The sequence below is a fragment of the Actinia tenebrosa genome, unplaced genomic scaffold, assembly GCF_029948245.1.
Source record: "Actinia tenebrosa isolate PJP-AT-01 unplaced genomic scaffold, QUT_ActTen_1.0 PGA_scaffold16__25_contigs__length_10494907, whole genome shotgun sequence".
Taxonomy (NCBI): domain Eukaryota; kingdom Metazoa; phylum Cnidaria; class Anthozoa; order Actiniaria; family Actiniidae; genus Actinia; species Actinia tenebrosa.
This window is the reverse complement of record NW_028292576.1, coordinates 5866112-6153202: the sequence shown is the minus strand read 5'-3', so window position 1 is coordinate 6153202 and position 287091 is coordinate 5866112. Positions and strand designations below refer to the sequence as shown.

The window sequence follows — 287091 nt, the reverse complement described above, 5'->3', positions numbered from 1 at the left end:
AATACTAAGTGTTAAAATGATCATGATTGCTAGACATCTCAAAAAAGATATGATTAATAAGTGGTAATTGAACTTCTTGTCGTACAATTTTGGTCTGGAATCAATCCATGGTAATTAATAAATTGCACTCCCTACGCGGTCGTGCAATTTTGTAATCACTCGTTTGGCTGGCAGACCAAATTGCGCTTCACTTAGTTTAATTACCATTACTCACTCTCACTGATATCAAACCTAAATGTGTAATAATCTTTATACATCTTTTAAAGCTCAAATCATAATTTTGAATTTTCATTCTCAGTAATTAGCGATCAGTTTGAAATTCAGTTGAAAAGATCCCTTATCAAGTACTAAAAATGCGAACTAGAAATGTTAAAACAATAACATTTATACACAAACCTGAACAGGATCATTTTCCAATGGAGGCTCATCCTACGGAACACAGGAAAAAATACTTTAATACTGTGATTGATTAATTAATTGATTGATAGATTGATTTTTCCATTTTTGTTTGTACTTAAGACCTATTAAAAATGAAATTAATAATAATAATAATACAATTAATAATACTACTACTAATATTAATAATATTTATTACTAACTCAGAAAATAGAATGTAATCAATAAAAATATAATATGCTATAATCAATAGAAATAACCATAATATAATCGATAAAATATAATCATTAAAAATATGAAATATTCAGTAAAAATATAATATTATCAGTAATAGTATAAGTAATAATAGACCAGTTTCGAATTCCAAATTACCGCTGTGTTCCTTGATTACAGACTCATCTGCACAGGGTTAGCCTCGTATCAGTGTCTAAATATTCACAAATACCAACGATAAAGTAAAGAATGCACAACTTCAACAATACAAACACTTTGAAACTCGACGGACCTTGGCTGGAACACGTGAATATTCTGCACAAACTCGAGGCTAACCCTGTGCAAATGAGTCTGTAATCAAGAAACACAGCGGTAATTTGGAACTCGAAACTGGTCTATTGAAAAATATACAATGTAAGAATATAATATAAAAAAAGTAAAAACCGTAATATAATCAGCTAAAAAACAATAAATCAATAAAGATATAATAAAATATATAATATCAAAAAAATATGCTATATTCATAAAAATATAATATAATCATTAAGGTGTATAATATATTCAATGACAAATAGATAATATATAAATTGTAAATAAAAAATATGATATGATCGCTTACAAATTCAATATTTAACAATTATTTACATTACAATAATTAACAACTATTAGCATTACACAGGTGATTCTTTCGAAAAAAGGGGAGGGGGGGAGATAAAAGACTTTTTTTCCGGTAACAGCAACAAAGCGGCTGGCCGCCATTTTGGATTATAGCTGGAGGTGATTTAATATCGTGTGATAGTGTGAGTTTCTCGACCAATCAGCGCGCGAGATTTTCAATAATCATCTGTGTATTTTTACTAAATATATATATAACCAGTAGCAAAATGACTTACGGCTGTTTCGACTGGATTACCAGTCTCTTGCTTGTCATTGCTCAGTTGAGCAATTTGGTACACCTTATTGGAATGAAAATGAAAATGCTAACTTTTTTTTTTTTTTTGGATTTTACAGTAATTAATTAGAAAAAGATTGAAGCATGCAACCTAAATAGTAAAATAGTAAATAGTACTAAATTATTCAAAGTGCCATTTTTTAAAACAATTATAGGATAGCGCACGATCTTAGCTTTTCATATACAATTCGGATTTTATAGGTACGAGTGATGTTTTGAAAGTTTTCAAAATTGGACGAACCTTTTGGCCAGTGCAAATTGAGAACTTTCAAAACATCACTCATACCTATCAATTCCCAATCGTAGGAGATCGTGCGATTTTTTGTTTATAATACACTCAACAAAATAGAGCAACTTAATTGAGACTCTACAGAGTACAATTAATGATTTCATTGATGTACTCCTTTTGTCCAATCAGAATCGAGTAATTTTTTGGAGTGTATTATATTATACTTGGTGTTAAATACTGCAGCGATTTACTCAGGTCGTAAAAATGTTTCTAGTATTAAGTGTGTAATAGTTTAATAGACACAAAAGAAAGCTTTTGAAAGAAGATTTCACGGTCTGACGAAAATCACTCAAGTGCAAAGCACTGCACGTGCTTTTATGGTGATTTACTTGGCCCGTTGTAAAAGAATACAAAATATATTTAATACAGTAGTAGTTAGACACTAGCTCCATTGCCTTCTTTTGTTTTACTTTACTCTGTTAGTTACTTAGTATTATACAACTTTGCTTCAAGGAACAAATAAAATCACTTTAGTGTTTCAGGTACTCTAACAGGAATGATAAGGTGATCGATTATAGGATGGATCATGGATTAAGTATACCCATGTTTACTTTTATTTTGTTCTTTTAGAAATATTGACCCGGATAAACTTACCATAAAGAGGACCACCAGCAAGAATATGATTAAAATGATCCATGACAGAAAGTCGACTAACTGCAACTGAGAAATTAAAAAAAGGTTTGTGAAGATCGCACGTAAACTACGAAGATATGGTTTTTGTTTTTTTTTAAACATGTAATTTGATTTTATTAAGAAATGTGTGTTGGCAGCAAAATTTGCCTGCCAACATACAATTCTTTGTACAAGTTGTAAGTTCGTACTATGTACTTATTGACTGAGTTAGGTCGGACTGTACGGGAAAATATTTGGCTCTCGGTCATTTGTAAGGACCTCGCGCAAGCATTTTATCATATGACCCTCACGAAAAGAAAAATGATTTTAAAAAAAGAAGCGCGCGGATTCGAGCAGGGCCGTACGAATTCGTACGGCCCTGCTCACGCCATTTTCCCGAGAGGTTTTTATAAGAGCGCGCGCCCGGGCAGATACGGGTCATATGATAAAGATAGTTCTGGATTATCGACAATATACAGTATATCTATATAAACAATTTTTTTCTTTTTTTTTTTCTTTCTGATAAAACGAAAGTATTACGGGGTGATTTGCTGATAGAGACTTTTATTGGAAGGCCAAAAGCAACTTCTAAAACTGAATTCCACTACTAACTAACTGAATTATCTCAATGCATCCTTTTTATATGGAATGGTGCAATAATCAAGATTATCCGATATTAACTAATACATTTCTGGAAGCGTTGCCTCTTAATTAATATAGGAAAACTAAAAATATCTGAGTTGCGACCGAATTACTCAAAACTCGGGTTTTGGACGATTAGAATACAATTTACAACTAAGCGTTTGATCACGAAAAGGTCAGCTGTTACAACGGCTTGAACGGTTTTAGGGCACAGTACTGAGTCCAGTCATTTTATGAATTGACCTTCAGCTAATTGCAACAGAAGCTTTCTCTTCAAAATACAGTCACTGATACCACCTCAATAAACATACTAAAAATCTTTTGCAATTGAAGTACGGAATATCTCGAAAAACGACTTGATTTAAGGAAACGCTCTCGTGCAAACGAGGCTCCATACCGGAAGCGACTCTTTTTAACCTTCTAATTGGTACCGTTATGATTGGATTTGGGCCAGAATACGTAAAAAGTTTAATATAAAGGTAAAACACTTGCCTATAAGTCTTTTCGAACATATCCTTTTGACCGACTCGATGTTCTAGTCACCATTGTTCGGTTTTGGCCAAGAGTAAGTAGTGATAGATTGTACATAGATATTACAATCTATAATATATTGTAGATATTACAATCTGTAATAATTATTCTCTTTAATCATGTTCTATACATTTCATATTGCTTTAACTGGTTTGATGTAGCTTTCTACAGCTTTTCTAACATTACTACTAATACTATTCAACTACAATACACTACAATATTATATTATTTCATGCTTCGTGGATTTCCTTAATATAATACTAAAGAAGTTACTAGATTATTCAGCTGTAATTTAATACCATGCCATGTTCACAAAGTCGTTTGTTAGACTTAGCCTGCGTAGTCAAGCTCTTTTAAAGGGGAAGCGGGGAATGGGGAGAGCTAGGGTGGAGGCGAGGAGAGGGTGAGGTATTTACAAGTATATATTCAATCAGACTCGTATTGAATGTCGAGAAGGTGCTGGTTAGAGTTACTGCAACCAGATCCCTTGCACTGACCACATGCTGCGGAGCACTCCAAGTTGTGTTTGCGGCAGGTGCATCTCTTGCTGCTACAGTCGGTTGTGCAGTTACATCTGATGACGCGTAATAATGAATCGATCAAGTGCTGGAAGTTAATCAGTCATGATAGGTGCTACTTGGCCAGCATTAATCTTCCATCCCCATTCCGATAGTGCCATATTCCCGTCTTCACCTTTCCACTGTTGGACCTGGAGGTATACTTTTAGGCTGTGGCATTTTGTAGCTTCAGAAGTAGGAGGGAGGCTGTGAGGACGAATCTGTGAAGTACTATTTGCCAACTTTGCACAGTTTATTGTATATCTGGGTAATCAAGCTTCTCGCCATATTTTTCTTCGTAAAGGAATACCAATGCGTCATGACCAGCTGTTGTAATCTCCTCTTTTGTTGAAGTTGATGAGTGAAAGATCTTTGCTTCCTCGCGAAAGTGTGGCGACTTCAGAAACATCTTGAGAGAAGCCCCCTTCCCGAAACCATAAATGCGAGAGGTAGCATCGCAGCCGAGTATAGCGTGGATGAACAAGATATTCTGACAGACGTCCATGCCTATCTTAGTCTCCCCCACAGCCGCTTTCAGTGTCGTCACGCAACGTTTTCTCCCCTGAGTAGCGGCTGCTTACCCGAGCACAACATTCCTTTCCTATGAATTAACCAATCACGGCTTAGTTCTCGAAAACCAGGAACCATTCGCGCCATATGGAAAACAAGATGCGTCGTTAGAGAAAGGCTTCGAGATAGCAGCTAAGAAATTTCGCATCAAACAGTTTAATGATCATCAGAAAGACGCTATACGAAAGATATTACAAGAAAAACAAGATTTCTTTGAAAATCTGCCTACTGGATATGGGAAATCGCTCAAAGGAATAAAATATTGGCGCTCTAGAGTATAGCCCAGTAATTTCTTTCGAGACAAGCTCGAGGACTTTTTGAATAACAAGAGTTCGAAGTTCTTGGCATTTCATATAAACTGCTAACGCGACGTTAGAAGGTTGGCCATAAGATAACGCTTTAGCTAACGATTCGTGTTCACTTTTCACGACTTTTCTAACAGTGTGAACAAAACAAAACAAAACAACTTTTCTAACAGTATCAAATTGAGCTAATCCTCGCAGTATACGCGAAGTAGATACCAGAACTGTGAGCGTTCAGAAGTTTACAATGAATACCCGTGGAAGTCAACGGTGTGACAGTGTCAGACTTAAAAGTTATCTTGCCTTTTTGCGATTTTCTTTAGCTTTACACTGCATTCGTTGTTTAAAATAAGTGATCTGCGCGGCTCATCTTCTTCGTTTATTAAAAATACTGTCAGACTTTATATTCGAATTCAATCTCTTAAATCTTGAGTCGTCTCGTTTAACTTCCATGAGTCTAGATTACGCTTTTAAAAAAAGTTTTCCAGTTTCTTTTTGCTTCTAATATTTTGGTACGAGCTCGATAGCAAGTACAAACTCGAATTCACTATCGGCCGATTAAACAATGTCGATAGCTAAACTTTTAAAAATATAAATCTTTTCTTTCTTTATGAACAAAGAAAACACTTTGTTCCGTCTCCAATATATATATATATATTTTTTTGGCATTAAACATTTAACAAGAACGAATTCAATTTTAATTTCCCAAAGATTTTTGTCCAACTTCCACTCAATGCGTCTTAGAATTATTTCTCTAGTCTCGCGATTGTTTACAAGTTGTCAAATTCGAAACGTTTTGATTGGTTCTTGAAACACAATGACATTTATCTAATTGGTTGAACACAAACAATAGGAAAGGAATGTTGTGCTCGGGTAAGCAGCCGCTACTCAGGGGAGAAAGCGTTGCGTGACGACACTGAAAGCGGCTGTGGGGGAGACTATGCCTATCTGGGCCTGTGCCTTCTTCTAAATTCTTCGGAAAACCCAGGTTCTTAAAGCCGGGGGCGGAACTGATATCAACAGGGGAGAACGGGGCTGAATTATAAACCCGGGATAGGTTTTTACACGGATATATTGTAAGCACTCTATTTCCAAAAGAACAAGGCAACAGTAATCTACCTCTCTGAATTCAATATAATTTAGTATTTCGTGTTTTGGATCGAAACAATGGAATTTAGGGCTTAGTTGATATTTCAAAAACCTCGCCTTAGCGTTTGAACCTTTATTTATAGCTACTTAAAGGGTACGTGAAGTACAGTAGCAACACCTAGCAAGTCAGTGTCATCGCCGACGAGTATGGTAGTTTTCTCTTGGCAGATTCCACATCCGTCTTAGCTATCAGGACATCAGCGTCGTCTTTGGAATTGCGGTGAATTGAGCAAACATTTTATGCTCTAATTCATTCATTTTGCTTAACCATTCTTTCTTTTATTCTTGAGTAGTATAGGGAATGGGGGTTCCAGCGCAATCTCAACACGGGCAAGATCCGTATCAAAAATCCACCTACGGACGACCCCCACTCCAAGTGTGGTTGAGGGCAACAGCGCACTTAAATATGTTAGTCTATATATGGAGTGCGAAGAATGTAAGAAGTTCGCCAATGACTTTTGCATAATTTGTCTAAGACCTAAAGTTATCGTACCTAAGCCAGAACCCTTTTGGTGTTGTGGTAAGAAAATGCAAATAGAAGACGACACGTCAGCACAGTGTTACGAGTGTGGTAAGAATATTCGTAATGCCGTACTAAATGCTACCAGAGAGCAGTATTACGCCAATGGAGGTCGTAAGAAAACGCCATATAAGAGATTAAAATACTTCAGGGACTGGATGAGTCATATCCAAGGTTTACATCCGATATATTTAAGCGACGAAGTAAAGAAGAAAATCATAGACCATTTAGAAGAGCCAACCCCGCAAAGTCTACGGAAAACGCTGAAAAAATTAAAACTAGGGAAATATTACAAAGCTATTCCCTATCTTTTGTCTGAAATTACCGGTAAGTCTATTCCCGAGGTTTCTGATATGCAAAGGGCCGAGTGGTTATTCTGTCGGCTGGATAAGGATATTCCTTATTACCCCGACGTAATTTACGAAATATTTTACAAAATAGACCCCAACCACCCCCTATTAGAATGGATTCCGAGAAGATGAAATGTGCAGTCGAAATCCACCTACGTTCTTTTCAAAGCAGATGTCTACTGAGCGAGTTTTCTTTGGAGCTCCTCTTTTGCCTTCTGATAGATCTGTTTGCGAGATTCCTCGGAAAGATCTTTCACGATGGTTTTTTTATTGCCCGACTTTAATTCGCCGTATTTCTTTTCCTCCGCGAGGATCAAAGAAAACTCCGTGTCGTCTATGCGGCGGTCCCGCAGAGCTTGGGAGACTAAGTCGGCGATGGTGTTAGCCTTTGCTCTTGCTAGGGCTATGTGTGTGTCGTGCTTGGATATCTTACCGGACAATTGCTTCATAATGCCTGTCGTAACAGCGGAAACGATGCCGCAGACGGCTCCAACGCTGGCCAAAGGAACGCCAACGACTATTCCAGGTCCGGTAAGCGAAGTAGCAACGCCAGTGCCTGTTAACGCCACGGACATGGAGCCGGAAGTTATCGCGATTTTATGTAGTATGCTTCGGGCTCTGGCGTACTTTTTCCTGACCTCTTCGTAGTGTTTCGCTTGCCCTTCCAAGTAAGCCAGGATTAAGTTTGCTTTGTTGAGCCTAAAGTTTTCAGCGTTTAATTCGTTAGGACCTGTATCCTTAGTGGTAGCGTGATAATTGGGAACATCTGGGTACAACTGAGGTGCTGAAGGTATAACATCCATTATATATACTAATGTACGACGCTTTTGGGGATGATATTGAGGAGCAGCCACATCACGACAACCGGGATTATGCCAACTGGAGAGCCTTTAGGAAGATGTTTCCGCATGCAGACCCTAGTAAGTTCGAAAGAAGACCCGATGGGATTTACTATAACGGCGAAAGAATGTACAGCAATACGGACTTGGAGCCGCATGAGGAGAGGAAAAAGGCACAGCATTTGCCAATAACGAAGGAGGCACCCGTGCATAAAGCGCCCAATTTTCCTAGAAACTTATTGTTAACCACGGAAGATTACCCATTTTACGATGCTGAAGGTGGTGTAAACGACTTTGAAACGATGGTAACGTTCCTGAAGATTTCAGTGGGTAGGCAATCATTTGATGTAGTAGTAAGGAATATCTATGGGGGTACGATGTTAAAGCATACGTCGGGTAAAGAGGCCAGGGAATGGTTAGCAGGACCCAATATGCGATATTGGCCGCAGCAGTTAAACTTTGCTGTCTGGGCCGCCACTAAAGGTTGTGGCGTTGCCGCGGATATGTTTCACGTTCCGATCATGCGGTTTCACGTTGCCTTTACGGTAAGGAGGTTGTTGAAGGAGCTTAACGTACCTTTACCGGGAGATAAGGCATTTAATCCAATGAATAATCGATATAACGCTGCAGCCCTAGAAAGGTTAATTAATGAGTTCAAACCACAGCAAAAAGATTTTCGTTATAAGGAGGGTAAGACGCATGGGCTGGGTATAGTTTACGTTTGGGGTGCCAATGGTGAGAAGCCGGCTGACTACGGACATCAGGAATACCCAAGTAATGAGTTAGAGTTCGGTGATATGGGTGGTGATAAGAGCAATAATTCATTAATTACCAGAATTCAATCGAACTACCTCGGCACTTGGGATCCATTCGTGTTGATGAAAGGAAAAGGTCTAAGAAACCTAGCCAGGATTAACCGTAGCATTGAAGCATTCGTATACTGTATCTTAGGAGCGCAGGTAAATACCCGCAGCCCCATCATTGGATCCCAAGGCGCTTCGCGGGAAACGCAAGAAGAATTCCTAACTTTATTTGAGTCTGCAATAATAGAAAATGACATATCTAAATCGGTGCAGAGATATCAATTAGCGGTGCAGCAGTCTAAAGTACGACTGGATTATGCTTTGTCGCCTGGTTGTTGGTTAATGCCGAGTAATTTGGTCATCAACGCCAATTCCGTTGTGGGTTATAACAATAAGCTGCAGCGAGCTACCAAGGACATGAAGTTTGGGATGAATGACGTGAACTCTGACATGACCAAGAGCATTCCTCACTTCGTAGAGAAACCAAAAAAAGAGGTAGAGAAACCATCAAAGAAGGTGCCGCCAAAGAAACCAGTAAAGAAGGTTATGCCTGAGGAATATGACCATAACTTACTAAAAGCCGGCTTAGCAGCTGCAAGTATTGGTCTGAGTTATTATATATGGCGATGAACAACCCCTACGTAGCTGGAGTAGATTGTGTTTATACGACTTACACAGGCGAGAAAAAATACACCCAAGCATCTTGGGTTGATGTCACGGGTATGTCAGTGAATTTGAACTACTCGGGAAAGAAGTTAATCCTTTGTAGTATTTGCATTGGTGTGAGTAGTCATGCCAACGTAGGATTTCGCTTCTGCGACGACAATGGAATACTGCAGCCTATGCGTGCGAAGACAAACAACAGGGAGCCTACGCATTTCTCCGTAGAGCCCAACCCCAGCAGTGTCGAAAATCTATCAGTTTGGACTTTCCACATGGTTACCGATTGCCATGGGAAGGTAAAGCTGCAGATAAGAGTAGACGATACTGGGAGCGTTTGTGTAAATAGCATAGAAGATCAAAGAGATATGGTTTATAATCACAAAACCATTAGCACTCTTACGGTGCTTAGCCTTTAAATATATGAATAACCCACATGTAAAGGAAGATTGGTTCCTTCATTACTTGGAGGAGAAGGACTACGTAAATGATGAATGGTTTGACACCGAATTGTGGGTAAAGGTTGGAGGTCTGGGATTAATCATGTGTACTATTAGTATTTCAGCGGGGTGGTCATGTAATGTTGGGTTTAGGATCGTTGATGAAAGTAATCGACCATTACAGCCTTACAGAAAAAAAGATAACAATAGGAACCCAGTTCATTTCTCATTTGAACCCCAGCCAACAAGCGTAGAAGACTTAACGCCGGTAACTTTTCATATGATAGCCAATTGCCAATATGCGAAGTTACAGATTCGTCCCAGTGATAAGGTAACGTCGGGCGTCGATGCCGGTAAGCTGGGTCGCGTTCGGATAAATGCCGCCCCGTCAAGTGGTCCTTCGACGGATGCTACTTGGAACCATAAGCCGATTAGCACCATGACCGCCATACCGCTAGTTCCGCATTATCAAGGCGGCGCGAATACTATCTTTACTTATCCCCCGTCGAGGACGCCTAGGATTCCTGACGATGATAAGCCCACAGTAATACACAAGGATAAGATTAACCCTTCATTTTCTTTAAGAGTACCACTCCAATAGCGACGACCAAGATCCAAATGTTATTCCCCACGAACTTCAATAGTTCTCCGCCGGTCTTAAGTGCCAAGGAAACAACTGAACCCAGCAGCCCAGGCAAACCGGCTGCCATCTTTTTTCCTAAGGCCGTTAGTCCATTACCTAATTTTTTTACGCCTGCGCCTGTAGCCTTAAGCGCAGAAAAGATCACACCTACTACGCTCGAAATAGCGACCGCGAATGCCAGTGGAATACCATACTTCAAAAGGGCTCTTTTTACCTTTTCCTTGGTGGTAAGCCCCAATTCTCTTTCCAGGTTTTCCTTTTGCGTATGTAATTCTGCAAGGCGCTCCTGAAGGGTTTCTACTTCCTTTTGAGCAGCTTCCCTTTCCTCTTCGGGGCGAGTTTGATCCGCAACTATTTCCTGCTGTCGCTCTATTTGCCCCTCCAGGTCTTCAATAGCCTGATCTCTTTGCCGGATTTGCTCTTCCTTAGCGTTAATTTCGGCAACCAACTGCCGCCGTTCCTCTAAAGAGTTAGCTATGGTGGTACGTAAGTTCTTAGCTTCTTCCTTGTTTATGTCTAGGTCTTGCAAGGCAAGTTCGAAGGCCTTTTGGGCTTGGTCCCTATCACGTAGGGCTTTGTTTCTTTGTTCTCTCATTTCTATTATTCTTTGGTTCTTGTCGTCAACTTCTCTCTTTTGAGCATCAAGGAGTAGTCGGTTTTGTCGCATATAATCTGCTTCCCTTTCCTCCATCGTTTCCTTTAGTCCTTCGACGCGTTTTTCTAGCGCAACCTTTTCATTCAGGGTTTGCAACCTTTCTAACATGCTTCTAGTGGCATGCTGGAAGCCTTTTAATCTCGCCACGTCACCCCTAACTTCACCATCTTTATCAAAAAGGGGTTGCGGGTTCGTCCAGCGGTCTTTGTCAGGAAATCTTAGGTCTTGAACGCTTATGAGGACTTTGTTTTCGCGTTCTGTGAGCCTTACGTCGTCAGCATCGAAACGGGAATAACGCTCATTTAGCTCTTGCATTGCCCACTCTACAGTTTCCCGCGCGGTTGCTCCGCCCATGTTTTGAAGCTCCAAGTATTCAGGGATGGGTTTGCCGTGGTGTCTTGATTGCCACATGCGATTTAAGGCGGCCTTGGCGCTTTTCCATCTACTACCATATTTATCGTGTAAGGCTGCGTCGTAGATTAAGGGGTCGGTTTCCAGGCCTTTAGTCCATGTGTCGTATTCTTCGTCGTTAATATCGACTTGACCTTCTTCAGTGGTGGGATCAAAATCTGTTCCTTCTACTTCCATTATATATGATAAGCTCAAAGTTAAACCCCAACGTATTACCTAAGCAGGTTGGCGGACTGAAAGCAGAACGCACCTTTCACCGAGTCACATTCACCCCAAGCAGCGCTAAACCTGGAGAAACGCTGTACGTAGGTGTGCCCCGCCTAACAGATAACCTAGTGTTAGTTCCTGGCACCCTGGCGTTAAGGTTTGATTTGACGGTGCAACCTACCGTCGCAGATGAAAGGATTATCGTTAACAACCTTGGTCGCAACATCGTCTCAAAGATGCGAGTAAAGTTTGCCGGGGAATCCCTCTTAGACTTAAACAACTATGACCTTTACACCACCTACAAAGATCTGTGGTTGACTGCATTCGAAAGGGCACAAAAGATAGAGCAGGGTATTGGTAGCACAATCTTACGTAAGGTTAGGACTCCTACCAAGACACAACCTACTGACGGCAGCGGAGAAACCGCAGTGGCAGATGCAAAGGCCATTAAGACAGCCTATGGTACTAAATACGTAATACCATTGGACTTTGAGGCTATTACCAGCCACGGAGTTTATTATCCTAGACAGTTGAGTGAGTTGCAGTTTGAAGTGACCTTAGCCAACATGACTAACATCATTGGCGGGTTAAGCACTGCGTTGTCGGGAAGTATTCATCCATACGCCATTACCAACCTGGAATTGCAGTATCAAACCATACACTCCGAAGATCTAGCACGTAGCGCTGGCATGGAATACAGTGCTGGAAAGGCTTTCTTGTACGACCACGCGGTAATGTACAAAACCTTTAGTTTCCTGGATAAGACAGACGCGGTAATTACTCAGAGCATTAATTTACCACGTCGTAGTCTTACAGGGTTGATGTTGGTATTTATCAAACCTTATGAAGCCGGTAAGCGCGACTCTGAAGCCTTTCATAACCCCAACATCATCAACGTCGGGATTAGCATCAATGGAGTTCCAAATAAGGTGTATTCGCAGGGAATGAAGCCCTCAGACATCTACAGGGAAATAAAAAGAAAGTTTGGGGATCAAGTTGCACCCGGTGAGTTCTTTACCGATAAGTATGCACTGTGGATTGACATGCGAACCACCAACGACGAGGATTTACATGGACAGGGATTGCGTCTGGTAAATACCCAGGACGGCATTACCCTGGAAATCAAGCGAGATCCAAACACTAGTGCAGGCGACTCAGACAAGATTAACGCATACGTCTTTGTGGTGTCTGACGCGCAACTGACCGTAGAAATGAATCAGCTAAAGAGTGTTGCATATTGATTCGTTCCCTTAGCCAATAAAAAATATTCTGTATATAATGCTTCGCGTATTCGAAAACAACAACACCAAACTGCAATGCATAGTGCAAGGCGATAAACTTTATTTCAAAGCGAAGGAGGTGGCTTTGGCGTTGGGCTATGTTAACTCTAGGGACGCAGCTAGAGCACACGTCTCAGAGGAAAACAAGGTAACTTTAGGGTCTATAAAGGGTGTCAATCTGACTGACACCCTTAATGCGCAACCACATACCGTTTACATCACTGAAATGGGTCTTTATGAGTTAATATTCGGATCTGAAAAGTCCGTAGCTAAGGAGTTCAGAAAATGGGTGTTAGGTGATGTTCTCCCTACCCTCAGGAAAACAGGTAAGTATGAAATAGAGCGGCGCTTTGACAGTCCTAATAAGTTAATATTCAAAATAGAAAATGAATTTGACCTGCATAAGAAGGTCGTAAACTACATACGTCGATTCCACCCTATCCTACTGCTCGCACCAGGTCTTGGAGAACTACAGGACTCAGCTAGCAAAAGGATAGTATGTTGGCAGAAAGGTTACCAGGCAGGTCAGCCTGACATCTTAGTTCTCAATGCACATAAAAAATATAATGGGTTATGCTTGGAGTTGAAGACGCCTAAGGGTAACGGCGTATTATCCTCAAAACAAGAGGCATTACTCGCACAATACGAGGCAAATGGTTATCTAACTATGGTGTGCAACGATTATGACCTTATATGCAGGGAAATTGACCATTACGCGGATGGCATTCGTGTACCTTGTCCTTGGTGTATTAAGGCTTTTAAGACGCAGGAGGCGTTAAGGACTCACCAAAGAATATTTCATAGATATAATGATAGTTGAACAGACACACTGGCGTGAATTAGTCCAAGGTATTTCATACAGAATAAAAAATTATGTTGTATTCGAAGACATTAGCCGTTTAAGGTTGGTCTTGGAACACGACGGTAAAGAGTGCACACTGTGGGCACCCGACTGCGTGCGGTATGTCCTTCAAGGTGAGGAATTCACACACATACGCAGCTATGGTAAGGTCAACGGTCGATGGAAGTTCGACGTTGAAAGGAAGGTAGATGCTAATCCTCTGTGTGATTAGAAGTCATCCTCATGGGCGGTTAAGTATTGGTCTGCTACGGCGGACCTCATTTTTTCTGTTATGTGGTAAGCGGATACGGTAATTAAGACGCCTCCTACGAATGCTGCGATTTGAGGTATCATATATCTTTATCATTTTTCCAAGCCTTTCGTACCGCCAGGTAATGGTCTAAAGGACGTGGTCCGTCGTATAGACAGCACCAAATATGTTGTCCACTCCGTTGACAGCCGCAGCGATCGCAAATAGCCTCCCAGTGTTCCCTGTCCTCCCATTTAACGCCCTCAACATCGTCAAAGCCTACAAAGGTTTGGTCAATTTCCTTCTTACGTTTTGTCAGCGCCCGGGAGGTTTCAAGGGGACAACAGCGTTCGGCTATGTCACCGTGGGTTTCACAGGCAATACCTTCTAGGTGGTAACGGCGGCAGCGGTACTTATGCCAGTTCTCTTCAAAGAAGGGCTCATCACAGCGGCGGCAGCAGTTCTTAAGACAGACCCTGTTGTCGCGGTGATATTGTAAGGCTTGGAGGGTGGACAGCTTTTGACCGCAGTCACCGCAAAGGGCGCTTATGGTCTTTTGACGGTATCGCATGCGCTCCATATACCTTATTTTGAAAATCCTTCTTGCAGATCCTCTTTGTAAGCTAAAGTTTTTTGTGCTTTAGGATCTGTGGGACACCAATGCCCAACGAAGGATTCTTCGGGGAATACCTTATTACAATGAGGACAGGTGTATTTTTTCTCCTCACGAATTATGCAGTCGGCAGGTAGTTCACATGTAATGCAGTCCATATATTGAAAGGGCAATTAGAATTCCTCCCAGGCAGCTGCGCCCCTGACTTCGATGTAGTATATTGGCGATGTAAGGAGATCTTAATGATATATTATTCTTTCTTAGAATACGTTACGTAAAGACTTATTTTAGGGCCCTTCATATTATCCTCTTTTTATTTATTATATTAAGTAATGTTAATAAGATATCATTAAAAGAATAATAAAATATCATTAAAACTAAAGACCCTAAGAATATTAGCCTAATAACATTCAAAACATTAAGAGAATAATAACCAATCATTAAAACTAAAGGCATTGAGAATATAATCCTAATAACATTCAAAACATTAAGAAATAATGACATTAAAACTAAAGGCCCTAAGAGACCCTACCCTATCAGCAACAACGAAGTAGGATCATTAATAAGGCATAAAGAACACCCTACTATAATGACATGCAACGATTGCAACAAACGATTCAGTTCCTTACAGCGACTTAACTATCACACCGAAAACAAGGTCTGCTTTAAGCAACGCGCAGCAACGACATGCGAACATTGCAATAAGACCTTTACGACCAGCCAAGCTCGTTCCTACCACGTCAAAAACAAGGTCTGCTTTAAGCAACGCGCGACAGCAACGACATGCGAACATTGCAATAAGACCTTTGCTACCGCGCAAGCTTGTTCCTACCACGTCGAAAAGAAGGTCTGTCGCCGAAACGACGCGCACAACCTTACTTGCGAAGAATGCTACAAGGTACTAAGCTCTCCTCAAGCACTAGCATACCACATGGAACACAGAGTCTGCCTCAAATCTCTTTGCAAAAGCTGCAACGCATCCTTTGAAGATGCCTGGCACAAATACAGATGTAAACGATACGACCTTTCAGAAGTCGTCTGCGAAGAGCATGGCGACGTAGCAGAACGTTGTTGTCCAGTCGACACGGTAAGGCAATTGAACAACCAGAAAAAAGAAATAGACGACCTCTTTGTGAACTTCGACGTCACATTTGAAAAGGTCGCCTGGGAGAACGTAAACTACTGGAACGACACTTGCGATAAGTGTGGCTGCGTCAGGAAGGAACAACACTTGTGGCAGTGCTTATACGATCCATCACAAGCATGTACTTTCAGTCGCTACGCCGAAATGCGTATGAGAGATGCGCTGCTACAGAAGGCGGAAATGCTACGCCAGCAACGACGATGAAGTTGGTCATACTTAAAGCAAACCTAATTCATTTCGAGGTTCCTTAATTGTTAACGTTCTATAGAGGATATTGAATGAAGTCCTTGATGGACTCCGTAGCCCACCCCGCTATCGTCAAAAGCGCACCAAACCGTTCTGCACGCTTCAGACTGCACATTTCATCGTACAATTCCTGCACGCGCTCTTTTAACCGGTCTATCTCTTCCCTTTGTATTTCTATGGTGTTTTTTTTATCCTTTGCGTCGGCGGTCATTCTTCTTACTGCTTCCACTGGTTCCATCTATATATGAATCCAGATCACATGCCTTGTAATGCTCTGATAGTAGGACCCACCGGCTGCGGAAAGACCCAGTTCATCGTGGAGCAGCTATTAGGGCCCTTTAGATACCGCTTCGACTACATAGTGTTATTATGCCCCACCTACGTGAATAACCGCACCTGGGAAGGCATAGGAGTGAAAGATGACGACTTCTTCGTAGATATTTTAGACCCTAACGAGTTATCCAGCCATTTGAAGTTCTGGCACAAGCAATTCCCTAAAGATACGCAAACCTTGCTCATACTGGATGACATTGCCTGTGGGGACGACGTAAAAAAGCGCACCTCCGAATTAGTGAAGCTCGCTTTCAGCGGCAGACATGACAATATTAGCGTTTGGTTGCTCTCGCAGCAGCTTACCAGTGTCTCTAAACCCTTCAGGGAAAACATAGGCTCCCTGGTCGTATTTTATACACCCAGTAAGTCTGACCTGGAAACCATCTTAAGCGACTACGGCGGTGAGATATCCAAGGAACAGTTGCATGAATACATGCGGCATTTAAAGACGCATCAACATTCCAAGATGATCTTCTCTTTGAGGTTTCCGTATTCAATAAAGATCTCAGATCTTTAACTCCTAATGTATATGGAGATTGAGCAGCTCTTAGATGAAGTCCCCACACAGTTAGACGAAAGTAACCTCAAGGAACAACTCAACATCCTTGTGTCTTCGGGGAAGTGTAAAGAAATGATAGGCAAGGAACTTACCCATGAGCAAGTTAACAAGTTGTCAGAAGAGGAAGTCAAAAAGTTCCATAAGAGGTACGAGGCTGCCCTTGCAAGTAAGACCACGGACGCCGTCGCAGACTCCGCTATCCGACTTGCGACTAAATTGCTTGGACTTGCACTGCCCATAGACGATGTGGAGCAACTGCGGAAGGACATTAGCGAGGACTATGTCATATCCCAAGAACTTAAAATAACCTGCGGGTGGTTGTCTTTGAAGTGCGGTAAGTTAATGGCAGTAGCCTCTGCGGCTTTGCACGTAGCTCAGCGCGTCGACTTGAAGGAGGTACTAGGTTCCTTCGGAACATCTTGGAAGGACTTCAAGAAGGATAGAGAAGTCGAAAAGGTCTTCCAGGCAGCACTTGCTGATGATCAAGTCGCCTCAAGTACTTAGTCAAGTCATCCTTAAGTACTTAGTCAAGTCATTGTCAAGTACTTAGTCAAGTCATCCTTAAGTACTTAGTCAAGTCATTGTCAAGTCGTCTTAAGTACTTAGTCAAGTCATTGTCAAGTACTTAGTCAAGTCGTCTTAAGTCATTCTCAAGTACTTAGTCAAGTCATTACCAAGTCGTCCTTAAGTACTTAATCAAGTCATCCTTAAGTCATTGTCAAGTCGCCGTCAAGTTATTATCAAGTCCTTCAAGTCCTTAGATATAAGATGAGTGGCACCGAAGAACAACCTCAGGAGGAGCAGAAGATTACCAAGCCTAAATCTGCAGGCAGAGTTGCCGCGGGAAAGAAGCTCGCGGAGATGAACAGGAAGAACAAAACCAAAAAAGAAGAAAAGGTGGAGGACGAAAGCGAATCCTTTATTAATCCCGGCTACGTCATTGGCGCGATAGGAATTGCTATAGCAGCAGGCAGCCTTTACTTACAATGGCGGGCTACGAAGCCAGAAGTAAAGCGGGAGGCCCCAACGTATCACGCACCTGTGGAGGTTAGAAAAAGCAAAATCCCTGAAATGGAATGACCTTCTCGCTTTGTAATATAATGTCGACTGCATTGTTGAAAACTGTTGAAGAGGCAGCTATCATTACTTCTATTGTTGCTGGTATTGGTTGGGTTGGTAAGAAAGTACTCAAAGAAGACTTTACTGAAGACCCAAGCAAGAGCTTCGCTAATTTCGCTAAAATGACCGCTGCCGTTGGCGGGGCTATCATGCTAAAGGATTACCTACGAAAGGAAAAGTACCTGCCAACGGCGTGAAAATCCCTGTGATTTTCTAATATATAATGGTTAGCTTAGTCGCAGGTGGAGTTATTGCAGCTTTAGCATTTACAGGAGCTAATTATGGTGGTAGATATCTGGATAAATTAGTTAGCGGTGATAAAAACGCAGAATCTAACGCCGAAAGAAAAAGGCACGACTTAGCGCTGGAGAAATATCAGCGGGACGTGGCGGCTTGGAATAAAAAAAGACAAGCCTACAGGGATTGGTTGGATAAGAATTACCAAGACAAAATGCAGGCGGATAAGAACTTCGAAAACACAGACTACGCCTTCAAACTTTATTCGCAGGCGCACCCAACAGTGGTGTTAAAGAAGCCTGACTTTAAGAATTACTACCAACCTTCTAAGAAACAAAAAAATAGTGAGTTGGTCTTCGTAGGAGTCGCAGGGCTGGCAGGAGGCGTGGCCTTGGCGTATCTAATATAATGATCGTCTTTTTGGAAAGCGACAAGAATAACTTTACCACTTATCTGAATCCTCCCATCCGCGCGGAAAGGGTTCGGTTGGTTAGTTGCTCTTTGTACAATTCTTGGTATAATTTGATTGGCGGCTTTGTCGTTGTGAATGCCAACAAACCAAAGTTGCCAGATTCCCATTACACCCCCATAACACTGGCTAAGGAGCTAGCAAAGCATGGATATACTCTTACCACAGGATTACCCCATGAAATGACATTTAAGAAAAATAATGGGAGCGTCAATTTAAAGGACAGTTCATTGGTAGAACTCCTGGGCCTTACTAGTACCACGATCAATGGTCAACTTGACGTGAAATGGAAAGTCGCATCCTCTTACGAAGTCTATTGCGACTTGGTCCATAGTTACAACAATAGAGAAAAGTCTTCTCTTATGTCCAAGTTTCTACCCCAAGGTAATCCATTTGACCTGGTAGAATACACTCCCATTTCTTTAAGCTATGACTTGTCTAATTTGGTAGAAAGCATAAACATCACCATTAAGGTGGACGGAAAGACGGTGGATTTTAACGGACGTAAGATCAATCTCGTTTTGGAATTCATATAATGGGCCGCGTAGAGGACAAACTTAAAAGGATTTACTATGGACCTGAAGGCTATTGGAAAGGAGCGTCGGCTATTAAAAAACTCGCGACCGCGGCCAGGGTATCAGAAGAAACGGCTAAGAACTGGCTAAGAAAACAAACCCTCTGGCAGGTCTATCTTCCCGTGCCCAAGTACATTCCCAGACCCAGCTTCACCGTAAATGCCCCCAATGAAGTTCATCAGGCGGATTTGCTTTTCTTACCGCACGACAAGGTGAGAAAAAAGACCTATAGGTACGCTTTGACCGTAGTTGATATCGCAAGCAGATACAAGGACGCCGAACCCATAATCAGTAAGGATTCTGGGGAAGTCGCAGAAGCCCTAGGTAGGATTTATAAGCGCGTCTTGAAATGGCCTAAGCTGCTGCAAGTGGATGCGGGGACAGAGTTCATGGGCGTGGTGACTAAGACCCTGAAAGACCACAGCACTAAGATTAGAAGAGCTGAAGCTGAGTACCACAGGGGTCAAAGCATTGTCGAAAGATTCAATAAGACCCTGGCCGAGCGTCTCTTTGGATACCAGTATTGGAAAGAGCTGGAAGATCCCTCCAAACGCAACAGGGAATGGACTCAGAGGCTCCCCCAGGTCGTCGCGGCTTTGAACAACGAGGCGGCCAGGGCTACAGGAATGAAACCCAAGGATGCCATAAAAAAGAAACACGTGGAACACAAGTCCTTCGTCAGAAGTTCGAGGGCGGTCTTCCCCCATGAAAAAAGATTAGGTAATGTCACGGTTCGATATCTCTATGAGCCGGGTGAATTAGAAGGAGGATCCAAAAGAGCTACGGATCCTAATTGGTCTTTGGAAACTTACCAGATCCGAAGTGCGATAGCTAAGAAGGGTCAACCCATCTTATATTATCTTCATGATGGTCCCACTCGTGGGTTCGTCAAAGAAGAACTGCTTATCGTGTGATGTCCGAATGCTATCGTATGGATACCATCATCGCACATCCACCTCTTACCGTCAAATGCAGACAGTGACACCTTCTCCTGTGTAACGTTGTGTATTTGATGTCCGTAGCTGCGCAGGCTGTTCATTTTATGTCGCTGTTCCTTACGCGTACGCAGGACCTTTAAGTAGGACTCGTGGGTTATGTCCTTCTTAACCACGTATTTTTTTACGCCTTTAGCTTTCTTTTCTACACCGTCCAGCTTTAGCACGCTGTACATCTTGGGTTTCAGGCCCACGTATTCCACGATGGGTTTTCCTTTCATCTCATCCTTCATCTTCCCGATTACTTTCTTGTTTTTAGGGGAGTAAAGGAAGTGGTCGCGTGGGTAATCGCTGGTGTCGTATTCATCGATGTCGGGAACACAGTCTTCGTAAATGTCTTCCGTCTGCACCTCTAGTATCAAGGAATCGGTGTCGGTGTATAAGAGGCGGCACTTATCACCGTATTTCGGTTTTAGCTTGTCGTAGTAAAACTCATACATGAGCAGCTTTGATAGGTCTAACACTGTAAACCCCGTGTATACGGGTTTATTCAGGAATAAATTCGCTTTCTTCATGTGAATCACGTAGAAGTTTAACATTTCTACGTATCTAACGAATCCAGGCTGTGATACGTATGCTTCTGCTTCCTCTCTGGTGCTGGCTATCTTTATGCTTACGCGCTTGCGGATGTTCTCCATTGTCTTTCCGAACACGCTGTTGTTCATCAGTTTGAAGAGGTTTTTCTCGAAGTCATTTTTCGCTGCGGTACGCTTTTGCGTGTTAAAGTCAATGTAGGGGCGCATCCAGGGTTCCTGCGTGAACTTCAAAACGCGATGGATCTTCTTCACGCGTAAGCCGTGGCGCACATAGAACTGCAGGTTGCGGTAATGCACCACGTACTTCTTCTTGTCCATCAGGTTCATCGTTAGCTTCCTGTATGGCTTGTATCCGGGACACATTTGCTTTTGCAGCGGAGACAGCTGCTTAAATGGTATCTCTATCGCTTCTGGTGCTAACGGGAACTCATCGTGTGCGTCGTGCAGATGCTCTGGGTATTCCAAATCAACCTCCAGCACGTAACCTTTGTCGTCTTCTTTGCCTACGTTTAGGTAAAACTCTATGGGCTTTATGTCGTCCCATTCGAAGTCGCGTACAGGTAAGTACTGCGACATTGCCCAACCGTAGAGGTTGTTTGCGTCTAAGTAGAAGATGTATGTGGTTGGCTTCTCCGGGTCGTACTCCACCGTGGGATTGTTCGCTTTTGCGTATCGCCTGCTGGGTCCGCAAACACCGCCGCGGATACCGTCTTCCATAAAGTGGTACATGTCGTATTCCGTTAGGAGATCCAGTTGCGCGTTTGTCTTCTTTAGCAGCGCACTCCAACTAAGCCCAGGAGCCGTGTAGAAGTTCGCTGGATCCAACCCGTAGTATTCCATTGCCATCTTTCGAAAGCTTTGGAAAACATCTGCGAGCAGCACTACGTCTGAACGTAGGTAGATGTCGTGGTATTCTCCCATATTCTCACAGGAGTACTTTTCCCACACATCTAACGCATGCTGGTACTCCTCGTCCTTTATACCGGACTCGTTTAGGGTGCTGTAGAATCTCTCTTTGGGTGGTAGGGGTTCTTCAAATCGCTCCCAGGAGTCCATGTATTCGTATGGGTAGACTCCTTTCCTTTCCGCGCCGTATTGACTGGAAATGGGGAACTCCGTGTTGTATTTAACCAAGTTTGCTAAGGAGTCCGCCATGAACTGCTGCGAGTCTAAGAACTTCAGCTTGCCTACGGTTACGGACATGTACCTTTCTTTGTTGTTGGGTATGCACTTTACTTCGGAGCCGTCCGTTCCTTGTAAAAGTAAGTGACTGTCGTAACCTCTTAAATTGTGAAAGAATACGGGTATTTCCATTTCTGGGTCTACTTTGAAGTTTATATTGCATTTCCAATGAGCCGCTCCTCTGTATTTACCCGTGATGTGGCAGTGATCTCTAACCTTATCCACATAGAAATCCTCAACAAATGCTTTGTGGCAGTGAATGCAATGCGTGGAGGGCTTTCCCGGCTTCTCACCCTTCTTAGCATACTTCCCGCATTTGAAATGAGCTTCTCCTAGATACTTTCCATCTTCGTCCCACGCTTTCTTGGCCCGTCTTCCAAACTGAAGAAGCGTATGTTGGCAAATGTGGCATTTCTTTGCCTTGGTAAAAGCCTCCTGGTTCTCTTTGGTAAATTCCATCTTCTTTGGACGTCTTAATTGTTCTCTTATCTCCCCCTCCTCTTCTCGCAATGCTTCTAGGAACTTATTAGCTGCGTTCTTGCCTCGGTAAATTACAGGAGGGTTAGCCTTACCGTCTGATCTGACTACTATGTAACCAAAGGAGCAAATCTCATGTAATCCCACCTTATTCGTGGCACCACTTTTCTGCTCTTCCTTAGTTATCAACGCTTCAAAGTCTGCATATATCACGTAAGGCACCTGCATCTGCTTTTGATGGTCTGAGTACGCTAGGTTCTTATCTGTGGGCATCTGGATCCGTTGCGCCACTTCTTCGACTCCGCGACATATTTCGTCGTGATCCTTTAGAGCTTTAACGCTGGTAAAGGATAATAAGCAGCAATCGCAGAAGTATTTCTTGCCTTTGTGTTTGGTGTGTCTGTAAAATAGTCTGCTAACATGTTTGACCCACGAATAATGCCCGCCGTGGTAGAAGAGATGTATTCGTTCTCTTTTACTCTTTGACAACACTAGTGGCACTATCGTTTGGTCTCTGACTCCGTAAACGTTAATGGCTAGGTCATTTTCCTGCTCAAATATCGGTATGTCTATCAGCTGCATTGGGAACTCCACGCCGTCCCACTCCAAATCGTCTGTTGGGTACTTACTTGGTCTACACGGATCCTTATCTACTGGATACAGTGCGGATCGTATTGCCCACATAAAGCATCTGTTGTCATCATTTTTTACGTTGACTATGGCTTTCTTCCTTTCTACCCACGTTGGTAGGGGCACGTAACTTCCTCCTCGTATTGGTACGTACCTTGCCATGCTAACCTCCATACCTTCTACCTCCTCCACTGTCCAACCTGATCCTTCTTTCGTGTAGTTAGACAGCGACTCCATTATTGCTTCTAAGGCTTCGCTGAGTGACCTATCCAGATTCGTGGACTCTAATATGACCAGTGACTTTGATCGCAGCATTGCTGTCGTCGTTACCTCATCTTTTGATAAACTTACTTCTACCATTATACTCGCTTTCAGGGCTCCTAATTCTTCTATGCCTTTTCGAAGCGTTCTCTTGACCTTCCTTTCTGACTGACGCCAAAACTGTCTAACGTCAATCTCACCGTTACCGGGTATTGATACCGTTTCGAAATTGCTTTGGGATTCCATCTATATAATAGGAAATATCTTATACCTAATTCCAGACCCTTTTCAGATCGTCGTAGTCATACTCACAATCCTGACAATGCCAAAACAATTTAACCTTAGTCTCAAACTTCTTACCACATCCACAATTATAGCTGCTCATACATTTCGTCTTCATCTTCAAATGCTTCTTCAAGTCCACTTCTTTCTTAAAAGTTCTCTTACATTCTTCACACTCCATATATAGACTAACATATTTTACATAAACACGGGATGCGGGTAATCGCGGTACGAATCGAGGGGGGTACTTTAGACGGGTAATCCTCCGGTGGTCGTTGCGCTGGAACCCCCATCCCCTATACTACTCGTGTTCGTAATACGTTGAGGTAGGACTCGTGCGTAATGTCCTTCTTAACCACGTACTTTTTTACGCCTTTAGCTTTCTTTTCTACGCCGTCTAACTTTAGCACGCTGTACATCTTTGGTTTCAGACCCACGTACTCTACTATGGGTTTTCCTAACATTTCGTCTTTCATCTTCCCAATTACCTTCTTATTCTTCGCAGAGTAAAGGAAGTGCTCCTTCGGGTAACCGCTGGTGTCGTACTCGTCTATGTCGGGGAGGCAGTCTTTGTAAACGTCTTCCGTTTGCACTTCTAGAATTAGGGAGTCGGTGTCTGTGTACAGGAGGCGACAGCGGTCTCCGTACTTTGGCTTAAGCTTATCGTAGTAGAACTCGTACATAAGCAGCTTAGCAGCAGTTAGGCGGACTCGCGGAGCGCCGACAAAGCCAAAAATCGAAAGTCGAAAAACATCAGGGGGGGGTGGGTTTTTAGAGGTCGGTAACCCGCCCTACAGGGGGTCTTGCGCGATCGGCCGACACGCGAAATGTGCCTAACTGCTGCTCTGTTGGGGTCGCAAACAGAGGGAAAGATATCCTTTAGATATACGATGCATGAGTGTAAGAAGTTCGTTAACGACTTCTGTGTGATTTGTTTAACGCCTAAAGTTGTCATACCGAAGCCAGAATCTTTTTGGTGTTGTGGTAAAAAAATACAGATAGAGGAGGACACGTCAGCACAGTGTTATGAGTGTGGTAAGAATATTCGTAATGCGGTGCCAAATGTTACCAAAGAACAGTATTACGCCAATGGAGGTCGCACGAAAACGCCATATAAGAGGTTGAAATACTTCAGGGACTGGATGAATTATATCCAGGGGTTGCATCCGGTGTATTTAGACACGCGGGAGATCGTGGACAATTTGGAAGAGCCCTCGCCGCAAAGTCTACGAAAGACATTGAAAAAATTAAAGCTAGGGAAATATTACAAAGCTATTCCCTATCTTTTGTCTGAAATTACCGGTAGGCGTATTCCTGATGTCCCAGACATGCAAAGAGCTGAGTGGATGTTTTGTCAGCTGGATAAGGATATTCCTTATTACCCCGACGTAATTTACGAAATATTCCAGCAAATTGACCCCAACCACCCGCTGTTAGAATGGATTCCGAGAAGATGAAATGTGCAGCCGAAATCCCCCTACGTTCTTTTCAAAGCAGATGTCTACTGAGCGAGTTTTCTTTGGAGCTCCTCTTTTGCCTCCTGGTAGATCTGTTTGCGAGATTCCTCGGAAAGATCTTTCACGATGGTTTTTTTATTGCCCGACTTTAATTCGCCGTATTTCTTTTCCTCCGCGAGGATCAAAGAGAACTCCGTGTCGTCTATGCGGCGGTCCCGCAGAGCTTGGGAGACTAAGTCGGTGATGGTGTTAGCCTTTGCTCTTGCTAGGGCTATGTGTGTGTCGTGCTTGGATATCTTACCGGACAATTGCTTCATAATGCCTGTCGTAACAGCGGAAACGATGCCGCAGACGGCTCCAACGCTGGCCAAAGGAACGCCAACGACTATTCCAGGTCCGGTAAGCGAAGTAGCAACGCCAGTGCCTGTTAACGCCACGGACATGGAGCCGGAAGTTATCGCGATTTTATGTAGTATGCTTCGGGCTCTGGCGTACTTTTTCCTGACCTCTTCGTAGTGTTTCGCTTGCCCTTCCAAGTAAGCCAGGATTAAGTTTGCTTTGTTGAGCCTAAAGTTTTCAGCGTTTAATTCGTTAGGACCTGTATCCTTAGTGGTAGCGTGATAATTGGGAACATCTGGGTACAACTGAGGTGCTGAAGGTATAACATCCATTATATACTAATGTACGACGCTTTTGGGGATGATATTGAGGAGCAGCCACATCACGACAACCGGGATTATGCCAACTGGAGAGCCTTTAGGAAGATGTTTCCGCATGCAGACCCTAGTAAGTTCGAAAGAAGACCCGATGGGATTTACTATGAAGGCTCCAGGATGTACAGCAATGCGGACTTGGAGCCAAAGAACCCAAAACCCGAGCATAAAGAAAGGCAGCCTAATTTTCCAGAGAATTTATTACCGGCAACGGAGGATTACCCATTTTACGATAACAAAGGCGGCGCAAATGACTTTGCTAAGATGGTTACCTCCTTAGAAATCCCCGTGGGTTCTACGACTTTCAAAATAAAAGTCAGAGACATCTTTAGAGAAACTGCCATGAAACATACCTCAGGGAAAGAATCCAGAGAATGGTTATCAGGTCCCAACATGCGGTATTGGCCGCAGCAGTTAAACTTTGCTGTCTGGGCTGCTACTAAAGGATGCGGTATAGCCGCGGACATGTTCCATATTCCTTTCCTGCGATTTCATGTTGCTTTTACTATTCGTAGGATATTGTTTGAGTTAGGAGCGCCGCTTCCTAGTGACACTATCTTTAAGCCGAAGGATAACAAATATGACAAAGTCGCATGGGAGCGATTAAGGAATGAGTTTAAGCTTACCAACCCTGATTTTCGCAACAAAGAGGGTGCCGCCCATGGTTTAGGAGAGACTTACACCTATGCTTCGTATGTTGGCGCCAGCATAGAAACTCCGGGTATGGGGTATCCTAGCAGATGGGAATTCTCCGACTTAGGGGGTAAAGCGTCAAAAGGTGACTTGATTTACTTCATAGAAAGCAAAGAAAAGTATCCTTGGGCGCCTTTCTTTGCCGCAAAGGGCATTGGACTGAAAAACCTAGCAAGGATTAATCGAAGCATTGAAGCCTTTGTTTACTGCATTCTAGGGGCCCAGGTTAGCACTCGCAGCCCCATCGTAGATGCCAGTGGTGCGTCACAGGAAACGCAACAAGTATTCCTTGTCCTCTTCGAAAGCGCTGTTATCGAGAATGAGATTTCTAAGTCAGTTCAAAAATATCAACTTGCGGTGCAGCAATCAAAGGTTAGACTGGATTATGCCTTGAGTCCTGGTTGTTGGTTAATGCCAAGTAATTTGGTCATCAACGCCGATTCCGTCGTGGGTTACAACAACAAACTTCAACGAGCTACTAAGGATATGAAGTTTGGGGTGAATGACGTGAACTCTGACACTCTTAGGAAGATTCCCCATTTCGTGGAGAAGCCAAAGAAGGAGCACGTAGAAAAACCATCAAAGAAGGCGCATGTAGAAAAGCCACCAAAGAAACCAGTAAAGAAGGTTACCGAGGAATATGACCATAACTTACTAAAAGCCGGGCTAGCAGCTGCAGGCGTTGGTCTGAGTTATTATATATGGACAACCCCTACGTAGCTGGAGTAGATTGTGTCTATACGACTTACACAGGCGAGAAAAAATACAACCAGGCATCTTGGGTTGATGTCACGGGCATGTCCGTGAATTTGAACTACTCAGGAAAGAAGTTAATCCTTTGTAGTATTTGCATTGGCACGAGTAGTCACGCCAACGTCGGCTTTAGGTTCCTGGATGACAATGGCATACTGCAGCCTATGAGAAATAAGACAAACAACAGGGAGCCTGCGCATTTCTCCGTAGAGCCCAACCCCAGCAGTGCCGAAAATCTATCGGTTTGGACTTTCCACGTGGTCGCCGATTGCCATGGGAAGGTAAAGCTGCAAATAAGAGTAGACGATTCTGGTAGTGTTTGCATAAATAGCATAGAAAATCAGAGAGATACTATCTACAATCACGCAACCATCAGCACTCTTACGGTGCTTAGTCTCTAGAAGCAAACTATGTTTGCTGAAATATATGAACCCACACGCGAAGGAAGATTGGTTTCTACATTTTTTGGAGGAGAAGGACTACTTAGAACAGCATTGGCATGACACCGGGCTGTGGGTGAAGGTTGGGGGCCTGGGATTGATCATGTGTACCATTAGCATTTCGACGGGGTATTCGTGTAATGTCGGGTTTAGGATTGTCGATGAGGATAACCACCCATTACTACCCTACAGAAAAAAAGATAATAATAGGAACCCAGCTCATTTCTCGTCGGAACCCCCTCCAAGAAGCGGAGAAGACTTAACGCCGGTAACTTTTCACATGATAGCCAATTGCCAATATGCGAAGTTACAAGTTCTCCCCAACGACGTTGCCTACCTTCGGATAAATGCCGCCCCGTCAAGAAATTCCCCGACGGATGCCACTTGGAATCATAAGCCCATTAGCACCATGAGCGTGCTGCCGCTAGTTCCGCATTATCAAGGCGGCGCGAATACTATCTTTACTTATCCCCAGTCGAGGACGCCTCGGGCGCCCGACGACGATAAGCCACCAGTAATACACAAGGATAAGATTAAGCCTTCATCTTCTTTAGAAGTACCACCCCAATAGCTACGACTAATATCCAAATGTTATTCCCCACGAACTTCAACAGTTCACCGCCGGCCCTAAGTGCCAAGGAAACAACCGAACCCAGCAGCCCAGGAAGACCGGCTGCCATCTTTTTTCCCAAGTCCGTCAGCCCACTGCCTAATTTCTTTACGCCAGCGCCCGTAGCCTTAAGCGTGCTAAGGATAACTCCTACTACGCTCGAAATAGCAACCGCAAATGCCAGCGGAATACCATACTTCACCAGAGCTCTTTTTACCTTTTCCTTGGTGGTAAGCCCCAGCTCTTTTTCCAACTTCTCCTTTTGCGCCCGTAATTCCGCAAGGCGTATTTCAAGCGTATCTACTTCCTTCCTAGCAGCCTCCCTTTCCTCTTCGGAGCGAGTTTGGTCCACAGCTACTTCCTGCTGCCGCTCTATTCGACCCTGCAGGTCTTCGATGGTCTCCTGAAGTTGTCTTATTTCCAGATCCTTTTCAGCCATTTGTGCTATAATACGCCTTTCCCTGTCGTGACTCTCCACTAATCCATTTCCTATGCGTACTAGCTGCTCATCCTTACCAGCCAAGCGGCTAAAGGCATTCTGAAAGTCCTTCACGGCAGTGGTCTTTTCATCTAACAACTTAGATATCCGCTGCCGAAAGTCGGCAACTTCGGCGGCATGACTTTCAACAGTAGCTTGGTTTCCCCTCATGAATTCGTCTTCCATTTCCTTAAATCTTTCTTCGAGGACGTCGTTTTCCAGCTTTAGATTCTGGAAAGACACCTTAAGAGCCGCCAAATCCTCACTTGCCCTTAAGAGGTCCTCGCGCTCCCTGGTGATTCGTTCTAAGTCGTTATTAACTGCCTCCGTTCGGCTAGTAATCTCGGCCAATTCTCGTTGCGCTTCCGCTAAATCATATGCAGAAGAGGCTTGCTCGTAAGGTCCGTATTTTATTTATCTTGGCCTCCAATTCCCGTTTTTGAGAGTTCAGCGTAGCAACTTCCTCTGTCTTGGTTTGGAGTGACTCACTTAGCGTTCCTACTTGCGCCCTTAATTCTTCGTATGTTCCATGGCCGCCTGCAAAGGCCGGTAATCTAGCTGCCGCCTTAAAGATCTTATTGAAATCCAGTCGCATTTCCTCCCTAGTCGAGCCTCGCTGCATGGTCAAGTTGGGCGTTCCCAGCGCATTTGTGACTCCTTTTGGAAGTTGGTTGTTAAGCAGGTTGGAATTCTTCCTTTGATACAGGTTGTGCCATTTTTCCCTACCCGATTCTCTAACTTGAACCTGCCCTTTGTCTCCTATTTGGAAGTCCAAAAGAGCCAGGTTTAGGCTTGGGTATCGCTCCCTTAGGTCCTTGATGAGGTCCGCTATTAAGTCCGACCGCACGCCAAGGGATTCCATTTGTAAGTATTCTGGAATAGGTCGCCCTGGGTTCCTTGATTGCCACTTATCCTCTAAGGAACGCCAGGCCTCGCGGGCCCTGCTGCCATATTTGCGTCTTAGCTTGTCAAAAAGGCCCCGCCCGTCAACGTTGTCATCAGGAAGTAAAGACTCATATTCTTCATCGTTAATGTCTACTTGGCCTTCTTCGGTAAGGGGGTCAAAATCCGTTCCTTCTACTTCCATTATATATGATAAGCTCAAAGTTAAATCCCAACGTATTACCTAAGCAGGTTGGCGGACTGAAAGCAGAACGCACCTTTCATCGGGTCACATTCACGCCATCCAGCGCAAAGCCAGGGGAAACCCTGTACGTAGGCGTGCCCCGCCTAACGGATAACCTAGTATTGGTTCCTGGCACCCTGGCGTTAAGGTTTGACCTAGCAATACAACCAAGCACCAAGGACAAGCGCTATACCGTCAATAACGTGGGTAGGAACCTCGTCTCTAAGATGAGAATCAAGTTCGCCGGGGAATCCCTCTTAGACTTAAATAGGTACGACCTGTACACCACGTATAAGGATCTGTGGCTAACAGCCTTTGACCGTGCACAAAAGATAGAGCAGGGAATTGGAAGCGTTATTCTTCGTAAGCTTCGCAGCGATACTAACCCCGCGCCTACGGACTCCAGTGGAGCAACCGCAGTAGCAGACGCAACAAGGGTAAAGACCGCTTATGGTAGCAAGTACGTCATACCTTTGGACTTTGAAGTAATTACGAGTCATGGTGTGTACTACCCCAGGCAGTTATCCGAGTTACAGTTTGAAGTAACCTTGGCGGACACTACGAACGTCATAGGAGGAATGGACAGCGCAATTAGCGGGGCTGTTGATCCTTATTCTATCACCAACTTAGAACTGCAGTACGAGACCGTGTACAGCGAAGATCTGGCACGTAGCGCTGGCATGGAATATAGCGCCGGAAAGGCATTCCTTTACGACCACGTAGTGATGTATAAGACGTTCAGTTTCTTGGATAAGACGGATGAGGTTATCAACCAAAGCATTAACCTCCCCCGAAGAAGTCTCACGGGGTTAATGCTGGTGTTTGCCAAACCCTATGAGGCCGGTAAGCGTGACTCCGAGGCCTTTCACAACCCCAACATTACTAACGTCGGCGTGAATATCAACGGCGTTCCAAACAAGGTCTACTCCCAGGGAATAAAGCCCGCAGACGTGTACAGGGAGGCAATGCGCAAGTTTGGCGACCAAATTAACCCTGAGGAATTCTTTAAGGATAAGTATGCGCTGTGGATTGATATGCGCACCATTAACGACGAAGACCTACATGGCCAGGGTTTACGTCTAGTAAATACGCAGGATGGCATAACATTGGAGATCAAGCGCACCAAGAACTCCTCCGCGGGCGACGCTGATAAAATAAACTGCTACATCTTCGTCGTGTCTGACGCGCAGTTAAGCGTAGAAATGAACCAACTTAAAAGTGTTGCATATTAGGGTTAAATATTCCTTAGATATACAATGCTGCAAATATTTGAAAACAACGGTACGAAACTGCAATGCATAGTGCAAGGCGACAAACTGTACTTTAAAGCGAAGTCCGTGGCGTTGGCGTTGGGTTACGTAAATTCCAGAAAAGCGGCGTCTGATCACGTATCAGAGGAAAATAAGGTACTTCTCAGGTCTTTAAAGGGTGTAACTCAGCGTGACACCCTTAACGCACAGCCCAATGCCGTGTATTTGACGGAGGAAGGTCTTTACGAATTGATATTCGGATCTGAAAAGGCCGAGGCTAAAAAGTTCAGGAAATGGGTGTTAGGTGACGTCCTTCCCACGCTAAGGAAAACCGGTAAGTATGAGATAGAAAGGCGCTTTGACGGCCCCAACAAGTTGGTATTCAAAATAGAAAATGAGTTCGACTTACATAAGAAAGTCGTTGATTACATCCGCAAGTTTTACCCCCAAATGCTCATAGCCCCTGGTCTGGGTGAACTGCAGGATTCGGTTGGCAAACGTATAAAGTGCTGGCAGAAGGGCTATCAACGCGGTCAACCCGACTTAATGATCTTGAATGCGCATACACATTACTGTGGATTCTGCATAGAGCTGAAGACCCCAAAAGGCAATGGCAGGTTATCTGAGGATCAGCAACTGCTCTTACAGAGGTATGAAGAAAACGGCTATAAGGTGCTCATAAGCAGCGACTACGATGTCATTTGCAGGGAGATCACTGCGTATGCTGAACACCTACGAATTCCCTGCAGGTGGTGTTGTAAGGGCTTTAAAACCTCGGAGACTTTGGCAACACACTTAAAGATATTTCATAGAATATATGGACAAGGATAAATTTAACGAGTTAAAGTTCATACAAACGCACTGGAGGGATTTGGTGGTGGGGGAGATTTACGAGATAAAGAATTATGTGGTCTTTGAAGACTTGGACCGCCTGCGTTTGGTCTTAAAGAATAAAAAAAGAACATACACCCTTTGGGCGCCCGATAGGATAAGGTACGCCATCGAAGGGCAGGATGTTACCCATGTTATGAGTCATGGTAAAAAGGATGGCAGGTGGGTATTTGACGTAGTCAAGTATGAGCCCGAGAGTCCTCTGCATTCGTAATGTCTGCTAAAGTCCGCTGCGCTTTAGGATCCGCGGAGCACCAATGCCCCACAAAGGATCCTTCAAGAAATACCTTGCCGCAATGAAGGCAGGTGTATTTTTTACGCGGCGGCTTACGAGGGGTAATGCAGTCGGCAGGTAGTTCGCAAGTAATACAGTCCATATATTGAAAGGGTAATTAGAATGCCTCCCAGAAAGGCAGCTGCGTAGGCTAGCATATACCTTTAAAAGGGGTCCTTATTTTTATTTATTATTATTAGATTATGCAAGCGCCCTTAAAAGGGGTCTTTATTTTTATTTTATTATTATTAAATATCCTTAATTCATTATTATCGAATATCCTTAATAATAATAAATAAAAATAAGAATGGGATTTGAGACTCTTTGCGCAAACCCTATCTTACTATCTTAGGTCCTTTCTAACTTCTACGGGCTTTCCTTGCCGCCTCATTGCCGGCATGCCAGGCCTCAAAGCGATCTAAGTACTCCTTAAAGCCGCCTTGGCCGTCGTAGAGGCACTGCCAAACATGTTGGTCACTTCTTTGACAGCCGCAGCGCTCACAAGTTGCCTCCCAATATTCTCTATCCTCCCACCTTACGCCTTCGACGCAGTCAAACTCCGCAAAGCGCTGGTCAATTTCCTTCTTCCGGCGCGTTAACTTCCTTTGGGTTTCCTTTGGGCAACATCGTGCAGCAACGTCGCCGTGCTCCTCACAGGCTACGCTCAGTAGGTCGTAATTGCCGCGGCACCGATGTCGATGCCATTCGTCGTTCTTGTCCTCCTCGCAGCGCTCACATACGTTCTTTAGGCAAACGCGGTTATCCACGTGGTAATCCAACATTTGCGCGCTGCTAAAGAGTCGATTACACTCCTTACAACGCCTTTCGCGTGCCTTCTTAGCGCACACCTTCTTTTCCAGGTGGTATTTTAACATTTGCTTGCTGCTGAACTCCTTGTTACACCGCTCACACTCCATATATAATAAGGATTTAATAACCCTTATATGGGATACCGCATAAAGTCCTTAATGGACTCTTTTGCCCCGGATACTATTTCAAAGAGTGTCTCAGAATGTTGACATTGTTAAGGATGCCTGGAAACTATTTCAAAGAGTGTCTCAGAATGTTAACAATAAGGTTAAATCTTTGTTAAGTATATGTGGAAAGCCCGTAAGGATTAGTAGGCGGCTTAAAATAGTAAAGTTGGGTTCGTGCAAAGAGTCTCAAATCCCATTCTTATTTTTATTTATTATTATTAAGAATAATTAGGGATATTTAATAATAATAAATAAAAATAACAACCCCTTTGAAGGGCACGTCTTAACAAAGATTTAACCTAAACGTCAACATTCTGAGACACTCTTTGAAATAGTTTCCACATATACTTAACAAAGATTTAACCTAAACGTCAACATTCTGAGGCATTCTTTGGAATAGTTTCCACATATACTTAACAAAGATTTAACCTTATTGTTAACATTCTACAGGGGATATCGCATAAAGTCCTTAATGCTTTCTTTTGCCCAACCGGCCATCGTCAAAAGCGCACCAAACCTTTCCGCGCGCTTCAGGCTGCACATTTCATCATACAATTCCTGCACGCGCTCCTTTAACCGATCGATCTCCTCCCTTTGCATTTCTATGGTGTCTCTTTTATCTTTTGCGTCGGCGGCAATCCTTCTTACTGCTTCCACTGGGTCCATCGTATATATAATGGATCCGAACCATATTCCCTGCAATGCTCTGATAGTAGGACCCACCGGATGCGGAAAGACCCAATTCGTCGTGGAGCAGCTATTAGGACCCTTTAGATACCGCTTCGACTACATAGTGCTACTTTGTCCCACCTATGTGAATAACCGCACCTGGACGGGCATAGGAGTGAACGATGACGACTTCTTTGTGGATATCTTAGACCCTAACGAGTTATCCAGCCATTTGAAGTTCTGGCACAAGCAATTCCCTAAAGATACGCAGACACTCCTCATATTGGATGACATTGCCTGCGGGGACGACGTAAAAAGACGCACTTCCGAATTAGTGAAGCTCGCCTTCAGCGGTAGGCATGACAATATCAGCGTTTGGTTGCTTTCCCAGCAGCTTACCAGCGTCTCTAAGCCCTTCAGGGAAAACATAGGTTCACTTGTCGTATTTTATACTCCGAGCCGGAGTGACCTGGAAACCATCTTAAGCGACTATGGGGGTGAGATATCCAAGGAACAGTTGCATGAATACATGCGGCATTTAAAAACGCACCAACATTCCAAGATGATCTTCTCTTTGAGGTTTCCGTATTCCATTAACATATATGGACATTGAGCAGTTGATAGATGAAGTCCCCACGCAGCTAGATGAAAGTAACCTCAAGGAACAACTTAACATCCTTGTGTCTTCTGGGAAGTGCAAAGAAATGATAGGCAAGGAACTTACCCATGAGCAGGTTAATAAGTTGTCAGAAGATGAAGTCAAGAAGTTCCATAAGAGGTACGAGGCTGCCCTTGCAAGTAAGACCACGGACGCCGTAGCAGACTCCGCTATCCGACTTGCCACCAAGCTTCTCGGACTTGCGCTGCCCATAGACGACGTGGAGCAACTACAGAAGGACATAAGAGATGACTATGTTATCGCCCAAGAACTTAAGATAACCTGCGGGTGGTTGTCTTTGAAGTGCGGTAAGTTAATGGCAGTCGCCTCTGCGGCTTTGCACGTAGCTCAGCATGTCGACTTGAAGGAACTTGCGGGCACCTTTGGTGCCTCTTGGAAGGACTTCAAGAAGGACAGAGAAGTCGAAAAGGTCTTCCAGGCAGCACTTACTGAGGTACCTGATCAAGTCGCCTCAAGTACTTAGTCAAGTCGTTGTCAAGTACTTAGTCAAGTCGTCCTTAAGTCATTGTCAAGTACTTAGTCAAGTCGTCCTTAAGTCATTCTCAAGTACTTAGTCAAGTCGTCCTTAAGTCATTCTCAAGTACTTAGTCAAGTCGTCCTTAAGTCATTCTCAAGTACTTAGTCAAGTCGTCCTTAAGTCATTCTCAAGTCGTCGTCAAGTTACTTATCAAGTCCTTCAAGTCCTTAGATATAAATGAGTGAACCAGAGTCGAAGGTAGAGCAGCCCGAGCAAAAGATTACCAAGGCTAAATCTCCAGGCAGAGTTGCCGCGGGGAAGAAGCTCGCGGAGATGAACAGGAAGAACAAAGCAAAGAAAGAGGAAAAGGTGGAGGAAAAAGAAGAGGGATCCTTTTGGAATCCCGGCTACGTCATTGGCGCGTTAGGAGTCGCTATAGCAGCAGGCAGCCTTTACTTACAATGGCGGGCAGCAAAAAAGGTAGAACCACCAACATATCACGCGCCCGTGCACGCACCTGTGGAGGTTAGAAAAAGCAAAATCCCTGAAATGGAATAACCTTCTCGCTTTGTAATATAATGTCGACCGCGTTGTTGAAAACTGTTGAAGAAGCAGCTATCATTACTTCCATCGTTGCGGGTATTGGTTGGGTGGGTAAGAAAGTGCTCAAAGAAGACTTTACTGAAGACCCAAGCAAGAGCTTCGCTAATTTTGCTAAGATGACCGCTGCCGTAGGCGGGGCTATCATGGCAAAGAATTACCTACAGAAGGAAAAGTACCTACCTAACATATAAATGGCTAGCGTGGTCGCAGGTGGAGTTATTGCAGCCTTAGCATTCACTGGAGCTAATTATGGTGGTAGATATCTGGATAGATTAGTTAGCGGTGATAGAAACGCAGAATCTAACGCTGAGAGGAAAAGGCACGACTTAGCGCTGGAGAAATATCAGCGAGACGTTGCGGCTTGGAATGAAAAAAGACAAGCTTACAGGGATTGGTTGGATAAGAATTACCAAGACAAGATGCAGGCAGACAAGAACTTCGAAAATACAGACTACGCCTTTAAGCTCTATGCGCAGGCGCACCCCGCGGCATTAACGGGGTTAAGAAAGCCTCAGTTCAAGAATTACTACCAGCCTTCTAAGAAACAAAAAGACAATGAATTGGTCTTTGTAGGAGTCGCAGGGCTGGCGGGGGGCGTGGCCTTGGCGTATCTAATATAATGATCGTCTTTTTGGAAAGCGACAAGAATAACTTTACCACTTATTTGAATCCCCCCATCCGCGCGGAAAGGGTTCGGTTGGTTAGTTGCTCTTTGTACAATTCTTGGTATAACCTGATTAGGGGCATAGTCACTGAGCATACAGGAGGATCTAACTATCAAGCCGTATTGCTGCCCGATGGACATTATACGCCAATCACACTGGCCAAGGAATTAGCAAAACACGGTTATACTCTCACCACAGGATTGCCGCACGAAATGACCCTCAAACATAATATGTCAAATTATTCAATGACTTTTGGAAAGTCTGACCCATTGGGATCTTTATTATGTGCCTCAGGCAAGACAATTACCAACACAGCCATACCTGTGAAATGGAAAGTCGCATCCTCTTACGAAGTCTATTGCGATTTAGTCCATAGTTACAACAATGGAGAAAAGTCTTCTCTTATGTCCAAGTTTCTACCCAAAGGTAATCCATTTGACCTGGTAGAATACACTCCCATTTCTTTGAGCTATGATTTGTCTAATTTGGTAGAAAGCATAAACATCACCATTAAAGTGGACGGAAAGACGGTGGATTTTAACGGACGTAAGATCAATCTTGTTTTGGAATTCATATAATGGGCCGCGTAGAGGATAAACTCAAGAGGATTTACTATGGGCCCGAAGGCTATTGGAAAGGAGCGTCGGCCATCAAGAAACTCGCGACCGCGGCCAGGGTATCAGAAGAAACGGCTAAGAACTGGCTAAGAAAACAAACCCTCTGGCAGGTTTATCTTCCCGTGCCCAAGTACATTCCCAGGCCCAGCTTTACCGTAAATGTCCCCAATGAAGTTCATCAGGCAGATTTGCTTTTCTTGCCGCACGACAAGGTGAGAAGAAAGACCTATAGATACGCTTTGACCGTAGTTGATATCGCAAGCAGATACAAGGACGCCGAACCCATAACCAGCAAGGATTCTGGGGAAGTCGCAGAAGCCCTAGGTAGGATTTATAAGCGCGTCTTGAAATGGCCCAAGCTGCTGCAAGTGGATGCGGGGACAGAGTTCATGGGCGTGGTGACTAAGACCCTGAAAGACCACAGCACTAAGATTAGAAGAGCCGAAGCTGAGTACCACAGGGGTCAGAGCATCGTTGAAAGATTCAATAAGACCCTGGCCGAGCGTCTCTTTGGATACCAGTATTGGAAAGAGCTGGAAGATCCCTCCAAACGCAACAGGGAATGGACACAGAGGCTCCCCCAGGTCGTCGCGGCTTTGAACAACGAGGCGGCCAGGGCTACGGGAATGAAACCCAAGGATGCCATAAAAACGAAACACGTGGAGCACAAGTCCTACGTCAGAAGTTCGAGGGCGGTCGGACTGAAGGAAAAAAAGCTACCCCGCGACATAGTGGTCAGATACCTCTATCAGCCGGGGGAACTCGAAGGTGGCAGTAAGAGAGCCACGGATCCTAACTGGTCTTTGGAAACGTATGAGATTTCGAAGTCCGTCACCAAGGAAGGGCAACCCGTGCTGTATTACCTAAATGGCCCAAGTCGCGGATTCGTCAAGGAAGAGCTGCTCATGGTCCCCAAAGACTCAAAGTAGTGCTGCTCCACGCGCCCGATTACACTCTAGGCATGTCAACCTTACGTTGCCTCTGCAATGGCCGCGCTTGTTGTTGATGCGATCCACGGAGAACTGTTGATCGTCATTTGGGTCAAACCTCCATAGTAGAGGTATGTTACACTTGGCACACCGTGCCCCTTTCTTATAGATGTCGTCCACGCATAGGTCGAACGTCATATTTTTTTCTTCGTCGTGCCGCTTGTAGCGAAGGAGTTTCTTAGCAATGTTCTCTTTGGCTATGTCTTCTGGGGTGCGGTCGTAACGCAGTTGCGGACCCCAGGCTCTTTTTAACTGCTTGGCATATTCTACGCGGCTTACGGCGGTGTAGATAAGGTTGCTCCAACACAGCCGCTGGTCTATAATCCATAAGGTTTCCTTTACGGTTAGACCTTGCGCGCTGTGGACTGTCATACAATATCCCAAACGCCAATCTGGATGGGAGGTTATTTTTTCAACCTTTCCCATAGGCACCCAGACTTTATCATGAGTTACCGCGTTTCGCAGTTGGACGTCGGTGCCCGGCACCCACACGTCTCTCTTCTGCATGCGGGTATCGCGAGGCTTGTAGCAAACGGGCACCAAATGGCTTGGGAATCTTTCGCGGTGTACTTCTAATAAATCTTTCTGTATTCGCGATTGTGCTGCGCGCTTGCTGCTCAATTACACCAAATCCTCTGGATGCCACGCGTGAAGGAAGTCCTCGTAAGATTTTGCCCGCACATGCTTACGCAAAGTCTTATTTTGCTCTGCATCGCTGAGGCCTCTCAATGATGCCTTTAAGTCTCTTACTTCGTCCTTACTGCGGTAGTCAGCATTGATTTCCACTGCATGGTCTACCATTCCTTTTAACCATTTATGGGGCATTTCTCCGCAAATGGGAGGAGGTTGGCATGGATCTCCGGCAAATATAACTTGACACTTTCCGCGGAGGAAGTCTACGAATTCCTGTAAGATCTCTAATGGCACGGTGCAAATCTCATCCCATAATATCACCGGGGGTATGTCGCGTATTGCTTCCGGCACCCACTTTTGACCGTTCCAGCGAAAGAAGCTGTGGTACGTTTGCGCGTCGTAACCCATCTCCGTCAATTCCCTCTCCAGACGGTGCGTCGGCGTTAACACCTTCACGCGGGGGAATAATTCCAAAACCCTGGTGGTTTTACCGCTGCCTCCCGGCCCGTACAGGTACGAAAAGCGTTGGTAAGAAATGGGGTCCACAACGGATGGCAATGGTTCCTCAGTGGGGATTATGGCACCTTTTACGTGTTTCCCGTGGTATTCCACACGTTCTCTCCAGGCTTTTATCTCTTCATCTTTCACACGCCATTGACCACTTTCCGCGAGTTCATCGGCTGTGTAAAACTCTTGCATTTTTTCTAACACTTCGGGCTTCACGTAGAGGGAATCCGTAGCCACGCGCGGGATATCCTCCTTGTCGAACCGCAACAGCATTGACAATAGATTGATATGCGCATATGCGAGCATGCTGGCGCGCAAATGGTAATATTGTGGGCGATGATCTTGATAATAGCACAACGCATTCCATCGTTGCTCACCTTTACCTTCTATGAAATAATTCCACTTCTCTACGGACACCATCGTTCCTTGCTCATGTGCACGTTTTACGAGGAAGCTCAACTCTCCGTCGTCGGTTATCAAACGCCTTTGCATGTGCTTTTCTCCTTCTTTTGCACCCTGGGTGAATTTGCCTATGACAATTCTAGCAGTGGGATTATGCTCTGGCAACCATTGCGTAAACGCGGAGCGGCACAATATGGCTTCATGCGCTGTGTACGTGAGCAGTTCGCGCTCTTCGAGAAACTTCAGCAGGGGTATGGGAATCCATTCTTTCTCCTGCAGATGTTTCCCATACCACGCGTAAATTATCGGATGTAAGCCCTTTGCTAACTTCCACGTGGTCAACCGCACGAACCCCGTAGACTTGGGAGCATCGCACTTACCTGGCAAAGACACACGAAAGAACTGCGAATCCGGATGCCCGTAGCGGTCGTAATACTCCTTGCAATCCCCGAGGCCTTTAAAACTGGCAGGGTAACAATGTTTCATGTCTAAGGATACGTATTCGTTTTCGTCATACTCCATGTTCCACAGACCTCCATGGCCGTGCTCTACGCAGGCTTTGGCTATGTCTCCAAATTCCTTAGGCGTGGACTTCCATCCATTTCTTTTCTTCGCAGCTAGGAAGTCCAAACTACGGATGCTTAAGACCTCGTCTGAAAAGTCTTCCCCTAACGTCGCACAAGCACTTTGAATGCGTTGGTGTTCTACTAGAGGCCTGTAAAGAGTACCATCCTGCGTCATAAACTGACTTCCTTCCGCGTCCATCAACCAAACGGAATTCTCGTGGACCAATTCTGCCAACGGCGACATCTTATAAACCTTAGTTTCCTTCTTTTTGGGAAACCTAAGTTCTCGCCAAGCGTGTCCATTGTGTTGGTAGATGACAATAGGGGCACCTCTACCTCCATATTTTTTCGTCCCTTCGTAAATGCAACCGTCAGTGATGTCCTTCACGTGTATGCGGCGTTCTAAAGCCGTCTCTAACTTCTTGATGTTTTTGATGGTACCTCCGGTTTTATTAGTATCTCTTTCCCATTTCCTGATGACTTCACTTCTTTTTGGCGTAAGCTTACCGCCACGAGAGGAATCTTCAAAGAACTCTCTTACCAACTTCGCAACACAATTACCCGGATGTCGCATTGGTCGCAACTTCTTAACGTCTGGCTCCTTAATCTCGTACGCGCCGTAAATGACCACGGTAACCGGGTAAGCGACCTCATAGAATAGCATGTCAATCCCCTCTAATGCCCCTGGTCTCGTTTGCTTATTCAAGACGAACAAACTCTGCTTACCAGACGCCCTGATGGGATTACGGCCCTTTTCTATCACCCACTCGCCATCCAAATACTTCACGAACGTCAACTCCAAACGGTAGTCGCCGTCCGGCATTCTGTCGATTATCCTTTCAGCCATTTCGTGATTCATAGTCTTGTCTGTCTTGCCCTCCATGAACGTCGCAAAGACAAAATCCGCATCTGAGTTATCCATCACCTGATTTCCCAGCCTGCGCACAGTTTCGTTTTGAATGTCGTTGACGGATGCCATGTATATCTAAAGAATATCTTTCCCTCCATTTGCGACCCCAACAGAGCAGCAGTTAGGCACATTTCGCGTGTCGGCCGATCGCGCAAGACCCCCTGTAGGGCGGGTTACCGACCTCTAAAAACCCACCCCCCCCTGATGTTTTTCGACTTTCGATTTTTGGCTTTGTCGGCGCTCCGCGAGTCCGCCTAACTGCTGCTAGCTTCGATAGATCCAGCACCGTAAAGCCTGTGTAAACGGGCTTGTTTAGTAAGAGGTTTGCCCTTTTCATGTGAATCACGTAGAAGTTCAGCATTTCTACGTATCTAACGAAGCCTGGCTGTGACACGTATGCTTCTGCTTCCTCTTTGGTGCTGACTATTTTTACGCTTACGCGCTTGCGGATGTTCTCCATTGTCTTTCCGAACACGCTGTTGTTCATCAGTTTGAAGAGGTTTTTCTCGAAGTCATTTTTCGCTGCGGTACGCTTTTGCGTGTTAAAGTCAATGTAGGGGCGCATCCAGGGTTCCTGCGTGAATTTTAGGACTCTGTGGATCTTCTCTACGCGCATTCCGTGTCGCACGTAGAACTGCAGGTTGCGGTAATGTACCACATACTTCTTCTTATCCATCAGGTTCATAGTTAGTTTCCTGTACGGTTTGTAACCAGGGCACATTTGCTTTTGCAGCGGACTTAGCTGCTTAAATGGTATCTCTATCGCTTCTGGTGCTAAGGGGAACTCATTGTGTTCGTCGTGCAGGCGCTCTGGGTACTCCAGATCCACTTCTAAGACGTAACCCTTGTCTTCCTCCTTTCCTACCTGCATGTAGAAGTCTATCGGCTTCACTGGATCCCATTCGAAGTCTCTCATAGGTAGGTACTGTGACATTGCCCAACCATAAAGGTTATTCGCATCCAGGTAGTAAATGTATGTGGTTGGTTTCTCTGGGTCGTGCTCTACTAAGGGGTTGTTTGCGCGGGCGTAACGTCGGCTGGGTCCGCATACGCCGCCACGAATACCGTCTTCCATAAACCGATACATGTCGTACTCCGTTAGGAGATCCAACTGCGCATTTGTTTTCTTTAACAAAGCACTCCAGCTGAGCCCAGGAGCCGTGTAGAAATTAGCGGGATCCAATCCGTAATATTCCATAGCCATCTTTCTGAAGCTTTGGAAAACATCTGCAAGCAGCACTACGTCAGACCTTAGGTAGATGTCGTGGTAGTCCCCCATGTTCTCGCAGGAGTACTTTTCCCACACGTCTAACGCATGCTGGTACTCCTCATCCTTTATGCCGGACTCGTTTAGGGTGCTGTAGAAGCGATCTTTGGGTGGTAGGGACTCTTTGAATCGATCCCAGGAATCCATGTATTCGTATGGGTAGACTCCTTTCCTTTCCGCGCCATATTGACTGGAAATGGGAAAGTTGGTGTTATACTTTACGAGGTTTGCTAAGGAGTCCGCCATGAACTGCTGCGAGTCTAAGAACTTCAGCTTACCCACAGTTACGGACATGTAGCGCTCTTTGTTGTTGGGTATGCATTTGACGTCGGAGCCGTCTGTTCCTTGTAGTAGCAAATGGGAGTCGTAACCGCGGAGGTTGTGAAAGAACACCGGAATCTCCATGTCTGGATTTACTTTGAAGTTTATATTGCATTTCCAATGAGCCGCTCCTCTGTATTTACCCGTGATGTGGCAGTGATCCCTAACCTTATCCACATAGAAATCCTCAACAAATGCTTTGTGGCAGTGAATGCAGTGCGTGGAGGGCTTTCCCGGCTTCTCACCCTTCTTAGCATACTTCCCGCATTTAAAATGAGCTTCTCCTAAATACTTTCCATCTTCATCCCACGCTTTCTTGGCTCGTCTTCCAAACTGGAGAAGCGTATGTTGACAAATGTGGCATTTCTTTGCCTTGGTAAAAGCCTCCTGGTTCTCTTTGGTAAATTCCATCTTCTTTGGACGTCTTAATTGTTCTCTAATCTCCCCCTCCTCTTCTCGCAATGCTTCTAGAAACTCATTAGCTGCGTTCTTACCTCGGTAAATCACAGGAGGGTTTGCTTTACCGTCTGATTTGACTACTATGTAACCAAAGGAGCAGATCTCGTGTAATCCTACCTTATTCGTGGCACCACGTTTCTGCTCTTCCTTAGTTATCAACGCTTCGAAGTCTGCATATATCACGTAAGGCACTTGCATCTGCTTTTGATGGTCTGCGTATGAAAGCTCTTTGTTGGTGGGCATCTGGATCCGTTGCGCCACTTCTTCGACTCCGCGACATATTTCGTCGTGTTTCTTTAGGGTATTTAAGGATGTAAATGACAGCAAGCAGCAGTCGCAGAAGTACTTTTTGCCTTTGTGCTTAGTATGTCTGTAGAATAGTCTGCTAATGTGTTTAACCCATGAGTAGTGTCCGCCGTGGTAGAATAAATGTACGCGCTCTCCTTTACTTTTTGACAGAACTAACGGTACTATCGTCTGCTCTCTGACTCCGTAAACGTTAATTGCTAGATCGTTTATTTCCTCAAATATGGGGATGTCTATCAACTGCATGGGAAATTCCACACCATCCCACTCTAAATCATCTGTGGGATACTTACTTGTCCTACAGGGATCCTTCTCTGCTGGATACAGTGCAGACCTGATTGCCCACATAAAGCATCGATTGTCTTCATTCTTCACGTTTACAATAGCCTTCTTCCTTTCTACCCACGTTGGTAGCGGTACGTAACTCCCCCCTCGTATGGGTACGTACCTGGCCATACTTATCTCTATTCCTTCAACCTCCTCTACTGTCCAACCCGATCCTTCTTTCGTGTAGTTAGACAGCGACTCCATTATTGCTTCTAAGGCTTCACTGAGTGACCTATCCAGATTCGTGGATTCTAATATCACTAACGACTTTGATCGCAACATTGCTGTCGTCATTACCTCGTCTTTTGACAAACTTACTTCTACCATTATGCTCGCTTTCAGGGCTCCTAATTCTTCTATACCTTTTCGGAGAGTCCTTTTAACCTTCCTTTCTGACTGACGCCAAAACTGTCTAACGTCAATCTCACCGTTACCGGGTATTGACACCGTGCTGAAGTTGCTTTGGGATTCCATCTATATAATAGGAAATATTTTATACCTAATACCAAGCACTTTTTAGGTCGTCGTAGTCGTACTCACAGTCCTGACAATGCCAAAACAATTTAACCTTAGTCTCAAACTTCTTACCACATCCACAATTATAACTGCTCATACACTTCGTCTTCATTTTCAAATGCTTTTTCAAATCCGCTTCTTTCTTAAAAGTTCTCTTACATTCTTCGCACTCCATATATAGACTAACATATTTAAGTGCGCTGTTGCCCTCAACCACACTTGGAGTGGGGGTCGTCCGTAGGTGGATTTTTGATACGGATCTTGCCCGTGTTGAGATTGCGCTGGAACCCCCATTCCCTATACTACTTTCTTGAAAGTAGGATGGAATTTTTATTTCATAAGAAAAATAATAATAATCGTTCAAACTATATTTATATTTATAGTCATCTAGTATACTATCCAGTAACGTCTTATTACACTTATTACAAAATGATACAAGACAAAAGTACAAAATGATAGAAAATAATTGTTTTGACATTGTTTTGGCCGTGTTGCCATAGCGACTTAATTCGGTACTCCTACAGAGTATAATTAACGCTATAATTGTACTCCTCTCGACCAATCAGAGTCGAGTAATTTTTTTTGAGTGTGCTATAAATATAAGTACACTTCTCGAGCCTCGTTTCCATGATCGTCTTCAGAGTCGCTTCTTAGTCACCCCAAAAATCGATTTTTTGGAGAAGTTCCCGTGTATAGAGATTTTTTGAGATTTTTGATATGTTATAAAGGATAGTTGTCTTAAGTCTAAAACCTTTGAAAAATTTGAAAAACCTACTGTTGCAATTAGCTAGTTGGAGGTTAAGCCTATTTTCGTCATAAAATGACTGAACTACAGTTTAAGCATCCGATTAACTTAATAAACATCCGGGGGTAAAGAGTCATATTCGTCATAGAACAGGTCTAGGCCTGACCGAAAGGTTGCATAAGATCAAGGTTGCGCGAATTTAGCTTGTACGTCAGTGCCACTCGTGAGAGGCATGTGACTATATACGTTATGACTTGCCTTCAAGACCAACGCAGGCTTGTAATTCGTATTTAATAATAATAATAACAGGGACGGCGGAGCCGTTTTTTGATGGGGGGGGGGGGGGGGCTCAATAGTGACATTGTATGGCAAGGTGGGGGGGCTGAGTTTAGTGAAAATGTATTAAAATTTCACAGAAAGTGGGGGGGCTAAAGCGTTTCCAGATTCAGGAAACACTGAATATATTTAGTATATATTTATGAAAGAGTGAAGTTTGCAAAGTTTGACTTAATTGCTCCGATAAAAATATATATATCTACACGGCTTCTTGAAAAACAAAAGATAAAATCAGTCGATAGAGCTGTAAAATTCCGAGACTTTCCGAGAAGAGTATCGGTTTTGCCATATCCCCTGTCGCCATTTTTTTCCTCTAAAATTAACGCTACTTTCTAAGCGTGAAAACATGCCTTGTCATTAGCAACTGCATGCTTGTAAACGTTACTAATTTCGTGAAATATACTTGCTTCATCTAATGGCATACTGACGTCCTGCGTGTCTTGAAGGGGTTCGAGTGAAATATCCGACTATAGCAATACGTGAAGCCGCGGGAAGGCCAGTAATGAGTCCTGGCCTGTTAGTGTCGTCGTGGTTAACAGCAAATAATCGATGACTCATTGATTCGAACAAGTAACCGTAAAATCTAAGCTAAGTAATATAACGTAATAATATAACCTATTTTCTACCGTCTAGCGGGTCGTCAATACGATTGGATTTCGCTTCGAGTACATGCGTATAAGAAGGAAGAAACTGCTTTCAAGAGAGTTTGCATTGATGAGTTTGCACCCTCCCGCTAAAGGAATATTATTTCGTATTTTTTTACAAATTTCACTAGGGAATTTATGACCTGACTTTAACCAAAACTAATTTAAGTTAAAATTAGCTCCAAGTAATTTTCATATAACCAGATTTCATCATGTTTCATAATTTTATCAGTCGAACACTTCACGAAGTTTAAGAAGCGGCAGAAAATAAACATATGTTTTATCTTGATTTGAATGCTTGTTTCAAGCTAAAAAAGTTATTGCATTAAAACTTTGAGACACTTACTTCTTCTAAAGGCATATTGATGCTGACAGATTTAAGAGACAAGTAAATTTGGCCGGCTAGAGCAAACCTGCAAATTAAGTTCACTTGGAAGGTGAAAATCGAGCCCTCACGGTGGCTATATATAGGACCAAGAAAGCATGAATATAATTGGTGCTCTTTTGATAAGACCCTTAAAGTACAGCACAAAAAAGGACCATTAAATTTGTGAGCCTTAGTGTACGATGAATATATATGTATATGTACATAAGCAGAAAGGTACCCTACGTCTAATGGTGCGGAGAGAAGACATTAAATCACGGTCTATTTTTGCCAGCCAAACGGAAATTTAGTATTCGAAAAGATCGTTCTAAATGAACATCGAAACTTCCTAGTCAAAGACATTGTTGTTCTGCAGCCTATATTGTGGCATTTTTTTAATGTTCTCTGCTCAGCTAGATGTAATAGAGGCCATAGTGGCTCTAGTATCTCAGTAATGGAAGTATGGTGCACATGCAAAGATATTATTGATGGTGTAGTTGTTTTTCACAAACCCGGAAGTGAAAGTCTTCAGCTTTCAAATTACTGTCGAACCCGGCTGCAACAACCTCTAGGATGTTCAAGTGAGAACTTGAAATAATTCAGTGTGTTGGACTTCAGGGAAAGGATTCCTTTTATTTGGGGAACAACCAACGTGTGGCGAACTTGAATACTGATCACGATGTCACCAGCCACTCTGGGCTCTTATCAGGTATGATCTCTTAATGAGTAAATTTCTTTCTCGTGTCCTTGGCTCTATTAAAGTGATCAAGGTCAAGGATCAAGGTATCCATAGATATGCATGAACAAGATGAATCTTGACACTATAGTGCAAAATTCAGTCTCCACCGAATGATAATACTCAAGATAGTACTGTATGGAAATAATATAGAGGCATGCAGCCCGGCACAACTTCAGTAACCGGTAGCTATAGGTTTCCTCTTGCTTTTTAATTCGAGCTTCCTTTAAGATTAAACATGCATCAAATACCTAAACAGTAATCACTACAATGACTTAATTTGTAATTACAATATTCCGTACTCGAAACATGAATTAATGATAATTCAAATAACAAGATTGGAACACACGAACTTCTTGGAAAACGGAGTTGTCAATCAAGCGTAGCAGATTTCTCGGAAACGCGTTGAATCGGAACAAACGGGTTTGCATTTTCCGATAAGAAATAAATATATTATATATATACAGAAATCAATCGATGGATGGTGAAAATTCCGATCCAATTAATTAAAAGATGAGATAGAGTAATCAAAACTGACCCAAAATTTCCTCAAAACTCGTTATAGACATCATCAAATATTCAACACATAAAGACATGAAGTATAGGCAAATTTTATTTAAGTTTTTCTATGGAAATTATCTTATTCAAAAACCTCCATACATTGTCTCATATATTCCAAAGAAGCAGAGCTTGGGCTACGACAGGCAACCCAAGCTCACTACAATAACAGGAGAATGTATAGAAACTTGCTGAAACTCCATACAGAAGTTCAAAATAAACAGAATGACACAACAGTTAAATCGACAAACGTTTATTCTCGTTTTTCCAAATAAAATACGTCATATTCTAAATCCACAGACATCCTCTTATAAATGCAGTGAGCTTCGGTTGCCTGTGGGGCTACCTGTGTTACCATTTTGATATTTCTCAAAAAGACACAATTTAAGCATGAAGAAAATGACTTTTCATTAACAATGACATGCCTACGCATTCATAACTAATTTCGTGAGATACACTTACCTCTTTAAGCGACATATTGGCGTCTTTTCTTGAAGAGATTCAAGTTAATATCCGGGGCCCTGAGACTTTACTGCAACTGTAATGGCCGGCAACACAAGCGACCGCTATCTTAGTATATAGAGAATTACGGTCGAGATAAGGCTAGTTGAAAGTTTCTTGCCTCAAAAAAGCGATTTGCAAAGCCGGATAGTTATCAATGATTCCTTTTAGCGACTCACTGTAGTGCGAAAAGACGTTAAAGTAACCTTCAAATCGAATCGAATTTTCTCGCTCCTATCTCTAACAAAATGGCTTCTCAGTATAGTGCAAGTGCATGTATTTGGGGGGGTGTGTTGGTTGGTAATTAATTCATGACGTAAATATCTTGAACACAGCGTCCACTCCGGCGTCGTTGCCAAGTTACTTTAATAGTATTCAAATATATTTTAATTAAGTACACAGTATAAAAAAAGTATTAACTATTATATAGGTTTGTGTATATATATTTCTTTTAACATTCTTAGTAGTTCACGTTTATAGTAAGTACTTGATATGTACTTCTGTTCTATGCTTGCTATATTTTAATAGGCCAAGTAAAATCACTATGATACATAGGAATGAATGATAAAAAAACTTTTAATAGCGGCTGCTTAGGAGACTAAACTTCCCCTAGATTGATGAAAATATCTGTTTTATTGTATACAAACATCGGGTAACTAATGAAAAATGTTAGTCAATACCTTCAAGACAGGGAAATAACTACACTATTTTTCTTAAAATTTATTTGTTTAAATTTTTGTATGACAACGTTCTTGCAGTTCTTGCAATTAGGTGTATACTAGGAGTTATATATCGGAAAAAATGCCTTCAAAGACAAACAAAAAAACGACCCTCCTTTACGTGGGATATATCATCATCATCATCTTATTATCATTATTCCATCCAAGAGATTGCATATTGAGAAAAAATTCGTATAAAGAAGAATATAAAAGATGATTACAATACATTTATGATACAATGAATATGAATTTCATGTAAAATAACTTTCTCAAGGATAGTAGGCAGCTCAAAAGAGAAACCAAAGGCTTATATTTTTGGGCTGCCTGTGTATAGCTAAAGTAAAATTTAATGTAAATTAAGGTAATTACAATGAACAAAGAAGCACAAAGGCAAATATACTTAGGATTTGATATAAATCAACGATAATCATATAAATTAAATTGCAAGAATGTATAGATTGAGTAGCTATTTATAGAGAGCATATAATATTAAAAATGGTAATTATGATAATTATCAAAATGATAACTATGATAGTTATGATTTTGATATAAATATATTAAATTACAATTATTAAGCAAGTTTGTTTGAGTTTTATTGTAACTAGTAGAGCTAATCATATCTTTTGAAAAAAAAAAAAGTTTTATTAAATGTTTTATAAATTGTAGACTCAAGACTGACAGCTAATCAGATGTTGTTTTAGTTTAGTTTTAAACGATGGTAGTGATGGTGCTGATTTTACTTGGTAGGGCAGGGAGTTCCAAATTTTTGGTCCCTGACTAACAACTGTGAATTTCTTGTTATTTGTTCTCTTGATATTTTTGTAGTACAAAAATTTGGTCTAAAATTGTTACAATGTCTAGTGGGATAGAAGTGAAATTGACAACTTTTTGAGAACATGCTAAGAAAAGTGTTAGGAAATATCTTATTTTCAATACAATACATGTATAAACCTGGCTGAAGGGAAATATCATCTAGTCTTAATATATTATTTTGAGAAAACCAAGGAGAAGTATGTGCATCGAAGTTAGAGTTGGTAATGATTCTTACAATGCGTTTCTGTAATATTTTTAATCGATATAGATTGATTTGATAAATAGAGCCCCAGATAATATTGCCATAGTATAGATAAGGGTATACTAAGGAATAGTAAAGCATGAAGAGTGACTTTTTGGATATATGGAAACGAGACTTTTTAAAAAAATTACCTGACACTGTATTAATATGTTCTTCCAAATTAGATGTTCATCAATTATAACCCCAAGAAATTTGTGCTTGACTTACGTTCAATTAAGTTATTATTTAGCTTAAGTGAAAAATTGTTGTTAATCAGTCTTTTCTGTCTGGGTTTGAATATTATATAGTTTTGGTTTTTTTTTCAGATTTATTGAAAGTTGATTTGCAATTAGCCAATCTAAAACTTTTTCCATCTCCTGATGCAGAGTTCTATTTATGTCACTAATATCTTTGTCAGAGTAAAACACATTGGTGTCATCAGCAAACAAAATAAATTTTAGAAGTTTAGAAGAGTTGGATGTATCATTTATAAATAAAATAAATAAAGGTCCTAATATACTTCCTTGTGGAATACCGCATTTTATCGTCTTATGCAATAATGTTACATTATTAAATTCAACAAACTGTTTTCTGTTCTGTCCCCTTTTTGTGTTTTCCTCAATAAATGTTCACCTTTTCATATCATTGTAGTGCATGTTTTAATATTTTAAGTTAGTGAAACCGGTAAATTGATAATTGAGGTGGTTTTTCCAGCATTATCCGATGGAATTTTCCTATCTAGTCCATATAAAAAGTTGAAAAAGCTGTGGAAGGGTCTATTTGTCACATCAATGATAGTTTACCCATATAAAAGTTTACTTTCTAAGCCGTTTATTTCAAAATGCTTCATAATTGGTCATTCTTTTCCATGGGGGTGCTCAAAATTTTTGAGCATTGCTGTGGACAAATGACAAGAAGCATACCTTCCACTAGAGTGCTCAAAATTTTTGAGCATTGTTGTGGCCAGAATGACAAGAAGAATGATCTTCCATCAGAGTGCTCGAACTTTTTGAGCATTGCCGTGGACAAATGATGACAAGAAGCATGCCTTCCACCAGAACTCTCAATTTGTTTTCAATAAAAACTACTCAAATAAAATTTCAAATGACATGATGGAGATAATACCTAAAGTTTTTGTTTCAAAATTAAGTGCAAAAAGATTTGTACTGAAAAATCAACCACAACAAAATCAATTCGATTGCCATGGTCAACTTACACCTGCGAAATAATAACAAATCACTTCTAATTTTCTAAAATGGACTGAAAGCCCAAAATACGATACTTTGGAACCGGTTTTTTGCAACAAGCTTGAAACAATACAGAGCTAAATTAAGGGTGGCAGTTTTACTAGTGTAAACATTAACATAATATTAAAAATTAAGAGTTCTTGAAAAAAAGAGGTGAAAATATCTGTTTTGGAATCATCGTCAAGTAACGAAGAATAACACACACAAGACTATCACTGAAATAAAACTCATAAACTTCTTTTCATTTTGTATCAAGTGCACAATGTACATAGAGTCATGCATAGAGGACAGAAAATGTAAAAAAATCAAATATGCTAGTTAATAATTGTTCATTATATAGTAATGTTAAATGGGAGGTTGCTAGTCCATTTTTAGGATTGAAACAGCTCTGTCGAATTTACAGTGCACTTTGCCATTTACAATTCTGTGAACATCCTTAAAATGCAGTTTGTTTCAAGCTTTATACTCTTGTTGACCTTTGTTTGACCATGAAAAGGTTCTCATGATATATCCTCAGTGGTCTCAGCTGCTTTGTAGGTTTTGGGTGACTAAATGTTGAAGTAAGTAATGTTTGTGACATGCAAATATGAGTCACTAGAGCTCTAGTGATGGCACTTAACCTAAGAAATATATTTTATTCTCATAATACCTCTAGTCTGCACTGACTCCATTCGATCTTAGACATTGGATATTAAATAGGTAATTACATGTATAGATAAGTGATGTTTTTATTATCTCAGATACAATAAAAAGATGTACCTATACCTGTGGGTAACTACTGAGTTTTAAAATTGTGATTGGATAACAATTAACAATATTTTTTATTCATATATATTTCTTTGTATTATCGAAGTAAGTAATAACAGTAAATAATATTTTCATTACTAAAGTAAATAATCACAGTTATAAATGAAAATGAAAAAATAAAGGAAAATAATAGTCAAATGAATAAATCAATAAATTAGTTATGGCAAATGTTTATCAAAGGTTCCAGTGGCGAATCCTCCAGGGGTTTATATGTAGTGGCTAGCAACCTCCCTCTCCTTTGGAGTTTTAACTTAAGAATAGAAAGTAATGTAATATCTATTGAGGAAGATATTGATATCTACTTATTTCAATAAAGTTAGTCACCTGAAGAGCTACAAAGCTCAGACCAACAAGGATTATGGGTAGATATATTTTACATGTTTCAACCGCTTGATAACTGTTGATGGGCTTGCACATCTTCTATCTACAGTCTCACCTCTTCTGAGCATCCTCAAGCTGCAGTTTGTATCAAAAAAGTTTTACTTGTTTGATCATATTAAAAGTTACCCAGGATCCTCAGTGATCTCAGCTTTCTTGTTTTTGTTTTTTTTGGTGAAGGGGCGAGGTCAAAACAATGGTCCAAAATAGGGACCCAATTTTAGGAATTAAGGTGGTGGGTAACGGTACATACCCCCTCCCCCCTCGGAGACCTGTTCAAATGCTCGATACTGGGGGTCTGTAATGGGAATTTCTATACACAGATATGTTTTTTAGCATACATGCGGACAGACAGTCTATTCATTTCTGTGATTTAGCTTTTAGTTTTGGAGATATTTGGAGACAAAATCTAAGATTTCACTTCCAGAGGTGGTGGGTACCGGGTAACACCACCCCTTCCCCTTAAATCGGGTATCGAGAGATGACAATCATTTTGCCCTCATCCCTAACTTTATTGAAATAAGTGTATACAAGCTTTCTAAAATCATCCTGGATCTGTCAATAGGCTAACAGGGATTCTTTTAAATACAACAATAATAAAAATATATATGAATGATAATAGGTTGAGGGTGCTTAGAGACTAAAACCCTTATGTATTATAAGAAGATAAAATAAAGAGGAAAAAGTTTTCAAACAGCTAACTGATTTCGAGGACATAGCAATAAAATCACTTAGCCTCGATTGTGTGTAGAGTACTCTTGTGTTCCAGTCAAGGTCTGTATGAAATTCCAAAGTGCTTGTTTGTTGAAGTTGTGCATTCTTTACTTTACTGTGGCATTTGTAAATATTTAGACACTGATTCTAGACTAACCCTGACTAACTAAAACGAGTCTGCGATTAAGGAACACAGCGGTAAATTGGAACCTTGAACATGGTTTTATAACAATTAATTGTACGACAATATTTTTCATCCATAAGACGGTGCTTAATGTTGTATCTTGTTTGTTTTGATCCTGTTATAACAATAAAAATGTATTAATATTTCAATAATATATGAAACAAAGAATTGAAAACAAAAACCAAAAACCACTCCGAAGAACATTAGATTGTAGGTTGACTTAGAATTTTTAAAAGTTATACAAAAAACTTGAAGGAAAATAGATGTTTATATTTCGATTTTATTCCAAAATCATTTTCAAAACTTTTAAACATTTTAAAAATAATTTTGTTGAATAATTTTTTTTCGATAAAATCGAAATATTAACATATATTCTACTTCAAGTTTTCCTGCATAATTTGATTCTAAGTCAACAATAATGTTCTTTCGAGTGGTTTTCTTGCTTTATTTCAAAGAAAAAAAATCAAGAAACATTGATTCAAATGTACATCCAAAGTCAACATTTATTTTCCTTTTCTTTTCCTTTGCTGTGTTTTGGTTTCTTTCTTTTCTACACTCTCTCTTCCTTCCTTCCTTCCTTCCTTCCTTCCTTCCTTCCTTCCTTCCTTCCTTCCTTCCTTCCTTGTTTCTGTTCTTTGTACTTGATTCCGGCTCCCTCGTTTGCCTTAATTTCTTTCATACTGCATAGGAAATAATAATTATTTTTTAATTACCTTGCCTTCACAGGTGTGATGTACTACTGAAATATAATCGGTGAACGGGAAGATAAAATTCACATTCCTTAATATAGATATCAGTATTGTGAATATTGTAAATTTTAAGATATTTGAAGTTGTATCTGTTCTTTTTGCACATATGTGTCAGGGTTTTTTGATAACAGAGGCATATCGCCAATGACTGGACTACCCTGATGTTTTATTTGAGTTGAAAGAAAGAATGTCAAACCCAATTCTACATTGCATTAAAAAGTTCTATTTTTCATTAGTACTTTCTCCTAACTTGACTTTCGCTCCCTTATGAACCATACACATCCCCCAAGCTTGTTTGAAATTCATGTGATGTAAACGGTTTAAAAACTTGTGGAACTTTTAACCTAAATTCAAAAAAACAAACTAGTGCTTGTCCCAAATTAATATCGTTTTCTATTATTCGTTATAAAATAACTGTTATGAATGTCGCGTTCTGATTGGTTTGGAGCGCGTGCTTTATGAGAGCACATTGCACGCGCACGCACTTTCCGTTGCGTCATTCCTATCTATTATTGTAATTTGTATTTTATAAAAGAAATAAAAAACTTGCTTGCTGTGCTGTGTGCAGTCATAAAGCACTTGGGGGTTGTCAGAACACGAGAGAAGTGTACTAGAGAAGCACTCCGCTACGCGTCGTGCTTCTCCTAACACTTCTCTCGTGTTCTGACAACCCCCGCGTGCTTTATGACAGCACACAGCACGCGCGCGCGTTTTCTATTTCTTCAATATTTTCCACTAATTAAAATAAAAATCAAGTATATATACTGTACATATTATCAGATAAAATTTTGAATTTAAAAACCTCTAAAGAACCTAATCAGGCAATTTCAGCGGGGTTTATATGTGGGTGTTTACTGTATCAGATATGAATTATATGTACCGAATTTTCAGAAGAGCTTGTGATGCCATTTATTCCATTACTGCTGTCATCAGTCGAGGGCAATCCACCTTGTCCAAGCAAATCATTGATAGAGGCTGTATCTTGCGAGTTGTCTAGTGACTGAAACATTATGTATGGTTAAAGACTCCCTTTAGGATTGCTGGATAATAGTTCTTTGCATTGGGGAGACTCGTTTGTTTCTTTGTTGGACCACAGGTAGCCAAGCTAGGTTTCTGTGGTGTCATATAAGAAGATGTATGGCGATTCTTTAAACCCTCAATAAAATTTTCATAATGTGAAAAATAGTAAAGAAATCTTAGCTGGCCTTTGAAAAGTAGTACCTTTGTGGTTAGATTTTGGATTGAGCCAGTTAAACGGTTTTTTTAATTTTCTTTACCCAAAATCTAACCCACATTTAACCTGTGGTTGGACTACCTGTGGAGTATTTATTAATGTTACACAGGGATCCCAAAGAGCTGCAGGAATTAAAAGATGACTAAGAGGGCTACTAAGTGGAAATGCTTGTAAACGTTCATACCACGGGATCTAGAGCGCCGACATCCCCTGAAACAGTGCTAGTTTCACTTGACAATTGGCTCTCTTGAGTTTCTATCGATGACTGTTGAAAATAGGAAAATATATTTTAACAATAATAATATATAATAATATTTTTTATTAGCTCGGAAAATACGTTTGCGGATATATGTACAAGTGTTACATTTATTCTTTATTTTGCATTATTGATATTAATTTGTAGTCAAGTGAAAAAAGTTACCCAAAATTCAAAACCATCCAAAAATATAATTTTCTGAAATTTTAATACAGTCCTTCGACTAAACATTGTCGTTTGATCGGCTTCATCCCTACGTGCCTAGACCTAAAAGGATCATGGGGATAATTCACAGTTACTAGCTGCTGCATATGTTATCTAACACGTCTTGAGCTCGCTTTTTTCGATCCCATTTAATTTGCTAAAACCATGCCTCGAGCATACGGCGAAGATTTAAACTGGCGAACTGTAATGTAAACTCTAGGTGGTGTGAAATATGATTAAATTAACTGAACTGAGCAGTTTGGATGACGCAAGTTCTGAGTAATTTACCCGTTATCCTTTTCGGTCTAGGCGCGTAGGGATGATCCTGAATCAACGACAACGTTTAGTCAAAGGACTGTATATTAGCACAGACTGCCAAACGGATATGTATAATTACCAGAAGGGGGAAAGACCTTCCTTCTTCTCTTTTTTCTTCTTTAGACATATTTCTTGTCCCTGACAGCTTTTCTCTCTGCACATTTAGAGTATCAAAACATATCTCACATATTCATAATATTTTCAAACTCTCTTACATTGATATGTCAATTAATAAGTGCCTGTAACACATAACTCAAATATTTTCAGTATGATTCTACATAAAGTGAATATTTGAGTGGTAATTTTTTTTTTTTTTTTTTGATTTGAGTAATGCATCTTGGAGATATCAAGGTTTATTATATAATTACCAATGAAATATCTATTTTTCTCTATTTCGAAAAATTGATATCTTCACACGAGAAAATAACATGTTATTTTCACGTGTGAAAATAACACCATTGCGATGGCTATTCAAAAATACACGGAAAGAATTGCCTGAAAAAGCCAACACATACTTCATTGATAATTATATAATGAACAGAATATTACATGGCCGCTTGGAGATACGAAATTTATCTTCTCGTGTTGAAAATCTCTCACTCGTTCGCTGCGCTCACTCGTGAGAGATCTTTTCAACACTCGAAGATAAATTTCGTATCTCCGCGCGCCCATGTAATATCCTCTATTTATTATATAATTACCAATGAAATATCTATTTTTCTCTATTTCGAAAAATTGATATCTTCACACGTGAAAATAACATGTTATTTTCACGTGTGAAAATAACACCATTGCGATAGCTATTCAAAAATACACGGAAAGAATTGTCTGAAAAAGCCAAAACATACTTTCATTGATAATTATATAAAGATATAACTAGCTAAAAACTAGTGTGAGCTGCGTCGGTGTTTCTAATGAAACAGTAATGATGAAAAGGTAAATTATACACCGTGAAAAGATGAAAAAACTTACTGACGTTTCGGACGCTAGTCCTTCGTCGGAGTAAAAGAGTAAAAGATAATTATATAATAAACAGAATATTACATGGCGCTTGGAGATACGAATTTATCTTCGAGTGTTGAAAATCTCTCACTCGTTCGCTGCGCTCACTTGTGAGAGATCTTTTCAACACTCGAAGATAAATTTCGTATCTCCGCGCGCCCATGTAATATCCTCTATTTATACTTCCGATATGCTAATAATAGGATTATAGGAATTTGAGTTTATTTTTCATGATTTGTAAATTGAAACACTGATTATTATGAGACTTGATATCTCCAAGTTCCATCACTCAAATCATACAAAAATATTTTATCATTCAACTATTTACTTCATGTAGAATCAATACTGGAAATATTAAGTCAGGTGTTATAGGCACTTGACATTTGATATTTGACACTTTAAAGATAGATACCTACCATCTTCTTGATCTTAAGGTCATAAACTTGGCTTGCATGGATTCCGACTGGTTGGGTTTCCTTACAGGTGGGAAAAATTAGCAATATATAAATAATGTTAAACTGAGTTTGTTACCTGCATGGTTTGACTACGTTGTATCGTTTTTATTAATTTTCAATTACTTTCCTTCTTTTTTTCAGTTTTTTAACCATTCTTTCACTCTTTTTTTTTTTCTTTCTTTCTTTTTTGTTGTCTTTCAATTCATTTTCGCAATTCAATTCTTTTCTCCTTCTTATGATTTCGTCTTATATATCTTTCCTTCGTATGTATTTTCGTACTTTCTCCTTCCCCCCCCCCCTCCCCCCCACTTTTTTCTTTCATTTTATTAGCCTAAAGGACAGTTTGCATACATCAAACAAAATAGATAGCCCTTGACAATACTTGAACCTGGCTTCCTAAGAGGTTTTAAAACTAAGTAAGGGGTTCTATAGCTAAGTATACTTGCATATTTCTTTAGTGGTATTAGAGGTCTTAAGTAAGACCTGTAATACTAGTAAAGAAATAGGTAAGAGCACGAACCTGTATAGGGAAAGGCAGCTCTTCGCCATACAAGTAGTTAGGTTGTTCAGTCACCTACCAAAGAAAAAGCACAAGGGAGTACTTTAAAAGTATTTTAAAGCTGCAAAAAAAGCTAGCAAAGGGAGATAAAAACACCCTATCTCAACTGGATTCCCTGTCTCATGGACATTTGCTACTAGTAGTAGATGAAGCACTTCCTTTAAATAAACAATATATTCTTTAATTTAGTCTTTGTTATTGAAAAGTATGGAGAAGATAAAATTTGAAAATATCAATTTTGCTTTGTCATATATTTAATTGAAAAGTTAAAATAATCGTGACTCAGGTATAATATTATTTGCATGAAAAAAAATTTTTTTTTTGATTCCTTGAAAAAAAGCACAGATATCTGATTTGAGTCTTGAACTACATGACATGACAGTCACTCTATCATATTAGAATACACAGAAGGTTTCAAAGTTCATTCAACTTACTAACTTACCACAGACAGTATGATTAGCAGCAATAGAAACACCACCACAATTGCGATAAGTAGAGTTATGAATAATCTCTGTAGATCACACCAAGATGAAATAAGAATTTTATTAAAGATTGGTCAACTATTGCATATTCAATTTTTGATATATATACCCTTAGAAAACTCATTAATAATTCATGAAGGAAACACAATAGAAATCATGACCATGAAGGTGATTTTATATCTGATACGGATTCGTCTTCATTTGCATAAATGTTAACTTGGATTTTCTCTATTAAACTTGGTTCATTTCGTAAAGTATTCTGTACAATATGAAAACATACATCATCAGTTTTCTAAGCCGTTTAATAAACTCGGAGATCGTGTCTTATCGGGTCTAAAACCACTCGGCTGCGCCTCGTGTTTTATACCCGATAAAACACTCCTGCTCATTTTTTAAACAGTACGTATATACTTTATAAGAAATTTTAATTTAAAATAAAAAAATTGGCACAAAACTATTTAATTAATTGAAATTGATTGGAACAGTATACGTTCTGCATAATTATTAGCACTATGGCTAATTCATGTGTACTTACTATGTCGATGAAACAATAGAAACCAATATACATTGCACTAGATTACAAGCACTAAAAGTGTGCAACCCTAAACAGTGTTAAATTATGTTAGAGTGCTCAAGTTTCAAGTTTATTTTACAAAAGAATATCTATATTTACACGATTTATCAACCTCCCGCAAATAGCACTAGACTAATCTAGGTGGGAGGCGATATATTACATTAAATAAATATTTGAAGATTTACAAATAAATAAGAAGATAGATAAATGAAAAACTAACAGTTTAATTACAATAAAGAAACGAAAAGCGAAAAAAGGAAAAGTGATACTAAACAATGATTTAAGATCAAGAAATAATAATTTATGAATAGCCGCATTATATAAAGACTCAGTCTGAGATGTTCAAAGTATAATCTAGTCTGTCTACAATAGAGGAAGTGTCAACATAGCTATCTTCTCTTTGGAGAAAATCAGATAGTTTTACGCAAATCGCTAGGTATCTTATTCCATAACCTAGCTCAAAATCTTGTAAATGATTTTTTTGCACTTCAAGTTGAGGTTTTTTAATATAGAAATTTCCTGATGATGAGAATCTTGTGTTGTATGAGTGAACACGCGAAGAAAGGGTAAATTGATTTAGAATATTAGGAGGTGCAAGCCTATTTTCAATATCATGCATTAACTGGGCGACCGATTCATAGTAGAAGTAATTAATAGGTAGTGTATTAGCTCTGATAAAAAGAGGAATGGCATGTTGGGATCTATCAGTGAAGTACATTATATATACAAACAATATATACAAACAATATATCCGTGAAAGAGCATAAAAATAAATTGCACAAAACACATTTATTTCTTTAGTTTTCAATTGTTTCATTGGTGCTGTTTTGTACTATCGCACGGATAGAGTGGTTTTTATAAACCCATGAAATACATGTCAGCCTAATACAAATTAGTAGAGCAATACCATTGTGTTCTTTGGTTGTCACTTCACTATTACACACTATAAACTAATGTTAACTGTTTCACGGGTTTATAAAAATCACTCCAATAAGGTTTGCACTCTAAATATTTGTTACTCTATCTTCTTTACTTTCTTTCTTTCTTTCTTTCTTTCTTTTATATATTTTTTATTTATTTATTATTATTATTTTTTTTTTCTTTAATTTTTTCTTTATTTTATTTTATTTGATTTATTTGATTTTAGCATTATAGAATACGAAAACATTTTGAAAAAGTTCAAATTAAATTTTAAATTTTTCTTTAGTGAAAAATAAACTTAGTACTGATTTAGCCACTGAACAGCTGCCAGCACTTAAACTAGAAAATATAGTCTTAATGAATTCTTTTTAGAATACTCTATTAAAACGCTTGGATTGGTAAATGTTTTAAGGAGTTTTTCATTGCAAATGTATTCTCTTCTACTTGAAAGGTATATTATTTCAAGACTGATCATTGGGTAATTATTTCTTACCTCAATTAGCCTTTGGGGCGAGGGGTGAGAATCGGCTGTAGAGTGATTTTACTTAACCCGTGAAATATCCATAGTAAGCATAGCGAGTGGTTTTCATAAACCCATGAAGCAAAGTGTACTTATTACCACTATGTTCTTAACTACGCGCTGGCGTCAATTTGCATTGCAACTCTGGCATTTCGCTGCTAAATCAAACCGTTCTGAATAAGATGTCTCTACACAGTCTTAGCTCAAATGAATACATATTTGATTACTGATTCAATCGATGTGTGAACAAGTATTCTAAAATATAAGTGTCAAAACCGACTATCCGATTAAGTAGTCTTTAAGTAGTAATTGCTTGCTTATCATGCTAAATAATTTTTCCTTAGCTCTTGTAAAATTGTAATAGCAAGTAGTCAAATTAGAACAGATACCAGGAAAAACTACTACATCAGTGCCGAATTAAGCGACGGTGAAGTATTTTATAGCTCAAACAAACGACAATGAGTCATCATAAATCGACAGCAAATTTGATAAGATCTGGGCAGGAGGGATTCGGCCTCCTGGATCTGAGTTCTGGTGAAAGGCGACGTTTTCGTAAGAGGGCATAAAGTCGAGTTTGTTCATAAAACACTGTTGTTTTAAATAATGATGAAGAACAAAACAACGGAAGCCTGTCATGTTGATACTTGCCGTGTAATAGCACAAAAAGGTAAACATTATGAAAGATAACTGACTCGGTCCTTTTCTTGTAATCTATTAAATCTTGCACTTGTGGTCTTCCTGTGTTACAGATGCTAGCTAAAATCTCGATTTGAGAAATTTCGTGTCGGTTTGCGAAGATGATTTTCAGGCGCCTGACTTCTTCACTGCCACTGCCACTGCCACTGCCACTGCCACTGCCACTGCCACTGCCACTGCCACTGCCACTGCCACTGCCACTGCCACTGCCACTGCCACTGCCACTGCCACTGCCACTGCCACATTCCATTTTTAAAATTTTAAAATTTTAATGTAATCAGCATAGAAGTCACTAATAAAAAAAATGAATGAATGAATGAATGAATGAATGAATGAATGAATGAATGGATGAATGGATGAATGGATGAATGGATGAATGGATGAATGGATGAATGGATGAATGGATGAATGGATGAATGGATGAATGGATGAATGGATGAATGGATGAATGGATGAATGAATGGATGATGAATGAATGAATGAATGAATGAATGAATGAATGAATGAATGAATGAATGAATGAATGAATGAATGAATGAATGAATGAATGAATGAATACCTTCAAGTGACAACAATGCCTTTTGTATTAAGATTAAGTGCAGCGACTAATTAAATTGCTCTTAAATTTTGTTTCAATGACAAAAAACTTGTGACTTCTGATCTTACCTCACACCTCGCTGAAAGCGAAACTAATCACTTTCAACAAGTTAGCACAATTATGATTCTGGATTAAGGAGGTTAAATTCTTGGGCGTTTGATTATTTTCAGGTTTCCGGAGTACAGAGGTTCCAGTTTATAAGATGGATGTGAAAAACTTTGGGACCGCAAAGAATGTCCGGTTTTGGAGAGGATTCCGGTTTATTGAGGATCCGAAATAGAGGGGTTCCACTTTATTATCATTATCATCATCATCTTCTTCTTCTTCATCATCGTCTTCATCCTCCTCCTTCGTCATCATGTTCATCATCATCACCATCATCATCATCATTATTATATTATTACTATTATTGTTGTTGTTGTTGTTTTTGTTGTTTCTGCTTTTATTATTATTATTATTCATTATTATTACATTACATTACATTACATTACATTACATTACATTACATTACATTACATTACATTACATTACATTACATTACATTACATTACATTACATTACATTACATTACATTACATTACATTACATTACATTACATTACATTACATTACATTACATTACATTACATTACATTACATTACATTACATTACATTACATTACATTACATTACATTACATGAAAAACGAAAAAATGAAAAACGCTATTTATAGGAAATAGCTATGGACACTGCAAATTCCAGGCTCACTACTAAAAACAATTCAACATACTGATAAATGAAACGCTAGTAAATATAGCGCTAATTCTAAATTAAATATCTAATGTGAAGAGCGACTTGTTATAACAGACTTCTGCATCTGAAGAGCCCTAGCTGACCTTTCTTGAGTATCATTTGCTGTTATCGTGGTCAGATATATTTATCCAAAGCCGACTCAAATGAAATTGTTATTATTATGGCCATAAAGATAGTCAAGTTTGTTCATAAAATGCCGTGTCAAATACTCCAATGATCGGCAAAAAAGCAACAGGGGCCTGTCGGCTTTATGCATTTGATACAAGCACGAAAACACAAAAGCTATGGAAAGATAATATACCTAGTCTCCTTCGAAGCTTTCATTGAAGTCAAATCCTGTGGTAGTTTAACACTCTTTTATTTCGTTAATAGACCCTTTCACACGGTTTCCGACGCCATACTGCTTGGGGGGGGGGGGGGGGGGGGAGGGGGGCAAGATTACTAAGAAGCGACGGGGAAAGAGATAAGTTTTTTGTTATATTTCCATTCTGAGGGAAATTTTCGAGACCAAACTTTGTCTGTAGATGGATCATACTGGTTCAATTTGACCGTAAAAAAATCTTGCCTCGACAAGAATGATCCGATCGGCTCAAAAACGTCAGACAAAGTTTGGTCTCGAAAATTTACCTCGGAATGAAAATATAACGAAAAACGTATTTCTTTCCCCGTCGCTTCTAGTAATGTTGCCCCCCCCCCCCCCCCCCCCCCCCAAGCAATATGGCATCGGAAACCGTGAACGGGTCTATTATCAGATTAGCAGCTGATCTAGAACAGCCGATTTGTACTTTACAAATATTTGTATATTAATGTTTATCTTAGGAGTGCAAACCATATATGCTTCAAACAGTACTCACTAATTAGCACCAAAACTGCACCAATGAAACACTTGAAAACTAAAGAAATTGATGTGTTTAATGTTATTTCGTTTTTGTGCTGTTATTTCACGGATATATGGTTTGAACTCTTCAGTATTTGAAATAACATCCCGACCAGGTCGCTTTCGAGACCTCTCTGTTTTTTCCCCAATGGTTTAGTGAGAGTAAACGATTCTTAAAAAACTCATTCATAATTCATGAAGGAAACACAATAGAAATCATGACCATGAAGGAGGTTTTATATCTGATATAGATTCGTCTTCATTTGCATAAACTTTAACTTGGATTTTCTCTATCAAACGTGGTTCATTTCGTAAAGAATTCGGTACAGTATGAGAACATACATCAGGAGTTTTTTAAGCCGTTTAAAGGGCAACTTACCCCCCAAAATGACCCATTTTTAAGAGAAAGTACATCAATTGAGAAACACAAAAATTTAATTTTTAGAGGGGATAGAGCATCCGTGTTCCTAAAAAAATAATTTCAAAACATCGCATATATCGCTCTGGTGGCCGCCATCTTTGAGCCCGCGATAAATTACCGCATTCAGGTGTGACGTCACAACGTCAACGTGTGTTTGGATATGTAGAGTTTTTCTGTAAGCATGAGAGTTTGAAGTGGCTTTTTCGACAAAATGGTTAATTGTTGCGTGCCTGAATGCACTAACTATTCGACAAAAACAAAAGATGTTAGCTATCACAAGATTCCTAAAGATTTACAAATTCAGAAAGCTTGGATTTCTCGTCTAAGACGAGCAAATCTGCCGCCATTGAAGAATTGCTATGTATGTAGCGAGCACTTCGAGGATGGTTGCTTCGAATCCGACCTTATGGAGCAACTAACAGGCGAAAAAAGAAAAAGGAGGTTAAAGGCTGATGCAATTCCAAGTATTTTTAACTTTTCAACCATCCCTAGTAAAAGAAGAGCTACGACAGAAAACCGTATAAGACGACAACGACAAAAAGAGGTAGGTGATTTGTAGTTTGTGTTCGCACGTGCACTGCTAGATTGTCAGTGTAATATGTAAGTCTTATATATATATTAGAGCTATTTCGTGACTGGTCTGTGACTGTGCTCAGACCAAACCAATGCATTAAATTCTTAATACTAAGTTTACCGCTGCGGGTTTAGTTATGATGAATTGCGGATGAATAAGTTATACGCTCTTTCATATGGAGTCAATGAAAGTCCTATAAACAATTAAAGCTTGAGTGTCGTCTCAACTATCGGAATCAGTGAGAACCCCAGTAACTGCCATTCATTGTTATTTGTATTTGTTCTATAAATGATTATGTTTACTTCTTTTTCCCCATAAGACATTGGATAACCTACTGACTCCAACTACACATGCACTTGATGAAATGGTTGAAGAATCTGATATGGAGGTTTCCTTCGATGAAACACCTTCCAACAAAAGGGACTTTGGAGTCCAGTGCTGTCTGGATGAAAAGCTTTCAATACGAAAAAGCACCTCAACCCAAACAGAAAATGTGGATGTTAGTGTTGAGACTTCTGATGCCTGCATTCAAGTAGAAGGAAATTCAACATTTGAGCAATTGAACAGTATCCTGCATGACCATCCATACAGCTATACTGCTCCCTCTGTACCCATGAGTGTGTCACCACAAAAGTCTTGCAAGAATGATGTATCACCACAGAAATCTGCAAAGTCCTGTGGGTCTTTTCCTTTATCAGATGAAGAAGTGAATCTTTTTTCAAGTGATGAAGAGGATGAATACATTATCTCATCACAAGAAACAAATTCTTCAACAGACAAAGAGTCTGAACCTGAGTATCACTTTGACACCTACATCAAAGAGCCAAAGTATTTGGTATTTGCAGCATGCCTAGGTGAACTGTTCAGGTTTTGTATCAACTGTGGTTCCATCGTAACTGACACCAACATTACCTGCACAGGAAGCATGGTAACGGTTAAAACCATATGTATGAAAGGTCACAACTGCTTGTGGAATTCCCAGCCTCTCATCAATCGTGCACCGGTAGGAAACCTTCTAATCTGCTCATCTATTTTGTTCACTGGTAACACTTTTACAAGAATCCAAAACTTTGCCTCATGTCTTGGGTTACGATTTATCAGTGAAAAAGTTTTTACCAAAATCAGAATAGGTATCTATTTCCTGTAATAAATGATACCTGGGAAAGAGAAAGAAGAGCCGTTTTACAAGAACTGTCAAGTAAGCCTCTTGTATACTTGAATGGGGATGGACGGTGTGACAGCCCTGGCCATAATGCCAAGTATGGTACATACACATTTATGGACAATGACTCAGGGAAGATAGTTTCCTTCTCTGTGGTTCAGGTCACAGAAACAACATCTTCAAATGCTATGGAGAAAGAAGGTTTCATTAGGAGTCTTGGTAGTCTTGAGGATGAGGACGATATTAACATCAAGAGGATAACTACTGACAGACATACCTCAATCACTAGCACCATGGAAAAAGATTACAGCCACATCAAACACCAATATGACGTATGGCATTTGTCAAAATCTGTTGTGAAGAAACTCAACAAGAAGGCCAAGTTGAAAAAAAGTGCTGACCTTTCACATTGGATCCAGTCGGTCTCAAACCATCTGTGGTGGTGTGCAGCAACATGCAATGGTAGTGTGCAGCTGTTGAGAGAGAAGTGGGTCTCTATCTTGCATCATGTGACAAACAAGCATTCTTGGAGAGATGCAGAGATCTTCAAAAAATGTGACCATCCTCGACTAACCCGGAGAGAAGCTCGTAAAAAGTGCTGGCTAAAACCAGGATCTGCAGCTCATGTAGCCCTTGAAGAAGTGGTCCTTCAACCAAAACTGCTGAAGGACTTGGCAAAGCTCACTGACTTCTGTCACACAGGTGGGCTTGAAGTATACCACTCCATGATCCTGAAGTACTGCCCAAAGAGAGAGCACTTCTCCTACAAGGGTATGGTTGCTAGAACACAACTGGCAGCCATTGACAACAACCACAACACAGGAAGGAACCAAGCTGTGATTCAAAAGCCGGGGACGAGGATGGGAGAGGCAAGATACCGCCCATGTTTCCCAAAAATGCACAAGCGTTGGGTAGTTAAGCCTGTGTTGGAAAAGAAAAGTTATTCTTTCCTTCCTGAGCTTCAAAAGAAAGTGCTGGGATTGTGTGATGGCTCAGAAGTTGACCTCCAGGAAATTGAAGAAGTAGACCTACCAGCAAACATTGCAAGTTTGCCTGCACCGGATAAACAGGAATTGATTCAGAAACACCGGTCCAGGTTTTCAAGATAATCTAAATTAGAATTAGCCTTTGTGTACCTGCAGGTCATATGACCCTCCACTGTTTGGTCCTTCTTCCCCTCCCTCAAGTCCCAATCCCCCTCTGCTTTGCAGGCTATCTTTGGACAGTCGTGTAAAATACTGGTAAAAGATATCCCTTAATGAAAAAAGCTCCCAGATATGGAAAGGTACACGACAGACTCAAGTATAAATGCTATATACAAAATATGTAATTTTTAAAAATGACAAGGGGACCTGATGAAACGGGCAGATAAGTATGCAGTACCTTTTAGATGTTCAAATGAAAATTTTATTAAAATATTATTTCCATTTAGGTAAGAATTGACTGTAAAAAAGAGGTCTTTTCTTTACCTATCTACACTACCTTATATATGGGAGTCTCCCCCAGTATGAATATATTAAAGAAAAATATCCAATTGAATGGTGACATTTGCTTCAGCATATTTAACTTTTTTGCTGCCAGGACTCGTATAACTGCAAATTTTGCTTGGTTGGCTAGTGATCGTGTTCACTAGTGCTTTGTACACTAGGTTCACTATTCAGCTGGGTATTTTGTTTAGTGTGTTTTTAATAATAAAATATGTAAAACATTCAAAAAATGTTTGTACCAACAAAAAGCTTTTTATATAAAAAAGAAATTTATATAACACACCTTTCCGTGTACTGCATCCTAAATGAATACATGATTCTTATGCATATTGGTCTCAGCTTTTTCTAGTCTATGTTTTTGTTTTCAATTATCTTGCAATTAAATATGCCAAAAAATTGCAATTCCAGGAATTTTTCCTGATAGAAAAAAATCCACTCTGTATAGTAACTGAAGTAAGGAATAAATAAAATGTATATATTCACTCCATGCAACATTATATCAAGCTAATCATCTGCATAATGAAAACCCTCAAACTGAAAGTCCTCCTCTAGTCCAGGAGGAGGGAAGTGTGCTCTGATGCACATGACAGCACAAGAGGGCAGAACAACTCGAACTTCCTTTCCAAGAACTCCCCAGCACCATCTTGCTAGTTGTCTATATGCAATGTGTCTGTACTGCTTCTGCTCTGGGCCTTCATAAGCATCTCTGTATTGCTGTTTGTACTGAGCCCATGCGGTTCGAAGAACATACTTATTGCCACAAACAGGTAAGAATCCAGGATGTTGAGTAATGCATGGTGGTGGTTCATCAGCATCTCCATCTTCAACAACAGACTGGCATGTTGCAACTACTTTTTGGATTTCTTGGCAACAAATGCATTCAGCTATTGTATCCATAATTTGGCAGCTACCACAGGTACACCTATTAACAAATAAAACAATCCTTAGTATTTTTGAACACTATCAATGATTGTCCCAAGTGAGAGTATATACACAAATTGTGACACAACTATATCCCTGAATCTGTGTCCTACAGTATATAACTTATTGACAACCAAGCGATGTTTAATTGTGACAGTTGGTTTTGCTTTTGGTTGCAAAGGTCGTGAGGCAGATTAAAATGCATAAATATACAGTGCAAGAAAGTGGTAAACACGACTGTAAAAAATGGATACGTAGTTGAGTTTTATCGTGATAAGAAAGAAGTAAAACTTACCAATCTGAATTTGTTAGTCGATTGTTCTCTTGTTCATCGTCTTCAATAATGTCACTGTCAGATCCTTCTCTGAACTCTTCATCTGAGGAGATTTCTATTTCTGGTTCGAACTGATATGGCCGTAAAACAAACTCGTCCGTTTCTAAAAATTCTTGAGCAAAATCGTCTCTCGAGCTGTCCGAGTCTTCGGAAAAAGAATTAGACTCTGACATGCCTTTAATTGAATGACCAGGCCGTATTTCGTTCGTAAAATATTGAGTAAAACGTCTCAGAAACAGGGGAAGAAGTCAACCAAACGCTCGTAAACAACTTGACGCCGTGAACTCTTATGACGTTGTGACGTCATTACCTGTTTTTCTGAGCCCGCGATAAAAGTGCAAGATGGCGGCCACCAGAGCGATATATGCGATGTTTTGAAATTATTTTTTTAGAAACACGGATGCTCTATCCCCTCTAAAAATTGAATTTTTGTGTTTCTCATTTGATGTACTTTCTCTTAAAAATGGGTCATTTTGGGGGGTAAGTTGCCCTTTAATAAACTCGCAGATCGTGTTTTATCGGGTCTAAAACCACTCGGCTACGCCTCGTGTTTAATACCCGATAAAACACTCCTGCTCGATTATTAAACAGTACTTAAAACGCTAAAAAAGCAATTCTTTGGACAGGAAATAGCATGTTAAAGGTTTCAGACAGCCAAAAGCAGTCTTAGTCCTGAACTGAGTCGTAAAGTACTTACAATATATAATGAAGTCATATTGTTGAACATCGAAGAAGTTCATTAAAAGGAATTCTTGTCAGTAATAGGTAAGAAATGGAATAACCCATAAGAGAGAGCACAAGAGGAATGAATGTGTTAATAGGTCTGTCGATACCTGTTATACCTGCTGTCATTCGCACACGCACTTTTTTCTTCTTACCACCCGTTGGTCTGCTGTGCGGTAGGTCGTGAATCAAGATTTCGCCGGACAACACTTAGGGTCTTGAAATTCTGCAAATCATAGGGGATTGATTTGCAAGCGCAGTACATTAAAATGTGTCCATGTATGCTTAGGCGCTAAAAAGAGTAAACGTTCACAAATGTATGGAATAAGTTTGATATTCTCACCGTTTCGGCTATCAATTTTTATCAATTGATAATCAGTTAGTTAATTCCTATCAATTATCATCAATTGAAACCAATTATCGTTTTTATCACTGAATTGAATTCGCATAAAAGGGCTCTATGGCCGACAAAAGCAAAGAAATCTATAATAAAGTAAGACGAGTTACAAATTGTGCTACAGCATTAGCTTGTTCGAATTCAGCTTGTGCTACAAGGCATATTGAGCGTTCTGACGAACTTGCTCATTATTTTGAAGTAGGTTTCCTTGGCTCAGAGGTGGCGGAGGCTAATCTTGGGGGGGGGGGGGGGGCACTGCAAAAATCTTTGGTGGGCACTGAAGATTATATTTAACTCTATATGTGATAATGACAATGTTATGTTCGATTGCAGACGCATGCGCCGTAAAACAATGACTGAGAACCAATATTTCTTTTTATATACAAAACTAACCGTCGTTTTGTCCCTCAGAAACAATATCTCTCGGGACTCAGTGCAAGGGGGGTCCATTGAAGGTCTATTTATTGATATTTTGTGGATTAAGGTGGCTGCCTACTTTTCAACATACGATTTGAGCCCACGATGTGCGAGCGCTCAAAAACCGCTGAATAATCTTCACGATTTTATCGAAGAACCATACACGTTTTGAACTTCAAGAGGGCAAATAAAACCCTCAAATTTTGGTTGCACGGACTCTATATTCTTTTTGTTATTTTCCAGAACAGCAGGTAATATCCCATTATATTTCGAAATTTAAGACAATTCTGTTTATCAGAACAATGTAAAAGATCGTTCTGTTTGTTTCGTGCTCAATTTTTACGATAACTTGTTTACCGTTTTTCTTTGCATTTTTGAAATCAGCATTAAATTTCAGGCCAAAATAGTTTCAATTTTCAATTTTCTGTTTATCATTTACCAAAGTAGTCAGCCACCTTAAGCAAACCTCTGTTTATCGGACACTGATTGATTAAACTGATTTTGAGGATTGTTTTATGTACTATTTACATGCAATTAAAAAATACCGTACAGTTTAAGATTTTCTCGAATAATTATGTCCTTCCGCCATTTCCGCATCGATCTTCCTTCGTACGACTTTTCTCGCTCTAATTGTTCACATATGGCATTTCTTCTCTGCCGTCTAAAATTCACAGGTTCTCCATCTAGAACATTCTCTAACGGTAGCTCCAGTATTTCTTTAAATTTCATCACAAGGTCGTCATTTTTGACTTGACATTCTGGGTAGTGGTTTTCTTTCGCTTCGTGAGATTGCCATGCTATCGGCACGTCTATCATCCTATCATTGCTTGTGGACTTTATTTTGATATTTACCATCGATTTTCGGGCTTTTAACGAGTCGACTGACAGCGAGTGACGAAGACTATCTTTTTGTATATTTGTTGGTAGTACTTGTTGCCCTCGAAACATTCTCATAAGAAATGCTACCAACCGCAGAGACTTGCCAGTTTTAGGGCGTGTTACATTCACTCCATCATCTAAACTCTCACCTTCTTTCGCCTTGGACATTTTGCCAGTAAAGAATTCGCGTCCAGTTTTTTAACCAAACCCCTCTTTGCTCCGACTATATTCCAATACTTTCTCAAAAAAACTGTTATTTGGAGTTATTGATGTTCCATCCGTAACTACTGGAAACAGTAATTAGTACCTTCTAAACACAAGAATATTTATTGGCTATCGGAACATCAAAGACGTTTGGCGGCATTTGAGAACAATTTTGATTGTGATTTGTTCGCCCTTTTCTTTTCAAAATTCTGTCGCTGTAAAATTCTGTCGCTGTAAAATTCTGTCGCTGTAAAATTCTGTCGCTGTAAAATTCTGTCGCTGTAAAATTCTGTCGCTGTAAAATTCTGTCGCCCCTAGAACTTCACCCCTAGGTTCCCGAGGATGAAGGCAACTTTTTACAACTTAAGGCTGCTGCAATACCCTTGCAGTAACTCTGGGAAGCGAACATTGATCATGTGACCTATGATGCCGGCTACCAAACTTTATAATGACCTTATATTTCAGATATTTTAAACAGCTCTCTGTTCCTTCGTCTCCGATGAATTCTAAATCTCTTGCCTCCACTCTTTCCTCTATAAAGTTTAAATCACTTAATCTATTTTGTCCGCGCATGTCCTCGGTTGAGCATCTGCCGCGAAGATCTCATGCGCTCCAACTGCATGTAGCAAATCTATGAACTGTAACTGAAAGGCCTATTAATAAAGTGTTAATAAAATAACTAATTATCAGTATTTAACAATTGTCGCTATATTATATTTCGCACCCTTAACATGTGGTATTTATTCTATATTATACATAGAGGATATTACATGGGCGCTCGGAAATACGAAATTTATCTTCCAGTGTTGAAAAGATCTCTCACGACTGAGCGTAGCGAACGAGTGAGATATTTTCAACACGAGAAGATAAATTTTGTATCTCCAAGCGGCCATGTAATATTCTGTTTATTATATAATTATCAATGAAGTATGTTTTAGCTTTTTCAGGCAATTCTTTCCGTGTATTTTTGAATAGTCATCGCAATGGTGTTATTTTCACACGTAATAAATACATGCATTATCTAGGTGGTCAGATTCGATCTATAATCTGATTTTCTTAGTTCATTTCCTTCCTTTCTTCCTTCCTTCCTTCCTTCGTTAGTTCGTTCCTTAGTTCATTCATTTTAGCGAAAGTTAAAATAACATATTATTTTCACGTGTGAAGATATCAATTTTTCGAAATAGAGAAAAATAGATATTTCATTGGTAATTATATAATAATATTATTTCTTACATAGTATATTTTATCGTAACGCATCGTATCGTATCTATCGTATGATCGTACTGTATAAGTTGTATCGTATCGTATCGTATCCTATAGTATCCTATCGTATCCTATCGTATCGTATCATCGAATACGTCCGCACTCATGAATGGTCACAACAGGGGAAAAAATTTTTTCAACAAACGAAACGTGGGCCTATTCTGTTACGGCAATTTGTATTCAAAAAAAGTCGATTCTGCTTTAAATTTTATCCCACGATACCAGAAAGTCTTTTCCATATTACATCACTGATCCTGAGGTGAATGATTGCTCTAGTATAATTTTGAATATCACAGAAAAGATGAAATTCTGAATGATTTTACTTTCGCTAAAATGAATGAACTAAGGAACGAACTAACGAAGGAAGGAAGGAAGGAAGAATGGAAGGAAGGAAGGAAATGAACTAAGAAAATCAGATTATAGATCGAATCTGACCACCTGGATAATGCATGAATGTATTGACTTTCTTTGCCTACACAGTGCCTATACTAGACACGTCACATCATCAGGTGACCGACCTGTAAATAACACTAGTAGGTGGTTTAGATGGAAGTCGTCCAAGACCGTTGACAGTACATTAAAAATGCATGCATGCTATTGCACTTGAAGCAAAGAACAAATAGAGCAATATATACTGATTAAATGGAAAACACCCAAAGTAACTAAAACGAATGAAAAATATAAATAAAAACAAAAGTGCTATTGAAAGTAACTTATTTTTAGATAATGGTAAGGAATCCTAGTCAACCGCAATACACTGCGCGCCTATGTCATCGTTTACATCGTTCGCCTACTCGAAATTCTTCCATGCCCTTAGGGAGCATGATTTCTGGCAAATTCGCTATGAGAAAGCTAAGTCCTCAAATTCCAAAAGTGTCCTTTCTTTTATTCCAGAGCAATTATGTTGAATTTTTCCTATCGAGCTCGACAAAATACAGCAGACTTGAAAAAAATATCCACCCGTATTCCACCCTAAAATGTCTAATAAGATCTATGTATTTCACTCGGGTAACCTGTTGTGAATCAGTCATTCATTGATGTACGCGCGCTAGGTAAGTGAGTACTTCTGTCTGCAGAGAGTAGAATCTTGAGCTGAAAGGAGGTAAGTTAGAATAATGGTTATATTTTTGGAGCTAGTTTTAGGACAAAACACCTATAAATGGTCAGTCAAACTCTCCTATAGCTTGAGTGAGAATTTTAAAGAAGAAATGTAGCAGTTCCATTTCTCCGTGCTTAATCATTACCAACAAGTATATCAAAGGGACGTAAAAGATTCACGACATTCACAATAGTTATTGTAAATCGCCTTTGAATTATTTGTAGCTAATATGACTGACTAAATAGCAAACACTATTTCTATGAAAATAGTGCTGTGTAATTATGTAATTAGCAATGATTTCATAGCAATGATGAAACAATGGAGTGTGTGCAACCAATCATGTGACTCAAAATCCCTTGAGATAAGAATAACAATGAAACAGCCGCCATCTTGGTTGATCTAACAAGAGAAGCTATAATGAGGAATGCTTTGTTATCGTCAACCAAGACTGTAATTTTTTTCCCCCATTTCAGACCACGTGTCTTCGTATGCATATTCATGTTTCTCATGGACGTCACAGCGGCCATGTTACCAAAACAAAACATTTAATCTTTTATCCTCGGGGAATTCGACTATATTTTTATACAAAAACTGCAGAACTTTTTATCGTTTAGTACACCAATATGCCTACCTTGTCACGTGAGTGAAAACGCTCTATAGGAAATGACAAATGAAATCTGAGCCTATACACAACATGAAAACGGCGTTTTTAAAAATTCCACTCTTGGAAGCGTTTTCGAAAATAAATGAAAAAATAGCTGTTCTAAATCTCGCAATCTGATTGGTTGGGAGCGCGTGTTTTATGAGAGCACACAGCACGCTCGCGTACTTTCAGTTTCGTCATATGTAATTTTTATTTTAAAAAAGAAATAGAAAACGCGCGCGCGTGCTGTGTGCCGTTATAAAGCACTTGGGGATTGACAGAACACTCGAGTCAAGAAGCACTCCCCTACGCCTCATGCTTTTCCTAAAACTTCAATCGTGTTTTGCCAACCCCCGCGTTCTTTATAGCTGCACACAGCACGCGCGCGCGTTTTCTATATCTTCAACATTTTGCTTTGAAAAAATATCACCATTTGTGTAATCGTGGTCAGTCTATCCATGAACTGACGTAATGTGTTTCCAAAAAGGTCAAAGTGTCTAATGAAAGACAAGACTAATTGGGTGTTATTATTGACGTCTTTTTCAAGCAGGTGAACAGAATGTATTATACTATTCTTGCGATTCTTCTAATCACCAAGGGTGCACAAGCCATTCTATGTGAGTATAGCAGCCTAGAATACCTAGAATATTCATAACGAATCGTTGGAGTGAAATATACAGGGAAACGATGAAAACGTGGTCATATCTATTTGTATTTATTTTCCCTAGGGGAGAAAGAGGAAGAAATCAATTCCACTGATCGACACCTTGTGTTGTTAAGCGGCGAGGGAGACGCTTTACCCAAGAGAGGAATTACCAACAATGCCACGCTTTTGTGGCCTAACGCGACCGTTTTTTACACCTTTAACGAAACTATGGGTATGTTTTCCTATAAAACAAATCATGGATGGTCGGACGGTCAATCGGACGGACGGACGAACGGACGGACAAACGGACTAACGGACGGACGAACGTTCGGACGAACGGACGGACAATCGGACGGACTAACGGACGCACGAACGGACGGTCAATTGGACGAACATGTAGATGAATGGTGAATGGATCGATGGGTAGGTGGGTGAATGACAGAGGGTACGTAAGAGGACTGGTAGACGAAAGAATGGATATCACTCATTACTTTCTCATTGTTATTGTAATTACAGCTGCATATAGTTTCATAACAATTTAAACGTTTTTTATTTCTCTTTTTAGATCAAACCATTAGAGATCTTGTGCAAAAAGGCATAGAAATGTGGGAAAATAAAACCTGTTTGAGATTTAAGTTGAGAACGAATGAAACAGATTTCATAATGGTTACCTTTGGAGAAAAGTAAGTCTAAACTATATCAATTATCATATGATAAAAGCGGAGCTCCCGGTCCCCTCAAGCGGAGCACCATACTTAAGAAAAATTGATAACCCATCAACTTGAGTTTTGATAGCTTGACTACTACGTCACCTCCGTCCGTCCGTCCGCAAGTACGTCCGTCCGTCCGTGTACACGACACAGGAGTCCCCTTTGAATGCCAAAGCAAAACTATTCTCGCAAACCCGGGTATCAAATGCACAAAAAAAAACAAAGCTCCTATATATGGACAGTAGTGTATTCTAAATACACGAATAGACAACCCTGTGAAAGTATATAAAGGTTATTCATTCAAGTTACGTAACAGAACAGTTATAAGTCAGTTGAAAAAACGAGGCGAAGCGAGTATTTTTGAAGCACTCTTTCAAGTGCTTGCTATGGCTTCTCAAACTATATATAAATAGTTGTTTCAGAAATTCAAAGCATAAGTTTCCCTAGCCTCCTCCGCAGGCTACTCGCTAAGAATTTTGTTGGTTTTGTTTTCGTTGCTGGTTCGAGAGGGACTGGGTATCCTGGTGAAAACGAGGAAGAGTAAGGCGAGCGACTAAGAGAAAGAAACTCTTAGCCAACACAGGAAGCCCAGTATAGAAAAAGAGAGAGAAGAGAGAAAAAGGCAAAAAGACGCCTGCGGAGGAGGCAAAAGTTTTAAATTGTATGCTAATTAAGATCACTTTTCTAAGCTTCCTTTATGGCGAATTTATATATTAATGAGCTTTAGAATAAGATTGACAAAATAGTCTCCTTGTACTCGTTTTATGGCTTTTGAGTCATAAGAACAAGACATATGTCATGGCAAAATCAAATTAAAGGAATTGCCATTTTACATCATATGTTGCAGATAGCTAAAAATCTTGTTTCTTGTTACTTGTTACTCGTACATTCATTTGATAAAATTTCACACCGCAAGGAGGGGAGGGAGGGAGGGAATTGGGGTGCAGTGGGTTGGCATAGGGTCACTTCCTTTAGGTAACTATAGCTTAATGATAATAAAACAATTAAAAGATTGTAAATCACTTTTTTTTTTGACCCAAGATATTAATGATAAAGTTTCAAGATCTAGATAAACGAGCAAGTGAGGACACCCGACCCTTGCTTTCCTTCAAATTGATTTTTAAAGTAAAAAAGTAGTCAGTCATCTCATATTTAGTCACCTTGGCATCAAATATAGTAGACCTTTTTGTTTTATTTTTCTATTTAGTTGCGAGTCCGAAACAGTTGGTCGCAAGGGAGGAGAACAGTTCGTGAAGGTGGGGACACCAGACACATTCTGGTGTTCTGATTATGAAATAGCACACGAATTTGGACATACAATTGGATTCTATCATGAACATGTACGACCGGACAGAGATGAATATGTGAAAGTCTGCTATGACAATATAATTATGGAAAAAAGTAAGATATTCGATTAATATTTTATTTGCAATCTCTCTACTTAATAAAGTAATTACGTCAGTAATAAGCTACTCGAGATTTTCGCGGCGTGTTAATTTTAGGATTTCATCACATATGTGAACAACAACGACTTTATTTGTACATAAATGCAATATTTACATTATTATATAGTTTAATTTAAATTAAATTACTTTAATTAATGTACTTGGTAATCCGGAACGAAAAATATCAATATAAGTCGGATTACCTGCATGTGAAGAACCAATCGCGATTGTGTGGAACAAATTAAAAACAAAAACATGTGACATATTTGAATTACGACCTGTGGACTGTAAAATCCAGAGTTTGTTTTAGGGCTCAATCTGTGAGTTAGCCATGCCCTGACTTAGATCAGCCCAGAGGTTGTTTCAGGGTTCTATCTGTGAGATAGCCATACCATGACATATAGATCAACCCAGAGGTTGTTTCAGGGTTCAATCTGTGAGTTAGCCATGCCCTATAACATATAGATCAGCCTAGAGGTTGTTTTAGGGTTCAATCTGTGATTTAGCCATGCCCTGACTTAGATCAGCCCAGAGGTTTCTTCAGGGTTCTATCTGTGAGTTAGTCGTGCCCCGTTTTAGATCAGCCCAGAGGTTGTTTCAGGGTTCAATCTGTGAGATAGCCAAGCCCTGACGTATAGATCAGCCCAGAGGTTGTTTCGGGGTTCAATCTGTGAGATTGCCATGCCCTGACGTATAGATCAGCCCAGAGGTTGTTTCGGGGCTCCCCATCTCTGAGTTAGTCTCGCTCTGACTTAGTTCAGTCCAGAGGTTGTTTCAGGGCTCGATCTGTTAGTTAGCCATTTCCTGACATGTAGATCAGCCCAGAGATTGTTTCAGGGTTCGACGCGACAATGGGACAATACGGAAAACGACAAAAGAAGTAAATTCATGCTTAATTTTGCACGCCGAGAAAGAAACCGCCAAAAAACTTAAGGTTACTCACCTGCAATGCCGAGTCCAGAAATCAAATTCGACATTTATGGTTTGAGAGGGAATCGCACCACATCCACGCTATCCTTAATTCCCAATGCACATACACTGCCTTTTTTTCCTATTTCCTTCTCCCTTCCTTTCCCTATAAGTATCATTAAAAATCATACCCCCGTCCCCCTGAAAATAACTATTCCTCTCCGCATATCCAACCTCAGAAGTAAGTGTTGTTTTCTTTTTTTCTTTTCCAAAGAATATATAGAGCCTAATTTTGGGAAAAAACAAGATATTGATTCGAGAAACTCGCCCTACGATTATTACACCTTCATGCATTACGTTCGGTATGGGGCCGGCGGCTCAAAGCGAACCGAAAGCGGAAATCTTCTTCCGATGTTTGTACCTTTAAAGAAAGGACCCGATGGAAAGGAGCCCATAATGGGTGACGCTGAGGATCTGACTGATCTGGATGTTCATCAAGCTAACATTCTTTATGGATGTCAAGGTATTTATCTTCTAGTCTGGCCGTTTTCTTATAGTTTAATGACCACAGTCATCATCATCATCATCATCATCATCATAATTATCATAATTATCATCACCATCATGATCATCATCACCGTCATCATCATCGTCATTATCAGCATCAGCATCATCATTATCATTATCACCATTATCTTCATCTTCATCATCACCATCACCATCACTCATCACCGTCATCATCATCATCATATTCACCATCATCCTAATCATCAGCATTATCATCAATAATTGTAATCATATCAGCACCATAATTTACGATTATCTTTGTCAACTTCGTCACCTTCATCATCATCATCCTGATCACCACCATCCTCGTCACCAGCGTCATCGTCTTTACTATATGCTTATCATGCATGCTCACTTTGCTTAATTATTTGGATCTTAATGGGATATGAAGCGAGCGCTGATTGGCTGGCTGCCGTGTTTATATAAGAGAACAGAGACAGTCGTGCAAAATCATCAAAAACATTTTAGAAAAGCAATATAAAACGGCTACTCTGTACTGTGATATAAACACTCTGAAAACTGTAGAGCACTCAAACATTAAGATCGGATACGCCTCGTGTTCCTATGGCTTGCTTCTCTCGTACCCTTCAGCTTACCAGTGTGTTTAAATCACAGTAAAGAGACACGCGTTTTATGTGTGTAGTTTACAGACTGAGTGGCCGTGTTGTATCGGGTTTACGAACGCAAGGCCGTAGGCCGAGCGTTTGTTGAGCCGATACAGCACGGACACGAATTCTGTTAATGGCTTCTAAAACCTAATCCCGCAGGGACCATTTTCAAACAATTCCTGAAAAGACTTTGTTATTAGGAGCTGTAATAAACTCTTTTGGGTTGAAAAAGCGATACTTACAAACAAAGATAACCAGAAAAATATGCATGAGCTTACCGGCTCAATTCCTCTACCCGGCGTTGCAATATCACTAATGTGCTGTGGAGTGTGCGGATTGGCTCCTAAACCCTAACCCCAGGAGTATTATCTAATGGGATCTCTATTATGTACATTCTATATTGGAAAAGGTGATAGCTCCAAACAAAGCAAACTACAAGGATTAAATTGAGGAAAGTAAGACAAATCACTGTATTGTTGAGTTTCTTTTCGAGTTGGAATAATTGCCTCCCTCGTGTAAACTATATTTCGGTGTATTTTTTATAAAAGAGTTCGTAAAATCTCACTCTTCTTGATTGTGCGTTGGCAAACAGGTCTCGATGACTCGATTTCGGAAGTCAATCAAAATCCTAGCAAATATTCGTAATAATGTAGTAAATGATATCCATATAAGTTGTGAAACTGATATTCATGAATTCTATATCATCTCATGAATATCAGTTAAAGAACACAGGAAAATCAGTTACAGAACACAGGAATATCTGTTACAGAACACAGGAATATCTGTTACAGAACACAGGAATATCAGTTAAAGAACTCATGAATATTAAAAGTTTGAATCAGCCAATCAGTGTACTGCAATCAGCACGTGAATATTACACCAGCCCCGCGCTGCCCTGGGAAATATTCAATGCCGCCCCCAACTTTTATTTAGATTGTTGACGTGCGTTGGGATACACAGATGACATCACATGATCATTTCAGCGTTCTTGATTGGTAGTTTTCCTCATGAATTATTAATGACTTTTAGAATCCTATATATACTGATATCTTGTATTAAATACTGTATTTCTTTAATTCAAGGAATGAATTAACGCTTGAAGATCATAGACAGATCAAGAAAAACCAAAGACCTCTGTTGACAATACATCATGGAAAAGATATAAAAGACTGAAGTAAACATTAAAAGATAAATTGAAGCGTAATGTGTAATAATTGAATAATTATAAAAGGAAAAAGAAACTTAGAAGAGATAATAAATACTGAATAAGTTGCCTAATCAAATGAAGAAAAATATTGATAAACACAAATGATATATTTTCATTGTTTCTAGTAAGAGATACAGTCCTTTGACTAAACGTTGTTATTTGATCGGCTTTATCCCTACGCGCCTAGACCGAAAAGGATCATGGGGATAATTAATTCACAGATACTAGCTGCCGTATATATTACCTAACACGTCTTGAGCTCGCTTTTTTCGATCTCATTTTATTTGCTAAAACCATGCCTCGAGCATACGGCAGTTTGGATGACGCAAATTCTAGCTAATTTACCCGTTATCCTTTTCGGTCTAGGCGCGTAGGGATGATTTGTTCAACGACAACGTTTAGTCAAAGGACTGTATATGAACCTGCCCTAACACCTGAACTACCATCACTCATACAGGGGATATTTGATTGGACAAGCAGGTCACCTGACCTATTTAAAATAAACGAGCAATGATAGTTCAGGTGTTAGGGCAGGTTCATATGCATTTTATGTACAGATGATAACTGCTTACAGTCTATAGATTACATACGATAATCCTTGAACCATGGAGGTTGTTTCCTAGTTCTTATTGATCTCCTAAGCACGTACAGGTTGACCTCCATTGCTGACATCTTCATGAGGTGTGGGTAGCATCTGGATTAAGCTCTCAGTCGTAAGTTCTACTGCAGGTTGAAGTGCATCAGGAATAGGTCCTGTGAACTTTGGTGGTTCCTCTGTGGTCTTTATGAGATGTCGTCTGTGTCTGCGGTACGTTTTTCCGTTGGGTGTGGTTACAACATATGATCTAGGAGTAGATGTTTGGCTGCTACCTTTGCAGGGATCCATTTCTGGTCTTTTTCTAGACGTACTCGATCATTGAGAATCTGAAGTGTTTTATTGTGTTTGTCGTAGAAGAACTTCTGCTTCTCTTGACACTTCGTTACCGTGCTCACGAGCATTTGTTTCAATTCGTAGTTTCAGCAGCTCGGGTGAAGTTGGAATTTGTTCTTGCTACGGACTCATCAACAGCTGTGTGGGTGTATAATTCATTTCAGTTTGTGTTCCTGTACTCCAGAAGACCTAGATATGGGTCTGTTGTCTTCTTTAAGACTCTCTTCATGGTTTGAACTGCTCTTTTGCTTAGACCATTGGATTGTGGGTATGTTGGACTAGAAGTAGTTAGCTTAAATTTCCATTCTTTAGCAAAGTTCCTGAACTCTAGACTATTGTAGGACATATTGTCAGAAACAAGTTCCTCAGGAATCCCATGTCGAACAAATAGGGATTTCATATGAGTAATAATTGTTGCTGCTGTCTTGTCTTTAATGAAACTTGTTTCAATATACTTTGAGTAATAGTCAATAACAAGTAAGTACGAGTTACCTTGATGCTGGAAGATATCAGCCGACCTTCTGCCATGGTTGTTCAGGTATGGGGTGTGGTAGCAGAGGTTCTTTAGTGTTCTTATTCCTATAGGTGTTACATGTGGTGCATTTGGCTATCAGCTTCTCTTGGTGCGTGAATTACAGGTTTTGCATCTTCCTTTAACTCGATGTGATATTCTCCATCGACTAAACCAAAACCAGTGAACACATCTGAATATCTGTCAAGATTGTTTTGATCCTTGTTTGATGCCAGGTATATCTACAACGAAGAAATCTGCTTTGATTTCACTTTCCTCGTGATTAATTTCCACTTGCCTTACGCGGTTAATCTGACTGATGTTGGAGTTATCTGTACCGAGTTGTCGATTTCATTCAGGTTGCTTCGTGGAATAACTTTACATTGATAGCCTGTGTCGACTTTGAACCTGTAAATCCATTTATTTTCATTTATCTCTCTGAGAAGTCCTTCTCTTAGTTCATTGTTATCGATTCCACAAACGATCCCATCTTTGATGAGTGAATCTTTGCCGCTCGCCAAACTCGCACGTTTTAAATTTCGATTTGTTTGATAAGATCAACGAGGAAGGCATCAAAGGGGCGACCATCTTGATCACACGTGTTGAATTTAGATCTCTCATATGTGAGATTTTTTTCCAGACGCAGTGCTCTTCGAACTTTAGAATCAGGGGTTCGGTTTTGTTGGCTTATTCTTACGTGAAGGTAAAAGTATTGTATACATCGATGGCATCTTGGCCGATAGTATGTAGAAAGATTGCACATTGTGTGACTTCGGGTTTCTTGTCGGCGCCACTATAGTTACAGCGACATAGAGGTTCCATCGTTGAATCCAACGTCGCCAGTTTTCGGATACATTACCTTGTAGGTTGAGAGGTTCGATGCTTTTGTGATGTTCCATTCTGACACCATGTCATGTACTATGTACAGGGTAAATGAATAAAGACTAATAAAACACAGTTTCAGTGGGTAGTTCTTGTTCTTTACTACAGAGCTCACACACGCGAGAGGTACAAATCATGTGATGTAAATTAGCATACATTAACATACGTTACATCTTTATTGTTCGATGATTCGAATTTCCTTGAAGTAACATCTTTGTTTTAGAGATACCCGCTATCTTAAATTGGTCGGATATGATGTGTCTTTTCGTGAATGGCTAAGTTCTTGTTTTAATCCTATACCGGCTGATATATTCTTTTTTATTATCCAGCTATTCAAGTTAGAGTACAAATAACGCAGGAAAAAGCCTCGAGTACAAATATCCTCTAGTTCATTTTGTACAGTAATAAAACCCCGGTGTTTTAAAAACTATTTCGAAGCCTTCTTTTTGTGTGGAAAAGTAAGCTGAGTTGCATAATAAATACTACTTATTAGACATTTTAGGGTGAAATGCGAGTGGACTTTTTTTTTCGTCTTTGTGTTTTGTCTCGTCCTATCGAGCTCGACAAAATACAGCAGACTTGGAAAAATATCCACCCGTATTCCACCCTAAAATGTCTAGTAAAATCTATGTATTTCACTCGGGTAACCTGTTGTGAATCAGTCATTCATTGATGTACGCGCGCTAGGTAAGTAAGTACTTCTATCTGCAGAGAATATAATCTTGAGCTGAAAGGAGGTAAGTTAGAATAATGGTTATATTTTAGAGTTATTTTTCAAACAAAACACCTATAAATGTTCAGTCAAACTCTCCTATAGCTTGAGTGAGAATTTTAAAAAAGAAATGTAGGAGTTCCATTTCTCCGTGCTTAATCATTACCAACAAGTATATCAAAGGGACGTAAAAGATTCACGACATTCATAATAGTTATTGTAAATCGCCTTTAATTATTTGTAGCTAATATTACAAAGAGCAAACACTGTATCTGTGAAAGCAGTAATGTGTAATTATGTAATTAGCAATAATTTCATAGCAATGACGAAACAATAGAGAGTGTGTGAAACCATATGACTCAAGATCCCTTGAGATATGATAACAATGTCTATTTCACTATTACACTTTGACAAGTATTTTTATATAGTTTTAGGGGTTTTAAAAATTCCTTCCTGACTCTTTAGAAAACAATCGATAGCAATATTTCGTATGCTATCTAATGAGCTTTCAGTAATGCAAGACAGGTTTAGCGATGTTTCCCGCTTTTTCCAAACAGTAGATGTCTTTACCTTGGTCGTATAATGTGTAACCACTTCAGACCACGTGTCATTCTCTTAGAGTATAGTTTGTTTGTTTAACGGTTGCACTCGAGTAGACACATGAATGTTTATACACGACTCAAACGAAGATCTAAAATCATATTTTCAAGGGAATTAACGACGTGGCCTGAGATTATGAAACCATAAATTACGCCCAAGATAAAGAGATCTATATATAAAACGAATAAACTATGGGGCTTTCAAGATGTGACGTATTTCCGGGTCCAATCGCACAAAAGAAGTGTAAAATCTTGCCACAACTTATTCCCAGGATTTCTCCAAAAATCAGGGAAATGTCTGAAGAAGTAATTGTTGATTTGGACCCGAAAGTAATTTTTTTGTTCGAATTACGTCACACTTAACAGCTCTAAAGTTTGTTGCTATTCCTAGATGATTTGGGATTCTGAAAATCCTGATCGCTAAAAAGCAAACATTGAAGAAAACAGACAATTGTCTAAAAACGCGCAAAAAGGTCAAAAAAGGCAAGACAAAGCAGGTCTCAAAAACGAATTCAAATATGAAGACTTCATTTTTGTCACAAGGTTACACTAGTAAATCGATTTCTTAGCTTATAGTTTGACCGTAATATTTTCCCCCATTTCAGACCACGTGCCATTGTATCCATATTCATGTGTCTTCTCATGCGCGACAGTTTAAAAAAATTATATTCTATAGAACGTTTTCATGGACGTCACAGCGGCCATTTCACCAAAACAATACATTTAATTTCTTGTCCTCGGGGAATTTGACTATATTTTTATACAAAAACTGCAGAACTTTTTATCGTTTAGTACACCACAAGAGAATATGAAGTAAGAGAGCACATCTCCCATACATGGGTCTGTAACCATGAAAGTTTCTTGAAAATCTATTTTTAGCTGCGCGCGCAAGCCTGAGCTATTTTTAACATGAGATCCCTTATTGCTGCTCAGAGTTGTAGTGACTTCCATGCGAGCGAGAAATGTTTAGTTCCCGACGAGAAGAATGCCTTCAAAATTAGTAAAAAGTTGAAATGATTAAATTATCATGTGTTCTTCATGGACGAATTAAACATTAACTTAACAATTGATGTAAAAGAACATCGAAAAAGATCAAATCAGGATGGTTTTCAGTCACATACGAAAAAGCGCTAAAAACAGCGAAGACGCATTGGGGAAGGAAACCGCAATAGAAAATACGATGAAAATAGCGAAAAACCTACAGTGAATACAGCCAAAAAAGCATTTACCGTAGTGTTTTCTATAGTTAATAAAGTTTAAGTTAAAGTAATTAAGAAGACAATGAACAAGACCAGTGTTTTGTTTCACACACGAATCAGAAAAACTATTTGCACCGAAATGTGCCCGACGAAAATTTTCTGTTTTCATAGAGGAAAAAACTACAAGAGGCACTGAAGTGATTTTTCACAATTATTAAATATGTTTAGCTTGCCAAAATACGGTGTGTCATTGAGAAAAGGCGAATCAATGAAAAAGTTTGACTATTAAAACTAGAACTTTCTTTCAAATTTTGCATCTTGAATTTTCGCTCCGCCTGATCAATGTTCAGGTATTTTTTTCATAACTTTTCAACTTCTAAAGTCCCAAACAGACAATAGAAATACAATCACAATATCGGCGAAGTACAAAAAGTGAATCAAACTTAGTATTTGTGGATTAAAACTAATAAAAAAAGAGATTATTTTTACCTAAGGGCATTTTACTTGCGATTTTTTCTGCCAGATGCTCTCAGTTCGGCGTATTTGTGCCTTTATGTTTAATTCTTCTATTTCGAGCAGCTTGACTGTTTTCAGCTATCTTAAAACCTCTTCTTTTTACTGGTAAACAACTGATTCCAACAGTAAATGCTAAATTTTCTTTCAAGTTTAAAGTTTTTTAAATTCTTGACTCAGTGAATTCAACAAGTTTGTTCATCGAAAATCCGGCTCTTTCGTAAACGAGTCCAATCTACCTTCATTTTAGATATCCATTAGATAACTTGTCATTTTGAAAACACTGAAGTTCATGTCAGAAGTACGTGTTCTTGGGATACAGCAATATTTACTGTATTTCAGTTTAGGTGGAGAATTGTGGAATAACTTACAGTCTCATCTATAACTGCAATCAACTCCAAAATTATGGAGTCTCAATCGAGCGACCATTGTTTTGATTTAAAAACAAGCTTGAATGATGTTGTCTCAGCTGAGTATTTTTTACATATGCTGTTATAATGGATTCCTTCAAATACCTTTCAGAATTTCTCAAGGAATTCCTCTAAACACATTTTCTCGTCAAATTGAATAAAGTTTGGTTTGTCAACTGCGTGAAGCTTGCTTTGTCACTGCCGATCTCTTGTGTACCTATGACATCACTACAACTCTGACCAATCAAGATTCGCATGCTAAAATAGCTCAGACTAGCGCGCGGAGCTAAAAATAGATTTTCAAGAAACTTTCATGGGTCACAGGGATATGCTCTCTTACTTAATATTCTCTTGTACACCAATAATATCGCTACCTTACGTGAGTGAAAACGCTCTATAGGAAATGACAAATGAAATCTGAGCCTATACGCAACATGAAAACGGCGTTTTTAAAAAAAATTGCAATCTTGGAAGTGTTTTCCAAAAGAAATTTAAAAAATAGCTGTTTTAAACCTCGCGTTCTGATTGGTTGGGAGCGCGTGCTTTATGAGAGCACACAACACGCTCGCGTACTTTCAGTTTCGTCATTCATGTAATTCGTATTTTATAAAAGAAATAAAAAACTTGCTTGCTGTGCTGTGTGAAGTTATAAAGCACTTGAGGATTGGCAGATCACCCGAGAAGTGTGGAGAAACACTCCGCTACGCATCGTGCTTCTCCTAACACTTCTCTCGTGTTCTGCCAACCCCCGCGTGCTATAGAACTACACACAGCACGCGCGCGCGCTTTCTATTTCTTCGACATTTTGTTTTGAAAAAAAAAATTTCAACATTTTTCTAATTGTAGTCTATCCATGAACTGATGTAATGTGTTCCCAAAAAAGTCAAAGTATCTAGTAAAGGACAAGGATTAATTGGGTGTTATAATTGACGTCTTTTTCAAGCAGGTGAACAGAATGTATTATACTATTCTTGCGATTCTTCTAATCACCAAGGGTGCACAAGCCATTCTATGTGAGTATAGCAGCCTAGAATACCTAGAATATTCATAACGAATCGTTGGAGTGAAATATACAGGGAAACGATGAAATCGAAGTCATGTCTATTCGTATTTATTTTTCTTAGGGGAGAAAGAGGAAGAAATCATTTCTACTGATCGACACCTTGTGCTGATAAGTGGCGGGGGAGACGCTTTATCCGAGAGAGGAATTACAAACAATGCTACGGTTTTGTGGCCTAACGCGACTGTTTTTTACTCCTTTAACGAAACCATGGGTATGTTTTCCTATAAAACAAATCATGGATGTTCGGACGGTCAAGCGGACGGACGGACGGACGGACGGACGGACTAATGTAAGAGGACTGGTAGACGAAAGAATGAATATCACTCAATACATTCTCATGTTATTGTAATTACAACTGCACAGTTTCATAACAATTGAAACGTTTTTTTCTTCTTCTCTTTTTAGATCAAACCACTAGAGATCTTGTGAAAAAAGGCATAGAAATGTGGGAAAATAAAACCTGTTTGAGATTTAAGTTGAGAACGAATGAAACAGATTTCATAATGGTTACCTTTGGAAAAAAGTTAAGTCAAAACGATAATAATTATTATATGTTAATAAGTTGGATGTCAAGGCTCCTTATATCGACAAAAGTGTGTTCTATACACACGAAAAGACAATTCTGTTACCACTCCTTTCATTGCTACGCGCTGATCGAGACAACAGTCGCGACAGGAAAATTGGGCAATACGTTTCCGTCAATCAAATAAATTTGTCGGCATCTTTATATTCTCTGATTAAAAAATCAAGATACTACCAAAATCTACAAATTTCTGATATCAAGGGTATAATTGACACCAAATTTAGGGGAAAATATAACCTGTTAACGAATTCGAATTGTACGTATTTTGACCTTATCTCACGGATTGAAAGTTTCAGAAATCCTTATCACTCACTCTTACTCACATGCTTTTAATTCAGAAATGTCAATGAAAGTCACATTCGATGGCCATGAATTTGTTTTCGGCATTTCTTTGATGTTCTTGTTTTTTTTCGAAGTGTTTCTTTGATCCCTTAGGTTACTCTATAGCGCACGTTTCCCCTCGATGAATACCATAATTTCACAGCGTTTAGTAAAAAAAAAAAAAAAAAAGCGGATTCGGTGACCCCCATTTTTTATTTCATTATTTTTTTATTTTATTTCATTTTTTGAACAAGAATATGCTGGGGTATGTTTATGCCAAGTTTTAAAAAATTCTGATTGCAACTTCATATTCCTGCGAACGTCCTTAAGATCACATTTGTAAACCTTCTTCATGACGAATCTATATGCTAATGCATGAGTCTTAGGATGAAATTGGCAAAACAGTCTCTGGTACTAGTTTAATGGCTTTTGAGTCATAAGAACCAGACATATATCATGGCAAAATCAAATCGAAGAAACTGCCATTTGACATGATATGATGCATTCAATATAGCTTAAAAATACATTAAATTTCACACCACAAAGGCATAACGAGGGAGGGAGGAAATTGGGGTGCAGTGGGGTGGAATGGGGTCACTACCTTCTTAGGTAACTAGCTTAATAATTCAACAATTTAAAGATTGTACATCAAATTTTTTAAACCCAAGATATTAATGATAAAGTTTCAAGATCTAGTCGATAAACGAGCAAGGGGTGACACCCGCCCAAGCTTTCCTTCAAATTGACTTTTCCTAGCTACTTTTTTGCTAAAGTAGTCAGTCAACGTATATTCAGTCACCTTGGCATCAAATAAAGTAAACTTTTTTGTTGTATTTTTCTATTTAGTTGCGAGTCGGAAGCAATTGGTCGCAAGGGAGGAGAACAGTTCGTGAAGGTGGGGACACCAGACACATTCTGGTGTTCTGATTTTGAAATAGCACACGAATTTGGACATGCAATTGGATTCTATCATGAACATGTACGACCGGACAGGGATGAATATGTGAAAATCTGCTATGACAATATAGATCTAGAAAAAAGTAAGTTATTCAATTAATTTGTCACGTGAATCTTTCAACTTTATAGAGTAACTACGTTAGTACTAAGCTACTTGAGATTTTTTGGGACGTGTTAAAGTTAGGATCACATATTTCATGTAAGTTGTTCTAAGTTCCCTTTTAAGACTCATGCATTAATATTTATTGATGTGAAGAAACAATCGCGATTGTGTGGAACAAATTAAAAACGAAAACACGACCTGTGGAATAAAATCCAGAGTTTGTTTCAGGGTTCCCAATCTGTGAGTTTGCTGTGCCCTGACATTTAGATCAGCCCAGAGGTTGTTTCAGGGTTCCCAATCTGTGAGTTTGCTGTGCCCTGACATATAGATCAACCCAGAGGTTGTTTCAGGGTTCCCAATCTGTGAGTTTGCTATGCCCTGACATTTAGATCAGCCCAGAGGTTGTTTCAGGGTTCAATCTGTGAGATAGCCTTGCTCTGCCGTAGATTATCCCAGAGGTTGTTTCAGGGCACGGAATCTGTGAGTTTGCCATGCCCTGTCATATAGATCAACCCAAGGCTTGTTTCAGGGTTCTACAATGGAACAATACTGATCAAAAAAGACAAAGGAAGTAGATTCTTGATGCTCAATTTTGAAAGTCGAGAAAGAAACCGAAAAAAAAAACTTAACGTTACTCACATGTGATGCCGAGTCCAGAAATCAAATTCGACATTTATGGGTTGATAGGCGATCGCACAAGATCCACGCTATCCTTAATTCCCAATGCACATACACTGCCTTTTTTTCCTATTTCCCTTTCCCTTCCTTTCCCTATAAGTACTATTAATTACTACGACAGAGAAGTCAAACTGAAGTGTAAATAATTTTTTTGGGGGTTAAATTCTGTTCAATGGAGATTTCATTCAAAACAATTGTCAGTAAAACTAAACTCATCCAGAGGGAAGACACACTTTGAAGTCACGACAACACAAAGTGAAGTTTTTTACACTTCCGGTTGACGTCACTGTCATAGATTTTGCAAATCTTAAGGTCGTTATTACCTATTCCTCTCCCGGCATAGTCAACCTCAGAAGTAAGTACCGTTTTCTTTTTCCCCCATAGAATATATAGAGCCTAATTTTGGAAAAAAACAAGATATTGATTCTAGAAACTCGCCGTACGATTATTCCACCTTCATGCATTACCCTCGGTATGCCGGGAGCGGCTCAAAGCGAACTTCAAGCGGAAATCTTCTCCCATTGTTAGTACCTTTAAAGAAAGGACCTGATGGGAAGGACCCCATAGTGGGTCAAGTTCGGCATCTGACTGATCTGGATGTTCATCAAGCTAACATTCTTTATGGATGTCAAGGTATTTTATAGTCTATATATTGGACAGGTATAGCTTCAAACAAAGCAAACTATGAGGATTAAATTGAGGGGAGGGTTCAAATTCCGTTCAAGACTCCGAATTTTTTCTGAGTTTTTGAATTTGTAGCTGCATAAGATGCTTCGTATACTGCGAGGATCAGCTCAATTTGATACATCACAACCACAGTACAAATATACATTTCATATATTTTCTCATACACATAAGACAAATCAATGTATTGTGGAGTTTTTTTTGAAGTTGGGATAATTGCCTCCCTCGTGTAAACTGTATTTCAGGGTATTTTTGTATTTTTTATAAAAAGGTTCGTAATTAAAATATCTCACTCTATCTCATTCTTGATTGTGCCTGGCAAACGAGTCTCGATGACTCGATTTCGGAAGGCAACCAAAATCCTAGCAAATATTCGTAATAATCATAGCTAATATTATTTAGTTTAGTAAATGATATCCATATAAATGTGAAACTGATATTCATGAATTTTATATCTTCTCATGAATATCAGTTACAGAACACAGGAATATCTGTTGCAAAACACGAATATATCTGTTACAGAACACAGGAATATCTGTTACAGAACACAGGAATATCTGTCACAGAACTCATGAATATCTGTTACAGAACTCATGAATATCAAAAGTTTGAATCAGTCAATCAGCGTACTGCAGTCAGCACGTGAATATTACATCAGTCCCGCGCTACCCTGGGAAATATTCAATGCCGTCCCCAACTTGTTGATCTGTATTTGGATACACAGATGACATCACATGATCATTTCAACGTTTTTGATTGGTAGTTTTTCTCATGAATTATTAAAGACTTTAAGAATCCTATTTATTATATAATTACCAATGAAATATCTATTTTTCTCTATTTCGAAAAATTGATATTTTCACACGTGAAAATAACATGTTATTTTCACGTGTGAAAATAACACCATTGCGATGGCTATTCTCAAAAATACACGGAAAGAATTGCCTGAAAAAGCCAAAACATACTTCATTGATAATTATATAATAAACAGAATATTACATGGCCGCTTGGAGATACGAATTTTATCTTCGAGTGTTGAAAATCTCTCACTCGTTCGCTACGCTCACTTGTGAGAGATCTTTTCAACACTCGAAGATAAATTTCATATCTCCTCGCGCCCATGTAATATCCTCTTTATATACTGATATCTTGTATCAAATACTGTATTTCTTTAATTCAAGGAATGAATTAACGCTTGAAGATCATAGACAGAAGAAAAACCAAAGACCTCTGTTGACAATACATCATGGGAAAGAAATAAAAGACTGAAGTAAACATTAAAAGATAAATTAAAGCGTATAATGTGTAAAAATAAAATAATTAGAAGGAAAAAGGAACTTAGAAATGAGAATAAATACTGAATAAAGTTGCCAAATCAAATGAAGAAAAATGTTTTAAAATAGACATAAATGATATATTTTCATTGTTCCTAGTAAGAGGTATATATGATACTGCCCTAACACCTGAACTACCATCACTCACGGGGGATATTTGATTGGACAAGCAGGTCACCTGACCTAATTAAAATAAACGAGCAATGATAGTTCAGGTGTTAAGGCAGGTTTATATGCATTTTATGTACAGATGATAACCATCGCCCCATTAATTTGGTTCAAGCCATAAATGGCCTCCAACCCAGGCCTTTTAAACATACTTGAGGAGTTCGTTAGTCGTTCCCCGACTTTATTGATTAGCTCACAGATTGTTTCAGGGCTTTGATCTGTGAGTTGGTCATGCCCTGACTTAGATCAGCCAAGAGGTTGTTTCAGTGTTTAATCTGTGAGTTAGTCATGCCCTGACTCAGAACAACCCAGTCAGTGATTGTCTCAGGGTTTGATCTTTTAGTTATCCATGCCCTGACTTTGATCAGCCCAGAGGTTGTTTCAGGGTTTGATCTGTGAGCCCTGATATACATAACCCCATCGGTCATTTCAAGGTTTGATAAGATTTTAAGGTTTGGATGGAATGTTCCAAAATTCCACACCATCCTTTCGCTTTGTTAAAGATTTTCCTCTTAATTAAGAATGGGTTAATGATTTTTTTTTTGTCTTGCGTGCATGGAAGTCGCGTTTTTTACTAATTTTTGGAATTTAAATGGCCAAAATACTAGAAAATTAACAACGCATTACTTTCTGATTAGCTTATAATTAACATTTTTTAAACATCATTAAGTATTTTGTTTTTAAACTTTTTTCCTAAAAGCGCTAGATTCGGTTAACGTACCACACAATAAGGTTGATCACAGACAGAAAGGTCTCAGTATTGTTACTCTACTTTAAATTGAGCGTTTACAGTAAAATTGAGGTGAGTTAAAGTCAACTATTTAGGCTAGCTAATCCCATGCTCACTTCACTTCACGTACACGGTACGACATGCCTTAACATTCAAAGGCTTCCTATCGTTTTCCAATAATTCATTCATGTTAAGATGCGGGAATGTCGCCAATATGTTCATACTTGGGGTCGCGGGATTCAACTGAACTCCATCTTCATTCTAGTTCTTGAAGCAACGCTTTACCTGACTATAACTAATTTTACTCTGATGAAAAAACTGATAATATGCGATGTACAAAACAAAAGTACTTTTCATGGTTTTGTGTGAGTTTAGCATCAATATGATTTATTTTTGCGGTTTGATATCGGCATCAGGACCAGAGAAACTTAATTAAAAAAACAGAGTCTTTCAAATAATTTATCAATGTTGTTTCTGATTTGTTGTGGCAATTTTCAAATGTCAGTTAGTGAGCGCACTTTTTTGTTGATCTTATTTGATATTCTACCCTGCAGGAGTTCAAAGGAGACTATGTTCGCAGGGTATTGATATTCTAGATGTTTATCATTTAATTTGTATCAGTAATTGATATTGCACTTATTCAGAGATATGTTTTAGAATTTACTGAATTTTCTATCCTAAACTCAATTTTAAAAGAAAAGTATTCGACTTTATCCCAATGCTAATTATTCCATGCACCTATCAGTTTTATCTTTCCTTATTATCGAAAACAATGTAATTCTTCGCAATCGTGGCATGGCGACTTTTTTTACAGCAGGTCAGTGACCTTTTCTTTTCTTGAACAAAGACCAACCACATGTATATACTTAAGACCACTTCAAGTTTTGAAGTGGGTTAGACTTGTCCTCGAGAAAGGTGCACGCGAACTAAAAACGACACTTGGATTGAAAAAGGCAGCAATTTTACTTAAACGTCTTTCTCATTACGACCTAATAAATGTGGCTAAGATATTACTCGGGCTTTCAAAGAAATTCCCGAGGTATAAATTGGGCTTTGTTTTTGACGTTCAGTCACAAATCGCAGTTGCGTTCAAAGTACTGCAGTTGCTATCTATTGTAATGGTAATGGTAATGTGGGTTCAAAATATTTGACTTTCAAGGACAAACACCTTTCCGAAAGTCTAACAGACTTTGCACCATCTAAAAGGATGACAGTGTTCACGAAGAATTCTTTTGATTTTCTGCTATGAAACCCGAGTTCACGCAGATATGTGTCTAGTTCTTTTTTTATAAGCAGCCATGCAAGCATTTCAGTTAGTTGTTATCAGTCTTCTCGATGACACTTACTTTTCTTTTTCAATAGACATTGCGACTTTATATTTGGTTTAGAAGATTATCTTCTGTCCTTCACATAGGTTAGCCATGCATTCAGTTGTCATCGGTGTCTTGATGATATTTGCAATTAATGCAGGTACGTATTAAAGATGAAACTTTGTTCCTACCTTAAATTTTTCGCTTCCTATATTATTTTTTTAAAGAAGTTAATACATTGGGAAGGGAAGGAGAGGAGGCGGAGGCGGAGGAGGGAGGAGGAGAGGAGGTAGGAGGAGGCGGAGGAGGAGGAGGAGGAGGAGGAGGAGGAGGAGGAGGAGGCGGAGGAGGAGGGAGGAGGAGGAGGAGGAGGGGAGGGGGGGGGAGAGGAGCGGGAGGAGGGGTGAGGGGGGGGCGTGAGGAGGGGGGGTACGGGGAGGCTTCAGAGTCGCCGCCTTCTCTTACTTCTTCTACTTCTTCTCTTGTGTCTGATTATACGATTATGTGTCTGGTTCTCTCTCTTCTCCTTCTTCTACTTCTTCTTCTTCTTCTTCTTCATTGAAAATTCTTTCATTAAATCTGAATTCAACCAAGATGGCGGCTACTGTGATGCGGACATGTGCAAAGAAGAATGACTTGAGTCTACGTCTAAACATCGATCGTCTACTTTTATCATATATGCTAGTTTATTACCATATTGAAATTTAATAACTTTTAAAATGTCGCAATAGTTTATAACTAAAGTAAAGCATTTGAGTTCAAAAAACTAGTGAAAGTAAAATGAAAAATTCAACGAGGATTCAGGTGCTAGTCATTATCAATTAAATGTTAAGAAAATGATGGACAAGAAAAATTATGCAAAAAAATAAAAGCATATGATTTTTTATTTAAATTTTATTCAATATGGCATCGCATTAGAGTTGAGTCTCTACTAAATGTTATAGTTCTTGCCTTGCCTTGCTTGCCTTGCCTTGGACTTGATTATCAGAGAAAAGACAAGATTCAGGATTAAAATATTGCTTTATATTCAAATAGTTTTCTGTAGAAAATATGTCTAGAGCTGAGGCAAGAATCGTTGAGCAAAATGTAGAAATATTAAGGGTGGAGTAAAGGCACTACACTCGCCACTTAGGTTTGATTCCGGCCAGACTCGGCATCACAGATAGAAAGGAGCGTCCCTAAGAACAAGACAAAAGAAACCAATGAGAACAAGGTGGGCAAGGAAACGAAAGAAACAATAAAAAGACAAAATTAAAGAAGTGGGTTAGTTAAAAGCAAAGCCTTCATTAATCCCGTTGGGATTACTAAGAGTGCCCAATAGGTGAACAAGCCGCATTTCTAGCTTTGGTCTTGCGACAATCATTGTTGCCGTTAATCAAAGAAAGACCGAAAACAATGAAGTCAGAAAGAGAATGGTTAGCTTGACGAAAATGGCGGGAAGCTGGTTTGGTTAGAACTTTTTTGCGAACATCATAGAGATGATTGCAAATGCGCAGGATAATTACGCTTAAGAAAGAAAGAACGCATCTCAGGACATTTAACAGAAAAATCAAGATCATCACTACACAAACGACGAAGACGAAGAAATTGCGAGAACGGAATAGCGTTAAGAGTGTGCTTAGGATGAGAGGACGAGTAGAGTAAATAAGAATGAGAATCAGTAGGTTTGTAATGAACACTAGTGCTAAGACGGTCGTCATTAACACTGACCAAGATGTCAAGAAAATTGACTGATGTATCACTGATGAATCAATTCATTACAGCCACACCAGACATGAGTCTAACAAAAGAACAGAAAGAGTATTTCTTCGGGAAAAGCAGGGCTAGTGCAGCCAAAAGAGCAATGACCAGCTATAAGGAATGGCTGTGGCCGAATGGAATCATCCCCTGGCAGTTTGACAGCACACTAGGTTGGTATATGCTGAACTGCTTATGAGAGCACACAGCATACACGCACGCGCACTTTCAGTTCATTCTTATCCAAAATAACGGTTATCGTAGTTTGTATTTTTTTAAGAAAAACAAAAAACGTGCTTGCTGTGCTGTGTTGAGTTATAAAGCACGCTTGGGGATTGGCAGAACACTCGCGAAATGTCAAGAAACATGACGCGCAGCACTTCTCTCATGTTCTGGCAACCCCCGAGTGCTTCATAACTTCAAGAAAACATGATAAAGAAGAGAAGAGTAGACAAGAGAAGTAAAAAAAAACCTGTGACAAACCCCAAGAAAATCATTATAAAATATATAATTGATATAAATATCGCGTTGTGATTGGTTGGGAGCGCGTGCTTGATGAAAGCACACAGCACGCGCGCGCATTTTCAGAGTTGCCTCATTCCTATCTAAAATAATGGTTATTGCAATTCGTATTTCATAAAAGAAATAAAAAACTTGCTTGCTGTGCTATGTGGAATTATAAAGCGTTTGGATATTGGCATTGAATTCTTTTTTTTCAAATAGCTTTTTCATTTAATTCTTTTTTTATAATGTATTATTCACAGACAACGTGACGGTAAAAGATATCATAACAAAAGCCGTGGAACACGTCCAAAGCAAAACATGTGTCAGGTTTATAAAAAGAACCAATGAAAAGGTTTATGTAAATTTCAAATATGGCAATTTGTAAGTATGGTACTGTATATACATATATACTTCACTGCCAGGTCATTGTTATATAAAAATAGAAAGTTACAAAATAACAAATCATAATCATTTCACTGTTTTAAAAGCACACTGACATTAGTATATACTAAAACAGTTATTTCTATAGTGGGCTTTAAATGAGAGTGCCAATGGGGTTAACCAATTAATAATTACAAGCGCTGAAGGAATCTTACTGAGGAAGCGCCGTACTGATGATATATATTAGTTCCCATAACATATGAATCATCCATTTGTTTAGCTGTACGGCAACCCTTGGCTACCTACCAAATACTATAAATAACGTCACATACAGTAAAGCTGGCCTGTATTGTACAAATGGGAGCATGGTCCATGAACTGGGACACGTTGTTGGGCTTCTACACGAACACAACAGACCAGACAGGGATGACTATGTCAAGGTTAACTGGACAAATATACAGTATCTCAAAGGTGAATATTTTATATACTTATTTCAATAAAGTTAGTCACCAAAAACCTAGAAAGCTGAGATCACTGAGGATCGTGGGAAGCAATTCATTTCAAACAAGTAAAGCTTTTTTGATACAAACTGCGGCTTGCAGGATGCTCAGGGGAGGTGAGACTAAAACTGGTAAAAGATGTGCAAGTCCATCAACAGTTATCAAGCAGTTGAAACATGTAAAATGAATCTACCCATAATCCTTGTCGGCCTCAGCTTTATATAGCTTTTCAGGTGGCTAAATTTTATTGAAATAAGTGGTCGTAGGAATTTTGTTGCGCCATCATTAAAATGAAGAACTCGAACACTTCAAGTTTCTTTCAGGCTATCAGTTAATTCTGAACTTTCTACTTTTGCAAACCGTCCCCAATATAAAATGAAACATTAAGTTGAGTGATTGATCAAAGTAAATCTCATTTCCAATCCGGCGCCCTGGCTGGCACTCTAAGGATAATTTCAGTATTGAAAAAGGGACAAAAAACTCGAAGCGTTCACGGTTCCAGTGTCCTCATGTCAATGTTAGGATTAATTCCCAAGAGGTTTTTTTGTTTTCATGGTGCCCCTTCCCGTATTTTTATGTGATTCAGCTTTTCAAATGTCCTCAATTTTTATCTAATTGTCGGGAACATATCGTTTATTTATTTTATAAGATAGGTGCCTTCTTTTGTCTCTATTAAAGTAGTTTTCGCGTTTATTTGGTGTTTTGATGGAAAAGAAAGAAAAAAAAGATTCAATGCAAATTTAACGTTGGGTCACTGATTTTCCTAGTCTCCCCCACAGACTCTTTCAGTGTCGTCACGCAACGCTTTCTCCCCTGAGTAGCTACTCAGGGGAGAAAGCGTTGCGTGACGACACTGAAAGCGGCTGTGGGGGAGACTATGATTTTCCATGCGATTTCACGTGAAATACCCTATCACATGATGACGTATGTCGTTTTTTTTTCAACACGCGCTTTTAATGTTACGTCATTTCCGAGACGATCCCGAGCTTGGGGCTATTTAGAAAATTACATATTTAACGAAGACAAAACAACAAGTTTCTTACGATTGATTAATTTGAACATGTGATGATTGAGTGACAGTCACGTCATAGTTCATGCATAAGACCATACATAATCGTATAAAGAGTAGTTCTTTGCACAAGTACAGTACGCGCACAGTTTACTAGCGTATATAAGGCAAAGACAAATCATTACAATTTTTTTTTACTTTGCATTTGGTTTCTCCGCACAGAATTCATTATCAGCTGGCAAAAGTGGTGGAATGAGACTGTCGATTATCGTAACATTCCTTACGACTACACTTCCATTATGCACTACAGTCGCTACTTCATGGCCAAAGACCCTAATTACCCAACGCTGATCCCTACAAGGAATAATAGTGATGGATCCCTTGTAGAGACAGGGTACACGGAATATTTGAGTCCGTTGGATATCAAGCAAATTAATCTTCTGTACGGATGTACATGTACAGGTATAGATATTGTTATACATTTAACTCACTATTTCTTTCATTGGCTGAGAGTAATCATGCAGCCAATCCTCGATAGCGTTTGAAGTTTGACAAGATAATAAATGTGTTATGTGCTATCTATACATGTATATGCGGTGAAGTTCGCTCTCAAGACAGTGCTAGGCTCGTGATATATGACGAATTATTGGGCGCTGGTTGTCCATAAAACAAACAAATAAATAAATTAATTAATTGTATCATTTCAATCATCATATCAATCCGCCAATCCACGTATTAATTAGTACATGGTGGATTTTTCGAATGGCTGTATGTATCTTGATCACTATTAACCTGATCCTCCAAACTTCGGGATTTTGTATAAATCATCGCGTCGATTATTGCAATATTCAGGAATTCGTACCCATTCCCTCACGATACAAAAGCCGGCAAATGCTGACGTGTAAGTCGACATAACTTTTAGCACTCAAATGCATGTTTTTATTACTTACTTCAAATAGCGAGTGGACAACCAATGGACTAAGAGAGTAACAGTGAAAAAGAACCTGAGAATGAATGAACAATCTCGTATATAAAGGTCAATAAAATGTGACGTCAGTAATTACTATGCTAATTAATTAATATATTCATAATAAATTAATATGCTTCCTCAACTCGAACTAAATAACTGATTTTTCTCTTTCTTGGATTTGATACACAGAAAAAACTGATTCAATGAAAGGGTACGTGGCTTTACTTGTGAAGAAAATCACAATGCAAGCTCGTTGAATAATAAATAAATAAATAATAACAATAATAATGATGATGATGATGATAATAATAATAAATGAATGATACTTCAATATAACTTTGTCAGTTTTATTGAGAATTTTGAATAGAGTCATTGAAATTAAAAATTCAACACTTGATGGCATTGCTTGTTTTAATGTTCAAGCACAAGTCAACCAACGTAAGGTAGTCAGCGAGGTGATCAAAAGATGTTTGAGGGGGGTGGGGGGTTGGACAATTTATTTTATGGAGGAATTTCTTTTGCGCCTCATGCCTGTGCAGGAATTGTTTGGGGCATAATTTGGAATTTTTTCTGACACTTTTCTTACGTATATTTTTACGATTATTTTTCCATTCTTTAAAGCTATGCTCGATGTTTTTTGGTTTTTGCTCAACCCCCCCCCCCCCCCCCCCCCCATTCCTCAAAAATCTAATGGTCCGTATGTATTCCAACAGCAGATTAATCCTGCGAACAGATGTTATTTTCTATCGTATCGACATTCGGTGACCTATGAAAAACCTTTGGATTTCTTTTGATTCCCGTGGCTAGACATGAATGTCGACCAAATATGGGAACATACGCCACGTGTTAGCTAACAAAACAACCCCATGATCTTGCATAATTATTCTAATTTAACTTTTACATTTTCAAAACACAAGTCTATATCAAGAAAAAATCAAAATCCATTTCACGTTTTTAAAGAAAGAAGATCGTTATGTACGGCCTGAACTCGTTCTAGCGGCTAACTGTATAATCGCGGGGATGAAGGGGGGAGGGGTGCGTACGAGTTGCACTTCCTCATTTCCTAGAAATCCGTTCCGGATTCTGGGTTCCGAAGGCACGTTTTAGGCAATTTCTTAGAATTTTGACCAAACCGCGTCTGATCTAAGGAGAATAAAAGGTTCGCCATCATGATGTTCCAAACGGTAGATTTATTACTTGTTGGGTTTGTATTAACCGGTATTATGATCAAACCTTCCAAGTGTCAACCTAATAGTACGATTCAGCCGAATGAACCCAAATGTCTGACGTACCTTGATGAAGTCGTACAGATACTCGGTTCGAAGATTCCGCCGATTATCGACTCTAGAATGACAGACAACTACTACAATATATCCAGAGCCTTGTATCCTTCGATTGATCTACCTGCTCTGTACGTTAAAGTAACGATACAGTTTTTAAAGGACTACCAGAATGGCACTAAGATAATCGATGGTGATACCATGAAGTTGACCTGGAGTACATCATGTACGTATGTCTCTGTCAAACACATCAGTCTGTTTGCAATGACAGTATTTTCTCTGGCTACGATATATCCCCAGAGAAGAGAGACTGAGTTGACCATCACTGTACTACCATTATGTAAGGACAGTCCTTACAAACATGACGACGAAGCAAGAACTAAGATGTGGAGGTATATCGTTTCAACGGTAAGTTAAAATACGCTTTAATTCAGTTCACCACGTACCAAACTTTTACCCAGTTCACAACCAAACGTTTACTCATACCGGCGCTATATATTAGCAAAATTGTACCTTGTTTCCTTTGTGATGAGATATGCTATAGGAAATGTAGAAATCTGTGTGCATCCTGAAAAAAAACTCTGAATGAATTTCATGTAGGTGGGAATTGAACCCCCGATCTTCCATAGTCTAAATTTTGGTTGTCCTACTTAAACGGCTTACCATAAACCACGAAACGAAACGAAACGAAACGAAACAATAAAATGCGAAACGAAGATTTCGCATTTTACAGATCTGTAAAATGCGAAACGACAGACTGTAACCTGAGGCTTTGCGATCTCATGTTTAACTGTAAGCTTACTCACGAAATTAGATGAAAACTGTGTAGCTCAATGTCTTAGAAAATTAGAGATTACTTTGAATCTCAGTGGGAAGAACAGTATAAACTTTCCATGTACCAAAAGCCACAAATTTATAAACTATATTGAAATACTTCAACTCATGTTGTTGTGGCGGCATTTTGAATGCACAGGGACCCCAATCGAATCATAATATATGACAGCACAAAGTAAGCCCACAAGAAGAAAAGCGAGAAAAGGATTAAATTTATTTCTAGTTTTTTTTCTCTCAGAAAAGCATGCAGCACAAACTATGCATAACTAACATAAACATGTGATTAAGTCAAAATTGATACTCAAAGTGATATTCATGCTAATGACATTTTTCTAGTACAGCTGTTATTCAGCACCAGACGCACCAGACTGTTATAACTCGACGGCAAAACATAAGGAAAACGCTTCAAAGAATTTTAAACGCCATACTTTTCTTACCTCATTGAAATAAGTTCAAAAGTAAAACCTTTGGCGCTAAATTTTTTCTCTGGTGTCATATATTATGATTCGATTGGGGTCCCTGTGCATTCAAAATGCCGCCACAACAACATGAGTTGAAGTATTTCAATATAGTTTATAAATTTGTGGCTTTTGGTACATGGAAAGTTTACACTGTTCTTCCCACTGAGATTCAAAGTAATCTCTAATTTTCTAAGACATTGAGCTACACAGTTTTCATCTAATTTCGTGAGTAAGCTTACAGTTAAACATGAGATCGCAAAGCCTCAGGTTACAGTCTGTCGTTTCGCATTTTACAAATCTGTAAAATGCGAAATGACGGTTTCGCATTTTATTGTTTCGTTTCGTTTCGTTTCGTTTCGTGGTTTATGGTAAGCCCCTATTTTAAAGAAGCTTGTTACAGTGAAAGGTTATTGTAATGACTGGGGTTCTTTATAATTATCCTTGTCAATAAGGGAAAGTTAATTTAATATGCCTGGGGGGGAGGGGGGAGGGGCGGGGAGGGGCGGGGAGGGGGGAGGGGCGGGGAGGGGGAGAGGGGGGAGGGGGGAGGTGGGGGAGGGGGGGGGGGTCGGGTGGGAATGAAGATTTCTCCTCAAAAACCATATTTTTTTACAGGCCCCCCTTTAGGATTTAACTTAATTTTCGACCCCTCCCCCCCCCCCCCCCCGAAACAACCCATGAAATTTATTAAATTGAAATTTAACCTTGTATACTATTTAACCTTGTATGCTATCCCCCCACTGCATATTATATTCATTACCTCCAACCCCATCTTGGCATATTTTAAATAAACTTTTCCTCATAACACGATATAGTTTATATGTTTGAAATATTTAGTGTTGTTTGTAGTCGACAATACCATGATTAAAAAACATCGCGATTATTCGCGTTTATCAAGAGAAAATGAACTATAGTTCATATACACTTATTTTAATAAAGTTAGTCGCCTGTAAAGCTACAAAGCTGAGACCGACAAGGATTGTGGGTAGATACATTTTACATGTTTCAACCGCTTGATAACTGTTGATGGACTTGAGATCTTCTACCAGTTACAAGTTAACCTCGTCTGAACATTCTCAACTGCTGCAGTTTGTGTTAAAAGCTTTATTACTTGTTGGATATAAAACATTTCCTCATGATTCTCAGCGATCACAGCTTTCTAGGTTTTTGGTGACTAACTTTATTGAAATAAGTATACATAGTTCATTTTGTCTTGTGTTTATAGATGAATGCCCATAATTCCTTTCCGTCTTGGAATGACCTATCGCCTTTCGCTCTGAACCAATATTTGAAATATGTTTATACTTAAAAAAAAAAAACAGGTGAAGAAAGCCTGCCCATATGGCATCGTCCTTAATTCGAAATTTGCAGGCCAATATACTATTTAGCATATACCAACATGCGTACTTCCTAAGAACGCGCGCGCTCATTGGTTAATTGGAGGTGAATATTATACGATATTCACCTCTGAATCTCGAAATATTGAGTCGGCAACAAAATGGCACCTGCCGGCAATCGTTTTGCTACAATTTCCGATAAAGAAATTGAAAAAATGAATGTAAATGCCATTCCTATCAATACTAAAAAGTTTTGCTAAAAGTTTTACTAAACGTTTTGCTAAAGGTTCTGCGTGAATTTGCCACGCAAACTGCAAGTTTCTGTTTGTTTGTTTTTATTGAATTAGTGTATATAAAAATAAGTTACTCTGTACACAAGTTGGTATTTGCTTAAACAATTATTCGCCTCAGGCTCAGTAAATACTAAGAATATTTACCTCGACGCTCGAAGTCTCGCGTCTCGCGTCTCGGTAAATATTCCCCGATATTCACTTCGCCTTCGGCGATTCGGCGAATAATTGCTAAACATATACATTTTGATTAAAAAATAAATTAGGCCGTATTCGCTCCTATACATCACCTTAGATCCTGAAGGCGGGTCGAGGATAGGTCCTGTAAAACACCTTGTAGTTATCAATCGCTGATTATGTTTACCGGCAACTCATCATGAAGGGTGAGATATACTGGAGCAACGCGTACCCAACATGGCACACACGTTAATAAGTTTCTATTGATCAGCCAATCAGAGCAGTTTAAATCATGACAGAACGAATAGTTTCATTCAGTGTCCATTTTTCAGCTCGAGGACATCGCCGTCAATTCCAAAACATCTGATCCACGAATAAACACTGTTGCCTGTGTAGTGGAAGGACATGAGGGCGATAAGGAACAGCCAATAAAGTACCCAAAGGATAGTGGACTTAAAGTAATCATATGGGACTATTGCTGGTACATAGTTTTGGGTACGTCCCTCTTAACCAGTCTTGTTGTTTGGTTTTACTTACGCAACTGGTTGAAAGACGCCATAAAACCTGGCCCTGAAGAAGACGAAGAAGCTAGATTGCAACGAATATTAGCTGGAACAATACTAAAGATGACAATAATAACTTTTGCAATAACTAGTTTAATTTTTTCGCTGCCTTTAATTATAATTGACATTGCTTGCAAAATTAATGTCATCGTATGTGTTATTGCATATTCCGCTCTAAGTTTTCTCTTTCTATTCAGTTTAGTGATTATAAGTTGCTGCTGCTGCTGCTGCTGTAATTTTGACTTTAAAGGAACAATACTAAAGGTGTCAATAATGATTTTTGCAATAACTGGTTCAATTCTTTCACTACTGGCTTTTATGATTCACATTGCTTACAAAATTTATGTTATCATTTATGTTATTGCATATTCCACTCTCATTTTACTCTTTCCATTTTTAGCGATTTTAAGATGCTGCTATAATTTTATCTTTAAACATGTTAAACCAAACGCCGGCAAAACCAATTTCAATGATTGCTGTTATGAATTAGGACGTTGTCTTCTCCTTCCTGTTCTGTTCATAACTACTCATCATTTTTTGTGGGTGCTTTGTGGAATCATCTCAGAACCCTACTGGGCGACCCCCATCTTTTTGATGGAATGCTTGTTAGGGTTTTCTATAATGTATTCCGTATATCTTTATGAGAAAGATGTGGTTCGTTCCCGAACACCCATAACGGAGGGTAAGAATTGTATAAAAGTTCACTTAGCCACGGCTGTTGTAGCGTTTGCCCTTATCCTTCTTGTAGTAGTTTTCGTAGGACATGGCCATATAGTAAATGTAACCAATGCTGGGGTCATACAAGTCATCATAACAATTACTTTAATGTGGCTCATCAAAAATTCGGGACTGCATTTGAAAAGCTTCAAGAATACTGAAAGCGCAAATCAGCGTAATAGAAGGGAAACGCGAGTGTAACCATTAAATCCTCAAAGTGCGCAGCTGCAAATGACTCATTTGAATGAATAATTCAAGAGCCAGTTTTATAATTAAAACTAGTTGGCTAAGACTAGCAGGTCAAGCACTGAAAAGTATATTAACTGCTCCGTAGAAATTCTGAATAAATCGAGAGCCAGTTTTATAATTAAAACTAGTTGGCTAAGACTAGAAGGTCAAGCAACGAAAAGCATATTAACTGCTACGTAGAAATTCTGAATGGTTCGAGAGCCAGGTTTATAAACAAAACTAGTATAGGCTAAGACAAGCAGGTAAAGCAATGAAAAGCATATTAACTGCTCCGTAGAAATTCTGAATAAATCGAGAGCCAGTTTTATAATTAAAACTAGTTGGCTAAGACTAGAAGGTCAAGCAACGAAAAGCATATTAACTGCTCCGTAGAAATTCTGAATGGTTCGAGAGCCAGGTTTATAAATAACACTAGTATAGGCTAAGACAAGCAGGTAAAGCAATGAAAAGCATATTAATGCTCCGTAGAAATTTTCCAGGTGATTTCCTGTAATAGTATATTTGCATGCTTTATGTAATGACGTTCCAATTTTTTGTAGGACCTGGAGAATGGTAGGATTGCGGCGGAGTACTTTCAGATCCAGTACAGATTCTATACAACTGAAGATGCCTCCTCAAAAACCTTATAATTTAATTTTCGAAGCCACCCAAACAACCCATGAAATTTTTCAAATTCAAATTTGAGATCCCACTTGAATGCATGACATTTTTAGAGCCTTCCCTTTCATGCCCTAAAATATTTTGATTCACCCCACCCCCACCCCACATATATCTTCATTCCCTCACCACCCCCCTCCCATCCCCCATCCCCCTCCCATCCCCCATCCCCCCCCCCCCCCCCCCCCGCATATCAGTTGCTTTAGCAATTGATAAATACATCTTCGACTAATTTGGCAAATAAATTAAAGTAGGCAGTTATAGGGTGTTTACTGAACCTGAAAGCACTCCAAAGTATATACCTCAGTGTTTTAAAAAGTGTACTTCTGATTTAAATTTCTTAAAGAATTTAAAAAATAGATAACGCTAAAAGGTATGGAATACACTCTTTTTACGTACGATTGAAATTTTCAATTTTGAAAGCATCATTTTTAGATTTATAAATGGAAATAGTTATGTCTCAATATAATCACAATGTATGGTAGGATATAACCATGGATCCTCTGTTTATAGGACCCATATAATATGTGGCTGTTGCGGGTTAGTTTGCGTAAATGATCATGCATCCAACATTTATCGTTCACTCAGTTATCTTGTTCTCGTTATTTTTCCGTTGGCGTAAGTCTTCTCCTTTCCTTTGCGCCTGTAGTAACCTGGGGCGAGCGGGGGATTTGAGAGCAGCCATATTTGTTTGACAGTGTTGAGTTTGTTCAAGAATAAGGTTCTAGATTATACTGTAGTCGCGGGCTACTTGATTATAACGCCTCTGTCTGCAAGGAAAGCTCTCGTAACTGGAAGAGTACGAGTTGAATCAGATTTGCCCACGGAAAAAAATGAACGAGCTAGACTTTGAATTTAGCCAAAGACTACTAGCCTACTAAAAGTCTACTTTTCAATGTAGTAGTTTGGTAATTAATTAATAAACGTAACTCTAATATTAAAACTCAATACAGAATGTATTCAGTGATGCAGGAAAAGACGTCATTATGGATCGTATGCAGCTATATTTCAAGGCGGGTTTTGTTGAATTGCATACCAAGTCGGTATTGTGGACGGCGTATGAAATAATGTCAGCACAGTAGAAAATATGCCGGAGAAACGTGAATGCAATTTAAATATGTTTGAGAAATTATTGTAGCTTTGAATTCACATCACCCACAGCCCATTTAGGGCTTGGTATACAACATGCAACAAAACCTAGCTTCACCAAACTTCAGTTTAAAATACTCTGTATCACGGCAAGTCAGCGCCTCAGTTTCCGGCCCGTGGGGGGGGGGGGGGGTGGGAGCTCATGAAAAAAAGGACCGAAATGTTCAAAAAGACCTCTAAAAGATATCGGAAGTCTTTATAAAAGGGCGTTGCTTAATGATTTTTAACCCCTAAGAGATAACACAACAAATATTATCAAATTAAAAACTCCTAGGATAAGCCATACCGATGCACGCTTCTCTCCTTTTCCGACACTCTAAGAGATACCAGAAAATGCTGGTTTTCAAAAATTTGCATTTAACACCCTAAAAGATACCAAATCGCGAATTTTTACCCCTAAGAGATACGACGAGCATCCCCGGTACTTTTTTCCCGGAGTCCCTCCCTCCCCCCCCCCGGGGGGTTTCCAGTGTAATTTGCACTATATTTAGTTATGTTACTGTCACCGATGTAATTATGCACCAACATATTTAAACAGTTTATTAGAATCTTATACACCTAAGCGCGCTTTACGCTCTGCTTCTAAGAAGCTATTGATAGTTCCTAAATCATTTACATCTACTTATGGCGATAGAGCATTCTCCATCGCTGCGCCTAAGCTCTGGAATAACCTACCAGAAATAATAAAAAATGCTGAGACTGTTAAACAGTTTAAATCTTTAGTTAAAACATATCTTTTCAAAGAAGCTTTTGACTGATCTATTGCGTCCTTATGAAATACAAATTATGCTATCTTATTATGCTATATTAATTTTAACCCTATATTTGTTTAACCATACTTTTATATTAGCTATATATTAATTAATTTGTTTTAGATTATCATTATTATAACATTTTAGTCTAGTTATCTATATATATATATATAGATAAATAATATAGTTTATTTGTGATACACATTGTAAACGCATTGAGGCGTAGCGACATGCGTCATAAAAGATGTAAATTAAATTAAATTAATTAATTAAATAACAATAAAAAGTTGTAGATATCTCCAGAATCAATTTCTTTGGGGTTGTATATGAAAGTTATTGTCCAACGTAAATATACTTTTAACTCGTATGCCATGTATTCTCATTTCAGATCACGTTCATTCCCTTGAGGATAGGATTCTTTGTTTAAGTGCAGGAATCCATATTCATGTGTCTTCTCATGCAGAACAACTCTTAGACAAAGAAATAATACCGTAGGGATTGACACGTGATCTGAAATGGAAAAACATTACGCCCAAAGTAAATGGGTCTATTGGCAGTTTCGTTCTTAGAGAGCTCTTCCTTTCCTCTTCTCCCCTTCCCCTCCTCTCCCCATTCCCCCTTCCCTCTCTCCCCAACCCCCCAAGAGCCGCTACGCAGGCTACCGATGCAGGAGATCATAAGATCCGTATGAAGTTTCAACGAAATTAAGAGGAAGAGATGCCTTTTGTGCCATATCGTGTTTAGCAGTAGTTTTCGATTTCAATTGCTGAAGTTTTTATTTTTTTCCTGGTAGTGAATGGCAAAAAAAAAGCATCGCGTTCTTAAGACCTTAAAAGCGAGGGGTGTGTGGTCTAGACCGCCTTGACGATAAGGCGTTTTCCCGTGAAATTTTAAAGAGATATATAATCGGATTGAGAGGAGAGGACAGGACAGGAGAGGGGCTGAGGAGCATAGGTTTTGAGAGATAGGGTAATTGCACCAGGGGGAAGCTAAAGTGTTCTTATCACTGGTCACGCTCGTGTTACCTCGAGTTTTAAATTTTATATGGGGGCTGGAAGTGGTGTTAGCTCTAGCTCGATCTCCCATGGTTTATACCGTCCAGTGGGTTCTCCTTTCCCCCCCCCCCCCCCCCCCCCACCCCATTCATTCTGAATACAGTTAAAAAAATCAAGGTAATGATGATGCTGAAGTTTATTATTATTATACAGATGAAGTATGTCATGGGTTGTAATCGTTAATTCAAAATACAACAGTACAGAATAAATAGTCCAAAAAAGAGCACAGGGTGACCATCATAAACTAGTTGCAGCAAATACAAATTGTTGTCATTGATACTAAGTTAGAAAGGAAGTGGTGTAGAGTATGATGACAGTGCACTGCATAATCCACAATCTTCCATACATCAATTCACTTGTAAAACCCTAATCCAATACTCCTGTTTCCAGTTTTCTTTGCTCTCGAGTTGCAGGTTTGGCACTAGTCGAGTTCGTGGTTGCCATGTTGGATGATAGGTTTAACATTTCTCATTTGACATCCAATATGGCTGCCAACAACACCATTAGTAAACATGAAAAATTGGCCTCATTTGGAAAGGGTTTTTGAAATTATATCTATCTCACGAAGTCATTTTAGTTTAAAAAGAATTTGTTTAGTGTTTGTCTGACTTTAGAGTGCATACCATACATCCGTGAAAAGTTAACTAACAAAATAATACAAATTAGTGTAAAGTTTTGTAGGTCTACGGCCTACTAAGATCTTCTGAACTTAACATTTTGAGTGTGGATTTTCTTATGTTTTTCACGGATGTATGGTATGCATTGTAGTGTGCTGTTTACTAACGTGTGTACTAGATCTTTGCAGTTGAGCTGGGAGATTTGCAGAGGGACAAAGCCATAAATAACTGTTTTCCCGTTTGGTTAGTCTAGTTTTTGATAATCTTTTTTCCGAATTCTCCCATTTCACTTTCCATCTTACTCTTTGTGTGTTTCTCAAGTTACTTATGCTCTGTATCATACATTTATCAATTTGGTGTGATGGCTGAGAATGCTTCAAGGTGTCATATAATGTTAGTATTGAATTAAAATTGAATTAGTCTGAATCAAAATATAGGTTTACAAGGTCAATCTACATGTAGAATCAAATAAAATAAAACAAAAGCTCACTTCGAGATATGCCTCGCTTGTCTTGCACAAAGGTTTCAGTGTGAGGATTTGTGCATTAAGCTGAGTGATTCATATCAGAAAAAAAGATTGATTTTATATGGCACATTGCCTAGTAATGAACCTTTGTGTGTGAACAAGCGAATAATATCTTGGGAGTGGGCTATTTGGAAGGAATTAAAATTGAAACTAAGCTTATGATAATTTAAGCTAGCATGCAGGGAAGGGTCCAGGAAGGTTTTTTTAAAAAGCTGCAGAAGAAAATAGGACGTTTCTTTTTTGACATCGGAAAATAAAACCAAAAGTTACTGTCAACCCTGCACCCCTTCCGTGCCCCGACCTTTGTAATATACCCCCCAAGAGCAAGCAATCAAGTATAGTGCATAATATAATGGCGTACTGAACTATTTCTATCTTATCACTTACATCGCGTCACCAAGCAAACTTGATTTTGTCAATCAACGATTTGTATTCATCATCACCGAGTATTGATAACCATAACAAGAGGTTTATCAAAGTATACATGAAAGGAGTATACGTGTAAACCCTATTTCATGTACTGGAAGAAAGGCAAAAGGATAGGACAGGTAAAATCACAATCAAGGCCAGATCTTCTTACCTAAAATATAACTTATTCAAACTGAAATAATTTATTATGAGTTTTGTAAATGACATTACAGCAGCAAGTATTACTGTAGTCATGTAGTTCCTTTGCTCTACATTTGCACATCAAGCTTCTGGCTATGTTTCTAATTTTCTTACCAAAAATAATATAACTTATTCAACCTGCAATTCTGCGTTCGTACATGACATGAAAGCAGCAAGCATTTCTGTAAAGTCATTCAGTTCCTTTGCTCTACCTTTTCACACCTAAACTTCTGGCTTTGTATTTAGTTCTATACCAAGCCTCCCATCCTACTTCCTTCCAGATACATGAAAAGGATGAAGTTGAGCTTTAGAGTACAAGACAGTACTTCCCCCCTACAATACGCTTAATGAATCCCCATGAAGAAGCCATACTACAACTACAAAAACATTAAGAGATTTTCCTAGAACTCACAGCAAATAACACTACAGATTCAACTAGATTGCATATTGTGTACAGGTTAGGAAAAGTGTGTTTCATTAATACACATCTGGTGCTCAAGAAAAATAATGCATTCCATGCTGTGCTCTGTTTACATATTATTGAATCATTAGCACCAGTCGTGCTTCGTGCTAGAAACAACTGCTCCATCAAATCAAAACTCAAATGCCAAATATACTGCAGTTATCGAAATTCTGCAAACTCGATATTTGCAAGATGCACGATGACATTCGTTTTTTTTACAACCACCAATCAAAAACTATCAGTACTTTCTATGTGTTTGACTGGGGTTAGTAAAAAAAAAAAAAAAAAAAATTCACAACAAGCCGTTGAAACATCGGAGTTCATAGAATATTGGAAAGGACAGTAACAACTGGAAATTTTGAAACAAGGAATTAGTCAATAAGACCAAAGGTGTAAGGTGTCGATAGGATTGGCATGGGGAAGGATAAAGAGTGGAGTTTTCTGGTTAAAGGGCGCAACATTTCAAGCCGTCAATAAATGGTTGAACAATTTCAATAAAAGTGAAAATATCTTTTTGCATTTTGAACCATGATAAAAATGTATTTCCGTCTTCTTTTTATCAGCTTCTTCTACACATTTTCAGAAGAAATGATAACAGAAAAAAATGGTTTTGATTTGTGGATCCAGTTTTCATATAAGCATTAAGACTGACTGATGCTAATATATCTAAAATGCAAACAAACACATTAATGGAAAATGCCACTATTGTTTTATCCAGTTCTATTGGATAAAAAAACATTAAAATTACCAATTTGTCGAACCTTAATTTTCATACTTATTTAGAAAAAAAAAATTACAAAATTTGTAAAGACAGAAAAATAATTTCAGTATTGAAAAAGGGACAAAAAACTCGAAGCGTTCACGGTTCTAGTGACCTCATGTCAATGTTAGGATTAATATTAATTCCCAAGAGGTTTTTTTGTTTTCATGGTGCCCCTTCCCGTATTTTTATGTGATTCAGCTTTTCAAATGTCCTCAATTTTTATCTAATTTTCGGGAACATATCGTTTATTTATTTTATAAGATAGGTGCCTTCTCTTGTTTCAATTAAAGTAGTTTTAGCGTTTATTTGGTGTTTTGATGGAAAAGAAAGGAAAAAAAAGATTCAATGCAAATTTAACGTGGGTTCACTGATTTTCCTAGTCTCCCCCACAGCCGCTTTCAGTGTCGTCACGCAACGCTTTCTCCCCTGAGTAGGGGAGAAAGCGTTGCGTGACGACACTGAAAGTGCTGTGGGGGAAACTATGATTTTCCATGCGATTTCACGTGAAATACCCTATCATATGATGACGTATGTTTTCTTTCAACACGCACTTTTAATGTTACGTCATTTTCCGATACGATCCCGAGCTTTGGGGCTATTTAGAAAATTACATATTTAACGAAGACAAAGCAACAAGTTTCTTACGATTGATCAATTTGAACATGTGATGATTGAGTGACAGTCATAGTTCATGCATAAGACCATACATAATCGTATAAAGTAGTTCTATGAATAAGTACAGTACGCGCACAGTTTACTAGCGTATATAAGGCAAAGGCAAATCATTACAGCTTTTTTTACCTTGCATTTGGTTTCTCCGCACAGAATTCATTATCAGCTGGCAAAAGTGGGGGAATGATACTATCGATTCTCGTAATTAACATTCCTTACGACTACGCTTCCATTATGCACTACAGTCGCTACTTCATGGCCAAAGACCCCAATTACCCAACGCTGATCCCTACAAGGAATAATAGTGATGGATACCTAGTAGAGACAGGGTACACGGAATATTTGAGTCCGTTGGATATCAAGCAAATTAATCTTCTGTACGGATGTACATGTACAGGTATAGATATTGTTATACATTTAACTCACTATATCTCGCCTTTCATTGGCTGAGAGTAATCATGCAGCCAATCCTCGATAGCGTTTGAAGTTTGACAAGATAATAAATGTGTTATGTGTTATCTATACATGTATATGCGGTGAAGTTCGCTCTCAAGACAGTGCTAGGCTCGTGATATATGACGAATTATTGGACGCTGGTTGTCCATAAAACAAACAAATAAATAAATAAATTAATTGTATTATTTCAATCATCATATCAATCCGCCAATCCACGTATTAATTAGTACATGGTAGATTTTTCGAATGGCTGTATGTATCTTGATCACTATTAACCTGATCCTCCAAACTTCGGGATTTTGTATAAATCATCGCGTCGATTATTGCAATATTCAGGAATTCGTACCCATTCCCTCACGATATAAAAGCCGGCAAATGCTGACGTGTAAGTCGACATAACTTTTAGCACCCAAATGCATATTTTTATTATTTACTTCAAATAGCGAGTGGACAACCAATGGACGAAGAGAGTAACAGTGAAAAAGAACCTGAGAATGAATGAACAATCTCGTATATAAAGGTCAATAAAGTGTGACGTCAGTAATTACTATGCTATTTAATTAATATATTCATAATAGATTAATATGCTTCCTCAGCTCGAACTGAATAACTGATTTTTCCCTTTCTTGGATTTGATACACAGAAAAAGCTGATTCAATGAAAGGGTACGTGTCTTTACTTGTGAAAAAAAAAAAACACAATGCAAGCTCGTCGAATAATAAATAAATAAATAAATAAATAATAATAATAATAATAATAATAATGATGATAATAATAAAATTAATAAATGAATGATACTTCAATATAACTTTGTCAGTTTTATTGAGAATTTTGAATAGAGTCATTTAAAGTAATAATTCAACACTTGATGGCATTGCTTGTTTTAATGTTCAAGCACAAGTCAACCAACGTAAGGTAGTCAGCGAGGTGATCAAAAGATGTTTGAGGGGGGTGGGGGGTTGGACAATTTATTTTATGGAGGAATTTCTTTTGCGCCTCATGCCTGTGCAGGAATTGTTTGGGGCATAATTTGGAATTTTTTCTGACACTTTTCTTACGTATATTTTTACGATTTTTTTTCATTCTTTAAAGCTATGCTTGATGTTTTTTGGTTTTTGCTCAACCCCCCCCCATTCCTCAAAAATCTAATGGTCCGTATGTATGCCAACAGCAGATTAATCCTGCGAACAGATGTTATTTTCTATCGTATCGACATTCGGTGACCTATGAAAAACCTTTGGATTTCTTTTGATTCCCGTGGCTAGACATGAATGTCGACCAAATATGGGAACATACGCCACGTCTTAGCTAACAAAACAACCCCATGATCTTGCATAATTATTCTAATTTAACTTTTACATTTTCAAAACCAAACAAGTCTATATCAAGAAAGAAATATTTTAAGGAAGCTTACAAAAACAAAAATCTAAATTCATTTCTGGTTGCCAAAGAAAAGCCTTTTACACTTTCAAAACAAACTTTTACAATTTCAAAACTATAACAAGTCTATATCAAGAAAAAATCAAAATTCATTTTACGTTTTTAAAGAAAGAAGATCGTTATGTACGGCCTGAACTCGTTCTAAGCGGCTAACTGTATAATCGCGGGGATGAAGGGGGGAGGGGTGCGTACGAGTTGCACTTCCTCATTTCCTAGAAATTCCAGGTTCCGAAGCCACGTTTTAGGCAATTTCTTAGAATTTTGACCAAACCGCGTCTGATCTAAGGAGAATAAAAGGTTCGCCATCACGATGTTCCAAACGGTAGATTTATTACTTGTTGGGTTTGTATTAATCGGTATTATGATCAAACCTTCCAAGTGTCAACCTAATAGTACGATTCAGCCGAATGAACCCAAATGTCTGACGTACCTTGATGAAGTCGTACAGATACTCGGTTCGAAGATTCCGCCGATGAACGACTCTAGAATGACAGACAACTACTACAATATATCCAGAGCCTTGTATCCTTCGATTGAATTACCTGCTCTGTACGTTAAAGTAACGATACAGTTTTTAAAGGACTACCAAAATGGCACTAAGATAATCGATGGTGATACCATGAAGTTGACCTGGAGTACATCATGTACGTATGTCGCTGTCAACGAAATCAGTCTGTTTGCAATGGCAGTATTTTCTCTGGCTACGATATGTCCCCAGAGAAGAGAGACTGAGTTGACCATCACTGTACTACCATTATGTAAGGACAGTCCTTACAAACATGACGACGATACAAGAACTAAGATGTGGAGGTATATCGTTTCAACGGTAAGTTTGAAAATACGCTTTAATTCAGTTCACCACCAAACTTTTACCCAGACCGGCGCTATATATTAGCCAAATTGTACCTTTTTTCACTTTGTGATGAGATATGCTATCCGTAGGAAATGTAGAAATCCGTGTGTGCATCCTGAAAAAAACTCTGAATGAATTTCATGTAGGTGGGAATTGAACCCACGTATTAAATGACTGGGGTTCTTTATAATTATTCTTGTGAATAAGGGAAAGTTAATTTAATATGCCTAGAGGGGGAGGGGGGGGGGGGGTGGGAATGAAGATTTCTCCTCAAAAACCATATTTTTTTACAGGCCCCCCTTTAGGATTTAACTTTAATTTTCGAACCCCCCCGAAACAACCCATGAAATTTATTAAATTCAAATTTAGAGCCGAACCCCCCCCTCCCCCCCCCCCCCCCCCAACCTTGTATGCTATCTCCCCACAGCATATTATATTCATTGCCCTCACCCCATCTCGGCATATTTTAGATAAACTTTTCCTTATAACACTATAGTTTATATGTTTGAAATATTTAGTGTTGTTTGCAGTCGGCGACAATACCATGATTGAAAAACATCGCGATTATTCGCGTTTATCAAGAGAAAAGGAACCATATAGTTCATATACACTTATTTCAATAAAGTTAGTCGCCTGTAAAGCTACAAAGCTGAGACCGACAAGGATTATGGGTAGATACATTTTACATGTTTCAACCGCTTGATAACTGTTGATGGACTTGAGATCTTCTGCCAGTTGCAAGTTAACCTCGTCTGAGCATTTTCAACTGCTGCATTTTGTGTCAAAAGCTTTACTTGTTGGATATAAAACACTTCCCCATGATTCTCAGCGATCACAGCTTTCTAGGTTTTTGGTGACTAACTTTATTGAAATAAGTATATATAGTTCATTTTGTCTTGTTTATAGATGAATGCCCATAATTCCTTTCCGTCTTGGAATGACCTATCGCCTTTTCCTCTGAACCAATATTTGAAATATTTTTATACTTTGAAAAAAACAGATGAAGAAAGCCTGCCCATGGCATCGTCCTTAATTCGAAATTAGCAGGCCAATATACTATTTAGCATATACCAACATGTGTACTTCCTAAGAACGCGCGCGCTCATTGGTTAATTGGAGGTGAAAATTGGATGATATTCACCTCTGAATCTCGGAATATTGAGTCGGCAACGAAATGGCACCTGCCGGCAATCGTTTTGCTTCAATTTCCGATCAGGAAATTGAAAAAAACGAAAGTAAATGCCATTCCTATCAATACTAAAAAGGCAACGAAGTATGGCCTAGAAGTTTTGCTAAAATGTTTGCTAAAAGTTTTGCTAAAAGTGTTGCTAAAAGTTTTGCGTGAATTTGTCACAATTATTCGCCTCAGGCTCAGTGAATATGGACAATATTTACCTCGACGCTCGAAGTCTCGCGTCTCGCGTCTCTGTAAATATTCCCCGATATTCACTTCGCCTTCGGCGATTCGGCGAATAATTGCTAAATATAAACATTTTGATTAAAAAATCAATTTGGCCGTATTCGCTCCTATACATCACCTTAGATCCTGAAGGCGGGTCGAGGATAGGTCCTGTAAAACACCTTGTAGTTATCAATCGCTGATTATGTTTACCGGCAACTCATCATGAAGGGTGAGATATACTGGAGCAACGCGTACCCAACATGGCACACACGTTAATAAGTTTCTATTGATCAGCCAATCAGAGCAGTTTAAATCATGACAGAACGAATAGTTTCATTCAGTGCCCATTTTTCAGCTCGAGGACATCGCCGTCAATTCCAAAACATCTGATCCACGAATAAACACTGTTGCCTGTGTAGTGGAAGGACATGAGGGCGATAAGGACCAGCCAATAAAGTACCCAAAGGATAGTGTACTTAAAGTAATCAGATGGTACTATTGCTGGTTCGTTTTGTTTGCGTCCTTCTTAACCAGTCTTGTTGTTTGGGTCTACTTACGCAACTGGTTGAAAGACGCCATGAAACCTGACCCTGAAGAAGACGAAGAAGCTAGATTGCAACGAATATTAGCTGGAACAATACTAAAGATGACAATAATAACTTTTACAATAACTAGTTTAATTATTTCGCTGCCTTTTATAATCCACATTGCTTACAAAATTCATATTATTGTATATGTTATTATATATTCCGCTCCCATTTTACTCTTTTCTACTCTATTCAGTTTAGTGTTTTTAGGATGCTGCTACTGCCGCTGTAATTTTGTCTCTAAAGGAAAAATATTAAAGGTACTGCTAATGATAATACTATTTTTTGCAATAACTGGTTCAATTCTCTCACTACTGGCTTTTATAATTCACATTGCTTGCAAAATTTATGTTATTGTATATTCCACTCTCATTTCACTCTTTCCATTTTTAGCGATTTTAAGATGCTGCTATTATTTTAAAAAAAACAACAATTTCAATGATTGGTGTTATGAATTAGGACGTTGGCTTCTCCTTCCTGTTCTGTTCATAACTACTCATCATTTTTTGTGGGTGCTTTGTGGAATCATCTCAGAACCCTACTGGGCGACCCCCATCTTTTTGATGGAATGCTTGTTTGGGTTTTCTATAATGTATTCCGTATATCTTTATGAGAAAGATGTGCTTGTTCCCAATTCAGATATAACGAAGGGTAAGAGTTGTATAATATTACACTTGGTCATGACTGTTGTAGCGTTTGCCTTTATCCTTCTTGTAGTAGTTTTCGTAGGACATGGCCATATAGTAAATGTAACCAATGCTGGGGTGATACAAGTCATCATAACATTTACTTTAATGTGGCTCATCAAAAATTCTGGACTGCATTTGAAAAGCTTCAAGAATACTGAAAGCGGCAGTTCAGCCTGATGGAACAGAAATGCAGCAACTATTGAATACTCAAGGTGAGCAGCCACAAGAGTGACTCACTTGAATGAATGAGCAGTTTTATAAATAAAACTAGTTATGGCTAAGACTAACAGGCCAAGCAATAAAAAGCATATTAATGCTCCGTAGAAATTCCCAAGGTGATTTCCTGTACTAGTATATTTGCATGATTTATGTAATGGCTTTCCAATTTTTGTAGGACCTAGAGAATGGTAGGATTGCGGCGGAGTACTTTCAGATCCAGTACAGATTCTATACAACTGAAGATGCCTCCTCAAAAACCTTATAATTTAATTTTCGAAGCCACCCAAACAACCCATGAAATTTTTCAAATTCAAATTTGAGATCCCCCTTGAATGCATGACATTTTTAGAGCCTTCCCTTTCATACCCTAAAAAAATTTAATTCACCCTACCCCCACCCCACATATATCTTCATTCCCTCCCCCCCTCCACCCCCATCCCCCCCCCCCCCCCAACCCCCGCATATCAGTTGCTTTAGCAATTGATAAATACATCTTCGACTAATTTGGCAAATAAATTAAAGTAGGCAGTTATAGGGTGTTTACTGAACCTAAAAGTACTCCAAAGTATACCCCTGTGTTTTAACAAGTATACTTCTGATTTAAATTTCTTTAAGAATTTAAAAAATAGATAACGCTAAAAGGTATGGAATACTCTCTTTTTACGTACGATTGAAATTTTCAATTTTGAAAGCATCATTTTTAGATTTATAAATGGAAATAGTTATAACTTAATATAATCACAATGCATGGTAGGATATAACCATGGATCCTCTGTTTATAGGACCCATATGATATGTGGCTGTTGCGAGTTAGTTTGCGTAAATGATCATGCATCAAACATTTATCGTTCGTTCAGTCATCTTGTTCTCGTTATTTTTCCGTTGGCGTAAGTCTTCTCCTTTCCTTTGCGCCTGTAGTAACCTGGGGCGAGTGACGTGACCCTGGAGCGGGGGATTTGAGAGCAGCCATATTTGTTTGACAGCTGTTGAGTTTGTTCAAGAATAAGGTTCTAGATTATACTGTAGTCGCGGGCTACTTGATTATAACGCCTCTGTCTGCAAGGAAAGCTCTCGTAACTGGAAGAGTACGAGTTGAATCAGATTTGCCCACGGAAAAAAATGAACGAGCTAGACTTTGAATTTAGCCAAAGACTACTAGCCTACTAAAAGTCTACTTTTCAATGTAGTAGTTTGGTAATTAATTAATAAACGTAACTCTAATATTAAAACTCAATACAGAATGTATTCAGTGATGCAGGAAAAGACGTCATTATGGATCGTATGCAGCTATATTTCAAGGCGGGTTTTGTTGAATTGCATACCAAGTCGGTATTGTGGACGGCGTATGAAATAATGTCAGCACAGTGGAAAACATGCCGGAGAAACGTGAATGCAATTTAAATATGTTTGAGAAATTATTGCAGCTTTGAATTCACATCACCCACAGCCCATTTAGGGCTTGGTATACAACATGCAACAAAACCTAGCTTCACCAAACTTCAGTTTAAAATACTAAAATACTCTGAATCACGGCAAGTCAGCGTCTCAGTTTCCGGCCCGTGGGGGGGTTGGAGCTCATGAAAAAAAGGACCGAAATGTTCAAAAAGCTAGACCTCTAAAAGATATCGGAAGTCTTTATAAAAGGGCGTTGCTTAATGATTTTTAACCCCTAAGAGATAACACAACAAATATTATCAAATTAAAAACTCCTAGGATAAGCCATACCGATGCACGCTTCTCTCCTTTTCCGACACTCTAAGAGATACCAGAAAATGCTGGTTTTCAAAAATTTGCATTTAACACCCTAAAAGATACCAAATCGCGAATTTTTACCCCTAAGAGATACGACGAGCATCCCCGGTACTTTTTTCCCGGAGTCCCTCCCTCCCCCCCCGGGGGGTTTCCAGTGTAATTTGCACTATATTTAGTTATGTTACTGTCACCGATGTAATTATGCACCAACATATTTAAACAGTTTATTAGAATCTTATACACCTAAGCGCGCTTTACGCTCTGCTTCTAAGAAGCTATTGATAGTTCCTAAATCATTTACATCTACTTATGGCGATAGAGCATTCTCATCGCTGCGCCTAAGCTCTGGAATAACCTACCAGAAATAATAAAAAATGCTGAGACTGTTAAACAGTTTAAATCTTTAGTTAAAACATATCTTTTCAAAGAAGCTTTTGACTGATCTATTGCGTCCTTATGAAATACAAATTATGCTATCTTATTATGCTATATTAATTTTAACCCTATATTTGTTTAACCATACTTTTATATTAGCTATATATTAATTAATTTGTTTTAGATTATCATTATTATAACATTTTAGTCTAGTTATCTATATATATATTATAATTCTTACGTCTTAATTATAGTTTATTTGTGATACACATTGTAAACGCATTGAGGCGTAGCGAAATGCGTCATTAAAGATGTAAATTAAATTTACTTAAATTAATTAAATAACAATAAAAAGTTGTAGATATCTCCAGAATCAATTTCTTTGGGGTTGTATATGAAAGCTATTGTCCAACGTAAATATACTTTTAACTCGTATGCCATGTATTCTCATTTCAGATCACGTTCATTCCCTTGAGAATAGGATTCTTTGTTTGAGTGCAGGAATCCATATTCATGTGTCTTCTCATGCAGAACAACTCTTAGACAAAGAAATAATACCGTAGGGAATGACACACGGTCTGAAATGGAAAAAACATTACGCCCAAAGTAAATGGGTCTATTGGCAGTTTCGTTTTTAGAGAGCTCTTCCTTTCCTCTTCTCCCCTTCCCCTCCTCTCCCCATTCCCCCTCCCCTCTCTCCCCAACCCCCCAAGAGCCGCTACGCAGGCTACCGATGCAGGAGATCATAAGATCCGTATGAAGTTTCAACGAAATTAAGAGGAAGAGATGCCTTTTGTGCCATATCGTGTTTAGCAGTAGTTTTCGATTTCAATTGCTGAAGTTTTTATTTTTTTCCTGGTAGTGAATGGCAAAAAAAAGAATCGCGTTCTTAAGACCTTAAAAGCGAGGGGGGTGTGGTCTAGACCGCCTTGACGATAAGGCGTTTTCCCGTGAAATTTTAAAGAGATATATAATCGGATTGAGAGGAGAGGACAGGACAGGAGAGGGGCTGAGGAGCATAGGTTTTGAGAGATAGGGTAATTGCACCAGGGGGAAGCTAAAGTGTTCTTATCACTGGTCACGCTCGTGTTACCTCGAGTTTTAAATTTTATATGGGGGCTGGAAGTGGTGTTAGCTCTAGCTCGATCTCCCATGGTTTATACCGTCCAGTGGGTTCTCCTTCCCCCCCACTCCATTCATTCTGAATACAGTTCAAAAAATCAAGGTAATGATGATGCTGAAGTTTATTATTATTATACAGATGAAGTATGTCATGGGTCGTAATCGTTAATTCAAAATACAACAGTACAGAATAAATAGTTCAAAAAAGAGCACAGGGTGACCATCACAAACTAGTTGCAGCAAATACAAATTGTTGTCATTGATACTAAGTTAGAAAGGAAGTGGTGTAGAGTATGATGACAGTGCACTGCATAATCCACAATCTTCCATACATCAATTCACTTGTAAAACCCTAATTCAACACTCCAGTTTCGAGTTCTCTTGGCTCTTTGCAGGTTTGACATCGTTCGAGTTCGTGGTTGCCATGTTGGATGATAGGTTTTTTCATTTTTCATTTGCCATCCAACATGGCTGCCAACAACACCATTAGTAAACATGAAAAATTGGCCTCATTTGGAAAGGGTTTTTGAAATTATATCTATCTCACGAGGTCATTTTAGTTTAAATAGAATTTGCTGTTGAATTTGTTTAGTGTTTGCCTTAGAGAGCATACCATATATCCGTGAAAAGTTAACTAACAAAATCGTACGAATTAGTGCAAAGTTTTGTAGGTCTACGAGATCTTTTGAACGTAACAATTTGAGTGTGGATTTTCTTACAAAGTTTTTCACGGATGTATGGTATGCACTGTAGTGTGCTGTTTACTAACGTGTTGGTAGATCTTTCCAGTTGAGCTGGGAGATTTGCAGAGGGACACAGCCATAAATAACTGTTGTCCTTTGGTTAGTCTAGTTTTTGATAATATTTTTTTCCGAATTCTCCCATTTCACTATCCATCTTACTCTTTGTATGTTTCTCAAGTTACTTATGCTCTGTATCATACATTTATCAATTTGGTGTGATGGCTGAGAATGCTTCAAGGTGTCTTATAATGTTAGTATTGAATTAAAATTGAATTAGTCTGAATCAAAATATAGGTTTACGAGGCCAATCTACATGTAGAAACAAATAAAATAAAACAAAAGCTCACTTCGAGATATGCCTCGCTTGTCTTGCACAAAGGTTTCAGTGTGAGGCTTTGTACATAATGCTGAGTGATTCATATCAGAAAAAAAAAAAATTTAATATGGCACGTTGCCTCGTAATGAACCTTTGTGTGTGAACAAGCGAATAATATATTGGGAGTGGGCTATTTGGCAGGAATTAAAATTGAAACCAAGCTAATGATAATTTAATCTGGCATGCAGGGATGGGTCCAGGAAGGTTTTTTTAAAAAGCTGCAGAAGAAAATAGGACGTTTCTTTTTTGACATCGGAAAATAAAACCAAAAGTTACTGTCAACCCTGCACCCCTTCCGTGCCCCGACCTTTGTTATATACCCCCCAAGAGCAAGCTATCAAGTATAGTGCATAATATAATGGCGTACTGAACTACTTCTATCTTATCACTTACATCACGTCACCAATCAAACTTGATTTTGTCAATCAACGATTTGTATTCATCATCACCGAGTATTGATAACCATAACAAGAGGTTTATCAAAGTATACATGAAAGGAGTATACGTGTAAACCCTATTTCATGTACTGGAAGAAAGGCAAGAGGATAGGACAGGTAAAATCACAATCAAGGCCAGATCTTCTTACCTAAAATATAACTTATTCAAACTGAAATAATTTATTATGAGTTTTGTAAATGACATTACAGCAGCAAGTATTACTGTATAGTCACGTAGTTCCTTTGCTCTACATTTGCACATCAAGCTTCTGGCTATGCTTCTGATCTTACCAAAAATAACATAACTTAATTCAAACTGAAATTGTTTGTGCATGACATGAAAGCAGCAAAGTTCCTTCGCTCTTCATTTGCACATCAAGCTTCTGGCTTTGTTTCTGATCTTCTCACCAAAAATAATATTACTTATTCAAACTGCAATTCTGCGTTTGTTCATGACATAAAAGCAGCAAGCATTTCTGTAAAGTCATTCAGTTCCTTTGCTCTACCTTTTCACACCTAAACTTCTGGCTTTGTATTTAGTTCTATACCAAGCCTCCCATCCTACTTCCTTCCAGATACATGAAAAGGGTGAAGTTGAGCTTTAAAGTATAAGACAGTACTGACCCCTTACAATACGCTTAATGAATCCCCATGAAGAAGCCATACTACAACTACAAAAACATTAAGAGATTTTCCTAGAACTCACAGCAAATAACACTACAGATTCAACTAGATTGCATATTGTGTACAGGTTAGGAAAAGTGTGTTTCATTAATACACATCTGGTGCTCAAGCAAAATAATGCATTCCATGCTGTGCTCTGTTTACATATTATTGAATCATTAGCACCAGTCGTGCTTCGTGCTAGAAACAACTGCTCCATCAAATCAAAACCCAAATGCCAAATTTACTGCAGTTTTCGAAATTCTGCAAACTCGGTATTTGCAAGATGCACGATGAAATTCGTTTTTTTACAACCATCAATCAAAAATAATCAGTACTTTCTATGTGTTTGACTGGGGTTAGTAAAAAAAAAAAAAAATTCACAACAAGCCGTTGAAACATCGGTGTTCATAGAATATTGGAAACCACAGTAACAACTGGAAATTTTGAAACAAGGAATTAGTCAATAAGACCAAAGGTGTAAGGTGTCGATAGGATTGGCATGGGGAAGGATAAAGAGTGGAGTTTTCTGGTTAAAGGGTGCAACATTTCAAGCCGTCAATAAATGGTTGAACAATTTCAATAAAAGTGAAAATATCTTTTTGCATTTTGAACCATGATAAAAATGTATTTCCATCCTCTCTTGATCAGGCTTCTACTACACATTTTCAGAAAATAACAGAAAAAAAAGATTTTGATTTGTGGATCCAGTTTTCATATAAGCATTAAGACTGACTGATGCTAATATATCTAAAATGCAAACAAACACATTAATGGAAAATGCCACTATTGTTTTATCCAGTTCTATTGGATAAAAAAAAAACATTAAAATTACGAATTTGTCAAACCTTAATTTTCACACTTATTTAGAAAAAAAAATTACAAAATTTGTAAAGACAGAAAAATACTAATAATGGTAGAAACACGACGAAAAGCCATTCTGAAAAGCTTAAAAAAGATGCAAATTTGACTATAAATTTCCCTACATTTTCTACAACCTTTGGCTGGACTTAAATCTTGCATGCAGGGGTCATATCTATTTCTCCACAAACCAACCTCAAACCCCCCAAACTGTCATTGAACCTACAGGGGGGAAGGTAGATAGCAGGAACCCCAACTTCAATCCTATGGAGAATAAGATAAGACTTATGCATGCAGGGAGCCAGACTTATAGGACCAAGGCAAAACCTGACACATGCAAAGGACTAATAATAATGGTAATAACGATCGTAGGTTAGTAAAATGAGATGGACAAACCCCTCTGGCTATTTGCGTGCAAGATCAAAATAGTTGAGGGTCGAATGTTGGAGACTTCTTAAAATTTGGGCTGAAGTTGCCTATTTTACACACTATAATTACAAATTTACAGTTTCTTCTGTGCAGCCACAGACATATATATGGCTACCTTGGGAGGCTGTTACTATTTTGCAAAAACCCAAACCTTGGAACTGTGCTAAATACTTCAAACTCCACTAATAAAGATTGATGGTCGGAGGGAAAGTGCGGGTGTGGCCAACCTAATACCTTATTTGCCTTGATATACTCTGGATCTACTGATAGGAGTAACCCTAAAGGTGAAAGGGTGTCGCTAGTGTAATATACATAATCAATAACCCCTTTAAAATCATATGTTAGATTAGTGTAAGGCATTTGATGTTCACCATCATATGTCTTCTTTAACTTTAGACCATGTGCAAGCTCCGCACACTTCTCACCATTCTTACTGTTGCCATTACTTAACCTTGACAAAAACCCTTCGTACTGCATTTCCAGGAAATCTGAGTGGTCTATGGGCAGTCTTCCATGGTCCAGGAACTCGATTACGCCGCTGTCTGGGAGTGAGTTGAAGTCACCACATAACACGACTGGGATGGGCCTTGATATTGTTGTACCATTCTTGCCTAAAATAGACCATGGACATAACCAATATAATTATCATATACCATTAAAGTGCCTATCACCCTTCTGACAATATTTACAGTATTGATTCTACATGGGGTAAGATGTTGAATAACCTGAAAAAAATTTATAGTTTGATTGCAGCTTCTTGTAGTTATGAAGGTTTTTCCATGCCATATGCTAATGCGGTGACGTATGAGGAGGCATTTATGGTTATTTGTTGTTCCTTGTAATTCGAAACACCGGCTTCTATGTGAAAAATAACTTGCAATAATTTCTATATGAGCAATGGGCAAAACAATGACGTATTTCAAATTTAATTTATCTGTGCCAGTATGGTTTTGTATATTAAATGATTACTCCTCATACGTCACAGCATTAGCTTATAGCATGGAAAAATCTTTATGACTTCAAGAAGCCGCACTCAAACTATGAAATTTTTTCGGGCTTTTCCACATCTTACCCCATGTAGAATCAATACTGTGAATTTTGTCAGAAGGGTGATAAGCACTTTAATGCTTATGTGGCATATGTTTTGTGATTTCTATTCAAATTACTTTCTTATTGAGTCACACAGGCTTGGGGTCAGTCAACTACATCATTTTTTGAATGGGCTGAATGGGCTATTGACTCATACACCATGCACACCAGAGGTCTAACTTTTTAGTATAGACCTCTTGCATTAGCCTGCGTCACATCCGGAATTTTCTTTGTAATATGTATTTACGAAGAAAATTCTAAATGTGACGCAGGCTACCTTGCATGTGAAGTCAAAGCAACTCGATCTGGGGATCAAAACAAAAGAATTCCAAACTCCTGAGAATTGGAAGCTATTGTTTTGTCCCCCAGATTGAGCAGCATTCCAAAGTGCTGCAAAGGGTCTATTCATAAACCTACTAATCAACCATTGTGATCGGTGAATAGCCAGCCATTGGTGGGTTTAGATGGATGAAATAATTTATTTTTTTGCATTGTTTTGGTTTTCAAAACCCAACACTTTTTGCTACTAGTGGTCTATCACTAATAAACCGCTATAGCTCAGCCAATCAGAGTAGGTTTAGACTAAATACAGATAATACCAATGTTTCTTTACCTCCATGTGGGTGATATCCAGGAACAGCTTCCTTCAAGATGTTTGTTAATTCATTCATCAACATAACGGTCTGAATCAACTTCACATCTCGGAATTCAGGATCCCAGTGGATGTGTGCATTGGATACCAGGATCTGCTGACCTCCGTCATAACCTGTATAAGCTGACTCTTTAAGCTCCAGCAATGCCGCAATACCTATATTATCTTTTGTCATCACTCTGTTTAACATATCATCAGATCCTTGGGCATTGGCCATCGCAAGCTGGTTAAACTCCGTCAGATATTCTTTCACCAAGGAAAACCTATAATCACACCATGGAATAGTCACATGAGAATACACGAAAACATGTCACACAACAACACAACTACACCATGGAATGGTCACACAAGAGTATAAGATGTCACACATAACAACACAACAACAAAAGTATATGTTTTGTGTTTGGGTTTTAAAATTTTGAATGTAAAGGCAAATGCAAAACATAAAAAAAAATTTTCGACATGAACAAGCACTACTGCGCTCAGATATCTTCTTGCAAGCACTTTGCATTTCATGTGTGAATATTTGCTCTTTCATTTTCATTATGGCTGCAAAAATATTTGAAATTGAGATCCTTGGAAATGCGATTTCCAGTGTTTTGTGGGGTATAGTTCCCAGCCCCGCTACAGTACTATAGCTCTGCAGTCCCTGTCATGTAAACCATGTTTAAAAAGTACTGTACAGTGTAACATAAAATTATCTTACTTAGACGTTCTAAAGAATATAGCACATCCATCTACATGTTTTCTTTCATCTTCAGACATTGTTCTTGCTCTTGACTTTGCACTAAAAATCCCATGATATCCATTCTGTTGCAGCTCCGGTAAGAAAAAGTGGTAAAACACTTCTGTTCCTACTTCCTGGAAAAAGTGACAAACACAATCTCATCAAAATCTATTTTTTATAATTTAAATTTCATCTGGAAATCAGTTTTCTTCAGAGTTGATCCTTTCTTTATTACTTTTCATGAATAAAGGCCCATAATACAGCTTGGGCTGCTTGTGTTAGATGGCAAAACAATAAAATTCCTTTGCATGTGGCAAAAGACCCTTTTCTCAAGGTTGTCAAATTTAAGGAACTTGACGGGCCACGATGCCAGAACAGGAGTATTATCATGCATTACTATGAATTTTTCCCAATAAGCATTAATGAAATTGATTATTCTTCTCTTTAAATATAAAACTGGCTTCACAATTTCACTGAATTTGCGTTTTTCAGTTTTGTGGCCTGTCAAGTTGGATGCGCATGCAACCTTGAGAAAACAAATAATAATAATATGCTAATAATATACTAATAACCTGTTGTTATCATTACTATTAATAATAAAAGTAATAGTAACAACAGTTTATTAGCATAATCCAAACACACTTTGGCTCTTACAATGCTAACTATTTATAGGCAAAAAAAAAGCAAAAAAAAAACACATAGATAAATAATTATATATACATGTATATACAGTCGATCCCAAAAACGTTGTCCAAGTGAAAAGAGGTTTATAGGACAATAAATGTCACGTGTCTCATTAAATATTCAGTTTTAGGCGCGTGTGGAAATAGGAATCTGAACGTGCTGCATCACATGCGTGGCAGAAAATGTCGACGGCGGGTAATTCAAAACAAGTTCTTTCGACTTTAGAAGTTCGGGTTTTGGACTCCAAGAAGAAGTCTAGCTACGTTGTAAGAAGTTTACCCAATTTTCCAGTGTTAGAGACCGTTTCAGAGCTACGTTCTGAGCTAGTGAAAGCCTTACCAGACTTAGAGGACGTTCTGCAAGACTGAGTAATGAGTAATGAGTAATGAGCAAACCAATCTGCACGTACCATACCTTCTTACCATACGTCCGTTTGACCGTTTCAGGACTTACAAACAGATTAGCGGCTATCTCCTGGTATGTTTTTGCATAAAACAAATGTTGGTATACCATTCTCCACCTTAAATCATCCGAGAAAGCCCGCGGCATCTTTCAGATTCAGTTTTCAATACTGTAATTTACTTTTGCATCAGTATGCTAATTTTAAAAATCCACGCGCGTAAAACTGAATATTTAATGAGACACGTGACATTTATTGTCCTATAAACCTCTTTTCACTTGGACAACGTTTTTGGGATCGACTGTATATTAAATACTAAAAAGCTAAAGGGGAAAGTAAATCTTAATAAACAACAAGAGTCTATAAATTTCTATTTACATGTATCTCTTTGGCAAAAAAATAAAATAAAAAATTGATCACCAACCTGCAAGCTGACAATATCTGCTCCATAACGTAAGATTTCTTTCATGATAGACACTTTTCTGTACTCCCAGTCAAGAGCCCAGGAAGGACAGTATCCATACAACTGTTTGGTACAGTACTTGTCACACAGAACATTGAAGCTCATAACACTAAAACTTCCTAGAATTAACAATGTTAAAAAAAGTTGAAGACAAATAGAGTGAGTGGTTTTCATAAACCCGTGAAACAGATATCATTATTTACTAGTGCGTAATAGTTATAGCTGTTGTAGATAGCTTGTATCTTACAGTATTTCTGGTTCAATATTGTATACTGCTTTCTGAAATTTGCAACTGTTGATACTAAATAAATCATGTATGTACACCTGTATGTATGTAATAGTGAAATGACAACTTATGAAGAAATAGAAAATGGGCATGCGTGCTGTGTGTCATTATAAAGCACTTGGGGGTTGGCAGAACACGAGAGAAGTGTTAGGAGAAGCACAACGTGTAGCAGAGTGCTTCTTGACACTTCTTGAGTGTTCTGCCAATCCCCAAGTGCTTTATAACGGCACACAGCACAGCAAGCAAGTTTTTTATTTCTTTTATAAAATACAAATTACTATAACCGTTATTTTAGATAGGAATGACGCAATGGAAAGTGTGTGTGTTTGCAATGTACTCTCATGTGCTCCCAACCAATCAGAACACGAGATTTATAACAGTTATCGTATAATTTGTATTAGTCTGGTATGTATTTCACAGGTTTATGAAAAACCACTCTTAATCTCATCATGGTTCTGAAGCTTTCTTTTAACTGGTTGTTTAGTAGTCCTGGTTACCTAGGGGATATCCTGATGGTGTTTAAACTTAAATTTCAACGTCACAAAAAACTACATAAAATTACCACCAGGATACAGGCAACCAGGACCACTAATTCTAATATATATGATTATTTAATAGACCCTTTTCGAGTTCCAAACTACCACTGTGTTTCTTGATTACAGACTCATTTACTCAGGCTTAGCCTCGGTTTAGTGTCAAATATTCACGTGTTCCAGTCAAGGCCTGTCAAGTTTCAAAGTGTTTGTATTGTTGAAGTTGTGCATTCTTTACTTTACCGTTGGTATTTGTGAATATTTAGACACTGATTCGAGGATAAGCCTGAGTAAATGAGTCTATAATCGAGAAACACAGTGGTAATTTGGAACTCGAAAAGGGTCTATTTAATATAAGCTTCATCTAAAGGTATGTTAAGTTTATTACAGTTAAATAAGATTTTAGTTCGGTCATGTTGACCATCATCAGGGTAAGTGTATACGAAGATTACACATTTTAATCATTATTCTCAGAGGTTAAGTAACAGCTTGTGCCATCTTTGAACGCAGCCATGTTGAATGGAAGGAACAATTCAATTGATTTACATGATAAAGAATTCAATCCCCGAAAGTTAAGGGGTTTTATTGTTTTGAGATCTCACATGGCTAACAGCAGGTAATGGTGCAAAACCTCTATTACAAAACTTTCCCAAAAGAAACAGCACAAAAATTTTTTTTTTCTTTTAAAAAGCAAGTGTGGCAAGGTTTGATTGTGTAAAAGCCTTCGGAGGCTACGTTTACACGGTACCAGACAAAGTTTTAATTGGTCAAACATTTGTACATACCATTTACACAGAACAATCTCTTAAATTGTATAAAATATATGTTCTTAACACGGAACTGGTCTCAAATTTGCATGGCTAAGCATACAAATTTTTGTTCCGATAGCTCAGTCCCATGTGAACCAAACCCCTAAATGTAAAACTTTTTGACCGGTTCAAAATTTGTTCAGTACCATGTATTGTAAATGCAGACTTGGTTAGAGCATGTAATTCAATCACTGCTGACTTTGCCCTCTCGTTAATGCAATCAGTGTAATATAAGAGCCAGCAATTCACATTTGGTTACTGAACACTGTGCTTGAGAATACGATCTTGCTTACAGTAGCATTAATGTGAGCAAATTTAGAGTGCGAATTGAAAAACCATGGGCACCTAGAAATATTTCAAGAATGTTTAATCAGCCAATCAGAAGCGTCATTGTTTTCTTTCGTTTGTCTTGGGGTTATGACATCAATTCTGATTGGCAAAAGAATAATAGAACATTTCTAGAATATTATCACTAGAATAGTTGTCTGATGACAAGTGTGTATGTCAATTGACAATTAATATTAACCTACCATTTGACTGTCTGTGATTGTCTGAGGTAAGAGTAATCCATTGGCGCTCTGGTGGTCTTTCACACACTATAGCAAAATATAATAAACAATATTCAATGTAATATCAATTCATTGGCTTTTAGTATTGAGTGCACACGATATACAGTATGCACTACAGTAAATACAAGGGCAACCTTAGAATATTCCCAAAGGGGGTTTCCAACATGAAAAAAGTGATGATATTGTGACATCCTCAATAATTCTGATCCAATTTTTAGATAATCACATGCAATAGCACAGTGCACTGATTCTAAAAAGAGCTTAAAGATTCAGACAAACATTGCATTTTGTTTAACCGCTACGAGGATTATACGAACCGATTTTATTATTTCTACTAGAGTTACATGTACAATAATAACCCATGTAAACTAACATCAACTGCGATCGGCTGTGAAAATTATCTGCTGAAAGTAAGCTTGTAAGTTTGTTTGTCCGAATTTCGCCTTTGTCTTTGTTTTTATGACGTCACGGCTGCGCTGCGCTATTTAACTGAAATAACAAAGTGATGATATTGTGACACCATCATTCATTCTGATCTTAATTTAAGATTTAAACACATGCAATTTAATCTTGATTTGAAATTAAGATTCAAGAAACAAAACAAAAACAAAAACCCAGAGGTGGCTTGGGGGCTATACTGTGCAACTAGGAATACCCCCTGGATAATAGACAGATAGACATATCAAAACAATGAAATATCATTTCTTTGTGACGGCATGCCATACTGTATGATGCACATACTGTAAGTCACTACCCACTACAAGAAAGGTTATACTTTTTACAACCACCATTCCACATGTGGGGCTCTTGCGTGAGGTTCCCACACATTCTATATTTACAACACTCAACTCACATGTTGATTTTACGTAGGGAAGAGAAAAAAACCTTTTGCTATTACTTTGAGTTTGTATTAAAATGGAAATCACTAGAGTAGTAATCACCCTCTGCTTCAAAGACTGGTAAAGCCAGTATGATTAGATAAAGACTGAACCTGCCTATTTCGTGGTATAAACTTAAGTTCAAGCCAACGAATGAGTCTTTATAATGAGAAGACTTCACATGCAAGGGTCTTAACTTAAGTGTGGGCTCAAAAAATATCAAGCGGTTTTCTACATTTCCTAATGCCTATCTACTTATTTCCAGTTAAAACTGGTCTCAAAACTTGTCTGGTTCGTCAAGATCCTAGACCGCAGTATATCAAAGAAAATGGCCTAGACCAGCAAAGTCTGCCATTTTCTCTGCCAAGATTTGCCAACAGGGAAGCGTCAAGTTCACATGGAAACATAAAACGTTTCACTTGTATGAGAGGCTAGTTTGTCTGGAAAAATCGATGATTTTTAACTTTTTCCAAGAGAATTAAATAACAAAAGACATGGTGGCCATGTTGGAGGATATAACAAAATATTTCATTAACAATTCTCTAGCTAAGTTCCTCCAACATGGCCACCGTGAAAATCATCAATAGTAAGTTATTCAACTGGTTGTCATATTTTGCCGATTTGATGCATACACTTTGTTAATTTTCTACTTTTCATTGTTTACTTTCGTGTTTTACTTTTCATTGCTATCCATGACTGTAGCTTTACAGAATTAAATCATTTGTAAAATATATTCCTACCTTCTAAAAATTTTGCCAAAAATAACATAAAAAATCCCTTTGAATAATTGTCAGTTAATTTGTAAGACAATCATTAAGAGTAAAATGTTTTTTTTGTCCAGCATGTTGGCCTTTGGAAATCCTAGGTCGACTTTTTTAACACAATATCAAGGATTCTTCAAGGAGTCTACTTGCATTTCCGGTTTAAAAAATATAGTACCACACTTTTCAGAAATACTCAAAAACCCTCAAACCTGGGATAAAGCTATTTTTCTCGTACGTCTTTTGCTAAATGATTATTCCAACAATTTTATCATGAAGTCAACTTAACAAAATTGTTAATTGTTCGTAAAATTATGTGTTCGTCCTTGCATAGAAAATGAGTTTCATTTTCGACGATTTTCTTCGTTTCGATCTAAAAATACCCTATAAAATTAAGCTCAATTTGGACGAAAATTAATAATGGTGTAACTAGTTTAGTTATGATAAAGATAAAACTGCTTAATGCAGAAGAAACCAATAGGATTGGTATAGTATTCAAATTTATTTATGCGAGCGATGCAGTCGTCCTTTGAATAAGGAAACCGCGTGTCTCTCACACAAAGAAATTTGCGTTGTGCTTTGCTCAATAAAAACCTAGAGATCCCATCAAAATGTCTAGTTTTCAGCTCATAATACACCGAATTCTAGTTTATGAACTCTCTCGTGCATTAATCTAGCGATAATGAAGTAAACTAGGTATTTTGTTGGGGTATATAGATGTCCACCATAACAATACCAATTTAGAGTTGACACCACAAGTTTGGTTTACAATCTACTTACCTTCTAAATGATCCAACATATAGGTTAGCAACTTAGAAGTTCCATTAACCTCTGCATATAGATTTAATATTTGTTGAGGCAAGGGATTCCCACTGAGTCCAAGGGTTTGCAACTTGAAAAGTTTGCCAAGCTCGTTGGGCAAATTTCGGAGGCCATTATTGCTTAGAAGGAGCTCACGTAATGTGACCATATCTCCAATTTCTGCGGGCAAACTTCGCAGTTTGTTGGACGAAACATCTAAATGTCTTAGGTTTGTAAGCTTAGCAATATCAGGGGGAATTCTAGTGAGATGATTGTCGCTCAAAAATAATGCAGTAAGAAACTCCAGCTGCCACAAGCTCGGGCTCAAATTACGGATTGGAGCCGTAATTTCGAGTTCAGTCCAATGCGATTTCTTTCCCGCCGCCACATCTTCAGAGCTCATAATAGCATAGTTCCTCCGGTATCCGTTATTTTCATGCTTTTCCTTCGGCATCGCTGAAAATCATAACTTTGTAGGACGAAAAGAGGGGAGAACAAACATGGCGGACATGATATCAGCACGAACACAATACTATGAAATGGCAAGTGACGTCATGCTACCAAAACAATTTGCATAAAATCGATCGATTCCTTCGGTGACGTCATCTGCTCTATCGTCTGAGCCGGGCTAAAAAAAAATTCTTGAGAAAAGCTTTTTCTTATTTTATTTTGATCTGGTAACACACATATCTACGAAAATTTAAAAAAATCTTGCTATGCATCGACGGTATCGTCTGACAAGCGAACACGTTGTTACTAGTAGTGTTAGAGCCAGTAGAAGCTAGCCTCATCTTCTTGTCCCTTTTTCGGCTCTTCCATAAAATTTAACACAGGGATCCCAACAGAGAATATAGATTTCAACAGAAAATATATGGGGGTAGCCTACGGGAGGCTGATGAACAACCTTGTCTTTAAATATTTACTAAAAAGTAAAAAAAAATCTTTGTTGCAAGGCATATGCATCTTTATACAATACCGTCTGACAGATAAAAAATCAACCTAACAACCCATACAATGAATAAATGATATATTATAAACTATTTTATAATAATTTGATTTCAAAATATAGTAATTATAGTATTATAGTAAGTATAGTAATAACGTACAAAAAGAACAACAACTACGCATCGTGCTTCTCCTAACACCTCTCTCATGTTCTGCCAACCCCCGCGTGCTTTATAACTGCACACAGGACGCGCGCGCGTTTTCTATTTCTTCATTGGAATGTATGTCGTCTATGTGTTGTTGCTTCCGTTCTTTGTCTCTGTACGCGATTTGGAGCCAATCCGACGACAAGCTTACTACAAAAAATGCTATAGATGATCTAAGATCAAGAGAAAATTGACTAAGAGAAAGAGTCTCTTGTATTCTGATGTTTGTAATCATTAGGCACCGTTTGAAGCTTTTTTTAGAAACACATTTGCAATCGTTTGGTTTTCTGCACCGCACACTGTGAGCGCTGTACGCTGTTTGTTCACGTTTTTTTTTTTTTTTTTTTCTTTTTCTTTTTTTTTTTTTGAAGAAAAAAGAAAGAAAGGAAACAGGAGCAAAACGGGGATGGGCGCGCGCATTACGGTAGTGGTGAAGAAGAGCAAATGATCAAGTAAATGATTCTAAAAATAGCAACTACGATTCTAAAAATAGCATCAAAGAGTGCTCAGGATAGGGTGCGGGGATTTTTTCTCTTAGTTCATTTTCTCTTGCTTCGATATATAATTCCACATACATTTCTTTTTAATACAGTACAAGAACATTGCTTGGGCTTCCTGTGTTAAAACCCGAAAGAGTCAAATTCATGGAATGAAATAGGGCGTTTGCCTGATGGCGTCATTGACCTCTACTACCAGACTCCCTTGCACACTTTCTCTTGTTCAGTTAATTAGCACCAATTGTCTTACTATTCTCATGATGAAATACAAACTTAAATAAGAACGAAAATTCGCGAAGCATCTTGGTAGTGGGAGTCAAATGACGCCATCATACAAACGTCCTATTGGAAATTAAGATGATATACTAGTGCCAGGCCCTTCCTCGTGTCTATCCATTCTCGTTCCCGGATCCTGCTCAGTTGTTGTTTCTCCTCGTCCGAGGCTCTGGAAAACCCTAAAACCGGAAGCAGGGAATATTGCAACCACGTCCTCACGGCGCATGCTCGAACTTTTTCCATGACCGGAGCCAAGTCAAGCCTTTGGCTTTGTGAAATCTACAAATGGCGAACAAAAACATCTATTTGTCTTTGATTGTCCAATCAAAAAGTAGATCTATCGTTCTTCTTAAAAGCCAATCAAATTGCGAGAATTTGTATAAGGTTTCCCAGAGCCTCTGACGGCGAGGAAAGACAACCGAGGAGCTATACTAGAATCTGGGAACAAGAATGGTCTAATGTCAGTAAGCAAAAGGTCGCACCTTGAAATCGGAATGCTGAGCATAGTTTATCGCCAAAATCTCATCAGTAAAGTGCAATATACTTGCATTCCTTCGGAAAAAATTGATTTTCAAATAGTGGAGAACCGTATTCTAGTGGAATATATGGATCGTATTTGGAAACGATCTATGAAATATGTTTGAATGCTGTGACACCATAGACTTCGTTGCTTGGTATTTTAGTACGTATATTCAGAAAGTTCTACCGCGATTACGTCTGTTTGCCGATATTTTCGTCTAGGTATGTATTGGAAGGAACTTCCTACTAACTCTATATATCAATCGTTTCTTGAATTACATCTATTATTATTATTATTATTATTATTATTATTATTATTATTATTATTATTATTATATTTCGTCTGGCCAGTCCGCGTCTGTTCAGATTAAGCTAGAAATCCTAACGGTTGGCTGAAGTCTGGTTTTATTGGTAGACCCGGTGATAGATGGCTAGAGGAAATATTTCATCACGATATGCAAATTATTCCTTCAACCCACCTGTCATAAATGAAAGAAAAAACTCAGTGTAGTTAAAAAAATAGGACGCTTACCTCATGGCGTCATTTGACTCCCACCAAGATGATTCGGGAAATTTTTTTCTTATTTAAATTAGTATTCCCTCGTGAGAATAGTAATTACTATGGGTTTCAATGATTTTATTGAAATTTTTTAAGGATCCCTATGCATTTCCTTATAACATAACACCACAGAAACCAAGCTTGGGTTATCTGTGCTAGGTCGCTCCCTATAGTTTTCGTTACTGAGTTCCAATCAAAAGGCATATGGCATATCACGCAGTGATACCCAACAGGCCATACCAACCATATTAAGGTTCATGAGTTTAGGATTCAATTTTCACGGAGCTCGTCACATATAAGGTTGCCATGGTAACACTTCGTCAGTTATAATGAAGGCCAATTTTTTCATTAAAAAGATAAAAAACTCAACGGTTTTCCACTGTGATTTTTGAAATACTTCTTAAAATGAAATATACGTTACCTCAGCTTTCATTTGACACAATGCTAAGGTATTCGGTACTACAGAATTTCAAATAATGCGAAATTTTGAAATGTAGGCGAATAAAAAAATTTCCTCATACCGAATTTCTAAGTATTTTGAGAATTGTTTAACCATTATATGATAATAAGAATATAGATTTTTGAAAACATTTTACTGTTTAGTTTTTGAGTTATTTCAGAAAAAAGATTTTAAAAAGATCAAAAAAAGCATATGATTACGCGTGCGAACGATAATACACAACCTCGTGCACAAAAACGATATGGAGCTACCTTAATAGATTCGTATGGAACTTCTTGTGCCTATTTTAGTTGTCGTTTGTATGAAAAAAACCTTGTTGTCAAGGTTTTTCTTGCTGGGGGGGGGGGGGGGGGGGGGGGATATGAGGGGGATATGAGGCAAGAAAAACCTTGAAATAAGGCTTTTTTCGTACAAATATACATACAGACAAAAACCGAGATTGGTCTTCCTGTGCTTTCACATGCATCTACGCATGTATGAGAAACCAAAAGAACCCGTGCCGGCGTTTTCCGTAAACCATTGTCCTTATTATTCTCAGGTTGTTCGGGACAGGTAAGTCAAAACTACCAATTGGCTTTCTTTCGGCCAAAGTTAACGATTTTCCGGGGATGTTTCTAAAATAGAGATTGGGGAATGGTGAATGGGGAAATACTATGACCGGAAATGGTGAATTGGAGAATAGGAAAACGATCAGCGGTATTACCATTCAAAAGTGTCATGGCGCCCGTTATCTGGCTGTTTTGAAATGAGGAGGAAATACTGCTGTCAAAGTCCATGCCATATTGGTTCGTAATCGTCATAAAAAATGTTCTATAAAAGGAAGAGTGATCATCAGTAAGTATCACTTTGAGTATTTAGATTAATGTTGAGCTAATTTTCATGATTTTTCTTGTCACGCCGAATGGCATCCAATTTCCGAAGCCATTTTAGTTTAGGCTAGAGAGGAAAAAAGTTACTTCAAGCTTACATTTAAGTGAAACGTCAGTTACTTGACGTGAGTAGGCGAAGTTTTTTGTATTATTGGTTCAGAAAGAACAGGTTTTTGCAGTGCTTTTCCCTTGGTTCCTGCTAACGTTTGCACGCTTCACTTGTTTCTTGAAGTTGTATATTTGCGTTGTTCGCCTCACAAACACCACGGGTCTGTGCAGTGCTTTTGAGTTCGAGTTTTGCTTGTTTTAAAAATGCGAATTGGACAATCACAGCAAGGCTAGGCTTCAACTTGGTGAAAGCCCAAAGGTCGAATTAAAATTTAGTAGTTGATTTTTGTGGAGGGAGGAAAAATCGGAGAACCCGGATCAAAAACCCTCGAAGCACAGGAGAGAACCAACAAACAACTCTACTCACATACGACACCGAAACCGGCAGGACTCGTAGCCGGGCCGCATTGGTGAGAGGCGACGCATTAGGAGCGCACTTCACCCGTACTTCCCTTTTGAAGTAGCTCAGGGGATAACTTGAGAGTACGAAACTTGCTCTCACCTTTTACAACAGAGCCGGCCTATTTAAATCTGACTTTTTACAATTTAAGTGCAGAAATAGGCTTCAACTACGCCCACTTACTCCGGTTTTATGAATAAGAAGTTTACACCATGAAAGAATAAATTCCCAAAAGTGGCGTCACATGATCTGAATTATGTATAACAGACGACGAAGCTAAAAAGGTCTATTCACTAGTTTCACATGCCCATAACACTGTGCGCCTGGGGGAACCAATCAAAACACTGTCCCAAAATGAAATGTTTTTCAATTGAATGTAAAAATAGAGGTTATCAGTCGATCGGCTAAGCATCTGATACGGCTGTGTATTTTTACGGGTCACGGAGTATTTAATCTCTATCGTACCCAGCGCGAGCAGATGAGAAGTGCTGATACGTTCTCATATCAGGCATGGTCTTTTTCCATATCACGCACGTTCTTTGCAGAATTAAATGATAATATTGATTATCAGCAAGTTCATTTTGAGTTTAACAGCAATTGACATTTATTTCCCAATAACAGCAACAAAGCGGCTGGCCGCCATTTTGGATTTTCGCTCGAGGTGATTATCGTGTGATAGTGTGAGTTTCTCGACCAATCAGCGCGCGAGATTTTCAATAATCACCTGTGTATTTTTACTAAAGCTTAAGAGTGACTGTCTGTAACCATCGAGCAAAACGTGGCAAACTTCGAAAAATCGATTTCGCTCATACTTTCAAGTTAGTTAGGGTAATGTATCCTAAGAATCGCTGTATAGTTGGTTTGATCAAATAACGCTTTATTATGGAGAAAAATGGAATTTTTCAAACACTCCCGAAAACGCCGTTCGCGACAGTAAATTTTGACTCAACTTTCGCGGCTGCTGGACAAAAAATAAGCAACACTGGGAATTAAAACAACCCATATTCTTGAAGAACAATCTATTGAGTACGATATGCGTGACTTTGGGATCAATTGTACAATTTTAAGATAACAAAATAATTTTATTCGCTAGACGTGTGTTTAGAGTATCAAAAAATAGGTCTTACAAAAATATTCATTCTGAATGTGCTTAACCTCTCAGTCGCGTGAAACTTCGCTGATTGATTATTCAGATGTTGGTCTTTCTAGTGATGTAAAGAAATCTTTGGGCAAATGATTGTGTGTCACGCAGTATGTCTTCAAACTTTGGTCAAATTACTCATTTCTGACCTCTGGCCGCTTTCTATAACAGACAAGATACTAGTGTTTATAAGTAAAATATAAACTCAAAAACAAGCCTAAAACACTTTTATAGCCTTAGATAATGTAGCTGTTTAAGAATTCTTACCTGGCAAACTCTGAAACCTGGATTTTTATGAATGTTTTTAGACACAACATCGATCTGGTTTCTTTCATTACCGACTCGAACTTGTCAACGGCCGAGTGCCACAGGGAGCCCAACCTTTCTTGTTGTGGTGCAAAACACAGGAAACCCAGATTGATTAAAAAATCGTTTTAATTTGTTTTAATGATGATGCAAACACACACAATAAAAAATTTCACAACTATTCCAGTAAAACTTACTGAATTACATGATAATCTATAATATGAATGACTAATAAAGTGGGGGGAAACCTGCAGTAGAACCTTACTAATCAGTGGTAACAGTTCTAAATTGATTCTAAAGAAGTTGAACCGTATACACTACATGCAATTTTTCTGCTCGGCATGTCATCATAAATGATCACCGGCCTCTAAGGTTCATAATTAGTACCGAACAAATGTATGTGACAGAGGCACCCACGATTTTATTGGAGTAGATGCAGAACATGAAAATCTTTGGAACGTTTTTACGCATCCTTCTTCGGAACAGGTGAACAGCGTGTCATCATCGGTATCGCTGTTTTCCTTGCGGGAATCTGTAGTGGTCTTTGGTTTATATGTCCTACTTTGTCTAGGTATGACATCGCAGAAATCTGGAACCTGGTCATCAGAATACTCCATCTTCCTAAGGGTGGGTAAGGCTAGAGCTGACGATGTCTTCGTTGTTTCAAATTTCGTGTTGGGTATCTTTTTTCCTTTTCCAATGCCGTATGCTCTCCAAACCACAATGTTACGCTTTTTGAAGATAACATCATTGTCAAGGCTTACGCCTTCCCATTTCTCTGTGGGATATGTCCCGGGAATCTATAAACCACACAGTGCTACACTTAGACCACGTACGCCACCATGTGATTCCATAGCGGTTTTCATCTGTACTGCGCTCGTGATGTCATTTCCAGAGTTTAGATAAGTGTGCATGTGATTCTTCAGTACAGCAGCTTTGCGATCGCAAGGACTTTTGCCTCCTTGAGGACCTGAAAAATCCATGCGACGTTCACTTTGTGCTTCCTGGCGAGGTTTTGAACTCCAAGTATGATTACAGAGCTGTGATAACAGGCAGCGTTATCTTGTCTAAAGCTGACGGATTTCAGGTCTGGCATTGCACGTCTCAACTGGAGAATGACGTCAACTATAACTGCTATCACAAACAAGCTATCCTGGTTGCTTTTGTGAACACGTGCACGAGGGTTAGGTTTTGATATTCCTCTTTTGACGAATCGTTCGTGGGTGCCTCTGTCACATACATTTGTTCGGTACTAATTATGAACCTTAGAGGCCGGTGATCATTTATGATGACATGCCGAGCAGAAAAATTGCATGTAGTGTATACGGTTCAACTTCTTTAAAATCAATTTAGAACTGTTACCACTGATTAGTAAGGTTCTACTGCAGGTTTCCCCCCACTTTATTAGTCATTCATATTATAGATTATCATGTAATTCAGTAAGTTTTACTGGAATAGTTGTGAAATTTTTTATTGTGTGTGTTTGCATCATCATTAAAACAAATTAAAACGATTTTTTAATCAATCTGGGTTTCCTGTGTTTTGCACCACAACAAGAAAGGTTGGGCTCCCTGTGGCACTCGGCCGTTGACAAGTTCGAGTCGGTAATGAAAGAAACCAGATCGATGTTGTGTCTAAAAACATTCATAAAAATCCAGGTTTCAGAGTTTGCCAGGTAAGAATTCTTAAACAGCTACATTATCTAAGGCTATAAAAGTGTTTTAGGCTTGTTTTTGAGTTTATATTTTACTTATAAACACTAGTATCTTGTCTGTTATAGAAAGCGGCCAGAGGTCAGAAATGAGTAATTTGACCAAAGTTTGAAGACATACTGCGTGACACACAATCATTTGCCCAAAGATTTCTTTACATCACTAGAAAGACCAACATCTGAATAATCAATCAGCGAAGTTTCACGCGACTGAGAGGTTAAGCACATTCAGAATGAATATTTTTGTAAGACCTATTTTTTGATACTCTAAACACACGTCTAGCGAATAAAATTATTTTGTTATCTTAAAATTGTACAATTGATCCCAAAGTCACGCATATCGTACTCAATAGATTGTTCTTCAAGAATATGGGTTGTTTTAATTCCCAGTGTTGCTTATTTTTTGTCCAGCAGCCGCGAAAGTTGAGTCAAAATTTACTGTCGCGAACGGCGTTTTCGGGAGTGTTTGAAAAATTCCATTTTTCTCCATAATAAAGCGTTATTTGATCAAACCAACTATACAGCGATTCTTAGGATACATTACCCTAACTAACTTGAAAGTATGAGCGAAATCGATTTTTCGAAGTTTGCCACGGATTTTGAATTTTGCTTGATCGTTACAGACAGTCACTCTTAAGCTTTATATGACATGCCCGAATATTTAATACATGCTTACACTTATAAAAAACGTTTACATTTATAAAGCATTTACACAGTTGTAATACATATTTACCTTAATAAAGACATGTTCGTGTTCACACTTATACACTCAATTGAAGAATCGTTGTCGGGTTCAGAAACATATAACATGAAAGCTGGCACATGGGAAATGACATAATTATATCATAATTTATTCATTAGCGCCATCCTTGCAGTCGGTTTAGAATGCCAAACGCGTATTAAAAACAGTGGATGATGCCACGGTTCGCCGGTCACACCATGCATCTAATCAACGTACTTCCCATGTGCCATTTCGGTCTCAGCTTCTATGTTCTATGTTTCTGAACCCGACAACGATTCTTCAATTAAGTGCATAAGACGAATTTTTTTTATATTACGACTCGTGTGTCATTAGCTTTGTGTCTTCACTAGATTAAAGTTAGTACCTGATTTGCGTATTATGAGTCGCTGATTCAATAATTACTTCAATAATGCGAAAGTGCTGTTTACATTTTTTTTTAAATATTAGATCTTAATTCAGTAACAAAATGCACTCCAGTGGTCGAAAGAGCAAAACTTGGTAACCGCAGTAAAAGAGTAAAAGCCAACGTATCGCAAAACACGGGTTCAATTCAGAGGAGGATACGCTTCAATTGAAGGTACGAAAGATAGATATCTCATCTAAGTTGGACTCCATTAGCCCACAAAAACTCACGATCAAATTGATATCCTGTTGCTTGATAATACCGCTATAACTAAAGTGAGTGAATACTGAACTCTTCAGTATTGAAACTCTAAATGATCATGAAGACCCGATGAAGACAATTTCCAATTCAAGGTGGATCCATGGGGTTTTCGTGGCTCGCTACCTTCCAATTTCAAATCGCAAATACGCGGACGCTAACAATTCATTGGGGGGGGGGGGGGGGGGGGATCGTTGGAGGTTTTAAGGAAAGATGAAAATTTCGAAGGATTCTGTATGTAAGCGCCTTCACGGTCGCATGCTTTTTTCAATAGCTCTACAAGATTTTTGAGTTTTTAGTATAGATTTAGAATTTTTTTCACATTTTTCCAATTTGTAGATATTTTAAGAACTTTTATTAGTCTTAGGACATTTTTTTCGACATTTTATATCTACGAGAACTCATATTTGAAGCCTAATCGTCCTGGAATTGCCGTCATTGTTGAATGCCAGACCTTACAAGCTTCAATTTTGCTCGACCTGGTCTCTGGAATGGTAACTTTCAACCACAGTACAGCGACTCTAATATCATCTTCAACTTTAACCATGGAAATAGAGGTAAAAGAGCTGGCAAAAGGGTCAAGGAGAGAGATTCTATTCGCAAGAACAGAATCGAAACCGTTATGCATCATCGACCATCTTATGAATTTGCATACAACTCTCGGGACAGGAAGGCAAATGAAAATAATTTAATTTCTATTTCTCTAAACGAGTCTGTTGCGGGTAAACCCAACATGACGAACTCAGTGTCTGTTGCGTCTGGTAAACGCTCTACACTGCAAGAATCTTCATTTACTACGATGGAACTTGACTGTTCTACGTGTGGAAATTTTAGTCGAGAAGAACAACATTCTACAACTACAGTGAACGCTAACAAAGATCCAATTAAGACCGAAAACATACGAATTGCTTCGTTAAATTCTCAGTCACTAAAAAAGGATGTAAATCTTGGTTTGGCCATCGAACTGTGCAAACAGTTCAATATTCAGATTTTGGGTGTACAGGAAAGCTGGAGAACTGGCTCCGAGTACATTGAATTTGGCGAGAATAAAGATCAATGGAAATGGATTAACTACGGATATGAAAAAAAGAATAGAGCAGGGGTTGGCTTTATTGTTGGTCCAAATGTGCAAGTCATCAAAACAGTTGAGCATCTACCTGGTAGAATCTTAACAATCTATGTTAAATGCTATGGCTTATGTATACGCATTACCAATGTCTATGCTCCAACCGAAGTTGAAAATCTTGAATCAAAACAACGCTTTTATAAAGAACTCCGTAAAGCCATGGTGGTCGAGAAACTGAAGAAGTATAAGCCCTTGTTGGTTGGTGATTTCAATGCAATAATTTCTGAGGATAGTCGTGAGGGATTTGCAACAATACTGGGACCCAACAATCCTCCTTCAAGCACCAGAAAGACCAATGAAAATGGAAGATTATTGTTAGAATTCTGTCAAGAATACAAATTACGTATTGCAAACTCCAACTTTTTGACAAAGCGAATTCACCGAGACACGCACACTCTTCCTAATGGTATCAATCGAAGACTTGATTACATACTGGCAGGAACCCAACTTCTTAAGCTAATGAAACATTGTAGAGTCTACAATAAACCAACAAACAGCTGGAAGCAAACAATTGGTACTGATCACAAGATTCTGATATCTGATATAAGCATACCATGTAACAGAAACTCCTTAAAACAACAACTCAAAAAGAAGGCAACAAAAAAGGTCCAAAAGAGAAAGTGGGATGTTACTCATCTTAGAGATGATGCTGAATGTAAAAAACAATACTGCAAAAGAATTGACAGTATTTTAAGCGATTGCAATTTTGATTGCACAGCACCTGAAGAAATCAACAAAAACATTGTCTATGCCATTCATGAAGCGTTAGACAGTGAAATCCCGGTAGCGCAAAAGGAGAAAGAGTTAAAAAAACCATGGGAATCAAGTGAACTATTAGATCTAATCAAGAATTCTGACAACTCTAAAGAGCAACGTGATAAGATTAAGAAGTTAAAATTAAAGCTCAAAAATGAATATTATGAGAAAAAGGCAAATGAACTGAATGATGCTAGTAACGCAAGAAAAGTTGAACGTGAGTTTGCTCTCTCAAAGAATTACAGTATGATCCCAAAGTTACAGAATAGGGTTGAAATTAAACCCTCTGACCTTAAAAGTTATTTTGAAGATCACTTCAAGAAGAGAGCTGACATTGAAATGCCTGCAGAGCTTGCAAATTCTGAGAAATATCCAGATTTATTTAATGACCGGAAAATAGAAATTAATTCCAATCCACCTGAAAAAGAAGAAATTATATCTGCTCTTAAGAGTTTTAATAATGGGAAGAGCTTTGGCACCGACAATATACCACCTGAAGGGTTGAAGTATGGAATCCACTCAAATCATCTAATTACAGCTCTCTGGATGTTATTAAATAGTATCTGGTTAACAATGACGATTCCTGCTGATTGGCTAAAGCTTTCCATCACCTGTCTCCATAAGAAAGGAGGTAAACATCAAGCAAGTAATTACCATGCACTGTCAGTGGGCTCTAACATCTCTAAGATTTTGTCAAAGATAATTATCACACGACTGAAAGAATGCTATGAGGAAAATATTTCAAAGGCTCAGTTTGGCTTCAGAAGGGATAGATCAACGACTGATGGAGTTTTTCTACTACGACAGATAATAAAGAACACTGAAGGTGGTATAATTGCACTGTATATTGATCTAACAGCTGCATTTGACAAGGTACCCAGACATATTATGTATGAAGTTCTGAAAGTTAGAACTGGATGTGAGAAGTTAATTGATATTCTATGGTTATTATATGATGGAACAATCGGGAAAATATGTGGAGATAAAACTGATTTTCCTATTGAAGCAGGGACCAGACAAGGTGGTGTGGAAAGTCCTCCAGTATTCAATTGGTTCTTTGACTGGGTACTCAAGGTCGCTGCCCGTGAAATTGACCAACGCTTTCCAAATGGATGGGGAATACCATGTACATATACAATCGCTAATGCATGTCATCAACGGAGTACTGGACGAATGAATGGTGTGGAGATAATTAAATGGCTTTTATATGCTGATGATGTTGTTGTGCTGTCAAAGGATCTTACTGATCTACAGGAGATACTGGAAATTATCCATGGAACATGCTTAAGATATGGGCTTGAGTTAAGTTTTAAGAAAACCAAAACACAGGTATTTCATGATGCGCAGCTTATGGAAAAGAAGAGCTTATTAAATATATCAGGACATTATATTGAAAATGTAAAAGAGTTCAAGTATCTTGGTCATATGTTTTATAGTGATCAGAAGGAAAGTTTTGTCGATAACAGAATATTAAGTGCAACAGGAAAATTCCACGAGCTCAAGAACGTCCTTACAGATCATAAAGTATCTATGAATACACGCAGAAAACTCTTGGAATCCTGTATCAGATCCAGACTTACTTACTGTACTGAGGCTGAACTACCAAATGAAGATGAACTGAAAAAGCTTGAATCCTGTTGGTTTGGTCTACTAAGAAGAATGGTACGGAATGGCTGGGAAAGGAAAATGAATAGTGACGGAGAAGAAACGTTTGCCTTTAAATATAGGAACTTAGACCTGGAGAGAATAGTGGGAACCCTGGCACTTCGTGATTTTATATACATACGCTACTTGAAGTACATTGCACATGTTTGTAGAAGACCAAATTCAAATTTAACGAAACAGTTGCTGTTTGCAATTCCATCTGCTAAATATGTTAGAGATCCATGGATCAAAATTAGTCAACTTCTTAATGTTGATAAACACCAAGCTAAGAAATCTACACAAGACAGAAAAGTTCTAAAAGGACTACTACATCAGAACTTTGGCTCTGTGTAGACTATATAGTCCCTGCTGATCAACTTATAGTTGGAAATAGCGGAATGACACTGATACTGATACTGAAGAAGCATGTTTTTACAGAAATCGGAATTAGTATAAAACTGCTATTAAGTATTGGTGCGTTTGCTCTACCACTCATTTTTTCCATTTTTTAACCTGTTTCTAAATCGCGCTTAAGATCTTGGAGGATGAGTACTTTGCTCAAGGTTCGCAAAGCAAACGAAAAAAAAAACATTAAATGAAAACTTAAATGAAAACTTTCGCTCTAATAGAGTCTGATTGTTTGTTAAATTCATTTTTTTGTTTGTTTTGCGCTTTTATTGTCATTTTTCCGCTTGATTTAATCTATTTCATTGTTATTCATTGAACTTTCACACCTCCTTTAGATATTTCACATATAGTAGAGTTTACAGTTTTCATTAGACCTGATGATGTTGTCGAGATGACAGCGAAACATCGTCTTTTCCAACTAGTTTTCTTCCTAAAAGTAACTTTATCAAATTTGTTAACGTCGTAGAAAAGTAGTTCACTTGAATCTTTCGATTTCCTTATTTCATCTGAAGCTGCTGGTAAATTCCTTTGGAGTAATGGGAAAAAATTAGGAAGAAATCGTAGCATTTGATATTCCAATATTTTGGGTCAACTAAAGTTCGATGTGAGCCGTATTTTTAAAGTCGTATTTTTATAAGATGGCATATTTTAATTAGATTATTCTTTATTTGTTTAAATATTTTTATTTTATTTATTGATTTATATATATATATATATATGTTTGGCTGGGTTGGGGAAGGAGGGTATTTAATAATTTTAACGTTTTTATTCATATAATTTTTTATTTTTTTGGTATTGTTATCTTTTCTTATTAGATTGTAATGCGCATTAGAAAATAGCAATGTTGATTTTTGCGCAATATAAGTTAATAAATTATCATTATCATCATCATCATCATCCTCATCATTATCATTATCGTTATCGTTATCGTTATCGTTATCGTTATCGTTATCGTTATCGTTATCGTTATTGGACTATATTGTTATGATAATTAACATGTTCGTAAATTCAAAACTACTCTATGAATTTTTTTCAAAGTTTTTCAACGTTTATACCCTGCGAGCAGAGTCTCCTTTTAACTCCTCTACGGGAGTTAAAAGGGGACTCTGCTCGCAGGGTACGTACAACGTTTACTGTAATATGTTAACAACATAAAAACGCGCCAAGAAAAACCCATGGAGCCACCTTAAAAGGTAAAATTTCTCATGTTGTTTATTTAATTTCCCGAATATAGCAAACGTCTTATCTGACTGACTACAGACTATTGAATTTAAAGGCTACAGGGACTTTGCATCCTTGTTTGTACACGGTTTGAACGTAAACCAGTCAGTTCATCATGGTTCAACATGGGGTAAGATTTTCGGGCGACAATCTATCGATTGCGAGGAGTTGCGCGGCAAAACATACCGAAAACATGAGCATAAAACAATGCACTTTATCACGTGACCTGTATCTGCCCGGGCGCGCGCTCTTAAAAAAATCCTTAGGGAAAATGCCGTGAGCAGGGCAGTACAGCTTTGTGCGAGCAGAGCCGTACGAATCCGTATGGCCCTGCTCGAAACCTGCGACCGTATTTTCTTTCTTTTCTTTTCTTATTTTTCTTTTCGTGAGGTTCATATGATAAAATGCTCATTGACTGAGTTAGGTCGGGCCGTACGGGAAAATATTTGGCTCTCGGTCATTTGTAAGAGCCTCGCTGCGCTCGGTCCGGCACGGCATCACCTCGAGCCAAATATTTTCCCCTACGGCCCTCCCACTCAGTCAATAAGTACATGGAACCGATCATTGGTTTTCTACAAACTCGGCAGACTAAACTATGCGGCCCACAATCTATATACCAAGAATCTGAAATTTTTTACAGGAATCGACCGATTTTTAAGCGAACAGAGGACAAAAGTGTAACTATTATTAATATTTATAGAGATGCACTGAACTTAATGTTCAGATGCTACTGGTCATTATATGATTTACGCTCGGCCAAAAGTCGACACACCGAAATATGGCGACTAATTTGAACTAGACCCTGGTTCCAGGGTAAGCTGGGATACCTGGAGGACCTGGAGGACCTGGAGGACCTGGAGGACCTGGAGGACCTGGAGGACCTTGAGGAAATGGTTTCAACATGCATGGAGTATTTAGTTGGTTGAGCTTCCAAATCAAGATAACACGTGAGCAGCACCTTTGCCCTGATTGGACAGTTGCTTGTCATGGTGTCGAGGGCGCAATGTTGACGTAATGAATTATTGCGGAACTTGTTTATTTTGTCGGACGGGAACCAGCAGGAATCAGAAAAAACAGACGTGTTTTACAACTTACTGGTAAACCACAGTTATCTCAGTAAAAAAAGACGGCGCTAGGACGAGTGCGGGGTCGTGGGGAGTGGAGGGATGATGGGGTCTTAACCTGGCATTTTTTGCCATAGGTAGAGTGTGTGTAGACTGTTTGTTTTAAACCATAGGATCACTAGAACAACAAATTTATTCACAGGAAGTTACTTTCAGATGAAAATATTTTTTTATCAAAGCTTCTTACGCCGCCAGACTACGAGAGAAAGCCGACCAACTCGATGACAGAACAACTCGAGCATTTGATCCAAACGATAAAAAACGAAGACCTTGTCAAGGAATGCATTCGAAAAAAATGGAATCTTGATCGATTCATAAAGGAAGCAAGTGAACGCGAGGACATTAAGCAGCTAGTAAGTGAGATGAAATCGGAGTTTAAAGTGGCTCGTGTCCATAGCAACCGACCATCCTTCAATCGACGACCTGACAACAGAAGACAAAAGAAACAAAACTTCACTCAGAAGGAAAAACAGCAAACCCAGAACGAAAACAAGCAAGCAGATAAACCCTGTCATTATTGTGGTAACGCAGGAACACACAAACAAGGCCAAAGCTGTCCGGCCTATGGAAAACAATGTCTCAAATGTGGCAAGTACAACCATTTCGCAAGATGCTGTAACAGCAGAGGAAAACTGGAGACGACAGGCAGCAACAGAGCAACACCAAGGCGTGGCCAACACCAAGAACAAAGACGCGTAAAGAAGACAACCGAATCAAGCAGTGAGGACGCGAGTACCAGTTCAGAGCACTGAAACACAAATCAACCATAATAAATGAGCTAAATCCCAGCAAAGAGCGAGTACGAAGTAAACTATAGAAGTAAAAGGGGAATTTATGACAACACTCAGAAACAAGACTAGAGGAGTAAAGACAAAGTTCCTAGTTATAGCCGGAAAGATGGACTCACCACCACTCATCTGCAAAGACGCACTAATAGAGCTCGGAATGCTAAAGATTGAACCAGAGGGTAAACTAAGAGAACCCAACGACTTCAGGATAAAAACAATCAAATCACCAAACCAACTAGAAGAGTTACTAGCAGAGCACAGCAACGTATTCGAGGGTATAGGATGCTTCAAAGAAAAAGGAACCGGAAATAACATGGAAGTAAAGCTAGAAATGGACGCGGAACTGAGCAAAGCCAGTAGCACAGAAACCACGAAATGTATCGTATCATCTTCAGACACCACTCAATAATGGCTAGATGAGGGAGTAGAGAAAGAAATCTCCGAGAAGGTACCAGCCAATGAAGCAATAACGTGGTCAATAGTGATACAACCCAAACCGAAATTTGCAGAAACAGACAAGGATGAACTTGAACCACACATGATAAGAGCAAGCATCGACATGAGAATCCCGAACGAATCAATGAAAAGAAGCAGATGTGTCCAAGCACCAAGGATAGACGACTTCATATACCACCTTCACGATTGTACGGTATTCTCAAAGCTTGACCTAAAGCAAGGATACCATCAACTAACACTTGATACAGAGACACGCAAAGTAGCTACATTCAGGACACCGTGGGGAAACTACCGACCACGACGGCTTATTTTCGGAGCCAAATCATCGCAAGATGTATTTGATGAACCAATGTTTAAAATCTTCGGAGACATACCGCACTGCCTTAATCAGAGGGATGACATCCTACTCGGTGGAAAAGATAAAGAGGAACACCTACAAGTACTAAGAACTGACCTGAAGAGAGCACAAGATCACGGAATCACATTCAACAAAAACAAATGTGAATTCGAGAAAGAGGGAATCGAGTTCTTTGGACGTGTGTTCACGAAGGACGGGTTGAAACCATCACCGGATAAAGTAAAGGCAATCAAAGAACGCGGAAAGCAAGACCAACCAACCAAGAACACAGCTTACAAAGAAAAAAGACAGCAGCTGACCAGGAACAGAGACCACAAAGAACCAGATGGCAAACAAAGAGGTTTGAGGACTATTATGTATACAAGTTAAGTACAACACAGGAGAAACCAACGGACATTGTTAAGTTGAAACTTTGTACCTTAGATAATGACTGTAAATATAATCAAACAAATATACACTTGCGAAAAAAATATAGTTAAGGAGAAATGTAGTATCCAATCAGAATCTATCATGTAATTATGTTCATTAATTAAAAGTAATTGATATCATAATGGCGTAGAGTCGTTACATGTTTTCACTTGAACACGAGTATAGTCCGTCCATAGCAATAGTTATTCGAATTCTTCGCCACTATTTCGTTTCGGTGTATTTGCCATTCTTTTCACTGCTACGCGTTGATCGAGACAACAGTCACAACAGAGAAATAGGGCAAAACACTGCCGCCAATCAGGGAATATGAAGGTACCGACCAATTTATTTAATTGACGAAAGCGTTTGGTTATTGAGTGTCTGTGTTTGAAGAAGGATTGTAACACAAAGCTTACATACATACACACAAACTTATTATTGTTTCAGCGGGATTTCTGCATAATGCGTTTCAACATATGAAATTAATTCAGGGCTTTCTATTTTACGTAGGTTAGTAGTTATTTTCCTATAGTTGAAGTCCGAAAAGTGTTCGGTACAGTTGATATTTGACTAGGAAACCCTGTTGACAACTGAATCAAAAAACCAAGATACAGTTCGATTTTTGGCGGGTTCATTAAGGTTTGTACCAATTGTCAAGATATTCCGACGCTAACTTTTTTCTCATACGTCTACTAAAAGAAAAATTCAGATCTATTTATTAGATATTTTAGGGTGGATAACGAGTGAATATTTTTTCGAGTCAATACAAAGGACGACAAAAACTATAACCAACTCGTATTCCACCTGTCAGTGCACCCTGACATGTCTAATAAGTTATTTATTACTCAACTGAGCTTAATTTTTCCCAAAAAGAAGGCTTCAAACCTTTCTTTAAACTAGTTTTCAAAACCTTTTTTACTGTACAAAATAACCTAGAGTACAATTGTTGGATGTGTTTTTGATGTTACCAGCAATTATAATTTAATTCTGCAAAGGACGTGACTGTGCATGGTATGGAAAAAGACCATGCCTAATATGAGACCGTATAAGCACTTCTCATCTGCTCGCGCTGGGTACGATAAGGTTTAGGGGGAGTTTGAGCATTTCTTTGCAGAATTAAATAATAAACAACTTATCAGTAGCCTAAGCATCTGATAAGTACAGCTTTGCATTTTTACTCGTTACTTGTATTTTGTCCCTCACCTAAAGCTCGCCAAAATACTCCGTGACCCGTAAAAATACACAGCCGTATCAGATGCTTAGCCTACTGACAACCTAGTCTATTTATCAATGTCGAGGTAAGTGTTTTCTGCTTGATTTGAGTAATGAAGGTTTGTACTTTAAATATGTTATTGACTGTGACTTCTATTAAGGCTTCATTAAATCAACAAAATTGAACTGGTTCACACAAACAGTATTCAAAGAGCATCATTATTTTAATCATGGTTTAACTAGAGGGGAATTTAGATTTGTTTTCTCATAATGGCCAGCATTTAGTCATTAGGAATTACAAACGTCGCAGTTATTAACATATTGGAAGTACAGCTGCGAGTACGATGACGTAATTTGTTTTGATCAAGAACATGAAATTCTTGGAAATTCAAGCAAAAAACAAGCAAATGTCAAAAGTGGCAAGATCCTATCGCTTTGGAAGATATCTGAGAATTTGAGGACAGATATCTTGATGGTTTCCAAGTTAACGTTATGAAATTTGAGAGTAAATGTATGTTGGTAGGCAAGATGTTGCCAACCAACATAGATTTACTGCAAAATTTAGCAACTTTAATTTATTATAGCTCCTGGACTAATAATGCAACCGCTCTCAAACTGATAAATATTATCAACAGTTATGACTTCTTTGTATTTCTTAAGTTCAATCGTTTATGGCTCAAAAGTTAATTTTCTGAAATGTAAAAATTACGCCCAGTATACGTTCATAACTCAAAGACTTCATATTTACGTAGCGTTCCTGCTGAATGCACGCCAAAATTCAACCTAGAAGGCATAACTAAGCAACTAGAAACCATTTTATTTTCGACCATTGTTTTTTTTATTTATTTTCAGGCTGACTTCTGCAGAATCATGCTAAGAATCGTAACCAACAAGGTTATCAGAAAACCTAAAACAATTGTGTCCACTATCGTCTTCATGTCTGTACTACTTTATCTTCAATACTCTTTGAGTTTAAAAGCCAAACTAAGAGGAGAGTACACAATATTCCAGGATGCCAGACTTGCATTACTGGACAATGATTCAACATTTCACAATTTTTCAACTTTACCAGCCCACCTTACTGAGCTATCATTGTTCGATGATGAAAACATCACGTCAACGTTAAAAATTGGACACGTGAACGTTCACCTTTGGAAGAAAATTTGTTCAATTACATTAGACAGCCTGAAAGAGTATCCTCTCTTTCCCCATTGGCCAGATGTTCGAGGTTGTCCCAAAATGCCTGATAATCTTGTATCGATAATGCATGGTTCTTGGAATGCACAAAGGGTAATGGGCCTTTTACACCCGCCAATTTCTGGTCTCTACCAGTTTGAAATTGCTTCAAATTTCATGTCAGAATTTTGGCTGAGCCCTAGTAGGGTTCCATCTCATGCTATTCTAATGGCTAGAATCAATAAAAACACTCTGCATGGCCTAGCATACTCTAAAGGAGTGCACATTCCAAGTTCAAAAGCTGTCCATCTGAAAAGTGGAAAGCAGTACTACTTTGAAGTGCTCAACGTTATCAATAATTTCAACTACGAACAAGTCCAGATCAAGTGGAAGATACCGGGGTCCACTGTGTTTTCGAATATTTTGAATGAGTATATATCTACGGTGTTGATCAATGATACTAGTCTAGATGCTAGAACAAGAACGGTCGTTCAAATGTCACCAAGTATTCATTCAGATGAAACACTAAAAAGACCCAATCAACAAACATGGCAGAATGATATAACGACGACGTTTGGTCGTTTCTTTAATACGTCATTTACCATGCAAAAACTCGATGACTTAATGTTTCTAAAGCAGGAAATACTAGCCACAGCATTCAACCAGTGCACCTATTCACCTAGCTATACCAAAAACCTTGACTTTAAGCCGTATAGAGGGGTTTATTTTACCCATTTCTCTGATGTTTTCCCGGCGGATGACACTGGCGGGAAAGTCTGGAAGGGTTATGTGGAAAAAGAAGATCATCGTGGCAACACTTTGATTGAAGAACCAGTGGTGATAGATGTGGTGAAAAAGTTTATGTCTTCGTTGGAAGATACTTACCCAAAGTGAGTTACTATTAGATTTTAAGTCATTTAACCCGTGAAATAAAAATTATTAGTCAACGTGTGTAATATTCAAATAGACACAAAAGAAACAATGGAATTAGGGTCTACTAAAGTGTGTTAGTCAGTAAGGTCTATTTTACGGGTTTAATGACTTCACTCTATAGTTACCATCGCTATTGCCTATATGTACAGCCATGAAATACGCACGACTTTGCACCCTACTACTAGAGAGTGATATTATTTAACCCATGAAAAAAATGACCATTTAGTTAGTAATAGTTTATATATTTCTATTGACTTTATAGTTTATGGTGATGCACCTCGTAAGGGACAATTGTCCTTTTATGTAAGCATCTGCCTTATGGCAAATTATTTAAATTAAAAATATATATATATATATATATACATATATACTGCGGTTTGCATAAACTTTGACCATTTATATATATTTATATATATACAAGTATATCAAAAGTATATCAAAAATTATGAGATATTTTTTCCAGAAAGCCCTAGTGATAGACAACTCGAAAAAAATATCAGGGATCTTATCCCATAATTTTTGATGTGCTATTGATATACTTGTATATATGCACAAATGGTCAAAGTTTATGCAAACGCAGTGTGTGTGTATATATATATATATATATATATATATATATTTGTTTGAGAAGAAAAAGTCAAGACAACAATTTTCCCGACAAGCCTGTTTCGTGAATTGCTTCACTCTTCAGGGGATTTAAATCCCCTGAAGAGTGAAGCAATTCACGAAACAGGCTTGTCGGGAAAAATGTTGTCTTGACTTTTTCTTCTCAAACAAATATTCTGCTCTACTTCTATCGATGTATTGAGCACTATTTTACGGAAAATTGATTCACAGATTTCTTATATATATATATATATACTGCGGTTTGCATAAACTTTGACCATTTATACATATATACAAGTATATCAAAAGTATATCAGAAATTATGGGATGTCATCCCTGATATTTTTTCCAGAAAGCCCTAGTGCTAGACAACTCGAAAAAAATAGGTTTAGATTCTACTACTAACTAGTATGCGTACTTTTTTTCACGGGTTGAATAAAATCACTGTACCACTTCCAATACCATTACTACCACTATCATATACCACAATCACCTACGACTATACTATCAACTACCACTACCACTACCACTACCACTACCACCACTACTACTACTACTACCACTACTTCGACTACCACTACCACTACTACTACTACTAGCACTACCACTACCACTACCACCACCACCACCACTACTACTACTACTACTACTACCACTACCACTACCACTACCACTACCACTACCACTACCACCACTACCACCACTACCACCACTGCTACTACTACTACCACTACTTCGACTACCACTACCACTACTACCACTACCACTACCACCACTACTACTACTACTACCACTACTTCGACTACCACTACCACTACTACCACTACCACTACCACTACTACCACTACCACTACTACCACTACCACTACCACTACCACTACCACTACCGCTACCGCTACCATTGCTACCAATACAACTACTAGCGCTGCTGCTACCACCACAACCACTACTATTTCTACTACTACTACTATCACAGCACCAATACTCATCCACCACTACCACCAATAAATTAACCAGTCCTATCATCCATCACCACTACCACCACTATCAGCATCTAATACACTAACACGAAGCACTATTACCATACTATCACTAGTACAACTCCACCACTATTGGTTAGATATAATAAGATGATATAACAGCAAGAATAGCAACACCATGCCAATTATATATCTTACGTGCTATTTTTCAGGCAATTTTCTCTGGCGAACATAGTGAGGGTAGAACGCAATGTAGATGCAAAACTCGGAAATCGATTCTTCCTGGAAATGGTCCTACAAAATAACAACACCCATCTTTATCACCGTGTATCAGGGTATTTTTTTCTACCCCAAAACAGCTCCGTTCTTTGCATACCTGAAGGAATGATCTGGAAGCCTCGGGTTTTGATTAACGTCATTATAAACACCAAAAACCAAGGTCCTTGGGTCGAACATTATATCAGAAATATCGGTCGAGTGATTAGAGAAACGCACGATGAAATGATCAGGATTATAATAGTGGATTATGGAAACAATGGACTCGAACCTGAAAAGGAATTTAAGAGGTAAGATAAAAATAACGTTACAGTCAAACCACTTCAAGCGTGACCACGAAGAGGTTATTAATGACTTTATTTTTGGATTCTTGATTTCATTCGATTTACATTCATTTGTTAAAAACGAGTCTTCAAAGCCTGGCATATACAAAAGCCAAGCATATATGCAGCTGAAAGACTTTGAAAACGCTTTTATGTTTGCACATGAACACGAGGCTAGTAAGTCGCTAGTCAGTGGTGAGAAGAATTCAAATTGGTCGCCATATTTCGATTCGGTGTATATACACTCAATTGAAGAATCGTTATCAGGTTCAGAAACATATGACATAAAAGCTGAGACCGAAATGGCACGTGGAAAATGACATAATTATATTATAATTTATTCATTTGCGCCATCCATGCAGTCGGTTTAGAATGCCAAACGCGTATTATGATGCCACGGGTCGCAAGCATGAATCTAATCAACGTACTTCTAATGTGCCATTTCGGTCTCAGCTTCTATGTTCTATGTTTCTGAACCCGACAACGATTCTTGAATTGAGTGTATACTGCATATATACTGCATATATACTAACGAAGCTTGTTCACCTAGGAATGGTATCACCAATTTCGAAGTCATCAAACAAAATGGAAAATTCCACAAAACCTTTGCCATCGAACTTGCCGTGGACAGCATCAAGGATCCCAACAGCATTGTTTTCCTCACCGACCTTCATTTGCACATGCCCAATGATATTTTTGATAGCGTGCGAAAAGTAAGTTCTCGTTGAGATAAACCTTTTTCGAACTCGTAAAATACCGCTGTGTTCCTTGACTGCAGATTCATTTACGCAGGGCTAGCCTCGATTTTGTGCAGAATATTTACGTGTTCACCTTACGTTTTGCATTTTTTTGACCTTTGGCATATGTGAATATTTTGACGTTAAATTTACGCTAACACTGCACTCATGAATCTGGAATCAAGGAACACAGCGGTGTTGTACGAATTTGAAAGAGGTCTATTCGTGGCTCTGATCCCGCCCCAGTAGTATAGGGAATGGGGGTTCCAGCGCAATCTCAACACGGGCAAGACCCGTGTCAAAAATCCACCTACGGAAACAACCCACTCCAAGTGTGGTTGGGGGCAACAGCGCAAATATGTTAGTCTATATATGGAGTGCGAAGATTGTAAAGAGTTTGTTTATGATTTCTGTGTAAAGTGCTTGAAACCCAAGTTTGTACCTACTAAACCAAATAAGTATATTTGTTGTGGTAAGAAAATGCAAATAGAAGACGACACGTCAGCACAGTGTTACGAGTGCGGTAAAAATATTCGTAATGCCGTACCAAATGCTACCAAAGAGCAATATTACGCCAATGGAGGTCGTAAGAAAACACCTTATAAGAGAATAAAATACTTTAGGGACTGGATGAGTCATATCCAAGGTTATCGACCGGTATATTTAGACAACAAAGTAAAGAAGAAAATCATAGACCATTTAGAAGAGCCAACCCCGCAAAGTCTACGGAAAACGCTGAAAAAATTAAAACTAGGGAAATATTACAAAGCTATTCCCTATCTTTTGTCTGAAATTACCGGTAAGTCTATTCCCGAGGTTTCTGATATGAGCAGAGCCGAGTGGATGTTTTGTCGGCTGGATAAGGATATTCCTTATTATCCTGACGTAATTTACGAAATATTTTACAAAATAGACCCCAACCACCCCCTGTTAGGATGGATTCCGAGAAAATAAAAATGCAAAACTGGCGTTTATTTTGCCAGAAACCCCACTGGGGAATGCATCGCGCAGAACACCAAGCTATCCCCAGTGGGGTTTTTTGCATTTTGGGCTTACGGGGCTTATTTCATCCCGCGCCAGAGGCCCTCTAGTACGTACACATATATCTTTCTTACGACCCACCAGAGGGTGAACTCCGGACAGCGTCCCGAGACACCCCCTGACTTTTCCAACTTTTCCTCACGAAACCCCCCATCGCGGGGTTGAATCGCACTTTCTACCCCTCCCCCCACGGTTGCTGTGAGTGTGGGGAGGCTTTTTTTTTCACCCACAGCAACCGGTCCAAATGCGTCTACAGCGAGGCTCGAACTCGGGACTTTAGGCCTCCCCAGCTCCAAAGTCCCACGATCACGAGCGAACGCCAGACACATCTGGACGCTTATGTATGTGAAAATTATTATATTTAATCTGCATAATTTCTAGACTGACGTTCGATATGTAAATAGAATCCCGTCACGCTCTTTTCGAAGCAGATGTTTACTGAGCAAGCTTTCTTTGAAGCTCTTCTTTCGCTTCTTGATAGATCTTTTTGCGAGATTCCTCGGAAAGATCTCTTACGACTGTTTTTTTATTCCTTATGTCAGTCTTTAATTTCTCGTACTTTTCCTCTTCGGCTAAGATAAGCGAGAATTCTACGTCGTCTATCTTTCTGTCACGCAAAGCCTTTGAGACAAGGTCAGTGATCGTATTTACTTTAGCCCTTGACAGAGCTATTGTCGTGTCGTGTTTTGATATTTTGCTTGACAACTGTTTCATAATGCCCGTAGCAACAGCCGAAATAATACCACAAGCTGCCCCAACGCCGGCCAAAGGAACTCCAACGATTATTCCCGGCCCAGTAAGCGAAGTAGCAACGCCAGAGCCCGTTAACGCCACGGACATGGAGCCGGAAGTTATCGCGATTTTATGTAATATGCTTCGGGCTCTAGCATACTTTTTCCTGACCTCCTCATAGTGCTTCGTTTGACCCTCTAAGTAAGCGAGGATTAGATTTGCCTTATTCAAGCGGAAGTTCTCGGCATTCAATTCATTGGGTTTTGTAGGTAAATCAGGATAGAGTGGAGGTGCTGATGGTATAACATCCATTATATATACTAATGTACGACGCTTTTGGGAATGATATACAGGAGCAGCCACATCACGACAACAGGGATTACTGGAATTGGAGGGCCTTCAGGAAGATGTTTCCGCACGCGGATGCTAGTAAGTTCGAAAGAAGGCCCGATGGTATTTACTATAACGGCTCCAGAATGTACAGTAATGAGGATTTGAAACCTACGCTGGTTAATCAGATAGACGATCAACTGAAGAATTCTGGTTATGTTGAACATAAGCCTAAGCCAACATATGTTGAACATAAGCCCGTGCAAGGTTGGTCAAAGGAATTATTGCTGGGTACCAGTACTTATCCGATACCCGCAGTTTCATTTGATAAACACCCAAGCTTGGACCTAACGCTGAACATGCGGATTTCTAACAAGCATTCCTTTCCGTTAAAGGTGCGGGATATCTTCAAAGACGTACCCATTATTCATACCACCGCTAAGGAATCTCATGAATGGTTAAGTGGTCCTAACATGCGTTATTGGCCGCAGCAACTAAACTTTGCAGTTTGGTGTGCCACTAGCGGCTGTGGTGTAAGCGCAAGCTTGATGAAGAATTCAATATTTATGTTTCATTTTCACTTCACGGTTAGAAGAATACTGCATGAAATGGGTGTTATTGCGCTGCCGGGAGATGCCACGTTTTATCCAAGAGATAATAAATACAACGTTCCTGCTTACGACCGACTTTGTAAGGAGTTCGGTGTTGTAGGGAAGGATTTTAGATGTACTGCCGGTGCTAACAATGGTTTGGGACATATTTGGGCTTATTGGGGGATTGGTGGACACGAGCTAAGTGATAAGGAAGTTCATGCGTTGAATCTACGATGGAACACTGGGTATCACAAAGAAACTCACGACAGTAGCACCTTCTTTGAACCAAACGCTAAGACCACTAAGGAAGTTAGAGACGGACCTTTGTTCAAAGACGAGGGCGGTAAGTATGCAGGGGCTAATCCACTGATTATCAAAATTACCAACGACGAGCAAACAAAGCAATATCTTAATTTCATACCCCCAGAAGGTAAAGGACTAACCAAAGCCGGCCTTGCCCGTTTGAACCGCAGCATAGAAGCTTACGTGTATTCCATCCTTGGAGCTCAGGTAAACACCCGATCCAGCATAGTGGGAAATACGGGCGCCGCAGAAGAAACGCGAGCCGAAGCTTTGATTCTATTCGAAAGTTCGATTTTGGAGGGCGACATTAGCAAGGGCGTACAGCGTTACCAACTAGCTATACAAAATTCTAAGGCCCGACTGGACTATGCCGTAGCCCCGGGTTGTTGGTTAATGCCCAGTAATTTATCTATAAATACTGGCTCTGTAGTAGGATACAACAACAAACTTCAACGAGCTACTAAGGATATGAAGTTTGGGGTGAATGACGTGAACTCTGACACTCTTAGGAACATTCCTCACTTCGTGGAGAAGCCAAAAAAGGAACACGCAGAAAAACCCGAACCAAAGAAGAAGCCCCAAAAGAAGGCCCATGTTATGCCTACGATACCCGAGGAATACGACCATAACTTACTAAAAGCCGGCTTAGCAGCTGCGAGCGTTGGTCTGAGTTATTATATATGGCGATGAACAACCCCTACGTAGCTGGAGTAGATTGTGTTTATACGACTTACACAGGTGAGAAAAAATATACCCTACCATCTTGGGTTGATGTCACGGGTATGTCCGTGAATTTAAACTACTCAGGAAAAAAATTGATATTATGCAGCATTTCTTTTGGGGCCGTTAGCAGCGCGAATGTAGGATTTCGTTTCTGCGACGACAACGGAGTATTACAGCCCATGCGCGTGAAGACAAACGACAGGGAGCCCACGCATTTCTCAGTAGAGCCGCCAACGAATAGCTCTGAGAATCTTTCCGTTTGGACTTTCCACATGGTTGCTGATTGCCACGGGAAGGTAAAGCTGCAGATAAGAGTAGATGACACCGCGAGTGTTTGTATGAATAGCATACATGACCAAAGGAATTACGTCTATAACCACATGACCATCAGCACTTTGACGGTGGTTAGTCTTTAGGAGGATCTTTGATCCTTGAAATATATGAACCCACACGTGAAGGAAACTTATTACGCCCATCTCGTAGATGAAGAGGAATATGACGACATCGCTTGGCATGACGTTGGACTGTGGGTTGAGGTTGGGGGAACTGCATTGGTCATTTGCACTATTAGCATTAATACAAATAAGCATGCAAACGTGGGGTTTAGGCTTATCGATGAGAATAATAAGCCCCTGCTTCCTTATCGAACTTCAACGAACACCAGGAAAGTTACCCATTTTTCGATGGAGCCCCACACTAGGTCCTCTGAAGACCTAACGCCAGTGACTTTTCATATGCTAGTCAATTGTAAATATGCTAAGCTACAAGTCACTTCTGATGACGGTGAGTTTAGGATAAATCGCATAGGTATCTGGCCTATTAATAGTGCAGCCTGGAATCATAAGCCCATTTCTACCATGAGTGTGTTGCCGTTGGTTCCAAATTACCAGGGCGGTGCTAACACCGTCTTTCATTATCCTCAAAGCAGGGCACCGCCCGATGAGAAGATCAAGCCTTCATCTTCTTCATGAGGACCACCCCAATAGCGACAACCAAGATCCAAATGTTGTTACCCACGAACTTCAACAGTTCTCCGCCGGCCCTAAGTGCCAAGGAAACAACCGAACCCAGCAGCCCAGGCAAACCGGCTGCCATCTTTTTTCCTAAGGCCGTCAGTCCATTGCCTAATTTTTTTACGCCTGCGCCTGTAGCCTTAAGCGCGGATAGGATAACTCCTACTACGCTCGAAATAGCAACCGCGAATGCCAGCGGAATACCATACTTCAAAAGGGCTCTTTTTACCTTTTCCTTGGTGGTAAGCCCCAATTCTCTTTCCAGGTTTTCCTTTTGCGCCTGTAATTCCGCAAGGCGTACCTCGAGGGCCTCCACTTCCTTTTGAGCTGCTTCCCTTTCCTCTTCGGGACGGGTTTGGTCGTTGATTATTTCCTGCTGCCGCCCTATTTGCCCCTCCAGGTCTTCGATGGCCTGATCTCTTTGCCGGATTTGTTCTTCCTTAGTGTTAATTTCGGCAACCAACTGCCGCCGTTCCTCTAAAGAGCCGGCTATGGTGATATGCAAGTTTTTAGCTTCTTCCTTGCTTATGTCTAGGTCTTGCAGGGCGAGATTGAATGCTTGCCTGGCTTGGTCTCTTTCGTCTAAAGCCGTTTCAGCTTCTCGCTTGAATTGCAGTATGACTTAGTTCTTGCCCTTGATTTCTTTCTTTTGAGCATCGGTTAGCTGCCGCATTTGTTTTTCGTACTTTGCTTCCTTTTCTTTCAACGTTTCTTGTAGTTTCTTGGCGCGTTTTTCTAACGCAACCTGTTCATTCAGGGCCTCCAACCTTTCTAACGCACTTCTGGTAGCCAGTTGAAAGCCTCTTAATCTTGCCACGTTAACCATGACCGAGCCATTTTCGTCGAAGAGGATTTGTGGTTTGGTCCAGCGGTTTTTGTCGGGATATCTCATGTCTTGGACGCTTATGAGGACTTTGTTTCCGCGTTCTGTGAGCCTTACGTCGTCGGCCTCGAAGTGGGAATAGCGCTGCGTTAGCTCTTGCGTTGCCCACTCTACGGTTTCCCGCGCGGTTGCTCCCTGCTCACCCATGTTTCGAAGTTCTATGTACTCGGGGGCGGACTTACCCGGGTTCTTTTCGTGCCACATGCGATTCAAGGAGGTCTTGAAGCTTTTCCACCTACTGCCGTACGTGTTTTCTAGAGCCATGTCGTAGATTAGGGGGTCGGTTTCCGCGCCTTTAGTCCATGCGTCGTATTCTTCGTCGTTAATGTCTACTTGACCTTCTTCGGTGGTGGGGTCAAAATCCGTTCCTTCTACTTCCATTATATATGATAAGCTCAAAGTTAAACCCCAACATATTACCTAAGCAGGTTGGCGGACTGAAAGCAGAACGCACCTTTCACCGGGTTACATTCACGCCTTCTAGCGCTAAGCCAGGGGAAACCCTGTACGTAGGCGTACCCCGCCTAACGGATAACCTAGTCTTAGTTCCTGGCACCCTGGCTTTAAGGTTTGACCTAGCAATACAACCAAGCACTGCGGACGCGCGTCACGTTGTCAACGACCTTGGCCGCAACATTGTCTCAAAGATGCGGGTGAAGTTCGCAGGGGAATCCCTTTTGGACTTAAATAGGTACGATCTGTATACCACGTACAAAGACTTATGGTTGACTGCATTTGACCGCGCGCAAAGGATAGAGCAGGGAATCGCCAGTGATGCTATACGCAAGGTAAGAAGCGCAACCTCTGGCGCCTCAGGAGAAGACGAAATAAAGACGGCTTATGGTACTAAATATGTCGTTCCATTAGATTTCGAAGTTATCACGAACCACGGCGCATACTACCCAAGGCAGCTAAGCGAACTACAGTTCGAAGTAACCCTAGCAGACACTACGAACATCCTACAGGGAAAGGACGTAAGTTCCTCAGCCGTCCACCCATACTCCGTTACTAACTTAGAGCTGCAGTATGAAACGGTATACAGCGAAGACTTAGCACGTAGCGCCGGTATGGAATACAGCTCCGGGAAGGCTTTCCTTTACGATCACGTCGTGATGTACAAGACGTTCAGCTTTACAAATAACGTCGAAGAGGTCATCAACCAAAGCATTAACCTTCCCAGGCGCAGCCTTACAGGGATAATGTTGCTGTTCGCAAAGACATACACGGCAGGATTGCGTGACTCTGAGGCGTTCTTTAATCCTAACATCACTAACGTAGGCGTTAGCATTAACGGAGTGCCTAATAAGGTTTACTCACAAGGGATAAAGCCCGAGGACATGTACCGGGAAGTCGCGCGTAAGTTTGGCGACCAAATTGGCCCAAAGGAATTCTTTAAGGATAAGTATGCGCTGTGGATCGACATGCGCACGACGAACGACGAAGACCTACATGGTCAGGGATTGCGGCTGGTAAATACCCAGGACGGCATTACGTTGGAGATCAAGCGCACCAAAGACGCCAGCGACGCTACTAAGATCAACGCATATATCTTCGTAGTCTCAGACGCGCAACTGAGTGTAGAAATGAATCAGCTAAAAAGCGTTGCGTATTGATTCGCGTTCCTTGAGCCAAGCGAAAGGATAAAAAATATTCCTTAGGTATAATATGCTTCGCGTATTCGAAAACAACGAAACCAAACTGCAATGCATAGTGCAAGGCGATAAACTTTACTTCAAAGCGAAGGAGGTGGCGGCGGCGTTGGGTTACGTAAATTCCAGAAAAGCGGCGTCTGATCACGTATCAGAGGAAAACAGGGTAACTTTGAAGTCTTTAAAGGGTGTAACTCAGCGTGAGACCCTTAACGCACAACCCAATGCCGTGTATTTGACGGAGGAAGGTCTTTACGAATTGATATTCGGATCTGAAAAGGCTGAAGCAAAAAAGTTCAGGAAATGGGTGTTGGGTGACGTTCTACCCACGCTAAGGAAGACAGGTAAATACGATATGGAGAAGCGATTCAATGGTTCAAATCCAATGGCATTTAAGATAGAAACGGAGGCAGACATACACGATAGAACCGTACACAGGGTGCGTAGGTTCTACTCGCACGTAATCATAGTTCCAGGTCTTGGAGAACTGCAGGACACCGCAAGTAAGCGCATTAAAAGCTGGCGGAAAGGCAACCAGGCAGGCCAACCCGATCTGCTGATCCTTAACAACCATAATAAATACAATGGATTATGCATAGAATTGAAGACACCCAAAGGCACCGGCGTATTGTCCGAGAAACAAAGGGTAATGTTGGAACGATATGAAGAAAATGGATATTTAACCATCGTAAGCAATGATTATGATCTACTTTGCAGGGAAATAGACGAATATGTTGCCGGTATTCGCATTCCTTGCCCTTGGTGCATTAAGGCATTCAAAGGTCAAGACACTTTAAGCACGCACCTTAAAATATTTCATAGGTATAATGATTCTTAAACAAACATACTGGCGAGATCTGCTGCAAGGCGTTTCATACCGAATAAAAAACTACGTCGCATTCGAAGACATCGACCGTTTGAGGTTGGTCTTAGAACGCGACGGTCAGGAATACAGCCTTTGGGCGCCTGACTGTGTGAGATACATACTGCAGGGTGAAGAATATACACACCTACGCAGTCATGGTAAGGTAAACGGCCGATGGAAGTTTGACATCGAACGTCGAGCGGAGGATAATCCGTTGTGCGACTAATCCTCTTCATGGGCGGATAAGTAGTCATCTGCTGTGTCTGCCCTCATTTTTTCCGCCATTTCATACGCTGATAAGGTAATAGTCACGCCTCCTAGGAACGCTGCGATGTAAGGTAACATTATACCTTAAGTAGATTCCACTCTTTTCTTACCAACAGATAATGATCTAAGGGCTTAGGGCCATCGTAAAGGCAGCACCAAATATGTTGGCCGCTACGTATACAGCCACATCGGTCGCAGATGCCATCCCAGTGTTCCCTATTCTCCCACCTTACACCCTCATAGTCGTCGAAGCATACGAAGTCTTCGTCGATCTCCTTCTTACGTCGCGTGAGCACCCGGCCGGTTTCAAGGGGGCAACATCGCTCTGCTAAATCGCCGTGGGTCTCGCAGACCACATCTGTGAGGTCATAGCGACGGCAGCGGTACTTATGCCAGTTTTCTTCGAAGAGGGGTTCATCGCATCGGCGGCAATGACCTTTAAGGCAGACTCTATGCTCGCGGTGATATCGTAGGGCCTGTACTGTGGACAGTTCCTTACCGCAGTCACCGCAAACAGTGCTGATGGTCTTCTGACAGACTTTCTTGGAAAGATGGTATTGCAGTCGCTGCTTGCTACTAAAAGCTCTATCACATTGCACGCACTTCATTATATATACCTTATTTTTTATTGTTAAATTGTTAAACCCTGTAAGAGGGTTTTAGGATAGGGTCTATTATTTCTTGTTATTTTGTTAAGCCCCGTAAGAGGGTTTTAGGATAGGGTCTATTATTTCTTGTTATTTTGTTAAGCCCCCATTAAAAGATGAGGTATCATTCTTTCTCATCGTTGAAACCAGCAAAAAGATAATCATGTTAACCATTCTTCGATTACGATGATTTAACAAAATAACAATAAAAAATAGGTCCTTACTTGAGACCTCTTTGCAGCATTTAACAAAATAACAATAAAAAAGAAAGACCTATGCTAATTCCCCTTGCCGGGGCTTAGTAAGATCTTCTTTGCGACCTCTTACTCTTCTCGAGCGTCGTCTAAAGTCCTTTGTGCTTTAGTATCCGCGGGACACCAATGTCCAACGAAGTCTTCTTCAGAGAATACCTTATTACAGTGACGGCAGGTGTATTTTTTACACGGTTTGGGTATCGGTGTTTTGGGAGGGATTATGCAGTCAGCAGGTAGTTCGCACGTAATGCAGTCCATATATCTATGGGGGATATCGAATGAAGTCCTTAATGGACTCCTTAGCCCACGTCGCCATTGTCAAAAGCGCGCCAAACCGTTCCGCGCGCTTCAGACCACACATTTCATCGTACAATTCCTGTACGCGCTCTTTTAACCGGTCTATCTCTTCCCTTTGCATTTCTATGGTGTCTCTTTTATCCTTTGCGTCGGCGGTAATCCTTCTTACTGCTTCCACTGGTTCCATCTATATATGAACCCAGATCACATGCCTTGTAACGCTCTGATAGTAGGACCCACCGGCTGCGGAAAGACCCAGTTCATCGTGGAGCAGCTATTAGGACCCTTTAGATACCGCTTTGACTACATAGTGCTGCTTTGTCCCACCTACGTGAATAACCGCACCTGGGAAGGCATAGGAGTGAAAGACGACGACTTCTTCGTAGATATTTTAGACCCTAACGAGTTATCCAGCCATTTGAAGTTCTGGCACAAGCAATTCCCTAAAGATACACAGACTTTACTCATACTGGATGACATTGCCTGTGGGGACGACGTAAAAAAGCGCACCTCTGAATTAGTGAAGCTCGCCTTCAGCGGTAGACACGACAATATCAGCGTTTGGTTGCTTTCCCAGCAGCTTACCAGTGTCTCTAAGCCCTTTAGGGAAAACATAGGCTCTCTCGTAGTATTTTATACTCCAAGTAAGTCTGACCTGGAAACCATCTTAAGCGACTACGGCGGTGAGATATCCAAGGAACAGTTACACGAATACATGCGGCATTTAAAAACGCACCAACATTCCAAGATGATCTTCTCTTTGAGGTTTCCCTACACGGTTGGAATCTATGATTCCTAATGTATATGGACATTGAGCAGCTCTTAGATGAAGTCCCCACACAGTTAGATGAAAGTAACCTTAAGGAACAACTCAACATCCTTGTGTCTTCGGGGAAGTGCAAAGAAATGATAGGCAAGGAACTTACCCATGAGCAGGTTAATAAGTTGTCAGAAGAGGAGGTTAAGAAGTTCCATAAGAGGTACGAGGCTGCCCTCGCAAGTAAGACCACGGACGCCGTAGCAGACTCCGCTATCCGACTTGCCACTAAATTGCTTGGACTTGCACTGCCCATAGACGACGTGGAGCAACTACAGAAGGACATAAGAGATGACTATGTCATATCCCAAGAACTTAAGATAACCTGCGGCTGGTTGTCTTTGAAGTGCGGTAAGTTAATGGCAGTCGCCTCTGCGGCTTTGCACGTAGCTCAGCATGTCGACTTGAAGGAGGTACTAGGTTCCTTCGGAACATCTTGGAAGGACTTCAAGAAGGACAGAGAAGTCGAAAAGGTCTTCCAGGCGGCACTTGCTGAGGTACCTAGTCAAGTACCTGCAAGTGACTTATCAAGTACTTAGTCAAGTCATTCGCGGGAATTACCCAGGTCGCCTCAAGTACCTAGTTAAGTACTTATCAATTCCTTCAAGTCCTTAGATATAAATGAGTGAAGCTGAATCGAAGGCGGAGGAAACCCCTCAAGTAGAGGAGCAACGAATCACCAAGGCTAAATCTCCAGGCAGAGTTGCTGCCGGTAAGAAGCTCGCGGAGATGAACAGGAAGAACAAAGCAAAGAAAGAAGAAAAGGGGGAGGAAGAGGAATCCTTCATTAATCCTGGGTACGTCATTGGCGCGTTAGGAGTCGCTATAGCAGCAGGCAGCCTTTACTTACAATGGCGGGCAACGAAAAAGGTAGAACCACCAACGTATCACGCACCTGTGGAGGTTAGAAAAAGTAAGATCCCTGAAATGGAGTAGATTTATCACCACGTACCGTGGCGACCTAGATTTTCCTTCTTGCTTTGTAATATAATGTCGACCGCGTTGTTGAAAACTGTTGAAGAGGCAGCTATCATTACTTCCATCGTTGCGGGTATTGGTTGGGTAGGTAAGAAAGTGCTCAAAGAAGACTTTACTGAAGACCCAAGCAAGAGCTTCGCTAACTTTGCTAAGATGACCGCTGCCGTAGGCGGGGCTATCATGGTAAAGGATTACCTACGGAAGGAAAAGTACCTACCTAATGTATAATGGTTAGCTTAGTCGCAGGTGGAGTCATTGCAGCTTTAGCATTTACAGGGGCTAATTATGGTGGTCAATATTTGGATAGATTAGTTAGAGGCGACAAAAGCGGTGCCGCCGAAAGAAAGAGACACGACTTAGCGCTGGAGAAATATCAAAGGGACGTTGCAGCTTGGAATGAAAAAAGACAAGCTTACAGGGATTGGTTGGATAAGAACTACCAAGACAAAATGCAGGCAGACAAGAACTTCGAAAACACAGACTACGCCTTCAAACTTTATGCGCAAGCACACCCCGACTTTAGAATGAAAAAGCCTCAGTTCAAGAATTACTACCAGCCTTCTAAGAAACAAAAAGACAATGAATTGGTCTTTGTAGGAGTCGCAGGGCTGGCGGGAGGCGTGGCCTTGGCGTATCTAATATAATGATCGTCTTTTTGGAAAGCGACAAGAATAACTTTACTACTTGTCTGAATCCTCCCATCCGCGCGGAAAGGGTTCGGTTGGTTAGTTGCTCTTTGTACAATTCTTGGTATAATTTAATTAATGGCTTTGTCATCGGAACTTCCGGTACCAAACCAAAAATACCAGATTCCCATTACACCCCCATAACACTGGCTAAGGAGCTAGCAAAGCATGGATATACTCTTACCACAGGATTGCCCCATGAAATGACATTCAAGAAAAATAATGGGAGCGCCAATCTAAAGGACAGTTCATTGGTAGAACTCCTGGGCCTTACTAGTACCACAATAAATAGCGGCAATACATATGATGTGAAATGGAAAGTCGCATCCTCTTACGAAGTCTATTGCGACTTGGTTCATAGTTACAACAATGGAGAAAAGTCTTCTCTTATGTCCAAGTTTCTGCCCCAAGGTAATCCATTTGACCCAGTAGAATACACTCCCATTTCTTTGAGCTATGACTTGTCTAATTTGGTAGAAAGCATAAACATCACCATTAAAGTGGACGGAAAGACGGTGGATTTTAACGGACGTAAGATCAATCTTGTTTTGGAATTCATATAATGGGCCGCGTAGAGGACAAACTTAAAAGGATTTACTATGGGCCGGAAGGCTATTGGAGAGGAGCGTCGGCCATCAAGAAACTCGCGACCGCGGCCAGGGTATCAGACGAAACAGCTAAGAACTGGTTGAAAAAACAAACCCTCTGGCAGGTCTATCTTCCCGTGCCTAAGTACATTCCCAGGCCCAGCTTTACCGTAAATACCCCCAACGAAGTTCATCAGGCGGATTTGCTTTTCTTGCCGCACGACAAGGTGAGAAAGAAGACCTATAGGTACGCTTTGACCGTAGTTGATATCGCAAGCAGATATAAGGACGCCGAACCCATAACCAGCAAGGATTCTGGGGAAGTCGCAGAAGCCCTAGGTAGGATTTATAAGCGCGTCTTGAAATGGCCTAAGCTGCTGCAAGTGGATGCGGGGACAGAGTTTATGGGCGTGGTTACTAAGACCCTGAAAGACCACGACACTAAGATTAGAAGAGCTAAAGCAGAGTACCACAGGGGTCAGAGCATCGTCGAAAGATTCAATAAGACCCTGGCCGAGCGTCTCTTTGGATACCAGTATTGGAAAGAGCTGGAAGATCCCTCCAAACGCAACAGGGAATGGACTCAGAGGCTCCCCCAGGTCGTCGCAGCTTCGAACAACGAGGCGGCCAGGGCTACGGGAATGAAGCCCAGGGATGCCATAAAAAAGAAACACGTGGAACACAAGTCCTTCATCAGAAGTTCAAGGGCGGTCTTCCCCCAGGAAAAGAAATTAGGTAATGTCACGGTTCGATATCTCTATGAGCCGGGTGAATTAGAAGGAGGATCCAAAAGAGCTACGGATCCTAATTGGTCTTTGGAAACTTACCAGATCCGAAGTGCGATAGCTAAGAAGGGTCAGCCCATCTTGTATTATCTTCATGATGGTCCCACGCGTGGGTTCGTCAAAGAAGAACTGCTTATCGTGTGATGTCCGAATGCTATCGTATGCACTCCGTCATCACACATCCATCGCTTACCGTCAAATGCAGACAGTGACACCTTCTCCTGCGTGACGTTATGTATCTGATGACCATAGCTGCGCAGGCTGTTCATCTTATGCCGCTGTTCCTTGCGTGTTCGTAATACGTTGAGGTAGGACTCGTGCGTAATGTCCTTCTTAACCACATACTTTTTTACGCCTTTAGCTTTCTTTTCTACGCCGTCTAACTTTAGCACGCTGTACATCTTTGGTTTCAGACCCACGTATTCCACGATGGGTTTTCCTAACATTTCGTCTTTCATCTTCCCAATTACCTTCTTATTCTTCGCAGAGTAAAGGAAGTGCTCCTTCGGGTAACCGCTGGTGTCGTACTCGTCTATGTCGGGGAGGCAGTCTTTGTAAACGTCTTCCGTTTGCACTTCTAGAATTAGGGAGTCGGTGTCTGTGTACAGGAGGCGACAGCGGTCTCCGTACTTTGGCTTAAGCTTATCGTAGTAGAACTCGTACATAAGCAGCTTCGATAGATCCAGCACCGTAAAGCCTGTGTAAACGGGCTTGTTTAGTAAGAGGTTTGCCCTTTTCATGTGAATCACGTAGAAGTTCAGCATTTCTACGTATCTAACGAAGCCTGGCTGTGACACGTATGCTTCTGCTTCCTCTTTGGTGCTGACTATTTTTACGCTTACGCGCTTGCGGATGTTCTCCATTGTCTTTCCGAACACGCTGTTGTTCATCAGTTTGAAGAGGTTTTTCTCGAAGTCATTTTTCGCTGCGGTACGCTTTTGCGTGTTAAAGTCAATGTAGGGGCGCATCCAGGGTTCCTGCGTGAATTTTAGGACTCTGTGGATCTTCTCTACGCGCATTCCGTGTCGCACGTAGAACTGCAGGTTGCGGTAATGTACCACATACTTCTTCTTATCCATCAGGTTCATAGTTAGTTTCCTGTACGGTTTGTAACCAGGACACATTTGCTTTTGCAGCGGACTTAGCTGCTTAAATGGTATCTCTATCGCTTCTGGTGCTAAGGGGAACTCATTGTGTTCGTCGTGCAGGCGCTCTGGGTACTCCAGATCCACTTCTAAAACGTAACCCTTGTCTTCCTCCTTTCCTACCTGCATGTAGAAGTCTATCGGCTTCACTGGATCCCATTCGAAGTCTCTCACAGGTAGGTACTGTGACATTGCCCAACCATAAAGGTTATTCGCATCCAGGTAGTAAATGTATGTGGTTGGTTTCTCTGGGTCGTGCTCTACTAAGGGGTTGTTTGCGCGGGCGTAACGTCGGCTGGGTCCGCATACGCCGCCACGAATACCGTCTTCCATAAACCGATACATGTCGTACTCCGTTAGGAGATCCAACTGCGCATTTGTCTTCTTTAACAAAGCACTCCAGCTGAGCCCAGGAGCCGTGTAGAAATTAGCGGGATCCAATCCGTAATATTCCATAGCCATCTTTCTGAAGCTTTGGAAAACATCTGCGAGCAGCACTACGTCAGACCTTAGGTAGATGTCGTGGTAGTCACCCATGTTCTCACAGGAGTACTTTTCCCACACGTCTAACGCATGCTGGTACTCCTCATCCTTTATACCGGACTCGTTTAGGGTGCTGTAGAAGCGATCTTTGGGTGGTAGGGGTTCTTTGAATCGATCCCAGGAGTCCATGTATTCGTATGGGTAGACTCCTTTCCTTTCCGCGCCGTATTGACTGGAAATGGGAAAGTTGGTGTTATACTTTACGAGGTTTGCTAAGGAGTCCGCCATAAACTGCTGCGAATCTAAGAACTTTAGCTTACCCACAGTTACGGACATGTAGCGCTCTTTGTTGTTGGGTATGCATTTGACGTCGGAGCCGTCTGTTCCTTGTAGTAGCAAATGGGAGTCGTAACCGCGGAGGTTGTGAAAGAACACCGGAATCTCCATGTCTGGATTTACTTTGAAGTTTATATTGCATTTCCAATGAGCCGCTCCTCTGTATTTACCCGTGATGTGGCAGTGATCCCTAACCTTATCCACATAGAAATCCTCAACAAATGCTTTGTGGCAGTGAATGCAGTGCGTGGAGGGCTTTCCCGGCTTCTCACCTTTCTTAGCATACTTCCCGCATTTAAAATGAGCTTCTCCTAGATACTTTCCATCTTCATCCCACGCTTTCTTGGCTCGTCTTCCAAACTGAAGAAGCGTATGTTGGCAAATGTGGCATTTTTTTGCCTTGTTAAAAGCCTCCTGGTTCTCTTTGGTAAATTCCATCTTCTTTGGACGTCTTAATTGTTCTCTAATCTCCCCCTCCTCTTCTCGCAATGCTTCTAGAAACTCATTAGCTGCGTTCTTACCTCGGTAAATCACAGGAGGGTCGGCCTTACCGTCTGATCTGACTACTATGTAACCAAAGGAGCAGATCTCGTGTAATCCCACCTTATTCGTGGCACCACTTTTCTGCTCTTCCTTAGTTATCAACGCTTCAAAGTCTGCATATATCACGTAAGGCACCTGCATCTGCTTTTGATGGTCTGAGTAGGATAGGTTCTTATCTGTAGGCATCTGGATCCGTTGCGCCACTTCTTCGACTCCGCGACATATTTCGTCGTGTTTCTTTAGGGTATTTAAGGATGTAAATGACAGCAAGCAGCAGTCGCAGAAGTACTTTTTACCTTTGTGCTTAGTATGTCTGTAGAATAGTCTGCTAATGTGTTTAACCCATGAGTAGTGTCCGCCGTGGTAGAATAAATGTATGCGCTCTCCTTTACTTTTTGACAGAACTAACGGTACTATCGTCTGCTCTCTGACTCCGTAAACGTTAATTGCTAGATCGTTTATTTCCTCAAATATGGGGATGTCTATCAACTGCATGGGAAATTCCACACCATCCCACTCTAAATCATCTGTGGGATACTTACTTGTCCTACAGGGATCCTTCTCTGCTGGATACAGTGCAGACCTGATTGTCCACATAAAGCATCGATTGTCTTCATTCTTCACGTTTACAATAGCCTTCTTCCTTTCTACCCACGTTGGTAGCGGTACGTAACTCCCCCCTCGTATGGGTACGTACCTGGCTATACTTATCTCTATTCCTTCAACCTCCTCTACTGTCCAACCCGATCCTTCTTTCGTGTAGTTAGACAGCGACTCCATTATTGCTTCTAAGGCTTCACTGAGTGACCTATCCAGATTCGTGGATTCTAATATCACTAACGACTTTGATCGCAACATTGCTGTCGTCATTACCTCGTCTTTTGACAAACTTACTTCTACCATTATGCTCGCTTTCAGGGCTCCTAATTCTTCTATACCTTTTCGGAGAGTCCTCTTAACCTTCCTTTCTGACTGACGCCAAAACTGTCTAACGTCAATCTCACCGTTACCGGGTATTGACACCGTGCTGAAGTTGCTTTGGGATTCCATCTATATAATGGGAAATATTTTATACCTAATACCAAGCACTTTTTAGGTCGTCGTAGTCGTACTCACAGTCCTGACAATGCCAAAACAATTTAACCTTAGTCTCAAACTTCTTACCACATCCACAATCATAACTGCTCATACACTTCGTCTTCATTTTCAAATGCTTTTTCAAATCCGCTTCTTTCTTAAAAGTTCTCTTACATTCTTCGCACTCCATATATAGACTAACATATTTGCGCTGTTGCCCCCAACCACACTTGGAGTGGGTTGTTTCCGTAGGTGGATTTTTGACACGGGTCTTGCCCGTGTTGAGATTGCGCTGGAACCCCCATTCCCTATACTACTCGCCCCAGTCCCCCAGTAGCCGTTTTTCATGTTACACGCGTTCAAGGTTCAACCTGTATATCGAATATAAAATTTACGATTAGACTTTTTCTTTGTAAAAAAAAGTGGAATACCTCGTAATCCTCGTAGTAACTGCTGAAATTCCTGTTTTTTCCCCCTAATATGGGTGGGCCCCTACTACCACCACTACTACCACCTATCACTACTGCTTCCTATCGCAAATTCCCCGCCATCACCGCCATAAGTTATGTACAAAGACGTATGCACACCAATAAATTACCTAATGACTGTAAGCCTCTATCAATCATAATATTTTACGATTATTGTTATTTTTAAAGCACACGATACAAGGCAAGATGTGTTACACTCCCGTTGTCTTCCGTTTGAAACACTGCTCAAGACCCGAGACAGAACAAACTTCTGTCACGGGTTTTTGGGATAGCTATGCTTTTGGAGTTTTCAGTAAGTAAATGCATTTGATAGACAGAGATAGATAGATAGCTACGTTTATTTAGGAATAGGCCATTTTTGAGTTCCAAACCCCTGTGTTCCTTGATTACAGACTCATTTACACAGGGTTAGACTCGATTTTGTGAAGAATATTCACTTGTTCCAGTCAAGGTCCATGGAATTTCAAAGCGTTTGTATTGTTGAAGTGGTTTATTCTTTACTTTACCGTTGGTATTTGTGAATATTTAAACACTGATACAGGCTAACCCTGTGTGAATGAGTCTGTAATCAAGGAGCTCTGTAATTTGGAGCTTGAAACTGGTTTATTACATCACAGCCAAAATAGTGAATTGCGTAAATTAAATTACGAGTATACACGAAATAATTTTTAAAAAACTATGTAGAAAGGAAAAGGAAAGTACTATACAAAGTCACATAAGCAAAAGAGTGATATTTAAAAATTATTCGCCAAAAGCGAAGTAGTTATCCGTGGAATATTTTACAAGCCGCGAGTCTTCGAGCGGCGAGGTAAACTAACACCATAATCACTGAGCCTTAGGGGAATAACAACCGGCTGATCTGAGAGAAAATGTCAGCCAATCAGAATCGAGAAAATTGTCAAAACTGAGGTGTCAATTTTCTTCTTGAAATTATGGATTTCCAGGCCACAAAATGAAGAAGAAGAAAAGTTGCTCACATGAGGTTGATAACAGCGACAAAATAACTAATGAGTTTTATATCTTTATTGCAATGGTGGACAGGTTTTTATTTTTCGCTGGTCAATTTGGTAAGGCTTCATGACACCTCAGTCTTGTAGTGACGTCATTTCTACGTCACTTTTTCAGATCAGCTGGAAAGTAGTGTGTAGAGAGTTTTTCACTCACGCAATCGCAAAAAGGCAGCCATATTGGCGAAAGAGATAGAAACAATAGAGACAATAGAAGCTTTTTGAATAAGTTTTGCAAAAAAAGAGAGTTTAATTCCCGAAAGATAGAACATGTATTGTTTTGGTACACCAAGATGACCGCTGTGACGTCACGTGAAAACGCTCTAAACGGAGACGTACGAAGGACTTTGCAAAAGTCTAACAAAAATCGCTCTACTCGGGGCAAACCTAACCGTCACGGCACGTGAGCACCGTACATTTTCACAGCCAATCAAAGCGCACAGTGGCGCAAACTGAATTTGTACAACAAAGACATTAAATGGCATTGCCTGTTAATCTTTACAGGTACCTACAAGACTGATTGGAACTATTTTGGTGGTTTAAATGTTACAGCCTTCCAAAACAAGTGGGGTGGAGAAGATTGGGAGATGGTTGACAGAATTTTAAAGAAAGAACTTGAGATTGAGCGCCTAAGGTTGCCACATTTTTATCACTTTTTTCATGATAAGAATAATATGTGGGATAACGCGGTGTAACGTGTAGTCTCGTGGGCATAGAATACCCATTATTCTACACAGTCATCGTATACTACACGGTCATAGTATACTACGCAGTCATCTTATACTACACGGTCATCGTATACTACACGGTCATCGTATACTACACGGTCATCGTATGCTACACAGTCATCGTATACTACACAGTCATCTTATACTACACGGTCATCGTATACTACACGGTCATCGTATACTACACGGTCATCGTATGCTACACAGTCATCGTATACTACACGGTCATCTTATACTACACGGTCATCGTATACTACACGGTCATCGTATACTACACGGTCATCGTATACTACGCAGTCATCGTATATTACACGGTCATCGTATACTACACGGTCATCGTATACTACACGGTCATCGTATACTACGCAGTCATCGTATATTACACGGTCATCGCATATTACACGGTCATCGTATGCTACACTGTCATCGTATACTACACGGTCATCGTATACTACACGGTCATCGTATACTACACGGTCATCGCATGCCACACGGTCATCGTATGCCACACGGTCACCGTATACTACACGGTCATCGTATACTGCACGGTCATCGTATACTGCACGGTCATCGTATACTACACGGTCATCGTATACTACACGATCATCGTATACTACACGGTCATCGTATACTACACGATCATCGCATGCCACACGGTCATCATATGCCACACGGTCACCGTATACTACACGGTCATCGTATACTGCACGGTCATCGTATGCTACACGGTCATCGTATACTCCACGGTCATCGTATGCTACACGGTCATCGTATACTACACGGTCATCGTATACTGCACGGTCATCGTATGCCACACGGTCATCGTATGCCACACGGTCATCGTATACTACACGGTCATCGTACACTACACGGTCATCGCATGCCACACGGTCATCGCATGCCACACGGTCATCGCATGCCACACGGTCATCGTATACTGCACGGTCATCGTAAGGCCACACGGTCATCGTATGCCACACGGTCATCGTATACTACACGGTCATCGTACACTACACGGTCATCGCATGCCACACGGTCGTCGCATGCCACACGGTCATCGCATGCCACACGGTCATCGTATACTACACGGTCATCGCATGCCACACGGTCATCGTATACTACACGGTCACCGTATACTACACGGTCATCGTATACTACAAGGTCATCGTATACTACACGGACAAGACAGATCACATACGTTAGGCTATTGCATTTGATACTTATTTTATACAACAAAGTTTTACTCTAGAATATAACAGATAATATATAGATCTCTAAAATCAAATTCTATAGAAGTCTAGAAGTCTAGAACTTATATTTTCCTGGTTCTTCGCAGCCAGTTCTTGCAATTGCTTCTCTAAAGCTTCTTTAGCTTCATCTTCGTCATTGAACTTTTTCAAGCAGTGTTTGCCAGGCCGATCAAGCTTCAGGAAATCGTCATAGGTTTCTAATAGACCTGCTTCATATTTGTTAGTCCAAAGATAAAACTTCCTGCTGGCCATAGCTATAGATTAGAGCATGATCAAAATTTAGCCGAGAGTAATCTCAGTCGACCTCATGCATCCGTCCGTCCATTATCGGGCCTATTATCGGCATTATCGTCCATTATTGGTTATTTGTCCTTACAGGCTTACCCTCCCCACCCCCCACCCCCCCCCCCTACAGGTTCCATAAATGTTTTTTATTATTTGAATATTGAAATTTATTATATAGATATCGATGATATACCAGGTTTTCTCTAGTGTCGAAACTGACTTGTATCTATATAATAAACAGAACATTACATGGCCGCTTGGAGATACGAATTTTATCTTCTCGTGTTTAATTTAGATATCTCACTCGTTTGCTGCGCTCACTCGTGAGATATCAATTGAACACTCGAAGATAAAATTCGTATCTCCGCGCGCCCATGTAATATCCTCTATTTATTATTCTTTCCGAGAATACGAAGAAACAGGATTCAAATTAATAACCGATTCAAAACTCGAATTCTGATTGGAATCCACATAAGGAACACCATTTTGAACCGTTCATTATTTTGAACGCTAAGTCTTCGTATTCTAAGAAAGAATGATAAATAGAGGATATTACATGGGCGCGCGGAGATACGAATTTTATCTTCGAGTGTTGAAAAGATCTCTCACGAGTGAGCGCAGCGAACGAGTGAGAGATTTTCAACACGAGAAGATAAATTTCGTATCTCCAAGCGGCCATGTAATATTCTGTTTATTATATAATTATCAATGAAGTATGTTTTGGCTTTTTCGGGCAATTCTTTCCGTGTATTTTTGAATAGCCATCGCAATGGTGTTATTTTCACACGTGAAAATAACATGTTATTTTCACGTGTGAAGATATCAATTTTTCGAAATAGAGAAAAATAGATATTTCATTGGTAATTATATAATAAAATTTAATATTTGAATAATGAATCCATTATTGTAATCTATAAGGGTAAGCTTGAACCGTTTTGACTGTAAGACAATAACACAATAAATGAACTCCCAGCATGCAAATCAGTAAATGTACTCCAGCGTATCTAAGATATTTGTTAGTCAATGTTGTTTCTTATTATCTGGAATTAAGCTTTATTTTCTTCTTTTCTTAACAGTGACTAGATTTTAAAAATCTTTGTGGAATTCTTTCCTCGGGCCAACATTTTAAGTCGACCTGAATGCACAGTTTCGTACCCAGAGCCCCTCGGTCTCGTTCCTCTCGAGATCAAAGAGCTCTGGTTACGGGGCTGTATGAATGCGCAGCTTATCTTGAGTCGTAACGAATCAAAACAAAGCCTAATACTTCGTCATACGCAGACATATCAATTAAAAGAAACTAGGCATTTTGCTTTTTGCCGATTTGGTTTGGTTAAATAGGGCAATTTTGGGCCGATTGTTTTATTTAAGACAATATGGGATGTCGAGGGGGCAAATATTGGAAAATTTATAGACTGCAAAGCTGTCCGGATGTCTTTTTATATATAACCTTACGTATTTTAATCAGAAGCTAGTTGGAACAATATGCGAAACATCAAGGCTTCAAATGATTCGATAACCTAACCTTGCCACTTTTCCCTGAAGGCAGAGGCTCCTTTTTTCTCTCTCTCTCTCTCTCTTTTTTCGGGACGTGCGAAACCGATTCAGTCACAGCAAAAGAAAAGGAGACCCTGTTAGCAGGGAACCCCGCCACTCTATTTTCTTTATAAACTTTCTACGTGTTTGCCCTCTCGGCACCACATAGTTCAAGATGACCACCAGTGGCGGATCCAGGATTTTGTTCAGGGAGGGGCGCTGCGCACAAATTTAATTTAATCCAGGGAGGGTGTACACCCCCTCCCCTGGATCCGCCCCTGACCACCGTATCAGTAAAATGTCTATTCGCAAAGATTTCCGTCCTATGTATATAGTAGTGATGCCTTTCTGTTGCTACGTGCTCAAGATCAACAACTTCATGTCAGTCTCGCTTTCAGGCCGATTCAAGATGGCGGATATTTGCGGAATACGCGAGTCATACATTTGAATATAACTCCTAGAGCTATTACATCGTTATTTCAGATTGAAAAATATTTTTTAAGCATTTTAAGCCATATTGGATGATTCTGTTTCAAAGGATCTCGGTTGTCTATGTAACCAGACCATATTTGTATTCAATTCTTCACTGAATTGTTTAGATCTGTTATAATATTTTTACAACATTTTTTATACCATGTAATGAACCTTTATCGCAATAAAGAAGTTATGATATATCGAGGGTTTCTATCCAGTTATTCTGCCTCCAGAAAACTCTATATCTACAAGCTAAGCCAAATATTAATTCAGTCGAGCGATCTGTGAGTTTGACACGTTCCCTGATTTGCAAAGAAGTTGTTCCAAGGTTCGCCGATTAACTTCTTAGATATAGGAATCATCACAGCCGAATTGCAGGAGTTCATTTGACAGGTTTGCAAACCCCAATGTGCCGTCTGTTTAAGATTTTTTCATAGCCGGTCGGACATCGGGACATACATACCGTCCCATCCTTATTCGTTAGTTTTGCGTAACCCTTGGTACACTTCATACAGTGTTGCAGACTGATACACTTCTTACATCCACGTGGACATTCTGTAGAAAACAGATACAATGGCTTTTATTTAGAGCGCAATGTGAGTTACTTAGATCGGCTTACTCAGTAGTCCAGATCATACAGTCATTAGAAAGGCGGACTTTATTAACAGCCCATGCAGGCGCGGATCGCGGCGCAAGGAACGCCTTATCACGTCTACGTTTAGAGTTATTTATTTCGTAGTGATTGATCACAGTGCTTTCAGTTCAAACCCCGCTGAACTATACACTGCTGTATTTGCGGTGGTAAATACGAGGCTAAGCCTGAGTAAATGAGTCTGTAATCAAGGAACACAGTGGTAATTTGGAACTTGAAAAAAGTCTATTGGTCACCAAGATTGATTATAGCGAATCGCTCTGTTGTGTTTATCTTAAGAGGGAATTCTTTTCGTATTCAAGCAGTGAGCGCCAAAAAAACTATTTCCTTGAAGATAGGCTGTTGTACAAGGCTAAAATCTTGTTATTAAGAAAGTTTAACTTGTTTGGAAGTGGAGATGACCGATGAAAGTGGAATCAAAGTGTTAACCCAAAGCAAAACTTTTATTCCAAAATGAGGTTTAGGACTTCATTAATTGCATGCTTATTTTCCATACATTTTCTATAAAAAAGCCTGACAAAGCAACATTCTAACACAAATGCAACAAAACATCTTCGTACAATTGAAAATACCGCTTCAAACAGGCATTTTATCATACTACATCAGTTTCTAACTGTTTAAAAAAGGTTTTTAGTGTTAACCCAAAACGAAAATTGGGATCAAAACTCATGCGAAAGTTTTGGCGCTTTTTGTCATTATTGCTCATTATTGAAAAAAATTTCCTCTTAATAAGTTGTGGCACAAAATAAAATCATTACTTACTTAAGCATAGTTTACGCACTGTACCCACGGTATAGTGTCCTTTTGGACATCGCTTACGGCATAGTCTTCTGGTAACACGATACAAGCCTGGCTTACATATGCTACAAAACTCATCCTCACATCCGCCTTCAAATTAGATAGGAAACACTGTCAACATTGAATAATTTCAATCGGTACGCTTCAAACCCACCGCTGTTCACTGCTATGGTTCAAACCTCAGATACTCCATTATCAGTGTAGAGTTGGTTGTTGGTTCCCTCTTGTACCTCGGGGATAAATTTCTCAAATTCACTCCCCCCGCAAAGATTAACCAAATTCTAATAGTCCCCTTTACAGTTCCCTCTGCACCATCTCTTGAAAGGAAGCTGTGCCTTTGTATCGAAGCGAGACGAACGGTAAGCTTGTAATGACGATATAGACCTTTTTTAACACCTTGAACAATTATTCACGTCTCTACCATTGCAAGCACACCGTTTGTCTTGCTTCGATGCAAAAGGCACAGATACCTTTCAAGATGGCGCAGGGAACTGTCAAAGGGATTATTCGATTATGGAACGAAGGCCAAAGTTATTGAGCCACCAAGGCCAAATATCAGTCGTTTACCCTTTACAATACTTACGTCTTTTCAAAGGGATGCACCTTTTTCTCATCTTTCTAAATCCCCTCGGACAAGCAGAAACGCACTTTGTCTCATCGAAGAGCGACATCTTGATTTTCAAAAAGTTCTTTGAGCAGCTTTTACAACTGGCGTCATTTGGACAGTACTTGCAGTTTGGGATAGTTCGACATACTGAGGACCAGGAAAAAAAGTTATAGCATTTTATAAAACATCTCTTTTTTAACTATTTGTGCCACATCGTAAAATTATTGATCATGAAATACGAAACGCGCTCGTGTGCTGAGTTTAGTCATAAAGCACGCGGGGATTGGCAGAGTACAAGAGATGTGTGAGGAGAAGCTCGACCTAGGCTTAGAGGCCTTATGTATTTATTTAAAATTTCATTTAAAAAATACAACCCAAATGTATCCAAAATGCATGAGTAGCTTTGTTGCAATTGGAGCGACCATACAAGTGCAATAAGTGCATGGTGGACCTTTATACGCGATAAGTCTTCTTCAGCTCGTATTCTTTATATACCAAGGTTTTTTATTGAAGAATAAGAAAACGTGCTCCTATCGCGTGCTGTGTGCAGTTATAAAGCACACGGGGATGGCAGAACACGAGAGAAGTGTTAGGAGCGCTCTGTGCTCTCATAAAGCTGTACGCGCTCCCAACAAAGAGATTTTATAAACTATAATAATTTCGCCGTACTCCGTCAGTTCATTATTTAAGACTAACCTTTCTTTTGTTCCTGTCTTTGACAGTATTGTCCAAAATACTCTGACTTGACCTCAGCATATTTGGATGGACACTTCACCACACAGATCATCGTAAGGTTTGACCTGCATCATTGGAATAGCTTGTTAAATGGTTACAGATAGTTTTATCAATAGGGGAAATAACATCATAATTAGCTTAATAACCATGTAATCTCTGTGATTAATGTTGATGTACGTAGTGGTATAATGGTAAATTGCCAGTTGTGACCCCAAAATGTTGGATTTCTAGAAAATGTCAATAAAGCCCGAAAAAAATCCTCGAACGCTGCATATCCGGTATTAAATGTACATGCCGCAAGATCCTTGGGATTTCAAAGGAAATAAACACTCGGCAAATTCCCAAATCTGAAAAAGATGGAGTGGAAGGAGAGGAAGTGAGGTGAGGAAGGAAAAACGGGAACCAGCGAGGGAGCGGGGACAGGGGGGGGGGGGGGGAAGAGGGAGGGAAGGACGGAAGGAAGGACGGAATTAGGAAGGAAGCGATGAAAAAAGGAAAGACAGGTAAAATGAAGAAGGAAAAACAGAAAAGAAGAAAGACAAAAAAACGGAATAATCGTAGGAAATCATGCTTGAAGAAAGTACGTACTCGTTAAAAAATGTCATGTAACCATTCTTGCACTTTCTACACCACATTTTGTCCAGACAAATGTCACAGTTTGGAACTTTTGTTCGGCACTCTGGAGTAAAAAGAAAACAGTGATCAGAAGGTTCTTGTTTATAAATGCTGCAGTCTCAGTTCTTCAGTTTCCAAAACTATTTCTAAAAGTACAAGAAAATATGGCGGCCATGTTGGAAGACACATTAAAAACACATCATCCAATATGGCGGCTATGGTAACACTGAGCAAACACGAATTTCCGTTACAGTTAACAATATGTGCAATATTTGTCAGGAAAATAACCAAAAGCAAAGCACTTATCAAGTTTTAAAAAATTTTAAATTTAACTTAACGTAACGTGTAGCACACCAAACAAAATTATGAAATCTTCACACATTTAGAGATCTTAATCAAGTTCAAAAAAGCACTTTTTCCCAGAAGATGAAACTGTTGCAGTAATTTCTCCGCATGTGAATATATTTATATATTTATTAGTATTTATTTATTAATATATTTATTCATATCTTGTGTTGCTATGCCTTCGATTCTAAGCTATCAACACTTTTTGCTACAGTTCAACTTTCTCTGCCCCAAAAGCACTCGATTTCCGCAGATATTCTTTTATGTTGATTGAGAAATGTTAGACGTTTTCAGATTTATCCAAAAATCTGAAACTCAACCCCCCAAGACTTCGGATTAGTGTATGGAGTTGATCTAAATATACGTACATACCCCTAGGGTTACCTATTTCCTCTACCAGGGGGGTAGTAATACTATACTATAGTCCCGGCATTTATGTCCTTACCTGTTCCACGTAGCTTACACTCATGTGTTCCATCACTTCGTACAGTACGCCGAGACCACCTAGGGCATCTTCGTACACATTTGGAATTTTCTCTCACCGATGTACGCAGTAAATAAAACCCTGTGGCACATTTATTGCAGCTATTGGTACGTCTGGGGTGGCACGTTGAACAATGTGGGACCATGCAAACTAAAGAGATTACAAAAAAAAAAAACAAAAACAAACAAACACAAAAAAAAGAATAAATAGTTTTCAAGAAATTGAGCGTGTGACCAGATTTTTTATGTATAAATCAGGAACCTAGGATGACCTGTTGTTGACACTGCTGTCTTCGACTGCTTATTGGAAGTCAGAGAAACTATACAGAGCTGAAATACTGCTCTTCTATTAACTCATCATTTCCAAACTTATAAGGAATATAAGATTTGTAATATATGGGGTACCTTTCTTGGTAAAGGCGCACGTAGGGCCGAGTCTTCCTTTAGTCTTAATCTTGTACCCTTTAGGACAGATTTTGGTACATCTCACGCTCTTTGAGGGAGGAAAGTATTCCATGAACATGTAGCCGTCTTGACACTTGACGCACCGGTCGAAATCCAGGCACTTGTCACAATATGGGATGAGACCACAGCCTAGAGCAGTGATGAAACAGGTTAAGCTGTTTATGCACGCAATCTCTTTTCTGCATGGCATTGCAGGGAAAATAATTTTTGATCTTTGAGGTGCGTTATGGGGGCGAAAGAAATTGCAGAAATTGGAGTGTTTTACGAGTTATCCGGGTTTTTAACTCGGCCGCTCCGCAAAAATCAACTTCTAAATTCCAATTGACCGTTTCTCAAGGTTGCGTGCGCATCCAAGTTTAAGAAACTTGACGGGCCACGATACCAGAATATGAGTATTATCATAACATTGCTATAAAATCTTTTTCGATAAGAATTCATAGAATCGATAATTCTCCTCTTTAAATATAAAACTGTCTTCTCAATTTTACTGAATTTGTGTTTTTCAGTTTTGTGGCCCGTCAAGTTGGATGCGCAAACAACTTTGAGAAAATCCACCAAATCGGTTGCAAAATAGTGCTATAAAACTTTTGTGTCTAACTTCTGATATTTCCAGACCGTCAAGGGTGCAGGAAAAGAGCATCTTGTGACATTTGTCAAATTTCGTTGAAATTGCTATTAAAAAATGCGCAAATGGTGTGCAATAAAAGTCCGACAAAATTCTCATTTTTATTTCCGACTTCTGAAATTTCCGGGGCTTCTAAAAATGATGTTAAACAAAGTTCATCTTTCACGTGGAACCCTTATACATCATGTAAAAGTTACGTAAAGAAATGTACTGGGGAAATACAAGTCTAAGATCTAGACGTCAACGCCTTCTTAGAAACTGAAACGTTATCGGATATAAGACAGAAAAATCTATCTATTACGTCAAGGACTGGCTTTTTTTACACATCATGAGATCGTGTCAAGTCGTCGCCATTTGGCTCCTTCGTGGCTGCTGCTGCTGTTGTCGTATTATGAGCATGAATCAGTATCACGGGAAATATATGGTCTATGCTAAGACTTTGTATTCTTTATTCACTTAATATCAGTTGTTAAGTAAATTGATTGAGGCAAACTTCCTTCATGTCAATGTATTTAAAACTTTCGCCGGCCGAACATCACAGGATTCTCAAAATTCTCATCGTCTTTACGTTAATGAGTGAAGTTCAAAGACCAAGTACAGCTAGCTCTCTGTTTGGTAGTGTTTGTGTCTTTTAACAGTGGCCTGTGCTAAAGATTTAAGTAGTACAATATTATCACATACCAGGGCGTTTCAGCATAGTACGTACACACGGTGACCCCTACTACATTTTGATCAAAACCAAATCATTTACCTTCAGACAAATCAGTTTTCATTCGCAAAGGTTAAAGGATAGACCTCGCGCGCTAATTAGGATTAAGAATTAGATTGTTTGTTTGAGTCGTATCCATATTTATGTGTAACCGTTAAACAAAGAAATGACACGTGGGCTGAAATGGGAAAACATTAAGCACGAGCACGCCCGAGGCGAGCGGTTTATTGATAATTATGTTGAATATTCATAGTATAGCAGGTCATGTTCGACCGAGAACTTGAACTGATTTAAGTGAATTGTTTTTTTTTCTTTTTTAAAGTCTCAATGCCAACAAACAACATCGATAGAAGATTAAACATTACGAACATGGCATTGATGGCCGGAAAGTTAACGTGACGTTACTACGGTGATGATGCTACTGATGATAACGATAAGTTAATGATTACATAAAACCAAGTACATTCTTCCTCGCTTACTTATAACCAGTAATTTACGCATGCGCAAGCTCTGGGGTGGTCAACCCAGTCCCATGTACTAGTATAGCCTAACTGGTTCGGTCCCAATGATAAACCTTGGGGGAATCCCACCTTTGGTGATTTTCTATTTTTTATTTCTACTCCACTATAATGTTTTAGGTATTGCTATTTTATCAAAGATGAACAACGAACAAACTCCATTTTTAGGGATTTCTCATTACAATAGATCTACATATCAAACATTGAGTGTCGTATTTTCCTGTGTCTGTTGTCTGCGAGGCAGCCCCACGAGTTAGCATCATCCCTGTATCCTTCCTCGACTTTTCAAAGTTTTTCTTTTTTTACTTGTCTTTTTTTCTTATTGTTTTATTTTCTTCTTCAAAAATGTTCATGTCGAATTCGTTATAAAGCGACGGCGTTTTTGTTTGCCGCTTTTCCGCACAATCCAAATATGACACTAACATATAGAGTAAAGCTTGATATGTTGCTCCACTAGAATAGAAAACGCCGAGAATTACGCTCTAAGACGTAATACTACGATACTCGACAAGCCACGAACCGAATCAGAAGCACCGGATATGGAGTTAGTTATCTCTTACTAAGTAGTGGTTTCAGCGCCAATACGGATACTTTCCTGTGTTTCTTATTTTCTGTACCTAGGGTGACCGCGGTGGAATGCTACAATTTTACAATATCGTTTTGGCATTTCTATATTTTGATGACAACGAAGCAAAGAATCAAAACAAAGGTCTTCATTTCCAAAACATTATCATAATATAATTATATCAGATTTTGATTTTTTTGCAATAAAGTCTTTATTAGCAAGCCGTCCTATTATGGAATAGTATACGTGTTTCTATTGTTTTTTATATTTTTGTGCGTACAAGAGTAGTATAGTAGGGTTGCTTAGACTGTTGGATAAAAGCCGAGACAAACTTCCTTTTTAGCCCTAAATCCACTTTAATGGTTTAATTCTTAATTACCATTAATGGCAGGAAATAATTATTAGGTGTTAAGGCGTGTGGAGATGGTGCCATGATGATATTAAATTCGATAGATGCGATCGGCAAGCTGAACGCATTGACGATATATTAATCTGCAATTGACTGCTAAGTACATCCCCATAAGTTCCAATTCGGATTTGTAGGATTCTTCGTCGCGCTTGTGGGCGTGGGATGGCAAGAAGGAGATTAGATTGTAGAGGTTGAAATGGTCAATTCAATTCACCTCAGAAATTAACGGTCAATTGCGTATAGTTTTCAGAGATGCTATTTTTCACATTTTTGACAAAATCTCGGCCAAAATGACGATCACAAGCACTGAAAGATCCTAACCTAGATCTGCGACTGAAATCACGCCCCCATCGCCGATAAAAACTGAACATCAAGAGTTGAAAACTCGAGTCCCTGCGGCAACCAGTTTGCCACTCAGCCATACGGAAAAAAACACCTCGCAGGGTAAAAAAATAGAACACACTTTTACAGAATTCTTTGACCTTTGTAGGTCGATAATACACGTTTTAGGAAGAAATAGTGTCCAAAATGTCACGAGTTATAACTTAATTTCCCTCGATGGCTCCATCGATCTATCAACGTGCAACGTATCAGCTAATTTGTTCTTCATTCTGCCGTTTTAATCTAAAAATAATCTGGAACATTTATATTTATCGTATTCAGACGACTTTCGTAATTTCAGGTTTGCACAGTGTAGCGCATGATAATCATTACCGGATGCAGCTGAGTACATGATTTAAACGTTATTAGATTTACAGCTGAATTCGCTCGGCACGCGCGAGGTTTAAAACCTATATTATTACATGGCAAGGTAATTTCACGCGCTATGATTGGTCAATTTGCGGTCCATAACTTACGGTACGGACCTCGCACTCGGTTAATAAGAGCTATGTATATACCTAGACAAAAGTGCGTAGTCACCATCGAAGTACCAGTATTCTAATTACCCATATCATGAACTGTTATCTCTAGAAAGATTGTAGCTCGCCTACTAATCTCGCTAATTACCCAGTGAAAAGATATCACATTAACTGTTGCTAAAAAATGACGATGTAACGATGAACTTCACTTGTAAAACACACTAGCTTTTAGCTAGTTGTATCTTTGTAAAACACCGTGCGATCACAAGATAAGGATTCCTAGACAGTTAATTTTTTGCGTCTAAAAACATTTCAAGAACCAATTTTAAAATCCCACAATTGAAAGTGGGAAAACAAATTGAACGAGTTTCTTTTTGTGTGTCTCGACTGAAATGACGTACGGTATGCCGTAGCGTAGGAAGGCTGACGCCGGCATGTCCACAACAAGGGCGGCAGTAACGGTTTTTCCTTGAATTATTTTAGAAATTATGTTTGTTAACTGTAATTAATGGGTGCAAAAATATTTTCCCTGATTTGAAATTCTAGCATGTTCTATACTCGTAAATCGTGAACGTTCAATATGCACTGATTTATCGTGAACGGTAATCGTCGTTCTTTGATTGTCGTGAAGTGTGTGAACCGGACACCCCCTTACCCCCCCCCCCCCCCTACCCTAGTCAAACTATAGTCACTTTCATTGTTTGGTCTATTACTAAAAGTGGTCGCACGAATTACTGCACGCGCCTTTGATCTCATCCGAATTCCAATTTGAACAATCCTCACTCTGTGCCTCACTTTTATTGCCTTTTTAGAATCTTATAGAACAGGCTTATCACTTTTCAGTTGATAAATCCAAAGGTGATGATATCGATATTAACACTAGGCGATTCTTGTTCGATAACATATATAAATGAGCGCAGCTCAATGCGTTAAAACCCGTGAGAATAGATGACCACATACGGTACGATTTTCAAGCAGTGGTATTCCGTTAGCGTTTGAAAACAAGAGCCATGTTTTTATAGCTAAGTAGTTCGTCAAAGAAAATAAAAATAACCGTTGTATTCTTAAGAACTGATGTGTTTTTAGATGCAATAAAAATGTAGTAAAAGATCAGAAGCTACGAGTTCGACTGATTTCTATCTACAAAGATACACCGTCTCTTAACATGCCACCGGAGTAAAAGCTAGAGTGAAACTTTGCTGAACATGTGAGCGAGGACACTTGAAGATCATCAGAAATACACAAAAATTGTAAACTACGTAATCGCGGTTAGGTTTAACGTAGGTTGAAAAAAAACGCAGGAACGCGCTAGCTCAGGTCACGAGAAACTTCTTATGCGAAGTGCCAAATTGCCTCAGTCCTTTCATACTTGATTTCTCGAAGGAACTGAAGAGACATGCGTATGGATGCGCCACAAAAATACGAGTCTTACCGCCCCAGAGCCATCGCTTGTGTCGACTCAGAACCCTCGTATCGCTCTTCTCTGAAGATCTAGCGTAACCAATGACAGATCCGGAGAAGAGAACCATACAAAGAAAGAAGTACTCCATTGGAATAAGAAGCCCACAACTTCCTCGTTTTACGCACACGCTATTCTTGAACTCGCTCGATTGCTTATTTTATCTTGTCGCATGGACTTAAAAAGCTTTGTTTTTATCTCTAAAAGGCATCAAAGTCAAGTTAAAAGATACTGAGACTAGCAAATTGACAAGGTCAAATAACAGATACGCTGTTTGAAGACATGTTGGCGGGCAAGTAATGGGTACTGAGAGAAAATACAGAATTATCCTCAAGGTAAATGATCCGATAACATTTGGACCTTTTACGAAACGCGATACTGTTAATTGATCTACGTTACGTTGTCCTTATAGAAGGGGCAAAAGCTACCCCGAGAGCTTAGACAAGATTACAGACCACAAAACTGACGGACATCCGAAAGGCTAAGCGCTTTCTAGTTGTCACCCACGTGGCTTTCTGACCATTAATGATTTCATTACAAATAAATAAATTATTATAATGGCCTCATCCTAACTATAAGTGTGATTCCAAGAACTACTTTAAAATTCAAAAGTATAGTGTTTTTTGTTATCAAATCGTAATGAAAATTGATTATTAGTCATAAGCAATAAGCAACTTGCCAGTACCCTCAACTTTGACTTGTGCTTTCTTCAGCAAAGCATCATGGGTGTCTTAAGACCAATAAGCAATAGGCATTTCATTCAGGCACATTCGCTGTATGTAAAGCTAGGATGAGGAATTTTGAATATAAGAATGACATTCGTACGTTCAAACGGAATATAAATGTGATTTTTTTGTGATTCAGAGCGGAAGCTAACAGAAATTTGAAAACAAAACAGTCTGTCTAAATTGAATTTGATTGTGGCGTTCCACAAGCTCTGTCATTGGACCTCTTTCGTTTGCGACGACTTTTTTTTAACTTTAAAGGAGTTGAAGCTTCAAACTAAGCTTGTATTACGAATATACAAGGCGATACGAATTATAGTGAAGGCGATCAAAAAATCCCCCTAGTTATCCTTCATTGTCTGGTTTAAGACCGTATTCGTGGCGTTCCTCAGTCTCGGTTATGGGACCTTTTTCACCCTAACGCACGACTTCTATCATGGTTGTCCAAATTTAGAAACAGTTGTGGCATATTTATGAGAAAAAGATGATAACTTCCATACTCGAGACATAATAAGAAAGAAACTTTGACTGTTTGTAGGTCCTTATTACTTATTTGAAAATAACTCCGGTCCGCGTGTTTTAATTAGTTCTAGTTAACCAATCTATTCCACGGCTACTAAATGTAAGCAGAGAAAGTTAAGAAGAGCTACTTTAATTTGATATAAACAAGAAATGGCCCAATTCCAGATATATGAGGAATAAATGGTTTAAACAATTTGCGCTTGGAATAGGAGTTGCGATTGACATTTTTGCACGGGTTACCGAAATACGTCCAACCAGATTTTGTTCCTGCATTGGATTTCGACCAATTCGAAAAGATAAGAGTTATTCAATACTCATATCAATGATTATTTACTTTTAAAAGTGATTTTGACAAGTGGCTTGTCAACAACTCCCACATGACCTTGGCTTGGCCCTGCTCAGCTAGGGTGGCATTATATTTTTTCCTTCGTACTTTATTGAATTACTGTTCGACAGTACAACGATCTCAGTGCATGTGTCTACGAAGGCCCACCTCAGCGAATGAACTTAATTTGAGAATGTTCGAGTGGTTACGTTATATATCAAAACTATGAACTAAATTGCTGTCATGACTTTCGAATTTTTGCGGATACAAACGGAAAACGGTGACAATACTTCATTCCAGTTTTTTAATAGATGTTAATATTTGGGGAAAAAAGTTGTTTTGAAACATATTAACACTCAGTTCTCTGTCAAGATAAACTTCTATACAGCTCTTTAATATTAAGAGCTGTTATAGGAAACCTCATGTGCAAATTAATGGAGGTCCAACTAAAATGAACTTGCTTGGATGCTGTGAAGCAAATGTTCTCTACAATGGACGACGATACGTGTGACCTTATATTGGGCGCAAATTTCAGTATCAATTTGTTTTGAATTGTCATTCGCCGATTCCCTCTTCATTATGTCATCGTATGTTATCAGATGAAAATGACAATGCGATAAATGGTGCCTACATGTCTGAGTTATGTATAACTACCTTTATTGATACCCTTTTCGCGAATGGACCAATTGCAAAATGGCCATTGCTTTGAATTTTCTTGCGAACCTATGCATAGCAAATACAACGTGGTTTTGCCTCAAGGTTCATGTTGTCTTGCCCTCTTGACGTTTTTGTCTCGATGACAAATGTTTTACAGGGACATTAATCTTGGGACAATTTTAGTATCCGTAAATGTATGTATGTTTTGGGGTCTTCTCAATAATACATTCATTTATCTATTTATGATAGAATATTTGCTATACATATGACCAGTTGACTGCCATGCATTTAAGTATAAAAAAAAGTAGTCATGTTTTGTTGACCTTTCCTTTAGTGAACCTCGAAGCTATGCAGCACCCACTGCCTACAGGATTTTGAGCCTATAGAATTTTACCTATGACGAACCAGTATCTAAAGTTGTGATAGTAACATCACAAATGCTAAAAATAAAATTCCAATAAGATTAGCCGACTTAAGGGTTGTTTCAGGGTAGGATAAAATTTGAAGGTTTCAAAAGGTGGATGAAGATTCCCCACAGTCGTTGCAAGGAATGCCGGCAATGCAACCACAAGACTCGTTTCCGAGCTTTTGTCTACGGCGACATGAAAAGGTTCCTTCAAAATGTACAAGGAGAAAGTAAATGTCGGGTAATACAATACCACTTGTGGAACTCAGGCTAGAGAAACTGGAGTCGACACTGGGAGATTTGTACTTCTTCTGGAAAAAGCTTAAACCTATTGCTATTCTAAAACATCCGGTGTGTACAGGCAAGACATCCTCAAAAGGTGATAAAAGTAATAAGAATTCAGGGCAGCGTTTCAGAGACCACCTGCATCAGCAGTTCGACCCCATTTCACGAAAGAAATTTCACAATTAAAATAAGAAATTCTGGAGTATGCTGCACCCGTAGCCTGTTTGCAGGAATTAGGAGACCTCCTTCAAAGAGGGATCGGAGCAGATAAAAAGAGTTTAAGGACTTTGTTAATACAGCTAAAAAATAATAGGAAAAGTGATCATGAAGACACCACTAGAAAGGATGAATGAAAAACTATGCTGCACCCATATCCTGCATGTAGCACTAGGGGACCTCCTTTAATGATAATAAAAGAATTCTTTATCAAAGACTAGAAAATCGGAATCATTGGCAGAAGTCCATGTGTGTTACCACACACGAAAGATCCCATGTCAAGCGTAAAAAGATTGAATCCTTTGGAGGGTAAAAGTACAGAATCCTAGATGCCAATGAATCAGACCTCCTGCATTTAGGCGCCTTCTTCTTCCAGACGAACCAGAAACTTCAATGGATCTATCAATCAAGTACGACGAAAAGCACACATTGAAAGTCTTGGGAATGCTTCAGCCTGTCGGCCCAATCCAAGCCAAGGGGCTTGTAAACCAACCCTAAGTAATGCCTTTTGAATGATGTTATTACAAAGGATGTATTTTATTACAAATGGCTCTAAATTGCAATGCTCCACTACATCAATATCGCGGGACTGTTATTGCCAAAGATACGCTGCCCGTGTACCTACCCGTCATTATGTCAGGGGTGCATACCATTTAAACAATCCATGTGGTTGGCAATTCATTTGCTAATCGCAATAAAAGAGGGGGAACCTTTGACTTAGGCAAATGGTACAAGAGTCTATCGAAAGAACCCCAAAAAGTACATTACCTCAATCGGAAGACCGAGCTTTCCGGAATTTCCCAATCGGAATATAATGACACATACCATTTGTTTTCCAACCGCAATTTCCGGTTTTTCTGGGTAAATGGTAAGCAGACTATCAAGCACTCTATATGACCACTCCTCAAAGGAGTTTCCATATATTCTTGCTGGCATTTTAAGAGATAATTCTTTTCGTATTCAAGCGGTGAGCGCCAAAAACTATTTTCTTGAAGAAAGGCTGTTGTACAAGGCTAAAATCTTGTTATTCAGAAAGTTTAACTTGTTTGGAAGGGGAGATGACAGATGAAAGTGGAATCAAAGTGTTAACCCAAAGCAAAAATTTTATTCCAAAATGAGGTTTAGGCCTTCATTTGCTTATTTCCCATACATTTTCTATAAAAAAAGCCTGACAAAGCTACATTCTAACACAAATGCCACAAAACATCTTTGTACAATTGAAAATACCGCTTCAAAGAGGCATGTTATCATAGTACATCAGTTTCTAAGTGTTAAAAAAAGGTTTTGAGTGTTAACCCAAAACGAAAATTGCGATCAAAACGCATACGAAGGTCTAGTTTTTGGCGCTTGTTGCCATTATTGCTCGTTATTGAAAAAAATTTCCTCTTAAACGATCTGAACAGAAATACTATAAACTAATCAGAAAGGATTTGGTTATGTACGACGCATCTTATTTTCAAGAATTTTCAGTGCACACACTTACTCATCGCTGTATTATTATATAATACATTATATTCCTGTAGGAAGTTGAACTCTTAGCTTTGAAGCCTCAAAATAGAATTACCATTTTTTTTCATCAATGACAATCGTAAGATGTCGAGGAAGATATATTAGATAGGTTTAATTATTATGAATAGTTTGCTTGGCGTATTTTTTTCACTACATACTAAACCTCTTGGGGTTAATGACATAAGCATCATCTCCCTAACGTTCGAGTGTCTTCTCAAGCTGTTCCCAATAAAAAATAAAACTAAATCTCTTCGTTTAAGTGTCTAGTCGTTTTAGTGCTTTCGCACTAATTGGGGACACTTTTCGCTCATACACACTACCACTACATTAAATGTTCTATGCACACAACGCTCAACTCACATGTTGATTTTTACGGAGGGACGAAACCGGAGAACCCAGAGAAAACCTCGTAGCATAAGAGAGAACAGCACATCAAACAAACTCAATTCACATATGGTGTCCGCAGGGCTAGAACCATTGACCCAAACCTTTGGAACTAGAGTGGTGAGAGACGACGGGTTAGTTGCGTACGCCACTAATGCTGCCCAACAAAGACGCGTTAGCAGCGTACGCCGCCCATGCTACCCGATAAAGAAATAAGCAATACTCAAGGAAGTGGCTCTTGAAAGGAATAATACTCAGGGGAATTATACAAAGACGCGTTAGCAGCCACCCATGCTACCCGGTAAAGAAAAAAGCAATACCCAAGGAAGTGGCTCTTGAAAGGAATAATACTCAGGGGAATTATATGTCGTCCAAACTAGGAAAACAATACGCCCAAGCTAAAATAGTTCAAAGCTCAGACTTTAAATGCTCCGTTATCTTTTTCTAGGTTGGAACTTTTCCTATTTATCGTGGGTTTATGACCGGTAATTGTATCGAATACGTCAGTGTGATGTAGGAGGTTCAGGCGCTTTCGCCGATGAGTTGAAGGAGGATTCTCTTGTAATTCCCTTTAGTGTCATCCTGAAGAGAATTAAACAAGCTTTAAAACTGGAGAATATATATAATCAGCATACTCATGGTTCTTTCCTCCAGAGCAGTTCCAGGAGTTTTGCTCTGGGAAATTTTTTAGATGTACTAAAGGACGTTCATGGGCATTGTTCGCGCGCATCCTTTCTACGCATTGATTTAGTGACCGCGGGCTCATCGAGATGACGTCATTCCAATGTTTTGGTAAGCAAAATATCACAATAACTTCCTTAATATCTTATGGCTCCAAAACAAAGTCGGGGAACCCCCTTTTATTATTTTGTGTTTTGAGTACTTTATAATACCCAACATTGGAGGAAAAATAAAAAAATTGAAGATGGGATGTTTTGTCCATAAACGTCCTTAAGCAGGTTCGCTTTTTGCACGTCTGAAAAACTAATCGAAGAGCATGTGATTGTAAAGGGATGTAAATATGGATGTTGTATGACCATGGAAAACTGTGAGCATTGGGAATGGATGAGCAATTATCTTAGGCGTGGCGACTGGTTTTACCAAGGAAGTCAATTTCTTACCGTAACCATACCACGAACCCTGACCGGCTCAAATCGTACATTACAAAAAGGTTTCAAATGAGAAAAGAAAGAGAAAAGGTACGATGTATATTATTGTTTAATGAGATACTTACAGCGATAAATTGTGCAAGAGACTGTCCGTATTGCTTGGCGAATTCATCTTTAATATCCAGTATATCTATCTCAGATCGGGTAACTACTACACGAATAAGAGCCTTGTCGTCTGTTCCAAGCCCCTGCAAGAATAGTGGACGCAATATATCAAGCACGGAAAAGAGGGTTTTATCCGAATTCCAAACACCAAGAAGTAAGTTGAAAAAACGAGGCGGTTTCAATTTCAAGTGCTTGTTATGGCTTCTCAATCTATCAATAATTCTTGGAGAAATTCGAAGCGTGTAAGTTGTCCAAATGTTATGCTAATTTAGAGCACATTTTCAACCTCCTTCACGCTACTGATACGAGTTTGAGAAGATTTTTTTTTGTCAAATTGTCCATTGTAATCAGTGCGTGTGTAAACAAATTGCAGGATCAACTAATGGATCACGCGAACATCGCTCAACATGTTGGACAACTACTGTAAGGACACACTAAGTAAGACTTTAGCCACTAAGGAGAGAGTAAACTCAGTATCATAAATACTTCAGTCAATCACAATTTCTCATTCCCACAGTTGTTGATAACATTTAGGTTTATCTCAGAAATCTACGCTTCGTTGCTTGCTCACACTTGTTCCACTGTTTCCATTGCTACGGGCTGATCGAGTCAAACTCTCGCCACATGGCAAATACCACCGTCAAGCAACAAATCGTTAGAGTATGTCCATGGAAACCGTGAGAAGGTACACGAGGACAATTTGATTGATGGGAGTCTATATAGCTTAGTCCTCTTCGCTCCCTTGGGAACATAGGACTTTCATATATAGCCTGCTATATATTGCCCATTAACAAGTCGCGATCAGCGCATTCTCTACTTTCACATCCCCATAATACTTTGCGTCTTTGGGGGGTAACCAGAGGGTAAAAACCCACTTATTTTGCTGAAGACAATGTTGACAATACCTCGTTTGGTATCCAAAAATAAAATAAAGAAGTAAAAAAACAGAAAAAGATAGAAGCTTGAAGAGGTTTAAGGTAAATTCTAAACATTTTTTCGTAAGTCAATACATTTTCTGTAAGACCGAAACTCTTGATGATCTGTACACGCAAAAATAACTTGGAATAAACTGATAATCAGTATCGTACAGATAAAAGCAGGTATGGTATAAATTCAATTAAGAAACCTTTCAATTTGGGACAGTTTTTTGATTGGTTACCCCCCAAAGACGCAAGGCATTATGGCGATATGAAAGTAGAAAATAAAGTTATTTTACTTCGCCCGTGAAAGAATAGTTAACTTATTCGCAGTAGTAGACACAAATTCCATTGTTTTCTATTGTTTTACTTTGACCGTTAGTCAATACTACAACTTTGTTTCACGGGCAAAGTAAAATCACCCTAGCAATGAATACAGTGGGAACCCAGCAATGTTTACAGTACATCTTTTTCTTTCTTGAATAGCTATTCATTTTCCGTAAGAAAGTCCGTTACTAGTGTGATCTTAGGTTTCCAACATGGCGGACAATGGTCACGTGATCGGTAAATGCGCATGCTCTATCAAATCAACCAAACATTCATTACCTTCATGCTTTTGTAAAGCTTTTGAGCAAAGAACCCTGGGGCATTTCTCACAACTTGAACTTTAAAATAGAAAAAAAAGAGAGAGTTAGATGGAAGAAATATAAACGAAATAGCTTTATTTTACTTCTAGGCAATGGCATAACGCTGACTAACTTTGAGTCCAACGGGCAGGATCAAAGGTTCGATTCCTACGGACGCTATAAATGCGAATAAAGCTTGTTTGATGTGTTTTTCTCTTCCTTGCCTTGGCACAAGGGTTTTTTCTCCGCGTACTCCGGTATTCTTCCCCCTACGAAAACCAGTTGAGATTGGTGTGTGCCTTTAATATTAAATAAAGTGGTAGCGAGCGAGGAGTGTGTCGTATATATAATCATTAGCCTCTGGCCAGGAAGACTCGACAACGACTCACACGACGTAAAATAAAGAGTTATTTATCATTACCCTTAGTCACGTGACCATTTATTCATCGACAGAGCAATATAGTCAACATAAGCAGCTACTCGAATAACAAAATGTTTCTAATTTATAAGTACAGTACCTATGGAAACCATGCCATCCTTCAGATCTCCAGACATTTCTCTCCTGATTGATTCTTCAATATCGTATTTACAAATCTATGACGAGCAAATAAGGTGTTAGTGTGTGCAGTGCACGAGTCTGCACTCACAACTACATTATGATGGGTTCATGCTGATTGGTTAATTACTGTGCGCAATTGTGCACTTAAGACAGAGGCCTCAATAAGATGCTTGCGCATTCATTTGTTTATTATTAAGCACGAGTCTGCCATCATACCCTACCTGCCACATAAAGCACCCATGCTGATTCGCATGAATGTGCAATATTTAACAATTAGTCCTCGAGCCTGAATGGGGTATGAGGCAATAGCCCATGAAACGGAAGGCCGAATGGGATATTGACCTTGAGGGCGTGAGAACTAATATTGTTTTATAGATAAATCCAATTAGTCAGTCAAGTATATAGATGCAAACGATTGAATTTTAAATTAAAGTTAATTTTTTATGTTTTGGTTTTCAAAGCTGGCACTTTTCGCTAATAGTAGGATATAATAACCTATAGCCTAGTAACTAGTAACTCATCCAACCAGAATGCAGCATTGATGATAGAGCACTAGTTGGATTTGACTAAAATTGATTAGTTTATTACGGTTCCTGATTACCTCTACCTTCATAAATTACACCTAATTGGTTCTAGTCTCTACTAAAAGTAATGACGACGTTTTCCTTATTATTATAAAGCATTACCTTGGAATATTCATCAAATACGGCTCTTAATTGTGGAAAGCTTTTGCTTGCGAGAACACTGTTGAACCTGTGTCATGGAAATGGAAAGCAAACAGAAATTACAGAAAATAAAAACATTAAAAAATATAGTTTTAAATAAATAAATTTAAAAATATGTTAGCATTGCAAATTAGACGACCCTCTATAAAGAAAAATAATCTTTTTTTTTCTCTCTTTTCGTTCGTTTTTTGTTGTTGTTGTTGTTTTTTTTTGAAATCGCTATGTATTGTTTTCAAGTAAGAATTATATATGTTGAAATAAAAAATTAATATGACCCGTAAAAAAAATAAAATAAAAAAAATTTAAAAAATCATATCCCAAACGTGAAAACAAATTGAAAGACAATGAAAACGCTTGTATCAGGTATTTCAAAATTATCAACAAAAAAAAAAAATTAATTGCCATAGCCAATTGCCATAGCTTGAAAGAACGGGTTAAAATCAGTAAAAGTGGGAAGTTTGAAGGAAATAAGTTCAAAACTCACAAAGATATGATTTTTAAAGAGTGAATGTATTTTTATGCATATTTCCCTACAAATTTCCTTTTTTGGATATTCATATCTTCCTTACTTCAAACTTCACAATCACTCTTTTCAACATACTCTTTGCAGCAGCCTATCTAGTTCAATCCTGTGAGCCTTCCAATTACATGATCAGTAAAAGCTCATTGAAAAGAAAGAAACAACTTGGAGGAAAGTAAGATAAGAGAAAGAGTAAAATAAATATAAGCATTAAATGAAACCTTACTTGGCCTCGTCTGTTCCCCATCGACCTTCACCAGCTTTGTACAGGGCCTGGAATGTACACAAGTATACTTTTAATAATTTTTTTTAAATTTAATTTTTTCCTAATTATTATTTTTTCCTTTCATCAAGATACTTTTTTTATAATTTTCGCTTTCATGCTTTTTCAGGAAAAGGAGGGGGTACAGTTTTTTAGGAGGGTTGCACCAATGGTGACAACTGTATTGAGGGTCCTGAATGGGGTGGGGGGGGGGGGGGGGGGTATAAATTCCATTCCCAGTGCATAAAACCCCATTTTCCCAGCCAAAAAAGGCCAATCCCAGTTCTCATTTTCGCCCCTTCAGGACCCTTTGTAATGGTGCAACTGTAATGATTGCCTGAGTTGTATTTGTTTTCATTTTTTCCTCTAATGCACCACTAAACATGGCAATGATGGTCATTGCACCAAGTCTACTCTATACCTTGTTACACACACACATTCGGTGAGCACCTGTCAGACAGGCAACTTAACGTTCTTATTCCAGATTCTTTTAACTGAATCCCTTATATTCATCATTTGCCATCCTTTAACAATAACAAACACAATGATGCTAAGACAACACTTACTTCAGCGCTTGCTCTTGCCTTATGTATGTCTACTTGGTCAGTCTCTTCTCTATATGCCTGCAGAAAAGCCAAATAAGAAAGCTATAAAGAAAGTTTACAGGCAAATGCATTTCCCACGTTTTTCAAAGTTCAGTGGACAAATATACGTAGACAATGGGTGTCAACTAACTTACTCAGAAGATGATACTGCATGCATATCAAAGGGGAGACTTTTTCTCATTGCAATTCACTTGAGTCAAATCCATAATAATCAAGCATCAAAGTCATTTCTTTTGTACTGTAGTCATGTTGGATTGGTGAGATATTTTTGACAAAAAGATGACCATAGCCAAAACACAGATTGTGTAGTTCCAGAAATTATCCATACCCACCCCACAGAGGAATTTGGAATTTCCGAAGAGTGGGTTGGTCAGAGAAAAAAACAAGAATTACAGAGATTGTATGGAAGAAAATTGGAATTTATGGGCGTAGGGGTGGGGGGAGGGGTGTCTTAAAAAAATTCCTCCATGAGGGGTATGGATAATTTTTGGAACTAAACATTCTACAAATTCCAGCCATAAGTCCCCCTGATTATAAACCCATTATCAAGTGATTCCATTCTTCTTTTTTTCAAGAACAAGATTACTAGTAGGCCTCTGAAGAAGCATAGGCACAGGACTTTTAACTGGGATATTATAGTATAAGATGCATCATTTGTAACTTTGTGGCAATATTTTTCTGCTCAGACTCTGTTTATGATGAGTTGGTCTAAGAGTAATAAATTACACAGTAACAGCAGCAGCATGCAAAACTTGTTTGTGATGAACTGATTGACTGAATAAAAAAATGACTGAGATAAGCAATTTTTACCTGTGCTAGTGAAATTAGGAATTTTTTGAAGTGGCCAGATGTGTCACCAGCTATGTCTTTTTCCATGTCCCTTTCAAACACTGCAAATAAGAGAAAACCCAAAATATAAGATCACTTAATTCAAATTATTTGTTTTATTTATTTATTTATTTGTTTTGTTTTTGTTTTCTTTTCCTTGAGATCAAATACACCACAACAGCACTGCCAGTGATTACTGTGGGCTCTGTAGTGTTATCACTGCAAATTGGTTGTCATCAGCATCTTCAATGGGTCTTTTACATCCACCTAAGTCTGTCACCTGTCACCTTCTTTCCATTTGCAGATGTATTTCCAAAGGCAGCAAATTTTAAGTTATTTTAGGACCCCAAGTGTCAGCCCGGCTGAGGTTTGACCCTCACACACAACAGACGGGCACTGTTACCAACTGAGCTAACTGGACTGCAGTTATTGACAAGACATGCAGCAATAGCAGATATTGGCATATTGACAGGTTACAGTAGCACAATCTCCTGTTTCATAAACAATGGAGTGCCTACAGTGCCATCACAACCACAAGATTTTCTGAAATTCACAATTACTATAAGAGCTTTCAATTCTCCGTGTGTACTCACATCTTTGGTATGCATTTTTGATTGCTACTAATTCATTATTTGTTCTTGTGGATAGAATCTCTATCAGGATCTCTTCATTAGTACCAAGACCCTGGAATGAAAAAAGAAGAGCTCAGAATCATATTTTTCTAGCAGTAATAATCATGGTGCTAGAGTTATTTTCCTCAGACCTTGAAGCAGTTTCTAGTACTGTAGTCAATGATAGGTATAATAGTCAAATAGTCAAATTAACAAATTGACATCAGTTTTTTATGTGTCTGTCCTCTTATTGACAATAAATTGCAGCATCACGTTGTCAAAGTAGTGTGGATCCACGAGGCTTAGCCGAGTGGATCTGCATACTAGCTACTTTGACAATGTGATGACGAAATTTATTGTCAATAAGAGGACAGACACATAAAAAAACTGATGTCTATTTGTTTTTTACAATAACAAAAACGATAAAAATTTCTCATTTTTAGCGATCAAAACAACCAATGGAAAGAGCACGTGCTCGTTGACGTCAGCTTTATCTGTCTGTCCTCTTATTGATGATAAAAAATAACCAATCAGCGCGTGAGAAATTTGTAAGTTATTGTAAAATTGTTTTTTTACAATAACAAAAACAATAAAAACTTCTCATTTTTAGCTGTCAAAACAACCAACGGAAAGAGCGTGCGCTCGTTGAGGTCAGCTTTATCTGTCTGTCCTCTTATTGATGATAAAAAATAACCAATCAGCACGTGAGAAATTGGCAAGTTATCGTAAAATATTTATTTTTGTAATGTGCATGCCTTTGTTTGACGGGGTGGGGGAATCAGGCACATGCATCACACATAAAGCACTTAAAGACATAGATCTTATCTATCCATACCTTAAGGGCTTTTCTTATCAAAGTGGCATCATATTCTTCAGGGGGAGTCATTAGTGCTATCACAGTATCCTCAAAATGACCTCCTAGCTCACTCTTCAGATCCTTCATCAGATCCTGTGTTTAAAAAAATATTAAAAAATTTAAAAGTCTAGAATTTGACAGCTTTGAGAACTGTGTTTAAATGAATGAAGACTAACAACCAACTCACCCCTGACTCAATATTTTCAGTATCGATTCTACATGAAGTGAATAGTTGAATGGTAAAATACACTGTAGTTTTATATGATTTGAGAGATGCATCTTGGAGATATCAGACTTAGACTTTTATTTATTCACACACTTATTTACAATATTGAAATATATAGGAAAGAAATACAAATGTACAATTGAATTAAAATAAACAAATTAAACAATAACAGTTATGTTTGGCTGTGCGTGAATCAAGGTTTATTCTTCCAATATGTCAATGAGTGTGATGTCATAGGAGGCATTATTAAATATATTTTAATTTTTTCTGGGACAGTAAAATAGAATCGTCCTAGCTGTTATTGCAAATATTAGTAATCAGTGTTTCAATTTACAAATGATGGCAAATAAACTCAAAAGCTACCTATAGCATCTCGCTCATTAACATATTGGAAGTATGGACCTTGATTGGGGTAAGGGACATTTTAATAAACCCTGAAATGCTAATGCACAGATGGAATTGAATTTAGCTTGTCACGTTTTGTGAGTGGAGGTAAAAGAATAGACTATAGGAAAACATATATAATTAATTTCTTTAAAAAATAATTTCTTTAAAAAATTAAATACAGCGAAGTGTATGCATAGTAAATTTTGTTTTCTGGATGTGGCAGCTTTTCATAGTTTTTATTACCATTTATCTTTCATAATGTTCGTAAATAAATAAAAAATATGACTTATGTCTTGTCTTTTTGTCTTGTCTTTTGTCTTATTGTCCCAATACCTTTTGACAACCTTTTACAACAGAAATACATTCATATTGTATAATGATCATTCATTGTATCTTACCCTTCCATAGATGGTTTTGTACTCTATACTTATTCTCTGTCTTTGAGCATTGGTTCTTGAACAAAGAAGATAGGTGATGGCTTTGTTATCACAACCTACGATCCAAGCACAATGATATCATACAGCTTGCTTTATTTCAATGTTATTATAATTCTAAGGATTTATTTTCTGACTCTGGTAATTTTGCTGAAAAAAAATCTCATTTTCATACAAATATTTGCTACTTTTCTTCTCCTCTTTCGCTCCCATTATTTTTTCAGTTTCCATGTCCTTCTACACTAAGAGATGGTGAAAAAAAAAATTCATATTCTCATGCAATGTGGGACATTTTATTCCGAGATCGTATATATTCTTTAATTTTCTCGTTTTAAAACCCAACAAAATCTTTAGGATTCTAAGCATAACGAAATAATTTTGATATTATATATATATGTACTTTTTTGTGTGTGGTAACATTAAAAAATTATTGTTTTTTCTTTAATATTTCTTTCCCACCAAAAGTTAATAACCATATGATTAAATGAGTCAATGAAAGAGAGAAAGAATGAATAATAAATGAATGGATGGCCTAAGTAATGACTGATTGAATATTACATGAATAAAGAAATATAACGATATGAGAATATAACAATATGAGAAATATAAGAATTTTTTGGGAGAAAAATTCGCTTGATGAAACGTAAATAAAATTAACCGTACACGAAGTACATTTTTCTAGTAATTTTCTCACGTTCCATATCAACATTAAAAATCAAAAGAGAAGCTAAAAAAAGGTCCATAGCTTTACCTAAACCTTTCATAGCCTTACGAAGGACCTCAGCATCCTTCTTCCCATCAAAGGGGCTGTAAGCTGTCACAGATGGTCTTCCCCTTGAAGAAGGTTTACTGCTACAAAGAACGGAACTTGCCATGGTTTGTAAAGGTGGTGCTGACGCTACCGTTGACTGCGTCGAGTACGATGTTTCTTCGTGATAATAAGTAGTCTGTTGTCAAGAATAAAGCTATTAGTATCCAAATATTTTAATCGAAAACTCAAGGGAAATCACCGAGGTTTTGAGGTGCATAACTTAGAATAACAAAATGTACAAATACAATCGCATAGATGTGAATGTAACACAAACACGATCGTCAAAAGAGATAACAACTCGAAGTTCAAGACAATACAATACAATAACTTATTTCATCCTTGAATCAAAGATAGCAAGTACATGCTAATATCTCCAAGTAATGAAATGAGGTCTTAGGACCCATCCTGATCCGTAAAGGTAAAAAAAAACACATAGGGAATACCGTACATTTTCATGCAATATTTGGTACATTTAATGTGACCCCGGAAATGCTTCTCAACGACAACTATCTCCGAGGTATTGCTATTGAACAACTGCAGAAAAAATCCTCACATAATCGAAGAATACTTACGAAATAAATTGAGTCTTTTTACAAAGAACTGTAGATTTAACCTCAGATAATTTGCTTATGGAATATTTTACCTTCGATATTTGCGTACGATTTATATTAGGCTAAGGCCGAAGTAGCATGTGATCGCACACAGGAAGACCATGATTTATTTATTTATTTTCTTTTTCTTTTTCTTTTTGGAACGGGAGGGGTTCATTCAATTTATGAAAGCAGTTGGGTGATAAAACGAATAGAAATGAGAAATATGCTTTAGATATGAGAAGACAGTAAAAAAAATACTGTAAGTAATACTGTAATACTGTAAGTATTTTTTTCAGTTACGAGGTTAGGACAAGGTACTGTATTACAAGACACAAAGCAAATAGGACAAGCAAGGAAATTAAAGAAAATATAAAAATATAAGGTATAAATGAATAGTGCAAAACAACTCAAACAAATAAATGTGAACAAATAAAAAAATAAAAAAATGGATGGATGGATATTTTAATTTCATATGAATAATAAAATAATTCTACTGTCTGACACTGGTTGATTGACTGATTAACTGACCGACTGACTGACTGATTGACTGACTGACCGACCGACCGACCAACTGACTGACTGACTGACCGACCGACTGACTGACTGACCGACTGAATCAATGTTCATTGACTGACTCAATGACATATTCACAGTCTGACTGACTGACTGATTGACAGACTTACATTTAACTGATTGACTGACTGACTGACTGACTGACTGACTGACTGACTGACTGACTGACTGACTGACTGACTGACTGACTGACTGACTGACTGACTGACTGACTGACTGACTGCATGCCTGGCTGTCTGGCAAATGAATGTGATAAATGAATCAAATAAATAAAAATGAAAATAAATATTTACATTTGGCACAGGCATAGGAGGACCTGCTTGTCGTGCTCTGTAATGCCCAGGAAATGCTGTTGTTGCCATGGCAGCTGCCTGTGTCAGCATCAGTATAATTGTATTTTGGGAATTAAAAACGATATATTTGGTACATGAATTAAAAGCAGTGTTAGGTAGTCAGTTTACCAACTAGTTCTTTGTCATTAGCCTAAATCATTTTGCTAAAGAAACACTTTAATTGGCCCTTTCGCATCATTCACTTGATGATATGTCACTTTGATTAACAAATCAGTCCAGCTAAAGGTCTCTTGGGGAAGGCTATGCTGGATGGCAAATAAACTTTAAAATGCTTCGTATCTTGAAATAGGCCCTTTGCAGCTAAGCAATCAAGTGCTGATTAATTCACTGAGAGCAAATGCATGAACATTTTGATTCCCATGGGTGAAATTTACTGGACTGCAAACAAACTTTCTACAACCTGTTTCAAGAGATCGTAATAAAACTGCATTTCGTAACACACTGGATACACGTGTTTTCATTCAGTTCTGTACTAGTAGCTAAAAAGAATCACCAATTTAATATAAAAACAAAAATTTTGCAGTCCAGTACAGACACGTGACCGTATAACTGCAAAGTGCCTATTGAAAGCAATTGTTACAATTAGGGAAAAATAACATTTTGAAAAAGGTTTTGGGCATAAAATTAGTAACCCAGCAAAACTTGTTTAAAATAAGGGAAGTCCGAATTTGTTTGCCGGTCAATAACAGCCACATTATTTGAATCTGCCCTTGCATTGACACTTATTAATTACTGCATGGTTTTCAATATTCTGCAAACTCAGACATTTCAACGGTTTGTTGTGAAATTGTTTTTTTACTGCTGCCTGCAGTCAAGAACACTACGGACTGATTAAAAATGTTGATTGATGGCAGTAAAAAAAAAAAAATTCAGCATGCAGTTTGCAATTACCAAGAATATCAAATTAAAAATTGCAGTAATATTGATGTGAATCTAAAAAGGAATTGAAACTTATAATTGAGAGAATGACAAGTGGTTTGACTTGGGAACATTAAACTGTATCTGACCACCCATTCTATTACATTAATGTACTCACCCCAAATGTCAGATTCTGATTGGGGTAGTGCCCCATGGGAGCCGGTGACGCAGGAGGAGCAGGTCCATAACCAGGAGTAGGATATGACATAGCACCAGGAAGAGGCATGCCAGGTCCTTTTAGAAAACAGTACAAGTCAGAAAAATCTTAATTTTACATAGCCTAATATAAATATTTAATTGTGGATTATTTTTACTTGTAATGAGAATTGACCTACAGCTTGGCTAGTGTCAAAATATGAGGAAACCCATCCTTTTACCGGCGTTTGCATTACTACGCAGCCATCGCAGACAAAAATCGCGACGTGCACTTTGCAATAGACTGCTGTCAATCAAACACGTCGATGCCATTTACACGTGTGTGTGATTCAAAAGGCGCCAAAACTTTGGTTGATTGTTTACAAGTATTATGAGCCACACTCACCGAGCCTATCCGGGCCGATCCAAATGCGTGTAAATGACGTCAACCTGTTTGATTGACGGCAGTCTATTGCAAACTGCACATCACGATTTTTGTCTGGGTTGGCAGCGTAGCAATGCAACGCCGGTAAAAAGCGTTAATAAATTTATTTGTCCCTCAAATAGTTTGATTCTGAGATGTCATGGTTGTCCAGCCTTAATAGCCTTGCTTGCCATGGGTCTTGATCGTTATAATATTGATTCTCATGATCATCAATCATCAATATCTGAATATGGGTGATGTATGTATATATGGAAATATTACGAACCAGGTTGGGGATTATTTGTCCCACAAATAGTTTGATTCTGAGATGTCATGGTTGTCAAGCCTTGCTAGCCTTGCTTGCCGTGGGTCTTGATCGTTATAATATTGATTCTCATGAACATCAATCTTCAATATCTGAATATGGGTAATGTATATATATCTATGGATATATTACAAACCAGATTGGGTAGGCATTGCTTGGTAGGGCATAGATGGTTGAGCCATTGGCATCGGCATACCTCCAACCTAAATTCATAAAGAAATAATTACTTTTTTATAATCACTCATTTTCAAATTTCATAACAAAAGTTTTAGATGTTGGCTTCTGTCAATCAAATATCTAATGGTTCTAGATAGTCAGCATTTTTGATTGACAGTTATAAGCCAGATACCCAGGCTGGATTGGTTCAGTAATTACAGGTATGTACAGTAGCTACTGTATCCTTGATGTGTGTTTTAAAAGTTCTTAAATCTATAAGCCCATAAAGGGCTTCACATTCAAACAGTTCTCTGTGCTGTATTCTACTCTGCTCTGCTCTGCTCTGCTCTGCTCTGCTCTGCTCTGCTCTGCTCTGCTCTGCTCTGCCCTGCCCTGCCCTGCCCTGCTCTGCTCTGCTAAAATCACTCTGCTCTACATTTGCTCTGTTCTACTCTTTTCTCTTCTACTCTTTTCTGTTCTACTCTTTTCTGACGTTCTGCTGTTTTGTATTCAAGCTCTTCTTTGCTCTATAAACTTACCCCTGCTGGGCCTGATGGACTACTTAGCACATGGTCAAATCCCAGTGGAGGAGGTGCACCCCCTTGCTGCATAGGAAATGGTGGTGCACCTGGCTGCGGCATGCCATAATTCCATGGTGGTCCGTAACTCATTGTGTTACTGACTAAAAACATTAAATGAATGACAAAATTGTTAAAACATATAAAATGAAGAAAATTGAAAAATAAGACAACTGAACCCATTCAAAAACTTCAACTTCATTTTTGTTAGATTGCATGTGCCAATATGCAAGACATGTCGGATTAGATAGAGTAGGGGCTAGCTAGCCCATCAGATCTTTTCACTATTCAGTATTTCTTAAATAGATGCCATGAGATGTGTTATTGTAGTGAGTATTATAACGCATATCAAATACTTGAGAAACTGATAGGAAGATATTTAGTATCAAAGTGAAATATGATATTGATCATCCTTTGAGATCTATTCTTCTTGAAGCAAAAGAAGTAGTATATCATCTAAGATATAACTCAAGCCATAAGCCTAAATAAGATATGGAGCACTTCAAAAATAGTTTTATTAATATGTTACATTAATTTTTAAAATATAATTTAGTTAATTAAAATAATACATATAATGTAATAGGATTTTCAGAATATATATTGTTATTCATTATTATCACTATTTATTCATATGTATTTGTATGTCTTGTATGTTTTTTAGAGCAGCTTTCAAATAAGTGTGAAAAGCTCGGTCCCATAAGTGTGCCGTGAAATGACTGTGATGTTTTCTAAAATTTTAGTTGGCTGATTTTTTTCTCACACAATTTGTTCGGTCTGGCAGTGCTATGATCTTGGCATGTTTATGCCGTGTTCCAGGTATCATCTGATTTGATGGAGAGTAAATTCACGAGCAATGTGATTGGCCTGGCTTATGCCAATACCATGTCATGACTGTGTTTGTACTGTGAGCTAATTTTACATTACCAATTATTACCAATTATCATTAGAGCATGTGTTTTTTTATGCTTCGTCAGTTTGATCCCTGCCAGACAATTCCAGACATACAGTAGCAAACATACATTTCCCAGCGAGGTCGGAGATTGATTTTTCCAAATTTAATTCCAAGGGCTTTCGCCCGGAATAACCTCGTTCCCAAGCGCTATAACTTATCTGTATTTCTATATCTTCATGTATTTTCATAACAAGCTGTGTAGAATTAAATTTATCATGGTGATTATTATTGTTTACCATGCTTCAACATGACAGCTGGCTGACATTATTTTGTTATGCCTAATCTGCACCAGAGCCGGGGGAGGAGGGGGGGGGGGGTATATATATGGACTATACTGTACAGGGATTTTTTTTTTCTGTCTCTTTTCCTTATATTTCTTATACATGTTTTTTTTTTTTTTGCCTACCTCCTCCTCTTACATTTTTTAAAAGTGGGTGTTTTATTTATTTACAATAATATACATATATTAAAATTTTTACTATTCATGTTGCTTTTTTTTCATTATTATTATTATTCATTTATTTGTTTATTTATTTATTTAAAAAAATACTGTACAGGGATGATCCACTGAACAGGGTATGGTTTTTCAAGCTTCTTGTCATAAACAGGGTATGCAATTTCACTCAAGTTCCAAGTTCTTCCTGAGTTTCCTGTCATATTCAGGGTTCTACTTCGCATTGACCGAAAATGGTTATGGTCGTCAAAAAAAAACAATACACGAGATGACTTGCAATTAATTATATCTTTTGTCATAAACAGGGTCTACAAATGTGATTTTCTTTACAGGGTACCCCTTTTAGAATCCCAGCGGAACACCCCTACCCAAATCCTAGCGGAGAACCCCCCTCCCCCCTGGCACCAGAGTTGGGATCACAACTTGATTGCTTGGGTTATATAAATATTTGTGATTCTTGCAAAGCTTAAAAGCTAGGTCTTGTCACCAAACAGTAGAATCCTGATTTAAATTAGGATAAATATTAACTGGATCAACTAAAAGGTCTGCTGATGATCAGCCTATGCTAATATAATTTAAATTATGTTCGTAGCGAAAATTAAAAGAAACATGCATTCTTTATGAACGTAAATTTTTTTTTAAATTTCATTTTTCTCAGTGAATTCAAAAGCTTAGTTACACAAAAACTTAGGTTATTTGCAGGCTCGATCGAGTTGAAGCAGACCGAAACAGACGGTAGAATGTCATGCTTTTTGTGTGCTTTTAAAATCATAATTATTAACTGAGCTTGTACTTAGTTTTACATCTTAAAATTATTTGTCACTTCACTCCTTAAATTATCTATAATATGATTTGAAGTACTTCAAGATTTATTAACAGTCCAGAGATATCAGTTACGTAGCTGTTCAAAGGCAAGAATATTAGAAGTGCATAGAAAGATCAGGAAAACAGTGTGATTGCTAAATAAATAATATAGTGCTTTGTCGACGTTTGCTGTCGAACTGCTCAGAAAATATCAATCGCCTGATCTCCATAAAAATCTAAAATTATAATGTCCTTACCTGTGATTGAAGTTGACAGTGAAGTTTTATAAAATACACGTTAAATTACCCGCAAACAGGATGAGTGTGGTTATCACAAACGAAACCCCCAGAACGAAGCAAAAGTAGGCTGACACAGGGAGCCCAGAGAATGAAATACGTTTTTGAGGGCAGCGGTTCGCCATACTAAACCTTCTTTCAGGGTATTTATGGACAGCTGATTTTAGCCAATCAGAATGGAGAAAAAGTGCTAAGCTTTTTTTCTTCTTTTTATTTCAGTGGTGGACAGGTTTATATTTTTTACTGGTCAATTTTCACAGGCCTCATGATACCTCATTTTTGCAGTGACTTCATTTCTATATCACTATTTCAGATCAGCTGGAGAGCTATCACAGTATTCTGGAATTGTATACTTGATAGTAAGGCTGCGTTCATAATGTATGGCAAAGGGTGGGGGGGGGGGGGGGGGGAAGGCAGGTGAAATCTTTAAATGACATTAAAAAATTTAAGGCCCCCCCTTGAAGTCCCCCAAAAAACAACTATCCCACCAGGCAATCTCTCGTAGCTTCTTCTAAGAATTTTGCATTCCCCCTCCCCTCAATTCTCTGAAAAAAAATTTTCAACCCCCCCCCCCCCCCCCCATTTGATTGGTAAAAATTTTTCTGATCCCCCTAAACTTCACCTGCCTCCCCCCCCGCCATACATTATGAACGCAGCCTAAGTACTAGGCTTTATAATTTATTACACATCTTGAAATCCTTTGCATTCATTACAAAATACTTAGATGTGCTGTGAGGGGGAGTGACACACCCTTACTCCACTACTTCCAACAAATATTCCAGGACAAAGTATTAGAATGTAACACATTTCATAAAAAAACACAAGAACTTAATTTAAAATCTTTTCATTCTTTTATTCATACAGCAACAAATTACAAATCAAGTACAATATAGGCAATATTGCTAGTCTGTCACAGCAATGCATTCTGGGACTGTTAACTCCATACTCCAGTTTCAAGTTCACTGTTGCTCTGGGTTAGCTGCATCAATTTTGTGCAGAATGATTATGCATTCCAGTGAAGGTCCATGGAATTTCAAAGTGTTTACACCAACTTGCAAGAACATTGACATACGAAAATAGAACATTAGTGATTTATTGAGATAGGAATTATATTAAAAAACAAAAGAAGATCACTGAAGCTGAACTTTTTCTTTTGTCTTTTAATGTATTCCTTTCTCACTAAATTACTAATTTTCTATTTTCGTATCCATGTTCTTGCAAGTAGGTGTATATTGTTGAAATTGTGAATTCTTTATTTTACCTCTGGTTCAATTGTATTTATGAATATTTAAACACTGATATGAGGCTAACCATATGCAAATGAGTCTGTGATCAAGGAACACAGCAGTAATTTGGCACTCTAAAATGATCTATTGAATAACAGCTAAACAAAAGATGTGCATGTGATGGTTTGTTTCTACAGGCTCTAGGATTGGACAAAATTAAACTACTACATTGTTCATGTAGGTATGAGCTAGTGATGTTAAACCCGTCAGGAGGCTTGCAACGTACATCATGTTAATGTATATTTCAGTTTTCAGTTACACAGTTACTAGTGGTATGCATTGTCATAAGAAGATCTTCCATAATGTTAAAACCCTATTAGAAAATGAAAAAAGACCTTGATTAGTAGGCTTAAATAAAATCATTTAATACTGTCATACAGTACTATTCGGGTTCCAGCAATTACTGGGGGGGATTGACATGCACACAGTCAACCCTTGCCTTGTGAACACACCGATATTACGGACACTTTGCTTTTACCAACAGGAGCAAAATTCTTGTTATTGTGGTAGAAGGGTAAAGTATTATTGAATGGTACCTTCAATTCTAGAAAGAAGCTGAAGATTGACTGAAGGAGTGCTATTATAAAGATTATACACAAGCTTTTCCTTACTAAAGCATCATGCAGATGAAATTATGTTTACTAAATTCAGAAAGTGGGAAGAGTAAAGAGAGGAAAAGAACTTTAGGATTTCAGGAATTTTTGCTGTTTATATACCTTGTTTGCTCCATGATGAAAAAAACGCACTGCAAATGCCTCCAGCATTTTACCAAACACTGGTCCCAAGCCAAATGCAGTGATGACGCCTTTCTGTTTCATGACTGTCCTGTTCAATGCAAAATGCATACATTGCATATCAGTTTAAAAATTACAGTATATTTTCAAGGGTGGATACACATGTGTGGGGGGGGGGGGGGAGGGGGTGGGTGGTGGGGAGGGGAGTAAATTGGGTGAGTAGTCAACCCCCTTTGGAGTCAAAAAGCCCCCATCCACAGTCCCTGTTGTCCATAGGATCATTTCGGCAGCATCCCTACACATACAAAGTTTGCTGTACGTGTATAGCATACATCGTAACTATCAATGATCATACCATTTTTCGTTGCTTTCAGATGGGAAATATGTACTGTACTCTTCAACTTTCACATAGTCTGAAGCAGTTATATTGTAACTGTGTAGCTGGAGGACTTTTTCTTTTCTGCTTAGCCAAGCTTTCTCCTCTACTTCTATAGCAGGAAATGGAAGAAACTAGAACCCAAATAAATCATATTGGTATTTTTACACAAGTGAATATAATACATCCGGCACACTCAATTAGGTCTTTTGCTACAATTTATGTCTTATGCTGTCATATTCACCTACAGGTGAATAAGGCTTACTTGCACACACTCGTTTATCAATGTGTGCCTCTAGCAGAGATAAATAAAATTTGGAAGAAAAAAAACTCTCTCTCCAACATTTATCATATTCATTTGTGTTAAAAATACTAATACAATTATTTGCTTCAGGCTCAGTGAATATCGGGGAATATTTACCTCGCTGCTCGAAGACTCATGTCTTGGTAAATATTCCCTGATATTCACTTTGACTTTTGCGAATAATTGTTAAATATAAAATGCTTTGATTTAAGAAATATAAAATGTGTGCACATGTCTCTATAATGTGATATAAACACACTGGGAGCTGTAGAGTATGAGAGAAGCAAGCTTGGTAACATGAGGCATAACAAGCCTACAGCTATAGCCTAGTTTTTCTCTTGCTTTTTAAGTGCTCTACAGGTCCTGGAGTGTTTATATCACATAACTAAGCTAAGATTCACACCTTATTAAATATTGATGGAAGTACATTGACGCACTTTCCTCTTCTAACAATGTATTCATCTCCAGTGTTTTGATCTAAAATAAAAAAGATCATGCAGTCTAATGTTGTATTAGAGAGCATACCATATATACGTGGAAAAACTATAAAACTGTACAAATTAGAACAAAGTTTTGTAGGTCTACAAGCTACTGAGGTCTACTGAGCTTACTAATTCGTGCAAATTTGTGCATAAACATACATGTACCCTGTATACGATATTTTCACCCACCTCCCCCCCCTGGAGTAATAATGCGTTACAATCACTACGTATATGTATAGGCTTTACTCTTTTGTACAAAGAATTATTTTTCTTACCTAATGTATGTTCTAGCACGATAACTGAGGTGACATTCTTGTCTTTTCCACTGGTATACTAAGGCAGGAAGCGACAAAAATAATAATAAGAATAAGAATGGGTCACATGAAAAACACTTCAAGTCCAAAGTTCAGTACTTCGATGAGTCAATTCTTTGAAGTCATAGCTCAAAAAGACTCGTGATCGTATTACCTTTTGAAAATAGGCATGAACGACTGTTTCGAAGGAGTATTTAAAGAGGTAATGGAACTCCAAACACCTCATTACTCCATTGCAAAACCATCGCACGAAAAGAACGAAAAGAACAGGAACCAACAAAACAGTACGACAGCTGACCTTGTCTGAGCCCACGCACACAACAGACACTGCATTCTTGTTGGTCAGCAGTTAGTCCACAGGGAGCCCATCCAGGCTAGGAAAAATCGAGGGGTGTAGGGTGTGTGTCACCCACTTTTCTATTGGATATACAATAGCTATCTTTGGGGAAAACAAAGGGATGCATTATATGTAGAGGTGGGATGGTGGAGGAGTGACTCCAATGGCCCATTGTGTCCACTGTCCAAATATTGTCTACGGCGATGGCCTATCAGTACAACCATGGATAGAGATAGCGGTCATTTGTGGAGGGGCAGACAGAAAATCCTAAGTCCGCATTTTTACCGATAAACATAATGGAAAACAAGGGAAGGGTACTACTCTTCCCAGTAGACCGAGGTAGTTGTGATTTTTTAATCGCCTTCGTAGCGTCTGTTATGTTATCCGCAATTACATTTCAAATCGACCACGTGATGCCAATGTTGTACATGCACGAGGACAAGTTTTTTACACCACCGGATCAAAACATTGGCATCACGTGGTCGATTTGAAATGTACTTCTGGATAACATAACAAACGCTACGAAGGCGATTAAAAAATCACAACTACCTCGGTCTTCTGGGCAGAGTAGTAATTCAGTTTCGTGCAAAAATGGAGAAGGGTAGGGGGGAGGGGGGGAGACTTCTAATGTGATTTCTTAAACCTTGCCCCGGTCCCAGGTCCCAGTATTGCAGGGACTTAGCAAGGGAGGTCTCTGGATTGTTTTTAGCAATTTCATACAGTTGGTAATGTGAGTTGGCAGTGCCATTTCAGCAACTGAGTAAAAATTAAGCTTGACAGCTTTAAGTTAATCATTGATTTCTGATCTTTCCTCTCCCCTCTCGGGATTAATAGAAGCCCTAGTGTTCAGTCCCTCTCAGAGACTAATCCCATCTGAGACGGAACCTACAAGTCGGAAGATCACACTAAAGACTCAGGTAAACCATGTCTGACCAAAGTCAAATCCTTATCTCTCAAGAACAATCCTTCCACGACCAGTTCGATTTGAAAGAAGAGATAGGCAAAGGAGCGTTTAGTACAGTGCGTCGGTGCACTCAGAAGGGCACAGGGACCGACTATGCTGTTAAGATACTCAACACAAAATCAATGAGCGAGAGAGACCTCCACAAAATCGAACGCGAGGTGAGAATTTGCCGTCGACTCAGCCACCCAAATGTTGTACGCCTCCATGCAAGCATAAAGACAGACGGCTCTAGTTATTTGTTATTTGATCTAGTAACTGGAGGAGAGCTGTTCGAAGATATTGTAGCGCGTGAATATTATAGTGAAGTAGATGCTAGTAATTGCATTAAACAAGTTCTTTCAAGCGTGAATCATTGCCATGAAAACCACATCGTTCATCGGGATCTAAAGCCAGAGAATCTTCTACTCTCGAGCAAGGAGAAAGGTGCTATAGTTAAGCTTGCAGATTTTGGTTTGGCAATAGAGCTAGATAATGATCGTCCAGGATGGTTTGGTTTTGCTGGTACCCCAGGCTACCTTTCGCCGGAAGTGCTCAAGAAAGAGCCTTACGACAAAGCAGTAGATGTGTGGGCCACTGGGGTGATCTTATACATACTTCTTGTTGGTTATCCACCGTTCTGGGACGATGAAAAGGAGAAGCTTTACTCTCAAATCAAGAAGGGCTCATACTGTGTAAGTATATAACAATTTGTTTGAAATAATATATAATTTCCAGTGTGGCTGAAACATCACAGGAAATTAAGGAGTTGGCTTATAAGCAAATGTATTGGACTCATGCTGAACTACATTGTCAAAACTAAAAATTATTTTATTTTGAGATGTTTTGACCAGTAAACTAATTATACATAATTGTACAAATATTTGACCGAAACCAATGTCGTGTTGGGAAGCCTGATCACCGAGTAAACTTTCCATGCATAAAAAATTCATGTTAATTAGGCGTGCAATTGGATTAAGAATTTTAAAACAAAAATAAGACCAATATTGAGGAATTTGTGGTATTGGATGTTTTGGTAGGTGGATAGAATTTGTAATTAACAAAATTGTACCAGTAATTGGAAAGACTTGTTTGTGCTTGAAGGTCACAAAACGTAACAAATAAAAGCCACTTGAATGTTATGAACCAACTAATGAATAACAAAAACATCTGTCTTCTCTCCTTGGCATATATATGCCCTTCCTTTCCTCAGGAGGAGGTATTAAAGTTCAAAATTTCTATTTCAAATAAATAAAAATAAATAAATTCATAACATTTTAAGTCAAAAAAAAAAAATTATATATATATTCCATTTTAATTTTTTAGCAGAAAAAAATAAGCGTATTTAATGTTTTTCTTTGTTTTTATTTTTTCTGTATTAGAATTAACATAATTGTAACATAAAAAACAAAATAGCAGTCAAATTTGACTGACTGGAAGTGAAAAAAAGCAGTCAAATTTGACTGACTGGAAGTGAAAAAAAGCAGTCAAATTTGACTGACTGGAAGTGAAAAAAAGTTTGAAGTGTCACTATATTAATTGAAAATTGTGGAGATTACTGCAATCCCCACTCACACGCGACCAACTGAAACCTAAATCACAAACGAAGAATTGAGTTTTGGTGGACGTCAATCAAAAGGGTTTCTTAAACATGTCTAAGGATTCTGACTCTGAATTTCAAACGCAAAGCTAAAGGTATTGACTTATCTGATCTTGAAGAAGCTCAAATCATAGTCAATACCGATAGCTTTGCAGTCAAGCCATTGAGATTCGGAGCCGGAATCCTGTGAAATTTTTGAGAAAATATATCCAGAGCGAAAAATTCACAGCATGAGATAAGAGCAACGGTTTTTGCACGTGCACGTGTTCACGTGAGTATTAACGCCAGCCCTAGTGTAGAAACCAATAGAAACGATCTAAACTTGCATATCATTAGCTATTGACTTGTATAAACCATTCATGCTTTAGGTGTATTCGTTAAATATTATATTCTCGGTTGCCTGTAAATCATTATATTGATCATAATTATTATCTGATTGCATTTTCAGTATCCTTCACCTGAATGGGACACAGTTACTGCAGAAGCAAAAGACTTGATTGACAAGATGCTTGTTGTTGATCCAAGGAAAAGAATCACTGCTTCAGAAGCAATCAAACACCCATGGATTCTGGTAAGCTTCACAGTAAAAAAAACTTTATCTACTTTTATGCTGTAAGTGTATTAGAAAGTGTTGTCTCCAAAGTGTGTTACCAATTTGAAACCTGGTTTGATTTCCAAACTTGCAAGAAGAAAATGCAGGAAGTGGGATGAGTATAAAGCAGCATGCAGGGAGAGTAAAACTACCAGTGCATACGAGGCCTCTTAAAACAATCTACTACTCTTTATTTAACCTGTGTTATTGGCCATTTTGCAGAACCCTGAACAAGCAGCATCAACCATTCACCGTCAATCAACTTTAGATGGCTTGAAGAAATTCAACGCGCGGCGCAAGCTCAAAAGTGCTATAATCAGCACAATGTTTGCTGCCCATAAACGCGGATCTAGCACTAGCAAAAAGAAAATATCTGAGGAGGATTCCGTCACTACCATAATAGATGAAGGACTTGTCAGTCAGGATCAAGAGATCATACGCCTGACTCAAGAGCTCATAACAAGCATCACAACAGCAGATTATGAGACCTACACCAAGCTTGTTGACCCACACCTCACTGCATTTGAACCTGAATCTCGAGGATGTCTCATCGAAGGTCTAGAGTTTCACAAGTTCTATTTTGATAACTTTGCTGGCAAAGCCCAAACTCACACAACCTTACTCACACCTCATGTGATTACTCTTGGCCCTAAAGCTGCCTGTATTTCTTACGTTCGCTTGGACCAAACAATTCAGCCAAATGGTGAACCAGTGACACGACACATAGAGGAGACAAGAATCTGGCAGAGGAAAAATGGGAACTGGGTGAACGTACACTTTCATAGATCGTCATTTGGAAAGTAGTCAACTATATATCAAAGACAACTAACTGTTTAGTTTTTTGGTCATGTTAATGCCGTCAAATGTTCATGTTGGTTTTGAGAACCTGGAAGATGAAAAATGGAAACTAGGTGAAGATGCAATTTCATAGATCCTAATTTGGAAATTTTTCAAATATCAAAAACATAACTGTTTTAGTTTTTGGATCAGGTTATATGCCATAGAATGTTCATGTTGGAAAAAAATCTGCAAAAAAGGGAAATGGGAATTGGAGGAATTAATATCCACTTTCCTAGTTCCTCCTTCAGAAAATAGTCATTTCAAAGACTTATACCCCATTCACACCAAGGCTTATACACCATTCACACCAAGGCTTAAACATGTTTTAAAGTGGTTTAACTAAACAGGTTTGAAAAACTATCTACGAACACTGCACAATCTTTGGTGAAATAATGCATGTAAGCTATCCTTTGTCTTGCTCTGATAATATTTTAGAAAGTTTCATTATATTGTACATGTAGGTTTCTAGTTTCTCAATTTTTTCCCTAATGAAAACACAGTTTAACTAAACAGGTGTGAATGGGGTATTAGTTTTAGTTTTTGGCTAATGCAATGGAATGTTCATGTTGGATTTTACTTGTTATTTAGGTAAGGCAGAAAAAGGAAAATGAATTTAAATTTTTCAATTCTTGGATTTTTGTAATAATTATTCCTGGAGTGAGTTCCAAATAATTTTTCTGCAAAAATCAACTCTAATTTCCATTTTTATCTTCTATCAAATTTACAAACTAGTCACTCAACAAGAGACTAAATTGGAAAGATCTGAATTAATAAAGCTAGGTCTAGAGGAAAAGTCTAGTAGTTCAGAGGAAATGAAATGAAAAAAAGGATGTTTGAATTTTTGTTGTTTGTAATAATCGCTGGAACCAGGATTTTTTTTTTCTCTGCATCTTTCAATCAGTATAATTTCCATTTAGATCTGACTTCAAACACATTTATCACTAATTCAAGAGCCTCTGGTTCAAGACTAGACTGAGCAATCACTCTGCAATATTGAATAAGACACAGTAAAAAACCCTTAGTGTATTTGGATTTGAGAACCAGAGAAATAACCTTGAATCAATGAAGAGACTCAACAAACCTACTCTACCGAGGAATTCGAAGTGAACCTGAGAACCCAGGGATGAGAGGTGACAGTGCACTACTACTGAACTTCCCTATCAATAACACCGAAATCTCCAGTGGTAGCATTTGTGAGAAATAATATATGTAATGAATAATAAATGTAAGTTGTACAATTAGGATAAAACCTTTATGGAAGGTACGTTTTTATTGGTGGTGGTGGGGGTGGGGGGGGGGGGGGGGGGGGGGGGTAGGATTGGCAGTATTAAAAGAAACTTAAGTTGTTGTTAAGTCATTCCCCTTTTAATCAGAAATTCATGAACCTCCTATTAAGTCAATGACATAATATAAAGGTCCGAACCCTTTCACAAAAGTTCAAGTTCTTAATGATGATCAGCCTTGATTCTGACTTGAAATTAGAAGGCTATAAATACTATACAAAATGTCGTGACAAAACAGGAAACCGCCATGCTGGAGGAATAGCACTATATATAAACAATAGAATCAGCAAGGGCGTTTCCTATATACCGACGTCTAACCAAAATGTTATTTGGTGTAGAATAAGTAAAGACTTTTTCCATCTAACAAATGACATATACGTAGGCACAATTTACCTAAGCCCAAATAATTATGCAAAAGAGAATGATGAAGATATATTGCAGGATATAGAACTAGATATAATTAATTTTTCAACTAAAGGTGAAGTCATTCTACAAGGCGACTTTAATGCACGAACTGGGGAAATCCAGGAATACATAAATAATGATGACAGTAAGTACCTTAATTTACCTGACGATTATCTCATTGACAATCAAATGAAAAGGTACTCTAAAGACAAAGAGAACGTCGATAAAAGGGGTAAATGTCTAATAGATATTTGCACGGCTTGCAATTTACGAATCTTTAATGGAAGGGTTGTTGGTGACTTGACGGGCAAAAAGACTTGTTTTCGATACAACGGAAATAGTCTAGTCGACTATGTAATCGGGAGTACAAATCTACTTGAAAAAGCTCGATTTTTGAAGGTTAATCCACTAATGCCAGATCTATCCGATCATTGTCATATTTCTTATGGAATAGAAATCCAACTTTACCCCAAAAACAGTGGAAACAAAGAAAGAGAAGAAAATAGGGAATATTCGACAATTTCTAGCTTAAAGTGGCATACTGGAAATATCGATAAATTACAAAACATTTTAAGCACTGCAGGAATGCAAGCAACGCTACGCGAATCAATAGAAAACGCAGATAATGTAGACTCAATGGTTAAGGCATTTACTGAAATCCTAACAAGCATAGGAACAGAAGCAGGTCTTTGTTCCCTAACTAAACAAACTAAAGCATTTAAAGAAAATACAGATTCACAAAAGTGGTTTGATTCAGAATGTGAAAACGAAAAGAAAAATCTTCGATCTCTTGGAAAACAAATTTGTAGGAATCCAAATAATGAACAACTTCGTAGGAATCTACATACCCATAAAAGGTCCTTTCGAAGCATGTGTAGACGTAAGAAAAACAAATATTTCAATTCAAAATTAATGAACCTTGACCTCAAAGATTCGAAATCCACCTGGAAGTCTTTGAAACAACTTTTTAATGTAGGCAAAGCAAAAAATGCAAACTCCTGTCGAGCAAACGAAAAGGACTTATTTAATCACTTCAAGACGCTTAATAGCTCCCAGACATCTGCAGTAAATACTACGGAGACCTTAGAACAGTCGCAAAGTCAAGGGGAATTAGATTTTTCCATTACAGATCAAGAAGTATATGAAGTTCTAAGTAACCTAAAGAAACATAAAGCTCCCGGCCCTGATAATATTCCAAATGAGCTATTGATAACGGGAAAGGAAGCACTAAAAGGACACCTAACGGTAATTTTCAATAAAATCCTAGACAACGGAAAGTTTCCCTGTTCATGGAATCTAGGATATATTGTTCCATTGCATAAAAAGGACGATCCAACGAAAGCTGAAAATTACCGTGGAATAACACTCCTTTCTGCAATTGGCAAAGTTTTTACGGCAATACTTAACAAACGGCTCTATGATTACCTAACTACGAATAATATAATTAAACAGGAACAGGGTGGGTTTAGAAAAAAGCACGGAACAACAGATAGTATTTTTATTCTGAAATCTGTAATCGATAAATATGTTAAAAGTAAGCCACGGAAGAAAAATAATTTCCTTTTTTCCTGCTTTGTAGATTTTCAAAAAGCGTTTGACTGCATCCCAAGGAAAAAATTAATGGCAAAACTTGAAAATGTTGGTATAAATGGAAATTTTCTAAGAGTGATACAATCGATGTACTCCACTGATCAATCAGCAATCAAAGTAAATGGACACATTTCTCCGACATTTTCCTGTTATATGGGTGTTAAACAAGGCTGTATGCTGAGCCCTACGTTATTTAATTTGTATCTTCACGATCTGCCTGACTCATTAAATTCGTGTAACAACAATGATGTAATGCTGAATGGCAAACCGATTAGTACTCTTTTATATGCAGATGACCTGGTTCTGTTCTCTAAATCTGCTAAAGGGCTTCAGAAATATCTCGACAAGCTAGAGGCATTTTGTGAACAATCAGGCTTAACAGTTAATATAACAAAGACAAAAGTGATGGTTTTCAATAATACAGGGAAGACAATGAATAACTTCCAATTCTATTTGAACAAATCTAAACTAGAAAACGTTAAATCATATAAATATTTAGGATTAAATTTTACAACCTTTGGAAACTTTACGTTTGCAAAACAAGAATTAAAAAAAGCTGCATTAAAGGCACTATTTCAGATGAAAAAACAAATGGGTGAATTTTTCACATCCAATATCAAATTAACTATAAAACTGTTTGACTCGCTTGTTACACCAATACTTCTATACGCAAGTGAGATATGGGGTATCGAAACATTAAGCACCAAAGACCAAGAGCCCATGGAACTTGTTCATTTGAAATTTTGCAAAATGCTCCTCAAGGTGACAAAGAATGCTAGTAACCTTGCATGCAGAGCTGAATTAGGAAGGTTTCCGTTAAAATGCAAAGCATGCAGTAAAAGCTTTAAATTCTGGCATAAAATTATAAAGTCGGAACTACACCCAAAAAAACTTTCAGCCGAAGTCTACCAAGATATTAAAAATGAAACTAAAAAAGCCTTTTGGAGCATAAAAATTAAAACTACTTTAGAACAACTCGGATTGGGGATAATTTGGATGAAACAAAATGAACTTTCTCCAAGATGGTATGAATATGGAAAAATAATAACTCAAAGAATATATGACATTGAGAGGCAAATTTTATGGAGTAATCTCCACAATGATGAAAGGAAAGACGACAGACATAAAAATAAACTCAGAGTCTTTCGTCAGTTCAAAACGGATTATAACTTTGAAGAATATTTAAGTCAAGTCACCAATATTAAGCACAGAGTGGCGCTTACAAAATTAAGAATTAGTAACCATAAGCTTGAAGTAGAAACGGGGAGGTATAAGAGGCCTTATCTCATTTACGATGAAAGGATTTGCCCAGTGTGTAAGTCGGGAGTAGAAAACGAAAAACACTTTCTAGTTTGGTGTCCACTATATGACTCTCATAGAAACGACTTAAGAGAGTTCATAGAAAAAAACACCAGCATTAATTTCAACAATATGAGCGCTGACAGTCGTTTTATGTTCTTAATCAATTCAAAATCAGCGTCTCTACAAAGAGCCATATCAGCATACATTCATCAATGTATGCTGATACGTGAAAATGAATTAAGAAAATTACCTAATACATAGTATATATATATACCTATAATATATTTGGAATCAAACACTCATGTACTATTAGTATAAGGTGCCAAATAAAATTGTATTGTATTGTATTGTATTGATCCTTCTCTCTGAAGCACATCCCTACCCCCCCCCCCCCCCCCCCCCACCTGCCAATAATAAACGTTCTTTTCCCTAGCTCTAGTAAAGTAATATTTGATGCTTTAGGCAGTTCTCCGCCATATTTTTAACTTGAGTTTCCATTTTTGACTTCAGCAACATTTTAAAGTAAATTCTTAGTGTTTTCAGACAAGACATTTCTTCATATTTTGTAGTTGTGATTGCTTTATTATCGATATTTTTATAACATTGCTGTTAAATAAATTGCATAAAGTTCCTTCAAGATGTTTGTTTAGCCATAACATAACCGTGAACATTGTTATTAAATAAATTCCATAAAGTTCCTTCAAGATATTTGTTTAGCCATTTCGTGCATTATTTCTCTCATATTATAATATTCCTAAAAAGATATAACTAGCTAAAAACTAGTGTGAGCTGCATCGGTGTTTCTAATGATTCTAATATTCCTAGATTATTTTGCACAATATATTAAAAATATGCCGTGAAATGTGATGGTACAAAGTGTCTGCGCGAGTACGTGCTTCAATGCAACTGCCTTGCGCTATAACGCAACCGAATACCGAAAACGAGCGCAAGTGCCTCTGCGTCGAATCTATAACTGATAATCAAATCATGAAGCAATGACAGAGGCGGCGCAAATGTCGTTTTCTCGTGGAAACGAACACAGTTATTCGCAATTGAGGCAGTTGAGACTTGTATTAAGAATCATGTTGTAGTGCAATGCTGCGTTGCCACATGCATGTGCAAGTATTCTGTACCGTGAGTGTCCTTTGGCATGATGTTGCTAAGAGTTTTGTGAATAAACCTGACATGTTATTTAATAGGTTACGTGCCATTTTTCAAAACGTGAAGTGGATATATCGGATCATGTTTTTGTCTTTTGACTCTCTAGGGAATGCTTGCAAGCCATCAGTTTGCTGTAACCACGAAACTATGGCTTTAAGTAGAGGTTTAACTTGATGTGATACATTTACTCTACTATCAAGCTTTACCTCGCCTTGTATAGGGCACTGTTAATTCTTGGTCGCTCTAGCGAATTTCAAGATTCTAGTGAGTCGTGTAAGATCTAGAAGCAGTACTTGTGAGGTTGCGTGCACAAACCACCTATCATCACTATACTTGCCTTCCGATAAAAGTGTGCTTGAGAACATTCACGTTATCTGTAAATGATAAACGCACGAGGAATTTTGTCGCCTAACAGTGGGGCCCACCCTCCAACACTGTCCCCTCTCTCGCTTATCAGGATGATCGACTTTTGATGAGAACAAATTCAAGGTACTTCCGTTAAGTCACAATTGCTAATAGCTGTGATATTAAACTGTCTCATAAGTATGCTGAAACGTTTGAATTCCTCCACACAGACACTTCAACGCTTTTCTTTTTTACTGGCAAAAGTTTTCACTTGCAGATCGCGTTTTTAATTAGACTCTTTTCGAGCTCCAAATTACCGCTGTGTTTTTCGATTACAGACTCATTTACTCAGGCTTAGCCTCGATTTTGTGAAGAATATTCATGTGTTCCAGTCAAGGTCCGTCAATTTTCAAAGTGTTTGTATTGTTGGAGTTGTGCATTCTTTACTTTACCGTTGGTATTTGCGAATATTTAGACACTGATTCGAGGCTAAGCCTGAGTAAATGAGTCTGTAATCAAGAAACACAGCGGTAATTTGGAACTCGAAAAGGGTCTATTTTACTAAAGACGATATAGATGGGGGGTAAAATAGAAAAGGGAATCTATTCTAAATAAGTGTTTGCGCGCACTTGAAATCATCATTTTAGTAATTGCGCAAATCGAGTCCTTGCACATTGTAATCGAAAAAAATGGGCCGATTTAAACAACTTATAATGATACCCTAGCCCCGTTTTCCTCAAGCATTACCATAATTTTCCTCAGGCCGTATTTTGCCTCTTCAAGTCTTTTAGCCGGAATATCAACTGAAAATCCATAGCTTTGTACGTTTTCAAAATGGAAGAACGCGTACAGCTCCAGGTCAATGTCCATGCAAATATAACCAAGCACAACTGAGACGCTGTGCAGCCGCGGGTCATAGTGGCCATGGTGTACATGTTGAGATAACGGTTATACTATACTTCGTGACACTTTCCTCGTAATTCAGTGTGTCACCAATATACCTTTACAGACTTTGCATAGTTTCCTTACAGCGTATTGCAATTTGTGTTGCTTTTGAATGGCTGAAGGGAAATGTTGATATTTGTCTCATGATACACACTTGAGAAGCGAGGAAATGAACGTGCATCACTCATTACAAGTTTGCATAGTTTGTGCAGTCGACCTGCAGTTTACCTCGCCATTTATCTGCAAATGGCGGGGTTGAAATTACAGAATAAATACGCTGCCTCATGCGTCATGGGGTATATGTTGGGGGTAAACCAATTGCCTTGTTTGATAGCACGGTTAGGGTGTCTACTTTAGATTCAAGGTCATATATCAGAATCTTTTAGAATCCCGATGGACACATGTGCTTAAACTGCCGATTGCACAAAGAGATATCGTGATACATCCAAGTATCTGGTTATTGTCCTGCAATTGCCATGCTATATATGAAATTATCACGCACGGTGATTGACAGAAACTGTGGAATATAAAATTAGGGCTGTGCTTGACTACGTATGAGTATTACCCGTATTATTTGCATCGAAACTCCGTATCACAGCACGATTCCACTAGAACAGACAGCATTACCTGTGGGAGGCATAACATAAAAGGTGTACCTTACGAGTCTAGCTTCTATTTAGTACACCGGATATGTCAGAAATTGAAAGTGTATATTTTTTGGTCTCCGTGCTTTCCTTTCTTGTGGCCTCTTCTGCGAATATTTGGCAGACGGGCAGCACAGTGTCTAGTGGTAATTGGTATAATCAAGGCAAGTATAAACCTAGAAAACGCTCATTTTCCCCCTAGCATATCAGATACAGCAGTCTTGGTTTTAGCTCAAATGTTTTCGTCTACCTTGGTGGATAGGATATTGTCTTTGCCAACAAATGTTTCTCCATGAGAAAAACGTCAGTAAAAATGTTTTCTAGTTATAACAACCAAAATAAAACACTGAGATACTTAAGAGAGAAAAACGTTCCATGCATGCTGAACTCGTGGTGACGACTAGACTAGACTCTGGTTCATTTACAGTGCATGATGACCTGCTTTTAAGTGTGAAAGCTAAAAAGTCTGCAATGAAATTGTTGACTCAAATCTTAAGGGCTAAAATGGCAGTAACTAACGGCGCGCGCAGGATAGGCGGAACAAGCGAAGGAATGTTTTAAATGTAAGATTTCGAGGGACAGCCGAGCTAAAGACACATATTAGACTTGGGTTTGAAACACACTCAGATTTTGGCAATGTTAATTACCTATTTTACAGTTAGTTAATTAAATATATCAATATGGTACAATCCTATAACGCAACCGTCAGTGACCCTATTATGTCGCACATTACAATTTAGATTGGGTTCCGTTATGAGGTCTGCAATAGATGATCGATACGATGTTCAACCGTGCCGTCCTGAAAACTGAGAAAAGTTACTGATCTTACTCTTTGCGTTGATCGAACGTCGCCTAATTAATGTCGGGATCAATGTTTTGTTTGGCTTGACCTGCTAAAAGCAATTGGCTATCCACTCCAGCCACTCCAACCACTTAGATCTATGATCTTTCTTATCTCTTAATACTTAATCAAAATACTTATTTCAGACTTGAGGACACTTGTATTAAGCCTTGTAATCTTTTATAACTACGTTTAGCAATGGTTCTCATTTTACGAGGTTTGTGCGCGCTTAATTGCCTATATATAACAAACCTGGATTCAAAGTTGAATTTTGCGGAGAAAAACCAAAGAGCATGCATGGAGAAAACCGTGGCTCTCTGCAAAACCGTAACACGCTAGATTTCAATGGAATTCGATTGGTCTGAAGGTGATCGGTGAAGTTAAGCATTTTAAGAACAGAACTACACTTTTGAGTTTAACATACATGTTTCGGCAGTGACCTCTGCCATCATCATTGGTGAGTTTATCTGACTTTGGCCTTCTATAAGAGATTATATGCATGATCTTTCGTAACTTCTTATATATCAATCCTTTTTTAGATTTGCTCATAAAAGAATATGTAAATAAATAAATAAAACCCCGCAGCTAACCTCGCAAGTGGTTACTGTTTAATTTTTCTAAACTTCTGATCACTAAGAACTTTTTGAGGCAGACTTTTGTTTTTGCAATACGACACTCACTTGTACGGACCGCCCACCATTTTATACCACGCTAAGGATTTGTTTTTCATATATGAATTTAAAACTTCACTGCAAGATACATTAACCAAGCTTATTTTGAATCTGTTACAGATGGCCCGGCTTTTGCTCGGAACATGGGTTTTTTCAAGCTTGAGTCATGTCATGCAAAGAATGTTATCTCCTAAAAAGAAAATTATATCAACTTGCGCTGATTATTCTAGACTCTTCTCTGCTTCTAGAAGCTTCTTTGCTATAATATACCATTAAGAAAAACATGCAATTGTATTAACGATTTTCTTTACTCTTAAGAGGTGCTCTCATAAAGCACGCGCTTCCAACCAATTAGAACGCGAGCTTTATAACAGCTTTTTTATAGCTATAATTTGTTTTTATGGTACTGCGACTACCGCCTGTCTAACCAAAGGGACCCCGCTTACAAAAAAAGTATCCAACCCCCTCGTTCCTATTCATCAGGGCCCGGTTGTACGAAGCCTGGATGGATAGCACCATCCGGTGGATAAATCTTTATCCAGTGGATAAGTCGATGGTGTTCAGTGTTATCCAATAAATTTATTCATTGGATAAGATTTATCCGTTGGATAGCGCTTTTCACCCTTCGTACAACCGGGCCCAGAGCTTATGATAAGTAGGGATGACTAGTATTAATGACTATCCAAGCTCGTGCTATATTCAGAACCAATACCAATATTATAAGTGAAAAACGTCTGCGCACTCTCTAAGCCGATACGCTATTTAGTCAAAACCTCTTCATGATATTGTAAATACTGATATTGCCTGATAAATGGACTTCGCAAAAAGCCAAAACTGAGCGCCCATGCTTGAAACTTAAGACTAATTCTTTCATAATGTCTTCATTAATACAGTATCTTGGTCTTAGAGAAGTATACTCGCGATTTTTTTTTTTTTTTTTTTTTTCCTTTAAACTCGGATAAAACAAACAAATTTTTTCTCACTTAAATTGCTCTCCTAAATTTTTAGAAAACGTGCTAAAAGACACGCATGCGCAAACGTTTTTCTCTAGTGTCCGCACGGTGGAGAAAACGAAATCTCCCAGTGGAGCTTTAGGCACGAGACTGGAAATCTCCCGGCACAAATATTCCCAAACAAAATAAATGTTTTTCTCAATTTTGTTTAGAGCTCCAGCGAATCCAACAAGTCCCACCTCCTCAAGTAACTGCACATAAAATAGAGCGATACTTTCTTGGGAGACCAGCAAGAACAAGAAGAGATTCTTTATACGATGTTGCAATGAATTCCTGGTCACCAATCGATCATCTTCGAGAGAACAAGGGCCTAAAGAATGAACAAACGAGGTCTACAGGAGCTGGAAGAGTCAGTAAAAGAAGCTCCTTTGACGAGGAATTCTACGATGTCGCTTACATCATCGACTCCTCTGGGTCCATCAAAGAAAGTGAATTTCAAAACGGTTTGAAAGCGTTACAAATTCTTGTCACCCGAGCGAAGCCGTCAACGTTATACGCCGCTATTAATTATTCTGAAGAAGGGCATATCCATTTTGACTTCCAACCACCTTACAAAGCAATCGAACTTCTGGAAACTACAAAACACTACGGGTTTAGAACTAACACCCAGGATGCCCTGAAGAAATGCCGCGAGGTTTTGTTCCTTAACAAGACGTCTGGTGTTCGAGGGGGAAGTCTAAAGAGAGTCCTGGTAGTCACTGACGGGAGGTCTAACTTGAATAAAGAGACTACACTCTATGAAGCCCTGGAGCTTAAAGTTCTTGGGATTGAAGTGTTTGTTGTGGCTGTAGGGAAGTACGTTAATGGTATTGAGGAGTTGATTGGGATTGCAACGACAAGAGAAAGGCATTTGTTTCGTGTAGATTCGCTTGGTGGGTTCATTGAAGTCGTACAACTAATACCACCCTGGCCACCAGCTATCAGATCGAATGCCTTAGACTAACCATGAACTCACGTAATGGAGCGTACTGTAGAGCAGTTTTCGTATGACTGTGAAAAGCTCAGTGCCGCATGCGTGCCTTGCCGTGACCGTGATGGTTTCTAGAATTTTGATTGGCTGATTTATTTCTAGCGCAATGTCATTGGTCTGACAGTGCCGTGACCTTGGCGTGACCGTATCTGCCCCGGTTTTATGCCGTGTTCCGGGTATTTGATTGGATCGAGAGTAAATTTTCGAGCAGTGTGATTGGTCTGGCGTATCCCTTGCCGTGTTACGACCGTGTTCGTGCCTTGAGGTTTTCACAGTCATACGAAAACTGCTCTATCAACAAACTTAGTACACGGTATCGCGATGTCATAAGGATTTCGCATTAGGCCAATCAATCTAATCATCTCTAATACACCATCTTATCATACTCTTGCACTTCCGTAGTCCTTCGAGGTGCTTCTAAAATCACCGGTGACGTTCTTAGGATGCCATTGACACTAAACTCGAACAGTTGTGTTGCAAAATTTCAAGTATTCATTATCTTTTGCGCGGCATTTTCGAGTGCATTTTAAGGAAGCAATTTACTTGGCCTATTTTGTGTTGCTTTATTTTCTAACGAGAACAATGTTATCTTTATATGCCACTGCAACGCGAGAAATTAAAGCATGCGTCAATAATCGTTAATTTAGAGCTGTTTTCATGGCTGTGCAATCTCCGCAATTACTAAACGCAAAGGATATATTTTACTTCTAAAGGTTTACTAGTCAGAACACTGTGAATTTGATGAAGTAACCCACGAAAATACGCGGCGCGTCAGGGGTGGTCAGTATCGTAGAAACATGAAAACGCTAAAATGTTGCACGATTGAAATCATCCTCGTGACGAAGTGAAGACATAGAAAACGCGCGCGTGTGCTGTGTGCAGTTATAAAGCACGCGGTGATTTACAAAACACTTGAGAAGTGTTTGGGAAAGCACGACGCATAGCGGAGTGCTTTTCGACACTTTTCTAGTGTTCAGCCAATCCCCCAAGTGCTTTATAACTCCACACAGCACAGCACAGCACAGCAAGTTTTTTATTTCTTTCATAAAATACGAACTACAATAACCGTTACTTTGGAAAGGAATGACGCAACTGAATGTGCTCGCGCGTGTTGTATACGCTCCCAACAAATCAGAACGCGACATTTATACAGTTATTTTATCATTAGTCTTAGTGGACGTCGACCAAGGCGTTTCCATGACATTCCATGCCTATTAACAACGTCATAGAAGCACATCGATTGATTCACGGCCAAAACCATAGTATTTATATAAGCTAAAAATTCATTTCGAAACTCTATACATTTGCTGTACTTCGATCGACACTAATTGAGCTTCGGATAACCGTGAGCTAACGACTAAAACCAAGCTCGATGGAATTGCGCTTTCATTCAACTAAACAATTTTATTATCTTCGTGATCGTGATTTTGTTAAGATAAAATGCATTTTTTTAGTTTCCCCGCGACTGACTTAGACTTGCACTCGAATATTCATCAATTTTTACTCGTTTATACAAATATTTATTATCAGGGACAACGTGGTTCATCTAATTAAAGCTCTCTTAAAAATGTTTTTAAAAAGTAGAAAAGTAAAATTCATTGGCTTTTGCTTTTATAACGCCATTTACCAAATTTGAATAGTTCTAACAAAGATTTTGGCACTATTTTTAACCTCAGCATTTTGGTCGTTGATAATGTTACCTGTCGGGATCAATTTTTGTCTGGGTATATTATTCCGCTTAATTGAGGAATAAGACTGACTTGAGCTTGAACAATCAAGCAGTGATGGCTTGTGTGGTGTGCAGCTTCTTGTCATACGTGTGGTCATCAAAGAATGGGTCACGCGCTTTGATGCTCCTGGAGAAGAAAATTTTATAAAATCAATCTGCAAAACAAGTACTAACAATACTTTTGGAAATCATATTGGTATAGGAAACCGCACGATCTCGAGTACAATTTGGAATTTATAGGTACGAATAAAAAAAGGCTCGTCCAATTTTGAAAACTTTCAAAACATCACGAGTATCTATAAATTCCGAATTGTACGAGAAGATGGTGCGATTTTTTGTTTATAATACAATTAAAAAATTGAGCAACTTAATTGGGACTCTACAGAATACAATTTGGGATTTAATTGTACTCCTCTTGTTCAATCCGAATCGAGTAATTTTGTAGAGTGTATTATAAAATGGTAAACTAATATATTCAGTATATGAATTCTGCACATTTTCCAATAGCGCAGCGCAACCGTGACGTCATAAAAACGAAGACAAAGGCGAAATTCGGACAAACAAACTTTCAGCAGATAATTTTCACAGCCGATCGCAGTTGATCTTAGCTTACATGGGTTATTATTGTAACTTTAAGTAAAAATAATAAAATCGGTTCGTATAATGCTCGTAGCGGTTAAACAGAATGCAATGTTTGTCCAAATCTTTAAGCTATTTTTAGTGCGCTGCGCTATTGGCCCACTGTTACTCACACACACTACCACTGCATTCAATATCCTATGAATACAACTCTCAACTCACATTTTGATATTTGCAGAGGGATGAAAACTGAGGAGCCAAGAGAAAACCACCTTTTTTCTCCAACCCCTCACCCCGCTAAAGTATGATCAGTCCCCGTGGCAAAGGAAAGATAAACAAATCAAAAAAACACGAGTCCCCGAGCTGCGCATGCTATCGAAAAACAGGTTATAACCATCCTTTTTCACTAACCCCTCACCCCGTTAAATTATGATCAGTCCGCGTGGAAAGGAGAGATCAACAAATCAAAGAAACTCAACTTGCCAGCATATACGGTTCAGCTGAGAATGGAACCCACGACACCAGACAAGAGTCCCGTAGTTGCGCATGCTATCCAAAGACAGTTTACATAACCATCCCCTTTTTCTCCAACCCATCAACCCGCTAAATTATGATCAGTTCTATACTATTAGCCAGTATAACTTAGAGATATACCTTGCTTGATAAGGCTTCTGTCCTCTTAACTGTACAGTAGTATTAATGTCTGGTCCAAACTTGTGCACACTAGTGCTCTTGGTGAAGCCATCTGGTAGCTGAGTCTGTAAATTACCCCTAGTGTGACCCATACGAGCATCACCAGCAGGGTTCATATTGTAGAGCCTGAGGTTCAAGGGAAACAACAATGTAAGATTGAAGCACTGAAATCATTATGATAGACGCCCTGATTCCAGCACATTCTCAATCTTAATATTTTATCTATACCCTGAAACAACCTCTGGGCTGATCTAAGCCAGGGCACTGCTTACTCACAGATCAAACCCTGAAACAACCTCTGGGCTGATTTAAGTCAGGGCACAGCTAACTCACAGATCAAACCCTGAAACAACCTCTGGGCTGATCTAAGTCAGGGCACTACAAACTCAGACTGAACCCTGAAACAACCTCTGGACTGATCTAAGTCTGTGTGCACGTTAAATCAGAGATTTAACCCTGAAGCAACCTCTAGGCTGATCTAGTTTAGGGCACGCCTAACTAAAAGATCACATAGGCTCTCCACCAGTCTGTTAACTTTTTACGCATCAAGAAATGAAAGAAATTTGAAGATGTCAATTAAGATTTTCACGAGCCCATGATGCAACGCGTACTGCAACTCCGGAAAACCTACGGAAAGCCATGAGTTTCATACAGTACTTACTTTGCGTTATAATGAGTGTCAAATCTTCTTAACAACTCCTCTGTCTCGGCCGTCTCGAAGAACTTGTCATTGTTCTCACTGTATCCTGTCGGTTCCTGAAAAAAAAACCACACATTTATTCAATATTTTTTGCAATTTTATTAAATCCAAATTGTGTCGCGCGACTTGTAAGCGGCAATTCGATGGCGATTTTTTTACGACGTCTCATAAAATTGCCATAAAATCGCCGGTCGTTTACACGTGCGGTTTGAGGGTGTGGTAAAATCGTTAATGAAATCGCCGCTGGAGGCGCGCGACAAAACAGTCCCGTTTCTCATTCGTTAAATACCGCTGTGTTATATGACTGTAGACTCTACAGGGTTAGCCTCGTAAGAGTAAATCACTCACAAAAGTCAGCTGTAATATAAATAATATGCAGCTTGAACAATACCAGTGTTTTGAAATCCCACTGACAATGTATGGTATCCGGCTGTGAATAACTGGCTTTTAGACCCCTAGCAGCACTTTGGAATGCAGCTCAATCTGGGGGACAAAACGATAGGCTCCAATTTGTGCCCAGATCTAGTTGCTTTGACATCATGCTCTATCATATAATTTCTCCCTTTTTTATAGTGAAAAAGTTTCAAACCTTGTTTCCAATAGAAGTATTTCCAAGTCTTGCTGCTTCTGACGGATCGTTGCATTGCTTTCCTCGGAAGGCAAGTTTGGAAGTACTAAATATAACAAAATAATGTTCATAAAAATCATTAACATTCTGCAAATCATTTGTTTATTTTAAAAGGTGTGTGAAATATTCGGGGAGGGAGGGGGTGGGGTCGGGACTCATGCTAAGATATCCCACATTTCTTCACCTTCCCTCCCCTCCCGGCATATTAAATGAACTTTCCCTAAAGGTCTGTATTATTAATCCCAGTCCTGATTCTGTATCTCGATATTTGACATATTTTTTGTTACCTTGAGTAAGTGTAGGGTTTGATGATATTTGAGTACTCGCACGGGTCGATCTTCTGGACACGTTGCTGTATACGAGGGTGCAGGTCATCTTGTTTGGTGTAAGCCTACCATTCCAAGTAAATCAAACCTCTTAGAGAAGGTACGTTTTTTATCGGGGGAAGAGGGATGGGGCTTTAGTAACCTGAGTTACAGACCCAAAGGAAGGGGGAGGGGTAGAGAGGGGAGAGGTAGCTAGAGAGGCAGAGAGGAGAGGGGCAGAGAGGAAAGAGGCAGAGAGGAGAGGGGCAGAGAGGAGAGGGGCAGAGAGGAGAGGGACAGAGAGGAGATCTATCAAACATGTACCTTGATACAGTAAACAATAAGGCATGTCATGATATTGCATGTCATGTTTTACTCACATCATTCAACTTCATGTAGAATACTGGCTTGACTTTAGTACCATGGGTGAAACCAGTGTTGCGATCAGATGCATGGGACAAGATCGGGAATTCCTCATTACCCTGGTGATGACACAAATGACAACAAACATTGATCAAGTGGATTAAAACAGGGCAAGGTGGGATGGACAAGCTGGAATATGTTTAACTGCAGTTTTCAAAAACATGCAAACTCTGTGTCTCTGAATCGCACACTGAAATATGTTTTTTTGCTGCCACCAATCAAAAATATGAAAGGTACCGACTGATTAGGTTTGATTGACCGCTGCGGAAAACCAAATTTTAGCATGCAGCTTGGGAACACATTGTTTGCATGTTTGTGAAAATCGCAGTGTGAAGCAGTGGCGCAGAGCAAGTTAGGTGTAAATATCATAATGACCTTATTCACTTCCTGGTGCGATGAGGGATGAAGATGATGATGGATCAGAACAGTCCATGTCATATGACTGGTGTATTTAATTGAAGGGTATTTACTTACATGTTGGTATTCTACAGGCCTAAAAGATCCTTTCATCACACTGTATCCAGATATGACTGGTGTATTTAATTGAAGGGTATTTACTTACATGTTGGTATTCTACAGGCCTAAAAGATCCTTTCATCACACTGTATCCAGATATGACTGGTGCATTTAATTCAAGCGATATATACTTACATGTTGGTATTCTACAGGCCTAAAAGATCCTTTCATCACACTGTATCCAGTGGGTCTTGATGTAAAATGAGGCTGAAAATAAATAATAATGAGGTGGTGAGATTTCTTTTACAATTCTACAGTATCTTTTTTTACTAGAAACCACATTTGTGTCTGTCTATCTTTCTGTTACTCAGTCAGTCAGCCAGGGGTTGGAAATATTCAGCATTAGATGAATTACAATCTGCTCACTGTGCAAAATAAAACCATAGCAGGTCTGGAGGCAGGCTACCAAGAAATTATTGATTAATATGGCTTCCAGAAAATATGCTATTTCCTGTGTTCTAGGGATATTTTTGGCCAAAAAGGTAAAAAAAATTGAATACTAAAAGGGAGCTATACAGTCCCATCCCCTCCCCCTAAATCTACCTATGTACCAGGTTGTCAGTCAGTAGGACACACTGCACATAGATAATTTTTTGCTTTCCTGACTTACATCTTTCAATCCTTCATATGCCTCCATTGGGTTAAACAAGACAGGCTCATCGTTATAAGCATGCGTGAATCCAGAACCTTCCTTGTGCCCTACTGTTTTACATGAGGTATTCACTATGAGATCATATAATAAACAAAATTAGAAGTAATCGACTTCAAAACACCATAAAGGGTTGACATAGCTGAGCATAGCTTATACATGGCATTTCAATGGAAGAAATATATTTATTAGTATTAGTATCATCATCATCATTATGATTATCATTATTATCATTATCATCATAATCACTACATGTACCTTCACCCCCACCATTTCCTAAATATAGCATCATTATCATCATCATTATCATTGATAATCACATAGATCATCATCATCATCAAATGTTAAAAGCAGCAAAACAACTCTATTAAAGGGGATAACACTGTCTTCAACACCACAAACAGATAAAGAACATGGGAAAGGAATACTTACTTCTCTCACTTGGTAGGCCAAGGAACCTAGTTCTTGCCTCAGTAGACATGTAAAGAGGGCCCTTAGAGAAAAAAATGTATCTTATTAAATTCACAAGATTAATCACTGCAACCAGAAAAATACCTGCCTGGATTTAGCCTGCGCAGTGGTGCTTTGGAGAGGGGGGAGGACTGAGGAGGAGGGAAAAGAAGGAGCATTTCCCAAAGTGCTGTTATGCAGGCTAGGCTAGGGTGTTTTTTGAAGCAAATTTTTGTCAGAAAACAATTCTGAGCTCTGATCTAGGAGGCATTTTTCCCAACAAAAATTTGCTTGAAGAAACATAATTTACATCTTTAATAACTATCCATGCAAGCACAAAAAAACAACATTAACTATTACTTTTACTCACATTTTAGGCCTATAAAACCCCTTTTCAGATTACAAAACTTGCATTGGACACAAAACATTTTTCTACTCACATGAAAAGCATTTTCTCTCTGAATAGGATCTTTTTGATTCAAGGTGTGTAGCAGAGGACGATGAGCAGGATAGACTGTGCCCTGTCTTCTGGTATCAATATGTACACTAGCAACCTGAAAAACACCACACAACAATGCATTAAAGATAATGTTAAGGAGTACACTAGCTTAAGACTACATCCAATGTGGAAAAATTGGTTGAAAAATTTTAAGGAGTAAAATTTTACAACAGCCATCAATACTGATTAATATTGATAATAATCCCTTTCATGGTTCCCTGAACCATCTTGAAAGGAAGCCGTACCTTTACATCGAAGTGAGACGAACGGCAAGCTTGCAATGATAGAGACATGCAAATAATTGTCCAAGGTATTAAAAAATGTCTGTATCATTGCAAGCTTGCCGTTCGTCTCACTTCAATGCAAGGCACAGCTACCTTTCAAGATGGTGAAGGGAACTGTGAAGGGGACTATTGACTTCTTACTTGGTGAGATTTTGGCAAGTTTCCTGGAATATCCTTAACAAAGCCACTAGTAGCTGTCATGTGTAGTCCTCTTGAAAAAGGATCAAAGCCCTGAGAACCTTTAGAAGGCAGGAAATGCTTCTTGGTGATAGATGCATAATTATCGCTTACAATTTTCCTAGGATATACATTTAAGAGAGTCGTTAGCATACTGTGACACAACTGCTTTATTTCACTTGATGTCATTTCCTGTCTTATGCAGAATGTGCATAAATATAAGTTGAATCATAAGTCTTCTTCTGGAGCTGATAGCACATGGTCGTTGATCTTTGACCAACACTCAGACTTTCATCATCTGATTACACCCAGCAATAAACTGGGTTTTTTTTCAATATACACAACAAATTATACCAGCCATACAAGTGGTGTAAAACAGAACATTTTAAATTTAACTTATTAAAATCATTTTGGTCATCCATCCTTAGGATCAATTTGGAAAAGAGCTGCTTTTTAAATCCTTTTTGTCTCTTAAACTTACCCCATGGCTGGATTATCCAGTTCATCAAGCTTCCTACTATAGTATACTCCAGGTCTGAAATTAGACTGATATCCAGTGCCGACATGTTTGCCTGTTCTTGGGTTAAAACCTTCCTGACCATAATGAGTAGAGTATTCAGTGCAATAGAACTTCATAACTCCTTTGTCTGCACCCTTACTCTGTAGGATGTGTGGGTTGCCTGGGCCATAGGGTAGACGCCCCATGTTTAAGTATTATATCTATAGAGAAATAAAAAGAAATAATGAAAAAAAAAATCATATTTTGTATGCAAGCACTGCATTTGCACAAAAATGTTAATATCATACATTTTTAATCTTATTGGGCACTGAAGCAACCTTTGAGCTGATCTAAGTCACTGCATGGCTAATTCACAAATCTAATCTACTGATGTAGCTTGATGGGTCATTGCAGATGGTGAAAACAAAAAAACCTGGTCTCGAAAAAATTTCTCATATCCCTAGGGACAGAGTCTGAAGAAGTTCTACTGGCATTTGATGCCACAGAGGATAATTCACTACGACTACGCCACCCTTCTATTTTTTCATATCAACTGAATCTAACTAAATTTCATTACAATATGTTAGTTCATGTTATGAATGTTCCAAGATCGGTCTTCTCAAAATTTCTCTTTAAACAAATACTCAATCTACATAAATATTTGAAACTGAATAGCAATAAATTATACATTTTATTGATAGCTAAGCTATCATTTTTTTAAATGCATTTTTTAGACGATAAAGAAAGAATATCATTGCTTTTTGTTGTATTTTGGTGACCCTGTTGTGAAGTTAAATGACAACAAAACGACACGCAAAATTTAATGAACGAAGGAAAAAAACAAATAATTAGGGCTGAAACATCCATACATTGTTTCAGAAGCTCTAATATTAAAATTTTGAAGAATTTTACAAGTAACAATCAATATTTTAGGCTGTAAAACATTGAATTTGTAACGTAGATTCAACGCCAATGACAAACAGCGCGACCAAAGTCTTTCAACTCACGTGTAAAAAAAAGCCTTGAATTCAAAAAAGGTCGTAAGAATCTATGAATCGAGAAGCATTCTACGCAAATCTATCTTATTCTAGAAAGAAGGAAACGATCTAAAAAGAATCAGACGTACCGTTAAAGGGTTTTCTTGTCGATTCTTGCACGCGCACTTTCTTGGTTTATCATCGAATGAATGTATACAATGGTTGACATGACAACCCGACAGCTGACCAGTTGTTCGCGGACACATATCTTTGACATTTTAATCAAGATTTAGTTAAAAGTTTGAAAATTTTAAATTATCTAAAAATGAGACAGAGAAAATTGATAATAAACGTGAAACGAGAAGAGTTATATTCTTTAAGGAGAGATAAAAGACAGTGTATTGTTCTCGGACTTTAAAACTAGAGACTATAAGCTTCATCACTATTAAAGTATCACGGTGACCTACAAGCTTAACTCAAAAGTTGAAAATAATTAACAGCGATAAAAAATGAGCTTTCGCGTATTTATATTCCTTAAATTCAGGATAAAAGCACAGGTTTGAGCATAAAAAGGGACAAATGACCTACTTTCGTTCAAAAGTTGGATACTGGCTTGAAGCTGAATCTTTCAAATGCAAGTATGCACTTTGCACTATCCATCTTCGCTCGTTTACAGAAATGCAAAATATTCTTTGAATATTATAGTTGACTGGTCTTAGTTTTCCGTGCTTTTTAGTTTGAATAAAACTCTTAGAGTTTTAGTTTTTCTCCTCATGATGACAGTCCTTGCCTCCATTCGGCTTGAGCGCATCCCTTACCACAGGAAGCCCGCGGCAATATTATGATCGTCGAGTTATACCATGACTTCCGGTTTCTGATTAGTCTGAAATTATTTTTTTCAAGAGAGAATAAGTATTTATGCTCTCTTGACATTTCCTGTTACATGTAAAATTATGTGAATTATAAGTAAATTTTAGTCAGATATAGCTTTTTAATTAACTCCATTGATGCTAACACCGTATCTATAATATATACATGTAATCCTTGCTGGAAACATGAGCTGTCAATCAGGGTAATAACCATCTTGTTACGAGCCACAATCGAACAGTCACATGACAATCAACTGGCCACGGATCTTGCGTCAACAAGCTGGAAATTTCCTTGGAAAAGTTTTGAAATATCTCTAGAATATAACCTTGGTCGAGATAGTCAAACACAGACAAGCCATATTTCTTACAAGAGCGTAACGAACCTCGAAACCGAAATGTTCTGTAACTCATCCTCGACTGATACTGTGTTGTTGATCTGCGCGTTTCTTGCCTTTTGTTCGCTGCAAGCGTCGTGTAGATGCATAAATAATACAGATCATTCGAAACCTGGATGTATCAAGATTGACCCTGATGTAACAAGGAATGTAGTAAGTAATATAAACTTTCTTAACACGAAATGAAGTCTGTTTATTGTTTTAAAATTTATAAAATAGACGACAAGAGATCATCTTCGACACTTAATCCGATGGACTATCGTAAAAGGTCGTCCAAGATAATAAAATTTAAATGCAAAAAATAAAACACAAACAACAAATGTTATCCTAAGATCCTGTATTACACGATCGATGTAAAATGTTTTCTTATACATTATAATCTTAACTTTTACAATTTGGTATTTTTCGAAACCACTGGTGCATGAATTTGTGTTTGGCATTATTAGTGCAAAACGTCGTCTTCATATTTATGGTTTTTTATATCTCTTTAATATCTTTTATAATTCACTTTAGAAAAAAAGAAAAAAGAAAAAAGAAAAAAAAAGCCCGCAAAAATCCTGAGATCCTGTATTACATAGCCTGTGAACATGGCTAGTATTACACGATAATCGATGGAAAAAAAATTTTTTAATTATAAATTATATTTTAATTTATTTTATATTCAAAAATCACGGATGCATGAATTTATTGTGATTTGTTGGCATTAGTTTAAAACGTCGTCTTTATACTAATGGAGTTTTTATATATTTATATATTTAATTAATCTAGATTTTGATATCTATTTCACTTCATATTGCTGCCTAATATGGGGCTTTTTAAATTTTGTTAGAATTTAGTACTGACATTTAAATGGGTTTCACATGCGAACGGAAGTTTTTGATTGGAAATTCTTTTCCGTGTTATTATTCCCTAAGTATTAAGTGACCCAAATGGAATGGCTAATCTTAAACTTTGATTTAAGACTCAGCTAATAAAAAGCCGCGGGTTCCCTGTGGAGACCTACGAAGTGCTTACCGAAGACGGGTTCATTCTCGGCGTTCAAAGAATCCCGTACGGAAAAAAAGGCGTGAAGACAAACGGATCTAAACCAGTAGTGTTCCTACAACATGGGTTACTAGCTGACGCGACTAACTGGGTCACTGAATCGGAGGATGATTCTCTGGGATACATATTGGCTGACAAAGGTTTTGATGTATGGTTGGGTAACATACGGGGTAACACTTACTCACGAAAACACGTGAGATATACACCTGCAGATAGAGGATTCTGGGATTGGAGGTAAGAAATGATACTCGGCGTTATACAAAACAATCAGAGGCTTTACACCATCAGACAGGAAGAATCAGTGAATATGGTCTAATCTGACTATTGTTGTACCTCCTGTCATGGCTCCTATCACTTGATGGTGCAGAGCCTCTATACCTTGATATCGTCATCTCATACGTTTGCGCAAGAATGTATACATATTTTCGCACTTGACGTCATTTCGGAGTTGTCCCTCTTAGTGAGGTCGTTGGAAATGGCGTACATACGCCATAGATGACGGTGCGATTACAAGCCAGTTAGATGGACGATTGTATCTACCGGCTATGAGTTTAGTTCATCTGCCAATTGCTAGGTTTCGCTCAACAGCTAGCTGTCTCGTCAGAATGTTCATCATGGCAGCTGAAACACAAGTTTTCAATACAATTTTTTCTGGTTGAAAGCACATGGTGGTCAGTGTTTGCCACAATTTGAAACAGATAATGAGTTTTAAAGACTTAATCAGTTGATTGAATCCCAGCAATAGAGAATGAACTTTAGCTTTAAAGACAATGTAACAGCGCACAGCACTTGCGCTCTGTCACGGATGCGTTAATTGCGGCAGCACTTGTATTCATTCAATGCATATTCACTCTATATACTTACATTGGTAATCCTGGTTTGTTTTTTTTCGTCCTTAGCTTTGAAGAAATGGCTGACTATGACATCCCAGCCATGATCAACTTTGCTTTAAAGAAATCGGGCCAAGAACAGCTCTATTATATAGGACACTCCCAAGGTACCCTGGTTGGGTTTCTCTCCTTCTCTGAACATCCTGAAGTCGCAAAGAAAGTCAAGCAATTCTTTGCGTTGGCTCCAATTTACCACCTGGGTCACGTGACGTCTTTTGTTAAAGACGCTGCATTGACGTTGGGCCCTGTTCAGGTGAGCTACACTCGTTAAAAGGAAAGGAGGAGGAGAAAGAGGGAGAGAAAATACATTAGGGACTGTTATTACACGTCTTATATGCTTCATGCTAAACTACTTCAGATCAATAACACAAGTTAATATGGGCCATTTGTGAATTTTGATCGCGTACGCTTAGATTTGTCAACAATGCACTGAATCAACCTCTGGGCTGCTCAACGTCAGGACATAGATAACTCACAGATCGAATTCAAATTTAGCGTGATGGGTTTTGCGGAGCTAGGGAAAGCGGATCGAGATCCTGAGGAAAGCCCCTCGAATCAAAGGAGAGACCTAACAATAAAACGTATGATTACTTATACTAATGATTATATTTATACTACCCCAGGAACTTCTTCTCCCGTTCGGACCAACACAATTCTTACCGGGGTTTCTACTAAAGCAGTTGACCAAACTAGGCTTCTGTGGCGGGAAATATTCCGAGAAATTGTGCTATGACGCGGCAGAGCTGATCTTTGGATTCGACGACAAAAACCAAAATATGGTAATTATATGGCACTGTATTTGTTGGTATACATCTTTTTGAAAAAAAAAACAGCGATAAAACGATTACGATTGTTATACCGACTATTATTAATGAAATATTTCATATATAACGCGCGCGCTGATTGGCTGACTACCATGTTTGTGGCATAGGACAGAGCCGAGCTAGCGCAAAAGTCTTAGAAAATATTTTATATTAAAAGCAATATAAAACGGCTGCTTCAAGGGCGGATTCAGCCAAGATTTTAGGGGGGGGGGGGGGGGGGCTAATTGAGTTTCTTCCTTCAACACAACGGAAACAGTTTAAAAAAAGCATCGTTTTTTCTGCTGAAGGGGGGTGGCTTCAGTCCCCCTTTGCCCCCCCCCCCACCCCACCCCCCTCGATCCGCCCTTGTGCTTAAGTCTATGCTTTTTGGGAGCTGTAGAGCGCTCGAAAAGCAAGAAAAACACTCGGCTACTCTTGCTTTACACCTCCCAGCGTGTTTATATCCCAGTACAGAGATGTACGCGCGTTTTAAATGTCTTACTGAAATATATGTGTATATCGTAAAGTACTATAGCTAGGATTCGGACATAATATGCAGGAAATCGATCGATCGAGAGACGATTAGATAACTAAAGTTATGGGCACACGCCAACAATGCGCGCAATATTGAAGCTAATAATGTTGAAGTAGTATCGTTTTCTAATTCAGCACCAGTACGTGCAACAAATCGCATCGTCAGAGACATACCGCACAACATCGATTGCCTGCGACATTCGAGTACATTTCATTTCTTGACTGAAGATGGACGCTTAGTCCGAAAGCTTCATAAAAAGAAATTATTAGGCTGAAGACACATGTTAATTTTAAGAAAAATGCTATCAATGTTCAACTGATTGGTGTGTTGGCCAATAGCTCAAGTGTGCCCACATTTCAAAGGCGATAACGTGTGCTTAGAACGTATAATTACGTCCTCAATCAATCAATTTCACTTACATCAATGACATTACATCTTGTTTATCAATCAGTTCCACTTACAAAATTGCTCTCTCGCCTTTTCCCCTATTCAGACTCGAGTTCCGGTGTTAGCGTCTCACTGGCCAGCTGGCACTTCGTTTAAGAATATCATTCATTTTGGGCAGGTAAGTGGTGCCAGAAAAGGGATCATAATGCTGATGGGGTTTAAAACCGATTCAGAACCAGCACGTAACGTCTTAATGAAAAAGCTAAGAGAGACTACTTGTGGTGGTTTGAGTTGAGGCTCCTTGTCATTCCTTCCTTTTCCTTTTTATTCTTCTCTTCCTCAATTTCTTCACTCCTTTTCCCTTCCTTTCTTCCTGCATTTTTCTCATTATTGTTATTTATCCATGAAGGTGATCTACGATAATCAAACAAGAAGATTTAACTATGGAAAATGGGGCAACCGAAGACACTATCATCAGGTAAAACGATCTCCCCAAACCAATATCTTTATGCTTACATCCCCCTGCCAGCACCATGGTACATCATTCAGTTCACATAAGTTTCAGTCACAAAATTTTACCTGATCTTCACTTTTCTCCCTCGCGATTTCAGGATGAGCCTCCTGCCTATAACGTCAGCAAGATGACCACACCCACTGCTATGTTCGTGGGCCAACACGACAGTCTTAGCGTCGAGGCAGATGTGCTGCAACTGAAAGAAGAAATCCAAAAGGTCGTGACGTTGTATCAAGTGATCCCTGAATGGAATCATATTGACTTTGTGCTCGGAATGGACGCAGCTAAAGTACTGTATAGGCAGATAATAAAGATCATTGAGAGTGGTCTAGATCTATAGAAGAAATCTAACCAGTGCCTCTAACGCAGGGGGAAATGTTTTTTGAATGAGAGGGTTGACAGGAAGTCAGGAACGGATCCAGGATTTTTTGACCGCAGGGGGGGGGGGGGGGGGAGGGTGTTACTGCCCCAAATAGCCTCGCTGTAATGCAAGGTTACAGCTTGATTCAGTTTTATACATGAATTTCGAAATGCAACGTAGCTATTTATAATTTGATTGTACATAATTACATCATAATGCCATTCAGCAGAATTACCTCCGCCTACAGTACTTATAGTTTTACAACTCTCTTTCGTCCAAGGTCGCATTTCATACATTTTTATTGGTAAAAAAAGTTCAAAATATTTTTAAAGTATTTAATTATGTTTTATAAGAATAGTACGAATCGACATTTTTTATCAATTAAAGATATAATATTTTCATTGTTTGAGTGTTTGTTATTTTTAGTTTCTGTCTCTATGTCTCCTTTCTTTCTTTCTTTCTTTCTTTCTTTTTTTCCAATTTTATTATTATTATTATTATTATTATTATTATTTCTTTCCTTCTTTCTTTGGCTTTCTTTCTTTCTTTTTCTTTTTTTTTTTTTTTTTTTTTTTTTTCTTTTTATTTCTTTCTTTCTTACTTTCTTTCTTTCTTTCTTTCTTTCTTTTTTTCCCTTTTTCTTTTTTTTTATTTTTAATTTTTAGTTTTTATTTTTTTATTTTTTCTTTCTTTCTCTCTTTCTTTCTTTCTGTCTGTCTGTCTGTCTGTCTGCTTTTCTTTCTTCCTTCCTTCCTTTTTTCTTCTCACGTGCGTATGATGTCATTATGAAATGTTATTATTGGCTTTTTTTCTCCTTCGTGGGATACCTGTGGAGCTGTCAAGGTCAGATTTAAAAATGGTTTGAACAGAGATCTTGGGTGGAGCGCATGGGGACAGTCTAGAGTATCATCCAAATGACCTCCTAGCGTTACATGCAAGGCTTGTCATCACCCTACATGAGACCAAGGAAGTTGCTTCATGAACTTAACATTTCCGATACCTGATCGTTATTTCAACATACATGTACCGACCCATCACTGCAAAACCGGTTTTACTTACGCCGGCTCAAGGTCACAAGACAATCCACGGCTACAGACTCTACAGTTAGGATACGAGGGCAAAGTAAAGCAGACGAAGTTGAAGGTACGTATCAAACCCGACTGCTTTTCAAAAGTCAACAAAAAAGCGAAGCACTTCATATATAAGGAAATACAAATCAACTACTGTGACTAATTCCGTGCGGTGTGAGTCTAGCTGGTAAGAGAGAGGTACAAAATATTTTCGTGATGAAAGATGGAGGGCTGACCTAATGAATATCTAGTGTTAGGAAAATTTGTTTTACTCTACTGCAGGATTGAAATAATAGATGCATTTTTCGAGTTGTGACTTTGTATAACGATATTGCGTAAAAGGAACGTACTACAGCCTACAAATCTATTCAGCATTATTATGTTGTTTCAACTATGTTATTGTTGATATAGCTGCGTCATGTATTTAAAAGAATGACCCGGGAAGAATGATAACCCAAGCGGAGGTAGATTTTTGTGAAACCTTTCGAAATTAAGATGGAACCATCCTACTTAAATATGTGACAGTCTTTATGATTAGCATGCAGCCAAAACATTAAGCAAATAAAACCAGCAATTGTTATAAGTATCCCGTTATTTAATGTTTGCTAGTTACGCAATGCACTGGTAAAATATTAGCCAAAATCATACTTGATAAATCTGTTATTTCTCATTATCACAGCACTTTTCTACACAAATATTTACAAGCTTTTAGAAAAAAAGTTTTAATACTAATTCGATCTTATAATCTTCTTTGTCGCATTGAGCAAAATCCATGGACAGTATAGTGACTTAAATTTATTAAGATTTTGACGTCACTAATGTTTTCTATACCGGAGGGGGCGGGAACGGGTCCGTGGGGAGGAAGGGGGGAGGGGGGGGGGGTGTATAGAATATTAATGTTATAAGGGCCAGAGGGGTCGAAAACGCGCAAACGAACATTTTTGCAATGTTTTTGAAATTTAAACCATCCAACAATTTTAGAAATTTTGACCTCCATATGCTACTGATGTTTTTCACACTATTCTTCAGATGCATGTTACGTCATAGCCGCCATGTTGGTTTACGATAACAAAGCATTCCCTATTAGCTTCTCTTGCTAGATCGACCAACATGGCGGCTGTTTCATCTTTATTTACATCTCAAGGGATTTTGAGTCATGTAGTTGCAACCCAAGAATTTTGCCAATGGGATATTAATAGACCCTTTTCGAGTTCCAAATTACCGCTGTGTTTCTCGACTTTGACTTTGTGAAGAATAATCACGTTTTCCAGTCAGGGTCCGTCAAGTTTCAAAGTGTTCGTATTGTTGAACTTGTGCATTCTTTACTTTACCGTTGGTATTTGCGAGTAATTAGACACTGATTCGAGGCTTAGCCTGAGCAAATGAGTCTGTAATCAAGAAACACAGCGGTAATTTTGCAACTCGAAAAGGGCCTATTGCACCTTGATTCACAGGAGAGATCTCTAGTCATCGTATAGTTACTTCCTCCTGATCTCAGTATGGGTCGTGCTGTACTTGTTTTGGTGATCTTCTCCGTTACATCTCATCTTGTCCTTGGCCTGCCTTTCCTGAAGCAAGACAACAGGGTCGCAGCACGTCATCCAGATATCGACCGAAACGCAGTAAGAATATCATTGAATAGATTGATAAATAGACCTAATTCACTGTTGTCCCGTTTCAGACAGCCTGTCATTCCCTAGAGTATCTAATATTATTTCTTTGTTTAACGGTTGCACATGAGAAGACACATTAATATGGATACAGCTCAAACGAAGAATCTTCTTCTCTAGGGAATGACAAGAGGTCTGAAATGGGAAAAACATTACGCCAAAGTGGCTTATAGTTGAACAAAAGACCTCTTTGCCCTGGGCGTAATGTTTTCCCATTTCAAACTCACATGTTATTCGATTTCTGTTAAGAATAAGACTCTTTGTTTGAGTCGTATCCATATTGAATTCAGTTCGAACTGCATCTACGTAGCTGAGGTTCATTGCACCCTCTGAAATATCTATACTGTCTTTGTTGCTCAATTCGTCTTTAGAGGCAACTGATCCAAGACCGTGGATATCCTGTCGAAGAACATTACGTCACAACCAAAGACGGCTACATCTTGACTCTCCATAGAATCCCACATGGAAGAAGCGTTCAAAGAAATACATTAGCAGGATCCAAACCTGTTGCCTTCTTGCAACACGGACTTCTTATGGACAGCACGAACTGGATACTTAATTCAGCCAATGACAGTCTTGGTTATATTCTAGCAGACGAGGGATTCGATGTCTGGTTGGGCAACATCAGGGGTAACGACTACTCCCAGAGGCACAAGGCAATGGATAAAAATCATCCAAACTTTTGGGATTTTTCGTGAGTACGACAGTTTCAAAACGAAAAATATTCTGCTTCGGTTGTTGTTGTAGTCTCCCTCGCATCCGTTTTTAGTGTCGGTCGTAACGCAACGCTCCCTCCCCACAAACGGCTTTGTGGAGAGGGAGCGTTGCGTGACGACCGACACTAAAAACGGATACGAGGGAGACTATTGTTGTTGTTGTTTTTGCTGTTGTTGTGGCGATGTCGTTGTTGTTGCTTTTGCTTATACTGCTGTTGTTGCTTCTGCTTCTGCTTCTGCGTCTGCTGTTGTTGCAGTCGTTGCTTTCCAACCAATAGTCCCCTTCACAGTTCCCTGCACCATCTCGTAAGGTAGACGTGCCTTTGTATCGAAGCGAGACGAACGGTGAGCTTGCAATGATAGAGACCCTTTTTAAAACCTTGGACAATTATTCACATTTCTCTATCATTGCAAGCTTACCGTCCAACTCGCTTCTATGCAAAGGCACGTCTGCCTTTCAAGATGGCGCAGGGAACTGTGAAGGGGACTATTGCGACGCTGGTTGTGATATAGCTGGTAGAGAAGGGTGTAGTAGATAGAGTGAATGTGTCACAACCCGGCACCAACTACTTTAAAACCATGGTGAAACAGAAATTACCTAGATGAAAATATAAGAAAAATTGTCCTAATTCGTTTATCCGTTTCAGACCACGTGTCATTCCCCAGAGAATAATATTTTTTGTCTGAATTGTTTCTATATTCATGCATCTTCTCATGCGCAACCGTTAAACAAAGAAATGATACTGAAGATAATGATACGTGGCCTGAATATTAGGTCTATTGCTAAATAAAGTTCCCTTCAAACAATTTCCCCCTTTTTTCGTGTTAGATGGCAAGATATGGCAGAAATGGATCTTCCCGCGATGATAGATCACGTGCTCAAGATAACCGGTCAGAAACAGGTTTTCTACGTCGGACATTCTCAGGGTACACTTATTGGTTTCACTGGTTTCTCGTCCAATCAAACGCTTGCTAAAAGTATCAAGACGTTCTTTGCTCTCGCTCCTGTTTATACTGTGGCTCACTGCTCGGATATCGTGAAAGGAGCAGCCTATGCGCTCCTTCCAGTTGAGGTTAGTAGAGTTTGATACTCCACTTGCAATTGGTTCTAAATATCTCCATGGCTCCTATTTATCACTCCCTGAATGAACCTTTGGGCTGACCTAAGTCAGGGCATGAATAACTCGGACATTGAACCCCGAAACAACCCGAGGATCTGTTCTGATCTGACTCAGGGCACAGCTAACTCACAGATCGAGCTCTTAAACAACCTCTGGACTGATCTAAGTCAGGGCTAGCTAAGATTGAATTGGAATTTTTAGCTTGCTTCTTCTTGCGGAGGTGGAAAAAAGATAGGTAACTTGGGGATGGAGAAAAACCCTCGAATCAAGGGAGAGACCTGACAAACTCTACTGACATGTGATGCTGAGTCCAGGAATCAAACCCAATTTAGACCCAGGAGAAAAACCCTCGAATCAATGGAGAGACCTAACAAACTCTACTGACATGTGATGCTGAGTCCAGGAATCAAACCCAATTTAGACCCAGGAGAAAAACCCTTGGATCAAGGGAGAGACCTAACAAACTCTACTGACATGTGATGCTGAGTCCAGGAATCAAACCCAATTTAGACCCAGGAGAAAAACCCTCGAATCAATGGAGAGACCTAACAAACTCTACTGACATGTGATGCTGAGTCCAGGAATCAAACCCAATTTAGACCCAGGAGAAAAACCCTCGAATCAATGGAGAGACCTAACAAACTCTACTGACATGTGATGCTGAGTCCAGGAATCAAACCCAATTTAGACCCAGGAGAAAAACCCTTGGATCAAGGGAGAGACCTAACAAACTCTACTGACATGTGATGCTGAGTCCAGGAATCAAACCCAATTTAGACCCAGGAGAAAAACCCTCGAATCAAGGGAGAGACCTAACAAACTCTACTCACATGTGATGCTGAGTCCAGGAATCAAACCCGAGACGAGACGTACTACTACACCATCCTTGATTACAGTAATACACATGCAGAATTAGTCTTGAAGTTGTGTAAAACATTCATGTGTTCGACTGAAGATGTGCATGATATTTTTAGCATAACATCTTTTTTTCAGCATGGCCTTCAAAACCACGTCAGCGAGGAATTTGATCCAGGTCGGTTCGTCAGGATGTTGAGCGACTTGGGTTTCTGTGGAGGTTTGAATTCAGAGGAATTCTGCTATAAGGCTGGTGAAGCATTGTTTGGCTTTAACAGTTCAAACCTAAACATGGTAAGGATACAACTTATGCCTATTTCCATGGGTTATGGCTGCGCTTTCCGTAAATTACGTGATGGAATGATTTTATACGACTTCCATAACCCTGAAGATGTCCGCATAACGCAGAAGAAGCCCTACATATAAATTAAATGCCTGCATACAAGGATATTTTAAACCTATCCCTGATTTGCAAGTCATCGCCGCCATATTGCCATGCTATTTCTTGTCATAGCTCCCATTAATAATGCAGCCAACAGCCAATCAGAATGCAGGAAAGCCTTTATACATATATTTGTATTTCGCTTATCCTTCCCATCAGCCATCGCAGCCTAACTAATTTTCAACAAAGTTATACAATATGACTTCTCGTGGAAAACCATGGAACATTCCACTGGTCACTTTTATATTTTATTAGTAAAGTAAACCAGCTATCATCTGAAGAAAGCTCGTGTGTATAGATCCCTCGCCTTGCAGCACGTCGGATAAATCGCATTTAGTGGATAAATTTATCGGATAACAGCATCGACTTAACCACTGGATAAGGATTTATCTGCCGGATAGCGCTATCGAGACTTCGTACAACCGGGCCCTGGAGAACAAAACAATAGGTTTCCAATTCTCAGGAGATTGAAATTCTTTTGTTTTTGTCCTCCAAATCGAGCTGCTTTGACATAACATGCAAGCCGTTTATACTAGAAAATACAAATAATTGATGGGATATTTCATGGTATTCCACTCTCAAAATCATTGCATAGCTGGTATAGTGTGATAATATTTCTTGTTGTCTTCATATGTTAGAGTCGTGTACCAGTTATTGTTGCTCATTGGGGATCTGGAACCTCCTTCAAGAACATGGTTCATTTTGGTCAGGTAGGTCAGGACAGTTTTTGTTGCGGTTTTATCCTGTCATCGTCATGTGTCACTGATAATGATTGGTATATCTGTCCTATAGATGGTCGTCTCGGGCAACTGTCAGAAGTACGACTATGGCTTTTGGAATAACTATTGGCATAAATATGGACAAGTAAGTTAATGATAGAGGGATGGATGGATGGATGGATGGATGGATGGATGGATGGATGGATGGATGGATGGATGGATGGGTAGATGGGCGAATAACTGGTGAATACATGCACAAATAGAGGGATATTCCTAAACCAATCTACTAATCCGGCCATCAACTATATTCTATCTTCACCTCCTCAGTTCACTCCCCCAAAGTACAAGGTAGAAAAGCTAACGACACCAACAGTACTGTACTCAGGCTCACACGACAAACTAGCCTCCCCTCTCGATGTCCACAACCTGAAGCAGCGCATCCAACATGTCACTGTACACGCAGAGGAGATTCAAGGATGGAATCATGCTGACTTTCTCTTCGGCATGGACGCCCCCCAAAGGTTGTACTCAGATATTATCACGAGAATGAAGGTTCGAGAGTGCTGCGATAAGGTCTGTCATGGCTCGTGTTCTACGCCATCGTGTCAGTCACGTTGTAACCCAGCCAATAGCCAACCAGTAGCTTTGTAATTACACAATATTTACCATTCTCTTACCCATTAAGTTCCTTCTTATTTCACAACAATATTGTATGCTGCCTATACAAATGAGTGGAGTCTCGCTACAAAATTTACATTGTTTTATAATATTATGCTTTCCAAAATCTTTTGCAATTTCAAAATATTTGTACCAAAGTTTATGGAGATTTTCAATAAAATGTTAATAACAGCAGATCGGCCACTCGAATACTTCTTTTTCTTTTGTTCCCTATTTCCTTTTCCTTTCCTTTCCTTTCCTTTCCTTTCCTTTCCCCAAAATGAAAACGTAAAACGTAGAAACAAAAAGTAAGAGAATCCAGCGAAATTGAACGAGATAGCTTTGGACATTATTCCGGCATTTAATATATAGGCCCAATAAGGGGTGGTGTTTTTGGGGGACGCAGATACAAATATCCTATATTTTGCTCCTCAAATATTCTGTATCGATTTTATGGAAATATGCGAATCTGTGTTTGATAAAATACAGCAAAAATGCTACTCGTGGCAAGAATTTATTTCCCAGGAAATCCAGCTTCCTAAAGTAAGCATGGTATGTATATATTCTAGTATATTCTGTTTATCTAAAAAACTGAATTAAGTTATGTTAATTTAGCAAGCATTAAAGTATCCGTTCATGATCACATGATATTAGACTCCCAGGACCTTTTCATCGTCTCCATCGTCTCCGATAGTTAAAGGCTTAGTAGGATATTCGATTTGGGGAATTAGAAGGACGGTGTTCGTTCGCGGATAAGGGATTTTCTCGTAAAGAAGCTCAATACTTTTCAGAACCAGGCACAAATATAAAGATTCAAAGACTCAAAAATTCTTCAGTGTAAATATTTTCTTTAATTCTGTTGATGACTTAATTCGGCCGAAAACGTTAAGGAAAAATACCACCAAAGAAACTTAGCCTTTTAAAATCAAATATAAAAATATATAACATAAAATATATATATAAACTTTGTGCAACCAAAAGAAACTATCCTGTTTCAGTTTGAAATAAAGCTTTATATTATCGAATTTTGCTTTTTAATCTTCTATATCACGACGAGTTTAACTTATCCGAACATGCTTTACAGCATTAAGATGTTAATGATGTTAATGTTAATATTAATGGTCCGGTATTACTTATACTACCATTTTAGACTGTGTGCAGTTATATATACCTGATAGAAACCCTCTCAATATTGTTCTTTAGCCTACAGCCTGTAATCCACTTTAAGGAAAAGCATGCACACTGCATGCCAACGGGAATAGTAACCAATCGTAGATAATTTTATATAGATAGTTGTACATTACTCTTCCTTAGTTTCTTCTTTTCTTTCCTCTTTTTTTTTTTTTTTTTTTTTTTTTTTTCTTTCTTTCTTCCTTCCTTTCTTCCTTTCTTTCTTTCTTCCCTTCCTTCTTTCCCCCAGTTTTAATTACATCAATACAATAATTACCCAAACATGCAAGCATTATTTGGAGAATTTGGACAACTAGGTATAATTTTAAGACTGAATTGATCTTTTTCTATCTTATCCCAAAACTAAATGGTCATAATTTGTGATTCAGTTCTCGTGGCAGTATCGGTACCAACGGTATGACCGCAAAGTGAGTCAGGGAATGTTAGAATGTTCACAAATAATTAATGAACGGTAAAGTAATTAAGCGGCACCGAGTCAACGACGAAACACTTTGAAATTCAACCGACCTTCACTGGAATGAATGAATATTCCAGCAACAAAGTCTAGGCTAACCCTGAGCAACAGAGAACTCGAAACGGGGAAATATTAGTTACATCTTATCACTGGTTTCATTGCCACGCCGTTAATCAAGACGGACAGAAGTCGCTACCATCAATCAAATCTTTCCCATGTGCCATCAATCAAATCTTTCCCATGTGCCATCAATCAAATCTTTCCCATGTGCCATCAATCAAATCTTTCCCATGTGCCTTTTCACGGTTCCCCTACCTTTATATACATATTCTAACGATTTCTTTGAATGATTGGCCCTTTAACCTGTCGTATAAGATTCTCTTGGTAGCGCGCGCGTAGCAATGAAAACATTGGTAAAATATCATGCATCCACTGTGTATGAACAGTTAATATATAAAACTGTCCGATAATTTTCAAATTTCCTCTTGGCTTGAAAAAATGAAAAATTAATATGCAAATGCTATCACGTACATATACTACGGTGGCCTCTGTGTCTATTCGCAGCAGTTATATTTACGGCTTTAATTCTTCGCGTTCTAGTGGCATCTGTATGCCTATCTTGATATAGCGCCCTGATTAAAGCCTGCTTGTATAAATATCCCTTGAAGCTTGGTATTTTAACTCTCTCAAACCAAACAAACCCCGCATAAAGCAAAATCCTTTGGGTTAGCCGATCAACAGCAGGGGTTGATCAGCATAATCAGCACATGTACCGGTACAAGGATTCCCATCCCTTTAGGCTACATTAAATGTTTGAAAGTGTTTTGTTCTCGAAGATGTGTAATCGTACGGCTAAGCTCCCGTAATGATCGCCTGAGAGCATTTAGTAACTTGTTAATAAGTATTATCTTGTATTGCGGTCTCTTTTTAAAGGAAATATAAAAAAGACGCTCGAAATCTAGTTTCATCTGCGGGATATTCTGCTGAAGTTTATAAATCCAAACTTATCGTGATTGAACTTCATCAATCTCAGTAAGATATTTGATAAGTTAGAATACAGTGTTTGGACTGTTTTCAATGGGCGAAACTCGCTACTAAAACTATGAAAACTATCTAGATCAAATAGTGTCTTATACGTTCTGTATTTTTCTTTTTCTTTTTTTTTTTTTTCTTTTCTTTTTTTTTTTTTTAAGGCGTTTTTATCCGAAAAGCGGTGAGTTGACGAAAGCGTTACTATTAAGAAAGTGTGAAATCAGCGCGGGTTTCTCTTTCCTATCGGGGTCTTTCCTTTTCTCATTCTTTCGATTGCTCCTTATTTTAATTTCTTTGGTTTTGTTAATTTTTTTCTCAGTTTAAGGTTTCTTTCTCTTGACTTTCCTTAGTTCCTTTCGTCGTTCTCTCTCTCTCTCTCTCTCTCTCTCTCTCTCTCTCTCTTTCTTTTTACCTTTTCTATGCATGCTTCTTCTTTTTTCCAACCTTTGTTCTTTAATTTGATTGATCTACTGCTGTAAATGCTGAAGCAATCAAGCTTTAACAAGCCAAAAAATATACAAATCAACCAAAATGACCGATCATCACCGATACATTCAAATATTCATTACTAGTAATCGATTTGAAGAAGCACTTGTAATGTTTACAAAATCTCCACTCATTGATTCATTATGGTCATTAGCAGCCATTAATAATTCTCTTTAGTTTTCCATCATCCATCTCCTCGACTAGAACTAGTCATAAGTCTAAGTTGTAGGCAAGAAAACCTGAACTCAACTGATGTATTTATTGCTAAAAACCGCATTTTTGGGTTGCCTGTCTGCGAATGCACCATTCATGTACCATTCGCAGCGACAACTAAAAATGTTTTTAAATATTTCACCCCTTTCCTGAAATCGCAAAATAAACTCTATCGATACGTTTTAATTTTAATAAAGTTGAAAAGGCTTTCTCGAAATAGGATTTCAGTGGATCGTTATCTTTGGTATAATTTGGTTCTACCCAAACAGCTAGTTTAAATTTGGCTTCAATTCAGTTGTGTGTTCAGAACTGAGTTCGTACTCGAGCGAACTCGGGAAAAAAAAATTCACTCGCAAAAATCGAAAATAAAGCTTGCTATATTCCCACGTTCTTGATAGCACTTTAATAAAGAAAGATTCCAGAGCTTTATTAAGAAAAGAAATAGCGAGATAAAACGATATTAAAAAATAAGTATCTTGCTGAGATTTTAAGTAAATCACTAAGCAAGATCAAGCGGTCCACGCGGAAGTCCTTGATAGTGAGTTTTCGTTGACGAAGTAATGTGTGCTAAATGTTAGATGTTTTTTGATTTTTTGAGCTCTCTTTTCCTCGAAAATTTATTTCAAATCACTAATCATAGATCGTGTGATTATCAGTGTACGTTTATCTAATTTCTTCAGGCTTTTCAGTGAAAAAAAATAATAATATTTATTTGCGAACAGCTTGTCTACGGCGTCCCGCTTATCGTAGTTAGGAAAATGAAGACCTCATTTTTTAGTTCAAATTCTTTCATGCCCTAAGATCAACATTATTTTAAAACACGTATTCTTTTAAATCAGTTATCATCCTACAGATTTAAAGTAAAGATCCTAAAGCCACATTATCAATATTTTGGCATTTTAGGATGGAAACCTTACAGGAATTTTTGCAGGATAATACCGATGTTTGAGTGCTCAGTTGTCACACTCTTCTAATCTTGATAAACGAGTAGCCATTTCTTCTGTAATAAATTCCAAGCCAAGATCACTGGCTTTAGTTTGTTTGTCTTGCTTGAAATCCCTTATCTGATATAATTGCTATATTTTGCATGGCTCCTAAGACTTCATAAAGCTTTTGAAAATCATTAGTACCGTCCATCCATTTTGTTTTTTCTCTGCGCGCGTCATCTAGTGACTTGGCTATTCCGGTCTGAGATGAATGATTTACTCTTCACCAAACAATAAACACTAAAGGTTTTAGTCGATATTGAGCTAACATGTGATAGAAATCTCAAAAATTGTTGGCAAAAAGGATAATTTGATGGCGAGATAAAATAGGTATATAACGAGCTGAAGATTTGACCTTTCACAGAGACTAGTGTGGAAGTCGAGTTGCATTGAGCTTGAAAAATCTAACAATTCACAAGTAAGTAAAACATATTTTGGAAGATACATTAAGAAAAAGTTTAAAAACAATGAACTAAGATTTTTATTCGTTTACCCTAGAAATAACAATCGTTGAATACCGTAAAGTATATTTGCAATGACGTGGAATTAGTTTTAAAATATTTAGCACTAATTACTTCATTTCGAATACTTATGAAGTTTTTGAAGCATTCCTTGTAATTTCCTCAGGTTTGTTTTAGCTTTTTGATGTGTGCTGTTGAGACTGGTTACGTTAGAGCATTAGTATTTAGCAAGAACGAAAAAAGAAAGAAAAAGAAGAGGGCAATCAAGAAAATAATTTTAAACCCAGAAAAATACCCAGAACGAATCTGAAAGAAAGAAAGAATATAAAGCAAGACAAAGATTAAGAGATTAAGGACACTGACACTGATTTTCTTTTTGCTAAGAGTTGCAATTGTCCCTAGCTTGATAACTGAAGAGATCTCTTCTTTCAATAAGCACTGAGTAATTAGAGAAAGGAATAGTACTAAAGTACGAGCCATTTTATATATTAATGGAAAACATTTTCATTCCATTATTTGGTGCATCGTCATCGCGGCTTCATTTCATTCAATTGATTCATAAAATTAATAAATTGTAAACAAAAGAATCCTAACGTTTTAATAAACCATTAATTGACTAAAAGTAAACACTAAGTATTTTTAAAAGCAGCAGAAAGATAATAATAATAATTTAGTGATAACCATTCAATTCAAATTCATAGAAAAAAGTTGAATATTCGATTTTGAACAGATTTCTTACGAAAAAATAAATTTCACGGAATTCAAGTAATTATAATTACTTGAAATTAATTTCAAAATACATTATCTTTGGGTGCGATCATTTTTGTTTTTTCAAGTAGACACTTGTATTTCAATCTATCTCTTCAAAAACCCTTAAGACCGCACTATATTTCATTTGCCAGGATCCATTCTAACATTAAGCCGGACTGCCTGTCTTGGAAGTATGAAGATTGGCGTCACATTTTGTTGAAAGAAAAACATCCGAATATTTTTTACGACAAATAGATGTCGGAAAAACATTTTTTGTTGAAATGATAACAATAAGATAAAGTTTTTTTGGACATCTGATCTTTTTACTTAGTCTTCGGGCGGCGGCATAACATTCTAGTTTTGATATTAGCCTGTTTGCTGTTGTATGCTTGTGACAGCCTCTAGCAAAACGCGAACAAAGATTTTCTGACTAATGGATTGATTGTTGAACAAAATGCTATATACATTCTGTAACCTTTCAGTTATAAAGAGTTTCAGTAGGATTTATAGATGTCTTATGGCCATGATATTCAAATGTATTGAAGTGTGCTATTTTTTGAGTAGCTCTAGGACTTCTCTTAGAAAGTGACCTCCTTGATTGATCTGTGCTTCCTCTAACAAGTGTCAATGCCGGTTGATGTACTGTAACATACAAACGTAAATCTTGACTCTTAAAGTAATGCTAAATTAGAAAAAAATCTCTTTATACAAACCTTTGTAATATTTCAAAAACACGATCAAAATAGTAAATGTTACGATTTAGGCGTCAATCCTCATAAAGCTTTAGATCGCGTGACTGTTTAGCTTTGAGTCATGTGTCTGTAATAATAATAATAATAATAATAATAATAATAATGATGATATTTATTTAGACACGATTGATATTACAGCATGTTAGTGACGCAAGGGCGTGGACGTACAGGCGGGGCGAGGCGAGGCAAGGCGAAAACTTTTTATGACATGACAAAAATATAAAACCAAAATTTGTTTCAGAACGAATTTTTTAAAGGGAATTTTAAGTTTTTCGTCATTAATAATTAATTAATTTCGTCAATAATATTTAACCTATCCGAATTTTAAGTTTTTCGTCATTTTAATCTTTTCTCTCCTGGCTAGTTTTCTTCAATAATATCTAACCTATCCGAATTTTAGGTTTTTCGTCATTTTAATCTTTTCTCTCCTGGCTAGTTTTCTTCAATAATATTTAACCTATCCGAATTTTAGGTTTTTCGTCATTTTAATCTTTTCTCTCCTGGCTAGTTTTCTTCAATAATATTTAACCTATCCGTTAAAGGAATTCATACTGCCGAATAGCTCACATGTCAAATAAAAAACTGAGGGAGTTCCCACGCATTTTATGCCCCGAACTGTGTGACAGTCTCGCATGCCATCGTTTCAAGAATGTCGATCGAGTGTCAACTTGGTCTTGATAGATACTCATTTCTCTAGACAAGAATCTTCTTCATCGCTTGTGCTTGGGAATAATACTATTTCTTATGTCCTACATTGATCATAATCCTGTCTATAAGGTGTTTCACTTGTACACAATAGCTTAATCATTTTAATAGATGACTTGTAATAGTGTAGGTTTTATCTAATCTTCTCTAATATAACAAGAAAAACGGCGTTAGAAAAGATTAGCTGTGAAATATGATTAATATGGGTTTAAAAATAGTGTGGAAATTTCCAGTAAAAAGAAACTCGAAGAAAAAAAAACCAAAAGAAAAGAAAAACAAAACAAAACAAAAAACAAAAACAAAGAAAACAAAAAACAAAAAAACCAAAAAAACCAAAACAAACAAAAACAAACAAACAAACAAACAAACAAACCACATCAAAATAAAATAAGCAAAAATATAATTAAAATGTAGAATATAAAATAAAAAATAAGAAGTAAAAAGGGGGGAAATGTAAGGAAGAAAATAAAAAGGGTACGGTACTGTTCCTTTGAGGAATTTTTCTCACATTCTGGTAACTTTAATGTCGGTATATTTCGGAAACGAATTGAATTTGTCATTAATTGCAATGGAAAAGCAAAACATTATTTTATTTTCAATAGGTAGTCCTTAAGACATCGTTGATTTTAACTAAGAGTCCTTGAGAATACGAACGTTGCAAGGGATTCTTGATATTACGCTGGGCGACAAGAAATTTTTATTTTGGATAAAGTCTCTTAACGGTGCCCAGACTATATCACATATTTTTCTAAGAGCAATATTTTTATCTTGATATACTAAGTAATAAATCCTTATACTTCAGAGGTTCCTATACTCTTCGTACTTAGAATGCAAGTATTCCCAAGAGAATGAAACGATAAAAGATATGGCGGCCATAGAAAATATGAGGAATTTATCTTTTGTTCAATCCAAGATGGCGGCTTTAAGAAAGAGAAAACCTTTCGAAAAGTAACAGCTTCCCAAGTCAGCTGATATTACCTACTGATTCAGAGCAAACTGATTTCCCTAAACTTATGGTGGCTATAAGTATGTGTTACTCTGAAAAATATCTCACAACTACAATTAGGCATGGATTTTTTTGAAGGTTTGAAATGCAGCTCTCGACTTTTCAAGCATTAATACCTTGTAGACATTAATATATACCTTATTCCCGTTAGTTTTATCCTAGTATTTTGAGAATAACAGCCTAGGTGGCGCTCACCTCTCACCAATGAGATCTGGTATTAATCTTTGTCCGGTTTACTTCCTTATTGTAAGTGAAGTTGAGTTCATAGTCCTCTGCTATAATATTTACCCGAGAAATCAGTTTTCTCCTAGTTCTCCCATTTTATTTTCTCCTCGAAAATCGATAGTTTAAAAATATCAATCGAATTTAAATGTCATTTTATATCATTATATATTTTTATATTATATCCGATATCATATTTTTTTAAATTTATTATTATTTTTGCTTTGTGAATGGGAAGTCAAAGTTTTCAATATCTGAGTGATTTTATCAGCATTATATTAAAAACTTGAATTCTCTCGCTCTTTGATTCGATATCCCCTTTTGTTGAAGCTCATCGCCGAGATCAAGTGTTATCTATATTGGATGCAAAGCTTATGGTCAAGAAGAATAGATTACAGATATATTAATGTCATTCTACCAATTTTGAAATAGAAGTACAAAAAGTTTTTGCCGATTTGGAGTAGGTCTGGCTTCGTGTTTGTCTGTGACGTCATGTATCACCTCAACCCAATCCCCTCCACTCCGTGTTCTATTAGTCCATGAATATAGAGATTTTATGTTGTGCTTTAGGCCAGTTATATACAGACTTTATGGCTATGGTAAAATATTACCGGATATTTTGAAGCGAATGTTGTACAGGTATTAAACATAAGGACTCCAGGGATTATCCGTGGTTTCCGAATCTCCAAGCAATGCGATTGGCTCAGGAATTTGTTTCGCGTATCTGATAGGTTTACGGTAGAAAGCCCCTAATTTGAGTGTCACGTTGTGCATTTCCACCTCGCCCGTCGTCTGTGGTTGCGCAACAATCTTTTTTTCTACGCAAATGAAGCTTAATTTAGCAAAAGAAGGGTTTGAAATTTTTGATTATAGTCTCTTGTAAACTCATTATTTGCCGGTAATTGAGACTGACTAGCTTTAATACACTTCTAACCAGATAACTTGTAATGCTACTTCGACTGAAAATTACAAGCCACTCGCTCGGTTGTATATATCTGTAATGGTTGTTCTTCCAAAGATTTAAAAAATTTTCTAAAATAAATTAAAATTCTGTTTCTTACATCTACAAAAATAATGGTGCGACACGGTGTTACAATACACACCCTACTAACAAACGCATATCTATCTTTAATATTATCACTTATGCTCATACAGATCAAAATATCTAATACAATTCAAGACCACTTGTCAGGAAAAGATTAACTGATTTAATCAATTATGAAACCTTGACGAATTATCAGATTAGATCCAGGAATCAGTCGGCACTCAAGCTTTATAAAACCACATCGGACTAGAGTTTGATTAAACGCAAATTTGAACTCAAAGAGAAAGAAGTTGCTAGCTCTCGGAGTTCGGAAGAACCACTACTCGAACTGTAAGTATTAAAGGCATACTCCTCCACGGACAAGATTTAAGCTGTACTGCTAGATGATACATCGATAAAGTTAATGTTGACATTCGTCAAAAGAAATTTCAATTTAAAGTTGTAAATGTCAGCGAAGATAAAGATTAAGAACTCCACTGATTCCGTAGGCTTTTCGTTGGTAGTTTGATGTTTGATTCTATCATATACTTGTACTTTTACTTTTACATATACTTTTCTTATCAACATTTGTAGATAGCGCTCAGTGTTCTATAAAAAATTAAGATTTAAGGGGGGAAAAAAGTTATTTATCTAACAGCTTAAAATCAAAAATGCACAGTGTTTGAGTCTGTATGAATTAGTGATTTACCACTATAGTTTTCTGCCTTTTTTTTTTTTTTTTTTTTTTTTTTTTTTTTTTTTTTTTGCAATTTCCATTCGTCTTTCAAGAACTCGTACACGAAATCCCCATCGGATCGTATGTATCTTTTTTGTGGTAGAGTCTGCAGTAATTTATTTTGCAATTCTTAAGCCTTACACGCTTCAAACTTTTTCCAAAGAACTGTAACAAAAATCATGGGTCTTGATGACTTTATTTTGTGCTTGTAAGGATTTTTGTTTTAAAATTTAAGGACTTTTCTCGATAAGTACGGCTCCAGTCGGTTAGTTGACAGCACAGATCATTCTTTTATTCACTTCGTGTGTCTTTATTTGGTTGATACCGTGACCAATGTATTACTTCTTTCAGAATTTTCAACATGGACGCCAAGAAAATCATCATTTTTGCTGTCATTTCCTGCGTACTGCTATCAGTATGCATTGACCAAACATCTGCCCAAGGGGGGCTCCGGTGGGGACGAGAATATGAAGCAATGAATCAAAAGGAAGCTCCTCCAGTGGAATGGCCCGACATGAAGAGAAACTTCCTGAAAAAGAGAGGTAAAAAATATAAGGCGCCCAGTGATTTGATTCTCGGCTCATCTCGGTGCCGTCGTTTAGGAAGTCGCTCCAAAAATTCTCTGAAATAATACGAATAGACTTTACTCACGGGTTCCCATTTCAGATGCTGCGTCATTCCCTAGACCATCATTTATTATTTCAAAAGCAAGCCTTGATGAACACATTTGGGATATTGACATAACTCAAGTAATCATATTATCAAGATGACACGTGGTCTGAAATAGTAAAACATTAGGTTCATTTACACAATGATATTTCATGGAATGCCCCGCACAGTTATTCAGAAGCTTTCGATAAAACTGCATTTTTAACGAAAAATTTTCAAAGGAGATTATACCTTTGTAGCTTTTAAAAATACTTCTCGGAAGGATATATAAATGATCATGGATCATATAATGAGTGATAAGATTATCTTCGTATTATCTGCGCGTGCGCGTACACAATGCTGTTATTGGTTAGCTCGAAAAAACAAAAACAGTAAGTGCTTGAAGAGCTGAAACTCGAATAAAATTTCTCTAGCTACTTCTGTCAGATTTGACATATTTCACACAATTTTTACCTTTTAATACATACATTTTAAAACATATTCGTTTATGATGAACCAAATCCCCTATGTTTTCCCATTTTGGACTACGGTGACGTTCTGTCCTGAGAATGAGTTTCTTCGTTGGAGTTATATCCATATTTATGTGTCTTCTCAAGCTCATGCCCAACCATTAAACAATGAAATAATACTCTAGGGAATGACACGTTGTATCTGAAGTGGGAAAACCTTTACACCCAGTAGATTTGGTGAATTCAAGTAACTTTGGTATTTTCAATATTTCAGCTTTCAAGTCCGATGAACGAGCATAGAATGGGTTACAGCACCTAATGTCCACAAGACGTTATCGAACCAAATTCATAAAAATGTCAATAATTCGTAGCTCAATAAACAAACCAACACTGAAGTGTATATTATTTTCTAGTGTAAGTGTGCAGAGAAAATAAAATTCTTGCCCTTGAATCAGCCTGTTTACGTTGTCATTAATTTTCTAGTTTTGGGAAGCACGGGTGGCGTACTAGCGAGAGTGCTCGCCTCTCACCAATGCGACCCGCGGATTCAATAGGCCACTTGCAGCACGTGGGAATGCAGATTAATTTGGAGGGCAAAACAATAAGTTTCTTTTGTTTTGTCCTCCAAATAGATCCCTTGCAGCACCTCGGAATCCAGGAGGACATAGCAATAAATTCCCAACTCTCTTGAGATTGAAATTCTTTTGTTTTGTCCTTTAAATTGAGCTCCGTTGAAACCACATGCAAGGTTCCTATTGCTTACTATCAATCACGTGACTTTTTTGAGTTGACTGGGGGGCAAACAAGCAGTTGACTGGGGGGCAACTAGCGGATGCTAAGTCAAAACATATCAAAATAAGTCCTCAAATTATTGTATTTGACTATTTTCACGACATCAAAGCAGAAAACAAGAGATCAAAACAACCTCCAGGATTCTACAAGCCATCAAAAAAGAGCTATTACCGGAAGTGACGTCTATTGATAGCAACCTATTCCCCGGACTGTGCGTGTGTGCATTTAGTACAAAACACACATGAGCGGTATTTACCGAATGAGAAAAGGGCCGTGCTTAGACTTTGAGTTAGTTGTGAATTGAGGAAAACAGGAGAATAGAGACCTTTAGCAAGACGTTCTTACTAGCCCCGCAAACCTCAAACTGCAGTTCGACGTCAGGCCTTTTTATTCAAACTTTCAAAATTTATCAAGGCGTCATAACGAAGTTGTCGTTGCAAGAGTGGCCATATTAAATTTCATTAATTTCGTAGAATTACTGAATAGATTTAACCTTGGCAAAATGCCAACAATGTCACGCCAATGCCTTTGTCGATGAATAACTAAACCGTACCGGCATGAATCGGAAAAAAATGTGTTATAGTTAGTTAACTTGATCGTGAAATTCATGTTCAGTAAAATGCAAACATGCGCATACGCTTTTCTTTCGTGCGCAGCTTTATTCGGTGTCGTCTATTTTCATACATTTTGGTGACTGCGGTCTGTGTGTGTGTTTTTCTCACTGCTTTGCTTTAGTTTTGAATCGCACAACATCAAGATTCAAAGAACACTGGATTGCGGTTTATTTGTACGAAACGCTTATCTATTCTTCTACTGCACGTTACGTCATCGCGGCCATGTTGGTGCCATTTAACAAAAGATTTCTCATTAGCATCCATTGTTAACGGTACCACAATGGCCGCCATGTTTTTGTCTTTTAACTATATTGGGGATGCTTGCAACCCATCAATTTTGGCAATACTACAGTTAAGTCAGCTTTTTCAACCTCGCGCTGTTATGTAACCTATCAATACGAAGAATGTGACGTAATCGACTGCCATTATAATATGACATATACGTAATCAATTAGTCTGTAGATTCTGACGTAATTTATTGTTATGGTCAGTGTGACGTAATTGATAGCTATGAACTACTTGACAAAATGCTCTAGAGATTGTGACGGAATAAATTATCAATATGTCCAATGACATAGTTACACGTTTTGTACGATGTTACTTAATCAATTGCCATGTAAATGTTATGTATAACGTAATGGCATCTATTGTCATGAATGTTAATTCCATTAGGCCAAAGGCCGGCACGTTTCGCTACTAGTGTGCTATAACTTAAAGCCTAGTAGTAGCTCATCCAATCAGAGCACAGCATTGGGTGATGATAGACAACTAGCTATCTGGATTTGATATCATTTCTTTCATTTCATAAGCTCTGTTTTGAATTTTGTTGGCAATAATGAGCTCTGCTAGATCAAGGTGCTAGGTCAAAAGAATCGGGTTGTAATTCTTTGGGTCTTTCACAAGTCTCCCTGCTGAAAAGTGCGGGGAAAAATGGTTTAGGGTGTGTCTATGTATTTACGTATTTAGGACGACAGCTTCCATGCGAGGCTATGCAAAGCGCTGCTTTTACATCTTTTCGATGGCGGAAAGGGGAATAGTATTTCATGTCAATGCTAATACAGTCCTTCTTCGCCTCTGCGCGGTATAATTAAGCCGCGTGGGAAGAAATTTGCCGAGGCCATGATTGAGTGGCACGAAAGGTGGTTCTGAAGAAGCGTTCCGAAAGGGGAGCTGGCAAAATCAAAAGTCTGTTGTCTAACTGGGCGTATGTTGTAACTTAGCATTTGGGGTCTAAATTTTTGATTTACCAGCGTAATTAAATAGGTACTTATGGTCACTAACTGGGCGTACGTCGTAACTTAGCATTTGGGGTCTAAATTTCATATTTACCAGCGTAATTGAATAGGTACTTATGGTCACTAACTGGGCGTACGTCGTAACTTAGCATTTGGGGTCTAAATTTTATATTTACCAGCGTAATTAAATAGGTACTTATGGTCACTAACTGGGCGTACGTCGTAACTTAGCATTTGGGGTCTAAATTTCATATTTACCAGCGTAATTGAATAGGTACTTATGATCACAGACCCGCGGACATGCGCAATGCTTTGCCTTCGTATCAAACCCAAAAAGCATGATACTATTCGGCATAGACTAGCTTCAATGGCTACTTTGGCGGTGGGAAAATAGTAACAAAGTCATCAAGCAAATGTTTCTGAATAAATCAGGCTTTATTCACTGCTTCTGTATTTTGTTCTTCAGCATTACTAATAATCACTCCATCTTCTACAGAGAGCGGTATTTGTCTTTACTACGTAACATAATTCTATTATTTATTTATTTACTTTTGTCATATGAACACTTATTGTGATTAATTAAGTCGTATCCGCGTTGATTGCCTCTTTTCAACTTCTGTTGTAGTTGTACTCTGCAACGAGAAGAAAAACTCATCAATTCATATTCAAAAATAACAACTTTCTTTACAGTTGTGCTTGCATGGTGATCAAAGCAGCCATGTAGGATTACGTGTACAAGGAAGTGTTGTCCGTCATTACAATCATGTTTATCTTTTTTTTTTATAGGAATTATCTCTAAATGGCAGTTAAATTGAAAAACGTTTTCGAACGGAAATCCAAGATGGCCGCCATGACGTCACAAGAAAAACAATCTTTCGGGACAGCGGTTTCTACATTGGAGGTCGTACAGAAGTTAAATAATAAAGTGATTATTTACCCCTTTTCTTGTTGTTGGCATCCCTCTGAAGAAATTCCTTTATTTCTCGTGCCTCAGGGTACTTGTCTCCGAATTCACGTCCCCACCTGAGAGACTGGGCTTCGGTCGTCTGGAAGCACAGGGTTACCAAGACGCAGGAAATGACGAGGATGGCGAGAAGCTTCTTTGATTCCATTTTATCGGTTTCTGATTTAAGAATATATATATTGTATTCATTTTTAACCTCTGTGAATGAGGTAAATGCAAAACCCAACACCTTAAATTTAAATTTAATCTGTATGTTAAGGTTCTATGTCTGTGAGATAGCCGTGCCCTTCTATTTAGATCAGACCGGTGGTCGTTTCAGGACTTGCTCTATGAGCTATACCCGTGTATGTCTAGCTGACTTAGATCAGCCCACAGTTTGCTTCAGGACTCAACAGATAAAAGATGTTTTGGTAGGTTAGTGATGAAAAGTTAAGCATATTCTATAAAAAAATAAGCCGGTTTTAATCGAACACTTAAAAAACAAATGACAGTGTCTGTGACATTAAGGGCACCAAAAACCCATACTATCAAACCAGATGGCGTTAAGAAAAATAAGATTAAAAAAATTTTTTTTTCTACTGGAATGAGTTAGAATACATATAAATGATATAAATGATTCAAAATTTGTGACTTATGAGTGCATTTTTCATTTATGAAAAGAAAACTGTGAAATTCCTGGGCCTAGAGGAAGGAATATAATTTCAAAATGTGTAGAAGGAAGAATGAGTGATTGGCATGCAAATGAAAACCGTGAATTTAAGGAATTGACTTTAATATTAGCCTAGGGAATAACTATCAGAAGTACGATAATCCATCGGGAATAAGTGCCACGATCTCGTTAAAACGTAATGAGATTAAGAAAACTAGTTAAGGAGTAAATAAATAAATGAACATGCCCTGTAAATGAAGTTGAGGATGAAAATAATCGGGAACCTTAAAAAAATTAGAAATAGTCATATTTTGGAGAGGCTATAAAGGCAAGAGAGAGGGTAAAATCAAGACAATTCGTTAGAGGGTGGATAATTATATAAATATTAAATGTTGACAATGGATCGGGACTTGCGTGAATTAATGAATGACCTAAGGGTAAAGACTTGAGCCTAATTTGACCGCATCTCGTTAACACACAGCTGTAGAATAATGGATAATCCCATGCCCAGTTTGCGTCTAACCATGGTTGTTTCCCGACGCCGACAGGAATTTCTTGCACTTCATAGTTTTCATATGTTTGAAAAATAATGCTAAAGATGTGATAAATTTAAAAAAAAAAAATTCTAAAAATTAATTGAAAATAACTATGACTATAACCTCCTCGTGATCTTTGCTTTGTTTCTTTTCCGTAGAAATGAATTATCTATCGGTTTGCGGTTTGAAAATGTTTTAATTAATTTTTTTTTTCCCTTTTGGCCTTCTCTCTCCTTTCTTCTCTTCCCCACTCCTTTTGTTTTCCTTATTCTTCTTCATTCATTCATTTTTTCTTTCTTTGTTTTTCTTTTTGCATTCTTTGCTTCCTTGCTTCCTTCCACCTTCCTTTCAATCATGCTTTCTCTGTCTGTCCGTCTCGTTGCAGATTGAAAAACTTTGAACACGTATTAGCTCAAAATAGCATATCCATCCGTTGAGAAAAGCATGATTTTCGCACCAGCTTTTATCTTCTGGTCGCGACTTTGAACACTTCGTTGCACGCAAATCCCCAGTATTTTCTATCAACAAATAAGCGTAATTCTTCTAGGATACTCCTAATCTTCTCTGTGATCCAAATATTTTAAGGATCAAAAGCCGCATCATAAAAACTTACTTATCGAAATTGCAATTCAAAAGCACGGAGAAATCCATTGCTTAAAGTTAACATAATGGAAAAATAATCGAAAATGTATTCAATCAGTTAATAAACTGATTTAAAAAATGACTGCAGCGCTTAGCCTACTAAAATAGCTCAGAAACGCATTTAAACTAATGTGATAGCAGTATTTTTTCTAGTATAAGCTATAGTCTAAGCTATGCTTTCTTCCCGCAGTTATCTTAATCCTTTCGATGCACGCGCGCGCAGATTTCTCAAGAGATAAAATCCATTCCAAAAGAAACACCAATTAAAGGAACTCATTAAGAATGAGATAGAAATTCCAGATATGGTTTCGGAACCCGACTAACGACAGAGAATAAGCTTCCGTGAACAAGTTCAACAACAAAATAAAACGCTTAGATCAGCTATAGTGTTGCGATAAATACACGCGGTGAAGGAAATTTGAAGTCAAGATTATGAAGTCGAACTCCACATCAAGCATACTAAAAAGAGAGCAAGACACAGCCGAGGTTTAAAATTAAAGTATTCTAACTTACCTATAAGTTGCGTTTGGAGCTCTTAGTCTTGGTGTTAGCTGGAACCGAGTAGTACTGTGAACAGTATGATGAAACGGTTGGGTTTTATATCATTAACCAATGACTATCAAATACGTCATGTTTGGCCTTCCAATTATGACCGAATGAACAATCTCTGTATTACAAACCTTATATTTGCGAAATGTCAAATAGGATTTCCGTACGATTTTACAGTTTTACCTGTAAATATTTTCATTTAGTAAATACAATTAATCGTAAAGAAAAGGCGAAGAATTTAACTAGATCATGAATTGCTTTGAAAATAACTTCAACACAGTTAAATGGCTTCTTGCTAACGATTGTCTTCTAGATTTAATACATTAAGATATAATTCGTTTACCCCACGAAGAAACCACACAACAATAAGGTTATATTTATACAAAATGACTTGTAAATAAAACAGAAATCTTGTGGAGAAGCTAGAGGAAACACACGGTTAAGAGCGCGTCAAACAACGAAGCTCTAAACAATAAAGCAATTACTAAATTGATTGAGAAAGATCCCGCCACTAAACGATAGAAAAAGCCAAATTAACAAATTCATTTACAACTGAATAGTGAAATAATTTACTTGGGTTATTTGAATGGAAACAATTTTTGGGGTTATTTTTCTTATCTGAACGTAAATGAAGATTGCTTTTGGCGATTTTACTTTAAAAAAATACATTGAATAATTCTGTATACATCCTTAAGCTATCAATGTGCCTGGAAATTTAGACGGGAGATAAAATATTTTCCAGCTCTAATCCAATCAAACCCTTTATTTCAATAACCTTCTCAGACTATATTGGTCAAAAACGGGCCTTTTTAGCATATCAATTACGTTTTTAGTACAAAATTGGCTTAAAAAGAACAAAATTGAATTTGACAATTGTCGCGCTGCATTGCGCAAATTTTTTTTCAGGTTCAATTTAACAAAAGTCTCCCACGTAACTCGATTAAAACAAAAAATTAATCTCGACAAGCAGCAAAAATCTTGTTATTTTTTTAGACAAAAGTCGACGGGAACTTGCAACAAATTGCATCAGGCGTAAGAAAGAAAAAATGCTAGGCAGGTGTATCGTGTATTAGATTTCTAGGTCAGGATTTGACATGCAGTTATCAGCAAATTTTATATAAGTACCGACCTCCAAGAAGGCTGTTTTGAGTATGAATACTACACAGAGAATTGCAGCTCGAGTCATCGTGATGGCTTACCTTATTGCAGCCAAAATACAGCTCTTTTTGTAGAAATACAGGATACTTTTCTTTACTTTCAGTAGTGAATTGGAGCTTGAATCATCGCAGTAAATATTAATGGAAGTCTTTTAGAAGCCAAGAAGCCAAAACCAGGCTAAATCAACATGCGTGTTTTACCTTTTTTTTTCTTCTTTTTTTTTTTTTTTTTTTTTTTTGATGAAATAGAGAAATAAAATTTCTAAATTTCCATGATAACAAGAAAAACAAAATGGTTTTTTAACTTACTGGCGAAACAAAACTTATCCAACTTCCTTTCTTAAACTCATTAGTCGAACAAGAAAAATGTACTTTCTTTGACGATTTTAAAATTTTATTTATTTAGAACCAGAGGCTGTTCGAATTCAAATATACTAGGTGTATTTTTTATTTAATGCTGTACAACCGAAAACCATGGACCATTTTCCATACGGAATATTTGTACTCTAGATTTTTCCCTTTCTAGATTTAGAACCAGAGGCTGTTTGGATTCAAATATACTAGGTGTATTTTTTATTTAATACTGTACCGCTGAAAACCATGCACCATTTTACATACGGAATAATTGTACTCTAGATTTTTCCCTTTCTAGATTAAGAACCAGAGGCTGTTTGAATTCAAATATACTAGGTGTATTTTTTATTTAATGCTGTGCAACCGAAAACCATGCACCATTTTCCATACGAAATAATTGTACTCTATATTTTTCCCTTTCTAGATTAAGAACCAGAGGCTGTTTGAATTCAAATATACTAGGTGTATTTTTTATTTAATGCTGTACAACCGAAAGCCATGCACCATTTTCCATACGGAATAATTGTACTCTAGATTTTTCCCTTTCTAGATATTTTATTTATCCGCCGAAATCACATGCTAGTATATTTTACAAAAATTCGGTTATTTTTGAAGCAAAACACTTCAAAATGTTAAAATGTTTATTTTTCCTCTTCCACCTCTTTTAATTATTTTCACCGATTTTTCGTCAACTCGTGACATCATGTTCCACGATTCTAAAGTAAACAAACTTACATCCGACAAATTACAGGTTTTTTTTGACATTTGGTTGTCATTTTAAGTCAATAATTTTACTAAATTCAAACATTGGGCTAAGCTTCTGTTAAGAAACATGCATCAATTTTCATTTGCAGGAAAATAATACGATAAATTATAAGCTGTTCAAAGGTTGTATTAGTAACCTCCTATTTACTAATACGAAGCCTGTTTATGACAGTCATGATTATCCTTTATTTTTTGTTCGCAAGAAGGCCTTTATTTTTGTCAATAAATTCGCACATAAATTTACACAAAGCTTACAATATATCAATTTTATTCAGAAGACTTGTTTCAGCTTGTAGAGGTCTTTTTCTGCCCTTCGTTCCCATTTTTTCACAGTTACTATAGCTGCCGCATATGTTATCTAACACGTCTTGCGCTCGCTGTTTTCGATCCAATTTAATTTGCTAAAACCATGCCTCTAGCATACGGCAGTTTGGATGATGCAAGTTCTGGGTAATTTACCCGTTATCCTTTTCGGTCTAGGCGCGTAGGGATGATCCGATCAACGACAACGTTTAGTCAAAGGATTGTATACAACACAGGAATAATGTGGCGCTATGAAAAGCAATGATTTTATTATGAATAACGTAAAATATTTCATTCAAATTTTTAAGAAGCTTGGCCATATGGGAAGATGTATGATTGCATTAGATAAGACTGTAATAACGCATGTAGCATGTTAAGGCGACTAAGACAGGACGGAGAGTAGTCGAGTTCTTTGAATAAAACTGAATTAGGAACAAACTATAGATCACGAAAACTATACAGATCACTTCGATGTTCAACCAATTTCACTGCTAAAAATTGAGGGGAACTAAAGAACCTTTATTTCCCTCTAAAAAGAAAACCATTGCAAAAGTAATCACAGAAAACACACAAGCGAAAGAGAGAAGAAAAAAAATGCTTTTGATGATAAGCTTTTTAAAACATCACGGCTCAAAACTAGTTAAGGGGAATAATTTGCAGACGGTTTTGTTTGTGAGAGATAAACAATAACCATCAACACCGTTCTGAAATCACTCAGTACTGTTTCTATTATTGATCTCTAAGTAGAGATAAATATTGGCTAAACGTAGAGCTCTTTTAGGGATCACAATTGAAGATAAAACGGCTGAGTAGTGTAAGCTTTATGTCTTAATGACAAGAAAAGACGTTTTTCGTGGACGATTAAACAATGGCGTGAAATGATGTTTTTTCAGTTCAGTTTACTATTTGATCTAAATGGATTTTTTTTTAAATTCTTCAGTTTAAGTATATAGAATTTTGATTTTAGAATTAGAATTTCTTAGCTGAAAAGTTTAATTATTGAATGGTGATTATCGATGTGACTTTGATAACAGGAATAGAACCAAAATATTTAAAAAAATGGCACCTTGCTCGTTCAAGATATGTTCGTTTAACAATTTTTCTTTTCTCTTATTCTATTTGCACAATTTCTTTAGTTAAAGTGCTTGATTAAAATAAATTGATTCTCATGTGACCACAAACACTTGTTCAAGGAGCAAGTGTGGCTTGGTTGGTTAGTGTACTGCCTGCTAAGCAAGCTAAGATGTCCATAGTTTGATCCTCAGTGACCTTATACACTTGTCTAATGAAGCAATTAAGGCTGGACGTTTTAGTTAGCGAAAACAATCTCACAAACTGTTTTCAAGTACATGGCGCAAATGGGAACGCATTCACCACGCCTTATTTAAATCCGAATTTACGAGTTGCATGTGAAATAGCCAATAGCAACAAGTCTACAGCCGCATTGGTTTCATACAGTATTTCATACAGTACAATAATTTCTGCCAATAATGGAGTGTAATGATTCACTTTTTCTCTTCCTAGTTATTCATCAGTAGTTTTAGGCAAACATTGCATATAAAACTTTATGTGTCTTAGTACAAAGCAATTTCAAATTCAGTAACGAACGATAATAATCATATGTTGAATTTACTAGCAAAGTTCCTTTAAGGTTTTAAAGCTGAATCTTCCATCTTTGGAACAAGTATAGAATCAAGATTGGGCTATTGTCAAGTTGAGTGACAAAAACAAACAATCGATCTTTTTATACGAGGTAGAAATATAAAATTGTATATCCTTTTCCTTAGTTTTTTTTTAAGCTGTAAATCTGCTCAAAATATATTTTGACTTTATAACTTATAACAAACAATCTTAACAATAAACATGTATAAGAGAATATTCAATTTTGTGGCTGGGTTAAACACTGATCACAGAATCATCGTGTCTTCATTTCATTTTTCGACTCGTAAAATAGGAGTATATTAATGTCAAAAAGCAAAAGTCAATATTTGAGGAGAGTTCTATTTACCTATTACCCCATCAAGAGTATTTGTAATGGAATGTGAATAAGAATATTGTCATGTTGCCTCATAAGTATTTGGAGAAATTATAGAAAGAAAATAGCACGTACCTTGAAGTTTTTTTGTCGTCTTTTCTGCAGTAACTCAGTGCTAAACCTACGATCAACTGACTTTCTAAGTGTGGTTGAATCCTTTATAAAGGGCTAAAAACCGCGAGTACATCAGATAACTTATAATAAACATAGACATTATGTCTCTAAAAGCCCTTAAGGAAATTCTATATCATGATTACAGTCTTATCCCAAGGCGTGAAGTGAGCTCACCTCAATTCAGTAATTAAGAGCGCTGTTATCTGCGTCAATCTTCCGATCTCTACTCTGTACGTAGTATGACTACAAAACAATGTAGTAGCTAGGAAAGACGATTCTTTTTGAAGTATCTAATACGTAGGTCCACGAGAAAAGACTGAGTTTCCTGATTATTTAATACCAGGAACTCCATTTACAAACATGCACGAACGCCCGCACAATGGTAAATCATAGCAGTGATTGCTACGCAAGACTTGGACCAGATAGCCGGTTATAAAGGTTTATATTTGTGCCATTCTTTTGTGAAACTGCTAGAGTTAAATTAAACGTATTGGTAATACAACAAGGAGTATGGCATTCTTATAAAGTAAGGATACATTAATTGAATTCAAACTCTGTGAATTCACATTTGCACGAGATCCCGATTCAAGCCAATAAACATGTAAAGCTTCCCTCAAATTTCCAAAAAGCAAAAGGTCCATCGCTTTAGCAGTGCAGCAAAATCCTTCTATACGTGAACAAGCTTTCAAAGAATGTTCAAAAACATTTTAAAATGTTTCATAGCTATATATATACCATGTTACCAAGCCTTTCAAGACAAGAGCATGGAAATTAAAAGAATTACCAGTTAATTTAAAAACACTTGAAAAAAAGCATTAAATATAATGTAGTATCTGTATGAACATATTAGACCCTAATAAACTGAAGGGTTTCCAAGAGAAATGTAAGAGAAAAAATATTGATTGAAAATTGATAAAAATCCAAAAAACAATATATATATATATATATATATACTGATAGTCCCATCTACCCCTCACTATTAACGAACTATAAGTAAAGTAAGTTGTTGACCACATTTCTCTTAAAGTTTTCCATTTATATTACTGTTGGACTGCCTTGATTTGAAATCGAAATCATACTGCATTAGATATGTACAAATATAAAGTAAGACCAAGAGTTGAAAAAATAAATCAAAACCAAAATTTAAACAAAAATAAAATAAGACCAAAATTTGAACAAAATGAAGTAACATCAAAATTCGACAAAATAAAATAAGACCAAAATGTGAACAACATAAAATTATAACCAAAATTTAACAAAATGAAACAAGACCAGCATTTTAACAGAATGAAAGAAAACCAAAATTTTAACTTTTAGTCCAAGCCAATCGTTCCAGACTAAGAATGAAAATATGACTTAAAAGTTTAGCAAAAAATAAAATGAAAGATAAAAAATCAGCAAAAGCTAGTAGTATGAATTTGTTATTTACTTAAATAATTTTGTGGCTTATCAACCCCACGTATCATATCGAATATAATGAAGTTAGCACGGCTTGTTTTAGCCCAGAGATCAGTCGTGATAAACTTCACTGAAGCTTCAACCAGGTTCACTCCCATATCGACATTCACTACACTGATTACCTAATGTACAAATGAAGTCCACATTGGCGGAAAATTGTGAGAATGTTTTCTAATAAACAGTTCTAGTTTTTGCAAAATATTGACAAAATATACGAGTGATATTGATCAAAAGAGCCTCGTGGCTTTCCTCCCTCACGATCAGATAGATGTCATCAACTCATTTCAACGTCTTTACGCGCCTCTTTATCTATCAAAGCTTTTTTTTGGCATAGCTTCGAGTCATTTATCTAGTAATATTTGGTACTAGAAAATCGCAGTTATCTTTAAGACAGTGGTGGCATTTTACTTTTTTTTACTTAGAAGCGCTAAAAAGCCGACAGTTTTTGACGCGACGTATTGAGGAAGTCCAGTTCCCGGTGTCGTGTCTAGTGCTTGATGCCTAGCCAGTATCGCTCATCTAGTAAGTATAACCCGAAGCAAGCTGGGCAACTGAATGCGGGCAACTTTAGATGGGAAAAAAATCCAGGTTTTAGAGAACGTTATAACTGAAATAAAAAACCAAGCTCTTGAATAGCAACCCTATATTTAGAAGCAACTATGAAACCCTTTTTTCTCTTTTTCTTGTTCTTTTATTTTTTTGAATCAACAAATTTAAAAATTTTGCATCAAGAAGGCTAGTAAATCTTATCATACTCGAACTAAGACTGATCAACTGACAAAATTGCTTTGCAAAACGGTTTCATGGTTGCGCGCCCATTCAACTCAAAAAAAATTAACGATGTGACTTCAGAACAAATCGTCGGGAACAAGATGAGTTGAAGATGTTCAAATGAATAATCAAAATCAAAAGACTGTAATTGTTTATGTTTTGGACGTTGAAAAGTTATAGCAAAATCATAAAAAGATTTGCATTTTTTTATTGTAAATCCAACCTCCATTTTTTCGTGTAGAATTTGGATGCGCGCACAAAAAGAAATATATATATAGCTATTCATAGTTTTGGTCCAAACTGTATAGGGTTCTCTATAAAGAACTCTGGGACTTTTTTTAGTCTAGAGTTCACTAGAATCTTCCTTCCTTAGAGGAAGAAGACTAGTCACCCACGCTGTGACTAAACTGCAGGCTTTAATATTCCTAGATGCACTTCAATTTCCCATGATTTGGCGGGTGATTTTCAAGGACTCCACTGATAAGAACACCAGAGTATTTGCCAAAGAGGGATTCGATTAGTAATATTCTAGAAACCTAGAATCAAATATAATGACTAGATTCCAGCTCTTTAATCAAAAGTAAACTAAGATATATTTGCTGAGGGTAATCTCGGAAGATAGTGATATATGTGTAAACAATTTTCGACATAATTTGTAGAGCCTTGGATGTTTGATATTAGGTGTGCTATTATGCACTTATCGTCGGTCGAGTAGATTATAAAACTGATGGTTTCAGACTATTTGAAGCTTTTAATAACAAGGGGCGTCACTTACTTAAAAAACAGTTCATATTTTAGCGGAAAATATGTGTGACTTTGTTAGAATAACGAGGTCCATGTTTCCAAGAACTGAAGTGTTTCTCTTGATTCGGTCAAGTAAAATGTGAAATTTATAGTCTAAGAATATTCTGGGTTTCAAAGGAGTCGTCTTCAGTCACAAGAAAACAAAAGAATAGTGTTCTTAAATATGGAAATTACTTATGGCAGCCGAGGATCAAAGGCTGTAACGAAGTAATCATTATAAAATTAGAAGACTAAAATATCGTGCAATATTGGAATTCTTAGCTTTCTTAAAATGGTCATTTTTTTGAACTTTGGCTAGCAATTGCAGCCAGTATTCTCACCTATTTATCTATAGATGCATCATTACAGTAATGCTATGATAAAGTTAACAGTAATAGTAAAATTCATTCGTATGATGATGACGGACAAACAATGAAGTCCTAGCCTCTTTAACTGAGTGGAGTGGAGACGGTTCCCATATCGGTGTGAGAATAACTAAAGTCCTAGCCTCTTTAACTGAGTGGAGTGGAGAGTTCCCATATCGGCGTGAGAATAAATTCCTCTCTAAAGATCAAGACCGATAGGCAAAAACATTCCTTCTCACAAGTATAAAGCTACATACATTCGCGGATCATAATCACACTAAAAATCATACGATAAAGAAATATTTAGAGAAAAAAAGTCTCGTATTTTACGTCCTCATGCGATTCAGCTTTTCAAATATCCGAAATTTTTTATATATCTTCTCGGAGAAGATAGCCTATATTTTTATAACCGAGTGGTCTTGTCTTTCTCAGTTTGGTGCTTTTTAAGTAGTTTTCACGTTTATATGGTGTATTGATGGGAAAGGATGGACAAAAGTTAACTTAGTGCAAAGCTCAACGCAATTCCTAGGTTTTTCATTCGATTCTAATGAGTGTTTATCTTTGCTGACGAAGGAATTCTATATGGCAAATTGATTGAGGTAAATGACGCATTTCAATCTTCTTCCTTAAAACATATGAAGAAAATATCGGAAATACTCTATAGATAAAGTAGGAAATCTAACGCCAAAGCCGATAAACTGATGACACTCTCGGCTTATAGGAATTATAACTTCAAGCTATAGATATGCAGTTATGAGCTCCAAGTCATAGTATCGAGATAAATTGATTTGAGCACAAAACAATTAGAGTGCTCAAAAACGAGCTATAACTTATACTTATGGAATCTGTCTAGAAAAAATGAACAGCAAATTAAATTTTCATGATTTATTCCTCTCTTATACCCAGAGAATGGTTGGGTTGGAACATGGGTTGGCCATGCAATTATACTATTCAAGCTATTCAAATGGTAGTATTTTTCGCTATTTGGACTTCCATTTTCTTCAGAACAAATCCGGATCATTAAGATTTAATCAGTTATCGCAATTTTATAATTTAACTAGAGAAGCATCAGCGTTTCGAAAATTCGTTTTCTTTTCGAATCTAATACATATTTAGTTCAGAAGTCGAATTTTTCACGTCCTGAACGCAGTGGTCTTAATGTTTACTGACAGAGGCGGTCGGTCTTCTTTGTCTGAACAGTTTCTTAACCACGTGTCTCTTTGATCAGTATTATCTCACGATATCAGAAGCGGGATCGACTGAGTGAACGCAAATTATAAATGGCTTCCGCTGGTTATTCTAGTCTAATAGTAGCCTAAAGGTTTACAAACTACTGTAAACGGAATGGCAATGATAACATAACAATGGACAAACGCAATAGGACGACTCTGTGAGCCTACTGGGCCCTAGACTCTATAGTATGTTCGTACTGATTCGGGCGAGCAGAGAGTGGAAGCGAGTTTGAAGCCGGTTAACATTCAAGACACTCCCACCACCCGCACATCAAAAAAGCAGAAAAGAAAAAGAAAAAAGCTGTGGCGGATTAAGGGGTGGGGGGGGATGGTTTCATTGGGTGCAAATTACCCCCCCCCCTCCTCTCCCCAACCCCCCCCCCCCCCCCCCCCCCCCCCCACACACACACAACCCCCACCGGCTGGTACCTTGGATTTTTTATATTTTTTTAAAATAAATAAATAAAAGTATGGTACTAACTCATGAGATTTAATATGAAATGGGACTGGTGGATAGGTTATCCTTATCAGGAGCATCCCTAGGCCAGTGATGTGCCTCATGGGAAAAATGATGATGCAAGAGAACGTTATTGTTGTGCCGAGATTTGCACAAATGAACCCCCCTCTTAAAGTCCTGGATCCGCCACTGAAAAGCACATCTCAATTTGGCTTGAATTTGTCATGGCAAGGATTCGAATTAACGTTTTTATCCCTATTCATACAGACGGGTCTTTGTCGTATTTTGTCTCGCGGTTTCACCGATAATTAATTATTTAATAAGGTTTTAATATCAAATAAGCCGCAGAAGTTAAAAAAAGAAAGGCAAGTTCATTAAATATTAAGAAAAGTTATTATAGAACAATTTGTAAACTTAATGATTTTATATCACTTTCGTAACAAAAATTTAATTTATTAGCTCATACAAGTGTGAAAAGAAGACCCTTAAAAAATTAGTGAACTTGTTTATTTGAAAATATGAAGCTCACCAATTAACATGTCTACATTTGTCTAGATCTTGCTATTACTGCGAATAAAGCAAGAAATTTTATAGCCATTTTATTCAACTATTTTCGAATTACTGTTTATCTCTGCCTGCACAAATTATGAACATAAATAGATAAAATTAATAATAAAATAATTGATTGATAATACGTTCTGGGCCCGCCAATCTCGTGTGAGTACAGCTTCTAGTTGGTTTTCTCCTGTGCTTCGAGGGTTTTAGTCTTCATGTTCTTTGCTTTGCTCCCTCCGTAAAAATCAACTGCTAAGTTTAAATTCGTTTCGGGAACCTTACATTTGCGTTATAAAGCTAAGGTCCCCCTTTAACAATCCGGCAGTGGTAAGCTAAACTAGATTTTTGATTTAAAAAAATGTATATCCGCAAAAGAAAACAACACAAAAACAAATACACACACAAAACAAAGGAAAATCAGTCAAACAAACAAACAAACGAACGAACGAACGAACGAACGAACGAACGAACGAACGAACGAACGAACGAACGAACGAACGAACGAACGAACGAACGAACAACCAAATGAAGTAGAGAGAGTCGAATATAAAAACGTGATACTGAGACGAACTAATAGAAAGGGACCAATACTGCTGATACCGTAAACCTTGAAGACTGAGCTTAGCCTAGAACTATCGGTATTTTGAAATATGCATTATATTGGAGTAAACTGAATTCTAACACTATATAAGCTTATAACTTCGAGTGGAGAGAAAATGCTCCGTAGTAAAGTTTGAAGGAAACTTTACAAGAAAATTTAGTTTGATGCGACATTGTACGACTAGAACTCATTCAAGTACAAAAATGCAAAAAAAAAAAGTGTTCAAAAAATAAAATAAATTTGATGGAAAAAAATATGCCCAAATGGTGCACTGACGCGATTAAGCTGCCCTCGAACTTATTTCAAGATAAGCTACAATTAGCATTATTATCTAATTGAGTAGTGTTTTGTACCAAAACCACGAAGGTATAACTGAACAAGATGGTGGAATCAACGATAAGAATTTACGCAAGCTTTACCTTAAGTTCCAGAGACGATCTCCAAGTGACTATCAGCAAGCAAAAGTGGGAAATGTGGTAACTTTTGCAAGCGAGCTGCCTTTTAAAGCCGTGTGATTCTTTCATTAATATTTCATGTAGCTAGGAATCGAGCTAAAACTTAAACACTTATCTCTAACGATATCTTTATAATGAAGGCCGTGCTTCCTCGGTTTTCACTTGATAACACTCTTATCTAAATGTGTCCAGAGTTTTAGAAGGGTTTTTGGTGATATTTGTCAGCTAATTAGCAAGGAGGTGCGGGACGTGGGACTAATTATCTTTGGCTTAACTGATCAAGAAGTAGTCGGTTCACCAAAGAACTTATTACCATTCCTTTGTCATTTCTTTTGAAATAAATCTACAAATTCCATGTGTTTTATTTCGCCGAAGTAATCACAAAACATACCTAATTGTATTTGCAATAATTGTTGGATTAAGGTCAGAAAATTTAAGAAATGAATAGGTCTTAAATTATTGATTTTTTTAATCATCATTTTCACGGGATTTTGTCTTTTGGATTCTACTGGTCAGTTGCTGAGTCGTAAATGTAAAAACCTTGTGTAAAAACCTTAAAGATAATGTGCTGGCTTTAATTAAAGAGGTTTTAATGAAGATATGTTCGGTGTTTTGAATGATAGCTCATTATTGGCTTGAAAGAAGTTGGCATATTTTTCAAAAACTGAAAGATCACTGGCAAAAAATGCACAGTAGCTTTTAGCTACAAGGTCCATTTTCAAACGAAAGTGGGAGATAAAAAGTAGTGAAAATGGAAGAACAAACGAAAGAGAATAAATGGATGAATGAGTCAATGAATACAAGTGTGAATACAAGGAAAGAAAGGAAGAAAGAAAGAAAGAAGGAAAGAAGGAAAGGAAGAAAGAAGGAAAGGAGGAAAGGAGGAAAGAAGGAAAGAAAGAAAAAAGGAAGGAAGGATAGAAAGAAAGAAAGAAAGAAAGAAAGAAAGAAAGAAAGAAAGAAAGAAAGAAAGAAAGAAAGAAAGAAAGAAAGAAAGAAAGAAAGAAAGAAAGAAAGAAAGAAAGAAAGAACGTTTAATGAGGAAATAAAAGAAAAAGGATGAAGAATTATTGCTCCATTGGTATTAAGAGAAGGCATTCAAACACAGAAACAGAAAAAAAATGAACAATTAGGATTCAAAGTACAAGAAACAAACATCATTTAGATCAGACTTCCTGTCTGATGGTATCGGGCCCGTACCAACACATTCTTTTTACGTTACAATCATTTTGAAAAAACAATTTTGATAAGGATTTCTTAATAGGTCATTAGTCTGATAGGAAGCATTCCGTTACCATCGCAGTAACCGTACTAGAGACGTCTAATTAGTCAGTATTTGTTCTGCAGTGAGACAAAACGACGCTAAACTAAAAATATAAAAATATTAATTTGGTGTTAGAAATATGTAGTAGAAGAGCATTTACAGAAGTTTACAATTCTATTTTTGAGTAGAAACCTTATTACTATCTTTTATAATAAATTGAAAAATTTTTTGTTTTTGTTTTTTTTGCAAGATTATCTTAAATCGCATTTCTCAGCCACGCAGATATATCATGGCGCCCCTATAAAAGAGTCACTGTGTTGCTGATGTATTCTAATTTACGAACCAATGGTGGCGTGGCAGAAGTGCACTCGCCTCTCACCTATAGGGTTTCAGGTTCGATATCTGGATTGTGTATCACATGTGAGTAGTGTTCGTTAGATTTCTCCCCTGATTCCGGGGAGAAATCAACCGCGGTTGTCTTCCCCTCCGCAAAACCCAACACGTTGAATTCTAAATTCCGATTCGTCGATCCATCATAGACACGGCGAGATATCTTTCTTGATATTTTTTCCGCAGAAAGCGCTAGTGATATACAACTCGGAAAAAATATCAGGGATGATATTATAAATATTTATTTATCTATTATTATTTTGATATGCTTTTGATATACTTATATATATGTTGATATATGTTGGAAGCGGCCATAATTTTTGCAAATGGCTGTGTATATATATATATATATATATATTCCGTTCGGCTTATTACGAATTTCTATACTTCACCTACAGGAACTAATTTAGCAGTGCGCACTAAGTTTCTCGTATACAGATGAGGTAAAAGTAAATGACCTTCTAGTTAATTTATCTGTTATCCCTTTTCCGTCGCAGCTTATTCTTCCTGATAAAGTATAATAAAAAACCCTAAATCGACTTACTAGTAAAGATTTTATATGAAGAAAATTGTTTTTGAAATTTTCTGTTAACCCTTTAAGCATTAATTTGTCAGTTCTTTGCGTGCTTTATCAGATTCAAGTTCCATAATCTTTAATAAAAAAATGCAAGCTCCTATTAAATGCATCCTTAGTCGCATCGCAGAGAATTAGCTATACGGATCGTAGTAATTCGCAAAGTAGATCTTAACTACTCGTATAATACCTTAAACTGCATGGTAAAAGATAAAAAAATAAATGGTCTTGTGTTTTCCGGGATGTTTCAAGGTCACCGAATCTATTCTTTATTTTTTTGTTTTTTATTTTTTCCTATCTTGATAGTCTAATTGTAGTCTTGGGGGGTCATATAGTGGTGCAGTTATATTCTTTATGTACCTACAGCTGCGTTTAACCTCATTTAATTATTGCTTGACTTAGCATATCATGCACGTAGCTGAACGGGTTCTCTCTAGTTTAATTTCTAGAAAAATTCTGAATCAGCAAGACTTCTCCCTTTACAGAGATCTGGACGTGCGGCATTTGTTATTCAACAGCGATAGTTTGCAGCTAAGCAAAAAAAAAAACCCTTTATTTTACGTCAAGTAAATGGTGAGGGATATATAGCATGGTAAGTGTGCATAGCTAGTACGTTATAAGAGACGTGAGATAGACAAGTGTAGGTATTATATATTTGCAGGAAATAGAAGAAAAAACTATATACGAAGTCACATTATAGTAAGTCACTATCGGCTAAGTCACATTATAGTGCTCTAGCTGAACATATCAAAGAATCAAATTTATAGTGTTCATAAATAATTGATTTCAAGCTGTCATTTTCTTGGTCTATGACGTCATGAGTGAAATAAAGGGGTAGAAGTGTTAGGCATTTCCCAGACCTTCTCTCTCGGTTTGGACATGAAGAGTCTGGGTTATCGAGAGTTAGATTTTGCTAGACTCTTCCACAGTCTCTCGCTCGTCCGTTCCGTCTCCACGCTTAGAGACTGTAACGGTACAATGACCGAAAGGACTTATGGGTCCCCAAAACTCGGACCCGGCGTGCTTTGGGAACTAAAATACTCGTTTTCGTCGACATCTTGAAAATATTGAAACGAGAGAGACTGTGGACGAGTATTTTGGGTTCCCAAAGCACGCCGGGTCCAAGTTTTCGGGACCCATAAGTCCTTTCGGTCAATCTACCGTAACAGTTTCTAAGCGTGGAGACGGAACGGACGACTGTGGAAGGGTCTAGTTTAGATTTTGTCAACATTCTAGTTCCCAGAACCTACTCATTAGTCGAATCATAGGCTCTGAGAAATCCTATTAACCGGAAGACAGAACCTTGCGACCAGGCCGTGAGAGTGCATGCTCTATCACGGGACCAGTAAAAGTCGGCTTAATTTTTCTAACGGCTTGTTTTCGTCGCGGTCTATTTGCAAAAGTCTGAATAGAAATAGTCTCTATGCACAACCAGTATAAAGCATTTCAACAGGTGTCTGATGAGAGAGGGGTATTTACTGATAACATATCACATGACTTAATAAAAGCGGGTCTTTTTTTTTTGGCCATCTCATTGTTTTACTCCTGTCCCCAATTTACCTTATACGGCCATGGTTTAGACTTGCTCACGTCTTCTGACCACTACACACACACTGACCTACAGATCATAATAACACTGATTACTTAACCTGAACAAAATGAGTATAGCTATCTAAAAATTATTTTGTGATTTTAGAAATAAAGTTAAGGCAAATATGTCATTGAACAATTGTTCTGGCCACTACACACATGGACCCCTGTAGGTTATAATAGCACTTATTACTGATCATGAGCATGGCTATGACTATTTATGGCAACATCGTCATCGTGTATGTACATTTTAGTGGCCGCTGACACACGCGCAACCTCCTATACACCATGAACACAAGCAAGCAAGCAAGCAAGCAAGCAAGCAAGCAAGCAAGCAAGCAAGCAAGCAAGCAAGCAAGCAAGCAAGCAAGCAAGCAAGTAAAATGATTGCTATAAAGAGATTTCAAAGTCGTTAGTGGATAAGTGTTGTTTTTGTGAAGATAACAGATGAAAATAAATGAAATGAGTGATTTTTCAAACTACGTACTGATGACTACAATATAAATACTCATACAGCTAAAAATTTCATAGCCTTTATAGCCTTTTGCCAAATAAAAAAAACTTTAAGTTTTATTCTAATATACTGAAACTCCCTGCTGCTCAAATTCAAGCCACAGCTAACTCACAGAACTCACAGATCGAATTGGAATGAGAATATTAAGTTTTGCAGAGGGAGGAACACCAGAGAAACAGGAAAAACCCCCTGGATTATGACAGGGCAGAAAAAAAGACAAGCCCGCTACTTTCACGATTTTTAAAATTTAACTGAGTATAATACGCGTTTCATTTGTGTCACTGCTGCTCGAAACTTGCGACGAAATTTTGTCGAATTAGAGTAAATCTATTTATTAGTATTCACGAAAATGTCAGTTTTTCTGCTGATCAAAATATCACCTCTCCCAAAGTACACGGCTTTATACTCTCAAATACGCATTCAATAAATTTTGGTCGCATTTGATATTTTGCAATTTGGCTCCAAAAGAACGTGTTAACAAAACATTATATACGTAAATCAGTCTTATGGCGAAAGGTCAAAAACCGTTTTTCTGCCCTGTCCTGGAATAAAGGGACAGAACTAACAAACTCTACTCAGATAACATATTGAGATAAGCATATGCAATATCTTTTGAACGTTTTAACATTCGATAACGGTCCCAAAGAGTACAAGAGCATGAGAGAATATTTGAAGTCGTTCAATAGACTCGCGGCTGCGCCTCGTGGTTTTAAACCTGATAAAACACTCCTGCTCATTTATGAAACTATACAAAAACAATTTTTCGCTGCTCATGAAGAATTGAAAGCGCAAAGACGCATGAGAATGATTGTTTTTGCGGAAACAAAATTCGCGATTTGATTGGCTAATCAATTTTCCTCAGATCACCTGGATAATAATCAGTGAATGTTGTTGTGGAAAACCTTTGATAAAAAGGAATCGGAAGTTATCCTTTTTTTTTAAAACAAATTGCTGTAAAATATCCATTTTATTAATTTTCTGAATTGTGTCGCCTGTGGCAAGTTTGAATGTGCGCATGACTTGAATAGATCTTGAATAAACTATGCAAGAGCATCTCTAAAAGGCCAGCGAGGTGGAATCAGAATCAGCTCTCCTTTAGTGGAAATATTAGAGACCGTAGCACGACGTTCTTCCCGAAAACCTCAAACTGCAGTTCGACGTCTGGCTTTTTAAGTCAAACTTAGCAAGGCGTCATAATAAAATTGTTGCTGGAAAAGCCGCCACATTAAATTTCATTGATGCTGAGTCGTTTTCTCCGTGTTTGCGGACGTGTTTGTGTTTCTGGGCCTGATCTCTAGCAGTTAGTGGTTAGCGGAAAACCTGATGCTAAAGGTCTCTATTTTACGTCCAAGTGATCGGGTTAAAACGGATTTGTAAAAGCTGCCTAAGTTACAAAGAATTGCGGCACCGTCAAATTTACTTGAATGATGAGAATAAATTGAATGATTACCAATTTATTAGCAAAAACAATGCGTCGTCTTCACAGAGACACAAAGAAAGAAAGTATTATTTTTCGGTATAGTAGTCGAACTTGTGAATTATCTTGAGAAAGCTGGAGCCAATCAGAAAGATCTAGTTATTAGTATTATCGTCCGTGTTGGGTTTAAAATGCCGCCCATTGCTTACTTACGAATCAAGCGTTTTTCTACAAAACGACACTGCGGTTGTGCTTATGCTTGTTATATTTTAGCTGACCTGGAAAAAAAAAAATCTTTGGAACCCTGAAACACTCTATGGCCGCCTTACTGATAAAAGTCAGGGCACGGCTAGCTCACCAGTAACTATATAATTCAAAAACTAGACTGGGTGAACTACCGCTTTAACACTCTTGATCTTAATTAACCTAATGGTAAGAAAGTCCCAAATTTAACATCCTCTCTAACTATGGAGTGGTAGATTAAACTTGAATTAGTGAAGACTGGTGGGCGAGCCAAACGTCCTAAACGTCAAGTATATGTCATTCAAGAGCTCTCAAGCTTAGCTATATGCCCCAAACACCGTAAATAATCAAAATCTTGCCAACATTCATATAGTAAAGAAGGCTTACTTATGTCAAACTTGTTTTTCTAGATCTGAGAAATGGATTAAAAACTATACTTTGGTCAATCTTATGACATCT

The 287091-nt window shown here is 38.5% G+C and overlaps 20 protein-coding genes and 5 long non-coding RNA genes across 41 annotated transcripts in view; 15 read left to right on the top strand and 10 right to left on the bottom strand.

Moving 5' to 3' along the window:
* LOC148910662 (uncharacterized) overlaps window positions 1–2533 on the top strand; it is a 14484-nt gene extending 11951 nt beyond the window's left edge. Inside the window, exon 3 of the long non-coding RNA XR_016119990.1 lies at window positions 2421–2533. This is a non-coding gene — a long non-coding RNA (uncharacterized LOC148910662). The remainder of the gene's footprint in view (window positions 1–2420) is intronic.
* LOC116289229 (uncharacterized) overlaps window positions 1–48480 on the bottom strand; it is a 113572-nt gene extending 65092 nt beyond the window's left edge. For 3 of the 5 annotated variants that reach the window (XM_089031362.1, XM_089031366.1, XM_089031365.1), the window contains exons 1-4: window positions 48171–48480; window positions 2445–2510; window positions 1503–1565; window positions 397–429 (exon numbers count right to left, since the gene is read on the bottom strand). In XM_089031362.1, the coding sequence (XP_088887488.1) occupies window positions 397–429; window positions 1503–1565; window positions 2445–2510; window positions 48171–48185 (177 nt within the window). In that variant the 5' untranslated portion in view covers window positions 48186–48480. Of the gene's footprint in view, window positions 1–396; window positions 430–1502; window positions 1566–2444; window positions 2511–45813; window positions 46136–46396; window positions 46597–48170 lie in introns of those variants that run through there. The other 2 variants (XM_089031364.1, XM_089031363.1) reach the window with 2 other exon arrangements.
* Window positions 24556–25898, bottom strand: LOC148910661 (uncharacterized). The gene is made up of 2 exons (XM_089031168.1): window positions 25529–25898; window positions 24556–24996 (listed from the first exon to the last, which is right to left on the bottom strand). The coding sequence occupies exons 1-2, from the start codon at window positions 25896–25898 to the stop codon at window positions 24902–24904; spliced, it is 465 nt and encodes a 154-aa protein (XP_088887294.1). The 3' UTR covers window positions 24556–24901.
* Window positions 46554–54293, top strand: LOC116292815 (uncharacterized). Its single transcript, XR_004196725.2, has 2 exons — window positions 46554–47123; window positions 54039–54293. It is a non-coding gene; the product is annotated as an uncharacterized LOC116292815 (long non-coding RNA).
* Window positions 54294–63387: 9094 nt separating this feature from the next.
* On the top strand, window positions 63388–67519 carry LOC148910660 (uncharacterized). 2 transcript variants are annotated; one of them, XM_089031207.1, is made up of 2 exons: window positions 63388–64513; window positions 64863–65819. In XM_089031207.1, the coding sequence occupies exons 1-2, from the start codon at window positions 64181–64183 to the stop codon at window positions 65688–65690; spliced, it is 1161 nt and encodes a 386-aa protein (XP_088887333.1). In that variant the 5' UTR covers window positions 63388–64180; the 3' UTR covers window positions 65691–65819. The 2 variants fall into 2 exon arrangements, with proteins under 2 accessions (XP_088887333.1, XP_088887332.1); XM_089031206.1 differs by having other exon boundaries at window positions 63829–64513; window positions 64863–67519.
* LOC148910659 (uncharacterized) lies at window positions 67090–68795 on the bottom strand. The gene is made up of 2 exons (XM_089031208.1): window positions 68409–68795; window positions 67090–68114 (listed from the first exon to the last, which is right to left on the bottom strand). Exons 1-2 carry the CDS (start codon window positions 68618–68620, stop codon window positions 67697–67699), a joined length of 630 nt encoding a protein of 209 aa, XP_088887334.1. The 5' UTR covers window positions 68621–68795; the 3' UTR covers window positions 67090–67696.
* Window positions 68796–73365: 4570 nt separating this feature from the next.
* Window positions 73366–80266, top strand: LOC116292806 (nematocyst expressed protein 6-like). The gene is made up of 7 exons (XM_031700153.2): window positions 73366–73432; window positions 74620–74689; window positions 74801–74950; window positions 75284–75401; window positions 76636–76829; window positions 78057–78305; window positions 80040–80266. Exons 2-7 carry the CDS (start codon window positions 74632–74634, stop codon window positions 80048–80050), a joined length of 780 nt encoding a protein of 259 aa, XP_031556013.2. The 5' UTR covers window positions 73366–73432; window positions 74620–74631; the 3' UTR covers window positions 80051–80266.
* A 2893-nt stretch (window positions 80267–83159) lies between these two features.
* On the top strand, window positions 83160–91700 carry LOC116292807 (nematocyst expressed protein 6). 2 transcript variants are annotated; one of them, XM_031700155.2, is made up of 7 exons: window positions 83160–83225; window positions 86865–86934; window positions 87046–87195; window positions 87390–87507; window positions 88735–88928; window positions 90011–90259; window positions 91492–91700. In XM_031700155.2, exons 2-7 carry the CDS (start codon window positions 86877–86879, stop codon window positions 91500–91502), a joined length of 780 nt encoding a protein of 259 aa, XP_031556015.2. In that variant the 5' UTR covers window positions 83160–83225; window positions 86865–86876; the 3' UTR covers window positions 91503–91700. The 2 variants fall into 2 exon arrangements, with proteins under 2 accessions (XP_031556015.2, XP_031556016.2); XM_031700156.2 differs by having other exon boundaries at window positions 83165–83225; window positions 86868–86934.
* Window positions 91701–92554: 854 nt separating this feature from the next.
* Window positions 92555–99252, top strand: LOC116292805 (nematocyst expressed protein 6). Of its 2 annotated transcripts, XM_089031305.1 has the most exons (7): window positions 92555–92614; window positions 93957–94012; window positions 95616–95762; window positions 96354–96474; window positions 96755–96945; window positions 98206–98445; window positions 99143–99252. In XM_089031305.1, the coding sequence occupies exons 2-7, from the start codon at window positions 93964–93966 to the stop codon at window positions 99208–99210; spliced, it is 816 nt and encodes a 271-aa protein (XP_088887431.1). In that variant the 5' UTR covers window positions 92555–92614; window positions 93957–93963; the 3' UTR covers window positions 99211–99252. The 2 variants fall into 2 exon arrangements, with proteins under 2 accessions (XP_088887431.1, XP_088887432.1); XM_089031306.1 differs by lacking the exon at window positions 92555–92614 and having other exon boundaries at window positions 93934–94012.
* Window positions 94719–100884, bottom strand: LOC148910658 (uncharacterized). 2 transcript variants are annotated; one of them, XR_016119976.1, is made up of 3 exons: window positions 100747–100884; window positions 98934–98987; window positions 94719–95030 (listed from the first exon to the last, which is right to left on the bottom strand). It is a non-coding gene; the product is annotated as an uncharacterized LOC148910658 (long non-coding RNA). The 2 variants fall into 2 exon arrangements; XR_016119977.1 differs by lacking the exon at window positions 98934–98987.
* LOC116292809 (uncharacterized) lies at window positions 99942–105628 on the top strand. The gene is made up of 2 exons (XM_089031304.1): window positions 99942–100641; window positions 103665–105628. The coding sequence occupies exons 1-2, from the start codon at window positions 100123–100125 to the stop codon at window positions 104811–104813; spliced, it is 1668 nt and encodes a 555-aa protein (XP_088887430.1). The 5' UTR covers window positions 99942–100122; the 3' UTR covers window positions 104814–105628.
* An 8619-nt stretch (window positions 105629–114247) lies between these two features.
* On the top strand, window positions 114248–118187 carry LOC148910657 (uncharacterized). Of its 2 annotated transcripts, XM_089031423.1 has the most exons (3): window positions 114248–114846; window positions 117059–117122; window positions 117580–118187. In XM_089031423.1, the coding sequence occupies exons 1-2, from the start codon at window positions 114331–114333 to the stop codon at window positions 117092–117094; spliced, it is 552 nt and encodes a 183-aa protein (XP_088887549.1). In that variant the 5' UTR covers window positions 114248–114330; the 3' UTR covers window positions 117095–117122; window positions 117580–118187. The 2 variants fall into 2 exon arrangements, with proteins under 2 accessions (XP_088887549.1, XP_088887548.1); XM_089031422.1 differs by lacking the exons at window positions 117059–117122; window positions 117580–118187 and adding an exon at window positions 115780–117043.
* Window positions 118188–121123: 2936 nt separating this feature from the next.
* Window positions 121124–133729, bottom strand: LOC116292796 (CCR4-NOT transcription complex subunit 6-like). Its single transcript, XM_031700147.2, has 6 exons — window positions 133160–133729; window positions 130702–130767; window positions 128505–128662; window positions 126976–127130; window positions 126231–126532; window positions 121124–125139 (listed from the first exon to the last, which is right to left on the bottom strand). The coding sequence occupies exons 1-6, from the start codon at window positions 133632–133634 to the stop codon at window positions 124640–124642; spliced, it is 1656 nt and encodes a 551-aa protein (XP_031556007.2). The 5' UTR covers window positions 133635–133729; the 3' UTR covers window positions 121124–124639.
* A 3675-nt stretch (window positions 133730–137404) lies between these two features.
* LOC116292812 (uncharacterized) lies at window positions 137405–177110 on the top strand. Of its 3 annotated transcripts, none has more exons than XM_031700163.2 (7): window positions 137405–137476; window positions 142367–142496; window positions 152934–154147; window positions 155989–156342; window positions 156926–157088; window positions 174803–174926; window positions 176146–177109. In XM_031700163.2, exons 3-7 carry the CDS (start codon window positions 152952–152954, stop codon window positions 176334–176336), a joined length of 2028 nt encoding a protein of 675 aa, XP_031556023.1. In that variant the 5' UTR covers window positions 137405–137476; window positions 142367–142496; window positions 152934–152951; the 3' UTR covers window positions 176337–177109. The 3 variants fall into 3 exon arrangements, with proteins under 3 accessions (XP_031556023.1, XP_088887524.1, XP_031556021.1); XM_089031398.1 differs by lacking the exon at window positions 137405–137476 and adding an exon at window positions 141061–141141; XM_031700161.2 differs by lacking the exons at window positions 137405–137476; window positions 142367–142496 and adding an exon at window positions 151028–151202 and having other exon boundaries at window positions 176146–177110.
* LOC148910656 (uncharacterized) lies at window positions 143026–146460 on the top strand. Its single transcript, XM_089031055.1, has one exon. It carries the CDS (start codon window positions 143026–143028, stop codon window positions 146458–146460), a length of 3435 nt encoding a protein of 1144 aa, XP_088887181.1.
* A 930-nt stretch (window positions 177111–178040) lies between the features above and the next one.
* LOC116292813 (uncharacterized) lies at window positions 178041–190131 on the bottom strand. The gene is made up of 8 exons (XM_031700167.2): window positions 189730–190131; window positions 184552–184740; window positions 184109–184297; window positions 183292–183382; window positions 182665–182768; window positions 181945–182115; window positions 181326–181451; window positions 178041–180466 (listed from the first exon to the last, which is right to left on the bottom strand). Exons 1-8 carry the CDS (start codon window positions 189845–189847, stop codon window positions 180294–180296), a joined length of 1161 nt encoding a protein of 386 aa, XP_031556027.2. The 5' UTR covers window positions 189848–190131; the 3' UTR covers window positions 178041–180293.
* A 3846-nt stretch (window positions 190132–193977) lies between these two features.
* Window positions 193978–211066, bottom strand: LOC116292804 (annexin-B12). 2 transcript variants are annotated; one of them, XM_031700150.2, is made up of 17 exons: window positions 210949–211066; window positions 208443–208585; window positions 207884–207950; window positions 206982–207097; window positions 205886–205963; window positions 204367–204562; window positions 203580–203674; window positions 202548–202661; window positions 201695–201785; window positions 201084–201163; window positions 200235–200291; window positions 199633–199679; window positions 198848–198914; window positions 198121–198196; window positions 197583–197641; window positions 196020–196142; window positions 193978–195367 (listed from the first exon to the last, which is right to left on the bottom strand). In XM_031700150.2, the coding sequence occupies exons 2-17, from the start codon at window positions 208572–208574 to the stop codon at window positions 195308–195310; spliced, it is 1458 nt and encodes a 485-aa protein (XP_031556010.1). In that variant the 5' UTR covers window positions 208575–208585; window positions 210949–211066; the 3' UTR covers window positions 193978–195307. The 2 variants fall into 2 exon arrangements, with proteins under 2 accessions (XP_031556010.1, XP_031556011.1); XM_031700151.2 differs by lacking the exon at window positions 205886–205963.
* A 753-nt stretch (window positions 211067–211819) lies between these two features.
* On the bottom strand, window positions 211820–214771 carry LOC116292798 (PRELI domain-containing protein 2). Its single transcript, XM_031700149.2, has 6 exons — window positions 214638–214771; window positions 214445–214502; window positions 214091–214164; window positions 213363–213517; window positions 212990–213098; window positions 211820–212586 (listed from the first exon to the last, which is right to left on the bottom strand). The coding sequence occupies exons 1-6, from the start codon at window positions 214707–214709 to the stop codon at window positions 212518–212520; spliced, it is 537 nt and encodes a 178-aa protein (XP_031556009.1). The 5' UTR covers window positions 214710–214771; the 3' UTR covers window positions 211820–212517.
* An 894-nt stretch (window positions 214772–215665) lies between these two features.
* On the top strand, window positions 215666–220045 carry LOC116292797 (calcium/calmodulin-dependent protein kinase type II subunit delta). The gene is made up of 3 exons (XM_031700148.2): window positions 215666–216455; window positions 217809–217931; window positions 218175–220045. The coding sequence occupies exons 1-3, from the start codon at window positions 215745–215747 to the stop codon at window positions 218754–218756; spliced, it is 1416 nt and encodes a 471-aa protein (XP_031556008.1). The 5' UTR covers window positions 215666–215744; the 3' UTR covers window positions 218757–220045.
* Window positions 220046–230510: 10465 nt separating this feature from the next.
* Window positions 230511–239883, bottom strand: LOC116292816 (stabilizer of axonemal microtubules 4). 2 transcript variants are annotated; one of them, XM_031700168.2, is made up of 14 exons: window positions 239659–239883; window positions 239220–239338; window positions 238076–238314; window positions 237559–237715; window positions 237075–237188; window positions 236617–236677; window positions 236146–236258; window positions 235671–235742; window positions 234977–235078; window positions 234579–234682; window positions 234253–234337; window positions 233625–233719; window positions 232925–233089; window positions 230511–231818 (listed from the first exon to the last, which is right to left on the bottom strand). In XM_031700168.2, the coding sequence occupies exons 3-14, from the start codon at window positions 238297–238299 to the stop codon at window positions 231737–231739; spliced, it is 1374 nt and encodes a 457-aa protein (XP_031556028.2). In that variant the 5' UTR covers window positions 238300–238314; window positions 239220–239338; window positions 239659–239883; the 3' UTR covers window positions 230511–231736. The 2 variants fall into 2 exon arrangements, with proteins under 2 accessions (XP_031556028.2, XP_031556029.2); XM_031700169.2 differs by lacking the exon at window positions 239220–239338.
* A 238-nt stretch (window positions 239884–240121) lies between these two features.
* On the top strand, window positions 240122–244966 carry LOC116292818 (putative lysosomal acid lipase/cholesteryl ester hydrolase). Its single transcript, XM_031700172.2, has 7 exons — window positions 240122–240487; window positions 241296–241612; window positions 242278–242521; window positions 242892–243047; window positions 244100–244171; window positions 244403–244471; window positions 244605–244966. The coding sequence occupies exons 1-7, from the start codon at window positions 240335–240337 to the stop codon at window positions 244845–244847; spliced, it is 1254 nt and encodes a 417-aa protein (XP_031556032.1). The 5' UTR covers window positions 240122–240334; the 3' UTR covers window positions 244848–244966.
* A 961-nt stretch (window positions 244967–245927) lies between these two features.
* On the top strand, window positions 245928–252313 carry LOC116292810 (lysosomal acid lipase/cholesteryl ester hydrolase). Its single transcript, XM_031700158.2, has 8 exons — window positions 245928–246011; window positions 247393–247560; window positions 247980–248302; window positions 249154–249397; window positions 250439–250594; window positions 251381–251452; window positions 251535–251606; window positions 251789–252313. The coding sequence occupies exons 2-8, from the start codon at window positions 247438–247440 to the stop codon at window positions 252110–252112; spliced, it is 1314 nt and encodes a 437-aa protein (XP_031556018.2). The 5' UTR covers window positions 245928–246011; window positions 247393–247437; the 3' UTR covers window positions 252113–252313.
* A 4431-nt stretch (window positions 252314–256744) lies between these two features.
* Window positions 256745–263705, top strand: LOC116292795 (uncharacterized). 2 transcript variants are annotated; one of them, XR_004196713.2, is made up of 3 exons: window positions 256745–256898; window positions 262488–262678; window positions 263529–263705. It is a non-coding gene; the product is annotated as an uncharacterized LOC116292795 (long non-coding RNA). The 2 variants fall into 2 exon arrangements; XR_004196714.2 differs by lacking the exon at window positions 256745–256898 and adding an exon at window positions 261598–261751.
* A 2606-nt stretch (window positions 263706–266311) lies between these two features.
* LOC116292799 (uncharacterized) lies at window positions 266312–280745 on the bottom strand. 3 transcript variants are annotated; one of them, XM_089031325.1, is made up of 3 exons: window positions 280605–280745; window positions 266833–267018; window positions 266312–266527 (listed from the first exon to the last, which is right to left on the bottom strand). In XM_089031325.1, exons 2-3 carry the CDS (start codon window positions 267005–267007, stop codon window positions 266505–266507), a joined length of 198 nt encoding a protein of 65 aa, XP_088887451.1. In that variant the 5' UTR covers window positions 267008–267018; window positions 280605–280745; the 3' UTR covers window positions 266312–266504. The 3 variants fall into 3 exon arrangements, with proteins under 3 accessions (XP_088887451.1, XP_088887449.1, XP_088887450.1); XM_089031323.1 differs by lacking the exon at window positions 280605–280745 and adding an exon at window positions 273925–274030; XM_089031324.1 differs by lacking the exon at window positions 280605–280745 and adding an exon at window positions 269200–269259.
* Window positions 280746–283273: 2528 nt separating this feature from the next.
* LOC116292803 (uncharacterized) lies at window positions 283274–284772 on the top strand. The gene is made up of 2 exons (XR_004196722.2): window positions 283274–283460; window positions 284713–284772. It is a non-coding gene; the product is annotated as an uncharacterized LOC116292803 (long non-coding RNA).
* Window positions 284773–287091: the final 2319 nt, after the last annotated feature.

Bases quoted from the DNA above. Each gene is read 5' to 3' on its own strand.
- LOC148910660 (XM_089031207.1), top strand. From the start codon at position 64,181: ATGGTTAATTGTTGCGTGCCTGAATGCACTAACTATTCGACAAAAACA. The intron at 64,514-64,862 runs GTAGGTGATTTG...TTTCCCCATAAG, and splicing joins GACGACAACGACAAAAAGAG to ACATTGGATAACCTACTGAC.
- LOC116292805 (XM_089031305.1), top strand. From the start codon at position 93,964: ATGCATTCAGTTGTCATCGGTGTCTTGATGATATTTGCAATTAATGCA. The intron at 94,013-95,615 runs GTACGTATTAAA...AATTCATTACAG, and splicing joins GATATTTGCAATTAATGCAG to CCACACCAGACATGAGTCTA. The intron at 98,446-99,142 runs GTATAGATATTG...TTTGATACACAG, and splicing joins GTACGGATGTACATGTACAG to AAAAAACTGATTCAATGAAA.
- LOC116292798 (XM_031700149.2), bottom strand. From the start codon at position 214,709: ATGAGGTGTTTGGAGTTCCATTACCTCTTTAAATACTCCTTCGAAACA. The intron at 213,099-213,362 runs GTATGATCATTG...TGCATTGAACAG, and splicing joins TCTGAAAGCAACGAAAAATG to GACAGTCATGAAACAGAAAG. The intron at 212,587-212,989 runs GTATATAAACAG...ATTTTCTAATAG, and splicing joins TTCATCATGGAGCAAACAAG to GGTTTTAACATTATGGAAGA.
- LOC116292797 (XM_031700148.2), top strand. From the start codon at position 215,745: ATGTCTGACCAAAGTCAAATCCTTATCTCTCAAGAACAATCCTTCCAC. The intron at 216,456-217,808 runs GTAAGTATATAA...TTGCATTTTCAG, and splicing joins TCAAGAAGGGCTCATACTGT to TATCCTTCACCTGAATGGGA. The intron at 217,932-218,174 runs GTAAGCTTCACA...GCCATTTTGCAG, and splicing joins TCAAACACCCATGGATTCTG to AACCCTGAACAAGCAGCATC.
- LOC116292807 (XM_031700155.2), top strand. From the start codon at position 86,877: ATGTATTATACTATTCTTGCGATTCTTCTAATCACCAAGGGTGCACAA. The intron at 86,935-87,045 runs GTGAGTATAGCA...TATTTTTCTTAG, and splicing joins GGGTGCACAAGCCATTCTAT to GGGAGAAAGAGGAAGAAATC. The intron at 88,929-90,010 runs GTAAGTTATTCA...TTTCCCCCATAG, and splicing joins CAATATAGATCTAGAAAAAA to AATATATAGAGCCTAATTTT.
- LOC116292818 (XM_031700172.2), top strand. From the start codon at position 240,335: ATGTTCTGTAACTCATCCTCGACTGATACTGTGTTGTTGATCTGCGCG. The intron at 241,613-242,277 runs GTAAGAAATGAT...TTTCGTCCTTAG, and splicing joins AGAGGATTCTGGGATTGGAG to CTTTGAAGAAATGGCTGACT. The intron at 244,472-244,604 runs GTAAAACGATCT...TCGCGATTTCAG, and splicing joins ACCGAAGACACTATCATCAG to GATGAGCCTCCTGCCTATAA.
- LOC148910659 (XM_089031208.1), bottom strand. From the start codon at position 68,620: ATGTCAGAGTCTAATTCTTTTTCCGAAGACTCGGACAGCTCGAGAGAC. The intron at 68,115-68,408 runs GTAAGTTTTACT...ATTTGTTAATAG, and splicing joins CGACTAACAAATTCAGATTG to GTGTACCTGTGGTAGCTGCC.
- LOC116292816 (XM_031700168.2), bottom strand. From the start codon at position 238,299: ATGGGGCGTCTACCCTATGGCCCAGGCAACCCACACATCCTACAGAGT. The intron at 234,338-234,578 runs GTAACAAAAAAT...TGTTATATTTAG, and splicing joins AAACCCTACACTTACTCAAG to TACTTCCAAACTTGCCTTCC. The intron at 231,819-232,924 runs GTATATCTCTAA...TTTCTTCTCCAG, and splicing joins CAGAAGCCTTATCAAGCAAG to GAGCATCAAAGCGCGTGACC.
- LOC116292806 (XM_031700153.2), top strand. From the start codon at position 74,632: ATGTATTATACTATTCTTGCGATTCTTCTAATCACCAAGGGTGCACAA. The intron at 74,951-75,283 runs GTATGTTTTCCT...TTCTCTTTTTAG, and splicing joins CACCTTTAACGAAACTATGG to ATCAAACCATTAGAGATCTT. The intron at 75,402-76,635 runs GTAAGTCTAAAC...TTTTCTATTTAG, and splicing joins ATGGTTACCTTTGGAGAAAA to TTGCGAGTCCGAAACAGTTG.
- LOC116292810 (XM_031700158.2), top strand. From the start codon at position 247,438: ATGGGTCGTGCTGTACTTGTTTTGGTGATCTTCTCCGTTACATCTCAT. The intron at 249,398-250,438 runs GTTAGTAGAGTT...TCTTTTTTTCAG, and splicing joins ATGCGCTCCTTCCAGTTGAG to CATGGCCTTCAAAACCACGT. The intron at 251,607-251,788 runs GTAAGTTAATGA...TCACCTCCTCAG, and splicing joins ATTGGCATAAATATGGACAA to TTCACTCCCCCAAAGTACAA.
- LOC116292809 (XM_089031304.1), top strand. From the start codon at position 100,123: ATGATGTTCCAAACGGTAGATTTATTACTTGTTGGGTTTGTATTAACC. The intron at 100,642-103,664 runs GTAAGTTAAAAT...TCCATTTTTCAG, and splicing joins GGAGGTATATCGTTTCAACG to CTCGAGGACATCGCCGTCAA.
- LOC116292796 (XM_031700147.2), bottom strand. From the start codon at position 133,634: ATGCCGAAGGAAAAGCATGAAAATAACGGATACCGGAGGAACTATGCT. The intron at 128,663-130,701 runs GTAGGTTAATAT...TGTTAATTCTAG, and splicing joins CAATCACAGACAGTCAAATG to GAAGTTTTAGTGTTATGAGC. The intron at 127,131-128,504 runs GTTGGTGATCAA...CACTTTTTCCAG, and splicing joins CAGATATTGTCAGCTTGCAG to GAAGTAGGAACAGAAGTGTT.
- LOC116292799 (XM_089031325.1), bottom strand. From the start codon at position 267,007: ATGGAATCAAAGAAGCTTCTCGCCATCCTCGTCATTTCCTGCGTCTTG. The intron at 266,528-266,832 runs GTAAATAATCAC...TTCTCGTTGCAG, and splicing joins TGCCAACAACAAGAAAAGGG to AGTACAACTACAACAGAAGT.
- LOC116292813 (XM_031700167.2), bottom strand. From the start codon at position 189,847: ATGGAGTACTTCTTTCTTTGTATGGTTCTCTTCTCCGGATCTGTCATT. The intron at 181,452-181,944 runs GTAAGTATTGTA...TCTAATTTGAAG, and splicing joins GTGCATCCCTTTGAAAAGAC to GCGGATGTGAGGATGAGTTT. The intron at 180,467-181,325 runs GTAAGTAATGAT...TGTTTTCTACAG, and splicing joins AGTGCGTAAACTATGCTTAA to AATGTCCACGTGGATGTAAG.
- LOC116292812 (XM_031700161.2), top strand. The intron at 154,148-155,988 runs GTGAGTTACTAT...GCTATTTTTCAG, and splicing joins TTGGAAGATACTTACCCAAA to GCAATTTTCTCTGGCGAACA. The intron at 157,089-174,802 runs GTAAGTTCTCGT...TTATTTTTAAAG, and splicing joins TTTTTGATAGCGTGCGAAAA to CACACGATACAAGGCAAGAT.
- LOC148910661 (XM_089031168.1), bottom strand. From the start codon at position 25,898: ATGGATGTTATACCTTCAGCACCTCAGTTGTACCCAGATGTTCCCAAT. The intron at 24,997-25,528 runs GTAAGATATCCA...TGTCTTTCGTAG, and splicing joins CATTATGAAGCAATTGTCCG to ACTTTGCGGCGAGGGCTCTT.
- LOC148910657 (XM_089031422.1), top strand. From the start codon at position 114,331: ATGTTCCAAACGGTAGATTTATTACTTGTTGGGTTTGTATTAATCGGT. The intron at 114,847-115,779 runs GTAAGTTTGAAA...TCTTGTTTATAG, and splicing joins GGAGGTATATCGTTTCAACG to ATGAATGCCCATAATTCCTT.
- LOC116292804 (XM_031700150.2), bottom strand. From the start codon at position 208,574: ATGAGTTACGGACCACCATGGAATTATGGCATGCCGCAGCCAGGTGCA. The intron at 205,964-206,981 runs GTGAGTACATTA...ATGCTGACACAG, and splicing joins ATCAGAATCTGACATTTGGG to GCAGCTGCCATGGCAACAAC. The intron at 200,292-201,083 runs GTAAAAATTGCT...GCTTTTCTGCAG, and splicing joins TCCTAATTTCACTAGCACAG to GCATATAGAGAAGAGACTGA.
- LOC148910656 (XM_089031055.1), top strand. From the start codon at position 143,026: ATGCCAGACCTTACAAGCTTCAATTTTGCTCGACCTGGTCTCTGGAAT.